At 51.7% G+C, this 262,167-nt stretch overlaps 2 protein-coding genes, 1 long non-coding RNA gene, 1 other non-coding gene and 2 pseudogenes across 14 annotated transcripts; 2 read left to right on the forward strand and 4 right to left on the reverse strand.

Moving 5' to 3' along the window:
• Positions 1-25,896: 25,896 nt before the first annotated feature.
• Positions 25,897-26,015, forward strand: LOC112425921 (5S ribosomal RNA; annotated as a pseudogene).
• Positions 26,016-34,415: 8,400 nt separating this feature from the next.
• On the forward strand, positions 34,416-121,842 carry LOC105477755 (solute carrier family 6 member 6). 4 transcript variants are annotated; one of them, XM_071092253.1, is made up of 15 exons: positions 34,416-34,701; positions 48,065-48,106; positions 76,528-76,763; positions 78,264-78,398; positions 80,205-80,439; positions 90,494-90,626; positions 99,142-99,276; positions 100,462-100,565; positions 100,697-100,821; positions 104,794-104,906; positions 109,729-109,866; positions 110,984-111,086; positions 111,603-111,703; positions 114,185-114,355; positions 117,363-121,842. In XM_071092253.1, the coding sequence occupies exons 1-15, from the start codon at positions 34,448-34,450 to the stop codon at positions 117,501-117,503; spliced, it is 2,166 nt and encodes a 721-aa protein (XP_070948354.1). In that variant the 5' UTR covers positions 34,416-34,447; the 3' UTR covers positions 117,504-121,842. The 4 variants fall into 4 exon arrangements, with proteins under 4 accessions (XP_070948354.1, XP_011732771.2, XP_011732772.2 ...); XM_011734469.2 differs by having other exon boundaries at positions 34,460-34,701; positions 76,524-76,763; XM_011734470.3 differs by lacking the exons at positions 34,416-34,701; positions 48,065-48,106 and adding an exon at positions 57,395-57,969 and having other exon boundaries at positions 76,524-76,763.
• LOC139362022 (uncharacterized) lies at positions 55,485-58,554 on the reverse strand. Its single transcript, XR_011620255.1, has 3 exons — positions 58,418-58,554; positions 56,487-56,677; positions 55,485-55,623 (listed from the first exon to the last, which is right to left on the reverse strand). It is a non-coding gene; the product is annotated as an uncharacterized lncRNA (long non-coding RNA).
• A 1,756-nt stretch (positions 121,843-123,598) lies between the features above and the next one.
• On the reverse strand, positions 123,599-238,295 carry LOC105477754 (glutamate receptor interacting protein 2). Of its 8 annotated transcripts, XM_011734459.3 has the most exons (25): positions 174,175-174,293; positions 167,089-167,175; positions 159,361-159,441; positions 158,947-159,082; positions 157,896-158,041; positions 157,115-157,201; positions 156,503-156,578; positions 155,144-155,289; positions 153,900-154,047; positions 153,620-153,789; positions 151,298-151,423; positions 150,604-150,753; positions 147,502-147,688; positions 146,876-147,021; positions 145,986-146,066; positions 144,639-144,705; positions 144,391-144,536; positions 142,439-142,583; positions 140,169-140,308; positions 139,409-139,588; positions 138,221-138,392; positions 136,165-136,270; positions 128,773-128,916; positions 127,260-127,406; positions 123,599-126,253 (listed from the first exon to the last, which is right to left on the reverse strand). In XM_011734459.3, exons 1-25 carry the CDS (start codon positions 174,212-174,214, stop codon positions 126,095-126,097), a joined length of 3,213 nt encoding a protein of 1,070 aa, XP_011732761.1. In that variant the 5' UTR covers positions 174,215-174,293; the 3' UTR covers positions 123,599-126,094. The 8 variants fall into 8 exon arrangements, with proteins under 8 accessions (XP_011732761.1, XP_024647301.1, XP_024647300.1 ...); XM_024791533.2 differs by lacking the exons at positions 167,089-167,175; positions 174,175-174,293 and adding an exon at positions 238,216-238,295; XM_024791532.2 differs by lacking the exons at positions 167,089-167,175; positions 174,175-174,293 and adding an exon at positions 190,119-190,251.
• LOC112425943 (U6 spliceosomal RNA) lies at positions 164,943-165,049 on the reverse strand. Its single transcript, XR_003017149.1, has one exon. It is a non-coding gene; the product is annotated as a U6 spliceosomal RNA (small nuclear RNA).
• Positions 206,396-230,009, reverse strand: LOC105477753 (inactive rhomboid protein 1-like; annotated as a pseudogene).
• Positions 238,296-262,167: the final 23,872 nt, after the last annotated feature.

Below are 262,167 nucleotides of genomic sequence, written 5' to 3' on the forward strand. Positions count from 1 at the left end.
GAACCGCACCTTCTAGCCCCTGTGCCTTCCTGGGGCAGGGTGGCTCAAAGGGGCATGTGTGCCTGTGCCAGGAGCCAACACTGGCTGGGGAGGGCCTCACCCCACCTGGGGGCTGCCAACCCGCCTGCCGGCCAAGGTCTTCACCAGTGCCTTCTCTCCTCTGGCACACCCATCAGCTCAGCGTGAAGACTTGCTAAGGAAAAGGGACGACTGGGAACAGGAAGCTGTCCATACCTGGAGATGACTCCAGCAGCCAGGAGGTGGGGTTGGCCTCTTACCTGGGCACACTCTCTCCACGGGAGCATCCTCTACGCAGTTAGAGTGGGCTGTTGATGTGTCTGTCTGTATGGACTGTGAAAGTCACTAAATGTCTGGGACTTAGAAGGCTCCACGGGCAGGCTCCAGAGGCCAGCCAGCCTGAGTTCGGGTGCAGCTCTGCTACTTACTTGCTGTGCCATCTCAAGCTGGTTACATTACCCCTCTGGCCCTATTTCCCGGTAAAAGGGGGCTGGTAATAGCATCCACCTCATAAGGCTCTGCAAGTAATGGGGGCAGGAGTAACTCACATGAAACTTTTAGCACAGTAAGTACTGAGGAAGGTGAACCATTATTATCCTTATGAGCATTCATCCCAAAGTTCTCAAGACTGACACGGACTTGAGCAAGCGCCCAGGAGATCTGTGGGGAGCACAGTGAGGGCCAAGCTCCCTGGGGTGATAGCTGAAGGATGAGGAGGCAAAGAAGACTAGAGGAAAGAGGAAGGAGTGAGTGTAAGCCCCTGCCAGCCACTGCTTTGCTGTGTGACCTTGAGCAAGTCCATTGCCCTCTCTGGACCTCCATGTCCCCGTTGTTTACATTCGGGACATGCATAAAGGCCCCCTCAGCTCTGCATCTGTTTTTTGGTACCGGCTATGAGCAGGTAGAGCAAATTAATTAAATTAATTTGAATTAATTTTAAAAATTAAAAAAGATTTGGAGTGGGCTTGAGACCCCCAGGGCCTCCCACTTTCTTGGAGGGGGGCTCACTTTCCAAGGAAGGTAATTGGGTCTTACTGGCTATTTGGTTTTTCCTGTGCATGGCCCTCCTACTCCCTCCTCCCCGCCAGACTGACTTCCTGGGGGTGGCCCTGCTCGCTCCCAGTGCTCTATGAAGCTCGGGTTCAGGCCTCCTTAATGCCAGGCCAACTCTTCCTCCTCCTTCCAGACTCATCTGGGCTCCACCTCCTCCAGGAAGCCTTCCTACACCCAGGCTGAGTTAGCTGAGTGGGCAAGGGGTCTGTTTTGGGTTCTGTCTTCCTTCCAGGTACCCAGAACAGGAACCACACTGGCCTGGCATCTGGAGTGAACAAGGGGATGCTGCCCAGCAGATGTCTGTGGAATGGACAGGTCCTGAAGTGCCCATGGGAGCTTGAGAAGAAATCCAGGCAGGCTGGTCAGCCCCAGCTCAGCCCCACCGGGCTGGGACCTCTGGCAGGTGACCAACCCTGCCACCTGTTGGATGGGGACTCATGGCGCTGTGGTGAGGATTAAGTGAGTCACGAGACTCAGAGCCTGGCGCAGTCCTAAAGACAACGGACTCACCTGGGAGAGAATTTGTCCCCTGCAGATGCTGTTCTGGCCTGCCACCTGGCCTGGGAGTTCACCTCGGCTGCCCTCCGCGACTTGCTATTCTGACCTTTTAGCAAACAGCAAGCAGGTCTCTGGTTCTGAACTCTCCCAGGTAACAGCATCTACTGAAAATGTGAGAACTGTGTCCTGTCTTTATTATATTTGTTTTCATGGTACCTTCTGTTTATAGCAGCCTCTTTGCAGATATGACGTGGTGTTTCCTTTTTTAAATATGCTGACCTAAGCTGGGCATGGTGTCTTGTGCCTACAGTCCCAGCTACTCAGGAGGCTGAGGCAGGAAGATGGCTTGAGCCCAGGAAGTTGAGACTGCAATGAGCTAAGATTGTGCCACTGCACTTCAGCTGGGGCGATAGAGCGAGACCCTGTCTCTAAGAAGGTAAATGAACAGGCTGGGTGCAGTGGCTCATACCTGGAATCCCAGTGCTTTAAGAGGCCAAAGCATGGGGATCATTGAGCACAGGAGGTCAAGGTTACAGTGAACTATGATCCCACCACAACACTCCAGCCTGGATGACAGAGCAAGACCCTGTGGCTAAAATAAATAAGCAAATAAATCAGCTGACCTAGGCAATAGCATCAGATAGCAGAAGAGCTAAGCACAAGGACTCTGAGACCATGTGAGCCAGGTTCAGATCTCAGCTCCGCCTCTTCATTGCTGTGTGCCCTCAGGTGGGTCTCCTTGCCTCAGTTTCCCCACCTGTACAGTGTAAGGATGGCAGCAGGACCCCTGTCTGGTCTGAGGGCTGTTGTGAAGGTTGATGTGTGCAAAGTTCCTACAGCTGGGCTCAGGGCACGGTCAGGGTTCCCGACTTCTGTGAAGACATTTTACAAAATGAGCTGACACAAGCGAGCCTGGTGACCTGCAGACACCACAGCCTGGGAAATGCTGGCCCAGTCCACCCCCTCTGCCTGCCCTGCCCCAGGAGGCCTGCTGCTACCTGCCCGCCTCCCTGGCAAGCCCCCAGCAGCACTGCCGTAATCCCCAGGCTGGTAAACGCATGATTAGGTTTCTCAGCTTTTGTCCTGTTACTTGGAGCAATTCTCAGGCCCTGAGCACTCCTCCCACCAGCACCTCCCCACACCAACTCCCAAAGCCCTAGGCCCCGGGTCCACCTCAGCCCCTAGCCTGTGCCTCAGTTTCCTCATCTGTGAAATGGGCAATGATACCTGCCTGTCATTTGTGAGTAGGCATAGCGCTGTTCTTACCTCACAAGCCATGGTGAAAAATGGGGCTGCTATCATCACGCAAGCTCATCGTTCCAGTGCTGCAGGTATTGTTCACCTGCTGACTGCGACCTTTACTGAGGGCCCCAAGGGATGCTGCTGTGCCTTCACCAGCCTGCCCATTCTCACCTCTCAGCCTCTTCCTTGGTTGGGACCCTCCCGGGAAAGCCCTTCCATTATCTGCTGTTAGCTCATCTTTCCCGGCCTCTAAACATTCCACGGTGTGGAACCCAGGGGCCATTTCTTGCCACCTGGAGCATGGGTTGGGATGAGGAGGGAGAAAGCAGAGGCCACTCAGACCAGGAGTACCAACCATGTGGCCTTGGGAAGGCCACTTAACCCTGTGTGCCTCCCTTTCTGCATCTATAAAATGGGAACAGTAACCTCTGCTCCTCGTGAGGTTATGGTGGTGATTTTATAAGCCACGTACCCGGCACATGGCCAGCCTCCCGTGGCTGTGCCCACTGGGTGAGAAGGAAATGGGGAGGAAATGCTGCCTCCACAAGGTGGCTTCTGGCACTGTATTTAGCCTTACTACATATAGAAGAAATTTACCTTATTTGCACTGTCCGATCTGACACCCCTGGGGGCTACCCAGCACCTCTCCATGGCACCCCCATTCATTCCGCCTCCACAGTGGCCAGTGCACAGCTCCCAGACCCCCTGTCTGAGCAGCTCCTCCCCTGCTCGAAGCCTCTGATGGCTCCTACTGCCCTCAGCCACTCTCCTGCTGCCTCAGCTGGTGTCCCGGCCAGGCTCCGTGACAAGTGATTCCCCATAAGTGCCTCATGTTCTTCCGGTTTGGCCAGCAGCCCAGAGGCCTCTTGGGCCAGCCCCACCCCACCACCTGCTAAAATCTTATTTGTACTTCAAAGTCTCAGGTATGTGGCCCTCCTGGACAGAGCTGGAGACCAGGGATCAGCCAGGCCTGCGTTTATATCACTGCCCTCTACTCACTTGCTACCTGGTCTAGGCTAAGTTGCCTTGCCTCTCTGAGCCTCAGTTTCCCAATCTGCAAAACAGGTTCCTGATGGAGATTAAGGATGATGTAATTTATTGGATGGTTCCAGTGCTCTAGACATGCAGCCAGGCATATTACCAGCAGGATTCATTTTCTCTTCCCAACTGTTCTGTGACCTGGGGCACAACCAGCATTCAGAAGCAATGATGTCATGTGGACTCATTCATCTAGTCCTCAAAGCAACGCCATAGGAGAAAGACTGGGATTACCCCCACTTTATATATGGGGAAACTGAGGCATGGGATGGTGAAGAGAGCAGCCCGAGGCGACACCCTAATACATGACAGGGCTGGGATTCACTCCAGGCAGCCCCACCCCTGGACCCTTGCAGTCAGTCATTGTGTGATAGGATCTCTGAATATCCCCATTTTAGATGGTGAAACTTAGATCCAGAGGGAAAAATGACTTGTCCAAATTTGCACAGCTGGGACCCAGCAGAGCCCAACACACAAGAGGTGCTCTGGAAACATTTTCCCAATCCTACTTCTCAGACCTGGGGAAACAGGGTGGTTGCTAGCTGACACTGTCCCTCCATTCCCGTTTCCTCACCCCAGGGGTCCTACTGGGTCCAAGCCAGACATCGTGGGCAGGGAGGAGCGCTCGGTAGGCTGAGGTTGCCTCCAGTTGCCCCAGGTTGGGGCCCTGTGCCTGCTGTCTGGGGACGGGGTTGCTGGGCTCCCTGGTGCTCCCCTCCCCCACATTCCAATCTATGCATCCCCACCCCCATGTCTACCTGTATGCACTTGATTCTGTTCTCTCTACTTTTGTCCCTGATTGTATCTGACTCCTAGGCTTCTCTCTCTCTCTCTCTCTCTCTCTCTCTCTCTGTCTGTCTCTCTCTCTCCCTCACTCTCCCTCTCTCTCCTTCCCTTTTCTACTCCATCCCCTGTCTCTGCCTGCTGTCTCTGTGGGGCATCCACTCTCTGTCTGGGTTCCTCTCTGTCACTGTCTCTCATTGTCTCTGAGATACGGGACACGTATCCATGGTTCTTTGCCATAGGCATTTGGGGCTGTCAAAGGTAAGAACGTCCAGCTGGAAAGCTGGAAAGGCCTCAGAGACCACCTTGTTCCACCAATGGGCAGTCAAAGTCAGACGTGCCTTAAGACTTGCCTGAGATCACTCAGCAGGTGAGAGAGGGTAAGAAATTCCCCCACCCCACAGATTCAGCCAAAGGTGTGCTGCCCACAGGATCCAGGCTCTGCAGCCCCTCCTCCTCCTACCTCACTCTGAGACTGCTGGGGCCTCTGCATGGCAGCCCACCCAAGGCTGGCGGGTGAGGGCCAAGGGCTCTGTCTGGTGAAGAATAAACTCCAAGGAAGTTTTAGGGCAGAAGAGAACACCTGGGCCGTTCCGGAGGAGGTTGTAAGGGAGGTAGATACTACATATGTGCCTCAGTTCCTCCATCTGTCTCTCTGCATCCATGATTTTCCATCCCATGGAGGGCCATGGCTGGGGCAGGACAGTGGGACCATCCTCAGGGCCCTCCAGAAGTGGCCTGCCTGCTGGCGTCAACAATCACCAGCTTGGGGGATGTGTCTCCCTCCTGTCCTCAGTCACAATCAACTTCTCAATGTGCCCTCTCCCCAGCCCAGAACCCAACCCTTCTATGGAGTCCTCCAGGCTCAGCTCAAAAGCCTTTCTTTCAGGAAGGTTCTATGTGCCCCACCCACAGGCAGAAGGTCCCCCTCCCTCGCTGCCTCACTGGTTGTCTCTCTGGGCTCTCCTGCCTTTTCTCTCTCTCTCTCTCTCTCTCTCTCTCTCCCCCTGTCTCTCTGGCTCTCTCCCTTTGCCACCTGCCCCCACACCTCCACACTCTGGCACTTACCAGTCCCCCTTCCCTTGCTGTCAGCGTTCACCCTGGAGTCATGTGACATACCCCCCACCCTGCCCCTAAACTGTTTCCTGACCTCACTGCCAGCCCCTCTGCAGTGTGCTGCCCCCTCCATGTCCCATGGAATCCCACACCCCTATGCAAGCAGTCCACTCTGGACAGAAGAGAAAGCTATGGGCTCAGACAGAGCAGGCAACCTGCCCAAGTCACACAGCCCAAGTGGTGGCAGCACCGATGTCAACACCCAAGCTGTCTGACCCGATTCCCAGGCTCTTTAATAGACCTGCCATCTCTCCAGCTGGGGAAGGGCCTCTGTTCAGCCCAAATCACCTCACTTTTGTCCCTGATTGTACAGGGTCTTTCTGAAACAGATAAACCACAGGGGTGGAGTGGGGGCCTTGACACTCAGCGACACCCCGATGAGGCTTCCCAGCAGGGCCTGGGCTGCCTGAGCCCTGAGCTGTTTCTGAGGGTGACCTGAATTGGCTCTTCCTGCCCAGTCTGTGTTTGTGTCAAGCTGGTGCCTGAGCGACGTGAGGGTGGGCAGGCTCCCCTGGCAGCAGCTGCCCCTGCCAGGACGGGCAGGGCCTGTGCAGCCACCAAGGGTTGATGGTCTTTGCAGGGTGGGCAGCCGGGGAAGGCTGTGGAAATTCTGGGAGAAGCAGCTGCCTCTCCCCGGGGAGTGGGAGGGAGGAGAGAGGAGGGTGGCAGAGACAGCAGGAGGAGGGGTTTTCCTCCAGCTGTCCTTGCAGTGACATGCCTGCATGTCTGGGGCATGAGCTGACTGCCCAACTATGTCCACGGCCACCTACCAGGGCCCGCCCACCCTGGGGACAGGGCTGGCAGCCGGCGGCTTCAGGCTCCAAGATGCTCACCAGTGGCTTTGTAGCCTTCTCTCTGCCTGGAGACCCAGGAGGAAAGACACAGCCCCACTTCCTATAGCCAGGTGAGGGTCTAGGCACCTCCCAAAGCACATCCCACAAGGGAGGAAACAGAGGTATGGAGGGAGCAGAGGGGCCTAGGGTCACACAGCCAGCACCCTCTCTGTGATGAGAGCTCATCTGCTGCCCCATTCTAGCTCCTAATCATCAGTCACTCTCAGCCCCCCAGAGCCCTGGGTAGCACTTGCCCCTAACAGATGTCCAGTGCATGCTTGTTGAATGAGCAAATGAATAAAAACAGACAAAGCTGGGACAGAGGCACCTCAATGCCCTGAACAGTGTTCCAGCCTTCCTCTGGGCAGGTATGGTGCTGATCCCCGTGGTACCAGTCAAGAAACTGAGGCTTAGAGTCTTAGAGTAGCATCCAGCTCAGGACTCTCCTATTCGGCATCCTGACAGGAGGTGTCTTACTGAGCCAGTATCCACCCTGTGGCCTGCATGCTGCGTCCCCAAGCTACCTCTAGGGTGAAATGAGGCCATGGATGGATTTGGGGCTGGGACTGGTTTCTGACCACTGGGCCACCTGCCCAGTGGATGCCAGGTCAAGCCCCCCTTCCTGGCCACCCTCTGAGGACTGAGGTGGCCCCAGGGCTAGGCCAACTGAATATCTGTTCCCATTTTTGATCACATCATTGAATATGAAGGAGCCTGGGAACCACATCCTTTGGAGCTCAACAGAGTTTTTTATGCCCTTGAGAAGCTGGCTGACCCCACACAGCCTTCTTAACTTCTCTGAGCCCCAGTTTTCCCACCTGTAACACAGGACCCCAAATCATGCCACTGGATCAGAGGAAGTCAAACACAGGAACAACAAAAGGGGTTGCAACCTTGCATGAAGTACTATACAGCAGTGAAAATGCATGAACGGCAGCTACACGTGCTGGCATCATGAGCCTCAGAAACACAATGGAAGGAGAAAGGCAAGTTCCAGAAGAAGGCATTCAGTGTGATCCACTTTACATGAAGATTTAAAAAACACACATTTGGTATCTATTATTTGTCAATACATTTATATGTATTAATAGTAAAAGAATAAAAACATACTTTGAACAAGAAGCATCACGTTTAAGACAGTGGTTAGCTTTGGTGAAGACATGGAGGCGTAGGTAGGTGTATGCTTTTGTTTTTCTTTTGAGACAGAGTCTTACTCTGTTACCCAGGCTGGAGTGCAGTGGCACAATCTCAGCTCCCTGCAACCTCCGTCTCCCGGGTTCAAGAGATTCCCATGCCTCAGCCTCCCAAGTAGCTGGGATTACAGGCACCTGCCACCATACCTGGCTAATTTTTGTATTTTTAGTAGAGATGGGGTTTCACCATGTTGGCCAGGCCAGTCTCGAACCCTTGACCTCAGGTGATCCACCCACCTCGGCCTCCCAAAGTGCTAGGATTACAGGCATGAGCCACCACTCCTGGCCTGGTAGGTCTACGTTCAACTGATCCATGATACAGATTTGTTAAAATTTGACCTGCTCAGCATCAGTAGTCCTCATTTCTCTAGCTGTCCAGGCGAGAGATAATGGGGATAAGTACTGTTTTGGAGGTGTATTTTGACAGGGCTTGCTTCGGGTTTGCTTAACCTTGCCAAGCCTCAGTTTCCTCATCTGTGAAGTGGGGAAACAACCCCTGCACGGAGTGTTGAGAGGATTCAAGGCAGCCATACATGCACATAAAGCCCTCCGTGCAATGCCTGGTGCACTGAGACACTCCTCCAGCAGTGGAAACAACTGAGGTCATCGCTAACTTTTGAGGCAGACTGAGGGTGAGGGTCTGTGTGGCGAGCCTGAGACTTGGGGTCCCAGAGCTCATTAGCCCACTAGTAGGCCAGGCCTCTGTAGCTCCCCCCGTGGAAAGAGGTCAGGCCTAAATACACTTCACTCCATAGCAATCCCTGCAAATCCCTTCCCGTGCAACTCACAGGCCCCACTAATCAGTCACATGGCTGACCTTGAACACGGAAGCTGACCCACACATGAGTCCACCCACCTCCTCCCGCTGTTGTGAAACCCTGGTCTGGGGTGTCTGCTGCCTGGGGAGAGGAGAGGCCCATTCAGCACCAGAAGCCTGGCACTTTCTGGGAGCTGGGCTGAGAGCTGCCACACCTGCATCTGGGCTCCAGGTCCCCACTTACAAGGCCTGAGAATAGGCCTGGCCCTAGCTTGGCCTGGCTCTGTGACCTTGACCAGTGCTTTGAGCTGTGAGCCTTGTTTCCTCATCTGCTAAATGGGTGTATGATGGGCCCGCAGCAGTAAGATGATGTGTGGAAATTGCTTGGCTGGATGAAGCTACCTTTACTATTGGTATTTATCTCAAGGTCATCTCTAGGCCATCTCCTAGACTCAGCATCATAACTTTAACCCCATGAGGTCAGAGGCCCTAATCCTCCATGTGACACTGTCCCCTACTTGCCTGAATTCTCCTGGACGTCAAAACCAGCTCAAATGCCACCTCCTTCTGGGCCTTCCTTGATTCCCTCAGGGAAGGAATGTGTGTTTGACTCCCTCTGATCCAGCTTTCTCTGTTCTCTGAGGTCCTGCTGCCCTTCAGCCCAGCTTTCCTGGCACCTCTGGCTGTGAATTTGAGACTCGGCTGTGTGCAGTACTCTGGCTAAAAGGGCTTCTTTGGGCTTTGGTGGCTGCATTCATCCTTGCGCGGTGCACAGGGCTCTGTTCACTGAATGAATCCTCTGCATGGAGAGAGTTCTGGGCTTAACTGGAAACTCCACGAGGCCAGGCCTGCTCGCTTCACCACTGGATGCCCAAGGCCTAGCATGGTGCCTGGCACACAGGATGCCTGCAGAATGGGCAAGGAGGCTAGAGGGTTGGTGAGGCTCTTTCCTGTTCTTCGCCATCTGATGCCCGTGCGCCTGCAAGCTGGGTCCTGGGCATTCTCACCTCCTGACAGCCACACCCTGTGTGGGCCCCTCCCACACTGAAGGGGACTGACCTGTGTGACCCATAGGATATTGCAGAAATGATGGTATGTGGCTTGCGAGGTTAAGTCATATAGGCATTGCAGCTTCTGCCCCAGTCTCTGGAACCACTTCCTTTAGGGGAAGCCACGGGTCCGGCACCCTGTGCAGACGAACTGAGTCCTCCCATGAATAGCCAGCACCCACTCCCAGTTTTGTGAGTGAGCTGCCTGGAGAGCAGAGCCTCCAGCCCCAAGCAAGCTTCCCTATGGCAGCAGCTCCCGCTGACACTTGACAGTGACCCATGAGAGACCTCCTCATACCCCCAAGCAGAAACACCCAGCCAAGCCACTCCCAAATTCCTGGTCACAGAATATAACAAAGAGTTATGGTTTTGAGTCTCTCTGTTTGGGGCAATTTGTTACACAGTGATAGGTAACTGATAAGAACAACCTGAGCGCCAACCACGTCCCTTAGGGCCAGCAGGATTTCAGGCAGAGGCTGCCCCAGGTTGCTAGAGGATGGCCGGCCAAGTAAAGATCACACACAGGGCTGCAGAGGCCTGATCCTCACCTCCCAGACAAAGGTGGGGAGGTGTGAGCCTGAGCCCTAGGCAGGGGAGAGAGTGCTCTGTTCCAGCGCCAAGCTGGGAACTTTGTGTTCCCAAGAGGCAGACATTGTTTGTCACTCTGGGGTGACGTGCATAGTGCTCCCTGAAGGCAGAGGAGAGACACAGGGCCTCCCTGGTGATTCATAGCGTTCAGGAAGGAGGGGTTGAGCATGTACCTAATCAGAAGCTGCTGCAAGGCCCTGCCTGGTAACCAGTTGTTCTGTTTCTGCATCTTGGCGTCAAACCTGATAAGCCAAGGTTTCCCCGAGTGCAAGCACACCCAAGTAGGACCAGCACATCTTCTCTGCCAGGCCCCAGGCTAGGCACACAAAGCCGAACTGGCCATGATCTCCATCCTCTGGAAGCTCAGCTCAGGCCAACTAATATTGATTGAGCGCCTTCTGTATGCGGGTGCTAGGGGTAGCACCACACTACTCAGAACCCAGCCACTTCACTGTGGCACCATCATCACCTGCTGGGACTGGTGCAGTAGGCTCTTCACAGGTCTTCCTGCGCCTGTCCTTACCCCGAGCCTTACAATCCATTCTGCAAATGGAGCTCAGCAGGGTCTCTACAACTGATAAATCAGATCATGTCTCGGCTGCTTGAAACCCTCCACTGACCCTGACATAAAAATGAAAGCTTACCTTTAGAGTGGAGAGATCTGGGGGTCACCACCCAACCGATCTGAAATCACTGGGACCACCTGACATTTTGGGCCCCTTAGTGGCAGGAGATATAAGGAAGACACAGCCCCACTTGGGCTCGACTTATTAAAGGCATTTCTCTTTATATGGGAGGCGGAACCCATTAAATGTCACTGTAAGGAAACCATCAGATACCACAACTGTCCTGGACTCTTCATTAGAGTCACAGTTGCCAAACACACCCCAAATGGCCCTCAATGGGAGAATGGGTAAACCACGCTTCATCTACAGAGTGCCTACGGTTCAGCTCAAAAAGCTGCAGGACACACTCCATAACGTGGAGAAGTGCTCGTTTTGTGCTGAGCAAAAGAGGCCTTGGACACAGCGTACACACTGCATGTTCCATTTCCATGAAGTTCTAGGACAGCCTAAACCAATCTGTGCTGATAGAAATGAGGATCTGTGGGTGCCTCGGGCGGGGGTAGGGATTGCCTGGCAGGAGCCAGAAGGACCTTCTGGGAAGCTGGAAATGTTCTGTATCTTGATCTGGGTGATTACACATGTACAAATTCCCAAGCTGCACATTTAAGATTTGTTTCCTGTATGTCTGGCATATCTCAATATTTTAAAAAAATTATCAAATACATAAGCTTTTTAAGTCTATGTTAGGGCTAGGTGCAGTGGTTCATTGGCGGCTGAGGCAAGAGGATCGCTTGAGCCCAGATCTTTTTTATTTTTTTGAGACAAGGGTCTTGCTGTGTTTCCCAAAGGCCCCATGCAGCCTGGCCAACATGGTGAAATCCCATCTCTACTAAAAATACAAAAATTAGCCAGGCATGGTGGCAAGCGCCTGTAATGCTAGCTACTTAGGAGACTGAGACAGGAGAATCTCTTGAACCCCAGAGTGGAGGTTGCAGTGAGCTGACATTGTGCCACTGCACTCCATCCTGGGCAACAGAGTGAGACTCTGTTTCAAAAAAAAAAAAAATTACCCAAGCATGATGGTGCACACCTGTAGCCCCAGCTTCCTAGGAGGCTAAGGCAGGAGGATCGATTGAGTCTAGGAGTGTGATGCTGCAGTGAGCTGTGATCGCAGCACTGCACTCCAGCCTGGGCGACAGAGTGAGACCCTGTCTTAAAATAAAATAAAATAATAAAAAGTCAATGTCAAGGATAATGAGTGGGAGACTGTCTGAGTTTAAAAGAATTTAAAGTGACATAGCAATCAAGTGCAACATGTAGATTTTCACTAGATCCTAGGAAAGAAATGAAGGGAGGGAAGGAAGGAAGGAAGGAAGGAAGGAAGGAAGGAAGGAAGGAAGGAAGGAAGGAAGGAAGGAAGGAAGGAAGGAAGGAAGGAAGGAAGGAAGGAGGGAGGGAGGGAGGGAGGGAGGGAGGGAGGGAGGGAGGGAGGGAGGGAGGGAGGGGAGGGGAGGGAGGGAGGGAGGTAAGGAAGGGAGGGAAGGAAGGAACGGAGGGAGGGAGAAAGAAAGGAAAGAAGGGAGGGAAGGAGGAGGGGAGGAAGGAAGGAAGGAAGGAAGGAAGGAAGGAAGGAAGGAAGGAAGGAAGGAAGGAAGGAAGGAAGGAAGGAAGGAAGGAAGAAAGGAAGAAAGGAAGAAAGGAAGGAAGGAAGGAAGGAAGTCCACCAGCTAACTGAAACATTTTGTGATTTGAATATGGGTTGAGTATTACAGAGGTATTTGAATTTGATTTTCTCTGGTAATAACTGTATTGTGCTTAGATAGAGGAACAACCTTGCCTTGCCTTTAAAAGACACATGAATAATATGTAGAAGTAGGAGGCACGAAGTCTGCAAGTTACCTTCTAATGGCTAGGCAAAAAAGGGGCAATGCACCAAAATATGAACAGTGGTGGAATCTAGGTTGGGTATATATGAGTGCTTATTCTATAGTCTTTAAATTTTTCTATATTTTAGGACATTTTTATAAAAAGCGGTTGAGGGTACAATGAATAAAATCTAAGGTCCCGGCTACGGCCTGAGAGGCTATGTCATCCAGCCCCTGCCTCCTTTGATCTCAGCCCCTTCAATCTCCCCCTTGCTCTCCCTGCCCCCGCACCCCCCCCACACACACAGACACATATGCACACACAGACACACACATATACACACAGTCATGCATGCAGGCACACATGCACATAACTTTCTCACGGGTCAACCCTGGAGCTGGGAGAAGTGGGGAAATGGATGCCTCTCCCTGCACAAAGAGGAATCCCTCTTTTCTCCAGATGGGAAATCTTTCCCAAAAGGCCCCACGTAGACTTTCTCTTACATCTCATTGGCCAGAACCTAGTCACACGCCCACCACAAGCCTGTTGTTGGCCACAGAAAATGGGATGGCTGGTACTGGTAAAGATAGGTCCCCTATGGTGGTGCCTATTGCCCCCTCCCCCTAAATAAGAGTTATCTTGGCCAGGAGGAAAGGAGGTGGCCACTGGGAAGACAAGGCCAGGGGTGGCCATAGTGCATTTCTGGAACTTGGAGATGGTGAGGCTCTTTTGTATCTGGGCCTTCCAGCAGGTCTGGGGAACAGCCAGTGGCCTCAATCCCATTCTCCAGACGGGGCAATAGAAAATCAGAGGGGTGGAATGACTTCCCACTCCTGGCTTGTCCAAGTCTCAAACCTCTGTAATTGGAAAGGCTGTGAGGGCAGGATGGGCAGAACATGGTGTGTGAGAAGTTCCGCTGGGCGGGGAGATACAGCAAGGCTTCACGGAGAGGGGTGGTGCTCGGCGCTTGCAGCATGGAGGGGATTTGGGTGAAGGTTGGAGAAAGTGTCAGGTGGGGCACAGATGGAGCAGGACAAGGAGGGCAGAGCACTAGGCACATGTGGGCAAGAAGAAGGAGGAGGAGAGCTGGAAAGGAGGGCGGGGCCAGATCTGAAGGCCACCGGAGTGCTGGAAGAGAGACTGTTCTCTGTTCCCCAGGCAATGAGGAGCTGCTGAAGATTCTAGGGGTAAGGGCAGAAGCATCTTAGAGAAGCTAAGAGTCCCAGAGGAGTGAGATGGAGACCAGGAGACCACGGAGGAGGCTGGTGCAGGGCTGTGGACACAGAGGGGAGACTCAGAGACAGCTCTGGAGGCTGAGGCTTGTGGGGCCATTTCTTTTGGGAGAAAGCCACCCAGGAAGGAAGTCCCTTTTGGCAATCCACCTCAGCACTTCATAGCACAGATGGAAAGTTCTGTCTACCCTAAATCAAGCGTGCAATATCTCAGTCTTGGATTCCCACGCCACTGGGCCAGCATCCACTGAATGCAGCAGGTAGGTGAAAGCCAAATCGTGGAAAGGTTAACAGCGTGGTCCTGGCGGACTTGGGAGCCAGAACACCTCTGCTGCGCCCCGCCTGCTCTGTTCTGACGAGCTATGTCCTCTGCCCCTGGAGCCCGTTCCCTGTCTGTGCAACTGGGACCTTAGCAGTCACAGTGGCAGTGTCCACACGTGTTGGGCCCTGGCCGGGCATGAGGTCTGCTCCAGGCTCTTTCCCCGCACGGACCCAGGTGGACCATGGGAGGTCCAATGGCCCCGTGGCAGGGGCATGGAGACTGCATTTTACAGAGGGAGGATAGAGCCTGCACTTATGGAGTTGTCCTGAGGGTGACACGCATCAACACCGGCAAGCACAGCTCTGGTGTGAACGTTGCCCTGGGGAGGGGATGCAGAAAGTCCCCACAGAGCCTGAAGAAACAGCCATGGAGATCTTCAGGAAAGACCCTGGGAGGAAGAGAGGGGGTGGGGGAGGACTGGGCCGGGAGGGTGGGAGACAGCCCTGGGAGCTGCCAGCATGAGGCGGAGATTGCGCATGGGGCCTGTGGGAACAGCACTGTGGGAAGAGGGAACAGCCTTCTCCCTGGTTCCAAGCTCTGGGGTGGCAATGTCAGTGCTGCTGCTGTACCTGGAAAGGACCATGCTGATGAACCCCTCCTCCCCTCCCTCCTCTCACCTCTGTGTGGTCTTGGGCAAGGCCCCCATGCCCACTAAGCCGTAGCTTTCCTGAGACAGGGGTCAGCCTGGCCCGGCTCAGAAGTCAGCTCCACCCCTGACCCAAGGCAATGACTGAGTTGTACAGGCCCTCAGCTCTCCCAGCCACAGCTGGAATCTTCCATGGCACATTCTATGCTCACACAGGTGCTTTTCCCACAAGATTCCAGGGAGCCACTGGGAGGCTGGCTGGTGCCTGCTCAAAGCATCAAGCTGTTCGAGGAAGGGGAGAGCCCCAAGGAACAAGTGCTGAGCCCTGTGAGCTGGAGTCCTGGCCAGGATGTCATTTCACAGAGGAAGCCCAAGCACCCGGGATATGGCCTAATGGGACTCCCAGGAGCCACACTCCCATGACCACGCCCTTCCTGACCCCTAACTAGAAATGACCACGGCAGGGAGCCCTGGCCCAGCAGTGGCCCTGAGCCTGGAACACAGGACAGGCCAGTTTTGCTGGCAGGGAGGTGGGACCCAAGTCAGGACTAGGGTCTTGGGCTCCTATTAAGACAGTCTCCAAGGGTGGCAGGGGCCTTGGGGGAGAGACTGAGTTGGGACTGACCACCTGGTGCCTTGAAGCCCTAAGAAGGAATAGGAAGCGGCCAGGCATGGTGGCTCATGCCTGTAATCCCAGCATAGTGGGAGGCCGAGGTGGGAGGATCACCTGAGGTTAGGAGTTCGAGACCAGCCTGGCCAACATGATGAAACCTTGGCTCTACTAAAAATACAAAATAATTAGCTGGGTGGCCCCTAGACAATTCGAGAAGGTAGGGCTCAACTCTCTGTTGCACAGAAGGAATAACTGGGGCCTGAAGAAGGGGCCCCACAGCAAGTCTGCAGCAGTTCTAGGCCCCTACCCAGGGCTGTGAGCTCCTAATCCTTGGCGCCGTCTGCACAGACAGGCACCAACTCTGTGCCTCCTCTGGAGTCAGGCAGCCAGGATTCCAGTCCTGCCTCTGACCCACTCCCAGGTAGATTATTTCCTTGTTGGCAAAGTGGGGCTAATAATAGCACTTGTCTCATTAGGCTATTGTGAGTATTAAACGAACTGATGGCAAACAAAGATAACATTGCTGCTACCATTACCCCCATCCTCTCCTTCCTCCCGCCTCCCCCCTCACCCATATAAGACTTTCCTCACTTCCTTTTTCCTTCTAAAAAGAAACAAAAACCCAGGCATCCACCTGGTCAGACATGTTTTTTGTTTGTTTGTTTGTTTGTTTGTTTGAGACGAAGTCTTGCTCTGTCGCCCAGGCTGGAGTGCAGTGGCGCAATCTCGGCTCACTGCAACCTCTGCCTCCCGGGTTCAAGCGATTCTCCTGCCTCAGCCTCCTGAGTAGCTGAGATTACACGCACCTGCCAACAAGCCCGGCTAATTTTTGTATTTTAGTGGAGACGGGGTTTCACCATGTTGGTCAGGCTGATCTCGAACTCCTGACCTCATGATCCGCCCACCTCGGCCTTCCAAAGTGCTGAGATTACAGGGTGTGAGCCACCATGCCCACCCAGACATGTTTTATAAAAATAAAAAAAAGGTGAAGTGCAGAGCTCCCTGGAGGCTTTGCTGGCCAAGGGGAGCGGCTCACACCCACAGTATTGTCCCTCTGTGGGGTCTCACCGCTCCTCTTTACCAAAGAGCCCAAAGTGCTGGACGCTGTCCCAGCTCCGCAGACCAGGTGACGACACAGAGGCCCACGCAGTGAGGTTGTTTGCCCAAGATCACACAGCTCGGACGTGCCACTGGGGCTGCCCTACTCTCTGTGCTGGAGTCCCTTGGTGGGGTCCCCAGTGAGACTTCACTTATCATCTGTCATTTATTCATTCGTCCTTCGTCTTTGTGTTTCCTGATGGGCCTCACATCTCTTAGAGAAATGTGCAGACTGTCCTGTTTACTTCTAGTCCCTAGCACAGAAGGCACTCCTGGATGGAAGCTGAAGAAATACACACATAAGAGATTATTTGAGAACATAATATGCATGCGCATCAGACCTTCACATGCACATGTGACTTCCTCCTTGAGCCACTTCCAGCCCCTCCACTCCATGGAATCCCATCTTGATAGGGCCAGTGAGGGCTGATCTCCAGGTAGGCACATCCATGTCACCTGTTAATCCTCTTGCACTGATTCCCACACTCTTCTTTTGGCTTCCATGACACCCCGTCTTCTGGTTTCCTTCAGCCTCCTGCCATTCCTCTTCGGGCTTTTTTTTGAGCTCCTCTTCTGAGGCTGACTCCTTCAAAGTTGGAATTCTTGTCACTTTTAACACATGTTTTCCTGGGTGTTCTTGTGAATTCCCCAAGGTCTAACACCCTGGTCAAGGAAGGCTTTCCTGAAGCACATCTAACCCCAAATCACCAACAGGAGCCTCTCCCTTAACCAAGGCAAGGAGAAGGGAACCAGTCCCAGGTGAAATGTAATAGCGGTAAAAATCACCATGAGGAGAGGCTTCCTTCCTTTTCTTTGGATCAATAACAAGTATTTTGACACAGAAACAGGAGAATATCAGCATTTATTGGGCATCCTCTGTGCCAGGCACTGTCCAAAGCGTAATCTTATTTACTCCTCACCAGCCCAGAGAGGATTGGTGTGGAAGGTGTTTGTTAGCTTAATCTGTGTAACAAGCTATCCAGAAACTAAGGGGCTTCAACAATAAAGATTTATTTGGCTGTCAGTTCTGCAGGTTGGCTGTCTGGGCTTGCTTCAGTTGGGTGGGTCTGCTGCCAGCCTGAGGGGGCTCCTTATGAGTCTGTTGTCAACGGTGGGCCTCCCCCGACAAGGTCTCTGGTCCCCACGGCAGGGGAAAGGTTCTGCTTTTGACACCAAGAACATCAAGTATTACGTCCACTTCCCAATCTGCCACGTGGTCACCCAGCTAGTAGGAACAAAACGGCCGGGTGGATTCCCAGTCCATCACCCCCTCCACAGACCCAGACTGAGCTGCCTTTGCTCGGCTCCTTTCTATGGATAGAGCTCAGGCTTTTGAGCCTGGAGAGACAGGCCTCACTAGAAGGGCTACTTCAAGGGTCTCAGGCAGGCCGGTGACAAGCAGGGGCTTGACTGAAGAGAAGGATTAAAGGCACTAAATCTGTCCCTCAGGCTTGAAGGATGGCCAAGGCACATGGCACCCGGCCAAAGGCAGGTCTCCGAGGAAAGGGGACAAGCGCGCCGGCTTTGCCAGCCTGGTCCAAGGGAACTCTGAGCCCCCAGCACACACCAGGCACCCTGCTGGGTCCCAGGAGCCAACCGTCAGCCATGCAGACCTGGTCTTCACCCCGACTAGCAGCGCACACAGATGCCACAGTCACCATCCCTCAAATGACGTTTCCACTTAAGGACAAAGGCTGTGAAATGAAGGGGCTTTGGGGCCTGCCTGGGTGGAATGCCGTCCTTCCTACTTTCCAGGTGTCAGACCTTGGGCTGGTTACTTCTCTCTCTGAGGTTTGATTTCCTCCTCTGTGAAATGGGTTTGGAAATTATGCCTTCTTCCCACGTAATGAGGATTTAAGAAGACAGCCCATAAAGTACTTCTCTCCAGCCCAGCACGTGGATACAGTTTAGAAATGTCAGCCATCATCAACTATAGTCCAGAGTCCACAGTTCCCTTTCCAAGTTCCTGAGTCCAAATGTGTCTGGCTATCAGAGAGACGACTCGGAGCATGTTCCGTAAGTGCTACACGTCACCCCGGTGGGGTGTGGAGTTACCTCCCATAATCAATCACATTGATATTTCTACAGCGAAATCTATGACTACTCACAGTAGGTGGGCTGGACATGGTAGCTCAAGCCTGTAATTCCAACCCTTTGGGAGGCCAAGGCAGGAGGATCACTTGAGCCCAGGAGTTCAAAACCAGCCAGGGCAACATAGCGAGACCCCATCTCTAAAAAAAAAAAAAGAAGAAGAAGAAGAAAGAAAGGAACAAAGGAAGGAAGGAAGGAAGGAAGGAAGGAAGGAAGGAAGGAAGGAAGGAAAAAGAACCACAGTATATGAGCTAAATTGTTTCTAAATAGTTTCACAAAATTTCAAGTTTTGCCACCTTTTTGTTTTGTTTTATTTTTCAAAACTTTTTGAATATGGAAATTGTGTATAGACGGTTCTTTGGATCATTATTATTATTATTATTATTATTTTTTTTTTTTTTTTTTTTTTTTGAGATGAAGTCTCGCTCTGTCGCCCAGGCTGGAATGCAATAGCACGATCTCAGCTCACTGCAACCTCCACCTCCTGAGTTCAAGCAATTCTGGTACCTCAGCCTCCTGAGTAGCTGGGATTACAGATTACAGGTGCCTGCCACTACCCCTGGCTAATTTTTGTATTTTTAGTAGAGACAGGGTTTCACCATGTTAGTCAGGCTGGTCTCGAACTCCTGACCTCAGGTGATCTGTTCGCCTCGACCTCTCAAAGAGCTGGGTTTACAGGCGTGAGCCACTGCACTTGGCCTGGATCATTATAATTCTTAGTGATTCTCAACTTTGGCTGCATATGAGAGTGAGCTGGGGAGTTCCTTAAAGGCAGACTCTTGGGCCTCACACCACACCACATGAATCTGTCTCGGGGGGTGAGACTGGGCATCTCTTTAAGAAGCTCCTAAGATAAGTCTGATGTGGACCCCGGATGAACCACGGTTCTATAGATTATGAAACAGGATGGGGTGGGGTCTCACTCACATAGGGAGTACCAAGGAAGACTTCCCCGAGGACAGGACCAAAGGATGCACAGAAACCTGCCAAGTAAAGGACGTCAGAATGTTCCCAGCAGAGGGAACAGGGTGAGCAAGCTCCCTGTGGTCAGAAGGGAGGCAGCTGCGAGTCAGAGGAACTGAAAGGTCCCCAGAGTGGCAAGAGCCTGGGAGCAAAAGGTGACACTGCCCAAGCTGAGTTCTCCCGCTCTGTCTGCAGCTGAGACGGGGAACCTTCCTGAGGGGGAAATCTGTGTAAATAGGCAAATAGACACTTTCTTCCCAGAGACAAGTAAGCAGCAGCCCTGGTCCTTTCTTCCTAGCCAGAGCAGGAGGGTACATTAAAATCAGAATGTCTGGGGCTGGGAGGAGACACAGATCCTCTAACCTACTTTTTTTTTTTTTTTTTTTTTTTCGAGACAGAGTCTCGCTTTGTCACCCAGGCTGGAGTAGAGTGGCTAGATCTTGGCTCACTGCAACCTCTGCCTCCCGACTTTAAGTGTTTCTCGTGCCTCAGCCTCCCGATTAGCTGGGATCACAGGCACACGCCACTTCACCCAGCTAAGTTTTATATTTTTAGTGGAGGCGGTGTTTCACCATGTTTGCCAAGCTGGTCTTGAACTCCTGACCTCAGGTGATCCACCTGCCTCAGTCTCCCAAAGTACTAGGATTACAGGCGTGAGCCACCATGTCTAGCCTAAGCTGATGATTTTAAAGTGTTTTTATCTTTAAAATTATGTGGGTGCCTTTTAGTCAAACAAACTATTTTGCCACTGCCCCTATAGTGGTTGGAGCAAAGTGGAGGTGATGTTGGCTGTCTGGAGATCTGGATCTCCCCAGATCTCTTTGGGACTCTACGGAACCCAGTTTGAAAACCCCAGGGAACCATGACTCAGGGAGAGACATCGGGATTGTCCAAGGTGCCCCCAGCCACCCTGCACAGGGCTGGAGTCCCTCTCCCAAGAGATTGGCCTGGGCGGCACTCCCCAGACTTTTAGCTGTCAGGTCTTCCTGCATAAATTTTCCGTTTGCTGCAACCCATCTGTTATGGGCCACATTGTGTCTCCTCCAAAAGAGATGTTGAAGTCCTAACTCCTGCTACCTGCGAATGTGACCTTATTTGGAGATAGTGTCCTTGCAGATGTAATCAAGTTAAGATGAGGTCGTTAGGGAGGGTCCTAATGCAATATACGAGAGTCCTTATAAGAAGAGGAAAATTTGGACACAGGGACACAGAGGAAGATGGCTACGTGATGACAGAGGCCAGGAGTGGAGTGACGCAGCTGCAAGCCAAGGAGCACCAAGGACTGAGAGAGGCCACCAGATGCTAGGAAGAGGCAAAGAAGGCTTCTACCAGGAGCCTCAGAGGGATCTACCACTTTGACTTAGGACTCCAGCCTCTGGACTGTGTGAGAACATATTTCTGTTGTTTTAAGCCACCAGGTTTGTGGCACTTGATCACAGCAGCCCTAGGAAACAAACCCACCTCCTAAATCATTATTCATTTAATTTGTTTTTCTTCAAACAGACTCACTTCTAAACAACTTGCACACATTTTGCCAAAAAGTAAAGCTTTCATTGCTGCTACAAATGCAAGATCACAATCCTTTCTATAAATAGAAGATGCCTTAAAAATGCAGACAATGAAAACCAGCCAACCTTGCTGGCTGCAGGTGCTCAGCGGCTCTGATCTGGGGCTGCTTTTGTTCAAAAAGGAGATGAGCAAGTGACCAAGGTGGTGAAGATGCTGGAGCACCTCACTGAGGCTGCTGCTGCCGCTGCTTCTTTTTTGTTTTGTTTTGTTTTGTTTTTGTTTTTTTAGACAGAGTTTCACTCTTTGTTGCCCAGCCTGGAGTGCAGTGGTACGATCTCAGCTCACTGTAACCTCTGCTCCTGTCTCAGCCTACTGAGTAGCTAGGATTAAAAGTGCCCACTACCACACCCAGCTAATTTTTGTATTTTTAGTAGAGATGGCATTTCACCATGTTGGCCAGGCTGGTCTTGAACTCCTGACTTCAGGTGATTTGCTCCCCCCTCAGCCTCCCAGAGTTTTGGAATTACAGGCGTAAGCCACTGCACCTGGCAGCTTCTTCTTGATTGAGCAACTGGATAAATGAGAATTGAAAAGAGAAAATATATAATAAGGAAGCTATAGTTCACAATAATTTATTGTATATTTCAAAGTAGCTAGAAGAAAAGAATTGTAATGTTCCCAACACAAAGAAAAGAGATTTTTTTAAAAAAAATTTTTATTTTTTATTTTTTGAGATGTAGTCTTGCTCTGTCACCCAGGCTGGAGTGCAGTGGCACAGTCTCAGCTCACTGCAACCTCCACCTCCTGGGTTCAAGCTATTCTCATGCCTCAGCTTCCAGAGAAGCTGGGACTACAGGCTCACACCACCATGCCTGGCTAATTTTTGTATTTTTAGTAGAGACTGTGTTGGCCAGGCTGGTCTCAAACTCCTGACGTCAAGTGATCTGCCCGCCTCGGCCTCCCAAAGAGCTGGGATTACAGGTGTGAGTAACCATGCCTGGTCAGAAAAAGATAAATGTTTGAGGTGATGGAGATCCCAATTACCCCGATTTAATCACAGCACATCATATACAGGTATCAAAATATCACATGGACTGTGATACGTACTACTATTACATATCAATTTTTTAAATAACAAAAAGAAAAGAGAAAAACTCCCTTATTACCTGAATACATCTCATTCTGGGATGCTTCTCATGGTTGAGGCTTCAAGGGTGGGTAATCCATCCCTGCCCACCTTCCCTCTTTGAGGGAATTGATGCCCAGAAAGGTTCAGTCATTTGTCCACAGTCACACAGCAAGTTAGCTGCCAAGTCTGGATCTGGGCCGAACTCCTATGTGCTTTCCAGGAAATCACACGTCAGATACTTCTTGGTCCCATTCAGAAGTCCCAAGTCATGCATGGTGGCTATCAGCTGAGCACATAGACACAGAAGGGCATTAAACCCTGAAGGCTGAACAAACAGATTCAGCCTGTGTGTCATAAGCATGAGCAGTGACAGCCGGTGGATTACAGAATTATTACTGTGCTCCAAGGCAGCTGGACTTAGGCAAAATTTGGCTCACACAAAAGGTTATTATAACCCAAATGAAGATTTTTTTTCCTTCTCACTTCCCTAGACCATCCGTAAGGAAAATCGGGGTCCCTGCAAGCAGCAGTCCTGCATCTTGTCAGTAAGGTCACACACTAAATGACAGAGGTCGTAGGGCTCATGTCCAAAACCAGACATCCCTTTCACCCTCATCCTGGCTGTGTGGCGATCTCCTTCCTGCCCTATCTCTGCTGCTCTGTCATCTCCTCTTAGCTTTCATTGCTCCTCTGGCCCATGGGAAGGAGCAGGGCTCATAGCTTAGGGTCTGATACACTTGGATTCAAATCCCAGCTCCACTGTGTCGCCCTCCGTCAGTGGCTCACCTCTCTGAGCCTCGATTTCCTCATCCATGAAATGGATCCCTCCTCCCAGGCTATTAGGAGAGGTCCATGAGAGAGCGTCTGTGAGCACTTGGCTCAGTGCCTGGCACAGAGTAGGAATTCAGTAAATACCGATGCCTTCACCCTGCTGGGTTGTGAGTTCCTATTTTTCTCTGCCATATGTAGGGCCAGCTTTGGAGGCTTTCCATGCAACCATCAATAATAACACGAGGCTGGACGAGGTGGCTCATGCCTGTAATCCCAGCACTTTGGGAGGCCGAGGCGGGTGGATCACTTGAGGTCAGGAGTTCGAGACCAGCCTGGCCAATATGGTGAAACCCCATCTCTACTAAAAATACAAAATTAGTTGGGCATGGTGGTGCATGCCTATGACCCCAGCTACTTGGGAGGCTGAGGCAGGAAAATCACTTGAACCTGGGAGGCAGAGGTTGCAGCGAGCCGAGATCACACCATTGCACTCCAGCCTGGGCAACAAGAGCAAAACTCTGTCTCAAAGTAAATAAACAAATAAAATAATAATAATAACACAAGTTGTGTGTCTTTCCATGAGCAGCCCTTTCCTGCATTCGGCTCTGCATTGGTGCTGTGCGGAAGACACTAGGACTACCCTTAGGCCCCAGACAGAGGAACCCATGTCTATGGGCTCCCAGAGGGGCCCTCCTGAGGCTGCACACCTTCCCACAAGGTCATATACACATTCCACAGGGTCCAAGGGATGTGACCACCATGAGCCAGTACCCTCCAACTTCTAAATTGAACCCTGGGTACACCAGGCCCCAGAGTCCCTGCCCATGGGCCTCTCCCCCATTCATTCAGCTGAGGGTGGAGAGGCACACTGGTGTGTACCCAGGCTTAAGGCTGGACAAGGGGGCTGTGCTTGGGGGTTGAGCTTGAATGGAAGGTGGGTTGTCCCTCTGCATGGACCAGAGCTGCTCAAGTGGGAGGACAGAGCTTGGAATGGCAGGAGAAGAGGGGTGAGGGGCAGGCCACAGGCCAGGGCCTCAGATGGAGGCTGGCACTCCCCAGCCACCACTTGCTGGATCCAGCTCCAAGGAGCCTGGGAACTTTACATTCTAAGGTGGCCTCCAGCTCACCACGAAAATAAGCACACCAAGGCGGGAGGGCAGGGTAGTTTGTGCCTAACAGCATATTAGCCTGACATATAACTTCTCAATACTGAGAGAGTATTTGCAGCATTTGTCATCTCAGGGTAGAACTCTGCCAGTGCCAGGGGTGTCCTGTGTCATCCCAGTGGTTTTCTCGACCACTGACCCACAGGGGACAACACATTTGTCAAATAAGGAAAGTGCTGGGCCCGAGCCTTTCAATACACAAGTATAGAATAACAGGCTTAAAGGCTACAAATAGCATCAAAGCACGAGGGATGATAATGCCTCTAGAGAGCAGGTTCAAGTTCCCGTGTGACAAGTGTCACCTCCACCCTTGGTGCCACTTGCACAATAAGGGTATTAGCTTCTCTCCTCCCCCAGGGCCTGTCTAGGATCCCCCTTGGTAACCTGGACCTGTCTCTTCCCTTTCCATACTCCAGAATGAGCCCCTGGGCCCAGGTCAGGCACCTGAGACTCAGATGGACAACCTCCTGTGCCCCCTGCCCCTCTCCTCTTGCTCATTCTTGCTGGTTTTGCCATCCTGGCAGAAGTCATCAGAATGACAGTGATAGTTATGAGCACTCATCTTGTGTAGGCTCTGACCTTCACATTCACCCTGGACGGGGCTCTAGTGCCATCCTCATTTTACAGACAGACAAAATGAGGCTCAAATTGGGGCTAATCCTGTGCCTAAGGTCACAGTTGGTAAGGGGCAGAGCCTGGAATTGAACACACATCTCTCCGAGTCCCAGAGCCAACACATCTGCCCCCAAGGCTAGAAACCACAGATCAGAGGGACCTTCTGGGCATTCCTCTGTGTCATGGGACAAGTCACTTGCTGACCTCTGTTTCCCTGGGGAAGTGGCTTTGGGGGATACCTGGGGTCATCTAGAGCTGAGGGATCCTGGGAATCCAGGAGTGGAGCTGGGGCAGCCTGAGAACGAGGCCCACCCCTCTCCAGCTCAGATGACCAGTCCCAAGGGCCCAATCAGGCCAGCCTTGGATCAGGCCATAAGTGGGAACAAAACAGTCAGGGAGCTTGCCTCTCCCGCTTTGTTTATGGTCTGGGAGCTGAGAATATTTTGAATTGTTGTGTTTGGGGAGGGAGGGAAAAATAACCAAATATAAGAAGGCAGTCACTGGGAGGCCCGGGCAAGAATGCAGAGGAATCAGGCCTGCCTGGGAATGTCTGGGCCACCGGAATGCTCGGAGGCCCAGCACCCTCTAGCTCAAGGATCCAGCACTGATGAGACATTCACGTTGCCTGGAGAGCTTTATCTTAAAGAACGAAGGACAAAGAAGAAGAAGAAGGAGAAGGAGAAGAAAAAGAAGCAGCAGCCGCTGCCACCATCTCATGCCCATTTAAATGAGAATTTCTGAGCGTGGGACCCCAGGCATCAGAACTTTTTCAGTTTCTCCTTGGGCCACCAAGGTTGAGAACTGGTACCTCCTGTAGCAGTGGTTCTGAAACGCCAGCTGTCTCGGAAGCCCCTGAAGTGCTTGTTAGACAGGACCGTGCCCCACCACAGAGTTTCTGATTCATTAGGTCTGGGCTGGGCTGGGGCTTTGTTTTTCTAACAAGTTCCCAGGTGAAGCTGCTAGTCTGGGGGCCAGACTTTGTGAGCCTCTCCCCTGCATTCTCAGGACTCCTTTTGTGGCTTGTGGACCCACAGCCTGGGATGTCTCCCAGGAGCTTGTTAGAGATTCAGAATCTTGGCACAGAAGCTCACACCTGTAATACCAGCATTTGGGGAGGCTAAGGCTGGAGGATTGCTTGAGCCCAGAAGTTTGAGATCAACCTGGGCAACATAGAGACACCTCATATCTATTTTAAAAAGCAGTCTATGGCCATACCACCCTGAACGTGCCCGATCTCATCTGATCTCAGAAGCTAAGCAGGTTTGGGTCTGGTTAGTACTTTGGTGGGAGACTGCCTGGGAATAACGGGTGCTGGAGGCTTTTGGTTTGGCCGGGCGCAGCGACTCATACCTGTAATCTGAGCACTTTGGGAGGCTGAGGCGGGCAGATCATGAGGTCAGGAGATCGAGACCAGCCTGGCCAACATGGTGAAATCCCATCTCTACTAAACATACAAAAATTAGTTGTGTGTAGTGGCAGGTGCCTATAATCCTAGCCACTCGGGAGGCTGAGGCAGGAGAATCGTTTGAACCCGGGAGGCGGAGGTTGCAGTGAGCCGAGATCGCACCATTGCACTCCAGCCTGAGCAACAAGGTGAGACTGTCTCAAAATAAATAAATAAATAAATAAATAAATAAATAAATAAATAAAATAAAAATGCGGAGCATGATGGCTCACACCTGTAATCCCAGCACTTTGGGAGGCTGAGGCAGGTGGACTGCTTGAGCTCAGGAGTTTGAAACCAGCCTGGGCAACATGGCTAAACCCTAGTCTCTATAAAAAATACAAAAATTAGCTGGGCATGGTGGCTCATGGCTATAGTCCCAGCTACTTGGGATGCTGAGGTGAGAGAATGGCTTGACCCTAGAAGGTGGAGGCTGCAGTGAGCTGTGATCATGCCACTGCACTCCAGCCTGGGTGACAGAGTGAGATCCTGTCTCAAAAATAAATAAATAAATAAATAAATAAATAAATAAATAAATAAATAAAATAGAAGGCCGGACGGGTGGCTCACCCCTGTAATCCCAGCACTTTGGGAGGCCGAGGCAGGCAGATCATCTGAGGTTGGTAGTTTGAGACCAGCCTGACCAACATGGAGAAACCCCTTCTCTACTAAAAATACAAAATTAGCCAGGTGTGGTGGCACATGCCTGTAATCCCAGCTACTTGGGAGGCTGAGGCAGGAGAATCACTTGAACCCAGGGGGCAGAGGTTGCAGTGAGCAGAGATCGCACCATTGTACTCCAGCCTGGGCGACAAGAGCGAAACTCCATCAGAAGAAGAAGAAGGAGGAGAAGGAGAAGGAGAAGGAGAAGGAGGAGAAGGAGAAGGAGAAGGAGAAGAAGAAGAAGAAGAAGAAAAGAAGAAGAAAAAATCAATCAATCAATCAATCAATCAATCAATCAATAAGAAAGAAAGAAAGAAATTCAGAATCTCCAACCCCACATCAGACCTACTGAGTCAAATTCGTATGTTAACAACATCCCGCCGTGAGTATATGCACTTTTCAGTTGAAGCGGGACTGGAAGGTCACCTTGGCTAACCTCATGCCATTGATGGGGAGACCGAGGTAGAGGAAGATGGAGGTCCCTTTGGGTTACAGAGCCACTAAGGATCCACTCATGGCTTGGAATTAGGTCTCTGCAGAGGAGATGGGGAGGGAAGGGGGCTCTTGTGGGTAGAGCCGAATGCATAGTCTTAAAGACCGGCCCCTTTCTCCATAGCTACACAAATGGTTTGCTTTGCAGTCTGTGGAATGGGGGTGGGAGTGTGGGGGGAAACTGTAGGCAGCTCCAGCTCCATTCATTCAGCAGAATTTGTTGGACATCTGCCATGGGGCTGGGCACTGCTGTAGGCCCTGGGGACACATGAAGTGGGCAGTCTAGTGTGAAAACAGACAGAAACAAGTCAATATGTAAATGATCAAGGTCCACTCACCCGTTATCCAAGTTAGAATGAGAATAAAATGAGGTGATGGCTTAGGGCTGGTGCAGGGGAGGGAGGAGGCAGCCGGGGCTATCTGAGAAATGGTGGTCTGGGAAGGTCTCTGGGGATGAGACATCGGAGCTGAGGCCTAGGGAGGAGGACCCAGCCCTGGGAAGGGCTGAGGGGAAGTGCCTGGGGCAGGGAACAAGACAGGGGCAAAGGCCCTGAGGCAGAAAGAGGGGAGCCTGGAGTTGGAGGGAAAGCCAGGAGGCCAGAGAGGCTGGGGGTGAGGGAGGCAGAGGAGAGTGGCGGAGGTTCGGGCAGGAGTTATCTCAGTGGCTGCCAGGAGTGTGGCTTAGTGGCAGTGTGGTGGGGGCCACCGGGTGGTTCAAAGTAGGAAGGAAGCCTGAGTGGGTCTGGAAGTCTGGGGGTTTTCCTTGGGATTTTTACTGAGGTCTACACTTCCTACAGTGAAATGTGACAGTACGTACTGGTGTGACCTGCCCCAGGTAAGGATGGAGCCCCTTCCTATCCCTCAGGTTCTCTCATACACCACCCACCCCACACCACCCCACATCACCCCAACCCCCTCACCCCACTGCACCCCATCCCCACCCCATGCCACCCCCTCACCCTATGCCACCGCACCCCACCCCACCTCACCTCATACCCCACCCCATCCCATCCCACCTCACCTCACCTCACCCCACCTCACCTCACACCCCATCCCACCCCATCTCACTTCACGCCCCACCCCACCCCACTCCACCTCACCTCACACCCCACCCCACCCCACCTCACCTCATGCCCCACCCCACCCCACCTCACCTCACGCCCCACCCCACCTCACCTCACCCCACCTCACCTCACACCCCATCCCACCCCATCTCACCTCACGCCCCACCCCACCCCACTCCACCTCACCTCACCCCCTACCCCACTCTATCCCACTCCACCTCACTCCTCCCCCAACCCATTCCCCACCCCACCCCACTCCACCTCACCCCACCCCCACCCCACTCCACCCCCCAACCCATGTCCCCCCCACCCCACTCCACCTCACTCCATCCCCACCCCACCTTACCCCACTCCACCTCACCCCACCCCCACCCTACTCCACCTCACCCCACCCCCATCCCACTCCACCTCACCCCACCCCCACCCCACCCCATCTCCCACCCCACCCCACCCCACCCCCACCCCATCTCCCACCCCACCCCACCCCACCCCCACCCCATCTCCCACCCCACCCCACCCCACTCCACCTCACCCCACCCCCCACCCCACTCCACCTCACCCCATCCCTCCTCACCTCTGGAGGCAACCACTGCTCCTATTCCCATGACCCTCATTCACTCTGCCTGACTTTGAAGTCCATGTACAGGGACCCACTGCAGGGCATCTGGTCCGTGGCTCTGGCTTCTCTCACTGGGATCACTGTGTTTTGGAGACACACCCCTCTGCCCCCTCGGTTTGGAGCCTCTCATAGCCTGTTCTTTTTCACCTGTGAATTACAGTCCTTCCATCTGTTTTTCCATTCTTCTATTGACAGATACAACCAGGGCTGTTTCCATTTTGGACTGTATGAATACCACTGCCATTCACAAGTCTTTGGGTGAACAAACATTTTCATTTCTCTCTGGTCAATTACCTGGGTGTGCAATTGCTGGCTCACAGTGTTGTGTTTAATCTTATAAGAAATTTATAACCTTATCGGAAACTGCCAGAGTAGCTGGGCGTGGTGGTGTGCCTATAACCCCGGTTACTTAGGAGGCTGAGGTGGGAGGATCACTGGAGCCCAGGAGTTCAAGGCCAGCTTGGGCAACAGCATTTTTTAGAGACTTTGTCTCAGGAAAAAAAAAAAAAAGTAAAAGAAAAGAAACTACCAAATTGTTTGCTGCAATGGCTATACGCCATAGAGAGTCCCAGGAGTGGAGATGGGCTGTCGGGGAGGAGAGGAAGCCAGGGTGGAAGATGTCCCCTGCAGTCAGCCAGAAGGGAGAGAACATGGCCCGGCCTGGGGTGGCTGTGAAGCTGGAGAGCATCTGTCTGCAGTGCTAGTGAATGACTAAATGTGCTGTGGGTCCCCAGTTCCCTGCAGGGCTGTCTCCAACACTGACAACTTCCCTGTCTGTCCACCTCTGGGGTAATTTTGCTGTGCCCACCAAGGGAGAAGAGGAAGTGAGCCCAGGCACTTGCCACCCACAGACCACATCCTGCAAGGGTTTCCTGGGGTCCACTGTGCTCCAGGCCCCATGCTGGGACTGCTTGGCATCCCTGCCTCCTGGGTGTTCTCTTTCTGAGGCTCCAAGTTTGGCAGAGACCCAGGATGCAAGAGGGCAATGGGCAAAGTGCTTGGCAGGAGGGAGCAGCAAGGGTGAAGTCCTGGAGGCAAGAAAGCCTGGAGCATACAGGTGGTAGGGGTAGGTGGGAGTCCTGCTTTCCAGAGTGCTAGACTGTATGCCAGGGACCTGGCTAGATGCTTCACATCAATCACGTCCACTCACTCCACACAATAATCTGCAGCAGAGGGGTTATGATTAACAGGCTGTACAAATCAAGAAACCGAGGCACAGAGAGGTCACATTATTCACTCTAGGTCACACAGCCCATGAGGGATGGAACTGAGATTTGCATGCGGGCAAGAGGAGGCTGGTGGGCAGGAAGCAGATCCCTGAAGGCCCAGATGCTCTGACAAGGCTCTGCAGCCACCTACACACCCAGGGAAATGGACACACTGCAGTGTGCCCAGGAGATGCTGGCCAGGTCAGGGAGGCAGCCACTCAGCAGCCCTGCCACTGACCCTTGGTCTCTTCAGGGCTGCTCCCAGGGATGATGTTCTGAGACGTGTAAGACGCAGACCAGACAATCCTCAATCTCCAGCAAGATCCCTGAGCTGGCCCTGTGGCCCAGGATGGGCTGCAGCTCCCACAGCATTGCAACAACTCTTGTTGGTGACCTGATAGATGAGACAAACTCTTCCCTAGCAAGGGACGAGAAGTTTTGATCAAAGTCCTGGATCAATTTTATTTTACTATTGAGAGCTGCTAAAGTAAGTAATCATAAAGTAGGCTTTGAAAAATCTCATTCACTGCCTCTAAGTGGACAGCTGTAGACTACAGCCTGAAAATTGGCCCTCCAGGAGCTCTGTCCAGCAATCAATTTTCATTCTTGAAATGAGAAGAATTAGTCCCAGTGGAATTTCAGCCTAGTCTACGGTTCTGAGGGGAACCTCTGCCTGGCTTTCCCTGAAGCTCCCTCCTTGTTGCCAAAGCTTTTCATTTCCCTTGGTACTCAGTTGTCTTCCAGGGGGCAGGGTGCACAAAGTGCATCATGGATCTCAAATTCAGCTCCCTGCAAGGGCCGGTAGGTGACAGAAAGGAGCAAACTAGCTAGGAGGGAGCTGTGGCCCCCTGGGGAGCCCATGTCCCCATGTGAGAGGGTAGCTAATGCCCCTCAGCTCCAGGACATTGTAGACAGGTGGGTAATGGGCCTGGGGGGCCCCATTCTGCCATATTTCAAGATAAACCAGGCATTCAGGTTTTGTTGTTGTTGTTATTGGTGTTGTTTGAAGACAGGGTCTTGCTCTCTCGCCTAGGCTGGAGTGCAGTAGTGTAATCATAGCTTACTGCAGCCTTGACCTCCTAGACTCAAGTGATCCTCCTGCCTCAGCTTCCTGAGTAGCTGGGACCACAGTCACGCACCACCATACCCGGCTAATGTCTTAAAAATTTTTGTTAGAGATGAAATTTTACTTTGTTGCCCAGACTGGCTAGATTTTTAAAATGTGAAATCTTCTACATTTTTATTCATAAAAATTAACTCCAAACACATTAAAGCTCAGTGATGGCCAAAGAAGCGCATCTGGGAACTGGATTCGGTTTAAGGCCCTCAGTTTGAGACCTCTAATCTCCTCAGAATGGCTCAATGAGGCAAGGTGTATTTTATCTCATATTACAATGAGGAAACTGAGGCTCAGAGAGCAGGCCTGCAGGCCCAAGCCACGCAGCTGGGAAGCCACAGAGCTGAGGTGGAGCTAGGGTCTGTGGCCTCCCACACTGAGCTCTCTCCACCCTGTGCATGCCTCTAGCTTTGGCACTGGCTCCTCCTGGTCCCCGCTCTGGTCTGACCATCTCTTTTCCACCTCATCTGTCACCTCTCCCTGGGGCTGAGGTTGGGGATCTTCTTGCCTCCTCCTCCTCCTTTCTCTCTTTGGGGCTAGGTTTTTTGTCTGGCAATTGCCCACCCAGAATCCCCTCATTCAAGATTGTAACCTCTGGAGCCAGGTGGCCTCGGTTTGAATTCCAGCTCTACCATCTGCCAGCTGAGTGACCTTGGGGAAGTTACTTAACTTCTCTGTGACTCAGTTTTACCTTCTATAAAACGGAAGAAATAATTGTACCAATCTCATAGGGGTGTTGTCAGGATGAAAAAGGTTAACTTATTAAAATGCATTTAACTATGCAGGGTACATAATTAGGTGCCAAAGAAAAGTAAGTTAAAGCCAGACGTGGTGGCCTGTAATCTCAGCACTTTGGAAGGCCGAGGCGGGCGGATCACCTGAGGTTGAGAGTTTGAGACCAGCCTGACCAACATGGAGAAACCCTGTCTCTACTAAAAATGCAAAAGTAGCCAGGCGTGGTGGGGCATGACTGTAATGCCAGCTACTTGGAAGGCTGAGGCAGGAGAATCGCTTGAACCCAGGAAGCGGAGGTTACAGTGAGCTGAGATCACACCACTGCACTCCAACCTGGGCGACAAGAGTGAGTCTCAAAAAAAAAAAAAGAAGAAGAAGAAGAAATACCACACAGGTCAGCCCTGCCACCAACAACCTTGCTCTCAGGCCTTTGCACGGCAGGCACCTCTGCCAGAACTTGCTTCCTCTCCTGCTGGCTTCACTGCTCGTGGCTTAGTCAAAGCCTCCTTTTGGTTCAAACCTCAACCCCAGAGTCCCCTCCCCACGCCAGGACCTGCCCCTTTGCTTCAGCCTTTGTGCCCTGTGCGGCCACACATGCACAGGGCGTCTGAGGAGTTTTTGCTTGATGTCTGTTCCTGCAGCTCATGAGGGAACCTCATATCTGAAGCAGAGGGATATGGGACACCCAGTCACTTCTCTTCCTCAGCTTTTGTTTTCTCACCTATAAAAGGGTACGGTGATCCTGAACTCAAAGGAGAGTGCTCAGGTGGCCAGAAGCAGATGTCACGTGGGCCACTGGGACCCTAGAGGCACTGCTGGTCCCCAGGTGCTTCCTGGAGGAAGGGGCCACCTGGGGCCAGCAGAGAAGGGTGAGGAGGGCACCAGAGGAAGACAAGGAAGGGCATATGCCCAGTGGTCCTTGTCTGGCTTGGCTGGAGCCAGTATGAGGAGCACCCACTGGAAGGTCAGGTTGGAGTCCGACGGCAGGGGCCTCCAGGGAGAGATAGTGTCACTTCAGGATGCTCCTTAGCATCCTGGGGCTGTACAGGGAGAGCAGCTGCAGAGCCCTTCCAGGCGGGGATCTTGGCCCGAGTGGGATGGCTCTTGGTCAGACCTGTGTGGTATTTCTTCTTCTTCTTTTTTCTTTTTTTTGAGACTCACTCTTGTCGCCCAGGTTGGAGTGCAGTGGTGTGATCTCGGCTCACTGCAACCTCCGCCTCCTGGGTTCAAGCGATTCTCCTGCCTCAGCCTCCTGAATAGCTGGGATTATAGGGGCCCGGCACCACACCCGGCTAATTTTTGTACTTTTAGTAGAGACGGGGTTTCGCCATGTTGGCCAGGCTGGTCTCGAACTCCTGACCTCAGGTGATCTGCCCCCTCGGCCTCCCAAAGTGCTGGGATTAGAGGCGTGAGCCACCACGCCTGGCCGGCATTTCTTCTTTTATTCTCAGTGTAAATGGTGGAAGGATGGGCTCTCTCCTCCCTGCCTCCCAGGTGCAGAGGGAGAGAGGGGGAACAGGGGAAAGCTGGGGTTGGGGGTTCTCACAGCGTTTCCCTCTCATGTTGCCAGGGCAGGGCTGTGAAAAATGGTCCCTGAGGGCCCGTTCATTCAAATAAGGACAAGAATAATGGCACACTCCCCATCTCCATTTAAAAATAGTCACATTAGCTGACACTGGCTTGGCACTTCCTAGATGCCGGGTGTGTTCCGAGGTCTCTATGCTGTTAACCTTGGATCTTCGTAACAGCCAGAGGAGACAAGCGCTACTATTTTTCCTTTCCATTTTATAGATGAGGACACTGAGGCACAGAAATTGTGAGTCACTTGCCCAGGGTCACACAGCCATGGCAAGGCCAGGATTCTGGAGCTCTGTACCTGGCTTCACACCACAAGCTCAGGCCACCCTCCCGCCCCTGGTGAGAGCTCGGTGACCGTGCCGACTATTGGGAGGGGTATACCGAGTCTCCCAGAACGTGGACGATCGCCCAGGGGAACGGAGTGGAGTGCAAGCCCGGTCTGGTCTGCACCTGGCTGCTCCAGGAGCCCTGGGCCTCATCCTAGGAGCCTGGAGGAGAGGCGAGCGGTGGAGTTTGGAGGCTGCTGTGAAGGAGGGGACTAGGTGGGTCGGGTCGGGTCTGTCCTGCTCTTCTTTCGCAGGCAGGAGGCGCCCAGGGCGGACTGCCGCACCTGGCAACGAACGTTCGCCGCGCAGCCTGAGGGTGTGCGCGCGCGCTCGGCGAGCCCGGGTTCTTTGTGTGTCCGAGCCCATGCGCGCGTGCGTGTATGCGTGTGTGTGTGCATGTGTGTGTGTGAGCGCGTGTGTCCGCACTTGGGGCGGGGCTAGACGCCCAGGCCCCGCCCAGGCCCCGCCCCCGGCCCGGCCGAGCTGGTATTTTTCCACCCAGCAGGATGGGTGATGCTGAGAGCTGCCTGCTCAGACAACAGACACGCGAGGTCAGGAAGAAGCCGCTTATAAATTACCGCTTCCTTCGCGCCGCCGCCAACGCCGAGCCCCGAGGACCGCAAGCCCAGAGGCCGAGCTGCGCCAAGAGGGAGTGCGGAGCGTTCACCCCTCGGGTCAGAGAGCGAGCGGGCAGGCAGCCCCTGGCCGGCGCAACCGGGCGCAGCCGAGCAGAGCGCGGACGGCGCCGCAGCCACCCCAGGTACCCGAGGGACTGGGAACCGGGCGCGCAGCCGGCGCTGCCCGCCGTCTGCAGCCCCTCCCCATCCCCGCGTCTCCTCAGTCCCGGCCTCCTCCCCTCCGCGTGCGCCCGTCCGGCGCCCCTTTCACCACCACGGAAGGGACCGAGGGTCGCCTGCTCAGTCCCGCTGGCGGGGCTGTTATTGTTTCCCAGGCGAAAGGGCTCCGGCTCCTGGTGCGGGCGGCAGGGGTGTGTGTGGGGGGGGTGTGTGTGTGTGTGTGTTTGTGTGTGGTATGTCTGTGTGTCTTTCTCGGTCAGAATGCCTACATGTGCCTCCGTATCCCCGTGTCTATGTTTCTGAGGGTGGCTGTTTCACCGTGTCCCCAGCAGCGTGCACATGTGTGTTCCGGGGCATGTCTGCTATTCTCTGTGTGCTGGGCTGTGTGTGTGTGCCTGTGTGTGTGCGTGAGAGATACCTGAGTGTGCTGTCTTTGGATGTGTGCTCTTGTGTGTCCCCGTTTGTGTCTGCATGAATGTGTTTGGGGGGGCCTGCGTCTTCCAGGCCCTGGCCGGGTGCACGTGCGTGTCCCTGAGTGTGGTTGTGTCTCCAGGTCCCTGGTTGTAGGCACTTATGTGTCCTCGGCTGTACCCAAGAGGGCGTCCCCGGTGCCTAGAGGGTCAAATGGCCAGAGCTGGTTTTCCCGGGCCGGCGCTGAGTGGGGAGAGGTGATAGAGCAGCATGGCTCCATAGGTGCCTGCACTCCATAGGTGGTGTGCAGGTGGCAGCGACGGCGTCCAGCAGTCCAAGTGGTGGGATCAAGGCCCGGAGGGGCAGCCAAGGGGTAGTGGACAGCCGGCAGGGCCAGCAGGACACTTCCTCCTCCAGACTATTTCTCTTCCTTCTGTGGGTTCCTCTTTTGAGTAGGAGATTCTCGTCCCCCTCCCACTAGGGAAGCCGCACAGAGAGAATTCCAGGGACCTCCTCCTACAGCCTCAAAGCTTCAGCCTGGACTTCAGCCTGGACTGGAGAGGAGACCTGTGGGCAGCTCTCCCAGGCAGGGAGGTGTGTGCCGGGCAGGGCCACCGGCCTGGCTATTTTGGTCACTGTCGGGCCTCTGCCAGATCCCGGCATCCCCAGGACCAGCCCCAAAAGCTTGGGAGGCAGCCTGGGCCCCTGTTCCCTGCCTGGGGAAATAAATCAGCTCAGTAATTGCCCAGACACTTGAATGGAGGGTCTTCGGGCTGAGGTTTACTGGCGCATGGCTCCATTTGGACTTCAATAAATTGGCCCCCGCTTTGGCACAGCTGACGTTCAAGTAAATGTCACTGAGGAGATCTTTTTAAAATTTCTTTTTAATTTTTTGTTGGCTAGAAGGGAGGGGATCTTGTCCAGAGTCTCCTAACCAGAAGGAGTTTATTTTTATGAGAGAGAGAGCGGGTGAGTGCTTAGCAACCACCTGCCTCCATCTCGACCAGGGAGTCACCCAGGGAGTGTGGGGTGGGCATGAGGAGGTGGGGTGGGGGAGGAATTTCATCAAGATGGTGTTGGAGAGGATCTGAAGGGGCCCTAGCACGGCTAAGAACCCCCAACAGGGTGGGACTGGTGGAATGGTGGGAGGTGTTAGGCCTGGCTCAGCCCCCAGTTGACCTTGGGCAACCCTTTTTCAGCCTCAGTTTCCTTACCTGTAAAATGGGTGGGGCAGACTGGTTATAGAGTAAACCAGGGACCAGAGGTAGGAGCTTGTCCCCAGGGAATTGATTGAAGTCCTGTGCTTTGTTTTAATGGGCGAGTGACCTTGGTTGATTCCCTTCGTTTCTTTGAGCCTCGGCTTGGCTGCCTGGGCAGCAAGGACGCCAGTGCTGGCCTCACTACGTCCTTGAGGGGATTGAGGGAGATGAGGTTGAATAAGCTTGTGGTAAGCTGTAAAGCCGGGCTCGGCTGTAGAGCTGCTGATTAGAGGGTGTCACGAGGTCCCGGGTCACTGTGGTGTATGGCAAGGGCCAAGGTGCATTCTGGAGGCTTTGTCCTTCGGGGATACCCTTGTACTAACCCATGGCTCAGCTGCAATCATCCTCTCCTACCTCATTCCCGTCACCTCAACCTGTGGTGATTGGGCCACATCTGCTTTTCAGAGTCTGGAGGCCTGGTGAGCAGTACCCATTTTACAGATGGACAAACTGAGAGGCACCTAAGGGACTTTGCCTTGATTGGACAAAATTAAGTTTCAAAATGCTTTCCCTAGCTCAGCTGTGAGTTTTGGCCCCATGGGGCTTTGGTCGCTGATATCCTGGGGAGTTGAAATTGAACCAGGGCCTGGGGAAAATGAGGAACAAAGGTGCCCCAGTCCTCAGGGCAGGAGAGTGAGCCTATGGGACCCATTTGCACCTTGCCTCTGTCCCTAGTTACTCATTCTTCCTTCTTTGTGCCTTCCCCCGAGCCCTGCTCCCCATCCTGCTGCAGGGGTCAGCCCTCCACAAGGCAATCCAGGCTCTGGGGACTGTGCTTTCTAACCTGAACTTGTCCGCCTGTCAGTTTGTCAAAGGATTTGGGAGCTGTACTTCTCTGAAAGTCTTTCCAAAGGTCCTGAATGATAAGACACTTGTGAGTCATTGAACACATTCCCGTATATAGAAAAGAGCTGAGAAGTAAATTATAAGGGCTCCCCAGAATGCAGCTCAGCTGCAGCCAGAGGGGATCTGCCTGGAATTGGGGTTGGCCTGGAATCCCAGGGCCACCCTGGCAGGTACATGCTGATCCCCCACTTCTGCAGGAGGTCATGAGCAAGAGTCAGATTCTTTGGGGCTGCATCTCACTTTCCTGTGCTTGCCAACTTGGCCAGAGTGTTCGTTTGAATTTATGGGTTCTGGGCAGGAGCTGTGGATCGGGAAATGCCTAAGTAAGCCTTCCAGTGAGAACGAGAGCACTTTTTTAATGTGCTTCATTTAGTTGGTTAATAGACCTTGGTTAAGGTCAGCTCTGGGCCAGCACTGGGTTCAGGGTAGAGTGTTGGCTTTCTAGGAGCTTCTGTCCCAGAGGTAGAAGCATGTGGTAGCTGCAATGGCCATTACCATCCATGGGGTACAGTGAAGAAGACCCAAGGAGCTGCTGAGTGTGCCAGTGAGGGTGGGGTAGTAGGCAGGAGGCACTTTTGCTTCCTAGAGGACACAGTATCGGAGTTGCCATTATCTGTGGGTGGAGAAACAGGATGGGCTGGCATTCTCAACAGGGGGCAGAGCAGCTACAAGGGCACAGTGGCGTGAAATAGCCAAGCATGTTTGTAGAACAGGTTCCCTGGGTCCTAGCTGGAGAAAGGAATAGGAGCCAGATGGTAGGGGGGTGTTTGATTTTTTCACATATAAAAATAGAGACAGGGTCTTACTATGTTGCCCAGGCTGGTCTCAAACTCCTGGGCTCAGGCAATCTTCTCGCCTCAGCCTCCCAAAGTGTTGATTATAGGTGTGAGCCACCGTGCCGAGCTGGAGGGCCTTGAATGTTGTGTAAGTGGGCTTGGGCTTTCTCCCGAGGGCAGCAGGAATCACACTGGGTTTAGGGATAGTCGGGGAGAAGCCAGTCAAGCCTGGAGCCCAGGAGACCCCTGATGGTGAGTAAGGAACGGAGCTGGGGTCCAGGAGACCGAGAGTCACTGAGCCACTAAGCATTTTCTATACCAATGAGTCTTACCCTGAACTCCTTCTGTAAACATGGGGGTGAAGGCCTGGACATGCTATTTAACTGGTACACAGGCCATTAACTTTGACCTCCCGGAGCACACAGCCCTAGTGTCTCTAGGTGAGTTATGCCAGTCCTGAACGGGTCTGCAGAGTTTCCTTTCTTGTCTTACCTGGTCAGAGCCTTCATTTGTAAACCTGGGCAGAGGCTGATGCCAAGGGTGGGAGTTAGGGGTTACAAGAGGGAAAGCAGAGAGAGTGAGGAATTGCTGTTCTGTTTCTAAAGCTCCAGCGTGGTATGGCCAACCAACTTTCTCTTGGAAAAACCAACACACAAATAATAAACCACCTAAAACAAAAGAGTGGGCAGGGAATGATAGGGGAGGCAGGTGGACTGCCCTAACTGTGGTCAGGTATCAGAATTGCCTGGGATACTTAAAAACAAACACACATATTCAGCCAGACTCCCAGGCCCAGCCTGGACATACTGAATCAGAACTCGCAGGAGGGTGGAGCCTGAGAATCTGTATTTTTAAAGTTTTTCTTTTGTGTGTGTGTGTTTGTTTGTTTGTTTGTTTTTTTGACAGGGTCTCACTTTGTTGCCCAGGCTGGAGTACAGTGGTGCCATCAGGTTCACTGCAGCCTCGATCTCCTGGGCTCACGTGATCCTCCCACCTCAGCCTCCCAAGTAGCTAGGACTACAGGCATGCCCCACCACTCCAGGCTAATTTTTGTATTTTTTGTACAGATGAGGTTTCACCATGTTGCCTGGGCTGGTCTTGAACTCCTGGGCTCAAGTGATCCTCCCACCTCAGATGATTTTTTAAAAATATTTTTAAATTGAGTTATGATTTACATGCAGTAATATGCAAAGATTCTGTTACGGTTTGATGAGTTTTGACAAATGTATACACCTGTGTAACCACCACCCAAATCAAGATATAGAACATTTCCAGCACCTCAGAAAGTTGTCTTGTGCTCCTCACCTCACAAGACAGCCACTTTCTCCTTTTTCGTTTTCTTTTTCTTTTTGAGACAGTCTTATTCTGTTTCCCAAGCTAGAGTGCAGTGGCATGATCTCTACTGCAGCCTCGACCTCCCCAGGCTCAGATGATCCTCCCACCTCACTTCCCGAGTAGTTGGGACTACAGGTGCACGCCACCACACCTGGCTAGTTTCTTTTATGTTTCTTGTAGAGAGAGGGTTTTGCTGTGTTGCCAGGCTGGTGTCAAACTTCTAGGCTTAAACGATCCACCCTTGCGGGCCTCCCAGAATCCCATGCTGGGATCACAAGCATGGACCACCATACCAGGCCCACTTTCTGATTTCTGTCACCATAAATTAGTTTTGCCAGTCTAAATCCTTATATAAATGGACTTATTTAGTGTGTACTCTTGTGTCCGTTTTTTTCTGCTTGACGTTGCTGGGATCCATCTGTGCTATTGAGTATATCAGGAGTTGATTTTTGTTTTTTTATTGCTGAGTCATCTCCCGTTGTATGGATGTCCCACAATGCGTTCATCCATGCTGTTGATGGACACTGTTTCCAGTTGGGGAGCGGCTATTACTAATAAAGCTTCTATATGCATATTTCTGTACGAGTCTTTTTATGGACATGTATTTTGCTTTCTCTAGGACTAGAGCTGCTGGGTTATAAGGTGGTAGATATGTGTTAACTTTTTGAAAAACTGGTAAATCATTCACTTTTAATTATAAAAGTAATATACCTCAAGCAATACAAAACTGCATAAACTAAAAAGTGATCCTTTCAGATCATTTAAAAAAGTACAATCTGATCTTCAGTCTGTCCACCTGCCTGTCTATCATATCTCTTTCTTTTTTTTTTTTTGAGATGGAGTCTTGCTCTGTCACCCAGGCTGGAGTGCAGTGGCTTGACCTCGGCTGACTGCAACCTCTGCCTCCCAGGTTCAAGCGATTCTTCTGCCTCAGCCTCCTGAGTAGCTGGGACTACTGGCACGTGCCACTATGCCTGGCTAATTTTTGTATTTTTAGTAGAGGCAGGGTTTCACCATGTTGGCCAGGCTGGTCTCTAACTCCCGACCTCAAGTGATCCGCCTGCCTCAGCCTTCCAAAATGCTGGACAGTATATCATATCTCTTTCTTAATATAAGGTTATACATTTCCCTCTGCATACAGCTTAAACTATATCCAGGTGTCCATGTGGACATAGACTCCTTTTTGTTACTTACTGGATCAGTTTTCAGTTGAGTTTTGGTTTCCTATATGATCCAGGCATTATTTGGGATCTGTTTAGAAGCTAGCTGTAGTTTTTTTTTTTTTTTTTTTTTTTTTTCTAAGACGGAGTCTTGCTCTGTCACCCAGGCTGGAGTGTGGTGGTGCGATCTCGGCTCACTGCAAGCTCCGCCTCCCGGGTTCGCGCCATTCTCCTGCCTCAGCCTCCCGAGTAGCTGGGACTTACAGGCATCCGCCACCACGCCCGGCTAATTGTTTTTGTATTTTTAATAGAGACAGGGTTTCACCGTGTTAGCCAGGATGGTCTCGATCTCCTGACACCGTGATCTGCCCGCCTCGGCTTCCCAAAGTGCTGGGATTACAGGCGTGAGCTACCGCGCCCGGCCAGTTTTGTTTTGTTTTTAACAAAAATGGCATGGTACTGTTCTTGGTTCTGCCACTTGGTCTATTCCAATAGCAGGCCATGTGGACTGCATGTCAGAACACACGGATCTGCCAGGCCATTCCAAACAGCCAGCCTGCATTTGGGAGCCACTGACTTCGGGTGTCCTGTCTGATCACCTCCAGTGCTGCCAGCTCAGTAAATGAAATACCCCCATGCAGGACTTGCCCCAGAGGGTGCTGAGGTGCCAGCTGAGCCGATTCAGCATTCTGAGAAGGGAAGGAACCCGTATTTATTGAGCATCCATGGTGCTTTATCCCCCTTCCTGTCTCAGAGATGAGTTCATCAGAAAAGTGGATGGCCCCAGCCCACACTCAGCTAGGAAAGGGTGGAAGGAGCGCTGGACCCAGAGTCCACCTGATGCCTCAGCCCATCCTCGTCCCGCTGGCTGCACAGCAAACTTTCATGAGTGCCTACTGTGTGCTAGGCACAGGGCCAGGGCCAAGAGGGCAGGGAGGAATAAACAGCCCCTGTGCTCAAGGAGGGAGGGGAGATCTGTATCAGGAGGAGGTTAATGAACAATCTAAGATAGTTTATGCCAAGGCAGGCCAAGGATCCAGTCTGGGAATGCCGCCTCAGGTCTGAGGGAGAGCAGCCCCAGGGTGTGGAGTGTGGGGACTTTGGGGTTGTGTGATCATCCAGTTAACCTTCTCTGCCCACCCACTTTATGGATGAGGACACTGAGGTCCCAGGGAGGCACTTATCAACCCAGGAAGATAAAGCCATCAAAAGAGCCATTGTTGGCCAGGCACACTGGCTCACACCTGTAATCCCAGCATTTTGGGAGGCTGAGGCAGGCGGATCACGAGGTCAGGAGTTCAAGACCAACCTGGCCAACATGGTGAAACCCCATCTCTACTAAAAATACAAGAATTAGTCAGGTACAGTGGTGGGGCGCCTGTAATCCCAGCTGCTTGGGAGGCTGAGGCAGGAGAATCACTTGAACTTGGGAGGCGGAGGTTGCAGTGAGCCAAGATCTCACTACTGCCCTCCATCCTGGGTGATAGAGTGAGACTCCGTCTCAAAAAAAAAAAAAAAAAAGAACCCTTGTTCACAGATGTGGCTCCCTGTGCTCCCCCCTCCCAGCTGCATCCATCATACATTGCTTATGTGAAACCCCCCTTGACAGGGAGGGATTTAAGGAAAGGGTTAATGCCACTGCCTCAAACCTTCGATGATATTTGTTCATGACTCTCAGATCCTGGATTTGTCACAAGTCACGGGAAAGCGGGTGGGAGGGCAAAGCTGTATCAATTGCAAAGACTCCTTATGGTTTGGCTGCTCAGGAGACACCCCCAGAACCCAGGATGGAGTTCCTAGAAAGCTCAGGAAGGAGCATGGTGAGCAGCTCTGGCCACTGCATGGAATAGAAAGTGGAAGGTAGGGAGATGGCTGGTGGTCGCCAGGAGAAGGGTTGGGCTGGCAATGGAAGGCTTCCTCCCTCAGTAGGTATCTGAGCAGGCCTGGGCTAGAAGGCAGAGGGCTAAGCCCTCGGGGTTCTGCTCATGTTGGGTCCTTCCCGACCCAGAGGCTCAGGACCACTCCTCTGCATGGTCTCTCCTCATGCTGGGAGGCCCTGAGAGGCCCTTCCTTTCCAGGACTTTTCTTTGCACATAAATGCCAAGTGACTCACTGCCATGTTCCAGTGGAAAGTCCTTAACCCAAGGCTGCCAGTTGCTTGGTTGGAGGTGGAGGAGTGTGGTTGGCCAGCGATTTCAGCAGAGTCATGCTTACTGGGTGAAGGGTGCCGGAAGGGGGAGGTCTTAAGGGACCTGCTGTCTTGCCCCAAGGCTAGTCAGCACCAAGAGGGAAGACTCAGGTCATGATTTCAAGGACATTCATTCCTTCGGAGATGACACCTGGTGGCTCCTCTGCAGGTGGACATCACACCAGCCCAAGACAACAGTCTCCTCACTAGCCTCTGTGCCTCCTGGATACCTCTGTGCCTCCTGGATACCTCTCTGTACCATCCGGGAACCAGCTCTCTGCATGTCACTCTGTTGCTCAAAAGCCTTCAGTGGTGGCTCCCTAGTGCTTTGTGAAATCAAGTCCAACCTCCTTAGCCTGGCATTGGAGGCCCTTCACAATCTGGCTCTTGGCCAGTGTTCACGCTCACCTACCACAACTTCTTTCCTTGTTTGTAGTCTGGCTGGTTTCTGCTCCTAGCTAGACCAAGCGTCCAGCTCTCTCAGCCCCGCCCATCCTGGCCTCTCAGCTCACAAGGCCCTTCCTCCCATCACTCCTTATTCCCACTCTTAAGGGGCGAGCTTGGAGCTGCCTGCTCTAGGAGGCATTCCTTGAGCCTCTTAACAGTACCTGGCACATAGTAAGCACTCAAAAAAGATGACGTGAGTTAAAGTGGACTTCAGCTTCCCCTGCTCTGAGCCCTGTGGTCCTTTCCTCTGACCTGAGCTCAGACCTTTATGGTCTTACCTTATACCTATGCACCTGACTGGGGACACATCAGTGGGAGGGATGGATGCTCCAGCATCCAGTCTAGGGGTGTGGCACACAGTGGTTGCTCAACATACAAATCAAGACAGCCTTATTCCTTCTACTCTGAAATGGGAACATATGGTTTGAACATCTGGGTGGCTCCAGGCTTGGAAATTATATTCAACCATCACTATCCATCAATCCATCCATCCAACAAATATTTAGTTGTTCCAGGTCCTGTCCTAGGCCCTGGGGATGTGGCTGGTGAACAAGACAGACCAAACTGTACCCTTATGGAGCTGTCTGTCTGGCAGGGCTATGGATGTCAAACAAAAAGTTACACATGCATGGCTAATGCCCTTTTAAAATCAAAGGCCCTACACCAGGCACTGCAACACCAGACTTAGAATGCCCCTGTCCTCTGGCTTGCTATGTGATCTAAGTGAGTCCTTTCTCCTCTCTGGTCCTGTAAGGGGTGGCCCAGATAGGTTTTGTGTTTAAGGGAAATACCTTCTGAATAAAGAGAGGAAAAACCATTCTATCCATTGTGGAAGCGCTTGTCACCACATGGGGTGCTCCTTTAAGGGACTCCTTTAAGGATGCAGTCATCCTCTTGGCGGCTTTTCAAGATGTCCCAGCCCTGCCTCTGAAAGGAGGTGTCCCGATTTGGGGACAGGAGTTCCAGAGTTACTCTGAGCAGAGCTGTAGCAACAGGCTTTTAGTGAAGAACGTTGCCTCAGGGAACAATAATGTGGATTCTTCTTCTACCACTGGTAGAGGAATATCGATTAGAACAGACTTTTAAAAAAAGAAAAGCAAAAGCTCGTCCAGGTGTGGTGGCTTACGCCTGTAATCCCAGTATTTTGGGAGACTGAGGCGGGTGGATTGCTTGAGTTCAGGAGTTCGAGACCAGCCTGGGCAACATGGCAAAACCCCATCTCTACAAAAAAGGCAAAAATTTGCCGAGTGTGGTGGCACACACCTGTAGTCCCAGCTACTCGGGAGGATGAGCCTGGTAGACAGACGTTTCACTGAGCTGAGATCGTGCCACCGCACTCCAGCCTGGGTGACAACAGTGAGACAGCAGGCCTAAGTGGGGCCTGGGGCCCTGAATTTCTAACCAACTCTCAGGCACTGTGGATGGTGCTGGTCTGGGGACCACTCTGAATCAAGGAGATAAACAGCGCTGTTGTGTGCCTCCTGTGCATTAAAAGCCAGACCCTGTGCTTCGTGAACATCCTCTCCTTAATCCTCACCAAAGACACCATTATTCCCATTTTGCACATGAAGACCCGAGGCCCTGCTGAGGGCAGATAATTTGCCCAAGGTCACACAGCTGGGAGCCTGCCGGCATTCACGCTGGGCCAGCGCCACCTTGGAAAGGATGCTGTTGGGGAAGCCTTTTACTACTGAACAGTGTCCTCGCTCCAAAAGCCACAGGAGGCTTTTCAAGGCAGCCAAGTCGGATGTAAATCAGGGGAGAGCCCAGGGCTAGCCAGGCTGCTGACAGCAGGGCGGCCTGGGTCACTGTGTCCGGACAAGGCCCACAGCGGGATTTAGGGCTGGCATGCTGCCTGGGAGTAGGGGAGCCGTTGGGGATGCTCTGGGCGCCTGGAAGACCAGCCTGGAGCCTGCTAGAGCCCAAGGAGGCTCCTTAGCCTCTGACAGCCTCCCCTATTATTTAGATACATTCCAGGGAACACGGCTGGCTGGAAGGGGCAGCAGTGGGACCACAGGAGCTGGGACCTGCTGCTTCTGTTGTTTAAAGGCTGGCTCATCCCTGCAGCCATGCGGGCGTTCTCCGTAATCGCGGTCTGCTTTGAGGACAGAGAGGTCGTGGTCTCCTGCTGGCTGGGGCTTTATTTTTGCACTAAGCACCTGTCCTCAGCAAACTGGGAAAGTAGAACACGTAGTGAGTCTGAGTCCTCAAAATGCTGTCCCTGGCCCAGCAGTATGGGCATCACGTGGGAGCCTGCAGAATGCAGAACCTCAGGCCCCACCCCAGACCTGCTCATTTAGACCTTGGGTGTGGGGCTCTGCAATCTGGGTTTTCAAGAGCCCTCCAGGCAATTCTGCTTTGTGTTTAACTTTGAGAAGGGCTGATGACCTCTCTGGCTGTGTGCCTGGGGCCAGGGGTGGGGCTGGGGGGAAGGGTCAGGCCTAACCCTTGCCTGTGATAACTAGAGTTCCAGGGCTGCGGGAACCTCAGGTGTTCTGTCATCCGCATCCTTCCTCTTTTTTATGATGGGAGGAGTATGTCAGAGACATGCATAAAATTACATAGCAAGTTCAAGGCAGGGTATAGGTCTGGATTTTTATATTGCAAATGGCAGAAATCAGTTCAAACAGACTTTAGTTTTATTTAATTTATTTATTTTGAGACGACTCTTTCTCTGTCTCCCAGGCATGAGTCATCACACCCAGCCCAAACTGACATTAAAAATAAAAAAGAGCATTTACTGACTCTTAACTTAAAAGCCCAGGGCCATACTTCAGCCTGGGGCTGAATCCAGGTGCTGAAAGATGTCATCGGGACTCAGTTTCTTTCTCTCCATTTCCTGGCTCTGTGTCTCTCTATGCCTGCTTCATTCTCCATGGATGCCCTAGCTGCTCACCAGTGTAGTGCCGCCCCCTGCTCCAATGTAGGCCTATGCGGGTCTCCTGCTGGAACAGGTTTAGGCTGTCCCCAGAAGGGGCATGGGTGCCAGCAGGCTAGATAGATGGACTTTAGTGCTAGTTTTTTTTTTTTTTTTTTTCAGGAGACAGGGTCTCACTCTGTCACCCCATCTGGACTTCAGTGGTATGATCACTGCTCACTGCAGCCTCAAACTTCTGGGCTCAAGCAGTCCTCCCACCTCAGCCTCCCAAGTAGGTGGGACTACAGGCATGTGCCACCATACCCAGCTAATTTTTAAATTTTTTTTTTGTAGAGACAGGTCTCCCTGTGTTGTCCAGGCTGGTCTTGAACTCTTGGGCTTATGATGCTTCTGCCTCAGCCTCCAAGAGTGCTGGGATTGCAGGCATGAGCACACCTGGCCTTTAGTGCCATTCTTATCCTCCTCTCTGAGATGGGCTGGCCTCTAGTAATTGGTAAGGTTTTGCCCCAGGCAGAATTATACTCTCCTTCCTCTGATTCTCTTCACCTTGTGCTTTAAACAGGCTGCCTTCATCTTTCACTTTATCCCACTTCCTTGTGTATGGTCTAGGATAGCAAGGTTTACGTTGCTACTTCCACCACCCAAACCCACGGCAGACATCACTAATCCACCCCAGCCTTCACAGAGCCCAGAATGAAGCCTTGGTGGGCTGTCATGTGCCCAGCCTCTAGCCCGTGGTTCCACGCTTCATGAGCTCAGGGACCTTGGCTCTGTCATCTACTGCTGAGCTTCATGTGCCCAGTGTAGTGTCTGGCACATGAAGTGCACCATAAGTTGTTGACCGACTGTTCCTACCCCATAGTGCCTCGGACCCAGTGGGTGCCAGTGTGAGCCTGTTGAATGCGGGGGCCCTAATGAAGCAATGAGGTCATCTAATTTGGGGGAGAGGGAGCTCTGTAGGCTGCTGGGACTGGCATTTACTGACACTGGCAAGTGTGCCTCTGGGTCTGGGAAGGAGGCTGCCAGGGCAGGGCTGCGGCTACAGCAAGGACAGGGGTCCTGGATTCCTCTGTCTGCCCTCCCAGACCCACCCTCCCACACCCTCTCCCCCAGAGACACCCCCTGCCCATCTCTGCTAATCCCAGTTCAACAATTCATTGAAAATATCTCAGTTGAGAAGAAATCATTTCCTGACTTTGTACACTTAGATTCCAGGAATCCTAGAGAGCCTTCCAGCCTCAGGGCAAGGAGCTTTGCTGGTAGGAGGAGGTGATCTGCCCCCAATTGCCTATTTCCCAAACTGAGCTTCTACTGAAAAAACAACAGAACCAAAAAAAAAAAAAGTCTTCCGGGTTAGTCATGTCTGGGACTGCTTGGCTCAGCAAAGCTCAGCAGATTTCCTGGGCACAGTAATTCTCGCCCCCGAACTGGTTGGTGAATACCACATCCCCTAAGGATCTTCTCCGAGGCCCCTCACTCTGGCCCTGGTGTGTCCCTGCGCCCCTTGGGAATAGTCAGGCCACGTGACTGAGCTGGCGGGGCGCTCAGGAGTGTGGGCTTTCTGTGGCTAGGGCTGTGGAACAGCTTACCCATTTGCAGCTGAAACCTTGTCCCCCTCTGACCAAGGACAACATGCTGGTTCTTGCTGCTGACTGAGTTTCGGGTACCCTGCATCCAGAAGAGGGGCATGTGTGAGTGAGTGGGAGTGCCTGTGTGAGTGTGTGTCTCATGTGGGTCTGTGTGTGACTGTGAACGTGTGTGTGGCTGACACAGGCAAGTGTTGGGGCTGGGAGTCTGCATATGATTACACATGTGTCTGAGTGTGTGTCTGCATGTGAGCTTGTGTTGGCATGTGTGAGTCTGCGTGTGTGAGCCTCAGCGTCCTGGCCTTTCATGGGGGTTGGTCAGCCCCTCCCCAGCACACACGTCTGGTGGTTACAAGTGGGTGAAAAATCGGAGGCCCTGTGCACAGTCTGCCTCTGACCGGATCTCTTTTTTCTGTCTTTGCTTCCTCTCTTTGCAATAGATCCAGAACCAGAACCACAGCCCTTCTGAGGAGCTCCCAAAGGTAAGTGACCTTGGACCTCCAGGTGGGGTGGGTGTCTCACACATTGTGCAGTGACCCAAGGTGGGGGGCTCAGGAGCTCCGTGTCTCTCCCAGGCTCTAGGAGGACAAGATAGGACCCCTGAGGCCCACAGACATTGTCTACACCTCACCTCCAGGTGGCAGATCCCCTGGCCTGGGTTGGCCACTCTGTGCCTGCTTGGTCCCCAGCCAGTCTGTGCCAGAGAGGGCACAGGGAGGCCCTGCAAATGGGCCAAGCACTGGTTTCGGAGACCCAGCCTGGGCCCTGTCCTGGCTCTGCTGCAGAGTAGCCTGGGGCAAGTCTGCCGTGGGGAGGAGGCCCTCACTGAGTTGATTCTGAAGATTGGGGGTCTGAGCTTGGCTCTGTCTCTGTTAAAGGTTTGTTGTTGTTTTGAGACAGGGTCACACTCTGTCGCCTAGGCTGGGGTGCAGTGGCATCATCAGGGCTCACTGCAGCCTCGATCTCCCCAGGTTCAGGTGATCCTCCCACCTCAGCCTCCCTAGTAGCTGGCACTACAGGCGCGTACGACCATGCCCAGCCTATTTTTGTATTTTTTTGTAGTAACAGGGTTTCACGATGTTGCCCAGGGCACAGTGGCTCACGCCTGTAATCCCTGCACTTTGGGAGGCCAAGGCAGGAGGATCGCTTGAGGCCAGGAGCTTGAGACCAGCCTGGGCAACATAATGAGCCCCATCTCAGCAAAAATTAAAAATAATATAAATAAAATTATAAGTAAACAAATAAGTAAAATGGAAAACCTTTGCTAAAGTTGCAAGAGTATTACAGTGGCCTCGCATTATGCCCTTCATTGAGATTTTCCCATGGGTAACATTTGCCACATTCGCTTCATCTCTTTCTCACTAATATGTGAAATAAAAATAGTCACGTGAACATTCTTCCATTTTTGCTGAATCATTGGGGAGTAAATTGCAGGCATGATGCCCCTTCACCTCAATCCTTCAGGTCTTTCATAAGAGCTAGGCCAGGCCGGGCGTGGTGGCTCATGCCTGTAATCCCAGCACTTTGGGAGGCCGAGGTGGGTGGATCACAAGGTCAGGAGATCGAGACCATCCTGGCTAACACGGTGAAACCCCGTCTCTACTAAAAACAAAAAATTAGCCGGATGTGGTGGCGGGTGCCTGTAGTGCCATCTACTCAGGAGGCTGAGGCAGGAGAATGGCGTGAACCCGGGAAGCGGAGCTTGCAGTGAGCCGTGATCGTGCCACAGCACTCCAGCTCTGGGTGAAAGAGTAAGACTCCGTATCAAAAAAAAAAAAAAAAAAAAAAAGAGCAAGGCCATTCTCTTATATAACCCTAGCACAGTTATCTACCCCAGGACACTGATTTAACATTGACGTGATTCTGTTATCTGTGGATCTTAATGACATTGCAGTGTTTACAGCAGCTTTATTTTTCTTTTAGTTCAGGATCGTCATTATGTTTTTAAAAAGGGTTTAAGGGATGTCTTCTTCACTGATTTAAGACATTGCCTACTCTAGGGGCTTTCAAAGTCTTATTTAATCCTCGGCATTCATTAAATACATTTTACAATGGGATGTGGCCTGTGTGCGCATGTACACAAACAAGCATGTGAAACTCAAGCCATGAAACTGAAGTTTCTCAGATAATCCTCGTACTCACCATCTGCTGTGCTCTGGTCTGCTCTGTCTCGTTTAGTGAAAAAGATGGCCTTGACCCCTTACATTGATGTCAAGACCCACTGTAGACTCTGCTTTGGAATTAGAAAACCCTGGCTTCCTGGGCAGAAATTTCTAAGGGGGAAGGTTAAGCTCCCACTGGTCCAGGGTTTAGATTGGTTGGAGTGGGGTCCCCTGTGAAGCCGGGACTAGACAAGCGTTTGTTTGTGGCCCAGAGCTCCTCAGCCTGCTGCTGCTAGCGGCTGGACCAAGTCCTTCCTTTTCATCAAGCCCCGCTGGCATAGGATGCTTGGTCACAAGCGGTCCCACCCCATGGAGACATATTCTTTGTGCTGTGACATCGGGCGGGGGTGTGTACCCAGCCAGCCACTGGGCAGGCATGGAGGTGACCTACTCCATGTCAGCCTCCACACTCGTCATCATAATAATTATAGACGTCAATAATAATAATTGCTGCCACTTCCGGGACTCAGCAGGCTCATATGCTGCGAAGAGGTTTACTGTATTAACTCACGTATCCTCTGTCAACCCAAAGAAGTGGGTGTGCTCTTACTCTTTTTGAAAAAATATGGCAAATTTATTGAGCGCTTACTGCACATCAGGCACTGCTAAACACATCACAGACTCATTCACGGCCTCCTCAGAAGCCCTGTGAAGCGGGCACTGATGTCATCTCTATTGTACAGATCAGAAAACTGAGGCTTGGAGGGATGAATTGATTGTTCCTAAGGCCACACAGCTAGGAAGGATTTGAACCTTATTGAGCTGACTCTAGCCCACTTCCCCAGGCTGGCAACGGCCTCTGGGTCCAGCCCCTTCCCCTTCCCCCAGGCCTTCCTCCTGGTTAATGAGTAGTCAAAGGCAGCTGGGAAATGAGGCTCCTGCTGCCGGGAGGCTGGAATGTGAGTTCTGCTTCCAGATAAAGAGTCTTGTGCAAGGGGCCCTGCCTGGGATGGGCTGTTATAGGCAATAAACAGAGGTTGCCAGTGTTCCTCTTTTTGAGGCTTGCTGATGTATTTGCACTTGGGAGCTCATTTTATAGAAACGCCTAAGAGGCAGGTTTGCCCTCAGACTTACCTGATGCCTCCTCCAAGCAGCCCTCTTGGCTTATGCTTTCTGAAAGGGCTCCTCGGCCCCCTGACATGACAGGGGTGTCTAGAGGAACAGGGTGGAACAACAGACCTTGTCACCTCTGAAATCTGAGCACTGCTGGGTGTGTGCCCTCTTCACTGGCCACGTCACTTGAGGGCTCTGGCCTTCAGGTTCTCATCTGAGAAGGGGCATGATACGGACATGTAAATGTGTGTTGGTTGTTCAGCAGAGCCTGAACTATTAATGGACAAGCCCAAAAAAGTTTTGCTGACAGGGGGCAACCCGTGTAGTGGAGTCCATGGAGCTGGGGAGTCAGGCAGTCCCTAGTTCAAATCCCGGTTCCAGCCCCTGCCGGCTTCGTGACCTGGAGGAGTCACTGAACTACCCTGAGCCTCAGCTAACACACCCCTGAAATGGCACCCAGGAGGGTTAGAAAGACAGTGATCCTGGGATTTTGAGGTGGGGGTAACCTCATCTCTTTGTAAGCACAGTGAGGTTAAGTGCACAAAAGGCCTAGCACGTCAGTGCCAAGCACCCCACATGCAATTTCTCATTTTATCCCCCAAGGTGAGCCCCCTAGAGCAATTCCCCACTAGAGCCCCCTAGAGCAATTCCCAATTCCGAGTCCAGAAATCAGATTCACCCTCCCGGTGCCTGGGCCAACTTAAGGAAGAGAGAAGATTCTTAACAGGGAGACCCTCTCTGGGCTTGTGGTGAGATCTCCTATGGGGTGTCTGCCCCCACGTCCCAAACCCATTGTAAACTGGTGCATGTAGGAGTGTTGGTATAACAGGCCCATGACTTCCGGTGTTGTCAGAAAAGGCCACCTCAGGCCTGTTCAACAAAAGTGTCAACCTCAACATTCGCTTCCTAGAAGGCCCAAGACCATAATAAAATGATATTTATTGTTTACTCTGGTTATAAAAGTGATACATTTTTGAACTGGTGCAGTGGCTTACGCCTGTAATCCCAGCACTTTGGGAGGCTGAGGTGGGCGGATAACTTGAGGTCAGAAGTTCGAGACCAGCCTGGCCAACATGACAAAACCCCATCTCTGCCAAAAATACAAAAATTAGCCGTGCGTGGTGGTGCGTGCCTGTAGTTCCAGCTACTCTGGAGGATGAGATAAGAGAAAACAAGCTGCTGGATTTGGCCCAGTGGCCAGTTTGCTGACCTTGTTGTAAGTCATGATTTGTTTGGATAAACCAGCGTTTATTTAATTAATCCCATAGTGATGGGAAATTGGCTGGTTACAGTTTCTCTTGTAAACCACTCCGCATTTTTTTTTTTTTTTTTTGATAGAGTCTTGCTCTGTCACCCAGGCTGGAGAGCAGTGGTGTGATCATAGCTTACTACAGCCTTGACCTTCCAAGCTCAAGCCTTCCTCCCACCTCAGCCTCCTGAATACCTACCTGGGATTACATGCATGCCACCATGCCTGGCTAATTATTTTTTGTAGAGACTGAGTCTCACTATGTTGCCCAGGCTGGTTTCAAACTTCTGGGCTCAAGTGATCCTCCTGACTTGGCCTTCCAAAGTTCTGGGATTACAGGCATGAGCCACCGCGCCCGGCCTCTATTTTCAATTGTTGTAAAAGACACATAACGCAAAACTGACCATCTTAACCCCTTGAAAGTGTATAATTCAGTTGTGGTAAGTAGATTTAAAGTGTCGTGCAGCCAATTTCCAGAACTTTTTTGTCTGGCAAAGCTGAAGCCAGTAAACGTCTTTTCAGTGGGCGTCTTTACACGTTGGTCTAAGCAAGAACTGGGCTTGCTGGTCAAATGGGGTGCACGTGTTTGAGATGCTGGGCACGTGCTGATGAATCATTGACCCCGAAGAGGTTGCCCTCATTTACACTCTGGCCTGATATCAGTGACAGCCCTGGGGCATCGAGATGGAGGGGTGGCACCTCCCTGGGGAGCTCCTGCCCTCAAGACTTTAGGAAACGGAATTTAAAACAATTCATCGCAGAGAAGCAGCTCCCAGTCTGCCAGCCTTTCTCATTTGGGGAAGATAAGAAAAACCCAGTAAAGCAAAAAATAGCTCTGAGTACTGGGCCAGACTCGAGGTTGAGAAACATACCCCATCCTCTAGAGAAGATGTGCTGTTAGAACCTGAGGTCAGGGGTCCCATGAGCCTGAGTGTGAATGTCATCCAGTTTCTACCCTGCTCTGTGACTCTGGGCACATCATTTCACCTCTCCATGGGCTTCAGTATCCTCTGTAAAATCGGCCTGATGTAGAAGCTCCCTTCTCTGGTTGTGAGGGTCAGGGAAGAAAAACTGTGAAAGTTAGCAGTTCTAACTGTGAACGTTAGCTCAGAATGGCACATAGCAGTTCTTCAATAAATGATAGTTATTGTTATTGCTAGTATTATTGTGATTATTTTTGGCACCTCTATCTCAGAGAAGTCTGAATATATGCATGGTAATCGCATCTGCAGCCCTCTGCAGTTTGCACAGTTTTTCCAGCTTTGATACCTACATCATCTTGTAGGGTAGTTACTACTCCCCCCATTTACAGGTGAGAACACTGGGGCTCAGGAAGGCAGTGAGAAACTGGAAGTCAGCCACGTGTCAGGACAGGAGCCCGCGTTTAGCCCGCGTCTTTGGCTTTGGTTTTGCACACAGGTGCTGCTGGGAGATGGGACCAGGGCAGGCAGGTGCCTCCTCTCTGGCCTCAGCCTCTCGGGAAAGCTCGGGCCTCAGGTGGAGGGAGGACACCTTGGGTGCATCTTCTCGTCTGGGCTCTTGGACCCAGCAGGGGTCCCGGGGGATTTCTTAAGGGAGGGGGCTTTTTCAGAAATGGACAGGGACTTTTGAGACCATGGCTGCCCACCTCAGTGAAGTCTGAGGGGAGTTCCTGGAAGGCATTTCCATCTGTCCATGTGTTCTAAGTCAGTGGACAATTAAGTCCAGAAACTTCCTGGACTTAAAAAGCAGACATGTCCAGGATCCCTGGGGCTGCAGACAGCCCTGGGGGTTTTGGGAGGCTGGCTCCTCAGGCACCCATGAAGGAAGGTATCCTGGGGCCAGTATTCAGACCCAGCTGCCCACAGGGACCCCCAGGGTGCCTTTATCTACTCATGTCTTCACCCACTTGCTGGCAGAGTGGCAGAGCTGGGACAAGTCACTAACCCTCTGTGTGACTTCTGATTCGCCACGTGAAAATGAGTGAATAGAATAAATCATTTGTTCCCAGGGTAGGTTTTTGGGGTGGCAGTGCCGAGCTTGGGTAAGAGTCTCCACCCCTTTGATTTAGGAGCCAGTGCCCTGGTGCAGATCTCTCCTCTGAGCTGAGTGTACTCTAAGTCAGGCACAGAGCATGTGCGGCATAGGGCTGGTGTCCAGGCCCCACTCCAGCTTGGCTGCTTAGTGGCTCACCCTCTGGGGTCTGCACGCAGGCCACCTTGGCTTCCTGTCATTGCTTCTCACCCCCACCCTCCTCCCAGCCAGAGGTAGAGTTGCATCCCTGCTCTTCAGCCTCTCAATTCCTAGCCCCAGCTTAGCTCCTGCTTCCAAATCCCCATCCTCACTCCTCTTGCCTTGTGGGGTCCCACCTTGGCCATTGTGTTACACGCCTCCTACCTCCTTTGCTACCTCTGTCACAAGGAGGGGACTAGGTTCTCATTTATGTTTTCCAGGTTGAGTTTTCCTGAGAGCTTCTGCTAGTCTCACAGCCCCTCAAGTTTTTTCTGGGCATCCTGCCTGTCCCAGACAAGGGTCTGTCTCTTGTCCCTTAAGTTACTGGGGGCCCAGAGAGACCAGATTCTGATGAAGAATCCAAGACTGGGTCCACATCAATGAGAAGGAAATCGGGATTGATTAGCAATGTCTGTCAAGGGGGCAAGGTGGGAGGAGGTGGCATGTGTGTCATCCACGTGACACCCTTAGTAATGGGCATTTGCTTTGGAAAAACTGTAGAGGAGCCCAGAGGACTTCAAAAGGACTCTACAGCCGGCAAGCAAGATGTGTCTTCTGGATGGGAAGAAGGGGACAAAGTGCCTCCGGAAGGACAGACAGTGCCCGGGGGAGGGAGCCCTGCTGTACCAGGCCTTCTCATGCCTCGGTGTGATCTCACACCTGGGATGAGTGTGAGACACTCACACATGAGTGTTGTGAGACAACGTTCATTCACTTAGTAAATATTGAGCAACCACTATACACCAGGCACAGTGCAGTTGGTAAAGAGCCAGGAGGCTGGGCCTTTCTCACGTGGGTAGAGGGAAGCTGTTTGTGACTGTGGGCTCATGAGCCTGTCTGCCTCCACCTTTTCATCCACTCTTCTCATAACAAGCCTCCTGAGGCTGAGGCTCAGAGGAATGCAGTGACCTGCTCATGGTCACACAGCACCTTGAGACCTCAGGCCTCTGTTCCTCTCAGATCCACCTGTCCTGTTGTGGTGCTGTCAAGAGAATAGTCTTTGGTGCTACTTCTTTGGGCAAGTCCATCTTCTGCCTGGGCCTCAGTTGCCCCATCTGTAAAATGGGCCCTATGATATCTACTGGGTTAGGAAGTATATATAGGAGAAAGCAATTTGGTATTTTGAAAATACCAGCTCTGTCTTATTAAGTAATATTGGTCATAATTCAGGGGTGGTTTATTCACATTTAACAATCCAGACATTCAGTGAAGTCTCTCACCCAAAAGAGACAAATCAGGGAGTGTGGCCTTCTGTGGGCCAAGCAATCCCTGTGCGGCCGAGTCTGGAAGCCTCATGGCTGGTTTCTGGACCTGCCAGATGATTCTGGGGAGAAAGGTTGTCCCAGTTTAAGGTCATAGAGTCGAGACCTTTTGTTTCCCTTTGGCCTTTCTAGTCCATTTGAGAAAGGCACCTTTTCAAAGCCCTGCCAGCTCTGCTGAGTAGGGGAAAGGCCCCAGCAAGAGTGTTTGACGTCAGGGGAAGTTTGGGGAAAATCTCTAAGCATGTAAACATTGAGAATTGAAAGTCTGATCAGTCATCCAAAAGTTATGGACTTTTGCTGTGGCTCAGGCTCCAGCTGGGGCTAGGGACCTAGAAATGAGCTGCCCTCTGTCCAGCCTTGGAACTTATGTGGGAAGATGCTACAAATCAGGACCCTGTCAGGGGTGAGGAGGGTCTCTCAAAGGTGCTTTGGGCATGCAAAGTTACAAAAAGAAAAAAAGAAAAAAAAAAGCTCCCAGAGGTCTTGAATATCAAAAATATGCCAGTTGGGCACCAGACAGTGAGGGCATTCCCAGTTGTGGAAAGGCCTGCTATAGAGTGGAAGCCTGGAGTGACTTTCTAGAAGCCCTAAGGAGTGCAGCATGGCTCGGGTGTCCTGCTCTGGGCAGTGGGGAGGGGAGACAAGCTGCCTGGGGTGGGGGTATGGGTGGGGGTGGTTCGTGACCTCGGATCTGTTCAGAGTGGTTGGTCTTGATTCACTTTGGGGAACCAGCCAGAAACAGGAATCCTTATTTCATGGTTTCAGGTGCCCCTTAAAGGTAGTGCTTGTTGTTTTGAAAACTGGCTTCAGAAGAGACAAACCCTGCCTTCACCCAAACACCGCTGCAGGAGAATTGCAGGCACAGCCACAAGTCCCCAGAGGAAACCCAGTCTAACGAGGTGTCTAACCCAGTTTGCTGACTCACGTGGTTTTGGGAGCCCATGAAGTGCATTGGGAGGGAGAGGACAGGGACGCAGCGCTGTCGAAGGAAGCTCCGTCGAAGCTGCCTCTTTTGACACACAACACCGGCTGGAGATGCAGCTGGTATTTTCCCAGTGTGGCAGATCTGGAGCCCCGGGGTGTTTGTTTCTGCCTCTCTCTGCACTTAGCTGGATGCTAAGAAGGGGCGGAGTCGAGGTCAAGTGTTGGTTGAACGAGGGCATGAAATGAAAGATGGCTACTCTTTCTTGGGCACAGAGTATCCTGTTTCTCCAGAGAGCAAATCCAATCGTGTATTCGAGGCACTTCCTTGTACCTTCCTTGTGTAATTCGCGATGACCCATTTTACAGATGATGCAACTGAGGCCCCCAGGGGGAAGTGACATTCCTGAGGTCACCACTTGCACCTGGCAAGGGTCACAGTGTTAGGTTCCAACTAAAACCTTCTAGGTGATGCAGCATAGGCGAAGGATGGAAGTAGACAAAGCTTATTTGTCAGAGTCCCGCAGGAGCTGCCTGCACTGGGAATACAGAGCCCAAGCAGCAGAGGCAGGGAGGGCCCCTCCTTTCCACCCACATTATCAGGAGGAATTATGTAGAACTCGGCCATCTGGGGGTCAGCAGGAACTGCTTGACCAAATAAATAGATGAGTCAATTAAAAAGGACAGATTTCTTGGCTATATATAGTTGTGGCCTAAATCTCAGGTATCCTTGCCCCCAAGGAGTAAAGGGAGCCGTTTTCAGATGGCCCAGGCTATGGACGAGAGAATAAGCTGATTACACCCTAGGCTGCAGTGGGTGAGACACTTTGCAGCAGTGAAAGGAAGCTCTAAGGAGGTGAGGGATGGGTGGGGGACTCGGGGCAGGGAGGGTGGAAGGCAACAATTGCGTTTCCAAAAATGATGTGGGTTGGGAGACTACCCATGGTCCTTCCCCTCATCAATTTCGTTGAGATTAGTCACACCCCTGGATATCAGCCTCTTAATTTCTCCGGCCAGTCTGAATTTAAATGGCTAAACATTTCTTCCCTAGCCTGCAGGGTCAGTAGTTAGTAATCACCGCAGGTATGCAGGACTTTCACCAATTATGAGTGTAATTAAATGGGAAGATCCTTGCAAGCATTGAGCACTGGGCCTTGCGCAGCCAGGGCTGTTAGCCGCTGCCCTTGTGATTGAGGCCAGCTGCCACCTGGTCCGTGAAGCTACTTTTGATCTGGGCTGATTCAAGAGACCTGGATTCTAATCCTTGAGTTAATTTGAAAACATAATTCCCTTGCCTCCTGCTGGTTTCAGTTTCCCCCTGTGTCAGGTTGAGGGGGAGAGACTTCCTGGTATCTAAGGTCACAGCCAGGCGGTGCCCCAGAGCCCAGTGGTTACGGATCCAGACTCCAGTCCACCACTTCCTGGCTGTGCAACCTCGGTCAAGTCGCTTATTGATTCTGAGCTGTAGTTCCTCATCTCCATTTGGGGTAAGTCCCCCCAACCCATCTCAAAGGGTGGCTGGTTAAGGATTGGGTAAAATAATGTGTCCACCTGCTGATTCCCAAACCACACAGGCAAGCACGCAGCCCAGGGAGCTGGGACTGGCCACGAGGCTGGAGGGTTTTGCATATATTTAAAGCATTTCCAGTGTGCTTTTAAGCCCCATTAGACTCTAAGATGCTACAAAGTCTTGCTACTTTCAGACTAATTAGGAGAAAAGTAAGCAGCTGTAATCAGTGAAAAATGATTTAAGGAAAGAAAAAAATATTTAGCTTGATTAAAACATTTCTATTAGCTAGAATTATGTAAAGTGCCCATCACAGTGCCAGATAGACAATGTCAGCTGCAGTTATTATTTCAGCTATATAAGAACAGGTGGAATTAGGAGAACCAAGGGTTGCTATGACAATAAGCTGGGACCCTCCTCATCCCTACCTGGGAGGAGGGCTGGCCCTGCCCTAGAGCTTCCTGCGGTCTTGGTGAGGAAGAAGAAACTTCTGGACTGGCTTCTCAGGGGAAGGTGCACCTGAGGATGAGCAGGAATGTGTCTTCCAGGGCCTGGGAATGGCAGGGCCTCCCAGAAACGGCCTCCCAGAAATGGGGAGTTCTGTGATAAAGGAACCCCTCTCTGCCTTTCGCTCTGCTGCGGAGTGTTCTTATGTGGTGTACTTTCCTGGAAAACACAGCCGCCCAGCGCCCTGCGCTGTGCTGGAAGGGGCATTGTGACCTCATGCTCAGATATTCTGAGGCACAGATAGCCTGGGTGCTCGGTGTCTTCCGCACTCTCTCTGGCTGCTTCTGTGCCTCAGTCTCCCCTGCCTCCAGTGAGTGAGTCGTGCTTGCTCGTCCACCCATGTCCACATCTGCTCACAGAGCCTCTGCCCCTTTCCAGAACCACGTTGGGTTCCCTTCTGTGACTCATGCCCTGTGAGGTCACCGGCAACTGCAGTCACCTGAGAAATGGGGTTCAGTGGACTGTGCCCACAGTAAGAGGGTGCAGGGAGCCAATATGGGAGCCCTTTGGTCACATTTAATTCCTGGCAACCTGGGTGGCCCTGCCAGAGCCCCCAGTAGGATAAAGGTCTTCCCCAGAGGCCTGCAGCTTGAAGGAGGGCATGGCTCCTCTCACTGAGGATACTTGCCCAGGTCGCCCCCCCGCAGACCACACTGGGAGCCTCTGTTTTCTCGACTCAGCCCAAATCCTTGCTGCAGGCAGCCTCTCAGTACCTGAGCTGACACAAAGTGGGTTGCCAGGTGGACAGGGGTCGGCGGAACCCTCCCATGGGGCCAAGGACCTCCGTGGGATTTGGGGCTCTGTGTTTCCTAGGCCTGGGAGAGAGCTCTCCAAACCAGCAGGGAGCCCTGCTGGTCCTAGGACATCCAGGCAGCAGGGGAGGGAACTGAACATCCAGACCAGACCTAGGACATGGGAGACCAAGGCACTCATCGAGGCTCAAGCAGCCCTTCTCCACTTGGGCCTCCGTTTCCCCACCTGTGCAATGGGGACATTAGGCCAGATGATAGTGTTGAATTTCACAACCTACTCCAAATTCAGAAACAAAATTTGGATTGAGAGATGGAGTAACCTGCCCTCGGACTGGCACACTTTTAATTTTACCACCGTATGGGGATTTTTTTTTTTGAGTGACCAACTGCTCTCGCCATGATGTAAAAGGAGAAACCACGTACCAAAAAGTAATAATATCCCAAAAAGTATAAGGCAGTAATGTTAGAAGGCAGGGATACCTCACACTGTGGGCTGGGGAAGGCTTCATTCCAGAGTGGCATAGCCCACAACCTGGCCTTGGACAGCCACAGAGTAGAAGCCCTTTGGGGAGACCTAAAAGCCAACCACAATAATTGCAGCTGTCCTGAGTCCTGCTACAGGCAGGCAGCTCTTCCGGATTAGCCCCAGTATGAGTAGCTGTTCCCCTTCACACATGGAGTTTTAATGTACACGTCTCTGGGCACCTGGCCCTGTCCTGAGCAATTAACCTGGTGTGGTTGCCATCCACCCTGTGAAGTCGATGCCATTATCAGCGATGTTTTACAGCTGAGGAAACTGAGGCACAGAGCATATGCTGCCGAGGGTTGCAGAGCTGGGGTTTGAGCCCCATCACCCTGGCTTCAGAGCTTCCTGGCTAGCCCCGCCTTCCTTCCCAAGCCTCTGTCTGCTTACTGTATGTGAACTCTGGGCGTTAAGTTGTTGGGCTGACCTGTCATTCAATGGTGCCTAAATGAGGGGTCTTCGGTGCCCAAGGACCTTCAGCCAGGAGCTGTGGGGTTTCAAAGCTGCCATGTCGAGGGGTCCCAGTATCTGATTTCTGCAGTTGCAACCATCCTGGGGGCCACGCAAGGTGACATTCCTCTCCTGAAGGTTTTCTCTCCAACTGCCCAAGGTGTCCGCGGTGGCCAGCGGGTGACAAGAAGCTGCGTGGCCACCCTGCTCCAAGGAGCTGCCCTGCTGTTCCCTCCTGTGGGTTGTTGGGGCCGCTCTGCAGGTCCACAGCAAAGTCCTTTTCTACTCTCGAGTCCAGTTCCCAGCCCCTGTAACTTCCATTTCCCCAACTTAGCAGGTGCCACCATCCCAAGGGCCACAAGGGTACTCAGTACTTTGCATGGGGAACTGCAGGCCTTGATCTGGCCTCCCCGCTCCTCCACTCTGCTTTCTGCCCTGAGATGCTCCCCTAACTGTATCCTAAGGGCTAGGGGAGGGAGGTGATGGCAGGTTTTCCCATCTGTGCTCAGATCCCCAGGGAGCCACCAACCCAGGGGACTCACATTGCTCAGTCAGCAAGAGTATGGATGGGGACCCCAGGATCCCCCAGTCACACCCGTTGCAGAAGAGGAGGCTGGCCCCTGAGAGGCCCAGGGAGAGATAGTTGGAATAGAAGGGAGGGGGCAGCTAGGAGGAGGCCCAGGTGTCAGGGTGACACCCTGAATCTCAGAACCGGGGTGTTATGGTGACACCCCGAATCTCAGAACCGGTTGGCTGGTGTTTGAGCCCTGGTCTTGGCTCTGTGAGATGATCTGTAAAGCTCTCGGTGGGCATGGCCCCCAGAAGATGCTCAGCAGGGCCTCGGCTCAGAGTTCAGGCTGCCCATGGTTTTAGGAAAAATGCTGGTCAATTTTGTCATCATCCTGATAGCTTGAACTTTCTAAGTGCCTGCTGTATGCCAGGCACTGTTCTAAGCAGTCCATACATGTTTGGTTCTTTTTTTTTTTTTTTTTTTTTTTTTTTTTTTTTTTTTTTTGAGACGGAGTCTCGCTCTGTCGCCGGGGCTGGAGCGCAGTGGCCGGATCTCAGCTCACTGCAAGCTCCGCCTCCCGGGTTTACGCCATTCTCCTGCCTCAGCCTCCTGTGTAGCTGGGACTACAGGCGCCCACCACCTCGCCCGGCTAGTTTTTTGTATTTTTTTAGTAGAGACGGGGTTTCACCGTGTTCGCCAGGATGGTCTCGATCTCCTGACCTCGTGATCCGCCCGTCTCGGCCTCCCAAAGTGCTGGGATTACAGGCTTGAGCCACCGCGCCCGGCCATGTTTGGTTCTTTAATCTCTCAACAGCCTCACAACTTAGGAACTGTTATTGCCCCCATTCTATATTTGAGGAACCTGAAGCACAGACAGGTTTATTTATGGTGTGTAACTTTCTCTCCTGGGGAGGGTGCCTTCACCGAGAGGGGCCTGTGTGTGCAGGTGTGTGGGAGGGACAGTTGGGACCCTGCGCCTCCAGGCTGATGAGTCTCCTGAGAGCAGGTCTCAACCACAGTCCAGAGCGGGGCAAGCCTCACCTTGCTCAAGCAGTGTCAGCAGAGCCTCCGGTGGCCTTTCCTGCCATTGGTCCCTGTGCCTGGGGAGGTGGTGTTTAAGGGACAGGTGTTTCTGCTGTTGGGGAAGTCCCACCTGCTGCCTCCACTGGAGAAAGTGACCCGCCACTGCTGGGTGACAGCGAGGGGAGCCCCTAAGTCCCAGGCAATGTGCCTTGCAGCTCATTCCTGTCCTTGGAGACACTGCCTGGGGCCTGCTCAGCTGAACTGTGCCCCTGGCCTGCTGCAGAGACAAGGCCAGGCTTCTTTTTCCCTCTGTACCCCGCAGCCCCAGGAGTTGAGGTTGGTCTCCAAGGCTTCTCCCCTCAGTATCAAATATGCAAGCCCCACTTAGCTGCCCAGCTCCAGAAGCCCTTGGTCCCCCCTGCCAGCCCTTGCCTTGATTTCTCAAACTCCCTTTCTCTTTAGCAAGTGGATAAAGGCATGTTGGCTCTGTCCTGGGTCCACATCTGGGCTCTGCCACTCGCTACAGAGTAACCTTGGCCAGGTCATTCTCCTCTGAGCCTCGTTTTCCTTATTTGTATAATGAGGGCCAAGGTCTTCATCTGCCAGGGCCTGGTGAGGAGCAGCAGCAATAGGGAATAAGAGACCCTCTGGCAAACTCTCAAGTCCAGGACAAATGGCTCTTGGGATGATCCTGGAGTTAGTGAGGCTGGCAGAAGTGAAACTCAGCCTGGCCCAGCCCCTAGATGCTCACGGTCTGGCAGATGAGACGTCTGTGCACACACGCACCACATGCACGCACTGTCATCAGCCAGCCTTAATCTCTTTCCTGAGCTGATTTTGTTTGATGTTTTGCCCAAGTGCCTCCCAGTTCATTAGCACCACCGTTCCCAACCTCACCTGATTTTAAGATTCACTTGGGAAGCTGGTTAAACAGGACAGATTCGTGGGCCCCCACCTTGAAAATTCAGTCAGTAGGTCTGCATGGGCCCAGGGATCTGCATTTTTAGCCAGTGTCTCAGGCAGCTCTGATGTTCCCCATGTGAGGATTCTGGTCATCCACTAGTCCCTCCTAAGATCCCAGAGGCTTCAGCAATGAATGACTTTACACATTACGAGGCCTGTTTACAGGTCAAGAAACTGAGGTTTCCAAGGAGAACTTTGAAGTTTGTCCAAAGTTGCAAGTTCTGAATGAGAGTCCAGTGTCTGGTGAATGGTGGGGGTGATTTTTTGCTGGAGGATGCTAAACGGAAGAGTCTTGGGCGGGGAGGAAGGGCTTTTGCGGGGAGGTGACACTTGGGCCAGGGTCTTCAAGGTGGGTGGGATGTACCTAAATGTGAGAGTACCCACAAACCAAGCAGACTTGAAAGGGGCAGTGCCGGAGAGACTCATGCTGGGCAAAAGGAGAAATAAGGTGGCAGAGATTGGGGGCAAGGCAGACCACTCTAGTGAGCCTGGGATTCCAAGAGGAGAAGTTTAGATTATTATCTAGGCAGCTGGGAGTCACTGAGAGTTCTTGAGCTGGGGGCTGACATGGCAGGCATTTGGGGTTTGCTAGAAACAAACCCAGCTAAGCAGGTGGGAGCAGAGGTCAGGGCATGCCTTCAAGGAGCTTCCAGTGGTTGGTGTGGCCTCTTGGGCCACACCACAAGTGACAGGCCATCAGAAGGTACACCATGTTCCCAGAACCCCCGAGCTTAAGCTAAATTGCAATGGAAGGTTGAGGGAGATGGCCACCACTGGGGGTTGCCCTGGGAGATGGCCTCTGCACGTAGGAAGACCACAGTTGAGAAGTGTCAGTCCTCCCTGCAGCCTAGCCCCACCCAAGTGTGGATTTTAGTGCTGAGCTTTTCTTCTGGCTGAGCAGTAACCGCTGTTAGGCACCATCTTGTAGTGCTGGAAGTTGCTGCCACCGCTGTATCAACAGTTGCCAACCTGATAGAAATAGATATGAGCCTCACCCACCCAGGTTTGGAATAAGAGCTTACGTTCAGCCTCTGGCATCCACTGTGTCCCACCAGGTTGGGGTTGTCGGGAATGTCCCGCCCTCCACCACATCTTTCAGGCCTCAGTTTCCCCTCTGTGAAATGAGTTCCCTCCAGCTCTGATGGGGCTGTCTGTGGAGGAGGCTAGAGACTGTAGCTTTGTCTTGTCATTGATCTGCTGTGTGGCCTGGGCCTCAGTTTCCTCATCTGTAAATTGGGCTTGGATGTGGACGTGCCAAGACCTCTGAAGCCCCACTGTGAGTCTTTAATTTTGTGTGGGATCCCAGGCACTTGGCAAACCTTTAGGGGCAGGAAAAATTAACTTGAAAGTCATTATGGGAAGATGCTCAGGAATGCACATATCATTTTAATGAAAAGTGATTTCCTAAAGATTTGGGGTTTATCTGTAGAGTTTTGACCATTTGATGGGAAACTGTGCTCAGATGTTGGGAGCACATTCTGGTCCACCCTTCCCCACTGTCCACAGCCCCCAGCATCTGTCATTGCAGTTTGCTCTGTCACCCTCGTAGAGGAGCCCTCAGAATGCCTGACGTGGAAGGCTGTTTGTCCCTACACGGAGTGTCCCCGGAGCCCTGAGCCCTAAACATTCCATCTGAAAAATCCTCATCGTGCTGGGCCTTGTATTAATACCGGATGTCAGGAAGCAGGCCCCGGGTGACTGGGGAGTAACAGACAGTGACAGTACGGGCTGGGAACGCAGGCACAGAGCTGTCCTGGAGGCTGTCCCATCAAGGCAGTGAAGGGTGTCTGCTCATTAGGCAGGGGAAGAGTGTACCGGGCTGAGGGCACAGCACAAGCCAAGGTGTTGGGGCTTGAGAAGGCACAGCGTGTACTTCAGCAACCCCTGGGGGTCTTGCGCTGGTTCTGGATGGTGGAGGGGGCCTAGGAATCGGCTTCCAGATAAGTAGAGCACGCCCCTGTGCTCCAGAACACAGTGGGCACCAGTGACCGACAGTGCTAGTTCCCCACCCTGTCTTGCTAAATCTCAGGCTGCTTGGTTCCTCTAGCACCACACTCTGGTCGAGCTGAATTTCTGAGTCCGAGTGAGGTGGGGCGGAGGTAGGAAGGAAGAAGAAAGTCCACCCTCATCGGGGAGAAAAACATGCTTAAAAGAGGAACAAGGAGGGGGAGGTTGTTTGCAAACATTTAATGAGGTAGGAGTTTCACATACTGTAGATGGGATATTGTGCCCATTTTAGAGAGGGTAACACTGAGACTGAAGAGAGAAGGTGACTTGCCCAAGGCTTTACAGCAGAGCGCCCTGGCTGGTTTCCATGGCACTGTGGCATCCGGCAGAGCCCTGGTGACAGAGTTGGGGGTGGTCCGGCTCCTGCACGCGCACCCTTAGCTGACTCTGTCATTGGGGCCTGTATCCTTCCAGTTTCTATAGAGCAAGGGAGGGGCTGCCCTCTGTCTGCTTTTCATAGCCAACAAGGAGCAGGGCTTTAGGGTTCTTAGAGCTTAAAAGGAGAAGGTCAAGGAAATGGCAACCAACCTTTCTCTTTTCTTGAGTTTCTTTTTTGTGGCCTCCAGAAATAATCCTGGGCTCTGCAGAGCCTGTTTCAGGCTCATGGTCTACCCTACCCCGCCCCCATTTCCGGCAAAACCAGGCTGAGGGCTGGGCTGCTAGCGAAACTGACAGCAAGAGTGACAGCCCTGTGCTGTCTCTGGTGAGTCAGTGCCAGGAGGTGGCTGCTGACTCACCCACTCCTTCCGCAGGCTCCAGGGGCCCCTGCAGCAGCCTGACTCCAGCCAGCTCTGGGCCATGGGGGAAGGAGATGGAAAAGGGGCTTGGCTCCCTCCGACCCTTCACCCAGCCCCTGCACCCTGGAGCGGGGCTGCAGGCAGTGTGGCAGCTGTGCTGTTATTGGCCTAAACACATAGCAACAGGAAAACAACCCCAAAACTCCAGCCTCAAGAGCAAGTCCAACAGTGCACGACTCGCCAGGTCAGGAGCCAGGCTTTGCAGAAGCCCCCATGTACACAGAATCTACAGATGGGGCCGCTCTCGGCCCTGCCTCTGGCCATGGAAGCAGGCCTCCAGGTACCCAAGGTAGGCATTTGGTGGCCCTCCCTGAGCTCCTCTTCCTCCTCCAGCCCAGCTGTGGGTACCGAGTGCCCTGGAAGTCTACTGAGTGGTGTCCAGGGTCCCCTCAGACAGCATCTCAGGGACTTGACCTTCCTCTGTGCGTCCAGGCCGTCAGGCCCAGCTCTCAGGGGCTCTTTGACCAGAGACGTCTTTGAAGCCTACGCCTGACCAGACACGGAACCTCCTCCTTCCTCTGAACTTGTAGAATCATTTTTGCTTGTTGAACAAAACGAGCCCCCGCTCCTTCTGTAGTCGTTAGTACTGTGAAGGTGAAGATGACCCAGTCTCCCGGGGGTGGCCCTGGGCCAGGCATGTAACAGGTGCTCCATCAGCCGGAGCTTTCGCCACCTCCCCCAGGGAGAACTGCCCCAGGTAAGCGAGTGCCTGCTCAGAGTAGAGTGGGCAGATGACTTCCCAAGAGCACAGCACAGCAAAGGGTGACCCTGTTCCTTTCAAAGCACGGCTTCACCCACGGAGCCGGCAGGGTTTGGGCTTCCTGCACGAGGATGTTGTGTTTGTGCCACCAGCCTCAGGTGTTAGGTCCTTGGCCAAGGGGAAGACATTCCGGCCACCCAGCCCACAGGTTCTCAGCTCATGGTGAGGAACCCAGGCGGCCGAGATGTGGGGTGAAGGACTCCACAGGCCCCACCGGAAAGTGTTAGCTGGGCACAGTAGCTCACATCTGTAATCTCAGCACTTTGGGAGGCCGAGGCGGGCGGATCACTTGAGGTCAGGAGTTTGAGACTGTCCTGGCCAACATGGTGAAACCCCGTCTCTACTAAAAATACTAAATAATGAGCCGGGTGTGGTGGCACACATCTGTAATCCTAACTATTCAGGAGGCTGAGGAACGAGAATCCCTTGAACCCAGGTGGTGGAAGTTGCAGTGAGCTGAGATTGCACCCTGCACTCCAGCCTGGGCAACAGAGCTAGACTCTGTCTCAAAAAAAAAAAGTCACAAGTGCCTGCAGGGAAAAATCCAACATGGCCCTTAAGTTCCCTTTCAGAGTAGAAGGGAAGGGTTGGCCAGGTGGTCAGGGACAAGCCAGGGCTTTTAGCCAAAAGCATTGAGCCCTTACTGGGGCAGCACAAAACTTGGGATAAATCCAAGTTCTAACTCTGGCCTTGGGGGCCCCGTCCCCTCTTCCTCTCTGCCTGCTGGCTGTCTGTTTCTTCACTAGGTGCACCATGGCCCTCTTTACACCTGCTGTTCCCTGCTCTTAGAATACCGTTCCCCCAGTTCTTTGCCATGCAGGTCTCAGCTTCAGTGTGGTTAAAAGCTTGATCCCTGGAGCTGAGCTTCTGGGTTTGAATCCCAGCTGTATGACCTTGGGTAAGTGGCTTCACTTCCCTGGGCCTCTTTCCATCATCCCAGCTGCTGAGGAGTAAGTGAGTGAGTTGGTGCCTGGAAATGGCTTGGCACAGGACCTGCCTACAGTGAGTCCTCAGCGAGCTGCTGCTGTTATGAAATGTCACCTCCACAGAGGGGACTGCTTTGTTTACTTCTGTGTGGTGGGCACTGTCGTAAATATTTGTTCATTTATGTGTTTAGTGTCTATCTCCCCTTCTTCAGGCCAGCTTGGTGAGGCTCAACCACTGTCTCCAGTTCCTAGGGCAGTGCCTGGCACATAGTAGGGTGAATTAACAACCACTGCTTGCCAAAGCCACTCGAACCCTTATTCTAACCCTGGACCTCTGAGCTGCAGAGGGGAAGTGACTTCGCCTGCATGACCCAGCTTTCTGACGTCACCCACTGCCCTTTCCCTAACTTCGCTGCTTGGGCTGTGCTGTGGGGCACCTCTGTTTGGAGTATGGTGTGTGCCCCAAACACCTTCATCTGGGGCAGCGCCAGCCACCTTGCCTCATCCCGGCCCTTCCCAGGCCATCCTGCCACTGGGAGCCTGCCATGCCTCCAGCCCCCCCCCTGCAGCTGGCACGGTGGCACTCTCATTGCTGCCTCTCCTCTGCTGCCAGACTGTGGTTCTCTGAGGCTTTGGGCCAGGTCCTGCCACTTCCAAGGAGATGATAAAACAGTTTGGACCCGGTCCCCAGACCTTGTGTTCACCTGCCAATGTTTTTATGAGGGGAAGGTGACAAGTTGGCTGTCGATTGAACTCATACCGTGCCTCACCACCCCCGGCGTTGTTCCAGAGGCTTGTTCTTTGCAAAACCTGCTCACTGTCATCCACTCTCCCCCAGCAAACCACAGACTAAGAAGAACTACCTGGTCTGGCTGGTCCCCGTCAAGAGGTCACCTTGCCCCAGGGTGGCACCAAGGTCATGGAGTTGGGATGTGGGTGCAAATCCTGGCCCACTATCCTGTAGCTGTGGGACCTGGGACAAGGCTTCTCCCTTCTCTGAGCCTCAGCCTCCTGATCTGTGAAAGGCAAGGCTGATGAGGCTGGGGGTGAGGTAGAGGCTTCTCTGCAGGTTGAGGGCAGAGTGTGATCCAGGCAGGAGGCTTCTAGTGGAGGTCGGGGGTCTCTGAGGGTAGACCTGTACTTTGTTGGGGTGGAGGTTGCAGTTAAATCAGGAGAGGGGAGGCCCTCACCCGAGGATGCTGAACCCCAGGTAGATAACAAGCCCCTGTCCCAGAGATGGCATGCCGAAACAGTTTCCTCAACAGAATTCACTTTCACTACAACCAGAATATTTTTGCTCATTGTTTCGACTTTGTTCCGGGCAAAACAATGCCTGGCTTCCTGGATGACCTCACCGGGACAAGCCATCGGGGCTGTAAGCCAGCCTGGTCAGCATCTCCGCACGAGCCCTTTCTTCCCTTTGCCACGGCCACCTTAGGTGACCTGGGGGCAATCGTGTGACCAAAGAGGACAAACTGGCCACAGGCTGAGTCTGGCCCCCTCTGCATTTGTGTTTGACCCAGGTGGTGGTTTAGAAACTGAAAAATGTGTGTGTGCCTACAACCCAGATTTCAACATCTCTCGAGAAGTTGGAAGATCCAGCCCTAGTGGGCCCCAGTCCCAAAGGCACCTGCAGTAGTGGGAGCTGAGGAGAGCTGCCTGTGAGTCCAGACTCCTCCTGTCCCCTGGTTCCCACTCTTCCCTGCAGCCTTGCCAGCCCAGTGGACTCCTGTCCTTTGCCTGCCAGGCTTCTGGAGGCTTTGGAGCTCGCCACGCTTGAGTTAACCTTTCCTTGGGAGCAGATAACCAACAGATACAGACCACGTGATACAATTCAATGATTCAGTCTCTTAAAGGTATACTTTTAAAATATATATAAAAGAGAAAAAAAAAAAGCCTTTGATTAATTTCCACTTAAAACAGCTACTCCACTTAGAGTGGTGGAAAGCACTTCTACTTTATTATTATTTTTTTCATGTCTTTAGAAACAGGGTCTTGCTCTATCACCCAGCCTGGAGTGCAGTGGCACCATCACAACGCACTGCAGCCTCCAACTCCCGGGTGCAAGTGATCCTCCTACCGCAGCCTCCTGAGTAGCTGGGACTGCAGGTGCACACGACCACACCTGGCTAATTTTTTTTAACTTTTTGTACAGACAGGCTCCGACTGTGTTGCCCAGGCTTATCTGGAACTCCTGGCCTCAAGCCATCCTTTCACTTCAGCCTTCCAGAGTGTTGGGATTAAAGGTGTGAGCCACCACGCCCACCCAGGAATAGCACTCTTAATAACAACTCCCTTTTTTTTTTTTTTTTTTTGGTGCTTAATTGTTAAACACTAGGGCCAAAGAGGGTGCCCTTGGCAGGCATCACTGATAGATCCTGGCCATCCTGCTCACTGAGCCTTTACCTAGCCCAGAATCTATGGAGACAGTGGTCCAGGGAGCCCCATCAGAGCTCCTTGTTTGCTAGAGGAGGGCTCCAGTCCAGCACGCCATCTGTCCTGCCTGAGTCTGTGCTGTTTCATCAGCTGGCCTGGCCCAGCCCTGTGGCCTTTGGCACTGACTGCTCCCCAGGCCCTGTCCAGCCTCCTGAGCCCCGTCTCCATCATGTGGCCCTTCACTTCCCTGTTTGCCCTTGCCTAGTTCCCCAATTTGTCAGCCGGCTTGCAGCTGGCTCTTTAAAGACACCAGACCCCATTTCATTTTGTAAAGCAGGTGACCCATAGCAGCCGCAGTGGTTGAGAACATGGACTTCAGAGGCCAAGACGGGGCATTTGGAACTCAAGTGGCCTTTTCCTCACCGTGTGACTGTGGACAAATGACTTCACATCTCTGTGCCTCATCAGCACAGGAAGGATGGTAGCAGCACCCACTGAGGGGATTAGCTAAGAAAACGAAAATGTGCTTGTAGTCAGTGCTCTTTTTAAAAAGATGCATATTCTGCTTGTATATATGGTCAGTGCTTAATAAACACAGCTATCTTTTTCTTAAAAGTAACTTTTTTTCTTTTTTTTTTTTTTTTTTTTGAGACAGGGTCTCGCTCTGTCACCCAGGCTGGAGTGCAGTGGAGCAATCATGGCTCACTGCAGCCTTGACTTCTGAGGCTCAAGTGATCCTCCCACCTCAGCCTCCCATGTAGCTGGGACTACAGGCGTGTGCCACCACACCCAGCTAATTTTTTGTAGTTTTTGTAAAGATGGGGTTTTGCCATATTGCCCAGGCTGGAAGTTTTAAAATTGATAAGTAAAAATTGTATATACTTATGGTGTAGAATGACTAGATCAAGCCAATTAACTTATGTATCACCTCACTTACTAAACATTTTTTGTGTGTAGTGAGAACACTTAAAATCTACTCTCAACAGTTTTCAAGTATACAATATGCTATTAATTTTAATCACCATGACACCTTGACATACATAATACATCTATTGAACTTACTCCTCATGCATAACTGAAATGTTGTGTTTTTTGACCAGCAATTCCCCAATACCTCCAACCATCCACTTTTTCTTATTTATTTATTTATTTATTATATTATTTTATTTTATTTTTTTTATTTTTTTGAGATGGAGTCTTGCTCTGTCACCAGCCTTAAAAAGTGCAGTCATGCGATCTCGGCTCACTGCAGTGTCAGCCTCCTGGATTCCAGCACTTCTTCTGCCTCAGCCTCTCGAGTAGCTGGGATTACAGGCATGCATCACCACACCTGGCTAATTTGTTTTGTTTTGTATTTTTAGTAGAGATGGGTTTTACCATGTTGGCCGGGCTGGTCTTGAACTCCTGACCTCAAGTGATCTGCCCACCTCGACCTCCCAAAGTGCTGGAATTACAGGCGTGAGCCACCACGCCTGGCCCACTTTTTCTTTTTTTAAAACAAACACAGGGTATAATGCTTGCCACAAAGTATAATAGAATTGCAATGTGACTGGCTGGTTTTTTTTTTTTTTTTAAGCTACTATTTATTGATCAACTGGTATGTGCTAGACTCTGCTGAATAACATTAGGTGTTATCCTACTTAGTCCCTGGTCTTGTTTTTACCCTCATTTTTTACCGGTGAGGAAGCTGAGGCACAGAGAGGTTGTTACTTGCTCTGGGTCACACAGCTTAGTCATGGCCTCAGCCCAGAATCTGGCTCTGGAATGGGCAGAAAAGTGAGGAAAGGAGAGAGATACCTGCTGTGGAAAGGGCAGGGCAAGGGGTCCAGCCACGCACTTGATTCCACAGCAAGCCTAATGCACAGGGAGTTGTTTAGGCCTCAGATTTTCCCACCTGTAGAGTGGCTGTCATCCAGGTCTCCTCCTGCCCCTGCTCTGGGACTCCAGGAGCTGCTTGTCCAACCCGCAGATCAGCTTGCTTAAGCCCCAGAGGTTTGTGAGGAACCTGAACCAGAGATTCTTAAAGGCCAGCTGTGTGCTTGGCAATTTGGGGTGGAGAAGCAGGCTAAATAGGAAAGAGACAAGGATCTGGCCTCTTGCTAAAAGCATGGCAGAAGCTCCTGAGTTACGCCATTGTTTAAATCATTATTCTCCACCAGAAAGAGACATGTAGGACACTGGTTGTTAAATTGAGAAGTTCAGGGTCTGCAGGATGGCAGGGCAGGTGCAGAGAACTCTCGAGCCTCTGGGAAGGTTGCCTAGGAAAAAAGAGGCAAGGGCTTGGCTTCCCCCAGGGCCTTGGACTGAGGTGGTAGATGCTGGGGGAGGCAGCATCTGCAACTCAACTCAGAGCCCAACTGGCTGGTGTTCAGGGCCCTGGGAGGGAGGCAGAGCAAGATGTAGGGATCCCCATTTGCAAGCAGTGCAGAAACCTCCTCTTTCTAAGCTTTGCTTTGCTCAGTGCCGGAGGCCCAGGTGGCCAGGTGGGAACTCTGGCCTTGAGCCTCTCTCTCCTTTCTACTCGTGTGTGTAGCCTCAGCCAGGCTGCTCACTTCCCTGCGTGAGCCTCAGCTTCCTTTATCTATAAACTACCAAAGTCTCTTCCACAATAAGAGTGTTGGAGAATAGGAAACTGTGTTTATAAACAGCTCAGCCCAGAATAAGTCCTCACAAATCTTAATATTAAACAGGGAGAGAGCAAAGGGAAATTTCATCAAGCCATGGCATCGCTGGCACAGGGCTGCATCTGGCCGCGTGTGTGCCAAATCTGACCAGGTGATCTGCAGTTGGTTTCAGGCACTGCTGGCTCTGGCTGTCACCTCTGGAACACAGAGACGAGGAGACTATTTAGCTGGGCACAGGGGGAGGCTTCATCCCAGAGCTACTGTATCAGTCAATTCTAATCACTTGTAGCTGTAATAACCAAAGAGGAAGCTCTTAAAATGGGGAATTATGTATCTCGGCTGCTGCAAAATAACCCTGGGCCCGGTGCCAAGGAAAACAGCCCTTGTCGGCGGGTGCAGGGATGCCTGTGGAGGAGGACTCGCTCCTGAGCACTCACCGCGCAGTGGGGTGGCCAGTTGTGTGTGTGTGGATGCTGGGGTGACTGTCCTAATTGCAAGTTTGCAGAGGTGCATAGAGATACTCCGGGGACTCCCTGGAGGGTGTCATCTGAGGTCAGACTGAGCCACAGAGGGACAGTGGAGGCTAAGCTCCTAAGGGCTTGGATACATCATGGTCACTGTTACTCCCAGCTGAGTGACCTCAGGGTGTCTCTTGTCATCTTTGGGCCTTGCTGATCTCACCCTGGGGAGGACGAAGGCTTTATATGCCCCAAGGCCGGGGTGGACTGGATAGTAGTGATAGGGGTAATAAGAGGAGATAGTCACAAGTCATAATAGTAGCTGCTGTGTGTGGAGTGTGTGCCATATCCTGTTTTAAGTACCTTCTGTGTACCCCCCTCATTTAACCCTCAAAACACTCCCACAGGGAGAGAGCAGTTACCCCATTTCACAGATGAGGACACTGAAGACTGGTGGGGTTGAGTGACTTGCCTGAGGTCACCTGTTTGGGAAGTGGCTTTCAGCTTCTGGGTTGAGGCTTATACTCCAGTCCCCATAGGGGCCAGGGTGCCTGGGGCAGCTCCCTGCCAGCTCCAACACTTCCTGTGGCTCCAACAGCCAGTGGGAAGGTTCAGAGGGGACTGAGCCTGGGCAGTAGGAGGGACTAAAGCAGTTCTGTGTGGCCCATGTCCCAAAGAGAAGGGGAGAGGGAAGATGGGGCAGAGCGTCGGCAGGGGTGCATGCTGGGACCTGGCGGGCCATGGTGAGGAGCCTGTGTTTTCTTCCAGGGGTGATCAAAGGGTTGGGGGGCATGAGGACCTGATTCTGCTTCTTAATCTGCCTTTAGCTGCTGCATTGAGAATAGATTGGGGCGGGCAGAATAGCAGCAGGGAGACCTGTGAGAAGGCTGCCACAGATGCCAGTGCAAGGGCTGAGGGGCCTGTAGCTCGTGGTTGCCATGGCGACAGAGAGATGTGGGTGGATGCCAGGAATGTACAGGCGGGTCTTGCTGGAATGGGCTTCTTCAAGGGCAGGGCTGCTGGCTGTGTGTTCTTCAAGGCAGGTGGACCTGTGACTGCAGCCCCTACGGGTGGAGAGGTGGGTGCACCTTAGAAATGAGGAGTAGGGAGACCCCCACCATGCCAGGCACGTGACAGGTCCCCCACTCTGCCTGCCCTGTTCAAAACCCCCATCCCCATCCGGGCTCAGCCCCAGGTGGCGGGACAATGGGGTCCTGAGTGTGGAAGGGGGTGGAGGCTTCATTTTGTAGGAAACCAGAGCCTAGAGCAAAGGGACTTGGGAAACCCCAGTTGCTCCTGTTCCATGTTTCTAGAGGGTTCTCTGAGTGTTAGTGTGGCAAGTGGGTCTGTGTGCCCAGAGGGCAGAGCCAAGACTCTCAGGGTAGCCACAGTGAAGCAGACCCCAGCTCCTCGCGGGGATGGACTTGGCCCATCCCAGCTGCCAATGAAGTCATGAGCTTCTGGGTGAGGAGGCTCCGGGGTCATTTCCTGAGAAACACCTTCACTTGGAGGGAGTTGAGTCTCACATCCTCCAATTATGCGCCCACCGAGCCAGCCCACAATGGGCTGCCCTGATAACCATCGGGGGGCTGTGCAAGTCAATGCTGGAACAATGCTGGCCGGTAGGACTATTTTTACAGTAGCCATTGGCCTGTCGAATCCCGCGCCCGGCCCCAAGGGAGCAGGGCAGAGAAAGGCAGCGCGGATGCTCTGGCAGACAGAGGAAGGGCTCCATGAGCTGCCCGGAGGCTTCAGGAAGCCTTTCTTGGTCTGTTGGCTGCCAGATAGTGAAACAATTGGGGTCCCCCACCCCAAGCCAGGGAGAGGAAGGAGGTGTGGGGGAAACGGGGGTTTTGTTGTGCTTTTGTGCCTCTGTTCCTCGAGCACAGCCCCCGTGGGCCCAGCATCTGGGGCCAAGCCAGCACATCCCCTCTCCACACCCCAAGTCCTTAGGCAGCTACTGCCTCACCCTGCCTGCAAGGCTCTGAGGCCAAGTGACTCGCCTGGTCACAGGATTGGCAAAGACAGGGTTTGCAGTTGTCACCAGCTGCCTGTGGATGCCGCTCTGGGATCCACCTACCCAGCAGCTCTTGCCTGACACCCTACTGTGTGCCAGGCATGGCGTCTGGCTCTGGGACACAGTTGTGAGCAAGGCAGGTGCAGTCCTTTTCCCCAGGAGCCTCTATTCTAGTTGAGGAGATAGACGACAGGGAAGCAAGAAATTGAACAGGATACTTTCAGGTAGTGTTTGGGTCTCTGGTGAGAAGAGAAACTCGGATGCCCACTTGAGCTAGCCAGGCGAGTGTGTCCTGAGCCAGGTGGTGAGCTGGCCAGGATGTGGCCGTGTGACAAGGTGGTCACATCTGCTCCAGTCAGCGATCACCATGAGGAGTATGAGCTCGCTGTGGTCCAAGCTTCCAATTTTTCAAGAGAACTTAGAATTCTTGACTTTTCTCTGAAATCTGATTATTTCAGGTTGGCCACCAGTTTGATCATGAAGACAAACAAGTTGTGTCCTGGAATGCTTGGCTCTGAGTCAGCCACTTCTGCTGTCATCCTTTTTATTCTGCAGATGGGGAAACTGAGGCTCAGAGAGGGGCGCGTAGGCCCAGTAGCTCTGGCTTTCGCAGCTCGTCCGTTTCCTGTGTCCCTCTGTTACGTTGTTATTTTGTGGGTCAGCTCTTGAAGGCAGGGGACCCAGCCTTGAGCTGTTTCCTCATGCTGTGGACTAGGACTCAGGATGCTCTTGGTAACTAACCCTTGTCAGTTCTCAGAGAGCCAGGGGTGTCCACCTTCTGCACAGACGGCCACCCTGGATGTGACTGTGGCCCTCGGGGCTGAGCTGCCAGGGTGAGTGAGCACTTGGGGACCTTAGGAAGTATAGAAAGAAGAAGCTCTGGCCTGGCTGGTGGCAGACCTCCCTCTAGACTGGGGGCCAAGCACAAGTGGGCTGAGGGTAACCATGAACAGCTCGGGGGGCTTAGAGATTTGGCTTTCTCTGGGGCCTCCCATTAGCCAAACCCAACAGGGAGCCGGAGGGCAAGGGAACCTGGCTTGTAGGATCTACAGGGTCAGCCCCTGGAATCAGAGCAAGCCAGAGGATGGTTGGAGAAGGGTGGACAAATGGGGATTAACAAGCACTCTTGCATAATCCTCACCAGTGCAAATCCCTTATTTTTTTCTGCTAGAGATGTGACTGGTTAATAAATTGCAAATCTATTCCATAAACATCCATTCTCAATACTTGGATGGCAACCCATTCTCAAATATTGTTTCCATTCCAGCCTGAAACCCCATTCCTCGTTCATTTCCGTCTATCCGTTTTTTTAGCTTACAGTTATAAATGGTCATCTCTGTGGGCTGGACACTGTGTTAAGACATTTGTGAAATAGGAGCCTCCATTTTTTTAATACAAATCCAAATTTAGAAAATAGTATCTGTTAATTTCTAGAAACTGCTCGCAGGCTGTTATTTGGCAGATGCCTAGAACTGCCTGGGTGTGTTGTGTTTTGTGAAAGACGATGCTAGGGCCGGGGTGCAGGCTGAAGTATGACACTCAGGTGACAAACATGGGGGCCCCTGGTGCTTCTCTTCAGCAGGTGCCCGGGGAATGGAACCTGCCGATTTTGTGGGTTGCAAGTGTCCATAGCCTGAATCTTGAGGTCCCTGGTCCATGAAGGGGTCTGAATGACTCCCGATGTTGCTGTCAGAGCATTGGACAGACAGGGAGGCCAGGCCCCTTGTTACAGGCCTGGGCAGGTGGGAGCCAGCTGGTGGATGAGGAAGCAGAGATTGTGTCTGAGACACACAGGCGGTCCCTCATCAGCTGCAGGATGCTTCTCTTTTGTCCCCCATAGAAAGCAAGGAGATGGCCACCAAGGAGAAGCTGCAGTGTCTGAAAGATTTCCACAAGGACATCCTGAAGCCCTCACCGGGGAAGAGCCCAGGCACACGGCCTGAGGACGAGGCTGAGGGAAAACCTCCGCAGAGGGAGAAGTGGTCCAGCAAGATCGACTTTGTGCTCTCTGTGGCTGGCGGCTTCGTGGGCTTGGGCAACGTCTGGCGCTTCCCGTACCTCTGCTACAAGAATGGTGGAGGTGAGCTTGGGCCGGGCCACAGGGAAGCCCCTCCAGAACAAAGCGGCCTTGGAGCTGGAGGCTGGGACCGGAGTGTGGGTGGCCTTTCTGTGCCCTGCTTTCCCTCCCCCCCACTTGACCTCCATGAGGTCAGCCTGCCATGCCCCTGCCAACCCCATCCTTAAAGACAGGGGATAAGCCCGACTGAGAATCAGGGTGCTGTTCTACAGGGCCTTTCTGTGTTACCTTGAGCAGGTCCCTCACCCTCTCTGATCCTCCAGTTTGCCATCTCCAAAGAGGCAGGACAAGGCCAGGCTCATGTCTCCCAAGCCCCAGACATTCACACACCTCCTTATCTGTCCCCCATGTCTACTTGCCTCTGACTGTTTCTTTATCTTTCCTTTAACATTCATGTTTGCTTTTCTAACTTTACCAAATGTACTCCAGAAAGCAAACTCCGTTTCCTGCTGTAAATGGAAAACTGGTACCATTTGTCATGCTCCAAAGGTATCCAGGAATAAAAAGTACAGTGAAGATATTTTTTAAATGTGATGACTGCGCTTGGTTGGGTTGATGAGTTGGTTGGTTTGGGTTTTTTGGATTTTGGTTTGCTTTTGTTGTTGTGTTTTTGCCTGCTGAAGGCTCTGAGCAGGAACCCTTTGAGAGGTCTGCTGTGATGGGGTTGTGTTGAGGTCAGGCAGCACCTACTGATGCTTTCTTGCTGGTGCCATGACGGGCTTGAAGAGAACTGGATAGCGAGGAACTGCTCACCGCTGGTGACTGCTTGCTGTCAAAGGCTTGTGTGTCAGCGGAGATGGGCATGCCTTGTGCTGCCCACATTAGTAGAACCACCTTTTGGGGAATTCTCCCTTAGAGCCTGGTTTCTTAACCTTTTGTAGGTCTCAGGCCCCTTTGGGACTCTGATGAGTGTCCTAGACGCTCCCCAGAACAAAGCACATACACTAGACCCAAGTTGCCCACAGTTTCAAAGGGTTTATGGACCCGCTGAAGCCATTAGTGGACACCAGGTAGGATCCCCTGCCCCGATGCTTTGCCCCCCCTGATTCTTCCCCTTGGTCCCTCCCCCACCGGAGATGCCTACCCTCTGCCCCTTACCACCGCACCCTTCCTAGCTTCTCTGCCTCCTGCCCTGGGCAGGCCTGGGGAGGGTAGGTGAAGGCCCCAACAAAGAGGCGACATTTGAGTGGGTCTTAGAGGCCAAGCAGTCCTTGTTCAGAGGGACAGATGTGGAGGAGACAGGCAGGCAGTAGGCATAGCTGACATGAAGGCTCCGAGGCTTGAAGTCCCTGATAGATTTGATGGTGAGAGGGAGGGCACACTGGAAAGGTGAAACCAGCTGGCCAGGTGGGCAGGGCCTGGAGCATTTCCCAAGAGTTTGGCCTTGAGCCTCATGCCCCTCATGCATTCTCTCTGGTTCCATTCGCTGGGAGGGCTTGGGTGCCTTCTGCGTCAGCACTGCCATGGCCACAGTCTCACCCTTGCCCATTCTGCTCTCTGTAGGTGCGTTTCTCATACCGTATTTTATTTTCCTGTTTGGGAGCGGCTTGCCTGTGTTTTTCTTGGAGATCATCATAGGCCAGTATACCTCTGAAGGGGGCATCACCTGCTGGGAAAAGATCTGCCCCTTGTTCTCTGGTGAGTATGGGACAGAGGCCACTTGGGGCCTGGTGCTCATCAGTTCCACACATTTTTATTGAGCACTTATTGTCTGCCAGGTCCATTGAATCCTCATGCACATCACTTAGCTCTGTGCCTGACAGAAGATAGCAGCCAGTACAGTACCAGTGTGATGCACATGCTGCTGCCTGGGAGTACGGGGAAAGGAGATGTGGCAAGTGCCTAGCATGCAGTAGCTACTCAGTCAGACCCAGCATGCACACTTCCCTAGGTTGTTGCATAGAGAAGCCTGCAGCTGCTCTGTTCACAGTAGCAAAGACGTGGAATCAGCCTAGGTGCCCATCAGTGGTGGACTAGAAAAAGAAAATGTGGTGCATATATACCATGGAAGACTGTGCAGCCATAAAGAATAGCAATATGGCCTTTGCAGCAACATGGATACAGGTGAAGGTTGTTATCCTAAGTGAACTGATGCAGAAACAGAAAATCAAATACCATGTATTCATGCTTATAAGTGGAAACTCAACCTTGGGTATACAGGGACATAAAGAAGAGAGCAGTATACACTGGGGACTCCAAAAGGGGTGGGGAACAAGGGCTGAGAAACTACCTATTGCATACTATGTTCACTATTTGGGTGACGGGAATCGATGGATGTGCAAACCTCAGTTTCATGCAATATACTCCTGTCACAAACCTGCACCTGTACCCCCGAATCTAAACAAGAAAAAAAGAGAAGCCTGTAGCTGCTTGGCGGTAGAGTGCAGCAGATAAGCATTGAGGTTCAGGAGGCTTTCTGTCTGGGTTCAGGTCCCATTAACTCCCCTTGATGGTTTTGTGGCTTTGAGAAGGTCACTTTGTACTTCAATTTTCTCATCTGTGAAATAGAAATATAGTTGTATGCTCACTTCACAGGGTTGCTATGAAGACAAAATGACATAGCCACGTAGAAGTGCTTTGTACACAGTCAGCATCAAGTGAATGGTGGCTTCACTAGTCCCATGTTTAGTACTTAGTATGCACGCAAAATAATCCCTGTTATGATTTAACTGGCAGAGATGAGAACATATGTGAGTCTCTTTATTCGGTCATCTACATAAATCCATTTATCCTTAAGCCTTTCTTCCATTACTCAGTAATTAGACTATCCATCCATTTTCCATTCATCTACCCATCTATTCATCCTTCCATTCATCTACTCAACCTTCTAACCAACCACTTTCCATACATCCATCTAACAAACTGATTATCTATGCAACAAATGAGTATCTATCCATCAATCCAGCACTCATCAGTGTAGCTATTTATCCATTCATCTGGCCATTCATTCAATCATTCAACTATTCTTCTGTTCATTCATCCATCGATTTGTCTCATCCATTCAGCCAGCCAGCCAGCCAGCCAGCCAGCCATCCATCCATCCATCCATCCATCCATCCATCCATCCATCCAAACATCCAACCATCCAATCAACCATCCTCTTTATTATCTGTCTTTTCATGCATCCATCTGTTTGTCTATCCATCTAGCCATCCATTCATTGTTGTATCCCCCCACCCCCTGCCATCCATCCCATTTATCTAACCATCTGTTGTTTCACCTTTCCATTCCCCCAGCCATCCATCCCATTTATCTAACCATCTGTTGTTTCACCTTTCCATTCCCCCAGCCATCCATTCACCCTATAAATATTTGGTGGTCACTGTTGAAGGGCCTCTTGTGGCCTGGGGCCTGGGGATACCATGGCCTTCCAGTTGAGTATGTGGCCATGGTGGGTCTGGCCTCCCTTATGATGTTTACTCATCTCATTTGCCCAACCTGCAGGTATCGGCTATGCCTCCATTGTAATTGTGTCCCTCCTGAATGTCTACTACATTGTCATCCTGGCCTGGGCCACATACTACCTGTTCCAGTCCTTCCAGAAGGAGCTGCCATGGGCACACTGCAACCACAGCTGGAACACACCTCACTGCATGGAGGACACCATGCGCAAGAACAAGAGTGTTTGGATCACCATCAGCTCCACCAACTTCACCTCCCCTGTCATCGAGTTCTGGGAGTAAGGCCACCTCATTGAAGCAAGGAGGAGGACATGGGTGGGGCAGAGAGGATGGCCCACTTCCTTATCTCCTCCCCTGGGATGCAGGAGCCACTGTCTTTAGGGGATTGGAAGGAGGGTGCAGATCTGGAGAGAAATTTGTGCTTTTGGCCATAGACAGACCTGGAATCCCAGTTCTGCCACTTACTGGCTGTTTGACCTGAGGCAAGTCACTCCTCCTTTCTGAGCCTCAGTTTCTTTACCTGTCAGATAAAAAGAATGAATCATAACTACCCTGATGGGATCCCTGTGAGGCGGGTATGCATACTTATATTGTCTAAAAATGACACAGTTTTTTAAATGTATTTTAGAAAAAATATATTCCCTGTTATTGCACAAAGAAAAATGCATATATGAAGCTGAAGTAGTTAAGTAAAAAGTGAGTAAGTAGGTAGAGTGAAAAAGATGCATCAGTTAGCTTTTGCTACGTAATGACCATCCTCAAACTTGGCGGCTTTAAACAACAACCATTTATTTAGCTCTTGATTGTTCTGCTTGTTGTCAGTTTGGGCTGAGCTTGGCTGGGCAGTTCTTCCAGTCTTGGGCTCCTTCATGTGTCTGCAGGCAACTGTAGGTCCTCCGGGTAGCTTTTCTGGGGTTTGGCTGGCTGGTGGCTGGGGTGGGAGGGGCAACTGGTCTGTGTGGTTTCATCACCCAGCAGGCTAGTCTAGGCTTGTCACCAGCCACTAAGCAAGCACTCTAGGAACAAGAAACGGTCAATCCCCAAAACCCAAGTGCTTTTCAAGCCTCTGTCTGTATCATTTTTGTTCACGTCCCCTTGGCCAAAGAAAGCCACAAGACAAACCCAGATTCAAGAGGTGGAGGAAATAAATTCTGTCTCTTCATGAGAGGAGTGAAGAACGGTAGTCAGTAACTACAGGGAGGATACAGAGGACAAACATTAGAAAGGCAGGATGTAGAGTCCTGATTTTGGGGAACTCTTGAGTGAGCTGATGTGTGGAGAAAGTCTTCTAACATAGTGCTTAGAGGCTGATCAAAAATAGGCTAGTGCCTCATTTCCCTCTTCTTCATAAGCCAGCCTTGGAGCTTAGCACTCAAGTGCAGCCCCTTGACCCTGGAACTAAGTGAGATGAGGCCTTGCGTGAAGGTTGTGAGTCAGGGCAGGGGTGCTGTTAAGGAAGATGGTGGTTCTGAATCATCACGAGATGACAGTCCCTGTCTTTTGTGTGTAGTTTTGCCATTTTCAAGGTGTCTACTCATCTCTTAGGAGCTGGCCCAGGAATGGGCCAGAGAAGAGGGAGCGGCCTGCCGACTGGCCCCAACCATGCTTTGGGGTTGGGGCTGGGACATCCTTGGCAAAGAAGGGGTCGGTTGCCCTCACTGGTGTGGAACCCTTACTTGGGCGGTCTATGTCACTGTTGCTGCTCCAGGCCTTCAGTGTATGCTCAGGGCAGGTCCTTAGGCCCGCTGTCACTGTGGGTTCCTCTTGTTTGTATATTTTCCACTTACAAACAAAAGGGACATTGGAAGCACAATCATTGCCCCTCAGTTCCCCGCCCCCTGGGGAACTGAGTTCACAGACAAAGAAAGGCTGGCACTTCCTTTTTCTCACTTGAATGGGGTCCAAGGCACAGCCTTGTCCTTTCTCTGCTGTTCTTGGCGTAGCCTGAAAACCGGGCCTGCCCTACTCCTGGACACTGGCGCTCAGCCAGTTACTAGGGCGTTTGCTGGGACCTCCTTGCCTCAGACATTGACTGGCCTGCCTGTGTTCGAACCCTCCCTCTGCCACTTCTAGCTTAGGCAGGTGTGTCCCACTCTCTGGGCCGTGGTATCCTCACCCGCGCCTGGGGAGATGGAAGTGCTGCCTTCCCAAGGTTGTAGGATGACCCTGACTGCATGAGATCCTGGGTGACCAGCCCTGAGAATCCATGATTATTATTATTATTACTATTATTTTGTTTTCGAGACAGAGTCTCGCTCTGTTGCCAGGCTGGAGTGCAGTGGCGTGACCTCGGCTCACTGCAAACTTCGACTCCCTGGTTCAAGTGATTCTCCTGCCTCAGCCTCCCAAGTAGCTGGGATTGCGGGAATGCGCCACCATGTCGGGCTAAATTTTGTATTCTTAGTAGAGATGGGGTTCCACCATGTTGGCCAGGATGGTCTCAATCTCTTGACCTCATGATCCGCCTGCCTCAGCCTCCCAAAGTGCTGGGATTACAGGCGTGAGCTACCGTGCCTGGCCAGAATCCCTTATTATTTATCGAGTGCCCTCATAGTGCATAAAACTACCCTCAGGGCAGTTTCTTTAAGTGTTAAGAACTTAAATAATCACCCCCTATTGTAAAGGGGCCATCCTCCTCTGGACTCTGCTTGTCTTACTGTTGTCTGGGACCCAGGGGCCTTAGAGAAGGAACACGTGGGAGCAATATGAGGTCCTCAGGGTGGCCAGTTCTCACTCACACCTTCCAGAGGGACGGGGCCCTCGGGAGTATTCTGGGACCCTTGCCTTACAGAATCTCCATTCTGAGCACCCCAGCTCCATTTTCTGGCCTGGAAGACACTGAGACAGTATTTATCTTTGGAGAGTATCTGGTTCTGCAGCCACCTTCCCAGGCTTCTGCATGATCCAGATGGATTTGCTCTGTCCAAAGAGCCCTGGCTGCCAGCTTGGTACTCATCTCCCACTCCGGCTCTCACACCTCTCCTACCCCTGCACCCCCAGCCCCAGATTCCAGCAGAGCTTTGTGAGACCACCTGAACATTCACAAATAACTTGCCCCCTTTCTAGAACCCTGGGGAAGATTGAGGGCCATGGAGCAAGAGCCTGGAAAGCAGGCTTAGGCAAGACCAACGCTGCCTCCTGTGACCTGCCTTCACAGCACAGGCCGAGGCCAGAGAGCTACACCGGGGACAGCTCAGTTCCAGCCCTGAGCCAGGTGCCATGGGCAGGAAATACCCAGCCTCCTGCCTTCAAGAGCCTTCTCTTTTCTTGGCATGCAATGGTGGAAAGGCAGGAGAACCAGTGGGGAATAGGTGACTCCCGTGAGCATAGTACTAGGAACTTGCCCCTGTCATTTCGTTCAGACTCTGCAGAGGCTTTCTAAGTAGGGGAAATGTCTAGGCATCGTCCAAAACTCTTCTTCCTCCCTCAAATCCCACATCCAATTCACACATCCTCTTGGCTCCCCCTTCAGCGTATACCTAGAATCCGAGCACTGTCCCAATGCACGGTCACCCCATGGGACCCCCATCACTCTCCTGGACACCAGCACTGGCCTGTTGGATCTCTCTGTGCCTTATCCTTGCACCTCCATAACCAATTCTGAATCCAACCTGTTATTTTGCAGCTCAGAACCCTCTCGTGGCTTTTCCCATGCTATGATCTCACCCTGACAGAAAGGACTGAGACTATTTCAACACAGCAAGTGCCCACTGGGTGCTGAATCTCCTCGTTAGTTCCATGTCTGCATTCACCTGTGTGGAGCAGCAAATCACTACCTCTCTCTGGCTTACTTCCCCGTCTGCAGATGGAGGAGCATGTGAGCTGGGTTTTGAAGGATGAGTAGAAGCTCACTAGGCAGAAAAGGAGAGTGACAAGACAGTTTAGGTAGGAGGAACAGCCCATGCAGAGTCAGCGTGCTGAAAGCACATGAGTATTTGGGATGGTTCGGCTAGAGCATAGGATGCATGGGTGAGGGACAGGTAGGGCCAGGGAGAAGGGTCAAAGCCTTGGATGTTAGGCGGGTACATTTGAACTTCGTTCTCTTGGAGGAGAAACTGTGGAAGGTATATGAGAAGGGAGGTGGTGTGACTGAACTGGATGTGATTTTTGTGATTCCTTAGGGAACACACTGGTGGGAAAGAGAGGCTGGATGTATATGGGGCCTCAGAGGCCTCAGCCTTCAGCAGGTCTGGGTTCCCTTTGGGGTGAAACTTATCTGAATCCCCCTGAAGATAGCCACCAACCCTGCAGCGTCTGGCTCTGAGGTTTCTCTCGAGTGAATCTTGTTGGAGTTTTTTGCGCGTTGCTGTCTGGGAGCCAGTTGGGCGGCAGAGCAGTGAGGACACCCTCGAAGGTTGGTCTTGGTGGCCCTCAAGCTAAAGCCCAGCCCCAGCCATTGCTTCCTTTCACTTCTCTTACATGCGTCAGATGCATAGGTCCCTGGCCCGTCCTTTCCTTCAGCAGGTGCTGCTGGCAGGTGCTCAGGAGTCTCTGGAAGTCAGGGGTACGAGGCACCGGGGGAGCGGAGCCATCTCCTGGCTTCTGGGCAGGGAAGGTTCCTATTGACCCTCCCTCCCAGCCCCTCCTCCCTCTGTTTTCACAGAGGAGAAAGCAGAGCAGCAATGGGTGACATTCTCCTTTCCTTGTCAGGGGAGACACAGCCCAACTCTGGCTCCCACACATCCCAGCTGCACGACCTTAAGGCAGTGACCTCACCTCTCCACGCCCTCTTCTCTTCTCTGTAAACAGAAGTAGCGTGGTCCCAATGACTCACAGCCTGGCTTGAGCGTTACGGAGCTAAGACCAGGGATGCGCTTTGCGGGGGGCCATGGGACACTGACGATGCAAGATGGGCAGTGCCCTGCCCGAGGTCACACGCACAGCTAGAAGGAGCAAAGCTTCCAGCCCTGGCATTCAGCACTGCATCCTGCCTCCAGCTAACCTTTTTTCTGTGTCCCCACCAGCCACCAGCCCAGAGCCCAGGCCAGGCCTGGGAGCCCAAGTCCACGGTCACAGGTCACATTGTGCCACGTGTGTGTCTCCCCACTCCCAGGTTACTTGTGGGGTCTTCTCTCAGCCTGGACCCCTATGCCCACCCTGTGTGCAGTGCTAAGTCATCATTCTCAGCAGGAGCCAGTGAGCTGCACTTTTCCAGATCCTCATGAGAAGCCCCCGGGGCCCCAGAGACAGTCATTTCACGCTGGCTTTATAATTGAGCGCCGAGTTGCTCTGGGATGGGGAAGCAGAGCTTTTGTCCCCCTGCTGCTCCTTGCTGTCTGGGGTCACCTCTGTCCCAAGGTTGCCCTGGAGGACGGGCAGGGCCAGACCTGGCCAGATGCCCTCCATCAGGCTGGAGCCGTGCCTTCCTCCTAGGCTCCTCCAGAGCCCCCTGGGAGCTCGGCACGTATCATTAGACTTTATTAGAATCAAAGAAATGAGTCATATTTGCAAACAAGGCCTGCTCAGCCAATCTTCCCCTGCAGCTGTCGGAAGGAGGAGGCGGTGGAGAAAGGCTACACGGCCCCATGCTCTGGGCGGACGGGCCCTTTTATAATTGTTGCCTCTGCCAGTCTCCAGGGGAGAACCATGGCCAATAAATGGCTGGCCTGCAGTCAAAAGGAAACGATTTGGCCCGCTAGGAGGACGTATTTACATCTCTGAGTGCCGGCTGGACGGCAGCAGGGCGGCCGACTCAAAACAGACGTCCAGGCAATTCTTTTTTGGATCCCACCCTGGAGTGAATCATTACTATTCTTGGACAAGAATGCAGCTTACCTCGGAGTCTCCTCCCTCTGCATGAGAGCATGAGGAAGCTGGGGATGCTGGGGCCCTTGCCAAGACCAGCACCAGACCCAGCACATGAGGTGACTGGTCCCCAGGGTGGCATCAGAAAAAAGGAACTAGATCCAGGGTTGATTTCTATCTGAGTGATTTCAGGTGCATTCCTGAACCTGTCTGAGCCTCAGTTTCCCCATCAACCAAATGGGTATAATTAATTTATTCAACTAATGTCTGCTGAGCACCTATTACATGCCAAGCACTGTTCAGTGATCAAGACAGACATAGACCCTGCCTTCTTGGGACTGACATTTTAATGGGACAGACAGACATGAAATAGATAGCACATATAAAATTATAGTATAAAAGCAATAAGTGATCAGAAACAGGCCCTGGGCAGGGGAAGAAGAGTGACCAGGGATATTTTTTACAGAGGGTGGCCAGGAACAGCTGCCCTGGGGATGTTGCCTTTGAACAGAGACCTAAAGGAAAGGGATGACGGAGCTTTGGAACAAGTGACCGAGGAAAGCAGTTAGGTCCAAGGCCTTAAGGCAGGATCACGTTCGACCTGTTCAGGGAATGTCCCAGACAGCAGCTAGGGTGGCTGAAGGAGGAGGAAGTGATGGTGCAGTCTGGGGGATGAGGGTAGGGCTTGAGTGCCCGCACCCCCAGCCTGCCCAGAACGCTTCCCCTTTACACCCGTTGACCTGTGTGATTACTAATTGGCACCCACTCATTCTTAAAAGTGTCTGAGTCTGAATGGCAAGGTCAGGCGAGCTGTGTTGGCTACGGAGTGGGAGCCTCGGGAGGATGTGGAGCAGAGGAGGGATGTGGCCTGCCATAGGTATTAATAGATTCCCTCTGACTTGTGGGGGCAGGAGTGGAGGGAGGATGAAGAGGCTGCTGGAAATCATCCTGGGGGTGTCAGGGGCCTGGACAAGGGCAGAGACAGTGTGCTGGGAGAGCTGTGTTAACACTGTGGGGAGCCTGTGCAGCTTCCTCCTGGGGTGCTTAGGAGGCACAGGTGAGTGGCAGTGCACCATGGCGTTCCCCCAGCATGGCACCCCACAGTTTATTGAGCACGCCCTCACCACTGGGTAGGGATTGGCTGGATCCTGATCGACTGCTTTCTGGCTGGGAAGACTCTGGAAGTCAGACATGGAAGGGACTGTGGAGGGGCCCGCCCGAGATTCAGCCGGCATGGCTGCCCGAGATATCTTTGGAAAGAATGTCAGTTGCTCTGGCCCTGAGCCTGTGTCAGGCTGTGTTGTGACAAATCCTGATTGATGAGATACATTGGTTTCAGTCCTGGGACGTTCACATGGCCCGTTATAAAGCTTTTCAAGAATTTAAAATAACTTTTATAAAGGTGATATGTGCACATTAAAAACATTGAAGTAGTGCAAAAATGCATTGCAAAGTGCATCCCCCTCCCCCACACAGGCAGCAACTGCCACCAGCTTCTTGTGTGTCCTGCCAAAAATAGTATGTGTGTATTCAAGTACAAATGTGTCTCTGTCTCCCTCCCTCTTTACACAGCAGGGAGCATGTCTCATGCGCTGTTCTTCACCTTGCTTCTCTTCCTGCATTTTGTCTCCAGGACCTAGCTCCTTAGTAGGACACAGAACTTTCCCATTGTTTTACACCGAGCATTGTGTTCCAGTGTGTGCCTGCTTCACAGTTTACAAGCTCCTCTTAATGGACATTTGAGTCGTTTCCAACTTTTCACTCTACAGACAGCACTGCTTGGGGTGGGTACTGTGTCTCTGGCCACCCATGCAGGTGTAACTATAGGAGATAATCCTGGGAATGGAATTGCCTGGTCAAAGCAAACATCCCTGGATGCCACCATGAGATCCTACAAAGGGACTACCACCAGCAATGGAGAAGCAGGCGGAGGACTCATTTTCTTTGTTGTAGATTGCATAGCTGGTCAGCTGCCCCGAACAAGCCAGTGCGGCAGCCTCCCATCGGTATCGGGCACCACTGGTTTGCCCAGCATGGTGGTGGGAGGAAGGCAGATGCTGTTGGGTCAGCTGGCCACAGGCTGGGTATGGTCACAGTCAGGGCTCCAGGGTGTTAAGCTTCTCAGCCAGCTCGTCCTAAAGAATCAAACGAAAGGCTATCTTGTGGCTGGACATCTCATCAGCATATAAAGCCCTTGTCCTCGGGATGTTCAGGGTCTGGTGGGCAAGACAGACATTTCCCCAGCGTGGGACAGGACAGCGGAAGCCAGACGGGGGCTCTGCAGTGAGTCTTCCAGAACCTCAGGGAGGCTTCCTTTGAGACCAAGGCGAGTGCACCTGGAGGGCCTGGGAGACGGTGGAAAGGTGCTCTTCCTCCTCTCCTGGTGCTGCCCATTCACAAGGAAGTCTTGGGCCACTGCCCAGCCTGCCCTGGCTTTCATTGAAGGTGCTGAGCCCTGCAGAATGAGGAAAGGCTTTTTGTTTTAAAGCCATGGCAGGCGCCAGATCCACATGCTTGGCAGGGCCCCAGCTGGGATGCAGTTGGCTGCCAGCCTGCCCTATAGAGATGCCCCCTGCCCCAAGGTGCCAGGTGATCCCAGCATATAGCAGAGGACTGAAGAGATTGTTTTTAAAATTTAGGCTCTGTTTTCTCTTAAAATCACATCAACAGTGTAGTGGAGTAGAGAGAGCACTGGTTTTGGAGTCAGACAGGAGTGGGCTTGGGGTGGCAGCTCTGTGTCACCTGCTGGCTCTGTGACCATGGGCAAGTGGACCCTCCAAGCCTTGATTTTCCCCATCTGTAAAATGGGGTGAATGGCCTCTACTCCTTGGATCAGATGAGATAAACTGAAAAGGCCTTGGAAAGCAGTTGGTTGCTGGTGGCTTTTATTTAGTCTATCAGCATTATCAGGATGACATTATCAGGTGCTGGGGGAGCCCACTGATGTCACTGTGACCAGCAAGAAAAAGGCAAAGAAAAGCTGTCCCTTCTTTTGGCTGTTAGTGGGAGTATTTCATGGATTGGTCCTACAGTGACATGTGAACTTGCTGTCCTCCCAGTTGAGTCCGTTCATTTACTTATTCACTCAACACGTCTTTATTGAGCTCCTCCAATGGGCCAGGTGCTGTTCTAGGTGCTGGGAACACAGCAGTGAACTAAAGAAAGGCCTTGCTTGAATGCCAGTTGAGAAGGGAATATTGGATTTATTCAAAGTCCTTATGTTGAAGCTTCTCTAGAAAAAAAAAAATATGATAAAGGGTCTAACCCAGTGTGTGTTCTGAGAACCAGAGCCCTGACTGTGGGGGTAATCCCACGGACTGGCTAAAAGCTTGGGATGTTCCAGAATGCTTTCCCAAGAGCATCCTGGGCGGGAGCTGTTAGTCCCATTTTACAAAAGGGGAAACTGAGGCAAAGAGTCACACTTCACTCCCTGCCCCTCCTGCATGGGAGTGTGACCTTCAGGCAGGGAGCTGACTCCCATTAGAAGGAAACTCAGCGTCTTCCAGGGGTTCGCAAACACCCTGGAGCATGGAGACCCTGTCTCCTGTGGCCAGCAGCCTGTGCTGGGCGGGTAACCTGGGAGGCCCAGTGGGCAGGGCCGATGTCCCTGTGCTCAGCGTGGCTGTCCTCGATCACCGTTGCAGCAGCCAGGGCTCTGGGACCATGGATGCCACTTTTGGCATCAAGTTTCATGGCCTGGGCTGTCAGTACCCTGCACCGCCCTGGCCTGCTTTCAGGTGCTGTCTGTGAGTAGGTCCTTCTGTGCCTGTTTAGCAGGACAGCAGGAATCAGCTCGGATTGGCAGGAAGCTTAGGTCTGGACTCCAAAGACCCATGCTCTGCCGTGTCATCCTGGGCAGGGTTGGTGGCTGTCCCATGCCAGTTATCCTTAAAACTGTTTACCTGCCTCTCTCTGAGACCCTCAAAACCCTGGCAGGGCAGGGGAGGAAACCAGCGCTGCTTAGGTGCCGGCTGTGTGCCTGAAGCTTCCCTGGGCATCTGAACACCACAGTTACATCTGCAAAGGTTTATCAAGTGCTAGCTGCATCCCAGACCCTGAATTTAGGATCTTGTGTGACTTACATTTTAGTGAGAGATCCAGGTTACACAGGGATGAATAAAATAATAAGGGACAATGTTGGGGGAGGGCAACATTTTATAGATGAGGAGCCCGAGGTCTGGGAAAGTTGGCTAACTTCCTCTGTCAGTGATGGAACGAACAGTAGAGCTGAGAACTGAACTTAGTATTTGGCGCACTGAAGAAGGTTCTGTTGAAGTCCCAGCAGAAAATCGGTGCCCGTTTCACAGATGAGGAAACTGAGGCTCAGGGATTCCTTAACTTGCCTGAGGTCAGACTGAGTTGAACCTGGTTTTGCCTGAATCTGGAGTCTGAATCCATCCTTTTTTCTTTGCAACAACTCTGTCTCAAGACAAATGGGGATTCCTGGGTTTGGAAAGGTGAGGTGACTTATGTAAATGCAGTGCCTCAGGTGGGATTTGACCCTCAGCCTGTTAATGTTTGGGCCTTGGCTCTCTCTACTCCGGGGCCAGGCCCCTTACTGACTTCTGGCTCTGTGTTTGCTTCAAGGCGCAACGTGCTGAGCTTGTCCCCTGGAATCGACCACCCAGGCTCCCTGAAATGGGACCTCGCTCTCTGCCTTCTTCTGGTCTGGCTAGTGTGTTTCTTCTGCATCTGGAAGGGCGTCAGGTCCACTGGGAAGGTAAGTTGGACTTCTGTCCCTCCCCTGACTCCTGGAGAGCTGTGCCAGGCTGGCCCTCTCCCCCACTTCCTGCCTGCAATTAGCCACGCCCTAGGAGGGAGGTGGCCGGTGGTGGTGTGCTGATAAGCCAGCCGTCTGGAAAAAAGTAAAACCCAGGTGTGTAGTGTTTGTCCGTTTCATGGTGTCAGTGCTCCCACCATATCTGCTTTCAAGCTGCTGACGGTTTAAAGACCAGCTCACAGAATTCCTGAATACTGAAGAGTCAGGCTCTCTGGAGCCTACACAAGCTAGCCCCACCCACCACAGCTTTCTCATCTCAAGGTATTGGCAGTCAGTGCAGATGGTAGCAGATAACTAGCGTTGGACTTCTAATAAATAGGTTAGCTGGTAACAGGAGGTTAGCCAGCAACCGTGGTAAGAGCCATTAGCCACAGCATGGACCCTCGCTTTGCAGAGGGGGCCACAAGCATTCCCATTAGCATTGCGGGGAGCTTCGTGGGCCTGCCCCAAACCTACAAACTCAGACTGTGTTGTCACATTACTCCCAGATAATCCAAATGCACTTTATGGATTGAGAGGCACTGGCTTAGATTTTAGCTGCTAAATCAGATTAACGGAGTTATCTTATAACTAACATTTCAGCCGGCACCTCCAATGTTAGTTGTTCAGGAAAGTGTTAGCTGATTATTAAATCATCCACTCATGGCCAAGATGTTAGCTGTTAACCAAAGTATTATTCATAACTGGAGTGTTTGCTGCTGATTAATATGTCACATAGTGACTCAGATGTTAGTGATTAACAAATGTAAAATATTAGCTTGTAATTTTAAGGTTTTAGGTATAACTGATAGATTAGCAATAGCTTGTGATTTTAAAGGTTTAGGTATAACTGATATATTAGCAATAGTGAAAATGTTAACCAATAACTGAAACGTTACCTGTTACTAACTAGAGCCGAACTGTTCCCTAATAACCTAGACACTGGCTGTTGTCATGGCTGTGCTGATGCCAAAGGCTGGTGCAGGGGTCTGTTGGCGATCACAGGTGTGAGCCTGAACCCAGGGCCCTAAGCTATCAAGAACAAAGGCATTTGCTCATCTGCCTTTAGATGGTGCCCTCTCAACGCTTTCCCCAGTGACTCACATGCCAAAAAAGGGAACATCTCTTTCAGATCAAAAAAACCCCAAAAGTCAAAGGAGTGTCTTAAGGTAGCATTCCAGGTGGAGCTGTGGGCAGTGACCTTAGCTGCCCCAGCCACAGAGTAGAATTGAGGGTTGAGGAATGTGCTCTCCCTGGATAAAGAGCCCCCAAAGAGGCGAAATCACAGATTTGTAGAGATCCAAGTAATTACTCCAGTCACTTACCCTTGCAAGACCTGGGACTCCAGGGTTGCAAGAGGTAGAATGATGGTGATCCCATGCACCCTCCTCCAATACACACAGTGCCCTCTGCTTGTTTCTTGGGGCAGAACCACCCTGCCATCCTGAAGCCCGGGGTGGAATGGAAGCAGTCCAGGCCTTGGACACCTGCCCCTGCACACCAGTGAGCACAGTCCTGCCCGGAACAGGCAGGAGCAGGGGACATGGCTATTTCCTGCACCTCCTTGGAGAGCACCCTCACTGTGCTACCCGGGTTCTCCGTCTTAAAAACACACCATTTTATTCCTTTCTTTAAACAATGAGAAAACTCAGGCTTAGGGAGGTCAAGTGACTTATCCAAGGTCACTTCCTCCTCTCTGAGCCTCAGTTTCCTCCTCTATAAAATAGGTGATAGTAAGGGTTAAAATGAGGTGTGTTAAACACCTGGCACAATGCTTGGCACAGATGGTTCTGTAAATGCTAATTTCCTTCTTTTTTTTTTTTTTTTAATTTGAGGCGGGGTCTGGCTCTGTTGCCTAGGCTGAAATGCAGTGGCTTGATCTCAGCTCACTTTCTGGGCTCAAGCCATCCTCAAACCATCCTCCCACCTCAGCCTCTTGAGTAGCTGGGACCACAGGCGCACGCCACCATGCCCTTCTCCACTCTGCCTCACTTTCCCCACACAGAAGTGAGGAAGTTTCTGTGAGCACTGGTCCTCAGCAGTGCTGGACACATCATCACTTACTTATGCACTAGTATTTTTTGAGCCTCTACCATGTGCCAGGTGCTTCGTAGAAACAGCACGGGGGGACATGTAGTGGTTCACAAAACAGACAAAACTTCCTGGGCTCCAGGAGCTGATGGCCTGGCAGGAAGAGTCAGGTCGTAACAAGGCAAATGCGAAAAATGTATAGGAGTCAAATGGGGATGCGAGCTATGGGAAAAGGTCAAACAGAGGAGAGTGGGGTGTGTTGGGAGCAATTTTAAATAGGGTGGCCAGGGAAGGCCTACCAAGAAGGTGACTCTAGGCAAGGATGCTTCACATCCTTGGGAAGGGCTGAGCCAGGTGAGTATATGGAGGGGAAAATCTCCAGGTAGAAGGGACAGCCTGTGCAAAGGACCTGAGGTGTGTTTGACCCAGACCCTTGGGGAGCACCCAGTCTGATGGAGGAGGCTGATGTCCGCCAGGGACAGGGAGCAACTTTTGAGCCATAATGCAGAACACAGGAGAGTAGTGTCAAAGCCAGAAGAGAGGGTACCAGGCTGCAGCTGTGGCGGAGCAAAGACTTGACCTTCCCGGGGTCCTCCCATGTCATCCTTAGCAACAACCTCCTTCATGGGGTGGCTCTAGGCCTCCCAGGGGTGGGCGTGATTCCCAGAACAATAGCAGAGCCTGGGCCAGGCCAGAGAAGCCAAGACAAACACAGTCAGGCTCTGTGGACTTCCTCAAGCCCCATGGCTGAGAGGCTGACTGCTCGCTGGCCATGGCTTCCAGCCCTGGCCACAGACCAGGTTTGTGGCTGACGTGGGGGCTGGGCCCACGGGCAGCAGACGGACCTCATCCTGCCAAGGCCCTGCTCTCGTGTCTAGTCCAGCAAGGAGGAGTTGGAGGGTAATGGAGGGAGAGCCCCGGCCTGAAAGGCTCAAATCTGAGTTCAAATCACTTTGCCTCTCTAGGTTGCAGTTTCCTTTTTTGTAATTTTCACTATTCCAGGGGTTCAAAACTAGGCTGCCATTAGTCCATTCAACAAATAGTGATAATGGCGGCGAAAGCGCAGTAGCCCGTGAGTGCGGGGTAGCGTTCTCAGTGCTGCTGGGTGGCTCATTGAATCCTCCTCATGTTTTGGAGTATGTGTGGTTATTAGTCCCATTTTACAGATGGGGAAACTCAGGTTCAGGGAGGCTTATTACCTTGCCCAGCATCACACAGCTTGTCAGTGGCTCTGCTGGGATTTGGACCCAGGCAGCCCCACTCCCGACCTGGGTGCCCCACACTCTTCCACCTCCTGTGCCCACCCCCGTGCCAGCCTGAAGATGCAGTAAGTAGGCCATGTGCCAGGCATGTCCCTGCTGTCACAGAGTGGGGTCTGGGAAGGGGGCAGAGATCCAGACACGCACATAGGAAGTGCAAGCCCTGCAGATGCACGGGGAGGAGGCCCTGGAGTGAGCACGGATGTTCACTGAGGCTGGGGCTCTTCACTGTTGGCCTCTGGAACAGCTCTTTTTGCCTGGTTAAAAGCAAAGCGGGGGTAGTCAGAGCCACATCCTTTTAGCTCTGGATCCCCCAAACTGCATGACTTTGGACAAGACCCTTTCACTTTCTCAGCCTCACCTTCCTCTTACGTGAAATGAGTTAGTGAAGCCCGTCACCAACAGCCCGGGCGCTGAGGACCCTTGGGGCCTGCCTAGGATCTCTGGGATCAATGGCGAGCCCCGCTGCCCAGACCCTTACCTCCCAAAGGATGCCCAGCTCCCCCTGCTGCTGCTGCCCAGACCCTTACCTCCCAAAGATGCCCAGCTCCCCCTGCTGCTCAGCCACCCTCTTTTCTACTGCCCAGAGGGGATGGAGAAAAGTTGTCCTTGCAAGTTTTCCCGGACAACTGGGCCACAGGGCTTTTGGGTCTAGGGCTCAGAGGAGCCACGAAGGTTCACCAGCAAGAGTGGAAAAATACCACGTCCCGTGGCAAGGCCTGCTGGGCCACCACCAGAGGCCCCTGGCAGCGGCTGGCACCAGCTTCTCCCTTGGGGATCCCAGGGAAGCCACGGAAAAGTTGAAAGCATGGCTCTCACCGGCTTGTCCTCGGAGCAGCAGATTCTGCAAAGCGAGAGTGGCTTTCAAACCTGCTGCCGTAAACCAAAACCCATCTGAGTCAGGGGACTCAATCAGCTTAGAGGTTTATTTTGCCAAGTTTGAAGATGTGCCCAGGAAAAAGAGACACAAGCCACAGTCAGGTCTATGGCCTGCACTTTTTCCAAAGAGGGTTTTGAGAACCTCAGTATATAAAGGGGAGGCCCAGAGAAGTAGCTCACACCTGTAATCCCAGCACTTGGGGGGCCGAGGAGGGCAGATTGCTTAAGTTCAGGAGTTCAAGACCAACCTGGTCAACATGGCGAAACCCTGTCTCTACTAAAATGTACAAAAATTAGCTGGGCATGGTGGCGCGTACCTGTAGTCCCAGCTACTCAGGAGGCTGAGGTAGGAGGATCTCTTAGGCCCAGGAAGTTGAGACTGCAGTGAGCTTTGATTGCACCATTGCACTGTAGCGTGGGCGACAGAGACCGTGTCTCAAAAAAAAAAAAAAAAAGTAAGGGGAAACAGCAGGAGGGGACAGAGGAATAGGTAATTCAGGTAGTTATGCACGGTGTCTCTCAGCAAATCTGCATTTTTCATAGGGTGGAGAACACACACATTTTCCATAGGGTGGAGAACACACACATTTTCCATAGGGTAGGGTGCACACACGGTGGAGGAAGGAGACACATGCCTGGACATGTGGGCGGATGGCTGATTTCTTGTCGCTTTGTCCCGTACCTGTGAAGATGAGCTGTGAGTTTACATTGTCAGGGTGAGGGAGGCTGCCTGGGGAGATATGTGGCCTGTATCTCACAGCTCTCTGCTGAAGAACAGAAGGCAGGCCGGTTGTGTGTGTGTGTGTGTGTGTGTGTGTGACTCAGTTCCCAAGCTTAACCTTTTCCTTCTGCATAGTGAGTTTGGGGTCCTGAGATTTTATTTTCCCTTCACATGGCTGAGGTGGTGTGACCAGGATTTGGGGAGGAACAATGACACACATCCCAAAGGTGTGGGGACCTGACACCAGCTGGCCTGGATCCATGCCGCATCCGCCACCACTAACTCTGTGATTCCAGGCAGGTGCTCCCACCTCTCTGGGCAGTCTCCTCATCTAGAAAATGCAGGTGAGGCTGGTGCCTGGCTCTTCTCAGTTGTCTGAGGATTAAATGAGTTGAAACTCATGGAGCTCTTAGCTGAGTGCCCCGCACAAACTCTGCACTGCATAAGTGCTTGTTAAATAAACTAACTACGTGAAAACAAGGAAAGCCACCTCCACACCCGTCCCTGACACAAAGCCCTCTGGCCACAGAGGCTTTGGCCCAGGGGAGGCCTGGCTGGCTTTGAAGTGGCCGCCCTCTGGAGACCCCTGCGGGGCTGCTGTCAGCAGCTATTGTTCGCCAGCCCGGGTGTGGCCCACAAAGGGCCCCAGAGGTGGGAACTGGTTGGGGCGCCTGGCCGCCTGGCCGCCTGGCCGCCTGTCCTCAGGAAGGGAGAGGCAGGCTGGTTTTCTTTTTTCACTTCTTCCCCCCTTCTGTGGCTTCCTGATGTGCCCCGGCCCTCCACGTCTGCCTTCCCATCCTTGGGAAATCATGTGGGCTCCTGGCCTCAAGGAGAAGAGATGACGGTTCTCCAGAGGGCTGGAGAAACCGAGGCCTGGAGGAACAAAGGACGCCTGGGGGCAGAGGCGGGAGTAGGGCCCACCCTCTCAGTGTTGGAGGGCCATCCTGACAGTGCTGGCCAAGGAGGCTTCTTGAATGCTCACGGCAGGCCAGGGGCCAGCGAGCAAGGTCAGCGTTCCCGTATCCTCAGTGGACAGATGGGGAAGCTGAGGCCCACCCAGGTCACTAGCAAGGGGTGGCAGAGGCAGCGTACAACCCCTGGTAGAGGCGGCTCCGCAGCTGACCCACAGCCTCTCTACCCCTTGACCTAGAGTGGCAGAGTAGGAGGCAACCTCAGAGCCCCTGCGGTCCCAACCCTTTACTTCCAGGTGGGGAAACAGAGTCTAGAGGGGACAGCGGCTTCCTGGAGGTCTCGTGGCAAGCCAGCCTCTAAGCTTGGATTTAGACCTGCGGGCCTCCCTCCTGGCTGCCCTCTGCTCTTGGGGAGAGTCAGTAAACTGCCAGTTGTGGGAGGCTTTTTGCCAGTCTCCTATATGTGGGCTGTGGGGCAGGTCCCCATTCTGCTGCTTAAGGCCATGTGACCCTGGGCAAGTGATGGACTCTCTCTGGGCCTCAGTTTTCTTGTTGCAAAATGGAGATAGAAATAAAACTTACCTCAGAGGGTTAGGGCAGGAGCCAGTGAGAATAGACGTCACAGCATTTGGAACAGTGCTAGGTATACAGTAAGTGCTCAATAAACACTGCCTGGGGGTTATTGGGCTGAGGGCAGCAGAGCTAAGCAGGCCCTGAAAGCTTCCTTTTTGCCCTTTTCCGAATTCCCTTTCTCATTGTTTCTACTCAAAGGGATCATGGCCAGGAGAATGTGCTCTGTCGAGGGTCCTGGTGCCATCTAGGTGAGGTTTTGGGCTCTGTCACTATCTGTCAGTGTTTGTTACATACCTGGGCTCCAGCAGTGCCCTGGCACTGCACCCCCAACTCCATGGGCACATTCCTCCTTTTCTCGTCATCTCAGTTTCCTCTCCTGTAAAATGGGCGCATTAACCGTGCAGTGGTTCCTCCCAGGTCCCCTGATCCCCAGATGTGGCCCAGGGCTCTGCCAGCCAGTCTCAGTGTTTCGAGGTGGCCACCATGAGCTTTCTGCATGTCGAAGTAAAATACTTCATGCCTTTCTGCTCAGAGGTTAGCCCTCCACAGGCTCTGGGTTCAAATCCTGGACTCCGTTGATGCCCTGGGCAAGTCCTTAAAGCCCACCCAGCCTCAGTTTCTCCACTGTAAACCACCGTCCTGGGGGGCGTGGTGAGGATGAAGTGGGCTTGTGCCTGGGATGTTTCTACTCAGCTAGTGCCCTGCCTGAAACACTAGGATCTCACTGTCCATTCAGCCAGGCACCTTTGAGCTCCTCCCAGGCATAAACCCTGTCTGGAAACTCCTTGTGTTAAATAAAATGGGAAAATCCATCCATGAGAACTGATGTCACAAACAGTGCTTGCAGGACAGGAAGACAGAAGGTCCTTGGGAGGAGACGGCCACATCATTTCTAGTCCCTACCTCACACCTGATCTTGGCCTGTCTGGAACATGCAGTGTGACCCAAGGAAGGCCATGGGTCTCCCAGAGGCCCGGTGAAGTAGGGAGCCTTTCCTGTTCCCAGTTAAGGGCCTTTGAGAGGCCTCCTTTTCTTCCCTGAAGGTCCCATCCTTCCAGCAAAATCAGTGTCAACAACAGGCCCCCTTTCTGGAGCACCTACTGAGTGGCAGTGTTACAAGCATCATCCCATTGAATCCTCACCTCACCCCTTGGTGAGGGGCTTCTATTACTCTTATCTGAATTCTACTCATGAGGAAACAGGTCCAGAGAGGTTAAGCAATGTGCCTAAGATCACACAGCAAATGAGGGGACAGAGCTGGGATTTGAATCCATGCTTATCTGATCCCTAACCATAGGAATCATACCAACATTGTGGTTAGTTAACTAATATGACCTGCATGTCATCGGCACATGCCATGGTTGGCAACCACTGGGCTGAGCCTTCTACACGTGCACTTGATAGCTTACTCTCTGATTTTGCATTTTCCACCTCTATACCCTGGAATGTCAGTTCCACAAAGGCAGGGATTTGTTTTCTGTCTTATCCACCACTGTATTTTGTGCTTAGATGGTGCCTGGGACAAACTGTTTATAGGATGTTTTTCATTTAATCTCAGTAAATCTGTGAGGTGGGCCAGTGCTGTGGCTCACGCCTATAATCCCAGCACTTTGGGAGGCTGAGGCAGGTGGATCATTTGAGGCCAGGAGTTTGAGACCAGCCTGGCCAACCCAGTAAAATCCTGTCTCTACTAAAAATACAATAATTAGCTGGGCATGGTGGCGGGCACCTGTAATCCCAACTACTTGAGAGGCTGAGCCAGGAGAATCACTTGAACCCGGGAGGCGGAGGTTGCAGTGAGCCAAGATCGTGCCATTGCACTGCAGCCTGGGTGACAGAGCGAGGCTCCGTCTCAAATTAAAAAAAAAAAAAAAAGAAATCTGTGAGGTAGGTACCTGTATATACCCAGATTACAGATGAGGCAGCTGAGTCCCAGAGTGGTTAAGCAATGTGCCAAAGACCGCACAGCAAGTGAGACAGCAAACTTGGCTCCAGAACCCCTGATCCTGACCAGTGTTCCCCTCTGCCTCTCTGAGAGGACACTCAGACTTAGCAGCAGCAAGTGATGCCCATGACCCCCTGAATCCTTCTCTCCCTCGCAGGTCGTCTACTTCACAGCCACTTTTCCATTCGCCATGCTCCTGGTGCTGCTGGTCCGAGGGCTGACACTGCCGGGCGCGGGCGCAGGCATCAAGTTCTATCTGTATCCTGACATCACCCGCCTCGAGGACCCACAGGTACTGCGGGGCTGGGACACACTGTCCTCCCTCCCACCCAGGGCTGGGCCAGCACAGGACAGGGCAGGGGCAGAGGCCGCTGGCAGCACATCTTCCGTGGTTCTTTGGTGCACAGGTCTAACTGGGCCACTGCCCCCGGGTACTTTTCCACTGGGCCTGTGGTGGGTGTGCCTGTCCCCGGTGCTGACGGACCTTTCTAGCTGTGTGCGTCTGTTTTCATGTCAAGGATGTCTGAGGCTGGCCACTTAGAGAGGCTGCTTTAGGCCCTGCACCAGGTAAGGGGGAGAAATCTTCTGATGAGCAAGTCTCCCCTCGGACCCAGCTTCTGCCCACTGCAGCCACAAGGGCTGCTGCATCCTGGGGATGGGAGAGCCGGGACCTGGAGCGCTGCGGGCGATGGCCTTGGAGGGTCGAGGGGCAGATACCGAAAGCCCACCTTCTGGCACTCAGCCTTGTGACCTCAGGGAGGTAGCAGAATCCCTGGGAGATTTTCTGGGTTTGTTTGAGGACCTGAATCCCCAGGGCCTTCCGGTTGCTTCCCAAGGGCCTGTACTCTCCTTCCCCACTGCCCTTCCCCCTGGACAGGACACAGGTGGGAGAGGGGTTGGCCGGCCTCAGAGGACAGCTGGGAAGGTGGCTGCCAGACCCTCTGGAGCTGCCTGGTGAAGATTCTGGAGAGCAGTTTTGGCTGCGTAGTCCCTTGGGACCTCCTTCCGCATTCTAACTTGAGGGTCCGCAAACAGTAACAATAATGGTGGTGGCAGCAACCTTGACTTATGGGCTTGCTGTGTAACTGGCACTGGGCTGAATCGCCACTCTTTGAACCTGGGAAACAGCTCTATGGGGTAGGGCAATGGAGCCCATTTTATAGATGTGAAAACTGAGACCGCAGGAGTGATACTTGTCCACTGTCATTCCAGGGTTGGAATCCAGATCCATCTGCTTCTGAAGCCTCTTAACCCTGATGCTAGGTCGCTGGGAGGTGGGGTGTTTGATTTCTGGGGCTCCTTGCAGCTCAGTATTGCCGTGAAAGTCACCTTGGATTCGAGCATAAGTGTTCCATTTGCATGTGCAAAGTCCCGTCCCCAGCCCATCGCCGGGTGGACATAACCCTCGCTGCCTCCTCCAGGAAGCCAGCTCTAACAGCCCTCCTCTCTCTCCTTGCCACCTCCCTCCCCCTTATAGGTGTGGATTGACGCTGGGACTCAGATATTCTTCTCTTACGCCATCTGCCTGGGGGCTATGACCTCACTGGGGAGCTACAATAAGTACAAGTACAACTCGTACAGGCAAGTGTTGCGCCGGCGGGCCTGGTGGACTTTAGAAATGATGATGATGATGTTTAAAGAAAAAGAGAAGTAGGGAGCGTGGCTTCCTTGTGTTGTGAATTAACTTGCTCCCTGACATATGTGTAACTTAGGGACTGTATGCTGCTGGGATGCCTGAACAGTGGTACCAGTTTTGTGTCTGGCTTCGCAATTTTTTCCATCCTGGGCTTCATGGCACAAGAGCAAGGGGTGGACATTGCTGATGTGGCTGAGTCAGGTACGGTGGTATCGGTGGCAGTGGTGGTGGGCACTGCCACCTAGTGTGTAAGCCGAGTACTGCAGGCATGAAGCCAGACCCCAGGGGGCTTTGAGGGGGGACGAGCCTGGTTTCTAAAATGGACCCCCCCCACCAAGATGTCCCCCAAATATCAAAGAGTACAAAAGCCAAATTTTAAACATTTTTATTGCAATTTGGCCTGAGGGGTGGCAAAAGCATGGGGGGTGGTTAAGTTGGGGAATTTTTAGCTACCTTAGCGTGGTCTTCCCCGCCTCCCGTCCTTCCCCAGCAAACTCCTGGTTTCCACAACAGAAACCACTTTCCTAACTCAGGCCCAAGTCAGCCACCAATCGGCATTTCATCACCACCTTCTCAGCCTTGGTTTCTGTATTTTGCACTTTGCTCCCAGTGCGCTCCCTCTAAGCAGACGCATTCATCCATTCCACCGATTTCTCGTGAACAAGTCCCCACTCTGTGTCAGGCACCACCGTAGGCACTGGGTGCAGTGTGTGGGGGGAGGGAGTAGATGAGGGGACGACCTACTGGGACGGTGGCAGATCTAACTGGGGGTGGGTTGTAAGTACAATGTCACCCCTTGGGGTGTGGGCCCTGTTGACCAGGCGCTGTTCCTCGGGCTACCTGGAGTCATAGGCATGGAGGATGCCAGTGTCTTAGAATCATGGGCCCTGCACAGACAGGGACCTTAGGAATCTGGGATCCCATAGTTCCAGCAAGGTGCTTCTGGAACCTGAGAATCATGGGGCCCTCCGTTGCTAGAATCTGCAGTCTCTCAGGTGCCTCCATTCTGGGACTTGGCCACGGCTACTTGAGGTCCTGGGCCTGTAGCTTTAATTGCAGTGGCTTGGGTTGTGGGATTCCCTCAGGCTCCCAGGATCCTCAAAGTCCACCTTTCTGGCCTCTCCACCCCTCCCCGGCCCTGCACAGTTCACTTTGTGGGTGGTCATCAGTTGGTTTTGTTATTTTACATGCTGAGCCCCCAGTGCCACCCCATCCATGTCCTAATTTCTTACAACCACCCTGGGGCTACCTGGAGGTGGCAAGGGTCCTGGGCTGAGGCTCCTTCCAAGCCGATGGGAGAGCGTGAGGGTTATTAACTTCAGGGACCACCATAGACTAGGGCCAGACACAGCCGGAGGCCCTGCCATTCCACTGCCCTTGACCTCCTGTGCCATCTGTATTTGGAACATGAGGCAATGTCCCAGTCCCTGAGTCCTAGAGCCCTAGCATTGGAGGGTCAGAAGGTGCCTCAGCATCGTGCGTCCGGAAGTTCCCTTCTCAGATGAGGAGACCAGCAGCCTGAGAGCAAGGGCTTTGCTTGGGATAGGTGGGGCTACAACAGGGCTTTCTGAACATCTTGTCCACTATTTCTCCACTTGTCACATGCTGGACAGGCCTTCTGACACAAGGGTGTCCCCCTCCTGGCACCCAGCCCACCCTGGACACATGCAACAACCTCTGGCCCTTCCAGTGTGAGAATTTGTCTGGGCCTCTGTGATCTCCGAGAGCCCCCGGCCCCTCCTCACTGTCTTCTTTGCTTGGCAGAGACGCACACAGCCCAGCCCCATCCTTAGACCCCTGACAACACTGCAGGACCACCTTCGCAAATCCACATGTCAGCCCCACACACCTCTCCACTGTCCCTGCTTCCAAAGTGGACCCTCAGATGTACTGTTCCCTCCACCCAGCCCAAAGAGCCCCCAAAAGCAGGCCAGAGACTGAGGATGCTGAATGTAACTCCAGAAGTCCCCACGCCCCTTTGGGAGTTTAGCAGTTAGAGTGGTGAGGGGAGCCAGGGATGATTTATGCCTCCTCCGCAGATGGCTTGCTTTCAGCTGAGGGCTTGCAAACCAATTGCAATTGAGTGGGAATCTCCAGGAGTATGGAGTGAATTTGGCAATGGGAGATACAGATAGATACATACAATATATCTTCCTCCATGGACAACGAAGTATTTTCATAGACACATATATTGTCAATCTCAGTTGTTTTTTTCCCGTCCACTTCAAACACTTTGTCATTTATTCCCCACGGTGATGTCTGAACAGCCGGCACATCAAGGGTGATTATTTCTCTAATAAGCTTTTAACAAGCACCATATTGAGCGAAGTGCATTTGAACAAGATAATTATTTAGCCTGACGGAGTGCAAACAAGACGTGGCATGGCACATGGTCTGTTAGCGGAGAGGTATCCACAGGTTCTCGGAGTGGCTAGATTATGTCTCCTGGACTTCTCTCTCTTGAGTTCACCATGCACTTTTAGAGAAGGATGCTCAGGCCCTCTCCCAGAGGCTGGCTTGAGAAAGGCAAAACTAAAATACAGAAACGAGCGAATTGAGAATCTTCACAATGTCCTTGGTGGGTTGGGGGTGGTGGGGACCCATTTTGCATCTGTCTCGCAGCTGGCTGGACTCGATTCCTCATTCGGTGGGGACCAGTCAGGGCCAGCGCTGACATTCTGTGGGGACCAGCAGGGCCCCAGCCTTGGTGGAAACGCTGCGGCTTTTGACTCCAACTTCAACTTTGATTCAAAAGTCATCTCACCAGGTCCTGGGGGCCATATTTTTCTGAACCTGGCCCTGGTTCCTTTGGGCATGTTCTGAGCAATTTTGGGCTTGGTAAACCCCCACTCCTGGTGGGGGTGTCCAGCATCTCAGTGACCAACCACTCTGTTGCTGCCCAAGGATATATTTTGGTCAGGTTTTCTCCGGAGTGTAGAAGGACGCACCCTTCCCTGCCACACTGGGGGTGTTAACACCATATACTGTGGTTTCTGGTTCCAATTTATTGTAAAGTTGGGTTTTGCTTTTTGTTTTTCATTCTTGAGCCATTCATCTGGTTTCTGATCCCTGCTGAACAGCTCCTGCTCTGGCCTTTTTGTTTCCTGCTTCTTGACTTTTTTTTTTTTTTTTTTTTTTAATGTAGATTTTACTTTCTTTTGCTGCCCTCGCTTCTCAGACCCACAGGTCTCAGTTAACAACTAAATTCTTTCCGCTGGCATCCGCTTTCAGGCAGGCTGGAGACAGGAGGAGACATTTCTCTCTGTCTCCGGAATGTCTCTCATCAGAGACATCCCCTGAGCTGACAGCTCCCATCTCCCCAGCTCTCCTCAGGTTCTAGCCAAGTCCCCTCTTTGGAAACCCAGAGCTCTTTTCTAGTGACATGGTATCTACCTCTGAGAATCTAAACACAGGAAGGCTCCTTGTGAGTCATTTATGGCCACCTGGCCCTCACTTTTCAGGTGGGGAAACTGAGAGGGTATGGGGTGATTCCAAAACAAAATTGGAGGAGGATGACTTGGATGCAGGCCTCAGGGCTTGCAGGCCTGGGACCTTGCCCCTGCACCCACGTTCCCTCAGCTTTGGGCCCTGGTTGGCCCAACCTTGACCTTGTGGGCTCGGCTCTGACCTTGCCAGGGAGAGCCCTGCAAATGCACCCCTGAAGAGACATGCCCCCTATTGGGCATGGTTTTGTTTTCTTTCCACTCCTATGGTGTTTTAGCCATTAACTCAAAGATAGAACCCTTCCCTTTGCAAAGGAGACTGCGGGCGGTCAGGTCACCAGCACGCTCCCCCGCCTCCTTCCAGCGAAGGCTGTCCACTCGATGGCTTTGCTTTGGGGTGGGAGGATCCTCCCTTTCCTTTGTCGCTGCAGACTGAGTCCCGGGCTCAGTCTTCGTCCTACCCCAAATAACCACGCCCCAAGGGATGCTGGTTTGTGAGGAGGCCCCGTGTGCTGCGTAGGAGGCAGATGCTAAAACCGGGCCCCTCCTGAGCCCCAGCGTGTCCCACCCAAAAGTGAGACAGGCCTGGTCTCTTTCCCCAGGCCAGAGTTCAGACCTGGCTCCCTGCTGTATTTGGGTCTGAGTGTCTTTGTGTGAGCCCAGGGTTCCCAGTGGCTTGGTGGCTGATGTCTCGTCCCCTGTGCCCCTCCCCATTTTCTTTCCTTTCTAGGTCCTGGCCTGGCCTTCATTGCCTACCCAAAAGCTGTGACAATGATGCCGCTGCCCACGTTTTGGTCCATTCTTTTTTTTATTATGCTTCTCTTGCTTGGACTGGATAGCCAGGTGCGTATAAGTCCCAGGATGGCCCTGGGGCGACTGCCCCTGTAGGGAGCCTAACTCTGGGAAAGCCTCCTTTTTCCACCTGGGAGGTGTTCAACCCCCGTCCCCACTCCAGTCAGACTTCCAGTGCTTCAGCTGTGAGGGTTCCACCAGGACACCAGGAATAGAAAAGGCTCTGGGTCCCCAGAAAGTGCATTTGAACAAGATAATTATTTAGCCTAATGGAGTGCACACAAAACGTGGCATGGCACATTGTCTGCTGGCAGAGGGGCATCCAGAGGTTCTCGGAGTGGGTGGGTTATGACAGGGACAACCAGGGTTTGTGGTTACCGTCAAGCCACAAATGATGAATTGGAGGTTACGACTCAATAAGTCATGATGCTCCAGTGGAGCGTCGGCGGGGCACGGGAGGGCACAGCAGACGGGCGGTTCGGAGAAGGGACCCACATTTCTGTGTGAGCTGGTCATTGTCGGGGCCATCATAATCAGTTGCAAGTGCCCAGGAGAAGCCTACTCCACACTCAGGATTCTGTGTTCCCTGGAGCGTGCGAGAGGCCAGGCATTGGCTCCTTCCCATGCTTCATACACAGCACAGGCCGGGAGCCTCGCTCAGACCCGCCCTGACCTCTGACTGTCCTGGCTTCTGCCCTCCCAAGGCAGGACTCTTGTCTCCACTGAGGTTCTTTCCTGCACTTCTACACCCCACATCCCACCCCTTCAGGGCCTCCACTAGAGGGTGACTCATGGCCAGGGAATGCCAGTGAGAGCCGCTGAGTGGCTGCATCTGGCTGTAGAGTGGCCACTGCCTGGTGCAGAGTAGTCAGCAGTGCTCGGAGGATAATTCACTTGAGCTCCTTGGCCCCTTTCCCTGGAAATAGGTGTAGTTTTGACAGGGTCTTGTTGAAACAACAGTTCAGAGCACAGACATGGCTCCAGGAGTAGGGACTGATGGCATGTGGGACAGGCTGGTTGTGTTCCCAGGCCAGCATGAGTCCCTCAGGCAGCACCACGCAGGTGGGCCCCTGAGAAGCAGGTAGGATGTAGACTGTGTAGTCTGGGTCTGGAGGTCTGAATGCCTCTTGGGAAGCCTTTGAGCAACTGAGAACCCCTGAGAGGTTGGAGCCTGCAACCAGGGCGGGAGAGCCCTTTGTCGCCCTCCCCGCAGGCCGCAGTCTTCAAAGTCAGTGTCCCAAGTGGGTCCTCAGAACCTGGTAGGGGAAAAGTCTCTGAAGGTCAAGCAGAGGAGGGTGAGTCCAGAGAGAGGAGGCGGCCAGCCAGCAAGGTCAAGAACAGAGTGGGGGATTTGGCAGAGAAGGGGGCAGGATTAGCAGAGAAGACAGAATGAAAACATCAGGGAGACGGAAAACAAAATACTTCTGCAGTTGTTGATGGACTTGAGCTGAATAAACAAGCAGGAGGACTCCATTAATCATTCCTAGTTAATGAGTTTGGCCTTCAGAGGCCCCAAGCAAATGGCTTTTATAACTTCTTCCAAAGCTCTAAGTGAAAGAAAAAAAAACAAAAACAGAGGTTAATAAATGACAAGGCATGACATCTTCATGGGCCCAAAATAGGCCACTTGGGCTTTGGAAATGGCTCCCTGAGCAGGTGGAGATGGTCACTCATTAGATTTTCTCCCCAGGAGGTGGGACCTGGTGGAGGACACGCATCTCTCAGAGAGGCCCCGTGCCAGTGGCACACGGAGAGAATCTGGTGGGTTCTCACAGCCACTCCTCCTACTTTGCAGAGCAAGGAACTCAAGGCTCAGAGCAGTTAGATGACCTGCCAGGGACAAGAGTAGAAACTGAACCTGAGTCACTGGTCTCCCAGGCCCCATGTCCCAGGGAACCAGGATGGGAATTTGATGGCACAGGTTGGGCTTCCTCCTTTGCATCTATTTGCTTTGTGAACTTGGGGAAATGGGGAAGCTTTTGCAGATGCCAGCAGTGTGCCTCACCGTGACAGGATCACAGCGCTGCCATGAGAGGTGTTCACTGGGTGCCAGGCCTCGTGGCGGGCTTTTATGTGCATGTGTGTTTGGGGTGATACACACATTTACCATCTAAACCAGGTTTAAGTGCACAGCTCAGTGGCATTCGTACCTTCAAACATTGTGCAGCCATCACCACCATCCATCTCCAGAACTTTTTCCTCTTCCCAAATGGAACCTCTGTCCCCATTCAACACTGGCTCCCCAGTTTGCCCTCCTGCCAGCCCTGCACCTGGCTTTTATACATGAACTCTTTAAGCTGCAGTGTTGCTTTGCTTGGGTACTATTTTTACCCTTCTTATAGCTGAGGAAACTGAGGCTTAGAGAGACCAAGAACTTAGCCAAGGCTCCACACAGCTAGTTAAGGGCTTGGTGCTGGGTCTCCCTGTCCCCAGAAACTGTCTCTTACCTGCTAGTTTGTCCCAATTGGCCTTCCCCTTGAATTTCCCCAAAATAACTTCCTCCTGTTGGAAGTATGGAGATCTACAGCCAACAGGCAGAGGCCTCCCGCTGATGTCACTGCGTCCTGGGCAGGGGAGCAGGGAGTGTGACCCTGGCTCATCAGGGTTCCTACCAATGGCGGGAGAGTCCATCTGTCCTAAGAGCCATCGTACTGCTGTGCATTTCTTGGTGAGACAGGGTAGAGGAGTCAGCCATGTGGAGGCAGATGCCTGTTGCCATCCAGACTACCCAAGAGGGACATGGTTTTTTGTTTGTTTGCTTTGAGATGGAGCCTTGCTCTGTTGCCCAGGTTGGAGTGCAGTGGCGCAATCTTGGCTCACTGCAACCTCTGCCTCCTGGGTTCAAGTGATTCTCCTGCCTCAGTCTCCCAAGTAGCTGGGATTACAGGTGTGCGCCACCACACCTGGCTAATTTTTGTATTTTTAGTAGAGACAGGGTTTTGTCATGTTGGCCAGGCTGGTCTCGAACTCCTGACCTCAGGTGATCTGCCTGACTCGGCCTCCCAAAGTGCTGGGATTATAGGCATGAGCCACCGTACCCAGCCTGGACACGGTTTTTCAACAAATTGTGAGAGGAGATGAGAGTTGGAACCCACTCCTCCTGCACCCAAAGAGCTCACCCAGCCTGCTGACATGGGTGAACGGTTTTACTCTAATAATTTCAAATCTTTCTCAACCTCCCTGCTAAGTGGGCAAGATCCTCCCATTTCACAGAGAGGAAAGATCTTAAGTGAGGGAGGGCCCAAGAGGCTGGTGGAGGATAGCAGTGTTCTCCAGAAGCATGAAGGAACTGAGAAATGGGGGTTTGTGCTGGTCTTGGCCCTGATTCACAGCGACACTGGACCTTCCTGTCTCTGATTTCCCCATCTCAAAGGAAAGAACCTTTATTTTTAACTCCTTTTGAAGCTTAGCGTTTGAGCTGCAGGTTTGCTATAATTCAGTGGCAATTCAGCTTCAAAACCCCTGCAACAGACACATGAGTCAGAGGTCAAAAAAGCAGCCCCTTCTCTCGGCCCCTCTCGAGAGCCTCCTGCTTATCTTTTCCCTTATTCCTGGGGGCAGTCTGATCTCTCCAGCCCCTGTCAGCACATGGAAGGGATTTCTCCTCATTTGTGTTCCTTTCCTGGATTTTCCTGCAATGCGTCCCAAAGGAGGAAGGGGTTAGATTTGTCTGGTAGGAATGCTGGGGAAACGTCCTTCCCAAAAGCCTCGTTCAGATAAAAGAACATCTGGGTCCAGGATGGATTAGCTCTTCGACTTCTGAAGGAATCAGATAGACCTTGGAGGGTGTGTTCGTTGGCAGAGAAGTTTGGGTGTAGCCATCCAAATTTAAAGTGCTACTGTGTGCTCCTTAACCCCAAAGCTTCTCTTCTGGGACTGTGCTACGTGCACAATGCCTGTGCACAGGAGGAGGGGAAGAGTTGAGTCTGGAGACCATCAGCTAGGCATGAGATCAATGGCGATGCCTACCCAAGGGTGGAGTTTTATCCATTTAAAAATGAGGCAGCTTTCTGTGTAATGCTATGGAGCAACCCCCAAGATAAATGGTTAGGCATATAGATGGAAAGGTTTAGAAAGACTGAGAATCCCCCTGGAATGTTACCTACGGAGGGGCCTTTTCCAACCAGCTTCTTTTCCTTTGGGAGCCCAGGGATGGGTTCCTGGAGTCCCAGGCAGCAGGTAGTTACACAGCGTGTGTGCACACATGCAAAAGTCCTCTCATGGGTCTGTGATCCCCAAAGGATTGAAAGCCACTGTGTGAATCTGACCTGAACTGCCTGCCATTCCACTGATGGGGAAACTGAGGCTCAGACTTCCCCTGAGCTGCCAAGCAAGTTGGTGCTAAGGTCCACCCATTCATCACTTTTGCTGAGCAGCCAATATGTCTGGCCAGGCTTAGCATTCGAGGCCCAAAAGTGAGTGTGATACCACCCTTATCTTCCAAGAGGATGGAGATCAATGAGGAAGGTTGTCATGGCAACACATTCATGCCCCTGAATGTGCCAGGACAGAGGGTCAGCTTGGCTTCAGAGGCGCAGTTGTTCTCAAGCTGAGCTTCAGAGGATGGGGAAAGGCATTCTGGCGGCAGGAACAACCTAAGCGAAGACGCAGAGGTGTGGAGTATTTGGCCAACTGGGTGTGGACCACCGCATGTTACATTGTCTGGCTCCGAGGAGTGGCAGGTGGGACTCCCCCGGCACAGCCAGGGAAGTCAGGCTCCCACACTTGAACTTGATCTCACAGGCCAATTCTGGACACAAGGATGGTCTCATCTGCTCCTGCACTGTGTGTGCCTGGGCCCTTCCCTCTGAGCAGTAGGCAAGGGTGGCCTGAGCGTCGGCCGCTCACCAGCTCTCTCTCTTCCCCTCCTCAGTTTGTTGAAGTCGAAGGACAGATCACATCCTTGGTTGATCTTTACCCATCCTTCCTAAGGAAGGGTTATCGTCGGGAAATCTTCATCGCCTTCGTGTGTAGCATCAGCTACCTGCTGGGGCTGACGATGGTGACGGAGGTAGGTGGCTCTCTCACCTGTGTTTCGGGCTTGGTGCTCCAATGCCCTCCTGAAGGCCATAGTGGAGGCAGCAGCTGGGTGAGAGGGCCAGGCAGGGGCTTCATCTCCCAGCCCCACCCAATTCAGGGGTCTTGCTTGGGCCAATACTGGGGGCAGCATGAGGGGGCTCAGGAGCCCACAGCTGACCCAAACTACCCAATTATTTTGCCTGTTGCTGTGGCAACACTGTGACCACCCGCTGCCCTCTGTCCTGATAAGCCTGGGAAGAGGATCTTCAGCTGAAATCCATTTCACAACTCTGTTCACCCCTGACTCTGTGCTCTTCTCGGGCCTGGGGGTGGGGTGGAGACATTCTCAAGGGTAAATGCAGGCCTCCCAGGAAATACCGCAGCGCCATGTAGAGGTGCACGGCCTTGCAGGTCACCTGTCATAGGGCCAAGGCCTGGGGTGTGTGGGTGGGGGTGCATACACTATTCAGAGGGTGGGTAGGGGCCAGGAGGAGAGGGGATTTCAGATGCACACAAGGGAAGCAAAGAGCAGAAGGGAACAGGAGCATCTAAGACGTGCCTAGCAAGAGACAAGCCAGATGAGATAAAGATTGTACTAAGAATGGAAGCCCAGCATCCAGCCTGGGCATGCTCTCTCCTGCATGCCCCCTACCACCTCCCCTGTTCCCCAGGAATGGGTCCCACTTAACAATTCTCCGAAAACCCAATTCAGGGCTTCGCTTCACCATTTTTCCTTACCAGAAGTAAAAGTGTTTCCTGGAGGTGTTTGTAAGAACCCCCACCCCGGAAGTCAGATTGCAGGGCCGCTCACTGAGCAGCTGGGTGACCCTGGAGTCTTCCCTGTCAGCTGCACTTGGTGTGAAGCACCTCCTTGGGAAGCAGGCTCCCGTGGACCCATCATTTTGCTTTCATTTATCTGTATGTGTGTTTTTAATTACATTTGTCAAACATGAAGTTGAGCATCTTTTTGTATATTTGTCTGGTCATCAGAGTCTTTGCCCATTTTTCTCTTGGGTTTTCTTGACTTATTGATATGCCAGAGCTCTTTGTATATGAAAGAAATGAGAGATCAGATAGGAAATTGACCTTTTGTGGTTTTTTCTTCACAGGGTGGCATGTATGTGTTTCAGCTCTTTGACTACTATGCAGCTAGCGGTGTATGCCTTTTGTGGGTTGCATTCTTTGAATGTTTTGTTATTGCCTGGATATATGGTGAGTACAGATTTTTTCGTGTCCTTTCTCAAGGTTCTCCTTTGGGCTTCTCTACTTAGAAACTTTAGAAGCAGAGAATACTAAGGGAATTCAATTTGAGTTGAACAGTAGGCTCTCCCTACCTAGACTACACAAATAATCTCACTGTAGCCACACTGAAGATTCTCCTGGTGCTAAAGGTGCGAGGCGTGACTGGATGTTTTCACAAATTCAGAACTTGGTTGTGCAGGACCTGGAATGTTCCCTTTTTACCTCCTTGAGGCCTTGGGTTTGCGTTTGGGCTGTGCCTAAAATTGCACACCTAGGGTTTGGGGTGTGCCTCAGATTGCCAGAAGAATACAAGATGCAGAGTTACATTTGAATTTTGTGTAAATGTCTGTTTCTGCCACACTTGGATATCCATGATGTGGAGATGCAGAGGCCTGGATCAGGTCCCAGAGACCCCCCCTCATGGCCCCTGAGCCACTGCTGGCCTCGAACGCTGTGTCAGCAAATGTCCCCCTCTGTCTCTTGCAGGAGGTGATAACCTTTATGACGGTATTGAGGACATGATTGGCTATCGGCCCGGGCCCTGGATGAAGTACAGCTGGGCTGTGATCACTCCAGTTCTCTGTGTTGTGAGTTCCATTTCTGTGGCTCTAGCTGGTGGCCTCTTCTCTCCAGGGCTTGACATTTTCACCTGCTAAACCATCTTTCATGCAGCATCTGTTCAGCATGGGCTCCTAATAAACCCAGCTTCAGCGCTGCCTGCGAGAGGGGAGGAAGGCTGCTCCAGGGGGTTAGCTTGAGTTTTGAAGGATAAGTAGGAATTTGTCAGGAGGAGAAAACAGGAAGGACATTTCTGGCAGAGGAGCCAGCCTGTGCAGGGCCGAGGCATCCCAAAAGAGGACAGTGTATCTGGAGCATGTTGAGAAATTGAGGGGATCCAGAATTGAAAGCACATTCTTTCCCCAAACCTTCCAGAGCTCATGAGCTCAGTTTGGGTCACTGGGGAAGTAGAGGGGCCTTTGGGATATCTAGTAGAGAGGTCAGAGACATTGGAAACGGGGTGTTTCCATGGAGAGGTGGGGGTAGTAGCTTAGAGAGGGGAAGTCCTGGGTTCTCCCAAGGATAGGAAAGCTTTGGACTCACCCAGGCCTAAGGGCATCGGTGTGCCATGTTGTTCTTCCCACGAGGATGCTCTCACCTGCCATGTTGGAGTTGGCCTCGGCACCTGCCCATGCAGTCTGCTTCATGGTCCCACTCCAAGGTGCCAGTGAATGGGAATTCCTCCATGGCAAAGCCATCAGGGTTTGCAATCAGTCGTGACCATTGGAGCTTATTGCCAGGAAGACAACATCCGTCCTGCCATTCACAACTCCACTATGGGGAGCACAAATGGCCCAATGTTCCTTGGATTTAGGGGCCAGGTGCTGAGGACAAATAGGCCCTCCCCTCCGTGACCTGCTGTCAGGCCAGACTTAGTCAGTGTTGCTGTTAACTCATGGTATGACCTCAAGCAAGTCACTTCCCTCTGTGGGCCTCAGTTTGCCCACTTATAAAACCAGGAGACCGTGAAGGAGGACCCTGGTGGCAGCTGACGACCTTAGACTGTTACTGTTATTTAATATGCATGAAGCATTTTCCTCTGAAGTGCAGACTTTTCCCCACAAAAATAAGTAATGGTACAGCCAGTAACCACAACAACTGACGAGTTTATCATTGGAGATGAGTTTAGTTGACCCACCTGTGTTCTCATCCTGGTTTAATGTTTGCTTGTGCGCAGCTGTTCTCACCATTCTGACCCTCGGTTTCCTTATCTCCCTCCCCGAGGAGCTGGCTATGTCAGAGATAGGCTGCATTCCCAGGTGGTGAGATGAAGTCCCCCTCATGGAGAGGAATGGGAAACAGGCAGGCACTGGCTGCAAGCTCCTCCTGCTTAGGAGGGCCCAGGGCAGCATCTCTTGGGACTCAGTCATCTGAACCACAGCCCTACACATAGGGATGGGAACAACAGCAGGGCCAGACGAGCAGTAGGTGCCCAGTAAAAGATGCCTGCAGGCTGGTGCTCTCCCTTGGCCCATCACTGACTCTGCTTTAGAAAGATGCATCTTCCTGTCAAATCCCAGTTAGTAGGTGTTGTAGAGTTTGGCCATTTTCACATTGTGGACCAATCCGAGGCCACCCTGGGCCCTCCTCAGAGATGCTCTCATTCTGACTAGAAGCAGAAGCCCCGGGAGCCCCCAGCCAGCCTTAGGTGCTCTTCTCACAGGGAAAGGTGGGCTTTGCTCCCTTTGGAGGCACAGGGCTGACCCCACCCCACCACTCATGCATGCTGATGGCCACTGGCCATTAGTATGGACCTGGGGCTGGGCTGTGGACACCGAACAGGACAAGGCCCAGGTGCCCAGGCCCCTGCTGCCTGTGGCTCAGAGATAGAGGTGGAGGGCGGCAGTCAGGGAAAAAAGGCTTTCATCTACACTGCTGGCACTTACAGTGCACCTGCTATATGTACCTGGAGCTGCGCTGGGTGTTAAAGAAATAGGACAAGACACACACGTGCCTACTCTCAGACTCGCAGTCTGGCAGAACACGTGTGCCCAAGAGATGGTTACAGCCACTCGCTTTCTGAAAGGAGAGATCTGGGTGGTGCCTGGGCAAGTAAGGCAGGCCCAGTGGAGCCAAGTTAGGATGAGAAGAAGAAGAGGGGGAAAGAGGGCCAGGCAGAGGAAACAGCGTGTGCCAAGACCCAGAGATCAGTGGCAGAGGAGCTAGAAGGAATTCTTCAGGGTGACTGAGTGTGGACATGGAGGGAGAGCTGAGGCAGCTGAGGGAGGGAAGGAGGGAGGGGCGCAGCTTCTGCTGACACTCCCGGCTGCACTGAGGAGTCTGGGCTGCATCTGCTGGCACTGGGAGCCACAGAAGGGTTTTGAGCAGGCAAACGACTCTGTTTTCACTGGGGGGGATCCTTGTGGCAGCAGAGAGGGGTGGGAGACCTAAGCCAGGCCTTTCCCAAGGAGAGAAACCCTTCCCTCGGGTTGAGACCAGTCCTGGTCCCAGAAGCCCCCGACCCCGCAATGCCCAGGACCCCTCTCCTGACTGCTCCCATCTCTCTGCAGGGATGTTTCATCTTCTCGCTCGTCAAGTACGTACCCCTGACCTACAACAAAACATACGTGTACCCCAACTGGGCCATTGGGCTGGGCTGGAGCCTGGCCCTTTCCTCCATGCTCTGCGTTCCCTTGGTCATCATCATCCGCCTCTGCCAGACCGAGGGGCCGTTCCTTGTGGTGAGTGCTTGGGCCGAGGGCCGGGAGAGGTGGGAGGCGCGAGGCCAAAGGTGATTGTTGCTGGTTTGCTGCGTGATCTCAGGCGAGTCACCTGCCCTCTCTGAGCCATAGTTCCCTCACCCATCCAGTGGTTCAGCTTGTGGGCAGGAGAGTGCATTGTGGGAAGACGGGAAGCAAGTGCAGTTCACATGGGAGAAGGCTTTATGGAGACATTGGAAGCCGGGCTGTGGGGCGAGGAGGAACTTGCCAGGTGGAGAATGTGAGAGGGAAGGTGTTCCTGGTGTTGGCAGGGTGGGGGTGGGCAGTGAGGCTGGAGAGGTGACTGTAGCTTTGGATGCCAAGCTAAGAGCTAGGGCTTTATCCTGGGACCAGTGGGGCCATGTTCCTGAAGCGGTGGGACAAAGACAGGAACCTGGGGAGGAAGCCTGAGCCCCACCCAGATGCCTTCTCTTATTGAGGAGCCAAATTTAGGATCATCCCAGCCCATGCGGGGTCTTCTCCGGATCTGTGGCGGCAGCCAGACCTCTGCCTTTGTGCCTGCCGGGGCCTCCCCTGGCCCCACCTACCTTCCGTGTCCTCTCAGAAATTCCTCCAACAGCCCTGGAGATCCCAGGCCCTGGCAAAGGCCCCACTCTTTCCAAGAAATTCTTTTCTCAGAATCTCCCTTAACCTTTTGAGCTTGGGCTGGCTCCAAGAGTGCACTGTTTTGTTCTGGGCCGTTTTTATTGTTATTCTCTTTTAAAAATCTGGAGCCAGGATGTCCTGGGGCCCTGGCTCCCTGCTGGGCTGGGTCCTGTTTCCTCCTGGGCAGGGGAATGGCCTGGAGGTGATGCTGGTGGCAGGGGAGGGAGGGGAGACTGAGGAAGCTGGCAGGGCAGGAAGAAATCCTTGAAACTGAGGAGGCCCCTGGGGTTTTCCTGGAGCTTTTCACCCATTCTATTTTTTCAGAGGACAGAGGGCAGGACCCCAACCAGTCTTTAGCCAGAACACTGAATGGCTCTATGAGCTGTTAACAGACTGAAATACTGGGCCTGGGGACAGACAGGGAACAGTGACTGTCCTGAGCCCTCCAGGTGACCCCTCAATACTCCAGGCCAACCCAACCAGAATTTCCAGAATGTCCTTACTATCCAGAAGCCAAAGGGTTCATTAGGGCACAGCAAGGGGTCTCTAAAGGTTCTGATTGGTCTTGGGGTCTCTGTTCTGATTAGTGAGTGCCCACAGCAATTACATACCATTGGTTCAGGGGGACATCCAACAGGTCACTAACTTAGTGTCCTTCAAAGCCTCATTTTAAAATATTGGTCCAGCCCACATTTAGAAGTTTGGGTGGAGTGGAGTTGGCATGGGGGAAAGAGGTGGGGGAGTGGGTGAGGGCAGGCTTCACCCCACACTGGTACCGTCCTCCTGTGCCAATCTGAGTTCACCAAAGGCCCCTCTGAAGGCAGTTGAGCCACCATCTGTCTATCTTTCTTTATGTGCCTCTTAGGGGCTCCCACCTGCACAAGTTGAGGCATCTTGCCAGCCATGAGCTTCTCTCTGAGCCAGTTTCTGGCAAACCCAGATCTCTGTCCCAGGATGGTTCCAGCTCTGCCTGAGCCTCCTGTGTAGGCAAAGCCCCAAGTGGCTGCCTGGGGATTTGACTCTCCTCCACCCTCCCATGCACAGCCAATTGTATGGATGTGGAGATGCAAAGTGATGAGGGGAGAGCTGGCAGGTGGCTCAGGTGAGGGGGGTAGGGCTAGGAGCAAACTAGAGAAGGTGCTGTATGGAGGGAACCTGGGCCTGGAGGTGCCAGATCTTGCAGCTTTTCAAGAAAAGATGGAAAACTGGATTTAAAAAATAATAATAATAATAGAGACAGGGTCTTGCTCCTTTGCCCAGGCTGGAGTGCAGTGGCATAATCACGGGCTCAAGCGATCCTCTTTCCTCAGCCTCCGGAGTAACTTGGACTACAGGCACGTACCACCATGCCTGGCTAATTTTTTTTTTTTTAAGAGTTAGGGTCTCACTGTGTTGCCCAGGCTGCTTTTAAATCCTGACCTTGAGCAATCCTCCTGTTTCCCAAAGTGCTGGGATTACTGAAAACTGGGTTTTTAAATGAAATACTGTAGCTTTTAATAAGCAGCTTTTAAAAGTTTGTAACATACCTAAGTTGAATGTAAATGCCTAGAAAGAGGGCTTGTTGATTTGTTTGTTTGTTTGTTTGTTTCATTTGTTTCAACTGCCGGCCTATTCAAGTCTCTGAGTGGACACTTGGCAAGAGGTGGACCCGGGGGTGGGAGTCTGGTTGAGTCCTAGTTCTGACATGGATTTTCTGAGTATCCTTGGAGAGGGACACTCAACCAACTGTAAGGACAAAACTCACGCTGCTCAGGAGTGATATAGAATTCCCATACAGCTCCTGTCTCTTCAAAGGGCAGCTCAAATGCAAGCGAGGTTCTCCAAGCCCTTAAGACGTAAACCCTGCTGGGAGGATTGGATGCCTTCACGGAACTAGGGAAGACCTGTCTCTGCAAGAAGGCAGGAAGTGTAGCTTATGGGAGGCTGAGGAGTTTGGAGTTTCTCCTTGGGGAAGGTGGGAGCCATGGAGGCTTAAGACAGTTGTCCAACTCAGGGCATACAAATGACAGGAACTCAACTGCTGCTTTGCAAGGCAGAGGAATCAGGGGAGAGAATCACAGGGAGGCATATTTTAGTCCCATAGAAGAGAAAAGCATGTGAAGGTTGAGTCCCCCGTCCCTATAGGAATGTAAGCAGGGGTTTGGCCAAGGAAGGAAACTACCAACAGGAGTTCTGCCTTGAGTTCGGGCCTAGCAGGACCTTAGGAGTGCCTTAGTTCAATTCCATTATTTCCAAAAAGGACAAAAACAGGAGATCAGAGAGGGTGTGAGTTTGCCCAAGACAAACAGCACATCAGCCAATTCAGGAGGAGGCAGATGGCCCCGGTAAAGGGGAGACCAGGCCACCTGACCTTTCCCCCCTCACTCCTGTCATCCTTCTCCAGAGAGTCAAGTACCTGCTGACCCCAAGGGAACCCAACCGCTGGGCTGTGGAGCGCGAGGGAGCCACGCCCTACAACTCTCGCGCCGTCATGAACGGCGCTCTGGTGAAACCGACCCACATCATTGTGGAGACCATGATGTGAGCTCTCTCGGGTCGACGGGGCCGGCCGCTTTCCTGCTGTTTACTAACATTAGATTCTCATAGGGCCAGGTTTACAGAGCTTTATATTTGCACTAGGATTTTTTTTTTTTTGTAATTGTCACAGAAAATGTAATTGTGGGTATGTGTGTGTGCGTGTGTGTGTGTGTATCGTGTGTGTGTGTTTTGTTTTGATTTGGGGGATATTTTGTACAAAAAGAAAACCCACGGGAAGATGTCCGTGGAGAGGCAGAGCTTTCATACTGAATTAGATGTATTTTATGGGAATTTGGTAAATTTTTCTTTGTATTTTTTTTTTACATATAAGTATATATACACTTAAAGATTGTCATATACTTTTACCACTTGAATTGATCTTCTTGCCAGCAATAGATCTCATTTTCAAAAGCAATTCTTCGGTGCTGTGTAGCTGGCAGAAAATTCTGTCCAGTAAACGCAGGATGGAATTTTCCTGGGACTCTACACCCATCTTAAGGTGGTATACCTTCCAAATCCTGGTTCAGATGGAAGAAATAGCAGGAGAGAGGACCCACTAGCTGGCAGACCCAGAGGTAAGGAGAAAGGAGGACTGTGAGGAGATACCTCATTAAACGTAGCTTAGCCAAGAAAAGAGATGCCAAAGGAATGAACCAACCCTTCACATAAAGGAGACCGGCCGAAGCTAAATGAGGAGGCCCTATAGCAGAAGTCTGATTCTGAGAGCAGTAGAAACTTATACCAGAAGCAAAATCCCACTTTTAATTTTGAGATGGTGAGTGGATAGTCAGTAGACCATCAACAACCATTGGCCAGAGAGGTAGCTGCTAGAGATCCAAGAAGGCTGGCAGGAATGAGGCTCACCACTCAGCCTCACAACAGGTGGTGAAGGCACAGGCCACAGTCCTTCCTGGGGCATTCCAGGCAGAGAAGGACTAGAGGCTCTCCCGGCAGGAGCTGGGGTCTCAGGGCTCAGATCAGTCTGTTGCATTTGAACGGGGTCATAACAGGTTCTGGTCATTCCCCATGCAACATCTCAGCCTCTCTTCAAGTTGCCTGCAGGAATGAAGCATGACATACCTGTTGAGGGACTAGGGGAGTGGTGGGGAGGTGAGTGGATCGAAGGATATAGGCCCCAGGCATGCAGATGGGCCCGGTGTCGGGGAGGGGTGCTTTCTTTCCTCATCTCCCCACTCCCCACGCTCAGCCTGGGAGACTCCTGCCAAGCCCTCATTAAAGATGCTACCCCGGGCTGCCCTGGCACCTAACAAGGCACAGCAAGAGCAGCTTTTGAGTCTGGATCCTCCACTGGGGGAAGTGCTCCCAGTTCAGAACAAGGGCAGCCCGTGGTGCTGACCTAGGATATAACAAAGCTCTTGACTTCAAAACCCCTGCAATAGCTGGTGTCAGACATTTACCACCTGGGGACCCAAAAGAGAAGGCCTAGGAGAGTTTTCTAGAAGGTTGGGATTGTCAGGGTCCTGGCCCCCAGAACTGGCTTGACCAAGGGCCTTATGTGGAGCAGAGGTTGTCTCTGAACCAGGAGAGAAGGTACTATACCTTTCAAATCCCGTGGGCAGACACACCCCACCCGGCCCCTATTTGGACCTAAACTGTGCCATTTGAACAGTCACTTCCAAGCTCAGTCTGAATGAAACCGAAACACGACCACGCACGTAGCCAGTGACTGACTGCCTCGAGGGGTGCAGACCGGAGAGTTTTCACAGCAGGGGCTCTTGGAACCCTGGAAACCCCTTCTTCAATTTGGGAGGAGGGGTAAGCCTTTGGTGCCCCCCTCCCAAGGGGCAATTCTGAACCCCATCTTTGGCAGGTATACACATTTCACTGTTTCCAAAGCTATCTACTCTGTCAAACAACACCCAGTCCTATTCCAAACTCTCAACGATTTTAACTTGTTCCTAGTTTTCTATGTATTTATGGTTGCCGTTGTGTCTGATTTGATTTTACTGTTTTTTCCCTGATTTTATGGAGTAGCATTGTGACCTGTTTTCCTTTGTCTTATATAACTTTAGTAAACTAACCACTGTCAATGATTGAGGGCAGGTGGCACGTGAGGAAGAGGGGGCTTGGCACGCAGTGGCTACCTGGGCATTTGTGGTCATTTCAGTCTCCATCTCCCCAGCAGGGGCTCCCTGGGTGAAAGGCCACAGTATTTTGGGTTGGTAGGCAAATTGTAACATTCTGGACATGGCCTGAGGAAGGCCTCTTCTTATAAGACCAAATTCTAGACCAAAGACACATGTAGACCAAGTCCCCAGGCCCCGCCTGGAAGGAAGGCCGGCCACCTTCCCCAAGCCGTTCCTCGACCCTCCCCAAGGCACCTGTCTCCAATCAGAGCCCTCTCGCCCAGCCCTGGCTCTGTGTGCAGAGCATAGCTCTGTGAGTACCTGTGTAATAATGCCTAACCTTCATGTCTCCGTCTGAACGAAACTTTCTGTGAGAGCTCATGACTCTGGTCCACCTGTGTATAGAGAATGGGCAAAGTCCTTCACCTGCTTTCTGCTTGGGATGGATCAGAAATGCTGGTGCTCGCATATAGCCCAGCCAGCCAGATCTGGAAAGGAAACGAGGGGGTTGTTTAAAGCAACTTTTTAAGATGAAGTGGGAGATGCTGCGTTGAGATGGGCCATGCTAGGGCCACAGTGGAGATTTCCTGATGGTCAGGGAGAGAAGGGACTCCAGGGTCCCCTAACCCAATGCCCTTGATGTAAATGAGGTAGCTGAGGCCCAGGGAGGCACTGTGAGCCAGGAATGGATTTTCTTGAAACAGCTCTAACTGCAGGTTCTCCGAGGTAGGTGCAGGGAATGGTGAATGTATGACCAGGGCTACCTCCAGCAACATCCTCAAGGTCTTCCTGACAACCAAAGATAAGCCTTTATGGAAAAGGAAATGCCCTCCCCTCCATGTTCAGGGATGAGGGGAGCAGCAGCACCCACACTCCCACATCCTCGCAGAACTGGACCCATACTGTGGCTCGGTGAGCTGGGTGACTCCAGCCTCGCCTGCACACCCCAGCCCTGCACGGGGCCCTCCTTCCTCCCAGCAGCCCTTGGTGAGCTAGGAATTGAGATCCCTGTTTGTGCAAGAGGGAACTGAGGTGCAGAGAAGCCAGAGGTGTGCCAGATCCTTAGGCAGGATTTAGATGAAGTCGCCCTGGCTCCAGACTGACCCAAGGCTCTGCAAGGAGTTTCCAGGCAGCAGGAAGTGGCCTTGGATGCTCTCCTTCCAGGACAGCATAACCCCTGGGCCATGTGCAGCTCCTTCACTGCCCCCCAGATCCCCAGCATACCCCCAAAGACGGGGAAACACAAGGGGAGAGCACAGCATGGCCCCTCAGCCCAGTTCAGGGCACTCTTGTATCACCCGGGTACCACCACACAATGGTCCCCCACCCAGCCAGCATCTCCCAGCACAGCCCCTCTCCCTGGGGAAATGCTATGGGTAGCCAGTCTAAAGGCACAGGCACCTAACTGCTCCCCCCACCCCACCCCACCCAAGACTCAGACAGAAGCCAGGAAAGGACCCGAGAGAAAATCCTTCAAGGTGGCCTGAGGTCCCATCCATCCCTCAGACCCATGTGGTCCCAGGCCAGGCTGTCTGTGTAGATGCAGTAAATACCACTGTGTGCAAAAATCGAAGTACAAAACCACAAGACTAAACAAAACAAACCCAGAGAGCAAAACTTGTAGAGGTGGGCAGTCCAGAAAGCAGGGGGAAGCCCTCCCCCTTTCCTTCTCTCCCTGACCCTCAGAATATATATCATTGTAATAGGAAGCATTTTTTCATTGTTTTCTTGTGGGTGTCACTACAGACATGTTCTGGCATGTTCTCCGAGGGATGGAGCATCCTGTTATATATTTGACTTCAAATTGAAATGTTGGCTTCATTTTTTTTTTTTACCCAATTAATCTCCCAATCCCTAGCAACTGTGACTCTGTATTTAGCACAAGAGAAAACTGAGAACGTGGGTCTTGCCTCCTTCCAGAAATATGTCTGGCTCATCAGGACATTTTTTTAAAACTTCAAAATATTTTTAAGGTATTTTAAACTTTTATATAAAAAAAAATCAACCAACAAGAGACTCTTCTGAGGAGGAACATTTGTATTTGAACAAGATCCTTGGTGTGTAGTCCAGTCTTGCAGTATACAAGCTTTTGTGTATAAATGTTTTATGATATGATTCCCTGTATTTGCAGGGGTTTTTTTCTCTTTTGCTTTTTAGATAAATATGTATATCGATATTTTAAATTCATCTTTGCTTTTTTTAGAGGAGTTTGTAATCACCTTATAACACGAAAATAAACATTTCCTTTTTAACATCCAACATGTGTGGGTTGTGTTCTGTGTTATAAAACGCTTTACATTTTATAAAGGGCTTCCCGTCCAATCCCAGGACGCTCCTCAAAGGTAGGTATTATCCCAGGTTAGAGGTTCCGACATGGAAGCTCACAAAGGAAGCAGCTTTCTCGCTCGGGGTACACAGCAAGTCCATGAAAGAACCTGAATTCGCACCCGGGCCCACAAGCTCTTGGCTCTACTGGTTCTACTGATTCTACCTGCTACATGCGCAGCCCTGTACAACTGGGAGATCTGGCAGCAGTCACCTGACCCTCAGTTTCCCCATCTGGACTAAACCATTGTCCCCATCAAGGCCACCAGGATGATTGGAGGTGATGCTGTTAGCCTTAGGTGCTCACCTGCTGCGGCTTTCAGTCCTTCCTTTTTAGCCTTGGGCTGCCCTGTCGGAAGTGCAGAAAGCAGGTGGTGGGTGGCGGGGTGGGGGAAGCATAGAGGAGAAGCAAACCTGATTGCCCTTCTCCCACTTCCCCACCACCAGGTGCAGGCACTCATTAATACCCAGTTAAGGCTCTCTGGGGTCAGAACAGGTCCATGTTCGGGGCAGCCTTCCTGCCAACAGCTCCCCCACCCTTTGGGATGGACAAACTTGGGAGTCAGTTGAGTCCTTTGCCCAACTAACCAGATAAAATTCTCAGTAACTCATTTACAGACAATGTTAGAATAAAAGACCACCCTACCCCCATTTTCTGGCTCTTTCTGACAGCGTCTGCCTACCTCCCTCCCTCTCTCTATGTGTCCTGGCCATGTGGCTTGTGTTCAAGCCCTGGTTCCATCCCTTACTACCTGTGTGGCCTTGGGCAAGTTACTCAACCTCTTTGTGCCTGTTTCCTCATCTGTAATGATGGGACAAGAATAGAGTCCACCTCCGAAGGCTATTGGGAGGATCCAGCAAGTTCTTGCAAAGGGCTTAGAGCAGTGCCTGCTGCCTGCCTTGGCCTTTCCCCTGCCTACACCGCTCCCAAGACAGGATACTTGCTTCCCGGAAAAAACCTCTTCCTCTGCTCACAGAACTGTGGCCTCCCCAGTGGGGCCTGGCCCTGGCCTCTGAGTCCCAGACCCCACAGCTCACCTGCCCTAGATACTCTCTGGACACTGCAGCCAGTCCCAGGTTGCCCTCCTGCCAATACCTTCCCAACCTGGGCTAAAGAGACTCCATACGCAGGCACCACTGTTTGCCTCTGGCTTTCCGCTGCACAGAGAATCAAATCCATTCCCCCCGATCCCTGCTACCTCCAACCTAGTCTCCAGCTTCATTCCCCTCCCAGGCCTTCTTTCTCTTCCTTGAAACCATCAAACTCATTCCTATTTCAGGGCCTTTGCATTGGCTGTGTCCACTTCCTGAGATACTCTTCCTCCAGGTCTCCACGGAGGCTGGCTCCTGTCTTCAGGTCTCATTGCAAATGTCGCCTCTTGAGAGAAACCCCTCCTAACATTGTGAGCTAAAGCCCCTCACCCTGGTGTCTCTATCCCATTACTCCTATTTGATGCCTTTTGAAATAATTATTTATTTGCTTACTTGTTGATTGTCTTCCTGCCACCAGAATGTGCAGACATGACCTAAATCTGTCTGATTCATGTTGCCCAGGGGCTGGATGATGGAAGCAAATGGCAAACTTTTTGAATTAATGAATCATCAAAATCAAGTGAGATGTCACCAGACCCATACGGAAGCTGACTTGCCAACCCATGATTTTGTTAAAAAAGCAAACTTCTACTCTAGGTGGATTTAAATAATTTTATTTAAAAAAAAAAAAATCATCCCCATAGCACTTACCCCAAGCCACTGCAACCCCTGGTGGGACAAAGACTTAGATGAGGGCCCCAAACAGACCATAAGCGGCCTTTGCAATATAGCCCCTTGGCGTTTGTGCTTCCCAAGAGCCCTAAGAAAACCCGATGTAGAAAAATACTTTACAAGGAATATGTTCTAATCTCAGCCAGAGAAAAATACAGCTTTGGGGGAGGGGGTGGTGGAAGGGGACATGTCACAGGGGCTGTTCCCAAAATGCATAGGCAGGCAGGGCGCTCACTGGGGAAAGGTGTCAGGAAATGTCAAGTCGGGGGTGACCCATCCCCACGAGAAGCCAGAAGAAATATTGCATATGAGGAGGCCGGCGTGGCTGGGAGGCCCAGCGCGGGCCTGATTGCATACGTTTGGGAGAATGGCAGAGGCCTCAGCCCGAGGAGGCAGAGGGGGTACTGGTTAGAGTCGGGTGCATCTTCCCTCGCCTGGAGTCCTGAAGTCAATGCAGTTTTCCCAAGCCAAGAGGCCCTGAGAGTGTGTCCTGTCCAGCCCTGCTGCTTAGCAGAGGTCCAGAGACGCTGAGCCACCTGTCCAAGGTCACACAGCTATGGCTGCTTGTGTCCAGAAGCCACACCTCTGCTGTGCTGTCCCTCCCCCGCAAAGTGAGGGCTCTTGGCTTTCGCTTGGTGCCCTGTGACAGGTAGGCAGTGCCCTTTCCCCCTGGGCTAAGTACACAGGTATCCAAGATAGCAGAGGTGCTGAGCACCCCAGGCACAAGCATGCAGGGCCCTCAGGGAGGGCACCGAGGGGCAGGGCCTGGGGAAGTGGAGGGGAGGGGTAAGGGAGGCAGGCCCCCGGGAGACAGCATGGGCAGTTCCCCAAGGGTGCCTTGGTGGGTCGGTAGACCTGGTTCTGTCCCTGACCAGGAAGCCTGTGTCTGCTCAGACTGTCCACCTGTGATCATCCAGAGGGGCTGGGGGTCCAACCCAGACAGGGTCACACAGCAAACAGGTAACAGACCCAGGGTGAAAAGACCTCTTGACTCCCCATTTGTTCTCTCAAATGGAAGAGCACTTTTCCGGCCTCCAGGATCCCAGGTTGGAGACAGGTGGAGGTGGGAGTGGGTGCCCCATTTTCCAGAGACCCCTGTGAGAGCTGGGCCAGGCAAAGCACATCTCCAGCCCTGGCTACACCCGCCTGCCCACTCCACCCCAGGCACCACTCACTAGACCAGCCAGGGAGGCCCACACCCTTCTCAAAATGAAGAGGGTCTCTGATTTGTGGACACTGAGGACAATGATTTTAAGGGATGCTGGTGCTTCCAGATTTCAAGTGGGAATAGACTTCTTTGAATAAGCACTTTGGACACCCTCCACTGGGCAAGAGTGTCCCATCTTTTCCTCTGGCCCATCTCTCTCCCATCTCCCTCCCTCTTTCTCCTCTTCCTCCACTGATCTGGCTGTAAAGACGAGTGCTATGCCTCACAGGTCCTGTGTCCATCACTTTTCAGTCTTCATTGGATGGCAGGCGAATGGAAGCTCCAGGGTCTTTTGTCCCAAAAATGACTCCTCCCACAAGGAGGGGCTTGGGCTGAGTGGGCGTGCAGATGGGTCAGTGGCCACACGGCCTACAGAAGCAGGAGGGCTGAGAGCCCGAGGCCCATAGAGCCTGCCCAATGGGCCCAGAACCAGTCTCAAGGGCCAGAAGCTTCAGACTGAGATGCTGAAATGAAAGAATCACCCACTTTCGGAGTCAAAGGGCCAACACTTCCTGGGATCCCAGACGCCCCAACTTAAGCGTCTCATAAGTGGGGACCAGATTCTGGGAATCTGAGAATCTCAGGACTAGCAAGCCTCAAACCCCCATTCTGGAGAAGCGAAGGAGCTGGGCTCCCATCTGAAGCAGTATCCTTCCTGGTGGCCGAGTCTCTAGAGGAAGTGGCTCCCCATCAGGAAGCCAACCCCCCGAGCGCGTGTGCACGCATCATGGGAATGCCTCATGCCCCAATGCATGCCTGCGCTGGGGTATCCAGCTCCTGCCTGCTCACCTCCTGTGACCGAGAACTCACTCCTCCTTGCAGCTCATTCCAGCTCCATGGCTCTGCTGGGAGGAAGTGCTCCCTACGTCTTCGACCTCTCCAAGGAGGCCCCACGGGGACCTGGGACAGCCCCCAGGCCTCTCTCCTCTCGGCTGAGCAGCCTGTGCCAACCCTTCTTAAGGGAGGCTCCTCTGGGCATCTTGGAGACCCAACTTGGTGAGAGACCCCAGCTGTCACTCCAACTTGAGCAGGCCTCCCTGCTTGGCACCCCAGTCACCACAGACCTGGGGAACAGAGGCCAAGCGTCACCCCAGGCTCAGGGTCTGCCAGACCAACAGATGAATGAATGGGTGGCCGCTTCTCCAGCCCAGCTACGTGTCTGGGATCCAGGATCTGCCTGGGTGGTCCCTTAGGAGTTCGGCCCACATGCTGACTTCAGAGCATCCGGGGACTGCTGGGGCCTGGCGCTCGGGGGGCCCGGCTGCTGTGTGCCAGCGGGTTGCGGCTGATGACCAGCTCCAGGACATCACCCGCCTCAGCCAGAAGCGGCACCGCCAGGCAGCAGTCGAAGTCCCGTGTACGGACGTGGTTGACCTGCATGGGGCACAACCAAGGGAACAGAGCCGAGGTGTCAGCCCTGCGGGGCTGAAGGGAGCGAGAGGCATGTGATGTCCTAAAGGTGGGCCCTGTCCCAGCCTTGACACAAGCCCTGACATCTCCAGCACCACACACACAGGAACATTCTTCCTCTCTCTCTCAGTCCTTCTGTTAGGTTTCATCAAAGAGAAAGTCCTAGGAAGAGGCGGGTATACCCTTCACACCCCTCTAACTCCTGTTTTTCTCCCTTTCTCACATGAAAGAGCAGACCACACACTCAGAGAGCTTCCTGCCTAGAACTGTGTGACGTGACATTGTCTTCTATTTTATTTGCATTTTACACCCACTTTCTATTTCAAAGCAGGGGGTGCTAGATTTGCACTCCTAATGGAGATAAAAAGTTTCCTTTCAAAGTCAATGTAAATTGAAAAAGTGCCATCAATTTAGAGAAAACATGAATTAGTAAATTTCATATAAATATGGTAAAAACCACACTGAGGGAGCAAAAACAGCCAGGGCATGAGAAGGGGTGGCACAGGGTGCCCAGCACAGGATGACCCACGCTTCCCAGGCTCCCTCGCGGTTAGGAAGGTCACATGAGGGTTTGGTCCATCGGCCGTGAAGCAAGGTGATGAGTGTTGCTTCTGGGTGAAGGCAGAAAAATATCTACGTGTGACTTTCCAGTCTGTTTCCTCTGCTGTGGAGTCTGAAGAGGCCACGTGTCTCAGAGAGTCAGTTCCAAGATGGGCAGATGCTCCATCAGCCCTGGGAGAGGAAGGCCCCCACTGGCCTGCAGTGGGCATGGGGTGTAAGAAAAAAGGTCTGTGTGTGCTCAGCCTCTGAGGCTCAGGGTGCTGGGGCCCGCATCGCAACTTAGGCTAACCTGACTCAGACGACTTGCATTCTCCTGCCCTCTTCACAGGTGATAGATGCAGGCTCTTTCCCCACCCTCAGGCTAGGGAACAATGCCACCCCCACTATGCAGCCCCTGCCCCAGCGTTACCTGCAGGACCCTGTCAAAGGGCCGGAGGCCCCCGCGGTGGGCTGGCCCATCAGGGCGCACAGTGTGGACATAGACGCCTTTTTCCAGGAGGCCATCTGAGACGCTGAAACCAAAGTCATTCCGCATGGGGTCCTTGTGCAAGGTCACCTGGAAGCAGGAGGAGGAGGTTCCTGGGACTCTGACCTTTGGCCCCAGCCTCTCACAGTAGCCCAGATCCCTTGGTCTGGCATTCAGCGCCTCTGGTCAACCATACCCCCCACGCTGCAGTGCCCCAGCCTCCTGCCCCTTGGCCTTCACCCACCCCAACCCCTCCTCCTCTCTCCCACAGCAGATGCTCCAAGCCACAACACTCAAGTACAAGGGAGCCCTTAGGAGTGACTTCCTTTCAGCCCTTTCTCAGTCCTCTGGCTCCATCAGGGAGGAGGCCTGCCCAGGGCACTGTTATCTTCCCTGACCCTCACTCATTCCCATTTACCAAAGAGCTCAGAGCTTCTGAGGACCATTGGCTAGGGATTGTCCTCCTCATCTTTTTTTTTTTTTTTGAGCTGGAGTCTCACTCTGTCACCCAGGCTGGAGTGCAATGGCGCGATCTCGGTTCACTACAACCTCCTTCTACGGGGTTCAAGCGATTCTCCTGCCTCAGCCTCCCGAATAGCTGGGACTACAGACGCGTGCCACCATGCCCAGGTAATTTTTGTATTTTTAGTAGAGACGGGGTTTCACCATGTTAGCCAGGATGGTTTTGATCTCCTGACCTTGTGATCCACCCGCCTTGGCATCCCAAAGTGCTGGGATTACAGGCATGAGCCACCAAGCCATCTTATTTTTACATAATGACCTATAGATGGCACAAGACACTGGCTTCTCATTGTGTGAGATACATAGAAGTCACACACACATGTAGAAGGGTTTATATGTTATATGTAAATATGTGTGTATGAGATACAAAACAACTTAAGGCCAGGCACAGTGGCTCACACATGTAATCTCAGCACTTTGAGAGGCTGAGGTGGGCAGGCTATTTGAACTCAGGAGTTTGAGACCAGCCTGGGCAACATGTTGAAACCCTGTCTCTAAAAAAATACAAAAATTAGCCAGGTGTAGTGGTGCATGCCTGTGGTCCCAGCTTCTTGGGGGGCTGAGGTGGGAGGATCACTTGAACCCAGGAGGTCAAGGCTGCAGTAAGCCTTGATCGAGCAACTGCACTTCAGCCTGGGCAACAGAGCCAGACCCTGTCTCAAAAAAATAAACACATAGATAAAATAACTTAAGTGGAGGGAAAAAAAGCACATCTACTTAAAGAAAAATAATAATAGCCAGCGTGAATCACAGGTGTGCATGTGTATGAGTTTGTGTGTCACCCAAATGATGAGCATTTTGGAAAACTCAACCCGGTTTTGTGGTGGAGGAGAATAAAGCCCCAAGAGGGGCAGGGCCTCTCTGGAGTCCCATGATGGTGCTCATGGCGTCAGGACACAGGTCCAGGTCTCCTGTGCTCACCCCCAGTGCCTACCTTGTGCATCTCCAAGGGTGTAGGCAGTAGCAGCTCCTCCATCTCTGCAGGAGAGGCTCGTACCTCCCTTCCCCTCTGCCAAGGCCGGTGGCCAGGCCTGCCCTCGAGGGCCGCCCTCTGCACAGTGCCTGTCATGATGGATGCCTGCAGGAACATGGCCCTTCTTTCAGATGCTTGTTGGCTTGTCTCATCAGGCAGTCAGCGTCCACTGACACCTACTATGTGCCAGTCACAAAGGGGACAATGGTGAACAGGACAGAAGTGGTCCCGGTTCACTGGGGCTGGGTCCAACAGTGGTGGAGTGGGAAGTCATGAACCAATCACACTACAATGAGGATAATAATCACTGGCACTTAGTCATTCGTGCCTACCCACTGCTAGGTCAGTTCTCAGCACTTTACACCTATAACTCCTTTTATTCTCCACAGTACAATGATGCAAGTAAATACCATTTTTTTTCCACTTTACAGATGAGGAAACTGCTTATTTCCTTAGCCATATAAAAAAGATTTGAAACCAGAGTCTAGTTCCAAAGTCAAGACTCTTTTTTTTTTTTTTTTTTTTGAGACAAAGTTTCGCTCTTATTGCCCAGGCTGGAGTGCAATGGCACGATCTTGGCTCACCTCAACCTCCGCCTCACAGGTTCAAGCGATTCTCCTGCCTCATCCTCCTGAATAGCTGGAATTGCAGGCATGTGCCACCATGCCCAGCTAATTTTGCATTTTCTTTTTTAGTAGAGACGGGGTTTCTCCATGTTGATCAGGCTGGTCTCGAACCCCCGACCTCAGGTTATCCGTCCGCCTCAACTTCCCAAAGTGCTGGGATTACAGGCATGAGCCACCATACCCAGCCCCAAAGTCAGAACTCTTAACCACTCTGCTACATTGCTAATTGCCAACATAAATAAGATAAAATCATGCACTGCAATAAGTGTTACAGAGGTGAGGCATTCGGGAAGTGAGAACCTGGGACAGGTGGCCCTGGTCCTGTGAGGAGTGGGGAAGCATCCAGAGCTGAAATTGAAAGGACAAGGAAGAAGAGGCCCAGGGAAGAGTCCCTGGCAAAGGAAACAGTATGTGCAAAGCCCTGCGGTGGGGGGATCTGGAAGCAAACCTGGCGGCTGGTGACTGAGGGCCCAGTCCTGCGGCACCCTCTAGACCACAGTAAGAGATGTGAACTTCATTCCAGGAGCAGCAGGCAGCCCCTGAAGGACTGAAGCCAGGCAGAGAAGGTGACATAAACAATGTGTGGATCTAGAAGCATCTTCCAACTGCCACATGAAGACTGGGCTGCATGTGTGGGAGTGGAGGCTGGGAGGGAGACCTGTTAGGGGCCATGTAGTTGTCCAAAGAAAAGACAATGGTGGTCTGGACAAGGATGGTGCCACTGGAGAAGGAGAGAAGGCGTGGAGTTAGAACAGGCTCAGGGAGGGAGGGCTGAGCAATCGGAAATGCCAAGCTCTAAGTTGCCAGCCGGAAGCCTGAGTGTGAAGCCCCGAGGGAAACAGCTTCACACTCAGGCTGGGAAATCCAGAGATGGAGGTGGGGGTGCTGGAGCTGCTGGGAGGGGAGGTTGGACTTCTTACTGTGACGTCATACAGTCTTACAGGCAAACAATTGTCTCCTCAGCCTAGAAACGTCTCTCCTTCTGCCCATCACAGTATCTGAGTTCCTACTATTAGTGCACAGTTCTATCTGACCATTTGGGGTGCAGGGGGTTGGTCTTTTAGGGATCCCCTAAGGGAAGGTAAATTATGATTAAAATGTTTTACGTTGGTCGTGGTGACTCATGCTTGTAACCCCAGCACTTTGGGAGGCGGAGGCAGGAGGATTGTTTGAGCCTAGGAGTTCGAGACCAACCTGGGCAAACATAGCCAGACAACCTCTCTACAAAATCTACAATTATTAGCCAGGCATGGTGGTGCATGTCTGTGGTCCCAGCTACTAGGGAGGCTGAGGTAGGAGGATCTGCTGAACCTGGGAGGTGAAGGTTGCAGTGAGCTGAGACCATACCACTGCACTCCAGCCTGGGCAACAGAGCAAGATCCTATTGCTAAAAAATAAAAACTGTTTTAGGGCCAAACTGTTGGGTTGGAGTGGGGAGGAAGATAGGAAAACAAGGGTGGATATTGAATGAGGAGGCAGGAAAGCACCTTTTTCACATCTTAGAAACGATCTTCACCTGCCTGGGAGCCAGCATCCAAAAGGAAATATATGAGACTCCTCATTTCGGGATAATAGAGTTATTAAAACACAGAATCAGGGAGTCCAGGCATCGCAGGGTCTTGGACCCCTAAAATTGTAGAATTCAAGGACTTCCAGTTAAAATGCAGACTGAGCTGATACAGGAAGTTCACACCTCCCTTCAAACACATAGAGATTTCAATTTGTTAAATAAACACTTTCAAAGCAAGAAAGAAAAATTCAGAGACAGGCATTAGCAGGAGTGAAACCGTCTGGCTTATGGAAGTTAGTGGCCCATGGAAGGTAACAACGAAGTATACACGTTTGGAGCTGGGATACTGTTCAGGGAAAAGAGATGCTGTCTCAAAGCAGGAAACGATACCATTCCAGAAAGTGAGTGCTGTCTCATTGCTGGATAGCGACTGGAAAATGTCTGCCCACAGGGCTACAAGAAGGGAACCACCAAGACTTGAACAGGCAGGAGGGGGAGGATCACTTGTGACAAACTAGAACCCTTAGTGTGACCTCTGCATGAGGGTGGGGCCAGAATCTGCCTTCCACAATAGTGCAGAAACACTGAGCAGAGGAATTACTGTCAAAACCAGTCTGGAATTGGTGAAGTTCAAAGGCCACAGCCAAGACAAAGTGAGGAGTGATCTCACCGAAGCGTCAACAACACGGAGCACACACAGCAAGGCAGGCGACTGGGAAGGGACAGCGGCTGGAAGCCGTGCAGTGACAAGATGGAAAAGCCCACCTGCCCACAGACAAAACAAGTAGGCGAATCCACACCCAGGGAACTAAAAATAATAGTGAAATAAAAAGAAACTTGAGAACTGGCACAGTGGCTCACACCTGTAATCCCAGAACTTTGGGAGGCCAAGGTGGGCCGATCACCTGAGATCAGGAGTTCAAGACCAACCTGGGCAACCCTGTCTCTACTAAAAAAAAAAAAAAAAATTAGCCAAGCATGATGGCACACTCCTGTAGTCCCCAGCTACTCAGGTGACTGAGGCAGGAGAATTGCTTGAACCCAGGAGGTGGAGGTTGTAGTGAGCTGATCCGAGATCATGCCACTGACTGCACTCCAGCCTGAGTGACAGAGTGAAACTCCATCTCAAAAAAAAAGAAAAAAGAAACTTGAAGTAAGTCTGTTTACAGGGGTGTCCAAACTACTGGTTTCCCTGGGCCACGTGGGATAATTGTCTTGGGCCACACATAAAATACACTAACATTAACAATAGCTGATGAGGAAAAAAAAAATCGCAAAAAAAATCTCATAATGTTTTAAGAAAATTTATGAATTTGTGTAAAATTCAAAGCTATCCTGGGCTACATGCAGCCCATGGGCCACAGGTTAGATAAGCTTGGTTTAAGATGTGTAGAAAAATAAGAAAAAAAGCAAAAGCCATTAAAAAAAAGACTATGAAGATTTAAAAAAATTGTAGGAATAAAAGATGTAGAACTTGAAACACAGTATCTAAGAAACGGGTTACACAGTAGAATAAATACAGCCAAGGAGAGAATTAGTGAATTGGAAGACAGATTAAGGAAAGCAGCTAGTACACAGTGCAGAGAAAATATGAAAGAAAAGTTAAGAGACATGGAGGGTAGAATGCATGGAGGACAAGTGTCCAACATACTTAACAGAAGGAGACAATAAGAAGGAAGCAATATTATAAATACCATGACTAGGAATTTTCCAGCATAGAAGGCAAACATGAGTCCTCAGGCTGAAAAAACATACTGAGTCTATAGTAAGACAAATAAACTCTTACTGAGACACATCAGAGCAAGAGAGCCAGCCATCACAGAGAAAGAAATCTTCAAATCTCCTAGAAAGAAAAGACACAGGACTTTCAAAGGAACAACAGTGAACCTAACAGCAGCAACAATCATTACCAGAAGACAACAGGATAATATCTTCAAAACCCTGAGTAAATGTTTAATTTCATAGTCAACTAAACTATCATTTAAGAGCAGGGGTGAAATAAAGACATTTATAAACTTCTAAATTGATTGGAAAAAAGAAAAAAGAAATAAAGACTTTTCAGAACACAGAGCCTAAAGCAGTTTACCACCTAAAGGCCCTCAGTGAAAGACTATCTTAAAGGATGAGCTCAGAAAAAAAGGGGTATGCAAGAAGCAAAGGTGATAACAGAAATTGGTCAAATATTCTGATAAAACCCCATGTTCATGAATTTTGAGCAATTTATAAACGAGTTGGGACATGAAAGGAAGTAGTTTGGAGAGAAGTGAAAGAATTTTATAGTGCCTGTCTTATTCAAGAGGAGGACAAAGGTATTGCTTAGACTTGTTAGAAAAACCAAATTAAGAAAATATATTGAAAATGTAAGGTAAGGCCATGGCCTTCCCTTCAGTGGTCTATCCTAATAATTATTTAGCCATAAAAAGGGATGAATTACTGACATATCCCACAACATCAAGCTAAGTGAAAAAAGCCAGACACAAATAGTCAAATACACACACCACTTTTATGAAATATCCAGAATAGGCTAATCCATAGAGACAGAGTAGATAGCGATTGCCAGGGGATGGGAAGAGGGAGGGATTGGAAGGTAGACGTTTTCATTTTGGGGTGTTATAAGTGTTCTGGAATTAGATAGTGCTGATGATTACACAACATCGTGAATATAACAAGTCACTAAACTGTACACTTTAAACTGGTTAAAATTGCAAATTTTATATGTTAATTTTATCTTGATAAACAGAAAGCTTACATTAGTATCATTTAAAAGGCACTGGACTAAAATTAAGAGAGACTTAAGAGACATAATAACCAAGCTCCAAGCATGGATTAGACATTGGTTTGGACAAACCAGGGGTAAAGGGCAATTTGGGTCCAACTGACGAAATCCGAATCTGGTCTTGGTATCAGGAAAGATTAAAATATATTGAAATGGAAAAATGAAGCAGCTAGCTAAAAAAGCAGTCTACAAAACAGTACATATGTCATGACTTCATTATCTTAAAAATACATGGCCAGGCATGGTGGCTCAAGCCTGTAATCCCAGCACTTTGGGAGGCCGAGGCGGGTGGATCATGAGGTCAGGAGATCGAGACCATCCTGGCTAACATGGTGAAACACCATCTCTACTAAAAATACAAAAAACTAGCCGGGCGTGGTGGCAGGCGCCTGTAGTCCCAGCTACTCGGAGGCTGAGGCGGGAGAATGGCGTGAACCCGGGAGGTGGAGCTTGCAGTGAGCCAAGATCGCACCACTGCACTCCAGCCTGGGCCACACAGCGAGACTCCGTCTCAAAAAAAAAAAAAAAATACATGTAAACTCATTAACACAGTAATAGTGGTGATCTGTGGGTGGTGGGAATGTTGTGTCCTTATGTTTTATTTTTACTTATTTTTTCATTACTTATTTTGATTCTACTTTGTTTATCCAATTTTGCACCACTCACACGTATCACTTAGGTAATAATAAAAGGTTTCAATGTAAAAACTGAATGTTGAAAGTAGAACAAATGAATTAAAGATAATCACTACAAGAATACAAATAAAATTTAAAATCTCCAAATTGGAGATTGTGGAGAGAGCGAGCAGTAATGAAAAATGTATCAATAGAAAAAAGGAAAGATGGATGATCAGAAGAAGTATAAAGAAAACAGGATAAATAGGAAGTATAAATTATATACTAGAATTAAGTTTAATTATATATTTTTTCAGGTGTACCTCTGATTGAAAGGTTTAATTATATTAGTAGTCACAACAAATATAAATAGACTAAATTCATCTTTAATAAAAAGAGAACCCGCTATGTATAGTATACAACAGAGACACATTTAAAACAATGATACAGTAAATTTGAAAACAAGCAAATTGGCCAGGCACAGTGGCTCACCCCTGTAATCCCAGCACTTTGGGAAGCTGAGGCAGGTGGATCACTTGAGGCCAGAAGTTCGAGACCAATCTGGCCAACACAGTGAAAACCCATCTTTATTAAAAATAGAAAAAATTAGCTGGGCATGGTGGCACATACCTTTAATCCCAGTTACTCAGGAGGCTGAGGCATGAGAATCACTTGAACCCAGGAGGTGGAGACTGCAGTGAGCCAAGATTGCACCACTGTACTCCAGCCTGGGTGACAGAGTGAGACTCCGTCTAAAAAAAAAAAAAAAAGAGAGAGAGAGAAAAATAAGCAAATTGAAAAAAAAGACAGGCAAATAATCACCAAAATAAATTTAATGAAACAATATTATTATGAGACAAAACAGAATTTAATTTAAGGTGGAAAGTGCATTAGCAAAATTTGGGATGCAGCCAAAGCAATGCTTACAGGTAAATTCATAACTTCAAAAAATACATTATTCAAAAACAAGAAAGACTGAAAATTAAGGCACTAAGAAACCATGAAAAGGATCATGACTTAAACATAAAGTAGAAGGAAGAGAATATCAAAGCTAAACAAACAAATGAATAAAATAGAAAATAATAAAGCCAAAAACGTGTTCTTTGAGAAACCTGGTAATTGGCTGGACTAATGGAGAGAAAAAAAACGACCCCAATTGACAATATTAGGAATAAAAAGGGGCAAAAGCGCAGATAAAATAGAGATTTAAATAAAATAAAATTGCTCTCAGAGTGGAAGCTTGGGATATGACTTAGCAAGATCCTCTCTGGATCCTCCTGGACAGCTTGTTCTATGCACTGAACAATACTGACCTTACACAAAGCCACATTCACCTCTGGTTTCCCACAGCCCCTTATCTTCTGTCATCACTGATGTCAACACTCACACACTTCCACAGGGCGTGCCCACAGCCACATTCATGTATCACACGCACATACACAGATACTAAAACTGCCCCTGTGCAACTACATGTGCACACTCAGACACACGTGTTCTGAAATACACTCTGCAAGTGTGCATGCATGAGCATGTTCACATGCATGCATACACATACGCTCCCAATGTACCCATGATGATGTCACACATATTTCATGTCCACACAGATAATGTGTAGTACCACGGTGCTCTCAATCACACTTGCACATGAGTCCATGCACAGTCTGTAAATATGTGAAGACACCTTTTCCCAGAGGGTGCCCAGGTGAGTGCATACATACACGTTACACATGAGCATGATACCATCAACATGCCTGCCTCCCATTGCACACACACCAGAGTAAACAGCCCCGGGTGCCCCTTGAAGGCCTGCAGGGCAGGCGGCCATACCTCCAGTTCCCTCAGCAGCTCTGACTGACCACATGACTCCAGGTCTTCGAGAGCTTCTCCAAACACACGCCAGAAGCCCTCCTCTCGGGCAGGGCCAGGGGCTGGGCTGTAACGTAGGAACCAGAGAGCGTCAACTCCTGGCAGGCGGGTGGGCGGGCTGGGGCCTGAGGAGTCTTCGGGGCCCCAGGGCCCAGCGTTGGGCTCGAGGGGCCATAGGGTGGGTGGGCGGGCAGGCAGGCGAGCATCCTCGGTGGCAGTTCTGGGGCCCCGGGGCAGTGGTTGGTGACACAGAATAGGGGAAAGACGCAGTTAGGGGTGACCAGGACTGTCGGTGGCCAGTTAGAACAAGGGCAGATGAGACGGGGTGGAGAGCGGTGACACAGGATGCCTAGGAAGAGAGACAGAGGACAAACAGACGAACAAACAGAGAGGAGATCCATGGTGTAGCCCCAGAGGACGGCCCCTGGCCCCACCCAGACACACGGCACCGTGGGACAGTGACAGGGACAGAGCTGGAGCCAGCAAGGACACAGATGGATGGAGGGGATGATATATCTGTGCTGGGGAAGGGTCGAGACCACCCATAACGCCCATCGCAGGTTGTACGAGTCTGTTATCAGTTCCAACAGAGTCTCAGAAAGTTCACAATTCACATTTTTCGCACTTCACAAAGCCACTTGCCAATTACAAAGACCTCAATGGTTACAAGGCATGCTGCGATTTACAAAGCACTTGCACTTTTTCTTTCTTTTTTTTTTTTGAGACAGAGTTTCACTCTGTTGCTGAGGCTGGAACGCAGTGGCGCGATCTCGGCTCACTGCAAGCTCCGCCTCCCAGGTTCTCACCATTCTCCTGCCTCAGCCTCCCAAGTAGCTGGGACCGCAGGCGCCCGCCACCACGCCTGGCCAACTTTTTGTATTTTTAGTAGAGGCGGGTTCCACCATGTTAGCCAGGATGGGCTCGATCTCCCGACCTCGTGATCCGCCTGCCTCGGCCTCCCAAAGTTCTGGGATTACAGGCGTGAGCCACTGTGCCCGGCCAGCACTTACTCTTTTACAAAGGCGCGCGAGCTTTGCTCTCTTAGGGAGCTTAGGAATGAGGATGTGTTGCCTCCTTCCCTTTCCATGTTACAGATGAAAAGACAGAGGCTGAAGGACACTTGCTCCATTCAAGTCAATTTCACAAGCATTTCCTGAGCTAAGTCCTCTGCTGGGCACAGGGATATGGAGGAGAATAAAGTGTGGCCCCTGTTCTTACACAGCTGGAGATTCATTTGTAAAATATGTCTGAGCACCTACTAGGGCCACACATGGAGCTGGGGTGCCATGCAGTAGAGATGACAGCCAAGTAATTAGCCAGATAGACACAAGGTGGTTTGGCTACTAGGAGACTTGTAAGAGCAGCTGTGGGTACCAGGAGGGAGGGAGGAATCCCTTCTGCCTGAGAAAGACAGGGAAGCTTCCCAGAGGCAGGGGAATTTGAGCTGAGTTTTGAGGGATGAGTAGGGATTTTCCAGGAGAGACCAGGAAAAGGCATTGAGGCAGAAAGAACCGCCTGATCAAAAGCACCACGATGAGAAGGTGGCCTGGGCCGGATGAGGAACAGCATTTCTCCACAGCCTGCTCTCTGCAGGAGCCTTCTCCAGTGGCTGAGCCACTCAGAGCCACTCAGCACAGCCCAGGTCTGGTGCCAGTGGGCTGAGGGCCCTTGCAGGAGGCCATCAGGCCATCTGGGGTAAGTCAGGTGAGCCTGAGTTCAAGTTCTGAGTCTGCTGCTGCTCTTCTGAGAACAGGAGATGCCCAAAGTTGGGAAGGGCCAACCAGGCTGCTCTCCACCTCCTTACCTTCGTCCCTGCCATGCCCTCCACCAATCCACCCTTCCCTCTGTCTCAGCCTGGCTGAGGTGGCTCTGCTCAGTGCTTCTCTCCCAGGAGGCACCCCTCCTCAGGAGCCCGCCAAGACTCTCCATTCCCCCACCACTTTGGCATGGGCACCCTCACCCACCCCAGCCAAGACACTATGACTCCCTCCTCCTTCACGGTGCTCCCACCACAGACCTCGTTGGCGGCTCCCAATCCTCCTCCTCCTCCTCTGGAAAGCTCTCGTCAGCTGGGGTTGGGGTATAGCTCGTCCTCCGGGGCTCGGTGGTGGGGGGGCTGCTCCTCAGCCGGCCAGGCCTCCACTCCTGGGGGGTCACGCCCCGGGCTGCTGCCTGTGGTGTATAGGACCCTGGTGGTGGAGAGAGGGCCTCTGTGTTCTCTGCGGCCTTACTTGCCCTCCTGCCTGCCCCATTTCCAGCTGTGCTGAGTGACCCTGGGGAGGTCTTTGCTCCTCTCTGGGCCTGCGTCTACACAGCCCTCTGAGGGCCTCTGCCTCCCAGAATCTCCCTGGAGCTCCTGGTCATCCAGAAGTTAATGCCCAGGGCTCTGCGACTCTGTCTCAACTCCATCGGCCTGGGCTTGGCCATCACCCTGCCAGGGAAGGAGGCTGAACATGTGGCTCCCCCTCCACTTCCTGCCCTTGGGAGCTCTGAAGGTCCAGTCCCAGGGAGTGAGCTGAGAGATGCTGACAGAGAGCTGGAGATGGGGAAGCTGAGGCCCAGGGAGGGCAGGTGTCCACAGGCAAGAATGGGCTGGCAGCCACCTACAGCCCGTAGAGGCATCACCCCCCTCACCCCCTCAGTCCTCTGAGTTGGACCATGGGGAGTTCCAGTGGCTCTGGGTCATTGAGGCCAGCTGGTCACCCACCAGACTCAGATGCCTCCCTGAGGCCATCTCCAGGTCTCAACATGCATTGGCTGGGGACGGAGCCCCAGAGGTGTCTGCCCCACGTTGGGTCTTGTAGGCTGGGGTGGGAGGGGGCTTTTGGCCTCCCTATTTTCAACTGGATGGAATGAACATTGTTGAGCACCCACTGTGTGCCAGACACTGGGCTAGGAAGGAAGGAAACAGTAGAAGAAAGACCAACTTTGTCCATAACTTCACAATGGGGAAAGCTAAGCAGCCAGCATGGGACCCATGGTTCTAAATCAAGAGATATGGCTGCAGCCCATGCTCCCAGGAGCAAGGGGCCCTGAGAGCAGCTTATGGAGCCAAATCAGGTCTTCCTTCAGGAAGGGCCCCTAAAGGATGCCAGGAGAGGAGAACAGGAGGGAGGAACAGGCAAACGAATAGTCCTGCACAGGCCCAGCAGCTGGGGTGGCCTAGAGAGAGCGTGTCACTTGTCCAAGAGCCCCAAGGTGTTACCTGGGCCCCCAAAGCCACCTTCTGTGGCCGAGCTGTCCCAAGACTCCACAGCACTGTCCACACTGGGCACAGCCGGTGAGAAGCGGGCTGTTGGCAGTCCTCCTTTCAGGGCCTCTGCTGGGTCCTCATCAGCATCGCTGGTCTCACTGAGGCTGCCCGACTTGCGGGGTAGGAGGGGGCCTGGGAGGAGAGGGAGGTGTCACTTCTGACTTCAGAGACACTCACAGTGAGCCTCAGTTTCTGCATTTCAGCCTGGTCTGGAAACTCACAGGCAGCAAGCCCTTCTGAGCTGACATATGGCTGTGGCACACTAATAAGCAAACCTGTTTCACAGATGGGAAAACTGAGGCTCGGGGAAGCTGAGCAGCATACCGGAGATCACGCAGTGAGCACCAGTGGAGCCTGGATTAGCTCAGGCCCCTTCCACTGCCTATGGTGGCCTTTCTACCACGGCATGGGGACATATTCAGGGGCAACTGAGGAATGCATGAGTTATGGCCATGAAGCATACACACGTGAGCACCTTAAGAGGCAGGAAGTAATGAAGAACAGGGCTCGGACCCAGATTCTGCCCCATGCCAGCTGTGTGGCCTTGGGCTCATCACTCCCCTCTCTGAGTCTTATCTCCTTTGCCGTCGCAGGCCCACCTCCACAGGGCTGCAGTGAGGACTCTGTGAGGGTGTGCAGGCAAAGCCTGGCACAGAGGGATTGCCCTTCCTAAACCTGCTGGGTGGCTCCCAGGGCATGAAGCGAATCTCACGGTCTAGTTGCTTCTTGATCTTCAGTGTGACGGTCTCTCCAGCCACCTGCAGGAGGTGGATGGCTTCGCTCAGCGGCCGGCCCTTGAGGCTAACGCTGTTAATGGCCAGAATGCGGTCCCCCACGTGGATGGCACCAGTCCTGAGGAGTGGATGCAGGGCGGAGAAAGGGAGTTAGAGACTCAGGGCCTCAGAGTGGTGGTCTGCCCTCAGGGAACCCAGGAGAGTCACAAGGCAGAAGTCTGGCTGACCCCAGTTAAACCCAGCTGCCAAAAACAAAACAAAAGCCACAAGTATGATCTTGGATCACATTAATAGAGATATAAAATCTAGAACCTGGGAGGGGATTCCCACCTGACTGTAAAATTAGGTTCTGGAACCAGTGTCCAGCACAGGTTTTTAGAATGGTTTGAATCCCACATACTAGCTGCCAAATACTTGCTATGTGATCTTGGGCCAGTTTCTTAAACCCCCAAGCTTCAGTTTCTTCATCTGTAAAATGGGGGTGGTAATACTAATTTTATTATCATATCATAACTGAGGAGTGAATGAATGGAATGGATTCCTACTTCCCTCCAGCAGACACCCTTGGTAGCCATTGCCCCTTCCTGGGCCTCAGTTTTCCCACCTGGAGAATGGGCATAATCACCAGCACCCAGCAGACCTCACAGTAGGGCATGAAGTGCTGGCGAGGCCAGGCAGCAGCACTGCTGTGGCCCAGTGGTTTTCTACCTGGACACCCATTACAATGACCTGAGGAGCTTTTTGAAAATGTAGGTGCCTGGGCCCCACATCTGACCAATTAAATAGTACCTGTGGGGGTGGGGCAGGAAGGTGATTCTGAGGAGCAGCCAGCGCTGAGCAGGGAAGAAGCTGTAGCAGGCGCTCAGAGTGACCTGAGCCAGGTAGAGGAAAAGGAGGCAGAGGACTAGGTTGGGGATCTTGAACCCCTGGGGCTGTAGATGTCACCCCAGATGGGAGTTCCTGGAGAGTCATGCTTGGGCATTGCCCTGCACTTCCCCGGGGACAAGGGCAGTGAGTGAGGCAGGGAATGGTGGGTTCAGGGAGGGGACCAGAGCTGTGGTGTCCAGTATGGGAGCCACCAGCCACAGGTGGCTGCTGAACCCCTCAAATATGACTGCCCTAATTGAGATGTGCTGAAAGCAGAAGATTCACACCAGACATGGAAGATGTAATATTAAAAAGAATATAAAACATGTTCTTAATGGTTTTTATGTTGATTACATGTTGAACTAAACATATATTTAAGATGAATTTCATTTCTTTTTGCTTTGCAAATGTGGCTACTAGAAAGTGTCTGATTAAATTTGTGGTTCAAATTATATTGCAGTTGGACAGCACTGAGCTACATCAGCCCGGCGAAGGCAGGAAGGTTGTCTGTACAGCCCCAGCATCCAGGACAGAGGGGCCAGGCACACAGTAGGTGCCAGCACATGCTGGAATTGATGAAGACATTGGGGTCAGAAGGTCCCACACCGACCTCTACAGTCTGCCAGGTGTCCAGCAGGGGGTGCTCCAGGAGCAGGGTCCAAGCCCCAGAATCCCTCCCATCCTCTCCCCACCCAGCGAGCCACTGCCCCTCCTGCGCGGTGCCCTCCTTTGGGACGCCTCCTGCCCCTGCAGCCCCCACCAGGCTCTCCTTTTACAGCCCGCTCGTCACTGTGCTGGGAGCTCATCGCTTCCTTGCCTGCTGGATTCATCCTTGCCCAGCTAGGGGGAGAAGGCTCGATCTCACCCACACTGGGGGTCGGGTTCCATCTCTGACCTCCACCTCACCCTGGGACAGGGCTCCATTCTTACAGCTCCCTCAGCTGCCACAGTTTCAGAGTCTAGGGGCAGCAGGGACAGTCCCCCAATGCCTCAGGAAAGCCCTAGGCAGTGCTGGGACCAGGGTACTGGGGCACTGCCCCATCCTATTCCACACACAGCAGGCGCTCCAACTAGCCTTGCAGGGCTGACCTTCCAGACACAGGTAGGGAGGGGGCAGGAAGATGCACACACCTTGGCCCAGTGCTTACCTGGGGCCAGGAGGTCTGCTGGGGTGTGGGCCTCTGCCCTGGCAGGCAGGGGCTGACACTCATTTTACAAATGCAGACCTGAGTCTCAGAGAGGGCAAGTGACTGGCCCGATGTCACCCACAGTGTCAATGTTGGAACAGAGGTCAGAATCTTGCTTGGCTTTGCCACAGCCCCAGCTCTTGCTTCCTGTGTTCCCTGAGCCCACCATGTGTCCCCACAGAGCCCCAGCTCACCTCTCAGCCAGGCCACGCTTGGTGAGGCCTGAGATGACAATGGGGTCAAAAGGTTCCTCCGTGCCTGAAATGGTGATGCCCAGGGGGCCCCCATAGCGCTTCAGCTCCACTGTGTAGCTGACAGCACCCGTGGTCTCCAGCTCGTCTGTAAGCACAGGGACCCATGAGGAGGAGGCCCCCGAGGGGCAGGACCAGGAGCTGGGGGTACCCCCAGCTCCCTAAAGCCTTGGCCTCACTCACTCATACTTAGTTATTCATTCATTCACCCAGTCACTCATGCTCTGATCTCATGTAGCACAACCTGGGGACCCTGAGGCCATCTTCTGCCCAAATACCAGTAAAGAAAAGAAACATCGGCCGGGCGCGGTGGCTCAAGCCTGTAATCCCAGCACTTTGGGAGGCCGAGATGGGCGGATCACGAGGTCAGGAGATCGAGACCATGCTGGCTAATATGGTGAAACCCCGTCTCTACTAAAAAAATACAAAAAATTAGCCAGGCGAGGTGGCGGGCACCTGTAGTCCCAGCTACTCGGGAGGCTGAGGCAGGAGAATGGCGTGAACCCAGGAGGTGGAGCTTGCAGTGAGCTGAGATCCGGCCACTGCACTCCAGCCTGGGCGACAGAGGGAGACTCTGTCTCAAAAAAAAAAAAAAAAAAAAAAAAGGAAACATCACACATCACCTACAATAACGACAACATTGATGCCAAGAAACAATGGTCTCTTTTCCTCCAGCAGCCAGCAGGAAGCGAAGGGAACCCCGATCATCTTTTTTTTTTTTTTTTTTTTGAGATGGAGTCTCGCTCTGCCACCCAGGCTGGAGTACAGTGGCCGGATCTCAGCTCACTGCAAGCTCCGCCTCCCGGGTTCACGCCATTCTCCTGCCTCAGCCTCCCGAGTAGCTGGGACTACAGGCGCCCGCCACCTCGCCCGGCTAGTTTTTTTTGTATTTTTTTAGTAGAGACAGGTTTCACCGTGTTAGCCAGGATGGTCTCGATCTCCTGACCTCATGATCCGCCCGTCTCGGCCTCCCAAAGTGCTGGGATTACAGGCTTGAGCCACCGCGCCCGGCCCTTTTTTTTTTTTTTTTTTTTTTTTGAGACAGAGTCTTGCTCTGCTGCCCAGGCTGGAGTGCAGTGGCATGATCTCAGTTTACTGCTGTACCTCTGCTTCCAGGGTTCCAGTGATCCTCCCACCTCAGCCTCCCAAGTATCTGGGAGTACAGGCATGCATCACCCAGCTAATTTTTGTATTTTTTGTAGAGATGGGGTTTTGCCATGTTGCCCAGGCTGGTCTCAAACTCCTGGGCTTAAGTGATCCACCCACCTTGGCCTCCCAAAGCGAGGGGTGTACAGGTATGAGCCATTGCACCTGGCCCAACTTTTCTTTACAAAAAGAAATCTACCTCCTACAGTAACCTTCTTTCACAGAGTCAGAGTTGGTGACTTGAAGACTGCCCCTTTGAATCAGGGATTCGCTTTCCAGTTGGCACAGTCCTCACCAGTCCCTTTTGCCTCTCCAATTCATACAGCTTTTCTCACTCATTTGTATCACTATCTGGCTTCAGTGGGGCCTGAGTCTGTAGTCCTTGCTTATCCACTCATAGCCTGCCACTCAAAAGGGCAGCCTTGCTCTTCCCTTGCCCTACCTACTCATCTGTCCACCAGCTGCACCCAGTAGGTCTCCTCTGCCAGGCTTGGTGCTAGACATGGAGGCTACAGGAGTGTCTCAAACTCCTGTCCATCTCACAGAGGCTCTGGAGGGCCCCAGACGCCGGGGACAGTGAGAAGTCTGTGGTGTTGCCCCCTCCTTCATTAGTTCAAAATTCCAGCCAGCCTTCAGCAGCACCCACCACCCTCCCTTCCTTGGCCAGAGGGAGCCCTGAATTGCAAGCTGAGAGCCCACTGGTCAAAGGGTGGGCCTCTGGAAGTAGGAGGGCAGTGTGAGGGCCATACCAGAGTTGTCCTCGTCCTTCCGGATCTTCAGCTTCACCAGGTCCTCACACTGCCGCAGGATTTGCACGGCGTCCTCCATGGGGCAGTTGTCCAGGCGGATGTTGTCGATGGCCAGCAGCTTGTCGCCTGGCTCCAGGGTGCCCGTCCTGCATGAGTAGCGGGGAGAGGGGATGGAAGGAGCTTGGTGCATGCAGGTGCCATACTCACCGCTGTTGGCTACTTCCCCTCCTGTGCCCCAGGGCCCCTACCTGTGTGCCACACTGCCTTTCTTGATGTCGGAGATGATCAGGGGCTCCCCTCGCTTCCTGCTAGCCGCTGGAGGAAAAGAGGCCGTGAATCTGACCTTGGTGGCCTCAGCCTGGGGTGGGGTGGCGAGGCCCAGGGGTCTGAGTGTGGACTCGGAGTCACTGGTCCTACTCACATTCTGATCCCACTGCTTCCTGGCTGGGTGACTGTGAGCAAATCAGCTCACTTCCCTGTGCCTCAGTTTCCCCCCGTAAAATGGGGGTGGCACTGCAGACCTCATGGGGATGTGGTGAGAGTAAATCAGATAACGCAGGCACAAGATCTAGCATGGCCCTTCCAATGCCAGCTCTTCTTTCCTCCTGCTCTGCCCATCCCCCAGCAAACTGCGAGCTCTTTGTGGAGAGGGGCTGTCCGCTTGGTGCCTGTTCCCAGCACCGGGCTCAGGGTTAGCACCCAGGCTCTATTGTGTGCTCGAGGAGGGGACACAGAAGTGAACAAAACAGACAGCAGTCTCTCCCTGCCCTCCTAGAGCTGGCACTCCAGTGGTGGTCACAATCAACAACATTTAAACGTTGATGAAGTGAGCTGCGGAGAAACCTGAGAAACGGGCCTGTGTCGAGGGCGGTAAATGTTCAGTCAGGTGGTCGGGGAAGGCCTTGTCAAGTGACATTTGAGCAAAGACCTGAAGGAGGTAGGGAAGAGGCCAGAGGAACAGTCTCAGATGCAAAGGCCGAGAGGCAGGAAGGGGCAGTTATGGCAGGGAGCAGCCAGGCCGGCTGCGGCTGGAGGGCTTGAGTTGGGGAGAGTCAGGAGATGAGGTCAGAGGTCATGGGGTCCAGAGCACAGAGGGCCTCACTGGGGCCAGAGGCCTTCAGCTTTTACTCAGAATAAGTTGGGAGCCACGGAAGGGCTTTCCCATGCTCACCCATTCTACGTTTTTCTTCTGCACTCCTCATTTTCATTCCTTTGACAAACATGAATTAAGCACCTACTGTGTTCCAGGCCTTTGCTGGGCTCTGGGAACACAGAAGTAGGCAGAAAACCAAACCCAGCCTGCATATTTGTCACCTTCCAAAGTTCTCTCACCATGGGCCCCCCACAAGCCCCCCGGGAGACCCACGAGGCCAGGGGACTCCCATGGTGCAGAACGGGAAGCTGAGGCTTTGGGAAGCTGGGGTCTTGCTGAGAACACGCAGCTGGGTCCCACGGAAGCCAGCCTCCCCACGCCCCCAAGCCTTTTCCTTGGGCCCTGCAGGGTGTCATGCCATGGAAATGCTGGTCCAAGCTTGGAGAGCTCTTTCTCCCCAGCAGGTGAGCTGGCTCCCGGGCAGGCGGCGGGGCAGACTCACAGCTGATGACGATACCCAGCTCCACGCCACGCTTCTTGGGCAGCTTCACATGGAACGTGCCACTGCTTGGGATGACGGACTCTGGGGTGGATGGACATAGACCGGCGTGAGGACCAGAGGAGGAGCCTCACGAATCCCAGCCCCATGCCCATTCTGGCTGTGCTAGGAGGGACCCCAAAAGTCACAGTCCTAATCCCATCCTCCTGCTTCCTCCCAACAAAGGAGGAAACTGAGGCAGAGTGAGCTGACAGATTTGCTCAAAACAACTGACTCGCTCTAGTCAGACCCACCAGAGTCGGGGCTGGAACCAGGCCTCATGCCTGTCAGCTGGTGTGGTGGGCGGGAAGGGAGCTCCCCACAGCCTAACAACCCGGTGTGAATCTAGCATATATTTCCTGAGCACCTACTATGTGCCAGGCCGTGGCTGGGTATTTTCACGTTTTCATTTCTCTTGGGCGTATGTCTCACCTAACCTGAGTACCACCCCTATAGGGAAAAGATTCTATCCACTATTTACAGATGGGGAGACAGAGTGGAGGGACTCTTCTGTCCAAAGCCACACAGTGTCGAGATCACAGAAGCAGAATTCTGACCCAAACTGTTGTTCGAGGTTCTTTGCCTAACCCATGCTGAGAAGGAACTTGGAGTATTTTCAGCTCCCCATCCCCATCCCCACTCGGTCCTGCCCCTCTGCAAAAGTTGCCTTGTGTGGAAACTTCTCCCTCCCACGCCAAGGCCTCCCTTCCCACCATAAGCTGCAAAACCCCTGGGAGAAGGGCACTGAGCACAGAGGGGGATAGGGTGGAGCGTTTGCACCCGCAAGGCAGGATAAAGAGAGGAAGGGTGCAGGGCCCTGAAATATGAGGAGGAAGCTCGAGCCACTCACTCACCCGCCACATCGAACTCCACCTCTAGCACGACCTTGTGGGCCAGTGCGGCGTCCCGAAGGAGCTGGTTGGCTTCCTCCATAGTCCCGTCCTCGGTGGCGATGCCATTGATGGACAGGACACGGTCCCCTATCTGCAGCAGCCCACACCTTTACCCAGGGGGCCCGGCAGAGAGAAGAGGCTCCGTGACAGGTCCACTGGGAGAGAATGTCATGCAGGGCAGGACTGAACCTGGGCCCCACCTCCTGGCCTGGGGTGACTCTCAGCTCTGCCCTGGCCCACCTGTGTATCCTCAGGAATGTGGCTAAGGGCTGGACCTTGCTGGACCTCAGTTTCTCTGTTTGTCCAATGGGAATGATGCCATGAGCCTTACAAGACGTATATACAGGGGACTCTGCCTTCAGGCAGACAGGGGTTCAAGCCTTGGGATTCCATGGGTAAGCTGCATAATCCTGGGCAAGTGAGTTAGCTTCTCTGAACCTCAGTTTTCTCATCTGTAAAATGGGGCTGGTGCTGGGGCTGATGCAACGGTTAAGTGATGTGCTTGTGAAGCTAGGACTTGGTGCTGTGACTCAGTTTCTCTCAGTTGGAGAGTGGCAGGCTCAGTAGGGAGGGGGCAGGAGGCTCACCTCTCAGCCGGGCTGTCAGGCTCGATGAAGCACACGAGGGGTGGGGAGGACAGGGTCTCCGTGGCGAAGATGCCGCCCTGGAGCTGGAGGCCAAAGCCGCTGAGGGGGTCTCCGCAGAGCACGACCTCCGTGGTCTCCGTGTGCACAATCTGCCCGCCCGGCCCCACTGTGCTGGAGGCCAGCGACACTGTAGGACAGGTGGGCCCAGCATTCAGGTGAGTTGCCCCACCGAGGTCTTCCTGCCAGGGCCTGCCCATCCCGGGGCCCGAGGCACTGGAGCCAGAGCGCAAGGAAGTGGGAGCCCTGACTCAATCTGGGACCAGGCTAGATCACAGCCCACTCTGAGCCTTGGCTTCCTCATCTGAACAATGGGATCGTGATTCCCACCTCGTGGGGTGCGGCAAGGACTAGGGAAGATAGTGGCTGGGACTGACTGTCATGCTGTAAAACAGGTTCTAGGAGTAGTGTAATTTTATTATATTATTGTGCTGTGATCTACTGTAGTATCTATTATATTATGTCACTCTGCTTTTTGGTAAGAGCTTTATTGAGATATAATTTACATACCACAGTAGTCACCTATTTAATGTGTACAATTCAATGGTTTTTAGTGTATTCACGGTTATGCAAACATCACCACAACGCATTTGAGAGCATTTCATCAACTCCAAAAGAAACCCTGTTCCCTTCAGCCACCCCCGAAGATCTTCCTATGTCCCCTAGCCCTAGGCAACCACGAATCTACTTTTATCTCTGGATTTGCCTGTTCTGGGCACTTTATATAAACAGAATCATGCACCACGTGGCCTTTGTGACTGGTTGCTTTCACTTGGCATAATGTTTTCAAGTTCATCCATGCTTTGCAGGTATCAGAATTGCATTCCTTTTTGTGGCTGAATAATATTCCATTGTATGGATATACCACCTTTTGTTTATCCATTCATCCATTGGTGGATACTACATTCCTTCCAGCATTTGGCTACAGGGAATAATGCTACTATAAACATTCATGTATAAATTTTTAGATGGAGATGACACGTGTTTCATTTCTTTTGGGCATATACCTAGGAGTGGAATTGCTGGGTGACATGGCAACTCTATCTTTAACTATTTGATGCATAACGTTATTTAATAAATATTGTTGCCGGGTGCGGCGGCTCAAGCCTGTAATCCCAGCACTTTGGGAGGCCGAGACGGGCGGATCACGAGGTCAGGAGATCGAGACCATCCTGGCTGACACGGTGAAACCCCGTCTCTACTAAAAAGTACAAAAAACTAGCCGGGCGAGGTGGCGGGCGCCTGTAGTCCCAGCTACTCGGGAGGCTGAGGCAGGAGAATGGCATGAACCCGGGAGGCGGAGCTTGCAGTGAGCTGAGATCCGGCCACTGCACTCCAGCCTGGGTGACAGAGCAAGACTCCGTCTCAAATAATAATAATAATAATAATAATAATAATAATAAATAAATAAATATTGTTTTACCTTCCATATGTGAAATATATTTGCATCATTAATATGAATCTTGGAAGTAATTTATTATTAAACAAAATTTATTTAGTATTTTATTTTATTACTAATTATATTATTGTCATATATTATTAAATTATACTGTATGTTATACATTACAAAATGTGTAATATGTTATGTTTTTAGGTATATTGTGTTTTTATATGTATTTATTTATTTATTTATTTTAAAACAAGGTCTCACTGTGTTGCCCAGGGTGGCTCACCAGCAGCATCATCTTGGCTCACTGCAACCTCCGCCTCCCAGGTTCAAGTGATTTTCCCACCTCCAGAGTAGCTGGGATTACAGGCGTGCACCACCATACTCGGCTAATTTGTTGTATTTTTGGTAGAGATGGAGTTTCGCCATGTTGGTCAGGCTTGTCTCGAACTCCTGGCCTCAAGTGATCTGCCCACCTCGGCCTCCCAAAGTGTGGGGATTACAGGCGTGAGCCACCATGCCTGGCCTATTTTTTCCTTTTCACTACTATATCCCCAGTGATAAAAATGGTACGTAAGAGGTCAAATTTTTTGGTTGAATTACTTAATAAATTATTATCAATAGTAATAATGATAGTACTTTCTTAGTTACACATCCTAGGAAGGAGACAGGTAGAAGAGTCACAAGAGCCTCCAGTCTCCACATCCCCTGCCTACGAGCAGCACTTCTGCATCTTTTCACCTCCATATTCCTCACTTTCGTGGCCAGGAAAGATGCTTAGTAGAGGTATATTTTATCTCTGAGCTGATTCTGAAATCTCTTTCCCATTTCCCCTTGGCTGCCAGGAAGTATAGAACCATATTTAGCTTTTTTCAGACACCAGGTGACCTGTACTCATCTCTTCTTTCATCTGGTTCTATCTCAAAGGGCCAAGTTTGATCTTCTGTCCTTCCTGGAGGCCTCTGCAGCTCATGTGGCAGGAGGCTGAGAACCCTTTGTGCATCAACAAAGGAAAGACTCTTCCCAAGAAGGGTTTTGAAATTTTAAGCATTATTGTGTTTTGCCACTTCCACATGGCTCCTGCCTTATCATTCACTACTATTTGTCTTCTATTGATTTACTTTTCTTAATATGTAAATATCTTCATTTCAAAAGGGAAATTTTGAATAATAAATAAGCAGAGAAGTAAGATTGGAAATTATTACATTCTGGACAGCTAGTCTCAGGCCATGTCTTTCTCTTAGGGGAAATTAACAAATGGCAGCAAGGTGGTAAGGATATAGTAATGCAGCACTGAGACTTTATCCATGAATGAATCAGGACTGAATGGCAAAAAATGTGAAATCTTCGCGCAAATCTGAAAAGACTTCCTTTCCTCAAGGACTTTATCACCAAGTCCTAGGAATTTTTCATAATAAAAATACAAGAATAAGAGTGTACAAAGTAACTGGCACCCCTCAGTGGTCCTCTTATGCAGTGCACAACCTGCCCAGCCATCCATGACAGCCTGGTGTTCCAGTCATGTTATTTGACATTCCCACACATACACCTGGAGCTCTGCCCAAAATACCTCCCCTCGCCCCGACATACACCCTTTGGCAAGCCTCACTCTCAGACATACAGGCAGCCCAAGGAGGAGGGAAGAGACCACGGCTTACACGAGCTCTTGTGTTCCCTTCTTCGCTGCCTTCTCCGCCCCATTGTAGTTCGAGGACTCATGGGCTGGGATCCACGGGGAAGGGTGCTGGGGTTGTTGCAGGAAAAGGCGTGGTTCAAGGTCGGCGAGGAAAAGGGAGTTGAAGACAAGGCTGGGGAGATGAGAGCACAGCCCCGTGAACCCCAGCCGAGGCTCTCCACCCCGCCACACAGTGGGTGCTGGGAAGCCACCCAACCACAGGGAGAGATGGGGATGCCTTCCCCCTTCACATCAGTTACTCATGGTGTGACCTCAGGCAAGTCTCTTTCCTCTCTGGGCCTCAAAGACTGTAGGGTTTCCATAGACCCTGTGAAACTCAGCTACTAGGGACAAGGGCCAATCTCGCCACTGGAATGCTAGATGACAATGGGGCAGGTCACCTAATCTCTTCTTTTTTTTTTTTTTAAGTTGAGGTCTTACTCTGTCACCCAGGCTGAAGTGCAGTGGTGTGATCTTGACTCACTGCAGCCTCAACCTCCCAGGCTGAAGCGATCCTCCAGCCTCAGCCTCTTGAGTGGCTGGGACAACAGGCGTGCATCAACACACCTAGCTCCCTAATCTCTGAGTCTGAGTTTCCTTCCCTTAGACAACAGGCATCACCCCTCCCTAGGAAAGGCTACAAGACTGGCCGAGCTACAGCAGGGCAGGCACATTACATCGACTTTGGTCCTGGCCAGCAGGTGTGGCCCAGGTGGGCATCCTGCAGTGGCCGGGCCGGGGGCTGTGGCAGGAGGGCACGCAGGGGTCCCAGCGGTGCAGCTGCTCACTCCTCTGCACTTTCACTGTAGCCAGCGGAGAAAGAGGAAAGAGAGGTGCAGGTGTTAGTGGCTGAGGGCACTAGGAAGCCAGGAAAGCAGGAACCAGAAGATCCTCGCGCTTCCCCTGAGCCAGGCAAGGCACTTAGTAATCTGCTCACGTGTCCCAGACGCCTGTGATGTGCTGGGCACTGTGTTCAGAGTGCAGCTGCTGCCACGTGGCAGCCTGAGAGGCAGGGACAGGAGAGGGAAAGGAGGCCAGGCCGAGGCCCACTGCTGGGAGGTTGTGGAGCAGAGATTTGAACACAGGCATCCTGCCCTGGAGCCAGAGAGGTTTACAGCTATGAGTGCCGCCCATGAAGTTTCTCCAAGAAAGAACTGGTGAGGAGTGCAGCTGGCAGACAGTGTCCAGCTGCAGCACTCTGGGGATATGCAGTGGCTCCACAGCCCAGACAGCCTCGGCCAGTGGCTGAGCGCCAGGGGCACTAGGGCCTGGCTATTTCTGCCCCACGCTGGACTCTCCAGGACTGCCTTTGCTCCAGGGCTCCCTGCTGGGTTGGCCAAGGCTGAAGTGCACCACGGGCTGAGGCTGCTCCCCGTTCCCAGGCTGCAACCCTTCCCAGCCTTATCCACAGTGAATTCTTTGCACTTCTGCTCCAAGTTCCCAGGTAACACCCCCGCCCCGACCCCCTAGGAGACCCTGCTTCCTCCACCTGATCCTCCAAACTGACCACCATACAACACCTCTTCCCAGACTGCCCCAGGCCAGCTCTCCTCTTGCACTGATGGACAGGTGAGGACTCAACAGTCTCAGCCAGTTGATTCTGTCTCCTTGAGCCACATCTCCACAGACCCCTCCCCAGGGCTTGGCCCACTCTGGAGTCAGTTGCCTAGGTCAAATCCCAGCTCTGTCACTGACCAACTGTGGGACCTGGAGGAGTCACTTGGCCTGTCTGTGCCTCAGTGTTATACCTGTAAAATGGGACAAAGAGAGTGGCCACCTCCTAGGGTAATGGGGAGGATTAGAATGAGTTAATAATATAACGTGCTTGGAGCAGTGCCTGGCATTTAGTAGAAGCTCAGTTAGTGAGAGTCAAGGGGTTGTAAGCAGATGCGTAGCTTTGCAATGCTACCTCAGCTTTCCCTGTGAAGTGGGAGGACAGATGTGTCACGAGGAAGAAACGAGGCATGCAGGCCGCAGCATCAAACCTGGCACACCGCAGATGCTCGATAAACGGTACGAGAATGAATGACACTGTTCCAAGCCCTAATGTCGCCCTGATCAGCCCCTGGCCTGTGGTTCAGTGCGGCTTCTTCAGAAGCTGGCAGAGACCATGGAGATGGACTCTCCCCAAGGACTGTCCTCCCAATCAGATGTGGGGGATTCCGTTCTCTTCCAGAAGATGGGGTTTGCAAAGGGTGGGGTGGACAGATTCCTTCCTCACCCTCCAGCTCTGCCCTTAGGGCTAGGATTTATAGGCCTGGGCGGTGCCCTGTCCTTTATCTCCTTCAGCCTCCCCCATGTCTGTGCATTAGCGGTCCTCCCTCCTTTTTATGGCTGAGGTAACTGGGACCCAGAGAGGGAAAGGCAGTTGTCCAGCTGCTGAGAGCAAAGATGGGACTTGCACTCAAGGCCCAAGGTTTGGTCTGCTGGAGGTGCTTTCCTGCTCTGAGCTGAAAGCTGCCCCTCTGTGGCCACCCTCCACCCTGCCCCTGGCCGCAGCTGTGCCCTCTGGACCCTCAGACCAGCCACTTCCTCTGCTCTTGGAAATGCCCAGCACCCAGCTCCCTGCTCATAGCTGGGAGACCCTGACAGTTCACAGGAGAAACTCCAGGCCCTCTCTACCTTCCCAGCTGCCTCCTCTGGACCTGCTGAGGGTCCTTGAGAAGAGCCCAGGATCTAAGCTCTGAGTAGCAGAGAGCACAGGACTGTTCCCTCCCTCATTCTAGCCCTTATACTCCTATTAATGCAACCTGTGATGAAACCAGCTTTGGGAGCATCTATGCCAGCAGGCTCAATTCAAACCTTTAAGTTGTTTCTCTGCCCCACCTTCCTACCCTCAGTGGCTGCTCTTGATAGTTTTGAGCTTCCCTGTGCAAATGAAGATTTGTCCTAGTACATTTTAGCCCGCTCCTCCCAGCCTGCCCAGGGCTCTGGTCCTGGGCCTCTCAGGTCTCATGACTGCCCAGGTTTGGGCCCTGAGATCTGCTGAGGGGACCCACCTGCCTCTGAGGGCCTCAGTGGCCGCTGACTCTGGGGCACAGGCAGGATCTCCAGCCGCACCTTCTCCGACACGCTGGCCAGGAGCTTGGTGGCCTCGAGCAGCGAGCAGTGTTCCGTGCTGGTGCCATCGATGGACAGGATGTGGTCTCCAGGGTGCAGGGCTCCGCTCCTGGTTGGGCAGGGGAGCAAAGGTGGAGGCTGATCCAGGCCAGACGAAGTTCTGGGCCGCCTCTCCCCTGTACACACCTCCATGGTGGCGGTACCCAAGGTGTGCCTTACCTGTCCACCACGCTGGCTGGCTTGATGCGGTCAATGGTGATGACTGACTTGTTCCGGAGGGAGGTGGTGGTGAGCGAGATCCCCAGGGCAGACCCTGGTGTCTTGACTATTTCCACCATCAAGGGTCCTGAAGCATTAGCCACCGTGTCTGGCATGACGGAGAAAAAAGGTCTGAAACGCAAATATCAAGCACTTTCCTCCCCAGCCTCACTCTACTATCTTGATTTAACCCTTGTGCCTGGAAGAAACTGTTAAACCCATTGGATTAACATAATTTTTTAATTCTTTTTTTCTTTGTTCTTTTATCTTCTACCAAGTGTTATATCAATTTGACAGACAAGATAGCAGTGGAGGAGGGGTAGGAGCTCAGGTCTGAGGGGCTGTGATCCCAGGGCTTTGTTGGGTGATATGAATTTGCCTGAGTTTATTAAGAGCCTGCGGTATACCAGCACTAAACTGTAATGTTCACTACAATCCCATCTCAGAAAATGGCACCTCCATTAACACACCCAGTGGCTGGAAATTGAAACTTTGGCCGCACCCTTAGCTCCTGCCCTTGCCCCCACCTCCCATGTCCAAATCTCAGCAGATCAGGCCAGCTGGACCATCATCATATTCCTGAATCCCATGTCTTCTCCCTCCTTAGCCACCAGCCTGGTTCAGTCCGTTAGCTCTCGCTTGGACAGCTGCTGCCACTTCCTATGGCCTCCCAGCTTCCACCTCACCCCGCTCTGCCCTCACCTCCTTTCACTCACCTGTGCCAACCACGGCAGCCTCCTCACTGTGACCAACCATTCCGGCCATGCTCCTGCCTCAGGGCCTTTGCACTTACTGTTCCGCCCTCCCGGAATGCTGTTCCTGGACATTCCCTGCCTCACCCATTCCCTCACTCCCCCACTTAGAGACCATCCCCCAGCCTGTCCCATCTCTCTCCCCTGCCTCTTCTCTTTTTTCCGCAGCACTTATTGCCAACTGACATACACCATATCTTCTCTGTTCTGGATACTGTCCTCTCCCCACCAGAATGCCAGCTCCGTGAGAACAGAGACCTCAATTCCGTTGTTCTAGACTGCATCCCCAGCGCATCAACCGATGCCTAGCACATACTATTTATTGCCCAGAGAGGCTGTGACTGTCCCAAGGTCATGCAGCCTTTGCAGTGGTAAAGATCCATGGCCACTGCCGCCTCCCCCCATCCCAGGCCTCCTTCTGCCTCAACCCATACACTCAGGCCCCCAACTCACCAGGGGTGGCCACATCATACTCCACCTGAAAGAGTGCCTCGTGGCTGCACTGCCGCAGGGTGGCCAGGGCGGTGGCATGGCTGGCCCCGTGCAGCGGGATTCCATCGACGCTGAGCAGCCTGTCGCCCACCTTCAGGGAGCCCTCCCTGCAGGGAAGGGCCGGTCACCAGCCTGGCCCGGCAGCAGCACTGGGCACAGCCTGTCTGGGAGGGCGCTGGGAAGGGGGGCGTGGAGGATGAAGGAAGCAGAGAGTGGGTGGAGGAGGAAGGAGAGGAGGGGACGGGTGAAGGGGTGCATGAGTGAGTGAAGGAATGAGCCACCCCAGGGGTGGGGAGCTGCATAAAGCAAGGGGGGGATGAAGACAGGATGGGGCGCCTCTGCCGCCTGCCACTCCTCTGGGTGTGTAGTAATTCACAGACTCAGTGCAGAACCCTGAAATGTCTGAGCTGGGGGTGCCCTTCAAGTGCTGCCCCCAACTCTTGCCTCAGGGGCAAATGAGAGCACCAGGGCCCAGAGAGGGTGTGAGCTGTGCCCATGCCACACAGCATTGGGGGCTAGTCTGAGCCATCCTGGTCCCTTCCCATTGCTCCACCCTCATCCTGGTTTCTCAGCAGTGATTCTGGCCTGATGACAACCCGCGCCTGGGAAATAACTCAGCAGGGGCCAGGGGAGGGGCCCTAGCAGCGTTCACCTCAGTTTGGGTCACATCCCCAGCCTGGAACGCCTCTCCCAACAGGTGGCCAAAGCTATTCTGGGGGGTTCTATGAATAGCTCATCACAGGGCCCTGTCCCAAGGACAGATTTAGATTTCTGACAAGGCCATTCCAGGCTTCTCTTAAAATGGCCAGGAATCTCCCACTGGGGAGGCCAGGGGATCAGGGACTGGGAACTGGACATGTTCTTTCCCCATATTCTCTCCTCCTGGTCCTTCCGGGCTGGGCGCAGGCGGGGCCGAGCTGGGTCGATCAGCCAGGACCCAGGAGACTGAGTCACAGACAGCTACAGCAGTGACCAATCAGTGTGCCTCCAAATCTCTCATAGCAACTCTTAGGGACCATTCCATAGATGGGAAAACTAAGGAGCAGGAAAGGGAAGAACGACACCAAGGCTGCCCCTCTCCAAACACCCCAGCCCCCGAGACAGCAGGATGTTGGAGAAGAAAGGGGTTGAGGTTTCCTTCATTTGGGGTTACATCCTGGCTCCACCAGCAACTCCCTGAATCACACTAGGCAGGGAGTGCTCCCTCAGGGCCTCAGTCTCTTCATCTGGGGAACAGGCATGGTGACTCCGCTCCACGCTCTTTGCAGGGGAGTTGGGGCAGGTCAATGCAGTGTGTGGATTTCTTCTGCCTCAGCTCACCTGTCAGCAGGGCCACCGGGCCGCACGTAGGTCAGGACAAGCGGGCGGGACTTGTGCCCATCTTCATGGGCACCTCCTGGACAGAATTTGACAAGAAGCAGGAATCATTCACCCACCCCTTCCCATCCAGAGGCCCCCACACAGCCCCTGAGCAGGCTCCTTCAGTAAAACCTGTTTGAGGACCTTGTCCTTGCTATTCATGTACCCTCTTATGAGACACCAACAATAAATACCCCCTCCCAAGAGATGGTACACGGGGTGGGTAACATGACCAAAGTCCTCTCTCTGTTAAATGGCTTGCCTCCCTTCTGTGACCTCACCTTATTTCCCCTTTTCCCTGATCTCTAGGAAGCTCCAAACTTTGTTCTCAATCTCTGTAGCAGCTTTCACCATCATTTTCCAGTACAACTGTCTCCTCTCACTCTCCCCAGCCAAGCATACTTCATTGCTTGGCAAATTTTCCCATTGAATACTTACCTTAACGGTCCTGTGTTCCTTAAAGTCAGAACTGAGATATGCATAAATTACATTCAAAGCAAAACAGTGCACACATGGAATTAGTATTAGCCTCTTTCTTGCTGCCCCAATCCCAAGGGCAATTCTTTCACTGACCTCTAAGGACAAAGCCAAAGCTATTGCCCTCCTTGTAGAGGGAGACGTCCACTGTCTTTGAAATGATCCTTGGGTTATTCTCAGGAGCTGGGGAGAAATGGAGGACTCCTTTGAGTCCCTCAGTTGCATCTTCAGGCCAGCAGATGTGCCCAAAGCTCATTCCAGGAGGACTGGGTGATCAGTCACAGAGATTACAGGGAGGATAAACCCTTGCCCATTTTACAGGTCGAATAAGTGAGGCTTAGGGAGACCCTCTCCCCTAATCCCACTTAGCCCACCACTGACAGAGAGGAAAGGGCCTGCCCATGCTCACAGAGATGACGGCAGAACTCAGGCTTGAGTCCATGGCTGGTAGGCTCAGGCCAGGGTTGAATTCCAGACAGTTACTCAAAATTCATGACTTTAGACCAACTTTGAAAATCTCAAGCTTAGTGAAACCCTACACCGCTGCTACTTAGTGCAGGGCAGTGGAGTGTGGGTGTGGTAGGCCAGGGAACAACTTATTCAGCTAATGCTTCCAAAACCTTCCCCGCTAAAGGAAAAGCATCTGGAAACTAAATATGTAAAATGACATTGGCTATAGAATCCCACCGCCTCCTAGTGACAGCATACTGCGGTCGTAGGCTCAGCCCCTAGGTGAGGTATGGATGCTTGTGGCCAGTCTCCAGGTTCCACCCACTCCATCTGGTACGATCCCCACCACCCAGGCCCTGGTGGGGAGGTAGCCGTGTCCACCCGCGACCAAGGCAGTGGAGAAAGTTCCCCGTCCAAGGGCACCCACCGGGCGGGGGCAGCTCATACTCCACCTCCAGCACCACGCGCTCGCCCACATTCTTGAGCAGGGTGATGATCTCATCGTGGCGGAGCCTGGTCAGGTGGATCCCATTCACAGACCGAATATAGTCACCAACGTTCAGCAGATCACTCCTGGAGCAGGAAGGCCAGGGCACGCATGGTAATAGGTGCTGGCCCATGCAGTCCTGGCATTCACACCCACCCTCCTCTGGAATCTTTATGATCACTGGATCGTCATTTCACAAACGGGAAAGCTGAGGCTCAAAGAGGTCAGACACTTGTCCAAGGTCACACAGCAAGTAAAAGAGTGCAGAGCCTGATGCCCAGATCCCAGGTTTTCCCTCTACACTGGTCTGCCTGCTTTTCCTTGTGCAGGGGTGTCTCAGATGAGCCTGCAGAGTGGCCAGATCATTACATCCTTTGCTATTCCCTAACGCTCCTCCTGGCTTTTCGCCACCAACCTTCCTTCTGTTCAATTGGACATTTATCTGCACCTGTCTTGTGCGAGGCCCAGGGATGCAGTGACTGAGAGGCTAACTCCCAGGCCTCCTGGTCCAAGGGAACCACAGGGGCAAATGACAGGGGAAATCAGGACAATGTGTGCAGAAATGTGTATGTGGGGCTTCAGGAACAGAGCAGCACAGCTGCCTTGGCCTGGGGTCAGGGAGGGCTTCCTGGAGGCAGTGACCTCTGTGCTGAGTGTGGAGGGGTAAAGAGGAGTGTGCCAGAAGGATGCCGTGGGGAACAGGCTTTTGGACATAGAGGATTGCATATGCAAGGGCCTGGAGGGCAGATATGGCCTGGTGACTGTGGGGTGCTATGGCCAAGCCCCGGTGTAAAAGAAAAGAGAAGCCAGGGTCTAGAATTACAGCCTCCATTGGAGGCCTTCCCTCTGCAGACACCAAGCTGATGGGTGCTCCTGGAAACAGCTGCTTGATTGCTTTGCATAAGGCCTTCAGTACATTTTCCACTGACCCTGGGGTCCCATCACTGCCTCTGCACCCACCTCCTGCTGCCATGCCAAGCCCACTTCTCACCTGGCCGCAAGTCCCCCAGGTCTCAGGTTGGAGACCCTGGGCTTTCCATCCTTGTCGGTGCCACCTGAGATAGTCAGGCCCAGTGTGCTGCCTTCCTTCTTGATCAACTCCACCACAGTAATCCCTCGGAACTCCTCTGACGACAGATGGGGATGGGGGCTTGAGTGGGCAGCTGGGGCCACCCCAGGCCCCCAGCTCCAAGACAAGTGAGGCAAGCACCTGGTTAGTAGGGCACTCTGCTACATAGACCTGGGTGATGATCATCTCCTTTTTACAGAGGAGAATCAGACAGGTTAACTGGCTGGTCTAAGGTCACAGAGCAAGTTAGTGGCAAAGCTGTTGCCGTCTGACCCCCACCTAGGGCTCTCTGTGCCTTCAGGGCAGAAAAAGAGGGAATGAGGGAAGCCTCATTACCTGGAATGCTCTGTCTGCGGCATGCCAGGGAAACGTCAGCCCCTCCTGCGTCCTTGCCTCCTTTGGAGTAGGGCCCATCGTCTGCAGGGGAGAAAGAGGGAAAGGCCGAGTTCCACTTTCATTTCCATGCCTGCAGACCTCCTCTGCTTTGGTTATTTTCTACTCCGTGGACGTGGCCTGTAAGATGGGTTCCCTCCTGCCACCAGCTCCACCTGATTCTCTGCTGGAGAATCATCAGGGCTGCTCCTCCCAAAGAAAGCCTGGCCCCTGCTCTTGGGGCTGAATAACATTCTCTGAGCACTACACTACACATTGGGAGCTTCACAGCCATTCTGTGGTTCACTGTCTCAACAACCCTGTGAATGGTGTTACCATGGATCAGATTATTCCACTGTACAGATAAGGAAGCTGAGGCTCAGAGAAGGCCAACTCATGCCCATAGTCACACAGCTGGAGAGTTGTGCAATCTGCATTAGAACCCAGTTCTGCTGACTCTACTACCCAGGGCTGTGCTTACATACCTGCTGGGACGGGCAGCTCTCTCACATGCAGGCACCGCAGCTCATGTGAGACAGCTCTGACAGAGAGGAAACTCAATCTTGGGTGGACCAGATTAATGCTTCCTCATGAGGACCGCACTTTACAGTTTACGAATCACATTCTCAAGTGTTCTAGGCAGCCTGAGATAAGTCTGTCCTCCTTCACTCTAATTCGAGAAAGTGCTCCCTCGTGTTTCCTCAAATATTGTTTCCATCAGCTCTCTCTCTTTTTAAAAGCTTAATAGATGTACTTCAGGACTTCCCATTTTATTCTCCATGACCCACATCCACCCTTCTCTCATACTTTCCATGTCTTCTTTATTTCTCCAAGATACGTCTAATCTGCAATGAAATCTGCCTTTTTTGCTTCTTTTAAGTTAGTAGAAAATCTTTCATACATTTCAAACATATAGAAGGTAGGACAGTATGATGCAGAGATTCTCAAAATGTGGTCCCCAGGCCCACGGCACCGGGGAACTTGTCAGAAATGTAAATTCTTCGCTGGCCACAGTGGCTCATGCCTGTAATCTCAACACTTTGGAAGGCTGAGGCAGGCGGATCACTTGAACCCTGGGGTTCAAGACCAGCCTTGGCAACATAGTAAAACCCCATCTCTACAAAAAATGCAAAAATTGGCCGGGCATGGTGGTACGTGACTGCAGACCCAGCTACTCGGGAGGCTGAGGTGGGGCTATCACTTGAGTTTGGGAGGTCGAGACTACAGTGAGCTGTGATTGTGCCACTGCATTCCAGTGACAGAGTGAGACCCTCACTCTGTCTCAAAAAGAGAGAAAGACAGAGACAGAAGAGAGAGAGAGAGAGGGAGAGAAAGAAGGAAGGGAAGAAGGGAAGGGAAGGGAAGGGAAGGGAAGGGAAGGGAAGGGAAGGGAAGGGAAGGGAAGGGAAGGGAAGGCAAGGCAAAGCAAGGCAAGGCAAGGCATTTCCTTTCCAAGGCATTGCCTTTCCTAGGCATTTAAAGTGTGTTAAAGCTACAGAAATTGGATTGTTTTTCAAATTTCATTTTCTAATTACTTGGAAAGGAAAGGAAAGAAAAGAAAGAAGGAAAGAAAAGGAAAGGAAAGGCAGAAAGGAAGAAAGGAAGAAGGAAAGGAAACGAAGAAGGAAAGGAAAGGAAGAAGGAAAGCAAGGGGAGGGGAGGGGAGGGAGGGGAGGGAAGAGGGAGGGAAGGAGGAAGGAAAGGGAAGTAAGAAAGGAAAATTCTTGGTCCCAACTAGGACCTGAAAAAGCAAACACTCTGGGGGTGGGCTCCAGGAATCTGTAAGTGTGTGTATATTAGTATATTAGTCTAACTTATATTTGTCTCCACTTTTTAACATTTAGACTAGGGGACGGTGGCTCATATCCATAATCCCAGCACTTTGGGAGGTCGAGGCGGGCGGATCACCTGAGGTCAGGAGTTCGAGACCAACCTGGCCAACATGGCAAAACCCCATCTCTACTGAAATTACAAAAATTAGCGGGGCATGGCCGGGCGCGGTGGCTCAAGCCTGTAATCCCAGCACTTTGGGAGGCCGAGATGGGCGGATCGCAAGGTCAGGAGATCGAGACCATCCTGGCTAACACAGTGAAACCCCGTCTCTACTAAAAAAAAAAAATACAAAACACTAGCCGGGCGAGGTGGCGGGCGCCTGTAGTCCCAGCTACTTGGGAGGCTGAGGCAGGAGAATGGCGTGAACCCGGGAGGCGGAGCTTGCAGTGAGCTGAGATCCGGCCACTGCACTCCAGCCTGGGCGACAGAGCAAGACTCCGTCTCAAAAAAAAAAAAAAAAAAAAAAAAAATTAGCGGGGCATGGTGGTGGACGCCTGTAATCCCAGCTACTTGGGAGGCTGAGGCAGGAGAATCGCTTGAACCCGCGAGGCGGAGGTTGCAGCGAGCTGAGACCGCGCCACATCACTCCAGTTTGGGTGACAGAGTGAGACTTCATCTCAAAAAATAAAAAATAAAAATAAATAAAAATTTAAATATAGTAAAATTTACTCTTTGTGGTGAGCATGTTGATGCACTTTGGAAAATGTCTCCTGACCACCACCACAACCAAGTTTTAGAGCATTTCTATAGGCCCCCGAAATTCTCCCTTGATGTTCCACTGTAGTCAGTCCCTGAACCATCCTTTGTTCCCCACAAGCACTTATCTGTTTTCAGTCTCTATCATTTTGTCTTCTCCAGAATGTCATGTAAGTGGAATCACTCAGTATGTACGCTTTTGAGTCCAGTTTCTTAAATTTAGCATAATCATTTGAGATTCAGCCATAGTGTCATGTGTATCAGAAGTTTGCGTCTTTTTTTGTTTTGTTTTGTTTTGTTGAGACGGAGTCTCGCTCCGTCGCCCAGGCTGGAGTGCAGTGGCCGGATCTCAGCTCACTGCAAGCTCCGCCTCCTGGGTTTACGCCATTCTCCTGCCTCAGCCTCCCAAGTAGCTGGGACTACAGGCGCCCGCCACCTCGCCCGGCTAGTTTTTTGTATTTTTTTTTAGTAGAGACAGGGTTTCACTGTGTTAGCCAGGATGGTCTCGATCTCCTGACCTTGTGATCCGCCTGTCTCAGCCTCCCAAAGTGCTGGGATTACAGGCTTGAGCCACCGCGCCCGGCCAAGTTTGTGTCTTTTTACGGACAACTTGGGTAGCATCGAATGGATGTACCAGTTGTTTAGCTATTGATCTGCTGAAAGACATTGCTATTGTTTCCAGTTTTTGGTGATTTTGAATAAAGCCTTAATAAACATTTGCATACAGGTTTTTGTTTGAACATAAGCTTCTGTTTCATCCAGGAATGGCATCGCTAGGTGGTATGGCAAGAATATGGTTAAATGTATAAGAAACTGCCAAACTGTTTCAAAGTGGCTGTGCCATTTTGCACCCGATCAACAATGTAAAAGAGTTTCAGTCGCTCTGCATCCTCATCAGCACTTGGTAATATCAGTTAGGGTTTAAACAAAAAAATTTAGGCTGGGCACATTGGCTCATACCTATAACCCCAAAACTTTGGGAGGCCAGGGTAGGAGGATCGCTTGAGCCCAGGAATTCAAGACCAGCCTGGGCAACACAGCAAAACCCTGTCTCCCAATTAAAAAAAAAAAAATTAGTCATGCTAATACATGTGCAGAGGTATCTTACTGTGATTTTAATTTGCATTTGTGTAACAACTAATGAGGTTGGGCACTTTTTTTTAACTTGCCATTCATCTATATCTTCTTTGAGGAAGTGCCAAAGCTTTTGCCCATTTTTAAGTTGGGTTGTTTGTTTCCTTGTTACTGAATTTTCATATATTCTGGATACAAATCCTTTGTCAGATGTAATAATGTGTGCTTCGAAAAGCCTTCTAGGTGACTGTGTCACACTAAAGTTTGAAAAACACTTGTATAATGAATTGGATTTACGTAATGGGTAGTTTTAACAATCATTAACACTTTGCCATATTTAATCCATTTATTTTTATCTATGCTGAAATATTTTAAAACAAAAACTGGGCATAATGCAATTTCACCTTTAAGTATTTCAATATGCATTTCTAAATAGGAACCTATTTCTTATATAACAAAAGTACTATATCCCACCTTACAAAGTAATACCATAATTATTAGTCTAATACCCATTCCAAATTTTAATTCCAACAGTACATTTATGGCTCTTGAAAGTTTTGATTATTTTGCTTATATATTTGTTCTGTTTTTATATTTTGTTCTTTTTCTGTTGCTCCTTATGTTTCTAATAATTTTAAATCTTTTGAACATTCATCTGTTATTCTATTTTTCCATTATCTCAAATTCTTGGGAGGTATTTCTTTCGCCTGGGTGTCTGATGACTCTCCCTTACAGTAGACTGTTTCCTCGTGTGGTTGGTAATTGTTGGATTGTGAGCTCATCTTTAGTGGGGCTTCAACTGTGGGAATTCTATTCAGCCTGGTTGTAGGGCTCCAGAGTCCAGAGAGAATTTTCCATTCCTTCCCCTGGGGGCTTGCCAAGGTATCATTACCCTGATACCAATGATTATGGGTATTTACAACACTCGTTAGAATTTACAATACCCCCATGGTATTCTAAATACCGATCTTGGCTCAAAGATTCCAGAACCATGGTGGTATTAAAAATTCTAACGTTCACCAGAAACAAGGGGCACATCTTAGATCACAAATCCTCAAAGGAGACCACTGGAGGCTGAGTTGAGACAGATAAGCTTTTGTTTTAGCTCCCTGACAGATGGGTGAATATTTTCTAAGTCCCCCTTTCACTGAGGGTGGATCTCTTCAAAGGTCCTGGCTTTATGCTGGGGTCTCAGTACCAACTTGGGAAAGTACAAGGTATCTTTTCCTGTAGCTCTGAGCCATTAAAACCCAAGCCTTCGGCTACCAGACCAGACGCACAAACATTCCCCCCATTCCTGCTGCCACCCCAGTAGAGAAGCCCCAGCATCACCTGCACTCATCCTGCTCGTTTTCCATTTCTCCTCATTTTTTAAGTGGAAATGCATTGAATTTATAGGCCCATTTGTGGAGAATTGATGTCTTTTTCTTTGGGAGACAATATTGAATCTTCCAGTCAATGATCACAGTATACTCCTCCATTCATTTTGTCTTTAATTTCTCCTAAGAACACTGTGTATACTTGTATGAGAAAAAGTCTTACACCACTTTCATTAAATGTATTCCTAGGCATCTAAAGTGTGTTAAAGGTAAGGAAAGTAGATTGTTTTTCAAATTTCATTTTCTAATTATTTGTTCCTGGTGTATAAATATACAGTTCATTTTATATTCTGAGCTTAAAAAATGTATTTTTAATTCTCGTGGGTATGTAGTAGGCGTATATATTTATGGGGTAGATGAGATATTTTGATACAGGTATGCACTGCCTAATAATCACGTCAAAGTAAATGGGGTATCCACCACCTCAAGCATTTATCCTTTGTGTTACAAACAATCCAATTAAACCCTTTTAGTTATTTTTAAATGTACAATTACATTATTATTGACTATCATCACCCTAGTGTGCTATCAAATACTAGGTCTTATTCATTCTATTTTTTTTGTAAAAATATGGAACACTTCACAAATCTATGTGTCATTCTTGTATAGAGGCCATGCTAATCTTCTCTGTATCATTCCAATTTTAGTATCTGTGCTGCCTAAGCAAGCACATATTCTGAACTTTTAAATTCACGTATTAATTCTAAGTTTAGCCATACATTATTTTGGATTTTCTATATACATAATCATATCATCTGTGAAAATGACAGTTTGATTTCTTACTTTCTAAACTTTATGCCTTTCATTTTTCTTATTTGCCCTATTGGACTGGCCAGACCTTCCTTACAAAGTTGATGGGCTGATTACACAGACCATCCTTATCTGCTTGATAGTCTCATTCACTTCATTTCTGATGCCCGAGGTTTTCCTTACTTTCCCGTGACTGCACCTGAGCATTTCAAAGGAGTTGGAAGCTGGAAGGTTGTCTGGTCACCTGCTGGGCCCCAGCCTCCCTGCGGCATCCCTCGTTTTGCACATACCTCATTTTGCGGGGCTCTGCCTGAGTTAAGGGCGGGGTTCGGCCTGATGGGACGTGTTCTGGTTTCTCCTCTATGTGCTGACAGACAGGGGAAGGAAACTCACAGATCCTGCAGCAGCCACGCCCTGTGCACACCACCACATTATCTCATTCCACCTCATTCACTTCTCACCGTGGTCTTGGGAGGAGGTAGGTGCTGCAATCACACCCATTTGACAGATGAGGAAACAGGCTCAGAAAAGGGAGGTCTTTGGCCAAAGCAGCGTCTACCAAGAGCTGGAACCAGACCCCAGGCCTGTTTGCGTATTCTACCCTGTGCTCGAGGCCCCATCGACCGGGTTATTTTTTTCATATTCCTCATCTAAGTCTCCTTTCTCAGTACTGGGCTGACACGGGCAAGAGCAGGTGCCAAAAAGAGAAGGGACGCATCATCAAGCTGGTGGGCTCCCTGCGCTGTCTCAGGGCTCAGCCCTCCCAGGCACCTTCTGCTCCTTCCTCAGGCCTCGCCTGAGCCCGCACATGCCCGCGCCTGCCCTTGAAGAAGGGCTCTCCTGCCACCCCAACCTCTGCGGCTCCAGCTTAGCCTAGTGTTAGCAGAAGAGGCTCGGGGGTCAGTCAGGCCTGAGTAGAGATCCTAGCTCTGCCATTCGCCAGCTGTGGGAACTTCGCTCTCCTCCTCCACCTCACACCCATGGAAAGTGAGACCTGACCCAGCGGCCCACGCGCCCTCCCATTCTCAGTGGCAGCGGGAGAAAGGAAGGGAGAAGATTCAGTCTCCGCAGGTGGCAGAGCCACTTCCCCTACTCTGCTCCAGCCAGGTCTTTTTCATGAAGGGAGCGTCTGATTAGGGTTCAGCCAGGGTTGGCTGGGTCACTCAGGCCTGAGTCAAGGTCAGGACTCAGCCTGGGCCAGGGTGGGGGCTCAGCCAGAACCGGGAACAGGGCTCAGTCTACGGGAGGTTTCTCAGCCTTAGCATTATGGGTGTTTTTTTGCCAGATGACTCCTTGCGGTGGGGGCTTCTCTTCTGCATTGCAGGAAGCTGAGCAGCATCCCTGGCCTCTAACCACCAGATGCCAGGAGCATCTGTGACCAACAAAAATGACTCCAAACACTGCCAAATGTTCTCTAGGGGAACCCTATCGCCCCCAATTGAGAACCATTGCTCTATAGTCAGAAGGGGACTCAACCTGGGTCAGGGGCGGGGCTCAACCTGCTTTAGGGTAGGGGCTCAACCTGGGTATGGGGCAGGCTCAGCCTGAGTTAAGGGCGGGGCTCAGGCTGAGTTGAGGGCGGGGCTCAGCCTGAGTTAAGGGCGGGGCTCAGCCTGAGTTAAGGGCGGGGCTCAGCCGGATTTTAAGGGCTGGGCTCAGCCTGAGTTAAGGGCGAGGCTCAGCCTGAGTCAGACGTGGGGCTCAGCCTGAGTCAGACGTGGGGATCAACCTGGTTCCTAGCCGGATCCTGCTGAGTTGAGGGCGGGGCTCAGCCTGGTTCCCGGCCGGATCCTGCTGAGTTGAGGGCGGGGCTCAGCCTGGTTCCGGGCCGGATCCTGCTGAGTTGAGGGCGGGGCTCAGCCTGGTTCCGGGCCGGATCCTGCTGAGTTGAGGGCGGGGCTCAGCCTGAGTCAGTGTTTCTCCTCAACTTGGGCCTACGGAAGCCTGAGAGCGTTCCCACCTGCAGCTGTAACCGCTGAGAAAGGTCCCGGTCGCCAACTACTGTGCTCCGCCAGACCAGGGCTGGGCTCTCTTTGCTTGCCAGCAGCTGATAAATAACAAATCAAATAGCAGTTAAGCCAGGAATCATTTCCAGGTCCCCTGGGGTTGGGTCCTCAGCAGCTCCGCTCATCCCCCTTCCACCTATAGTTCACATCAGCCGCCAAGAATTCAGGCAACACCCCATTAAGTATAATGCCTCCCATTACGGTTTCCTAATACGCACTTCATTTGGATTCAACAAGATGTTTCTGAGCTAATAAAATCAAAAAGACTGGGTTCTATCAACTGTGTGACAGTGAACGTCTCTGGTATTTCATGAGGGCAATTCTGGAATTAAAATATGTCTTATCCTGTGCAGATTAGATTCTGTCCCTGGAAAATCCCTCTCTCTCTCTAGCTGTCTTGGGAAGACCAGAGATAAGCTTGCTAGCTCCAGGTTTATGAACCCTAAGAGGAAAGTGGGGGAGAGAGAAGGATTATCTCTTAAGGAAAGGATAAGGAAGCCAAAATCCAAGTTCACCAAATTCAGAGCAGTGGAATCCCAGAGTGGATGTGGAGCTGTGAGCTCTAATTGTAAAAACAAGTCGGAAATTCAGACGGAGGAACAATGGCACCCCCAAAAGCTGGATGCTGAAGCACAGGGTGCCCAATGTTGGTTGGCGAAGGGGAGGACCCATGCCCTGGGTCTCTGTGGTGCCCTCCAAGTTTGTCTCTGACACTGCCTCTCTTCCCTTTCCTCAGCCCAATATTCAGATTTTGCTCCAGTGCACTACCAGGTGCCAAACTGGATTACAATGACACCTTAGGGACAGCAGAGGTGCAAGAGTCTGCTGGTCTCGACACTGAGTGGCCGCAACTCCCTTCCTGCTACAATTTTTGGCTGGTTTGGGGTTCAGGCTGTGAGCCATCTCTTTTCCCAGCTGTCAGAGACTTGACTGTGTGCTGCAAAACAAATCATACTACTGTGCGCAAAGAGTCAGTGGGCAGCAGGCGAGGTCTCGAGAGACTTCCCTAGGGAATGCATGTGCATCTCAGGGTGTGCCCTTGGTGGCCTCTTGTGGAAGTCAAGAAGTCATTCTTGATAGGCGAGTTGCCAGATAAGAGGCTTCTGAGCAGCCAAGATCCCCTGGCATAGTCAGAAAGGTGCCCGGAAGGAATGCTGCAGTGATTGCTGATGCCCGTTCAAAGGGGACATAGGGTTTCCCTTTCACGAACATCCTCAGATGGTGGGGAACTGAGGCAGCATCCAAACCAAGAATCAACATAGGGTTAGAATTACCAATTGGTTGCGTGACTCGAGCCGCCATTTCCCCCTCTGTAAAATGGGGGTGTCTCTCCCATGGCTGACTCCAGCTGGCCAGAGCTTGAAAAGTTGAGGGGATTACTTTATTTATAGAAAACCCCTTGGGGGTTCAGACCCCCTCCTCAGAGAACATGCTTGCTCTCCCACTCTCTCTTTTTTGTTCCAGGACCTGGTAATTATATGCTTAGAGATGAAGGCTTTTCAAAAACATCTTTCCCACCAATTTTCAGCTGGAAACGTGCATAAAAAACAGAGATATTTTTATCCATGTTTTTTTTTTTTTTCCCAGTCTCCTCCTTCCAGCAATGGGCAATTATGAGCTTTTGCCTTCAGTCAATCGTCCTGTAGGAACTCGCTTTGGAGGAAAATTCATTTCCGCAGTGGTGCCAGCCAGTCCCAGCAAATGTGGGGTGTGCAAGTCAGGGGAGGAGGAACAGAGGGAGAAACGTGCTTGGAGCTCAGACCTGTACACCTGGTACTCAGGCCCACACTGCAGCCAGGGTGGGTGGGTGGGTGGGCTTTTTTTTATTTTATTTCTCTTGAAATCATGGCTAATTTGCCTTCATTATCTCCCTCTCTCTGGGGCCGCAGGGGACTATTGAGCTTTGACAAAGGAAAAAGGAAGTCAACTCCTTGCCAGGCTGCCTTCGCCAGAGTCCTGCCTAAGTGGGGTGGCCGGAAAGAAGCGCAGGGGAGTGGGCGGGACTATAAAGTCAGCCGGCTTTGACTGCTGCCCTGTTCTGCGAGCCTCCTGGAGGGAGGACACAGCACCTGAAAAGGGACCACTGAGAAAACAAAGGCCCAGAGGCTCCACTTGGGGCAAACAGGGCATGGTCTGCAGGGACAGTGGGCTGTCAGCCAGGACCATGCCAGCACACAGGGACCCTGGGTGCTGAAGAGGACATGGGCGCTAAGCACTCCACCAAGTGACGGTCCAGCCTTGCCCCACTGTGGAGGGGATTGTTGATATGGTGGGAAGGGAGGCATGGGCTTTGGAGTCAGTCCAACTTGGGACTTTGATTCTAAATCGGCTGCCAACTGGCTAACGGATCTGGGACAAGTCACTTCTCTCAGAGCCTCAGACTTCTCCTCTGCAAAATGGGGGTACTGGTGCCCACCCATGGGTTGCTGGGAGGAACTGTGCACAGAAACCATAAAACATGGCAGTTCCCTTCCTGCCTGCTTCCCTCACCTTGTTGAAAAGTTTTCCTAGATCAATCATGACGACAGCTCCTAGTGATTAAGTGCCGGTTTCTGTGCTTCCTAAGCATGATCTCATTTAATCCTCACCACCTTTGAGGTGGTATAATCATGATTCTCATTTTACAGGTGAGGAAACTGAGGCACAGAGCGGTTAAGTGATATCCCATGATAAAGGGCAGGGCCAGGGTTTGAACCCAGGCCTACTGAGGCACAGAGAGGTCAAGGGAACTGCTCAGGGGCACAGAGCTTCTAAGTGGCAGAGCCAGGATTGAAGCCCAGGCCTTCTGGCTTCCTAAGGGGTCTGACCCTACCCTCTGGGCGCCTTCCTGCCTACTCCCCCATCCATGCAGGCCTGGAAGGTGCTGTGATGCCTGCAGCCCTAGGGATGTTCAGCTCCAGGCAGAGCCCTAGCTCCTTTGGGCATTCCTCCCTGGCCACTGAGGGCTGGAACAGGCCAAGGGCTCGATGGAGATGCCTCAAAGCCAGTTACAGGCTGACCTCTGAATGACAGTTCCAATCCCCACGGCTGACAAGCCTCCCAGGAAGCCCAGCTTCCATGGGGAGAGCAGCATAGAAAGATCAGATAAGCTCGGCAGAAGCACGTTTTTAAGGGAGACAAAAAGAAATGCATCAATAGATTTAAAAATTTGAAGCCTCATTCATTTGTTGCCAAGGATTGCAAGGAAAAAAACCAGAACTTTAATAAGTAGCACCCAGTGTTGGGCCCTTCCCTGGGCCAGGCCTGCTCTAAGCACTTTATGGATGCTAAGTCAGTTAATTGTCCTAAGAACCACAGGAGGGAGGCTCACCCATTGTCCCCAGTTTACAGATAGGGAGCCTGAGGCCCAGAGAAGCCACTGAGTTGGTGAGCTACAGAGGCACCTGGAACCCAGGGCTCCCTGACCTCACAACAGACCATGTCCTGAACCCTCAGCTCTGCTCTTTCCCTCCAAACAGGAGGGCAACAGACCTCAAATGAGAAGCATCAGGGCACTGGGAAGGCGACAGCTCCAATACCCCAAGAGCCCCTGAGTTAGGGTTCAGGCACTCACAGGTTGGGTGCATCAGGGCTATCAGGACCCATGGCATCACCTGGAGAGGGCGCCACCCCCACAATCCTCCTCCACACAGGGGACTTCACCTCCTGATGCTCGCCCTGGCCGGCTCCACTCCAGCACACTGTGCATTTTCTCACTTAATCCTCATAACCACACTGCCACTTGGGCACTGTTATTCTCCCCATTTTACAGCTGGGAAAACTGAGGCATGGAGATGCCAAGTGACTTGTTCCTGGTTACACAGCCAGAAGTGACAAAGCTGAGATTTGACCCGAAGGGCTCACCCCACCTTGGCAACTGCACTATAAATGGAGGTAAAGCCTTCCTGGCCTGGGCACATCTGTCCTTTCCACCCGAGGCCCAGCAGACTCACACCCCCCCTAGGGCCTTTGCACTGGCTGCTCCCTCTGCCCACAAAACTCTTCCCCAGACATCCACAAAACTCCCCTCTCAGCTCCTTCAGGAACTTGTAGAAATATCACCTCCTCAGGCAGGCCTTCCCCATCCTCCTGTTTGAAGTTACGCATGCACCCTGTACCTCCACACCTCCTCTCCGCTCCCCCCGTGCTTCGTGGTCCTCTGGGCAATCAACAGCATCTAACTATGACTGTTTCTACTTGGATGTCAGCTCCAGGGGGCCGGGCTTCTGTCTGTCCGCTCACTGCTGCATGCAGCACAGACAGTATTGTCTGGCATGTAGTACGTGCTCAGCAAATATTTTTAAAATTCAATTCCCATTTACAGATTAGGAGAATGAGAATCAAAGAGGTGGAATGAGTTTCTCAAGGTCAGAGACTAGGAAGAGACAGAGCCAGGATGCAAACTCAGGCGAAGGATTGCCCCATGGCCACCGCCCCTGCTGTGGAGTAGGAGGCCAGGCCTGCCCGAGGAGTCTCAGAGCCAAGGGGTAGGCCTGGTGAGGACTCCTCAGAGGACTGGGCAGCCCAGGGCACAGCAGGGGGACCTTCACACATGCACACCCACACCCACTGAGACTTCCCTGCCCCCAGCATGGCAGCAAGCGCCTGCTCAGACCTAGCAGGCCCGGAACAAACATGTCTTTGTGGCTGCGGAGTCAGAGCAGGCCTCCCGTCCTTGAGGCAGGAGCGTGAACATGGAGAGGGACTTCCTGCCAAAATCTGTGTTCAGGCCTACTGTGTGCCCCAGCCCTAGCCAACTGAGTTAGGTCACAATCCCTTCCTGCCAGAGCTCTGGAGTTAGTGACAGGAAAACAAGACTCCCTGGAGTGAGACTGGACATGCCCAGGGTGTGGGGCCTGAGAAGGGACCCACCCAGAGCCCATCAGGAGCAGAGAAAGGACACAGGGCTGCCTGGTCCACAGAGCCCAGCTCCAATCCTGATGCTCACTGAGGCACACTGCCAGTGGGCTGACTTCTCAGGGCTGCAGTCTTCTCTGCCAAATGTGGAGGTGTATGGAGTGGCCACCTGTTGGCTGCCCTCACCAGCTCCAGGGGAGGCCACATGACCAGGCCTGGCCAATCAGAGGCTCAGTGATCCATCAGAGGTGGGCGTGTGATACAAGTTGGACCAATGACAGCCGTTTCTGGGGCATTTGCTGGAACTACTGGAAATAGGCTCTCTTTCCTTAGGGATGGCTGAGCTGGTTGACCTTAAGTTTGAAGGTGCCAGGAACCCTCAAGGAAAGGAAACAGTCTGCCTGGAAATGAAGCTCACTAAAGTGAAGCAGAGCAAGCTACGAAGAGACCCAGAGTCCTAATGATGTTAATTCGGCATCTGGATCCCACTGTGCCTGAAGCTCCATCTTTATACTTTTTGAAAGAAGAGCCTTGGTGCTGATGCAAACTGAAGCAAGTGTGATCATGAGGTTCCGTGATCTGGGGAGGAGACCTAGGATGGGGGCCACGGTGGTGAGGGTAAAGGTCAAGTAAGTCATCAGAGAGAGAAAATGTCAGAGATATCAGGAAGGGCCTTGAATGCCAGGCTCAGAAGCTGAGCAGATTTGAGTTTTGGCAAGCTTCCTCCCATAGCAGCAAAGGGGTGGAGGCCAGGAGGCCAGGGAGGAGACTGGGCAAAGGCCCAGGTAGTTGATGCTGAGCCTGGGCCAAGATGGAGGTCATAGGCCCATGAGGAGGGGGAGACACCTCCCTGGCAGTGCCCCAGGTAAGGTCTCCAGGGCACTGCTGCCTTTGTGGCCCTGACCACAGCAGACCAAGGTGACCCCACTCACCTGGGACTTGGGTTGAAAGATCAGATGTGCCCAGGCCAAGAAGGCAGAGCCTCCGTTTACAGTGCAGTTGCCAAGGAGGGGTGGTCCCATCGGGTCAAATCCCAGCTTTGTCACTTCTGGCTATATAACCTTGAACAAGTCACTTAGCATCTCTCTGCCTCAGTTTTCCCAACTGTAAAATGGGAAGAATAACAGTACCCAAGTGGCAGTGTGGTTATGAGGATTAAATGAGAAAATGCACAGAAAGCTTAGAACAGAGCCTGGCCCAGAGGAAGCTCTCGACAACAGCCAGCTATTATGATTATTAGTGTTATTTTTTCTGGGTTGCTAAGGCTAGGTCCAGAGGTGACCTGGCTCTGCTCCTTGCCATGGGAAGGGAGGTGGGAATCCAAGTCCACTGGGCCCTCAGAAGCAGGGTTGGGGGCTCTGCTGTAAAAGTCATCTGGGTGTCAATCACAGCTCGGCCACTGCCCTCCCTGAGCCTTGGTTTCCTCCTCTGTCCACTGGGACCACAGTCTCTGCCCTTGGAGCTGTTGTGCAAAGATATGTTAAGAACGTGGGAAGAAACCAGTGAGGCAACCCCAGGGCAGTGAATGCAGTACGTTCTGGTCCGGGCTGCAAGCTCCCTCTTTGGGGGAATAAGGTGAGCCCAGGCTGAGGCTGGAGAGACAGATGGAAAAATCGTGTCTGTCCCTCTCTGGGTCCCAGCCTCAGTACACCCAGGAATGTGGCAGCTGTAATCCCCCATCCCACACATTCCCAGAGTCCCAGGGTCTCACCAGCCAGACCCCCAAGCCAGAGTTTCTTCTTCTGCTGAGGTCCAGCCTCCTGCCCACCTGTGCTGGCACAGGAACTCCTCACCACCACCTTGCCTGTGGGCCTTGGGCTCTCACCCCTCTGGGTCAGACACTCACTCCCACCAGGCAGCTGTGCAGATCCTGAGATTGGGCAAAAAGCTTTGCTCACACCCGGATGGGACCAGCCTTCCTCCTACAGGGCTGAGCGCTGCCCTCAGAACCTCGAGACCCGCCTGTTCTGCCTGCCTGTGCCGGACAGCCCTGGGGGACGCTGAGCTGTCCTACTGCAGGACAGTGGCCAGGGTCAGACATACAGCCCTAGCAAGTGTCCTGCCCCACCCTCCCCAAGCCCTGGGTTTCCAGGGAGTGGCAGTCCCGGGTCTCAGCCATCCAGTCCCCTCTCTCTGGGCAGCAGCTCCAGAGGGACCTATGTGTTCAGCCCCATCACTCTGCCCACAGACCCCCCATTACATACCCGCCTCTCCAGGGGTCTCCCGGCTGAGCCCACACAGCATGTTCGCAATTGTCTCCCCTGCTGCCCACCAACTCCCTCGGGAGCCACGCTGCTCGGCCCTCCCTTCCCTCCCCAGGGAGGGGCTGTGGGAGGGAAGCTCACAGCTCCCACTGGCTGGGCACCGAGTCCACCCACTGCAGCGGGCGGCTCTCTGCTTAAAGGGGACATGGCTGTTGTCAAGGCTGGCTCCAGGACAGGGTCCAACACGCCCCACCCCTGCAGCCTGGGTCTGGACAGGGCGTCTTTGAAGGTGGCAGTGCCTGGGGCTTCCTCCAGGGCTCTCAGGCAGAGAGAGAGCCTGCTCCTAACTTGCCCTGGGATTTTGGCAAACGACTGCCCCCCCAGGCATCAGTTTTTTCATCTGGAGACAGGGAACAGTGCTTTCCAAACTTTTTTTCTTTTTTTCTACGTAGCAGATTCCAAGAGAATTTGCATAGAATCCCCAGACATAAGCTAGATGAAGCACAGACTCTTTGACTGCATGAATAATGCCAGGGCATCTCTGCAGTTCTCAGCTTAGAAACCCTTGAGCTCAGAGACCCTCCAGGGCCCTCCCACCAATGTTCCAACTACCTCTCCTAGGTCTCAGTTTTCTCTTGGGTAAGATGAACCCAGTAGCCTGCCACATGGAGTGGCCACCCAGCTTTTTGTGAAGACCAAGTGAGCTGGGTGGAGGATCTGCCCGCCTCTGGGCTTGATAGGCAGGGCCAGCTGGTCACAGGCTCCAGCCACACCTGGCAGGCTCTGCCCCCTCCCAGACTCAGCTGGGCCTTAGCCTTGCACACTCCTGGGATTCCTCCACGTTGGTTCAGGACTGACCAGGCTGATCCTAATGGACACCTGAGGCTCCTCCTCTACCTGTCTGTGAGAAGGGGTGGCAGGCTGCACCCAATTTCCCCTGCTCTCCATCCCACCAGTGTGTGCTGGCACCAACTGAGGGTCAGGCACCAAGAAGGGTGGGGTGATGGTGACACAGGACACTGAATGGTGGGTGTCAACAACCTGTACAACTGCACAGTGCATTTGGCAAGAGAGAACCAGACAGACAAGGCCTGGCTCCCATGAAGTTCCTGGCCACATGGGAACACAACGAGCCTCATATTTCTTCCATGTGTCCTGCAGCTAGTGGGAGAGGGCTGCCAGTAGTTAGGGACCCGAGGCTTCTTGTGGGCTCCCTCCAGAACAGTGACCCAGCATGGAATTTAGCCACAATTCCTGGGCCACCCCACACAGGCTCCTGCCAGTCCAACACTAGTGGCACCTTTAGAATAATCCAGGTTCTAAATCTGGGGCGGGGCTACTTGTGCCTTTGTATCTGCAAACTCAAGACCCTACCCTGTCGCCCACTTCCCATGGTGCCTTCCTCTTTGGGCAACTTGAGATCTGTTTCTAGGGGAAGGGTCCAGGTACCAAGCAAGTTTCCCTTGACCAGCAGTGATGCCAAGGTCTCCGCCACAGTGGGGGTAGTGAGGGTCAGGTTGCAGAGGGAAGACCTGAATTTAGTGGACATTTGCTGGATGACTCAAATCATGCAGGGAAGTGGGTACACACACTCAATGTGGTCACCGGTACCCTGGCAGTGGTCAGAGAGAGGCTCACCCTGAAGACCCTGACCTTCACCAGGGCACAGAGGCCACTTTGGAGCAGTCTTAGCTTCAACCAGGCAGGAAGGGGTGCATGTGAACTGCTCTAACAGACCCTCACCCCACTCGCCTCCATTCCCTCCATCTATAGCCTCTTCAGTCAGGGAGGACAGGCACGTGGCACCCAGGCCATTGGAGTTAGATCTGCCCCTTCTTTCTCCCTCTTTCTCTCTCTCTCTCTCTCTTTTTTTATTTTTCGAGACAGCGTCTTACTCTGTCACCTGGGCTGGAGTGCAGTGGTACAATCTCCACTCACTGCAACACACTGGCTGGGCTCAGATGATCCTCCCACTTCAGCCTCCCTAGTAGCTGGGACTACAGGCAGGTGCCATCATGCCTGGCTAAGTTTTACATTTTTTGTAGTGATGAGGTTTTCGCCATGTTGCCCAGGCTGGTCTCAAACTCCTGTATCCGCTCCTTCTCAAAAAAAAAAAAAAAAATTTGCTCCCCATACAGATGCATTTACATGAGTGATTAAGATTGGTGATTGGAAGCCTTGCCACGTTTCTCTGCTCCTTCTCTTAAAAAAAAAAGTTGCTCTCCATACAGATGCATTTAAATGAGTGATTAAGATTGGCAATTGGAAGCCTTGCCAAGTTTCTGGCTCTCTCACTGCTCCTTTGGAGTTTACTTTTGTGGACCCCCAAGCTCCTGGAAAGGTCATGCCGTGGATTATGGGAGAGCTTCTGTGTGACGTTTCTCTGAATGCCTGCCATGCTATGCACTGTAGGACCAAGACAAGGAGGCAGATGGGAAACAGCATCTCCCCTTTGCCCTCTGTCCTCGACGACCGACTGAGCACGTTTTCATGTGATTTTATCCAAGTGCATGTTCAGAAGCAATTATTGGTCCATTTTGGAACAAGACAGAATTTAAATAAATAACTTGGCACAGAGAGGTTAAGCAACTTGCCCAAGGTCACCCAGCTGGTAAGGATGGAGCCAAGTTTCACACTCAGGAGGCCTGGCCCCAGCACTGCTATTCTTAATGGCACTGCTATGGGTTTTAGGATTTCAGGGATTTGTAAAAGCATCTGGGAGTGCAGAGGAAGAGGAATTAGCTCTGTCTGAGAGTCCACTGAGAAGGGGTTTTTTTTGAACTGACTTTGAAGGATGGGAAGGAGTTTGTCAATGAAGGGAAAAGCCATTGCATGTGTGTGAGTCCATGGCCAAAAGAAGGAAACAGAGGTACGGCCAGGCCACGGGTGGTCTCGCTCCTCCAAGTGCGGTCTGAGGACCAGCAGCATCTGCATCACCTGGAGCTTGTCAGATACGCAGATACTCAGGCCCCACCCAGGCCTGCCAAATCAAAAGCTGCATATTAAGAGGGTCCTCAGGTGATGCATATGAAGTTTGAGAAGCGCTGTATTAAGGAGTTTGTCTTTCATCCTGCAGGAAATGGAGAGCTAAGGATGGCTGTAGTGCAGCGGGGGCGAGACAGCTTTGTAAGAATCTCATACATGGAGTGCAGGCTGAGAGTAGGTGAGAGAAGGATTTCCGTCTGGGAGGCGGCCTAGGAATGAGCAGCAAGGGCTCCTTCTAGGACATGAGAGGAGGCAAAGCTGCTGCTTGATCACCCTCCAAAGACAATCCTTCTTGTCCAGTGCTGCCAACTTCAGGGAAGCAGAGGAAAAGGGGAACAGATTGCCTGGGCATGCAAGGTGGCTGGAAGCCAGGCCTGCCAAGCACCCAGGCCACCAGGGGCTCCTGAGGACAGCATCTGACTGCTTCATGTTTCAAATGCTGTGGGTGACACGTGAGGGGGACTGAGCAGCCCAGGGGAGATGGCAGGGCCACTGAGCTGGCAGGTAGCCCCTCTTTGGTCAGGAGGGGCCTGATACGTCCATGTCCCCAGGTTTGTAAGACAATTGGAAGATGGATTCCTGTGTGATCGGGGCACTTGTCCAAACCTCTCTGGACCTCAGCTTTCTTGGCTGTAGAATGAGAATAATGAAAACACCCGCCCCCTAGGGTTGGGAAGACCACGTATTAATGAAACAGGAAGCGTTCATCTACTCACTTGCCTGCCAAGAGTCTCAAACTAACGCCGCCAAACAGGCCAGAAACAGAATTTCAAGGGAGCTAAGCACATAGGTCAGACATGCGCAGGTTCGAATCCCAGCTCCACCACCCACAAGCTGTGTGACCCTGGGCAAGCCACATCTGTCTGAGATTCACCTTGCCCCTGTGAGGAGTGAGGGTCAGAGAGCTTGGAAGGGTTTTGCAAACTCACAGTCACCATATGCTCTTCCCAACGGAGGCCCAGGCCTGCAGGGCCCTCACATGGTCTCTCAGTGGGGCACCACTGGCACTAGAGTTGGGGCATTCTGCTGCGTGGGGCTGCCTCTCACCCTGCGGGTTCCTAGCATCCCTAGCCCCTCCCACCCAGAGGCTAGTGGCCACTGTGGTTGAGAACCAAGCTCATGCTGCACAGGTGGGAAAACTGAGACCCAGAGAGGGCCTTGTCAGGGGTGCCCCACCAGCACAGCGAGGGCCTGGACCCAGGCCTCTGTCCTTCATCTCAGACTCCAGGGCTGAGTCCGTCATAACACAGGCGAGCCTTGTCCTGAGCCCACCAGGGGCCCTGAGTGACAGCCGGAAATGAAGTCTGGGTGAGAGGGAGGCAGCAATGGCAATTCAAGGACAAGAGAGATAAATCTTTATTGCTCTGGGCTGTCAGTTGCTTCTTCCTCCCACCCTCCTCCCTCGACCCCAGGGCCGGGCCGGGACAATTGCTCCCTCCCTGCCTGGTCCTCTCAGAACCTGCATCTTGTTGTTAAACATTTCAGCCAGGTAGGCATTATTGTACCCATTTTATAGATGGGGAAACTGAGGCCCAGTCTGGGATTCCACCAGCCACAGGAGAGGGGCACGAGGTGACCCCCTCTTAGGGGGTGCTGTTTGGTCTTGTCCCCACTCTGTCTAAGGTATCCCACATCTCCCCAGCCCCCATGGCCCCTCACCTGACTTCAGGGAAGGCTGGAAGGAACTTCAGGGGTAGTGCCACCCAGCGGGCTGCCTGAAGCTGTGGGCCTCAGACCCACAGAGCCTGTCAGCCTACAGGAAAACACGCAAGGCCACAGGCCAAGGAGGCTCTGACAGCCGCAAGAGCAAAGCATGGCAGCCGTGTGGACAGACCCAGGAGAGGGGGTTTCCAGAATGTTGAGAAGAGCCAGCGTCAACATAACTGGAACAGAGACTCCATGCACCAGGCCTTGTGACCAGCATTTTGCACACATTTTCTCATTTCATCCCAGGAACATCTCCACTTCAGAGATGAGGAAGCCAGGGCCCAGAAAGGTGAAGTCACTTGCCCTTAGGCAAAATATCAGGGGGAGCCAGGGTTTGAACCGAGGCCTGCCTGATGGCATCCCCACCCAGTGGCCCTGAGAAATGCACACACCGAACCACTCTCCACAGCCCAGGCATGTGAACAGAGTCACGAAGCCCAGGGCAGCCAGCCAGATACAAACACATGTTCAGAGGAGCTGGGAACCCCTGACTGGGCAGGGTCAAGTCACCAGCAGGCCAGGGGCCTGGCCACGGATGGGACAGCTCCCAGGGGCTCCCTCTTGGGTTCCATGCTTCCCTTGACACCCACAATAGCTTCCCTCCTGGAGGAGAGGACATGGGACTACAACTGTGCAGTGGGCCTCTCTGAGCCTCAGGTTTCTCCTCTAAAATGTGGATGATGAAGTTGTCTGTACTGACAAGGTCTTTGCTGAGAAGCTCAGTGAATGAGCGAAACACCTAGAAAACTATAGCATGTGGGCACAGGGAGATGGCCAGCATGATCATGGCCCTGCCGTGTCTCTCTGGTCACTCATTCGCTCAGAGAATATCTACTAAGCACCTACTACTTTCCAGAGGTCAGCTGGGCCAGAGGTTTCAGCAGTGAACAGAGCAAGCAGACCCTCCCTTCTTAGAGCTTCTGGTCTAGGGAGGATCAGAGATCCAGCAAGAAAAACAGACAGACAGAAGGCATTTGAGATGGTCCTGAGAGCTGTGACAGACATAGTCACGATGTTGGCACAGAGAATACAAGGCAGGTGGTCAGGGAGAGCCTCTCAGAGTAGGCGACTTTTAAGTTGAGCCCCAGGTCTCCTTCACCAGCATCTTCACACCCCATAGGGACCTGTGGGTTGGGTCAAGGGAGGGGACTGCTCTGCAGTAACTGCCTGGAGCCGGATGAGAAGGCACAAAGGGAGGAGGAAGTTCCAGGTAGGCCGACCAAGCTTGGGTGCCAGGAGCAGCTGAGGGGCAGGTGCAGCTGAGGCACAGAGACAAGGTCAGCAGGGCCCAGGGAGAGGAGCTGGGATTCTGTTGAGTGTGAGGGGAGGGTTTTTGGCAGGGTCGTGGTGTGACCTAACTTCTGTTTTGCAATGGCAACTACCGGGAGTGGGCTGCAAAGGTCAGGATGGCACAGGGTGAGGGGTCTGGGGGAGGAAATGGGCCAGGCACTTCAGAGGCAGGAGATGTGGAATCCAGGTCCCTTCTGCTCTGAGCCTCATTTCCTCTTCAGTTAAGCATCAAAGCTCCTCTAATGACAGTCAACAGGGCACGTCTGAGGAACGGCCAGGTGGAAGCGGTCAGAAAGCATGGAGTCAGGATGTATCTTGATGCAAAACAAGAAGAAAAAGAAAAATGGGCACCAGCTATAAACTGGCGAGGCACAGAGCGTGGAGGGCAAACAGCCCTAAGTTCATGCAGAGGTGTCCCAGCTAACTGTCACCAGAGAAGCGGAAACAGAAACAGCGAGCTCTCACTTGACTCTCCTCAAAATGGCAAATGCTAGAAATGCAGACAAAACCAAGTGCTGGTGAAGATGTGGGGAGACAGAGATGGAAAGTCACAGCACTGCTGGTGGGGGGTCAACTGAGGCAGCCACAGTGGCAGCACCTGGCAGTGCTAGGAGAAATTCCATGTCTGGCCACCTGTGTCCCAGCATCCTCACTCCTGAAGTTATTGCAGAGTAATTCTACCCCTACCCAGGTCCCTAAGGGGCATGAACTCTTGAGAATGTTGGTAAAGGTGACCTGGGACTCTATCCTAGGGTAGGGGACAGTTAACGTGGTGACTGCACACTGTGGAGTGTGACACAGCAGTTAGAAGTGCAGCCACATGAATGGATCTTAGAAAACCTGGTGTCACATTAAAGAAAGAAAAGAGGGGAGAAAGGGAGGCAGGAAAGATGGAAAGGAAGGAAAGAAGAGAGACAGATGAGATCTACCCTGTGGTATCAGTTATGTATTGAAATGTGGTGTCATTATCTATTGAAAGCAGACACATAAAGCACTATCTATGCTGCAAGGGCACACACAGACTTAAGTACCTATTTCACCTATTTCAAGTGCAAGTTTAGAGGGAAGTAATTTGGGGTGGCGATAGGGCATGAAGGAGAGGAAATAAGATAATACAGAGCCAGATCCGGCACTGGGATGGCCCAGAACGATGTGTGCTTTGAACTGAGAAATTTAGCTCCACCTTTGGAACTTAAAAATAAATAGGTGCCTCAGATGGCATGTTAGAAGTTGAAACTCTCTCCTGAGGATGCTGCTGGAAGAGTTCGGAGGGAGAGAGGGATAGGGTCAGCGAAGTGTCTTAGAAAACTGACTTGAATGGGTGCTCAAAACACTCCTGGGTGAGGGGTTGGGCCTTGCTGTCTGTCCACCCTCCCCATCCTCCTCCCCTCAGGGGCTACTCTGACTGTCCACCTGCCCTCTCTCTGCCTTCCTAACAGAAAGCAAAACATGGAAATAAATGGACAAAGCTATTGGGGCTCAGGTCCAGGAAAAAGCGGCATTAAGCATCTAATCTCAGGATGGCAGTGGCCCCTCCCTGCCCTGTCCTAGAGAAAGTCCCGCACTGGGACTCAAGAGACCCAAGTTCGAAGTCCAGCCACTGTTCACACAGGGCCTACTGTGGGCCAAGAACATTACACATGTTGAAATGTCAGCATCTCTTGTAAAAAGAACTACATCCAAAAAGGATCTGCTACAAACCCACCCAGAACAAAGCTGGCCACAGAGTCAGGGATGCTCAGAGGAGGAGTCCAGGAAAGCTGCTGGGTGGAGGCGGTGTCTGAGCCAAGCCTTGAGGGACAAAGAAACTCAACACTCAAAGGTAAGGTAGGCAGGGACTTCCAGGGAGAGGGCACAGCCTGGGCAGAGGGTGGGAAGTGGGAAGGAAAGGTACCAGCAAAAGGGTCCCCAAAGAGCAGGTGGCTGGCTAGGCACCCAGGGCCGGATTCTGCAGACACAGTTCTGAGGAGAAGAGAGGGCACTGAATCAGGGCATTCCTGGCACTGTGACCGGCCATGTGGATGACATTTAGGAAGGAGCAGGCTCTCCGGAGGCCCCTCCGGTGAAGACACAGAGAGCTTGTGCAGCTGTACACAGGCCAAGCCGTCAGGAGCAGTGCGCGGGCCTCCGCACCCTGGAGTTGATGCAGCGACTCCCCCTTGTGGCTGGTAATCAAGGCATGAGGGTAGTGGACGAGGCTTCGGGAGGGGTGGGCACAGCTGTCATCCTGTGCCTGTGACCGGCTTTGGTCTCAGGGTCAGCCTGTGGCTAACACTGTGCCCGGAGTCCCACCACTCACCCATGGATGAAGCATGACCCTCCGTCCATACGCAAATGTCCTAGAGAGAAGGAAAGGGCCAGCATTTGCTGAGCACCTACTGGATACGCAGCACTTTGTGTACACTGTCTTATGGAATCTTTCAAGAGTCCTGTGGGATAGACATTGCTATTCCCATGCTACAGTGTGAAACCGAGGTCAAGAGAGGGTAAGGGGCTTTGTTAAGGCGGCCCAACTAGGATGGGCAGAGGGCCAGACCATAAGAACCAGGTGCTCCCTCCTCGAGCCCTTTGTACAGACTCTTCCCTTTGTCTGGAATGTTCTTCCTCATTTTCATCCTTAGAGTCCAGTCTAATACCTCCACCCAGAGGCCCACCCTGGCCACGCGGGGTGTGTCTCTTACCTCCCTCAGCCTTTCCTCCAATGCCTTTCCTCTCAGCCCTTCCTCCACCTTTTCTTTTCCACTAAATGGGAGATCCACAACTGTCTTGCTCACTGATTTCAACCCCATGCCCAGGGCAGGGTTGTGCACACAGTAAGTGCTACACAGGTGTTTGCAGAATGAATGAATGAGAAATATATGATGAATGTACATAATCTCTGAATTGCCATATTGGAAAGAAACGAACAATTCATCCCTTCTAACATGCAGGAATCCTCTCTGCTGTTTAGTACAGCTTGTACACCCCCATAAATGGGAGCTCACCACCTCTGAGCAGCCCACCCTATTCCTGAACAGTTGTAAGGGGCGAGAGTCACTCTGTTATCCCAGCTGCAGCCTGCCTCCCTATGGCTCCCCCTGATCCCACACCATGGCCTCTGAGCCCTGGCAGGAGAGGCCACAGCTCAGTCTGGATGTGGCTTCAGTGGGGACCCAGTGTGTGGCTGAACACGGTGGTGACCATTCACCCTGTTATTCCAGGGCCACCTCCTGGGGGCTCCCCCAACCAGGAAGAACAAACCATCGTCCCAGATGCTACAACATCTGACCATGCTGGACAGACATCCTTTATGTCCAAGTGGGGAAACTGAGGCTCAGAGAAAATGGGAACATAAGCCTCTAATAAAGGGCTTGGTGGACGTGGTGATCACCAGATTCTGTGTCCTCATGGTAGACTTGAATATTGAAAGAGAATCCTGGAGCTGTGAACCCACGGTGGACCCTCGGGCAGGGTGAGAACATGGGAAGGACCATCCAAGGACCCCAGGCTGCCCAGCTGAGAATATGCCAGAGAGATCAAGCCCTTTGAGAATGTGTGTGAACTGAACTGTGATTTAAGGCTTAGGAGCCGGAGAACTGAGCTGTCTCTGGGCTCCAGTTTCCTTGTCTGTAAAATGAAACGATTGATGAGCCCAGCCTCATGGGACTGAAGTAAACGCCCCTAGAGGCGAGAAGTAGTATGAAATCTGTAGGGTGCTGGGTAGGGGCCAGCCAGGATTGTCATTATTAGAGGCTTATGTTCCCATTTTCTCTGAGCCTCAGTTTCCCCACTTGGACATAAAGGATGTCTGTCCAGCATGGTCAGATGTTGTGGCATCTGGGAGGATGGCAGAGGTGTGGGGTGGGAGACCCGCAGGGTTTGGGGGTGGGCCCTGGCAGAGACCATGTGTTTGAGGACAGGGCTTGACCCTGGGATTTCCAGGCCAGTGCCTGCTGCCTGGCAGCTGAGCCCCCTGTGCCCCAAACCGACCAGCCCTCTCCATCCTCCCTGCCTCCCATTCCCAGCACCAAGTAGCAGAGCCTATTCCCACCTTTGAGCCTTTTTATCACCATCCTCCAGGAATGCCCTCTTCCTAATCCCTGTCTGCCAGGCCAAGTCCTAGAAGCCCTCCAAGACTGCTGCCTCAGGAAGCCCTCCCGCTGACTGGGGCCTCATCTAGGGCTCCAAGCTCTCGGCACCTCTCAGTCCCACTGTGTGTCAACTCACTGGCCATCCCACACTCTTCCTTGCCCATCTACCCCTAGAAGAAGACACCAGCATGGTGATGAAGTGTGAGGAACATTCTAGTATGCCACCCTCCCTGCAGCAGCACCGCTGGGGCCTCAGAGGGGTCCTGAGTTCAAGTCCTGGATCTACCTCCATCTCTGACAGGCTGGATGACCTTGGGCAAAACCAGCCTCCATGTCCCCATGTATAAAATGGGAGTACATGCGTGGCCGCAGGAGAAGTAGGGCTTGCGGTCTTTGGGGGCTGCTTCAGCTCTGGCCTCAGCCAGCCTAGAACCCCTCCACCTCCATCCCCAGCTTGAATTCCAAATGACCCTCGGCTACTTACAAACCCCAAACAAACCTTCCTCAACAAACCCACTCTGCACATGGGCACTGAGACACAGCACGGAGCAAGGATCTTACCCAAGGTCATCCTACAGGGACCCCAGCAGCCCCAATTATGTGGCTGTTAGCGACTGCTGGCCATGTGCCCCGTTTCGCCCGCCCACCTGCCCACCACATCTGCTTATGAGTCACCACTACCTCGACCAAGATAGCAAAATGTGAGAATCAGAGAGCCAAGGTTGGCCCAAGGGGAGTGAGTGGGCAGGAAGGGGGAGGCTGCAAGGCTTCCAGGCCCAGGAGAGCAGGGGCCCAGAAGGGACGCTGAGGCCAGGAGGAACATGGACCTGCTAAGGACCCATGAAGAGTCGTGGTCAGCCTCAGTCCCTTGGCTGATGGAGGTGCTTTCTGTTGCATCTGACCATCTCCCCAGTGGGTGGGGAGACAGGGTTGGGAGCCTTCACAATGATCCAGACAATTAAGACAGGCAGATGGTTCTGCTGGACTGAACATTCAAGCCGACAGACGGAGACAATGCCGGGACCTGAGTTGATGAGATCAGCTTGCGTTCCAGAGGGAGACACGCGCAAGCAAGGCCAATGTGCAGTTGGGACATTCCGGGAGGGGCTTGGCACGTCTGTCTGCTCTGCCCGGCTCAGACCTCCCCAGGCCCTGGGCTCCACTCTGGGCTCTGCTCTGCAAGAGGGATACAGAGAGGATGAGGTACGGACAGAGGTGGCAGCCAGGCGGAGAGGGCAGAGACTGTGTCCTGTGGGGAGCGGGGCTCACAGCCTGGGGCAGGGAGAGGCATCGCTTTTTCTGCAGGGCTGTCCCGGGACAGGAGAAGCAGAGAGAAGGCAGAGGACTTGGGGGAGCCTGGGGAAAGCAGAGCAGTGGCCACATGTTGGGAATACAACCGAGGGGTCCCTTGCACCCAGCAGGGGAGGCTGAATAAGCTGACTGTGAAGGAACGCCCCCGGGGTGAAGTTTGGAAGTCAGGCGGCCTGGGTAGGCTCACGGTCCAGTACTTCTTTCCTGGGTGTGTGACCTTGGAAACTAACTTCATCTTTAAGCCTCAGTTTCCTCAGCTGCAAATGGGGTGATTTAGTTCATAACGCACAGGCCTGTTGCAAGGGTGAGAAAGTACATGGGAAGTGCCTGGCACACAGCAAGTGCTCCATAAACGTTTGGGAAACACAGAACAGGTCTAGAGGTTCACTCCAGACCGCCGGGATTCTGCAGTTCCAGGACGAGAGTTTATCCCTGTCTTCTTGATTCAAAAAAAAAAAAAAAAAAAATCACCTGGTCTCTGAGCCACTATAGCTGATCTGAAATTCTGGTGCCCGCAGGCATGGAGGAGGGCAGAGGCTCAGGAGTGGGGCACTGGAGAGAGAGGGCTCATTTCCACGCTGGGAGTCAGATTTGAGGCCCTGATGTGGCTGCCAGGAGACATGCCAGGAGCCGGATGTGGTGGCGTGTGGGAGGCCAAGGGGAGCCTCATTAAGGAGCGGAAGGAGGGAGTGAATAATTCATCACAGACCGGCACCGCAGAGTGGGCACAGGCAGACAAAGCTCAGGAGGGCCAGGACAGGGGCTTATGTCTGTCTTGTTCCCTGTTGCACCCCAAGGGCCTAGAACAATACTTATGACATAATAGGTGCTCAATAAATATTTGTTGAATGAATAAGTGACACAGGCTATTCTCCTGCCTCTACATCCATCAGTTCTGCCCACCCGACAGTGCTGGCTCCTCACCTCCTGCCTGGGCCCCACCCAAGCCTCCTTCCTCCAACCCCACCTATGGTCTGCAGAGCACAGCCAGCGCCTATTCTTTTCTTTCTCTCTCCCTATTTATTTATTTATTTATTTAGGCACAATCTCAGCTCACTGCAACCACTGCCTCCCAGGTTCAAGCGATTCTCTTGCCTCAGTCTCCCAGGTAGCTGGAATTACAGGCATGCACCACCACGCATGGCTAATTTTTGTATTTTTTTTTTTTTTTTTTTTTTTTTTGAGCTGGAGTCTCGCTCTGTCACCCAGGCTGGAGTGCAGTGGCCGGATCTCAGCTCACTGCAAGCTCCGCCTCCGGGTTCACGCCATTCTCCTGCCTCAGCCTCCTGAGTAGCCAGGACTACAGGCGCTGCCACCTCGCCCGGCTAGTTTTTTGTATTTTTTAGTAGAGACGGGGTTTCACCATGTTAGCCAGGATGGTCTCGATCTCCTGACCTAGTGATCCGCCCGTCTCGGCCTCCCAAAGTGCTGGGATTACAGGCTTGAGCCACCGCGCCCGGCATTTTTGTATTTTAAGTAGTGATGGGGTTTCACCATGTTAGCCAGGCTGGTCTTGAACTCCTGGCCTCAAGTGATCTGCCCACCTCAGTCTCCCAAAGTTCTGGGATTATAGGCATGAGCTACTTACCACACCTGGTCCAGATCCTATTCTGACACTCGAAGCAGCCCTCCACTCTCTGCTGCTCAAGGACCATCCATGGTTCCCACTGCCCCCAGGACAGGGCTCAAGCTCCACAGCCTTTCACCTCCCCCACCCTGCCTCTCTCCTCTCCCCACACCCTTCATGCTGACCAAGGCTCTCATGGGGTCTTGAGGCAGATCTTTCAAGCCTCCAGGCATTTTCTTTTTTTTTAAGAGACGGAGTCTTGCTCTGTCACCCAGGCTGGAGTGCAGTAGCACCATCTTGGCTCACTACAACCTCCGCCTCCCGGGTCCAAGCGATTCTCCTGTCTCAGCTTCCCAAGTAGCTGGGATTACAGACATGTGCTACCACGTCCAGCTAATTTTTTTAGCAGAGATGGGATTTCACCATATGTTGGCCAGGCTGGTCTCGAACTCCTGACCTCAAGGGATCTGCCCGCCTCGGTCTCCCAAAGTGCTGGGATTACAGGCATGAGCCACTGCGCCTGGCCACCTCCAGGCATTTTCATGAGCTGCTCCCCCGCTTATCTACCTGGCAAACTCTTACTCATCCTTAAATACCCAGCTCTGGGAGTCTCTTTTGACCTCTCTCAAGCAAAATCATTGCTTCCTTCTAGAGGCAATAACTACACCCTTGAGTCTCAGTTTGGAGGACATAGGAGGGGTCTCACATGGCCATGTGGCTCAGGGACCTCCGCCCAAGTATTCAGAGTGAGAAAATGGGGCCTCACCCGGAGAAGATGAGCAACAGGACGGCTCATTAAAATCATATAGGCTGGAAACGGATAAACGTGTCACCAGGCATTTTTTGAAAAAAATATTTTGAAGAAGAAAACAGAAGAAACACCTTGCGTTCTCCCATATCTCTTGGATTCTTCTCCCTTGAGGTTTCGTTTTTGCGAATGTACAGGCTCACTTCATGGGCAAAGCAAGTTCCTTGTGCCTCCCTCAGTGCCCTCCGTGAAGGGGTGGAGAGGGGTCGGGCAGGAGCCTGGCTCAAGTCTGCACACAGTGTGTCCTCAATCAACCAGGCTGAGCCCTCCTCTTTCCTTTGCTTATTTTCTATCAAGAGCTATGCTGGCCCCAGATGTGACTGCCCTGGGGACAGTGGTGTGTACATGGTGAGAGGAAGTAAGTGGTTGGGTCACTACGGGGAAGATGGAATTAAAAATTCCAGGAGTCTACTGTATGTCCCAAACTTCCTCAATTGGCACTGCAATCCCAGAAGGGCAGTTTTTCTTGGACTCACTTTACCAGGGGAGGAAACTGAGGTTGAGTAGCCGTCCAAGGCCACACAGGGAGTAAGAGCCAGGACAAGATTTGAACCCTGGTCTGTCTGGGCCAATGTAAGCATTTCCTGCATCTCCAAGATGCAGAGCCTGATCCACAGCATGTAGTAGGCTGCTCTCCAAATCTTGGGGAAGCTCAAATCTGAAGCCAACCCAGGATTTCATCTGTCCCTCCAGCCTGGGTGGATCCCACTGGCCTCTTAGGGTCTGTGGAACTGAACAGAGGACAGCAGCCTCAATGGGGGAGGGAGTGTCTCCTGCGGGGGTGGTCTCAGCACAGGAGTCTCTGGCCAGACCCAAGGAGAGGCCTGCTCCTGATGTTCTCCAGGCACCAACTGCTCTGCCTCTGTGGATCGGGCTTCCAGGGACTTCCAGGATGTCAGGCCACCAGCTGCCCTGAGGCCAGTGCAGGACCTAGAGCCCTCTGCTGCCGCACGGACACCCACCCCCATCCCCGACACCTCCCTGAGGAAGACGCTCCCTGTGTAGGCACCTCAGAGTCTGGAAAATGCTCAGTTACAAGCTCACTGGCTGGAGAGAGCCTCCGTATGTCAGCTGTGTGGCCTTAGGCAAGTTACTTAACTTCTCTGTGCCTCATTTTCCTCCTCTGCACAATCAGAATGAGGATGGGACCAGCCTTGCAGGGCTACTGTGAGGAATGAATGAGTGAATGCACGAGTGAATGCACTGCTTGGCACACAGTGGCGCTGAGTGAATGTCTGTCACTGCTGTTCCTGTTGACAGTAAGATGATTCTTGGTCCTAAGCCTGAAGCATAGAGATTGTGAATCCACCACCTCCCTCCTCCCCGTGCTATAGATGGAGAAATGGCAGCATAGGTGAATCCTGGGGTCACACAGCCTGGGGGGCTTAACTCCAGCTCCTCCCCACCCCCACTCCAATCTTGGTCCCACCCTAAGCGCCCTCCTAGCACTCTGAGGAGCTGAGCATGTGTCCAGTCATGGGACCCCGCACAGGCTGGGGCTCAGCATACAGAGTCTTGCCCAGAGGCAGGCCGCCTTCACCTAGGTCCCCTGTCCCAACTCTCCACGTTCAGCTCCTCGCTCCCTCCCACCCCTGCTCCCCCACACACAGCTCCCCTGCTAGGCAATCCCGGCCCATCTGGACAGCCTCACGGCCTCAACAGGAAGGAGCGAAAAGGCTGCTGGGGACATGCCCTGGGAAGGGGTGGGGGCGATGAAGGAGACACACAGGAAAGTCCAGAGAGACCCAAGGAGAGACAGTGACAGTGGAAGAGGAACAGAGAAGAGCAAGACAGAGACAGACAGAGTGGGAGAGAGAAGGCAGAGCAGAGGCGGGGGCAGAGAACTGGGTGAAGGAGGGCAGACAGCAGGAGAGAGACACACAGAGAGACCCAGAGGCCAGGCAGAGAGACAGTGGGAGAGAGAGGAGAGAGAGACAGAGAGACAGTGGGAGAGAGAGGAGAGAGACCCAGAGAGAGCAGAGAGACAGAGCGATGGAGGAGAGAGAGAAGGAAGCAGAGCGGTGGAGAGACGGGTAAGGGAACTGGAGTGGTCTGGGGCAGAGATGCAGAGGGACAGAGAGAGAGACGCAGCACAGAAACCCAAAAGGCTCCGCAAGAGAGAGGGAGAGGGAGAGCAGGGGTGATTGAGGACAGGCGGGGAGCCCAGGAAGTCCCTCTGGACCCCTGGCCGTCCACCTGGACTCACCGGCACCTTTGAGCCGCCGCCTCACCACGCCCAGCCGCCACTTGAGTGACACCGCCAGCATTGTGCCCTCCTGCCCTCTGGCAGAGCCCTGTGCAGCCTGCCCCAGCCTCCCACGCCTGGAGTCGGCGCTCCTGTGCCCGCTCCAGAGCTGCCTGCGCTAACTGGCACAGGCTGGGCGCTCCCTTCCTCCGCCCTCCGGGAGTTGCTAAAATAGATAATCCTCCCCGGAGCCAGCGGTGGCATTGGTGGCGGCAAGGCCCTTCCTCCACAGCAGCCGGGCCTGGGGAGTACAGCGCCGGATGTTCTGGCCTCTGCAGCAAACCTTCATCAGGCCCCACCCTCAAGTCCTCTTCCCGCCAAAGTGCTCACCTGGCCCACCCCACCTTTTGCTGAAATCTACCAATCCCCTCCTCCCCTCTGCCCTGGGCTGGCTGTTTGATACCTGAAGGCCTTTGCACCTGCAAGGCCCTCCCCCTAGAATGCCCTTCCACTCTAGTGGGGCTCCACGCATCCTCTCTGCCTGGGAATGTTTGCTCCCTTCAGGGCACCCCACCTGCTGGATCTCAACACATTTCATACTAGGTTGAGATTATCTACCTGACCCCAGGAATAAGGAGTTCTGAGACAAGGACAAGAGTCCACTGTCCTGTGTCCCCAGCAGACAACACCGCACTGGGCATGTGATTGGGGCCACCAGAGTAGAACGAGGAGACCCAGGCCCCTCCTCTTAACTCTTAACACCTACAACTATAACACATAACATGGGGATACCGGAAGAAGCTGCTCAAACTGCTGGTTGGGTGGAGTTTTGGGGACTATGTGTGAGTACTCAGAAAACTCATCCAGCATCTCTTCTTGTCGTACACATGGCTAGCCTCCTCTCTCATCCCACATCCTGACCCCTGAGTTTGGCAGGGCAGTGTTGCCCTAGGGGAGACTGAGGCAGATGGGTAATGACTTGCTCATGGTCACAGAGCACATACATTGCAGAGGTGGCTCTAGAACCCCGTTCCTGCCCTCTCTCTACCAAGGCAGGTGTTCATGCTTTCTCCATCCTTTCCCCAAACCATGAAAGCCCCTCTGATGAATCAGGCTACAGACCACACTCATAGGAAAGGCAAGACACCCGTTCGGGAATCATGGCTGCCACAGAAATCAGACTTCGTGTGTGAACCAGCAGTGAGGGCCTCCCTTGAGAAAGCTGGAGGGTTCCCCCACATGCAGAACTCCTGCCAATCCCCATCACTTCACAGCAATCCTATCTCTGGAATCCTTTGGCCCAGCATTCACCAGCACACAGGATTAGGATGGATGGAACACAGGGCAGTTCTGGATACACAGATCCAACCAGTAATAAAAATGAATTACACAGTGAGAAAGTGATACCCTTCTCAGCAATCTCCCGTCCCTTCAGATTCCATGCAGGAGCCTCCTTTCGGCTCTACCGCGCTACCTCCCTGAAACTTGCAGACAAATAATTTTAAACAAAGAGAGAGCAGGCCCCAGGCTCAGAGCCCCCACAGCACATGGATTCCAGCCCAAAGCATCAGGAGGCACTACTGGCAGAAGGTGAGGCTCAGGGAGGCTCTGTTGGGGCAACTCAGCTAGGCTGGAGGTCCTGGGCTCCTTTACACAGACTCTGCTGAGGGATTCTGTCTTCATCCTAAAGGTATGGGTGGTAGAGGCCTCTCAGGGCTAGCCGAGGAAGCAGGAAGTGGGCACTTGAATGGCATCACCCAGCTCCTTCTCGAGACCTGAGGACAGCATGAGGGCTACCCCACTGCCATGGCCCCTGTCCCATCCCCACCATAAGCCTCTCCTCTGCAGATGGGAGATGTAAGCCTCTAGAGGAGCAGCAAAGCTGTAGTTTAGCTGTGCAAACAGAGAGGAAGGGAAGGGAGCAGAGTACACATGCCTTTAGGGATGGGCAGATCTGAGTTCAAATCCCCTCAGTGTGCCTTAGTTTCCTCATCTGACAGATGGGGCTAACAGTTCCTGCCTCCAGTATGGCAGGGCTACACGAGATCACAAGCATAGAGCACTTAGCGGAGCCTGGCACACAGTAGGTGACAGATACATAATATGTAACCGTTATTAACATTGTGGTTATTCTGCCTGGAGCTCAACCCCTTGTGTGTGAATGGGGATGGGAGGCCCAGCGAGGTGAAGGCAGGAAAGTCAGGAGGAATCTGATGCGTTCTGTGAACTATCACATCAAATCCTCAGAGTGCATGAGGGTGGTCCTAGGAACATAGCGATTTTACAAGCAAGGAAATTGAAGCTCAGAGAGGTATGGTACTCCACCAGAGTCACACAGCATGCAAGCGGCAAGACAGGTCTCAGGTTCCAGCCACCAGACTAGGCTGCTGCCACATCTAGGCCCAGGAAGCACCCATTATAAAACCAGTACTGTGGGCCAGGCTGTGGGCCAAGCCCCCCACGCTGGCTTAGCCCAGGGAGCGGAGGCTGCATTGCCTGGGGTTGTGCACACTGTTAAGTGGCAGAGCAGGGTCGGGAGCTCTGGCCATGGATGAGGCTGCTTCTTACCTCCATCAGTGCCTTTGGTAGGAAGAGAAATGGCCCAGGTGGTCTGCAGTGCCAGCTGAAATTGACGTGTGGAAAGCACAGCAATAAATAAGTAATAAATAAATAAGGAGGCCGAGGCTCCCAGGGTGTGGGAGAGGCAGAGTTCTGACCTGGTAGGGTTTCCTGTCACCAGTTAACCCTGAAGGGTGCCCTGTAAGTGTCCCATGCCTTACAGGTGAGGACACCCCCAGGACCACATCCAGACCTGCATAGAGAGGTGAGTCTGCCAGCGAGGCCCAGCTCTGGGTCTCTGTCCCCTACACACCCACCCCAGGAACCCCACAGGCCTCAGGGCCCACTGCAGGAGTACGCATTTATGTGCAAAACTGACTACAGAGCCCAGCCTGAAAACTCCCTGACTATGTGGCCTTAGGCCACTTCCCTTCCCTGGGTCCCCTTAGCTCTTCAGCTGCAAGAGGGAGATGATAACCTCGCCCTGCCTGCCACCTACAGCTGTCCTGGGTCAAATGAAGAAGGGGAGCTCTGAGGGCAGGGTGGATCTGTCCATTATGCCTGGCACTGACTTGGAGGGGACAAAATACTTGTTAGGTGCAATCTCAGGAGTGTTTAACGGTGTGGGCTGTGGAGCCAGCCTGCCTGGGTTCAAATCCCAGCTCTACCACCTTCTAGCTGTGCAACAAGACTGTGTCACTTACCTGCCTGAGCCTCAGTTTCCTCACCTGTAAAGTAGAGATGATAATAGGATATGCCTTCCTGTATGCTGTGAGAATGAAAGGGGATCAAATGAACATGAAGCTCCTTACACACACTCATTAAAAACACAGAGCATTATTCTTAAGTTTGGTGTTGCAGAGTTTCCAAGTGAAGCTGGAATTCAGGTAGACCTCGGGGAGTCAAGTGGACCAAAGGCCAATTCCTTGGTTGAAGTGGAATTCGGGTAGACCCTGGTAGGTCTGGTAAATTAGTAGTGCAGGTGAGCCAAGATGTGTGCTGAGAAAGAATTTATCTTTAAAAAAAAAAAAAAGGAGCCAAGAGAGATGTTGTGATCCAGGAGTTTCTGATGGTGGCATCCCAGCATTATGTTGGGCCCAAGAGAAGACAACTGTGGGAGGGAGTGGTCGGTGTATTTCCCCATCTTGTCCCAAGCTCAGGGCATCATGTGTCACCTCTGTCTTGAGGGTGCAGGATCCACAAGAAGTCACTAGGGCTCAACCTGTTCAGAGCTAATTTGGGAGGTGGCTCCGTCGACCCCAAAAGATCCAGGTCCCACTGAGGAGCTGCCTGGCTGCAGTAGGTGCAACACAAGAAGCAGAACTGAGGAAGACATGGTCCCTGTCCTCTAAAAACTCCTGGCAGAGACAGACGCTGCTTCTCCCTGAGCCTCAGTTTCCCCACCTGAACGCTGAGGTCAAGAATCCGCACCTCACAGTGCTGCAGGAAAAGAAATAATGATTCCACATAACTCCCAGTCCCATCCCTGTGTCAGTAGAGGCTGGGGAGAACTTGAGGCCAGTTATGATTTGATGATTTATGCTAGGTATCTGAGGATTGGCTTGGTGGCTCAGGCCGGTAATTCCAGCCCTTTGGGAGCCCAAGGTGGGACAATCACTTCAGGCCAGGAGTTCAAGACCAGCCTGGGTAACATAGCGAGACTCTGTCTCTATAAAAAAAATTTTTTTAATTAGCCTGGCATGGTGGTGAATGCCTACAGTCCCAGCCACTCATGAGGCTGAGGCAGGAGGATCACTTGAGCCCAGGAGTTTGAGGCTGCAGTGAGCTATGATAGTAGCACTGCATTCCAGCCTGAGTGACAGAGGGAGATCCTGTCTAAAAAAACTCAGCAACAACCAAACAAAAACAGAAAGCATCTGTATGTATACAGTATACAGTCAATACGCTTCTCTCCCCATGTGCAGTCCAGCTTCTCCAGACTGCTATCCCCTTTTCTTCCAGCAATGTCACCCCCATTTCCCTTGGGGAGCTGCTCCTTCCCTGCACCCAGGGGACGAGTTTTGTCCTTCAGCTCCAGGAGGGCCTTGACCCAAAGCAGACCAGGTAGCCTATCCCAACCACCAGCCAAGGCAAGCAGCTCAGGGATGAACACCTGACCCAAGGCAACCCAATGAGATGCTGTTTTGGGACTTTGGATGAAGCCACTAGGAAAGGGAATCTCCTGGAGATGTGGAGAAGCCATGTCAGTCTGAGGCTGCTGGCGGCCACTGTGGCACCAAAAAAGAAGGAGAGAAAGACAAATCCAATCCTGATGATGATGGCATCTCAGCACCTGGAACCCACCATGCCTGAAGCTGGGTATCCCTTTTGAACTTAAGCCAATACATTCCCTTCTTTGCTTAAGCCAGTTTGGGTTTGATTTTTGGTAACTTGGGCCCAAAAGAATTCTGACTAATCCAGTGTCTTCCTCATCTCAGAGTCCCAGATTCCAGCACACAGCAGGGGCACAGCAAGGGCTCAGTGAATGAGAAATGGAACACAGAATAATATGCTCTCCAAACTCTGCCCTCAGCAGAGGACCCCTGGGCCCTCAACTTTAGTCAAAGGAGGCCACAGCTGGATATGAATTCCTTTGGGTGCAGGGGCCCCAGCTGAGCAGTTTGACTGGAAGATGAGGACAACAGCAGAGGGAGGCTTGGGGTCCTAGGTTCCAGCCATTTGAAGCTTGCTCATTACCTGAGCCACACCTACCAGGCTCCCCTGTGCTCCCCAGATTTTTGTAGGCTCCTTCTGCAGACAGCAGCCCCAGGGAATTGTGAGGGAACAGAAGCCCCCTTAGAGGAGATGAACCCACGGATGCTTCAGGCTGAGTCATCAAGGAAATAGCAAGGGCAGATCAGCCCAGCTGGGAGCCAAGAGGTCTGCGTTCAGGCCCCAGCCAGTGTGCACTACCGTGTGGCCTCGAGCAAGTCTCTGCTGTTCTCTGGCCTCCATGGGCTGTACTCCATGGTCTCCCCTAAGTTCATCCTCCCTATAGCATTCTCACTTTATCGATCCCAAGGCCCAAAGAGATTCCCCCTTTTGCCTAAGGTCACACAGCCACTAAGGTGGCCAAGCCAGGATTCAAACACAGGACTATCTGGCTCTCCTCAAAACTGAGGCAGCACAGAGCCCGGGAGATACGTTAAAGAAGGGAAAAGATCACAGAGGGATCCAGGCCAGCCTCCACCAACGCTGCTTTTTCCATTCCTGCCTCAGCTTCACAAAACCCTAGAGGCCTGGGGTTGCTGCCACCCCCACCTGCTTCCCGAAACAAATTAGCATCTCATCAGAGATGCCTTTAATCTTCTGGGCCTTTTCTTCCCCACGGGCCAAGCAGTGACATTTCTTCTGCCCAGCTCTACTGATCTAAATAAGGCCAAGGCCACTGAGGCTGGCTCTGTGGGTGGAAGAGAGGGGGCTGGGGGAAGACCCTCTTCACCGCTTATCCAGGCTGGGGGAGGGAGAGGATGCGGGCAGATGCAGGTCATCCATCCATCTCTCCATCCATTTGCTCATTCAGCAGATCTTTATTCAGCACCATCTGTGTGCCAAGCGTGCAGGTACAGCCACCAAGGCTTCAAGGTGCTAATATTCTAGTGAGGAAGACAGGATAAATGATAGATGTAACAGACAAGTAAAGGATGCAACATGTTGTGAGGTGAAAGCTGCAAGAAATAAACAGAGCAAGTGAGGAGTACTGGAGTACAAAGATTGATGCTGCCAATTACAAAGGGGCTGTTATCCCCAGAACCCAGATTCTGGATTCTAAATTCCTTTGCCCAGCAAAAGGAACCCCAGGACTCCTGAAAGCAATGGATGATTCCAGGGCTGAGTCAGGGAAAATACAAGATGAGCCTCTCTTATAGTCTCAGAAAGTAAGGAAGTGTTCAAGGTCTGAGTGGGGAAAGTTGGGAGAACACAGAAGCCAGCTGGAGGGGTCTCCCACCGGCCAAATTTGGGACAACTTGAACATCAGAAAAGAATCATGACTACAAAACTGTAGAGATCCATGTGTTCCTATTGATTTTGAAAAGAAAAACAAAACAAACAAAACAAAAAATCTGGCTGGTTCCTTTGGGGGTGGTTAAGATATCACATCATCTTTCTGTGAACAGATACCTAAAGTTAAAGAATGCAGCACCTTTCCTGTGCTTCCTGTATACGCAGTGTTTTAGGAGGCCCTAATAAGGGAAAGGCATCCTTCAGAGAAGAACCACAGCAGATAAGTGCTAAAGAAATGACAGAATTGGAAAACCACCTTTTTGCAGTCCTAGTGAAATAAAGGATCCGGCATTGACTCTGTGACAGAGGGATGAGGCAGACGATCCTCGGACCCCCGGACAGGTCTCAGCATCACCCAGAGTGGAACTACGTGGCATCACGGGCCCCCGATGGGATGTGTAAGGAAGCCCACAGCATTCCCTGACATGGATTCTTTCCTGCAATATTGGACCTGAATCAAATCCAGCTTTAGCCTCAAATAATAGTTGGAAGAAAGTACAATAGGGCAGAAGAATGAATTAAATGGTACCATGAGAACATTCCACAGGAAAAATGGCCTGGGTTCTCCAACAAATAATGAGAGTGGGGAAAAAAAAAAAAAAAAAAAAGAGGGAAAACGAACTGTTACAGATTAAAAGAGACATAAGAGACTGATCAACCAAATGCGACAAGGGACCTTACTTGAATCCTGATTTGAATAAACCGATCATGAAAAGACATTTTGGAGACAACCAGGGAAAATGGCACAGAGACTGGGTACGAGATGATATGAAGAAATTATGGTTAATTCTGTTGGGTTGCTACTGTTGTAATTAGAGTTGAGAAAAAGTCTTTATCTGTGGATATACAAATGAAACAAACAAAAAAAAAGGTCTGATTTGCCCTTAAAATGCCTCAGGGGTATTCCTGTGTTATATGTGCTATTTGGAAGTAAATGAAAATTTAAAATATAAAATAAAAATTAAAAGAGGGAGTCATAAAAGGCCTCACTAAAAAGGTGACATTTAGAGAAAAGGTTAAAAGAGGGAGGGTGCTGTGGTGGGCGGGGGCTTGCGGGAGCGTGTGCTCCTGAGGGAGGAGGAGCAGCACGGGCCTGGAGGGTCCGAGGAAGGGCAGGCAATGCAGGGTCTCCTGAGGATCTGGCTTTTCCTCTGAGGATGTGGGAGCTTTGCCTGGGGCTTTAACACCATCCCTCTGGCTGCTGGAGGGAGAAGGCAGGGAGGAGGGGTGGAGGGGAAGGGCAAAGGCAGGCAGAGCAGGGAGGAACCCTGCACTGTGCAGGGGAGTGGTGATGGCCACTGGACCAAAGTGGGGGCAGAGGAGGGAGGAGAGGAGTGGACTCAGGCTTACTGTGCAGTTGAGCTGCCTTGGTGATGGCCACTGGACCGAAGTGGGGGCAGAGGAGAGAGGAGAGGAGTGGACTCAGGCTTACTGTGCAGTCGAGCTGCCTCCCTCTGCCAGAGCTCAGCATTTCCAGAGCAGCAGCCACTCCTCTGTCTGGCTTAGCAGTATGAGCTCTGGGGTCAAATATACTAGGCCTCAGTTTCCCCATCGATAATATAAAGGGTGATGACAAAGAACTCAGACAATCAATCGGATGCTCTATGGAGACAAAGCAAGTGAGAACGTCCTGCAAACTGATCAGGATTGGGCATGTGTCACCAAGAGGGAAGCCACCTTTACTGGGCACCTACTGTGCACCAAGCACAGAACTCAGGGCTCCGCAGTCGTTAAGCCTCACTTATCATAAGGTGATGTCACCTGGCTGCTAGAATTACAGGTGAGCTTAAAAGAACTAGTGCTGAATCAGAAATGTGGGGGGTGGCATCCAGGCAGCGGCCACTTTTTAAGCTTCCCCAGTGATTCCACTGAACACTGGGATGGAGAGTCACCGTCACCTTGCTGCCCTATAATGAAGATGGGAACACTGCCATTCAGAGAAAGAAAGCAGCTGCTTCTCTTCACATGGTGTCCAAGTGGCAGAGGAAGGATTTCCAACAAACCTCTCCACCCCTACCCATCTCCTGCCCTCCACCCTCACCAGACCCGCTCTGAGGCTCAGGAAGTAGAGGAAGCAGCCCCAAGGGAGGCTAAAACCCTGCCAGGGGAAGCAGCTCATCCATCTGATGGCTCCTAGACAATCCTGAGCCAAGAAAGAAAATGCCACCAAGCGTTTTCAGTATGGGCTAGGGCGGCTGGCCGACAGGTGCACCCACAGGGCCACCTGCCAAGAAACAGGTGGCATGCCTGTTAATATTCCTGGCACTGCCTTTAAAGAGCAATAATTAGGAGCAAAAGCCTGGGCAGGCACCATTAACAAGTACGCAGATTAAATCATGGGCCACGTGGGTGGAGGTGTCGGAAATGTTGCCACTACGGTCCTCGTGTGCCACGGGGCAGCAGCTCCACCGGGGCTCCTCCTCAAGCCAGGGCACGGCAGTGCCAGCCGCCTCCTCCACTCTGATCCCAGGCTGCCTCCCCACACCTGCCATGTCTCAGGGAGAGGACGGCCTGCTGAGGGGGTTCAGAGTCAGACAGCGCTGGATTCAAATTCCATGTTGCTTGGCCATTCCTAAAGTCAGTAAGTATAGCATCACCCAGGCACCTGGCAGTGTGACAGTTTCATGAAAATGACACAAGTCTGGGGCCTGCAAGGGCTCCGCGCATGGGACCTGTCTTAAAATTATGTACCAGGCATTTCTCTTGCAGAGCTTCAGTTTCCTCATCTGAAAAATGGGGAAAGGGGATAAAGATGAATCACATTAATGATCACTCTGTGGCAATGGCAGACACTGTTTCCAGCCCTGAATGCACATTAATCTTCTCCAACACCCCATCACATGGGGCCTGATTATGCTCACTTCATGAATGGGGCGATCAGGCAGGGGGCCAAGGTCACACAGCTTGGAGCAGAGTGGGAGTCTGAATCAGGCGCTGGCCAGGCCCACCCTGGGACCCACCCTGCTATTCCAAGCACAGATGCACCTCTTTCTCGCTCCATGCGAGCGGGTGGGTGCTGTGATTCAATACAGAAAACACGGCACACCGAGCACAAGGGGCACAGCACAGCCCATGGCCGCGCACCCGAGCTCCAGTGACCCTGGGTCTCTGTGCCAGGAGGTCTGCCCAGCATTTCTGGGGGTTGGGAGGGCTCTTCCGGGTCAGAAGTGGGAGGTGGGATCAGGTTCCCGCTCATCCCTGGGCACCAGCCAGTGAGACCCTCATCTGGGAAACAAGGCAAGAATTAAGGGAAAGGGGCAAAGGCTGGGTCTGCCCTTGGGGAGACAGTGTTGCATGAGGGTTTCTTGTCCCCTCTGACAGGTGGGTTAATTGAGAAGGTAAAAAACAAGCTCAAGGTCACAGAGTCCATTGAAAGTAGAGTCAGGGCTTGAACCCAAGTGCTGGGCTCCCAGTCGGGGCTGCTGTTTCCACTTAGCAGATGTGCCTTTTGGGCCAGTGGCTGGAGTGGAGCCGGACTCCCGCACTGACAGGGCTTCTCAGGCCCTCACACACACCGGAAAAGGCCTCCAGCATCCACATGGCAACAAGAACCAACCCACAGGGCTGGGCAGGACCCTGCCTCCTCTCTCCCTACCTCCCCACCAGATTCCACACCCCAAGTCCCGAAGGCCCGGAGAGGTAGGAGAGCAGGGTTGTGCCACAGGATGAGAAGGGGCTGTGTAAAATTTACCCACTCTGGGCCTTGGCATCCTCAGCATAAGTGGCCAGCAGCCCAGCACTGCCTTGGGAAAGTGGGTGTGACAGACCCTTGCAGGGAGCTCCGTCCCAGCATCACCCTTCCTGCGGGCAGTCTGCAGGTCTGTACCTCCCACCTGGCCCATAGAAAACTGGAAGCCCACACAGAGGGGCTCTGGAGTTTGTCCCAGCCACCTCGTCACCAGCACAGCCCCCATCCTGCCATGTGTCTCACCCCCAAAACTGCCAGGCTCAAGCACAGAGAAAGGAGGGTGCCCGAGGTGACACAGCTCACTCACAGCTTGCTGGTGCAAGGGCCATCGCTGGGTGCTGCTTCCTGTGGGTCACGGCATGGAGGCTTCTAGCCCCAGATGAAGAAAGGGAGGCACATCCCAGAGGTGCCCTGAGGCTCTCAGACAGCCCAGCCTTGCTGCAGGATGGCCAACATCTGTGTGATTTTTCTCCAGGTCAGGAGGGTCAATGATCTGGACAAAGTTCCATGACTCTGGCCATTCAAACGAGCCACTGTAATGTGGGAATCGGAGTCTAGCAGGAAACTAGATGACAGACTACGAGAGCCACAGGGCTCTTAGACAAGATCACAGAGCCACATGACCACAGGGGACTGGGTGACAGCCCACAAGGCCACAGAGCCCCCAGGGATGGGGACGCAGGGCCACACAACACAGGGGACTGGGTGACAGCCCACAAGGGCACACAAAATTGAAACCCTGGAGCCACAGAATGTTAGTTTCAGGAAGCCCCAGATGGTGGCTCAAGAACTGCAGGGCATTATGCTCATGGATCCATACCCACCACACTGGGGTCTGGCCACAGGCCATTAAACCGCAGCAGAGAATGCCAGAACTACAGACAGAAGCCACAGCGGCAAGTGGAGCCAAACCACCAGTTATCAGAGTCAGGGAGGGGACAGAGCAAGGCGATCAAGATCATTGGACCTCAGACCATTCAGTGTTCAAAGGGACAGTATAAGTCATCCGTGTTGCTTGCCAAGCAAGCCGTGACCCCCCAAAAGCTCCTTTTCATAGCCCCTGACCCCTCCAATCTTGCCCTTAGCCCAGAGAGCTCCAATCTTGCCCTTAACCCTGGAAAACTCCCCTTTCCATGGCTTCCAGTGAGAGATGCAGTCACATGGCCACTGTGTGACATGGGATGATTCTCTGCTTACTCTGGGCCTCAGTTTCCCCACTGTAAAATTAGAAGTTGGCCCTCTCTGAGGTCCTTTCTGATTATTGGAGGTGGGGTCCAATAATCAAAGGTAGGGTCAACCTCACCTCCAATAATCTGTGAAATGATCACATCACTTCTCTCCCTCTCTACAATCTTCTGTGGCTCCCAAAGGACTCACTTGAATGAATGAATGAATGAATGAATGAATGTCAACTGCCCAACCTTGAGGCATCTTTTTGCTCTTTGCCCTCAGTCCTGCCCCTTGAAGCCAGATGGAGCATTCAAGGATTCCCCTCGATTTCCCTTTCAGTTTAGGGCAGATTCTTATGCAACTCACTCAGCAGTGAGGGCAAGGCTAGGACTCAAACCCAGGACCCTTGATTCCAAACACCCTTCTAATCTGTTCCTGAGCACCGGAAAAAATACCTCCAAGGAAGAAGAGAGCAGGCCTCTAAAAGGAATCTCGGTTATAAGTCATTCCAAGCCCCCTGCCTCTGCAGCATGGGATCCCCCTCAGTGAGGCCCACCATCCCTCATGCCCTCCATGGGGACCCTGCATGACTCTGGGCTGCAGTGTCACGTGGCATCCCAGGAGACACGGCATCCCAGGAGTCATGGCATCCCAGGAGTCATGGCATCCCAGGAGACACGGCATCCCAGGAGTCATGGCATCCCAGGAGACACGGCATCCCAGGAGTCATGGCATCCCAGGAGACACGGCATCCCAGGAGTCATGGCATCCCAGGAGACACGGCATCCCAGGAGACATGGCATCCCAGGAGTCATGGCATCCCAGGAGACATGGCATCCCAGGAGTCATGGCATCCCAAGAGTCAGGAGAGACAGCACAAGATTCAGGATGATGCCACCACTCCAGGGATAAGGAAAACCAGGGGTGATGACAAGGTCACAACACACACTGGGGACTCTTCTAGTCCTCAAAGAAAGATTTTCTTAAGGCCCTGGCAGTGGGAGCATTGAGAGAAACAGTCATGATGACGACAGCAGTATAATCCAGTAGCATTTATTCCCAGGCCCAAAGCATTCAATTGTGCCCATCATTCATTCACTCGCTTGTGTGCTGGCAGCTCTCAGGCACCAGCAGTGAATAAGGCTCCCGCACTTACATTCTACACCGAGAGAGAGACAAAGACATGATCAATACGTAACACAATACAGGTTGAAATAAGTGCTTTGAAGAAAAATGAAGTGGCGTGAGATGGTTATGAGGTAGTGGGAGGTCTCTGTGATCAAGTCTTCACACAAATGAAGGGAATGGGGGACCCAGCCATGCCCAACCATGCAGATTGCTGAGCCAGGCAAAAACACAGCCCATGCAAAGGCCCTGGGGCAGGACCGTGCCTGGTGTGTCTGAGGCCCAGCAAGGAGGCCAAAGCTGGAGCTGAGTGATGGAGGAAGTAGCAGAAAGGATGTCAGGGGGGTCCCAGGGGCAGACCACCAAGGGCCAGGTTGGCTGCAGTGAGGACTCTGGTCTTCCGCAGAGGGAGGTGGGAGCCTTGGGAGGGTGTTGAAGAGAGGAAGGAGTGATCTGACCTAGGTTTTAACAGTATCCCTGTGGCTGCAGGAGAGGGACAGACTGAGGAGGGAGTGAGGGTGGTGTGGGAAGACCAGTGAAGAGGCTGCTGCAACCATACAACTAACAGGTGCCGGGATGCAGACCAGGGCCGTGAGAGGCAGCCAGTCACGGACATGTTTTAAAGAAAAGTAGTGACTCATTACAGACACACACAGCCCTGTGAGGCCAAGAGAAGTGTGTCCACTTCACAGAGGAGGAACCTGAGGCTCAGAGAGGTTAAGTCACCTGCCCAGTGTCACACAGCAAGGGAGTGTCAGAGCTGGGATTAAAACCCAGGCCATCTGGTTCTAAGGCCCATGCTCTCTCATTCTGTCATGAGTGTCTCCTTGGGACTCATACCTGACTAACGTAGCACAAGGTCTGGGGTCTGAGATTGGAAGTGGACCATCCCCACCACCATCGCTAGTGCCAGGATCAGCTACAAAGCAAAACAGGGAAGGGGTCCAGAAGTATGCCTGTGTGGGAGGGAGAGAGAGATGGGATGGGGCCCCTGCATAGCTTGGGACAGGTGAAAACGAGGGAGGAAGTAGCTAGGGATGTATTCCAGCTTTCTAGGCCTGGATGTGAAGCGTGAGGTCAGCACACCATGAGCACTCAGCAAACAACCCCCATGGGCAGGCCGTGTAGTCAGACAACCGAGACTCCAACCCCAGCTCTGCCCTTCACCAGCTGTGTGGCCTCCAGAGCATCACTTACCCTCTCCATGTCTCGGCTTCCTCACCTGCTCACTGGGGCTGTTGTGGGGGTAATGCAGGGAAAATGCTGGCCAGGCAGCTAGCAGAGTAATCAATCCAGCTGACAGGCAGCAGCTGGGCTATCAGGATTACAGGGAGGGGCTGCAGTGAGAGCCTTCCCCACTCTGCCCAGATGCCCCGCCTTGTGGGGCTTTGCCTCCCACCCACTTTCCATCTTCTGCAATGTACTCAGGGCCTCCTTCCTGTCCCTGATTCAGGAGTGACAGCCAAGACTGAGTTATGCCTGCTTGCCTGGAATTACGACTGCTGGGGAAGAAAACGATTAACATGGTTGCAGAAAGCTGAATTCTTAGAATCGGGCTGTGTCAGAGAAAGCTTCTGGTCAAAACTACAACCCACCCATTTTACAGGTGGGGAAACTGAGGTCAGAAGAGAGGGTACATTTTCTAAGCCACTGGATCCCTAGGGTGTGGTGCCTAGTCTGCTGCCCTGGGGGAGTCCCAGGGAGGTCTAGGGGATATAGGCAGGGCAATGGGCTTAGCCAATCCGGATGGCCAGGGCCCTGCTGGGCCACGCATTAAAGTTCTGGTTGCCGGATTGTGGGAGATCCGGGGCTCTGGGGGAGAGACCAGGAGACATTGGGTGAGGAGACCTTCGGGAACCAGTTGTTTCCCAGCGAGTGTGGGGATGCTGCAGTATTTTAACACCAGTCACGCACACGCCAGCGCCGCTTCCTCCACCACACCCCTCTTGCTGTGACAGGTGCAGCTCCTTCCAGCCTCAGCCTCTGTGCTGCAGCCTTTATATGCGTTTTCCTCCAGAGCCTCACAAGCACCCTGTGAGGCCGCATTTTTAACTTCAAGGACCACCACTTGCCGAGGGGAAGTGACCTGCCGTGGTCCCACAGCTGGTTTGTGGTAGAGGCAGAAGTCAAGCCAGGCCCTGTTCTAAGCACTTTATGAATATGAACTCATTTAACTCTCACAAAAACCTTTGCACAAGAACTATAATTATCCCAATTTTACAGTGGAGGAAACTGAGGCTCAGAGAGGTGACATGGCTTGCTCAAGGTCACCCACTTGGCTAGTGGCAGAGCTGGGATTTGAACCCAGGCTGTCTGGCCCCAGACACCAAGCAAAGGAAGAGGGGTTTGTGGCAATGGGGTGAAGGTGAGAAGAAGGATGGGGGAGACATGCGCCAGTGGAGGAAGGACTTTTGAGAACAGGGGTGTCTAACATTCAGTCGTGTGTGTGATGAAATCCCCTTTGTCACCTCCTTCCTGCCAGCATCACAGAGCTGTTCCTCTTTGGTCTTCGGAGCAGGTGTGTCCCAGGCTGACCCCAGATAGCATCGTGCCTACAGAGACAGCCCACCTGGGATGGGGACATGACCCTCACACTGAAGCAGCCAGGGGGCCGAGAGGGGAGCGGCCCTAGGCACAGTGGAGGGTGTCTGGGCCAGTTGAGACCAGGACCAGGGGTGCTGAGGCCATCAGAGCCTCAGTCAGATTAAAAGCAGAGCTATGCAAAGTGCAGCTGCAGGCCCCGTCCTGTCTTTGAACTATTTGTTGCTGGACAGTGATTGTTACTCTTGGAAACAAACATTTCAGAAGCAATGGTTAGAAACTATTACAGCAATTTCACACATTGCCACAATATCCAAGTGCCTGATCAGTGGCTTATAGTTTTCATGTGTTTGTGTTTTAATTTCATTTTTCAACAACTCATTGTTAGTGTATTTTTCTCAAATGTATGTCTCCAGTGGATTGAAAATAAAAAGATAACACTGGCCTTCCCCAGATAGCCAAGAGGCACTGCTTTTACCGGAGCTACCCAGTGGTGAGAAGCTGGCGCTCGACCTGAGGTGCAATTTAACCTAAAATAAAGCTGTAAGGTAGAAGTTCTGCTTTTGAAATGAACAAAACTTTCATGTGAGCTGAAAGAGATGTAACTTTTTTTAGGTCAGGGTTTCTCAACCTCCGGCAGGATTGACATTTTGGGCCAGACAAATTCTTTGTGGTGGCGGGGAGCTGTCCTGTGTGCTATAGGGTGTTTGACAGCATCCCTGTCCCCTGCCACTGGATGCCAGTGGCACACACCCTCTCCCCACTTGTGATGACCCAAAATGTCTCCAGAGATTGCCAAATGTCCCCTGGGGAAAAAATATCACTCCTGTTGAGAATGGCTGGTTTGGATGCTCTGCTTTTCTGTATGTGAGAAAGAATGTGTCTAGGAGAGTGTCTGTACGTGCAGGTGTGTGTCTGTGTGGGCCTGGGCATGTGTGTGCTTTATTTCAGGCCCATCTTCCTCACTCACATTGCCTGGCCCCGTAGGCATCTGTGTTGGCAATCCTGGTGTCACCCATTACTCTCAAGTAGCGTCCGTCAGATCTTCCCTCCCTACAGGCTGTCACTGAGGCACAGTCTATGAAGGTTGCAGTGGAAACCAGGGGACCCTCAGAGCCACTGTCTTCACTGGGTGAAGCTGCTCTCCAATGCCTCCCACCCCCCCTCAGATCCCTACCCACACCACACCTCCCAAGACACCGGGGCACAGACAAGATCTCAGCAGCTGGACAGAAACCAATGCTCCTGCCAGAGAAGGGCTTCAGGCCTGAAGAACAACAGCCTGAGGTTAAGTAAAGTGGTCATTGAGAACCAGGGGTAAGTAAAGCTGAACTGTCACCTGGCAGGGGAGCTGGTGGAACAGAGGCTTGCGGTGGGGAGTTTGGGGGAGTGCAGCTTGTTCAATCTGCACATGTCTGTGCCCCAGCTCTGATTCAGGGGACTCTGACTCAGAACAACCTGGGCAGGGTCCCAGGGTCTGTATTTTTAAAGCTCACCAGGTGGTGTTGATACACAGCAAGAGTTGAGAATCCCCTGGGAAGCTTGATAGAACTATAAATTCATGGCAAAACCAAAGTAAGGAGTCTGACAGTACCAAGCATTGCTGAGGATGTGGAGCAACTGGAACTCTCAGACACTGCTGGTGGTGATGTAAAGTGGTACAGCTACTGTGGAAAGGTGTTTGACAGTATCCATTAAAATTTCAAGATATGTACATTCTAAAATATATCTCAATAAAGCTGTTAAATATATGCATATCCTATGAGCTGGTGATTCCACTTGATGGTATATACTCAACAGAAATGTATGCATTTAGGTACCACAGGCATGTTTAGGCACCAGAGTATTCACAGCAGCATTTTCCATAAAAGTCAAAAATTGAAACAAACTGCAAGTCCAACCACAGTAGAAGAGATCAATAACAATGGTGGCATATTCACGCAGTGGAACTTTTTTTTTTCTAAAACGCTCCCAGTCCATTTATTGGCCGCATGAGGTGGTCGTCAAGAGACAAGTTAGAAGATTATCACAGGAAGTAGTATAATAAATGCCCGGCAGTACGAGGAGTTCAACAGACGTGAACAAGGCACAAGAGGTCTGTCTTCAGGAAACAGGCCAGTCCCCACATGGAGCAGGTGACTCCTGTAAGCCTGTGAGGCTCAGGGTTGTTGTGTCTGGCTCTCGCCTGCTGGAGCACATGGTCCCTGGAGCCCACAGCCAGCTCGCTGGAGCTGAGCGTCCAGTTCGTACTTCTCGAAGAACTTGTCAGTGAAGGGGATGCAGGTGAGGAACACACCACTCACAGCGAACAGGATAGAAGTAGAAGAGGACCACCAGGCCAGCCAGGAGGCCCAGGAAGACCACCTGAAAGATGATGATCTGGCAGCATTTCTGGTACAGATTGAACTTGCCGAAGCTGATGTAGGGCTAGAAGGCGAAGGAGAGGAAGAGGCCACTGATGAACCCCGAGGTGTGGGCAAAGTTGTCGATCCAGGGCAGCAGCGCAAAGGTGAAGAGGAAGAGCACCACAGCCAGCAGCTTGAAGAAGGCATGCCAGGGCCACTCCAGGATCTGCCAGCTCTGGAAGAGCTCCACGAAGAGTCAGGCCAGGATGCCAAACTGGGAGCCAGCCGCAATCACCACTTCTCGGTACAGCAGGAAGATGGCACTGGCCAGGTTGCCAGTGACACCACTCAGCAGCTAGATGATGGCTATGTGGTGTCACCCTGCCGGCTTCTCCAGGTCCTGCAGGACTGTCATTTGGAAGCAGATGGACACCAGGCAGTGCAGGATCCTGGTGTGCAGGAAGAGGGACAGCCACAGGCAGTAGAACTGGTCAGGCACCTCAGGGTTGAGGAAAGGCAGGAGCCCACACACATCATCCATGCAGTGCACCTGAGAGCAGAGCGTGGCCTCCTCATGGAAATAGCCCATCACGAAGTCACAGTACTCCCGAGAGGTGATCTCACACTTGCCCTTGGTGCCAATGCAGCGGGACCGCCCTGTGATGACACCGTCCATGTGAGGAAGGTTGGTGTGGTTCCTGGCACTGTTTTTGGTGCAGATCGGCCACTTGGTGATGTCTTCTGGCCATTCATGGGGATCTTCCCAGGAGGGCTCATCACATACCCTGGGATCCTGGTGGCAGACAGAGCCAAACTGTCTCTTGTGGCTGGCAAGCTCTGGGGCGCTGGGATGGATGGGCCACGTCACCCACACTGCCAGCGTGGACGAGCACTCCTCCTCCGAGGTCTGCAGGCAGCCCGACCTGTCACTGTGCACGCAGCAGGCCGAGTGCTTCTCACACTCAGGCCCGCACCCTGAGTGAATGAAGCTGTGCACCTGTGGATCCTGGCACACGCAGGGCGAAAACTTGGCGCCCAGGTGGATGAGGGCCTCTGAGCTGGGCCCGATCCAGAAATTCTCCTGCTGCACACACTTGACGTTCTCGTAGACCCCATGGTTCCACAGCACTGAGTCCACCATTTCATGTTGTGAGAAGCCCACAGGCATGATGCCATAGATGCACCCGGCTAGAACGGTGATAAGTGAGTGCATGAAGGTGAGCCAGTAGGTGAAGAAGGGCCTGTGGTTGTCCATGTCCTCAATCTGTCACTTGATGAAACTGTCGATGTGCTTGTGGTAGGTGCGGTTGGTGAGCTCAGCCCATACAGCTGCTTCTCCCGGGCGAAGAACTTGCACACTGGCACAGTGATGCGCTGGCCCCGCAGCGGCCCCGCGGTGCTCACCACCTCCTGTTGGAGCCGCACCTTGGGCTGGGAGGCTGTAGCGCCCTCCTGCTTCCGCTAGCCTCGCTCCAGAAGCAGCATCAGGTGGCTGTGCTCAAGCTCACTGCAGTCCAGGGCTTGTGAGGTCCTCCTGCTCCGGTGCCTTCTCCCAGTCCTTGAGTGCTGCCTCCGATGGGGACTTGAAAACTTCGTCCAGGTATGTGGACAGCTCTTCATGGAGGATACCTTCCTGGGCAAAGAAGGATATATCCAGCTCATCAGGGAAATCAGTCGTGTCCTCTGCCAGAAAGCTGGTTGGAGTGAAGTTTCAATGCTGAGCCCGGCACAAGGTGCCGTCCCTAATCGAGCGGCCTTTCATCAGTGCTACGGCTGCCCGGAAGCTCATCTTGGCCACCGACTCTTGCTTCCCACAATGGAAGTTTACATAACAATGAAAAAGAATGTGCAACATACAACAAAACGGATAAATATCAAAAACATCATGCTGAATGAAAAGGACTGGACAGTGAAAAATATACGCTGTATTATTCCATTGATAAAAAATTCAAGAACAGGTGAAAACAAACTTCCCTGTGCAGTGATACACATAAGGTGATAACACCATAAAGAACAGCCAGAGAATGATTTTCAAAAAAGGTCAGGAGGGTGGGTATCTCTGGGGGAGCAGAAGGGGGATACGATTTGAGATGAGCCCATGTGGCAGGGTAGGGGGATCTTCTAAGGGGATGGCAATGTTCTGTTTCTCAACCAGAGTGGTTATGAGGGTGTTTACTTTTCATTACTCTCTACGCTGCACCTCTACGTTAAACTCACACGTATATTTTATCATTTTAAGTAAAAGAGGAGAAAAAAGATGCATCTGTGCCACTGCCTACAATGCTGATTCCTTATGTTTGGGCTGGGGCCTGGGATGAGCATTCTGAATATGCCTGCACCACCCCCAGGTGATTCCAGTTCACAAGGTTCTGGGGCCACACTGGGGTCTAAGACGTCTGCTGAGCACACGTGGGGTGAGGAATCCAGAAGCCAGCCTCAAATGGGTGGGCCCCACCTCTCTACCCATTGCTGGTTTTGAGTGGTGTGTGGTACCTGAGGTGGGGACCCAGCACGCCCCCAGCAGAGCAGCTGGCCCACAGGCCACCCTCAGTTGATGCCAGTCCTCTAAGGATTGTCCTGTGGGATATTCGTTTTAATAGGAGCATGCTGGGCTTACAGAGGGACTCCGGACAGGAGGGTGGGAGTTCGTCGCCAGTCACTGGAATCTCACAGCTGAGGCTGGCAGCCTAGAGAACCCACCCTGAAGGTCGGGCCCTTTAACAAAAGGGTGGGGAGGAAGCAACTGAGGGGCTGTCATCAGGGAGGCAGCTGGCATCTGCTGGGGCATCTGCTGAGGCCCGCCCTGTCTCCCCAGAGCTTGAGGGGCAGGCCAGCAGGTGAGCAGGAGAAAAGGGGAGCTTCAGGCCCATGCTCTGTGTGAGAAGTCACAGAAGATGGCAGCTGCATGGAGGCTGTGCCCCTTCATCAGCCAGGACAGGCTTGGGCAGGTGGGTCTTGACCCCACCCCATCACCACCTAAGGTGGTGATTTGTTAATCACCTGCTAAGTGCAGGCAGCCATGGCCAGTGCTGGAAATGGGAGGACCCACCCCTGTGGGGCTCAGGACTGCTGTGTTATAAAAGGCAGTGAGTGGGTCGGGGGTGTGGTGAGAGGGTGTAGCAGGGAGCAGCTCCAGAAGGCTGAGGGCAAGGTCTGGAGATCCGTGGGAACTGGCCACACCAGGGACCCCAGGCAGATAGAAGAGACTAGGCAGGGCGTGGGGTGGGCTGACAGCACAGGCTGAGCCTTCCACAGGGCAGGCGTGGCTCTCAAAGCTTTCCTGCATTTACTCCGTCCATCCTCAGGACGGCACTGTGATGCGGGTGCTGTGAGTCCCATCTACAGATGGAGAACTGGGCCGCAGAGAGGTTAAGTAACCTGCACAAGGTTACACAGCTCATCAGCAACTGAGGCTGGATTGGAACCCACTTCATTACGCAGCCTCGCATTTGGCTTGTTTTTCCCCAAGAATGGAAAGACCAGTGAGCAAGGAAGGCAGGGAGAGGCAAGGGTGAGAGGCCTGGTGCTGGGCCACACTGGGCCGGAGGGCCATGGGAAGACTTTGAACTTGATCCTTACAGCAGTGGGGAGCCACCGACCATAGAGAGGAAGTAAGGATATCAGATACGCATTTTACAGGCGCTCGCCTGCCATGTACAGCCTGACCGTCGGGCAACACCAGCCAGTCAACAAACATGGCCTCACTGGTGCAACATTTGCCAAGCATCTTGCGGGCATCATCTTCTCTTCAGGCCGTAGGTTCCATTTTGACCCCACTGTTAGCAAGGACATCTCAAATACCAACGTATGAATTTTACCGACTTTGACGACTGTAAGGAAGCCCTGTCCTGCATGCACCCCATCAACCACTTGAACTATTGATTCATCCTCTAAAAAGCACAGTTAGGCCACTTTCAAGTTTTTCCACGTTCAGTCTCGCTTTGTTGAGATAGGTTTCATGAAGTCTTTCCTAATTAAAGTTTGTAATGAGGATTTGATTGGCCAATCCATTTCTTTGCTCGTAGCTCCTATACCAGTTGTAGACAACTTCTACCACTGTGGAGTTCCTTTTTTGCCCATTATTTTCTTCGGCTCCAATTCTCTCCCGTCAGATTTTGGCAGAATTTAATGTTGGCATGGAGATTAGATTCGTCCGTCAATTTTTAGATCAATAACTATTTTTACTGTGCACAGTTTTAGTTGATGCCAGTTTTATTTTGTGTTGATTATTTTTACTAGTGATGTTCATGATGAATTGGGTAAGAGACAAATGGTGCATGTTTCTTTCTTAGGAAACCGATGAGAAATCGAAAAATGTTTGTGAGTCAGAAAAAGAAAAGAAGACAGACAACCAAGAGAAAGAGATTCAGCAAAAGACAGAGGCTGATAGAGAGGCAGAGACAGGAAGACACAGAGATAAAGCAGAGAGAGGCACACGCAGTGATGGTTTGGCTCCTGGCCACTCAGTGGAGTCAAATGACAGTGTCCATCCTAGTGTGCTCCATTGCCCTGCTTCCTCTACAATCAAAAGCTGGACACTCCCACCTCCAGGCAGTTGCCTCAACCTGGAAGGTCCTTTCCTTCTGGACTCAGCTCAAGGTTGCTCATTCAATTGCTCAGGACAGCTTTATCAAAATAAGATAAAAGGTCACCCAGATGGTGTCCCAGCAGACATGACCTCTGGGAAGATACTGACCAACAGACAACAGCCCAGGCCCAGGTAAAACCAACTCATCCCTTGGCCTAAGCCAAGTTGCTCACATGCACCCTAGGTCCATGTGAGGCTGGGGGTCCCACTTGTGAAGTATCTAGCAGGGCACTGGCACACAGTGGATGCTTAAATAGTGCCCCTCTGCCCTGATGTCATCATAGTCCCCACCTCAATGGGCTGGCTAAGGATGATGCAAACCCTCTCAGCTCTGGCTTCACTTGCAACAGAACAGTGGCCTCATCCTTGCCCAGGGCCTGTGGGGTGAAGAGGATGTGAGCTTAAGGTCTCCCTGGTTCAGCCTTCAAGCTGGTGAGGGGTCCTCCTTTGCAGGACAGACCTCGACTCTGAGATTGAGCAGAGGCAGACTCTCATTGCCCTTCTCTTCCTGCCATCTCCATGGTGTGGAGCTCCACGTTAAGAAAGCCTCTGAGGCTGAGCCTTCGGGAAGGACTGTGGTGATCGATGAGCACTGTCATCGACAAGGGCCAGGGGAGCTTGTCTTGTGTTTCCTGCATCTTTAGTTGCTGCACTGCAAAGACCAAGAGCACAGAGACCTGGGTCTGAGCCTTAGCTACACCACCTCCAGCTAGCGACCGTGGGCAAGTCATGTCACCTCTCTGAGCCTCAGTTCTTCATCTGGGAAATAGGGATAATACCATGAGGTATTATCATGAGGGTTGTCATGAGGACTAAGAGAAGTGGTGCATACGTGGATGCTAATAAGAATTTGTGAAGGGGCTGGGTACCATGGCTCACGCCTGTAATCCTAGCATGTTGGGAGGCCAAGGCAGGAGGATCACTTGAGGTCAGGAGATCGAGACCAGCCTGGCCAACATGGTGAAACACCATCTCTACTAAAAATACAAAAATTGGCCAGGCGTAGCGGCAGGCACCTATAATTCCAGCTACTCGGGAAGCTGAAACAGGAGAATCACTTGAGCCTGGGAGGCAGAGGTTGCAGTGAACTGAGATCGTGCCACTGCATTCCAGCCTGGGCGACACAGCAAGACTCCATCTCAGGAAAAAAAAAAGAAAAAAAAAAAAAAAGAATTTATGAAGGAATGGGTTTTTCCTCCCTTATTTGTCAGGTGAGTCAACAGCGAGGTAGAAGAGCTGTCGTCTGAGCTGGATTATTTTCACATGTGGTGACCCACGCCAGCTGTTTTCTCTCTCTCTGGCCCTCGATTTCCTCTCCAATAAAGTGAACCTAACAGTTTCTTGTAAAAAGCTAAATACACACTTAGCATGCAACCCAGCACTCCCACTGCTAGGTATTTAGCCAAGAGAAAGGAAACACATATTCACACGACACTTGCATATCCGTGTTTAGGGCAGCTGTATCCACAGCATCCCAAACTAGAACCCACACAAATGCCCACGAACAAGTGGATGGATGAACGCTCTGAGGTACACCCGCTCCCTGGAAGAACAAGGCACTGACGCGCAACCACATGGGTGGGTCTCAAAACAGGCTGAGCCAAAGAGGCCGGAGACAAAAGATATCCACGCTGTGATTCAGTTTATATGAAACTCTTAAACACAAATCAAATACATACCAACAGCAAGATCAGTGGTGGCCTAGGTCTGGTGGGAATGTTCTAATTGTACCTTGATTGGGTTGGTGGCTACACAAATGTATACATTTGCCAAAACGTACTAAACTGTACACTAAAAATGAGTGTGTTTTATTGTATATACATTAGACTTCAACAAAGTTAATTTTTTTTTAAATGTCCCTGAGACAACCTTCTTGCAAACTTTTCAGGGCTCGTATGTGATCGGATGGGAGGATGGGCATGTAGGAACTTTGTCAGGCGGGAAAGCACTTTACAGGTGGGAGGCATTGTGGTAACTTCTATGGTTGGTACTGAAAACAGCAACTACAGCTCAACAACGCAGGTTCTACTGACAGTCTCCCACCAAGATGAGAATGCCACAGCCCTGGAGTCAGGCCCAATCAGGCTGGCGTTCAGTCTCCCACCTTCACAACCCGCTCTGCCACCTGCCTGGGGCAAAGTGGCCTTCCTCCCCCAGCCTCTGTTTCTGAAGCATTCCCCTCAGCTTGGCTCTGGGCTGAACACAAGGTGTGCCATCAACCCTTATCAAATGTTGATTTCTCCAGTATCGCATTGACCGTAAGACCAGGGCAGAGAGGAGCAGCCTCCCCAGGGCTCACAGCTCTGCAGCAGCAGAAGCAGACAGAACCCCACATCCTTCCATGCCATTCCTGGACTGGCCTCTGGGCTGTACCTAGTGCCACACGGGGTGGGGTGGTGGGGTGAGGCTGTCCATCACACGGGTAACAGGTTCCCTCTGTGGCTCTCGTGACAGTGTCTGGCAGCCTCTCCTTTCAGCATAGAGGCTGATGGCTAAGTCACCGCATGCCAGGGTACTCAGAGAACTACTGTGTCCAACACAGGACTTCATGTTGGTCCCTATGAGGCAGGGGCTGGGTCTGGTCACCTCCACACCCCAGCACCCAGAGCAGGTGTTAAGCCAACACTCATTTACAAGTGGTCCATGGAGACCACATTGTGCCAAGTCCTGTTGGCCCTAGAAGGTTCTCCTCCCTCTCCCTCTGCTAAGACCCCATGGCGTCTCCTGCCTTCCCTGAGTGGTTTCTCCCAGCCTCAGGTGGGAAGGGGACCACACATCTTTAAATTGCCTCCTGGTGTTGGATAAGCACCTTTGCTTCCCCGTAATGGTTCGTTTATGCGTCTACTTGGCCAGGCTGGGCTGGACGTGATGGTGCACACCTGTAATCCCAGCACTTTAGGAAGCCAAGGCGGGAGGATCACTTAGGAGTTCCAGACCAGTCCTGGGTAACATAGTGAGACCTTGTCTCTACAAAAACTAAAAAAAAAATTAGCCGAGTGTGGTGGCCTATGCCTGTAATTTCAACTCGAGAGACTGAGGCAGGAGGATCACTTGAGGCCGGGAGTTTGAAGCTACAGTGAGCTGAGATTGCACCGCTGTACTCCATGTACTCCAGCCTGGACCACAGAATGAGATCCTTTCTCAAAAACAAACAAACAAACAAACAAGAAACCCCAAAACCCACAACTTGCCCAGGCTTTAGTGCCCAGTTGTTTGGTTGTGGCTGTGAAGGTATTTTTTAGATGTGATTACATTTAAATCAACAGACTTTTGAGTAAAGCATTTTACCCTCCACAATGTGGGTGGGCCTGATGCAACCAGTAGTGAAATTAAGAGCAAAGACTGAGATTCTCTAAAGAAGAAGGAATTGTTTTCAAGGCTGCAACATAGAGACCCTGCCTGAGCCTGCCTGGGCTGCCCTGCGGATTACTGACTGCCGGCTCCACAACTGCATGAGCCAATTCCTTTAAATCAACCTCTCTCTCTCTCTCTCTCTCTCTCTCTCTCTCTCTCTCTCTCTCTCTCCCCCTCTCTCTCTGGAGAGACATGATAGATGGATGGATAGATAGATGATAGATGGACAGACGGGCGGATGGGTGGATAGATAGATGTTCAGATGAGTGGATGGATCTATTGGTTCTCTTTCTCTGGAGAACTCTAACTAATACACTCTTGGAGCCCCACCCTCCTCATCCAAACAAACTGAGGCTCCCACAGTGGACATCAGCTGTTTCTGCCCATCCAGCATTCAGACCTCCTTTTGGTAACAGCACCCTGATTTTGCTCTGAGGAGACCCCCTCCCCCATCCCCTGTCCGTGTGATTTCCTGGCTTATGGATAAGTTGGGTAAGAGCAGCAGGTAAGACTGACTGTAGAGGGGGGTCTCCCTCCCACACCCGCGTCCATGTGGTTCACAGGGCTGACATTGCTTCCAAGATAGGCATAAGCCAGGTTTATCCAATCGGAGCAGTCCTTTCTCCAGGCCACAGTGACTGGCTGAGAGGCAAGCATGTGACCTCACACTGTCCAATGGGAGACAGCCCCAGGACTTTTGCTGGCGCCATCTGCATGTTCTTTGTCCACTGGAAGGTAGAAAAGCCAACAGCCCAGAGAAAGAGAGAAGTGAAGGATGGGAAGACCAAGCTCTGATGTTGTCCATTGAACCCCTGGATACAGCCCTTCCTGAAGCCGATATGAGCATTGAAGGTCTCTTTCTCACTTGGGCGAGTTGGGGTTGGGTTTCTACCACTTAAAACCTAACACTGCCTGCCTGCTACTGCCTTCTTGGAAAGGCATGACAAGGAACAGGTGGTCGTGGCTCAACTGATAGAGTTTGGCCTCGCCTCTGTTTTGGATGCTGGTGTTTGCAAGCTTGGAAGCAAAGCGGAGGAGTGGGGCAACAGAGGAAAGACTGTGAGAGAGGGGAGAAGTAATGGGAAAAGGAATCCAGCAGCAGAGCTGCCAGGGAGACAGGCTAGGGGAGACGAGAGAGATAGCGATCAGGGAGCATGACGCGTTGCTCCTCGTATCTCAGGAACTCCTCAGGAAAGCCACAGTTATACTCCCGCTGCAGGGTATGAGAGTCTCACAGCTCCACTTCCACACAAATGTGCAAACACTTGGAATTGTCAAAGTTTCTAATGTCAGTCCTCCTGGCAGGTATCCCACTGTGGTTTTAATTTCCATTTTCCTCACGTGAGAAGCTATTGAGCACCTTTTCATGCATTTACTGGCTGCTTCGATCACTGCTCAAGTCACTAGCCCAATTTTCTATTGAGTTGTCTGTCTTCTTCTATAAGTGTCAAATACAGCTGCAAGGTAGGCACAGGGTGAGACCGGAGGCCACCCACAAGATTTAGGCACATCTGGATGGATCTAAAGGGGGTCTTTGCACAAATCACCAAGTCTTTCTAGCTTGGATGTTTTAGGAATCTGTGACCCTCACTTGTGCCAAGCTTGTTTGCGCCTCAGGACCTTTGTATTTGTGCATGCAGTTCCTTGCAGGGCTGGTTCCTTCTCATCATTCAGGAAGTCTTCCCCAAGCATCTCAGCTGAGAAGGAGTCTCCCTCCCTCTCTATCCCCTGATTCTGTTTCATTTATTTTCACTCCATGACCTAATTAGCGTGCACATCTATTTGTTGACATGTGCTTGGCTGACTTGCCCATTAGAATTTAAGGTCCATCAGGGCAAGGTCCTAGTCTCTGTCGTGTTCACCACTGTGTCCTGAGGGCCTAAGGCAGTGCCTGGCACGTAGTAGCTGCACAGTAAACATTTGTTGAGTGAATGAGTGAACAAGTCTTAACAACAACCCTGTTAGGTAGACACTGACTATGTATTCATTTCCCAGAGGAAGACACTGAGACTCAGAGCAAGTGACTGAGCAGGAGTGGAACCCAGGTCTTCCCGACTCCATAGGTTGCCCTTGCTCCCCTGCCCCTCTCCAGCTTTCTTTTGGCTCTGGGGGTGGCAGTTCCATGAATTCTTACCCTGCCTTATAACTGGGTTTCCTGGCTCGTGGATGAGCTGGGTAAGAGCAGCAGAAGAGACTGACTGCAGTGGCGGGTGGGGGGGGGATTTGGGGGGCTGGGAGCCCTGTGATGAGGCCAGTGCATGAACCAGATGCAGGGCAAGTTTACAAACCTAGGCCCACCTCAGTGGTGAAACCATCACAAGAGATGTCTCGAGAGGTGTCCTGAAAGCCTCCTAGTCCAACCCCCAGCCAGAACAGGAACGCTTTTGACAGCAACCTTGATCAGGGCCCACCACCTCCCAGGGCAGTCCAGTCCAGTCTTGCCCAGGTCCAAGGGGAGCACAAGTTACTGGGGCCTTCCTTGACCAGAGCTCAGCTGGGAGGCCAGGAGGCTGGGAGGCTGGGAGGCTGGGAGGCCAGGAGGGAAAGCCCAGTGCCTCCTAACTGGGAATTCTGAGCACTGCTGGATGTGTGGCAAGAAATTAGGTTAAAGGAAGAATAATCAGCTCATTAACCCCCTTGCCAGACTCCACATGCTCACAGACACCTGCTTCTAAGCTACGCTGCTGACTGTCACTGTCTGCCGGGATCTGGGTGGAGTGGTACAAGTGAGATATTTTATTTATATGTCATGCATATTTATTAGGAAGAGGTAAATAAATTAGCTGCCTGCCATCTGCAACCACCAGTGTACGCCAAGTTCCTTCCCTCCTCCTCCACCCTGGGAGGGGCCACACCAGCAAAGCCCAAAACTTGTGAAAAGGAGGGTCTCCTTTCTAGTCAGATTTCCTCCATAGTTTCAGCAGTCCTAGAATTAGAATTTTTCCAAGAGGAAATGGATGCCAGTTGCTATCCTAGGCCACTTGCCAATATCTCATCTTCCCAGCAACCCTGAAAGGTGGGTTGCCATCCGCATTTTATAGACAAAGACACTCTGGTTCAGAGAGGTCAGGTCACTTGCCCAGGGTCACACAGCAGGTGAGGGGAGTAGCTCAGCTCAAGTCATGGAGGCCCAGGGACTTCTGTGACAAGCCAGACAGAAAAGCTGGACCAGGAGGTGACTGCATTCTTGCTCTGGCACTAGTTTCTGTGGGGTCCAGGCTGGTCCCATAACTCTCTTGGCCCTTCTGTGTTGAAAGGGAAAATAAAACACGACAGAACAGAATCCACGTGGGGCTGTGTGGAGAATCAAGTCACCATTCGTCCAAATCCTGAGTGTCCTTCAAGCCCACTGTGGAGGCTCCTGACTCTGCGAAGGGGCCACATGACCCCATTGCTGCCCCCATGCTTGCTGCGTGACTCTGTGCATATCAGTGGACCTCTTGGAGCCTCAGTTTCCTCCTCTGTAACATGGAAAAACAACTTTCGGGGAAGAGGTGCTGGCTACAAGGAAGAGGATTTCGCTGTGTGGAAATCCTTGTAAAACACGTGTCCAGTGGGAGGTGGGCAGCAGGCTGGGACCATGGACTATGGGCAGAGGAGGGGCTCCAGAATGCCCAATGGTGCTGCAGAGACCAGAGAGGGGCCATGACTTGCCCAGGCTCGCACAGCAATTAGAACTGTTGGGGCCGGGCGCGGTGGCTCAAGCCTGTAATCCCAGCACTTTGGGAGGCCGAGACGGGCGGATCACGAGGTCAGGAGATCGAGACCATCCTGGCTAACACGGTGAAACCCCGTCTCTACTAAAAAATACAAAAAACTAGCCGGGCGAGGTGGCGGGCGCCTGTAGTCCCAGCTACTCGGGAGGCTGAGGCAGGAGAATGGCGTAAACCCGGGAGGTGGGGCTTGCGGTGAGCTGAGATCCGGCCACTGTACTCCAGCCTGGGCGACACAGCGAGACTCCGTCTCAAAAAAAAAAAAAAAAAAAAAAAAAAAAAAAAGAACTGTTGGGAGCCCTAGAACACCTGCCTCTCAGACTGCAGAGGAGGATCCCAGAGCACTGAGCCTAGATCTGAATCTCTTATGAAGCACCCGTACATCTCCTCTGGAATCACTCCTGCCCGCAGCCCATAGCGAGGCAGCCCACTCCTGCCTCACTGCCTCACTGCCTCACTGCCTCACTGCCTCTGCCTCCCTACAGGGTCTTTTCATTAAATTAAGTGCAGAATCAAATGCAATTGCTGTCGATTTTCCCCAAGGGGCCACCTGCCACCTCTTTCCAGGATGCCTGTGGGGCCAGGACTGAGGCAAGGCACTCACACACCCCCAAACAAATATTATGGAGTTGTGGTGGTGGTGGTGGTGGTGGTGTTGTTGTTGTTGTTGTTGTTTGAGACAGAGTCTCGCTCTGTTGCCGAGGCTGGAGTGCAGTGGCACGATCTCAGCTCATTGCAACCTCCGCCTCCCAGGTTCAAACGATTCTCCTGTCTCCCAAGTAGCTGGGACTACAGGCGCCCGCCACCATGCCCAGCTAATTTTTGTATTTTTAGTAGAGACAGGTTTCACCATACTGACCAGGCTGGTCTGAAACTCCTGACCTCGTGATCCACCTGCCTCAGCTTCCCAAAGTGCTGGGATTACAGGCATGAGCCACCACGCCCGGCCATATTATGGAGATTTCAACAAAAAATATTATTTTTAAAGGTATTTGATTTAATACCTTTGAACCTGATGTTAGTGAGCCCCCATGGGGCCCACACAGCCTCCCCATAGCTCTGGGAGGTAGAATTGGCCCATTTCACACATAAAGGACAGTTCAGAGCAGACACAGGCCAATTGGGCCCCCACTTCTGGGACCGAGGCAGCTGGAGGGGAAAGGGACTGCAGCTGTGCAGAGCCACCTTGTCCTAGGGTGACTGTCAGGGGAAACAGGCATGAGCTGAAAGGAGGAGGCAGGCTAGGCTTGAAGGAGACCAGAGAGCAGCTCCAGTGAACTCTGCGCAGCAAGCAAACCTCAGCCCCCCAGCTTCCTTCAGGAGGAATATACACAGCTAGCTCAACCAAGCACCCACTGCATACCAGGCACTGACCGTCACACTGGCTCATTTAATTCTCACCACCTCTCCAGCAGAAAGGTACCATTTTTATTCCATTTTACAGATGAGGAAATGGAGGTCCCTTCAGCTTAAAGACGACAGAGTCAGAGGGGACAGCAGGTGCAAGGTCTCAGGAATGAGAAATCAGGTCCCACATAAGCCCCCCCCACCCCCCCACCCCCATACGCCCCCACCCCCCGCTTAAAGCACTATAAAGGTTTCCCATGATGCTCAGAAGAAACCCATATTTCTTCCATCGGCCTGGCACCCCTGCTGAGCCCTCTGCCCTTACACCATTTCACTCTTCGGCTTTCTCACGGTGTGGCAACCACACTGGCCTCTGTTCTTCAAACACACCAGGTGCACTCTTGCCCCAGGGCCTTTGCTCCTGTGGTCCCCTCCACCTGAACCACTCTTCTTCCAGGTCTTCCCTTGGCTGGGCCCCACACAAATGTCACCTCCTCTAGAAGGCCCTCCCTGACTACCCCATCAACTTCTATCATTCATCCCCTTGCCCTGTCCTCCAACCAGCACTTCTTCCCCCAGTGAACTCTTATTTGTCCCATTTCTGGTCCATCTTCTCTGCTCCACAAGAACAAAGACTCAGTCTTATTCACTACCGTACCCCAGCACTTAGTGACTGGCATGTATGAGTTAAACAGTTGTAGAATGAATGAATGAAAGGAGAAACAAGGACTCCATCTGCGGGGCTGGGTGCCAGGGCCAGGAGGCAGGCAGGAGAGGCAGCAAATGCCTGGATTCAGGCGATGGTGACAACAGCCCTGCCCTCGCCGTGAATACTGGTTCCCTGAATCAAAGGTGCTGGGGTTAGGGGCACTTCCCAGAGGAAGCGGGAGGCCTCATGGAATGTGGAGAGGGATAAATGGCCTAGAACATGAGGAATAGCCATACTCCAGGAGATTATGTGGCCCTTAAAAATGACAAGTGTAAGAAATAACATCTGCGGGGGGAAAGCCTACATGAATTGCATGATAGGCTGACGGCAGCCCCAGGAAAGGTAAGTCTTACTGCAGCCTTATTTAAAAAGCCCAGTGCTGGCTGGGCACGGTGGCTCACGCCTGTAATCCCAGCACTTTGGGAGGCCAAGGCGGGCAGATCACAAGCTCAGGAGATCGAGACCATCCTGGCTAACACGGTGAAACCCCGTCTCTACTAAAAATACAAAAAAATTAGCTGGGCGTGGTGGCGGGTGCCTGTAGTCCCAGCTACTCGGGAGGCCGAGGCAGGTGGATCACAATCTCAGGAGATCGAGACCATCCTGGCTAACACGGTGAAACCCCGTCTCTACTAAAAATACAAAAAAATTAGCCGGGTGAGGTGGCAGGCGCCTGTAGTCCCAGCTACTCGGGAGGCTGAGGCAGGAGAATGGCGTGAACCCTGGAGGCGGAGCTTGCAGTGAGCCGAGATCGTGCCACTGCACTCCAGCCTGGGCGACAGAGGAGACTCCGTCTCAAAAAAAACAAACAAACAAAAACCCCAGTGCTGAGACAACCTTGATGTCCAACCATGGGGGAGCAAGTAAATAAACCGTGCCTGGAATGACCACTCCATGACGCATGCTGCAACTCAAGGGCTTTTAATAATCCAGGGAAATACTGATCCTGTAAAGCCAGGTGAAGAAAAAACAAAACATCAAATAATGTGTGTGGTATGACAGCAACAAAAAATAAATGATAGATAAAAGACTGAAAGGAAACATACCAGAGTGGCCCTGGGGAGGGGGCAGGTGGAGGATGATTTTCATTTTCTTCTTGGTCTTTATTTTCAAAATAGTCTATATTTAACAACAATTACATGCTTAATCTGAGAAAAAGTCATTTCATTTAAGAGGATTTATTTTCTTAAAGATTGCCAGAAGCCAGAGAAATATGTCCATATCAGTTCTGTATGCAGAAGGGGGTCCATTGCACAGCAATTGTCTTTGTTTATTGATGTTGCTGTGCTTAATTACTAAAACTAGTTTAAATGTCCAACAAACATCTTAGTGGTTTTATAAAATTAGAAATGTAGAAAAAGGAGGAACCATGAAACTGGCCAACAGGAAGGTCGAGAGTCCAATCCTAGCTCAGGCACTAAGTTAGGCAAAACCCTTCTCTTTTAGGCTGAGGTGGGTGGATCACCTGAGGTCAGGAGTTTGAGACCAGCCTGGCCAACACAGTGGCATAGTGAAACCCCGTCTCTACTAAAAATACAAAAATTAGCCAGGCATGGTAGCAGGCACCTATAGTCCCAGCTACTAGGGAGGCTGAGGCAGGAGAATTGCTTGAACCTGGGAGGCGGAGGTTGCAGTGAGCTGAGATTGTGCCACTGCACTCCAGCGTGGGTGACAGAGTGAGATGCCATCTCCAAAAAAACCCAAAACAAAACCAACAAACAAACCTTCTTTTTTCTGGGCCTCAATCTTTTCATCTGCAAAATGGGGCTAACCATCCCTGCCTCCCATTGTTTGGCAGGATTGCGGCCTCTACAGAAAGGGCTGTGCCTGTGCCCAGCACATGGTAGGTGCTCAGTAAATGCCAGGTGCTCTTTGCCCTCCAAGACCCCAGCTCAGGGTCCTTCCAACTACTATACTCCCAACAGGTAGGCAGGGCTCCTCCTCAAACCTTTTCAGTCTTGCACTCCATCTGTAAAAAATGTGCATTCTTCTGCAGTGACATATCCATATGACTCATAAAGTATCCATATATTACTATATTTGTATATCATGCACATTATACAACATATGCAAAAAGAGAAACAAATTAAACTGTGAGAGAAAATAAATGTAAATGGAAGTTCTCCATATTTGTTCCCAACCTCCTCCTCAGGAGACTCTCCTGGGCATGGCTCACGCACCCCACTTGGGAGACCGCTAGCTGTGTCTGGGAGTTCCTGGAGGGCAGAGTTCACCGAGGTCTTAGTCACTGCTCTGTTCCCAAAAAACTGTTGGCACTCAGTCAAGAGTTGTTTAGTGAGCTCTGTGGCTCAGTCTGGGTGGCCTCTCCTGGGACCCTGGAGACCACTGATGTGCACCCTCCTGGGGCCTAGCCTCACTGTAAAATACAGCTGCACCCACCTGCCTGCCCTCCGGGACTCCCACCAGCCCAGAGCCAGCTGCCCACAAAGCCCTGGATATAAATCTTGAGGCTCAGTTCCGTCAGTACAGAAGGCAAGCAGTGAATTTAAGGCTCCAGGGTCTCCAGCAGGAAAGCTTCCTGGGGGAATTCATTTTTCACCCTAGAATAAATTACCATCCCTGGATGACAGAGGGGAAGCATTTGCTCATTTGGTTGAAAAGTGGTTGTTTGAAGGGCCCCCCCACACCTCCCACACAGGAGATTCCCCAGCAAGCTTCTAGTTGGCTCCCAGCTTCTAGGACTATCCATCCAGGGACCTCCAAGACAGGGGCCTCATGACGGGCCCCCTCACACCCAGCCCCCGAAAACCTGCCTCCATCCTTCTCCTCCAGGCTGTGGTCTCCACCCCACTGAGCAGAGGCCTGGGGCTAAACAGAAGCCGCCTACTCACTCCGCTCCTTGAACAAGCTAAGCCATCTCAAGTCTTTATCCCTTTTGCAAACTCACACAAATCCTAAGTGGGAGCATAAACTGGAACAGCCTTCTTGGGGAGCTATGCAGCACTGGGTGCGGGACACGTCCTATTTCCTTAGCTGGAGGATTGGGTGCGCTGGGGATGTCTTCATGTTGCTCTTTAAAAAATACGAATGTACCCATCACTCTTCGTTGTGTACAATATACCTTGTGATAAAACAGCAAAGTGTAGAAGTGCGTGATAGTACACAACTCTTTGTGTAAAAAGGAAGAAATGTATTCACAGTTGCTTCTATAGGCATAGAAGAAATTTCTAGAAGGATAGTCTAGAAATGGATGATAGTGGTTGCCTACCACGGGAGACGGGGGGACTAGGCAGGTGGAAGACAGGGGTTGGAGAAAGGCTCTTCGTGGATGTGTTTTGAGGTTTTTTTACCTGCACAATGTGACTGAGTTCTCAGGCCAATCCCCTATAGACAGTCGGTTTATTCCTTTTTAAAATTTTATTAACACTGCAACAAACGTCCTTATTCATATAGTGTGTCTGTGATAGGTTTTTCCCTAGAGTAGATACTTGGAGAAGGAATGGCTGGGTCAAAGAGTGTCGGCACTTGCCATAGCGACAGGTAACTGTCAAACTACCCTCCATGATAGCTCTACCCACTTATTGTAGATGTCAGCCTCTACTTCCCCCACAATCCCACCAACACTACAGACTACACTTTGTTTTTTTGGGTTTTTTTTGGTTTTTTTTTTGAGACGGAGTCTCTCTTTCTTAGTGCAGTGGCCGGATCTCGGCTCACTGCAAGCTCCGCCTCCCGGGTTTCCGCCATTCTCCTGCCTCAGCCTCCCGAGTAGCTGGGACTACAGGCATGAACCACCACACCTGGCGACTTTTTGTATTTTTTGTAGAGATGAGGTCTCACTGTGTTACCCCGGCTGGTCTCAAACTCCTAGGTTCATGTGATCCTCCTGCCTCACCTCCCAAAGTGGTGGGATTACAGGGGTGAGCCACCACACCCAGCTAAACACCATGAATTTTTAAATTTCCCATTAAAATTGATATTGCACGTGGCTTTTATGAATGTTTTCCTAATGCTAACAGGATAATCCCCGAGAAGGTGAGGCTGGCCTTCTTTCAGCCCTTTCTGGCTGTCTGTGTTTCCTCTTCTAATCACTGCCTGCTCAGGCCTGTTCCCAGGCTCCTGGATGCTTACTTTTCTTACTGATTTGCAGATCTTTGTATACTCAGAATATCATTCTTTATCTGGGATGTAGGTTGTAAATACCACTCCTCCTCATCTGTGTCTTGTCTTTAAAACTTCTGAATGATTTCTTTTGTTATACAAAACATTTTACTTTTTATTTTCCAATTTTTCAATCCTTTTCTTCATCACATCTGCATTTGGACTTTTTCTCTCATCTGATAAGGCTGATGCCCGGCCTTGCGGGGTTATTACAAGGAGTAGAGAGAGAATGAATAAGGCTCCCAGAAATGCTGAGCAAATATTCCTAACATAGCAAGGATGGTCATTTCAGAGGTCACCCGGCCTCCACTTGCTTCTCTCCCTCTAATAGCCAGCAGGAGCTTTCTGAAGATGTCACTCTTGCTTGAAAACCTTTCAACTCCCTAATGAGGATGAAGCTCAAATTCATCTAGCGAGTGAGTTCAAAGTCTCAAACACAAAGGACTCTACCAGCTGAGCAGGTGATTAAGTGTATAAAGGGGCTGGGTGGAGAGTATGACAATGTGCCCCTGGGGGGGAAGCAAAAATGCAAACCCAGGGTTGCCTGATCTTCCAAAGAAAGCACTAAATCTATATTTTTGCATGCGAACGTCCTCCCCCATTGAAAACTTACTGGTAACTGATTATTTTTTAAGCCACTGTTAGAGTCAAACAAGACCCACCTGTGAGCCAGATGTGGCTATTTCTGCCCTCAACAATCTGGCTCCAACCTACCTCTGCAGAGTTGTCCCTCCACATGTGCACCTCACACAGCTGACAGGCCAGTCACACCACTCAGATGTGGGCACAGCACACTTCTCTCCACTCTGTGCTTTTGCACATGCTGACCTCTCTGCCTTAAATACCTTTCCCTGCTTTCCTTCTGGCCAACTCTCACTTGCTCTTGAAAACCCAGGTCAAATATCAACTCCAATTCCCCAGCCCCAGACAGAATTCCACGCTCCTTCCCTGAGTGCCCCATCACTCCCGTGGTATTAATACTCCCTGTATGATCTTGAGCATCACACTTCCAGGAGGAAGCTGCCTGGGGACACAGAAAGAGCCTTGGCTTGACAGAAAGACATTCCTAGGCTGAAATTCCTGCTCTGCCACTTCCCAGCAGCGCATCTTTGGGCAAGTGACTTAACCTCTCTGTGCTTCAGTTTCTCAATTGTGAGATGGAAATAATCAGACCTATGCTAAGTCAGGTTTCTGGGAAGATAAATGAAATTATGTAAAAGAAGTATCTAGAATGCAATAGGGGCTTAATAATGGTTTATGCAATGAAAGAACAAATGGAATAAAGAATGAATATTTCCTCAGAGTTCTATAGACTCAGCACATGGAAAAGTTAGCTAACTTTCTGGAAGGGAGCCTGGGGTATTAGCCAAACCGTGCCTCTTGCCTTCTTTTCCAACCTCCTGATTTCAGAGAAAGCTGTGGGCCCTCTATCTCCCAGTGCCATGCACCCTGAGGACCCTCTGTGGGTACAGCCATTCAAGGGCAAGGACTACACAGGAATGAGTCCCAGTAGGTAAACTGAGGCAGACCAGATGTCAAGAAAAGGAGAGAGGAGATGTGAGCACCTGGTGCCCAGGAGGCACATCAAGAGGAAGGGAAGAAGCAGCAGCCCCTCGGGCCTCTGTATCCACATCTGTCTGCTCTGTGAGATCTGGGACTTTGTCTATCTACTTCAGCTATGTATTCTCATGTCTAGCACATAGTAGATACCAAAAGAAGTGTGCTGATTGAATGGATGACTTTAAATAATGTGAATAAGGCTGCTCAGTAAAATGTAAATGGCCGTGCGAATGCATCCAGCAGCTCCACAGAGAGGGGCATCTCTGCCATCTCCACACTCAGGCCTGTCCTAGCTGCTCCCAGGCTGGGTCCCTGAGCTTAGCTCAGAGTTGGGGTAGGGTTCAGAGGAAGGATGACAGGTAGGACCATGCACAAGTAGGTGCCTGAGAGGCTGATGATCCATGGGGCCTTCCAGGGCTCACAGGCTCCACAGCTCCCACCCCGCAAGGTGCCGTCCAAGTTTAAAGAGCCCCGAGGCTGAGTCTCCTGCCAGCAGACCTGCATGGACAGGCTCTGGGTCTCCAGCTGGTAAAGGAGAGGGGGAAGGAGAGAGGGTGGGAGGCCATCAGGCCCTGGGAAGCCCCTTCAAACAATCGACCCCACACACTCCACTGAAGAAACTGGGCTCAGAGAGGAGAGAACTTGCCCAAGGTCACCCACCAGGATGTGAACCCATGTTTAGCTCTCCTCACAGTTTGGGCTCTTTTCACTAAATCCAGCTGGCCAGATATTCGGAGCCCCAATTCCCAGCACCGGCGGGGGTGTTCGACGTCAGACGTGAAGCTCTGGGTTTCCAGGCACCCAACAAGCCACTCTTCCCCGACTCCTCGTGGTGGCCTAGCACAAGAATAGGCTGCTGCCTCCATTTCCCCATCTGCCATCTAGTGTCTTGCTTGACCCTGTTCTTTGGAATTCTGGCCCCAAAACCCCATGGTCCTGGTTCTTGGCCAGGATCCTCCTCCCAGAGCAAAAGCATGGAGCCACAATGCTGCTGCTGTGTGACTAGCATCCTCTTCCCAGACTGAGGACTTGGAGCCACAAGGCTACCACCATCTGACTCGTGCCCTTCTCCCAGAACAAGGACATGGAGCCACAATGCTGCCACCATCTAACTTGAGTATTACCTGCTCCACTGGTCGCACCCCTGCCTGGTACACCCATTGGCCAGGACCAGCCTGGTGCCGCCACATACATGTGGACACTGCTGGGGACTAATGTCATCCCCAACCCAGCCCAGCCTCCCTGGATTTCCCCAGCTGCTGGGGTCTCAGCCCAGCACAGCTCGGGTGCCAAGCTCCTGACACCCATCTGCCCCTCAGTCCAACCTGGGGAGCACAGTATTTGTCTCTGCTTTTGGCTTACATCTTGAGAGAATATTATTTATATTATGGAGAAAAAAAATTCCTGAGATAAATACTTGCTCCAAAAGCCACTCCGACCTTCCTCTGACTCAGTGTCTCGTCTGGCTTCTCAGACACAGGCCTAGGGGCCTCCCCACTGGGCCACAAACATGACTGATCCTCATGGCTCCCACTTCTGGCAACTCAAGAATCAGACGAGAACAACTTACCACCATTTGCTGTGTGCGTCACCAAGCCTCATTCATTCCTGGCCAGTGGACAGGAGGCATCACACAAACCAATGACACAGTCACCATGTGGGTCCAGGGCTCCTACAGTTCTCCCAAGATGACCCTGAACATAGGTTTTGTGTGAGAAACCAGCAATGATGTCACCCCATGGTTCACAAGGCGCAGGCCAGCCTCCCTTCTCACAGCTCGGGTGCGCTGCAGGTTGGCAACATCCCCCATGCTCTGGAGGCTAAAGGCATCGAGGTTCCTCGAGAGGGATGCTACCGGCATTTGGGGTGGAGAGTTCTTTGGGCAGGACAGTCCTGCCCAAAGATGTTACGCCAGAGACGTAACATCTCTGGTACCCTCCTACTAAAGGCCAGCAGCCCTGCTGTGATTGTGACAACACAAAGATACCCCCATCCAGGCCCACATAGTTGAGAGCTACGCGCTAGCCCAACCTTTCAAACCACATCCCCAATGAAAGCTCATCCAGGCTCTATTTGCACGACCCTGACGGTGGGGGACTCACCCCTCTCAAAGACCCCAGCCCCTCCATAGCCACCTGTGACCAGCAGAAAGCCTTTTGCTGCAGTTGCTGCCTCCCTGTGACTCCTCTGCTGGCGAGACGCAGCCCTGCCTTTTGGGGGCCTAGACCTGCCTATCTCTGTGCCTGGAATGGCCCTGAAGAGACCTGGTCTCCCCAGCCCTCAAGTACTGCTCTGAGCCCTCCCAGGACAGGTGCTCTGTCTCTCTGCCTCTGACTCTGGTATGTCCCTACCCCTCTCTCAGGGTAGCAAGTACAGCAAACAAGTGTCTCTTTCAGTCTTGCTAAACATTGACCCAGTCTGTGCTGGGAGTTAAGGAGCCCTGGCCCTCCTTCAGCCCTGCCCTGGGGTCTGGGGATGTGGATCAGATGCCCCAGGGGGAAGAGTAGACTCGGGTCAGGTGTGTAGGGAAGCAGTGACCTGCTGCCACACCCAGGGCAAAGGCTGGGAGCAGGCTTGTCTGGAGAGTCCCAGACTGAGACTCAGCCTCCTGGGATCAACACTCGACACGTGGGTGAATCCTGGGGAGGGAGAGGAGTTCCACTTGGGGCCAGGGCAGGGCCACTCTAGGACCAGGACCAGCACATCCAAAGGACCCTGCAGGAGCCACATGGAAACCTTAGCCCTCATTCACTTCCCAGTGGTTCAAAGCACAGCCTCTAGCCTGGGTTCAAATCCCAGCTCTGCCCCTTAGCTGCTGTGTGCCCTCAGGCAAGTCACTCAACCTTTCTGCCTCATTTTCCCCATCTGAAAAGTGAGATTAAGTATAGTACCTACCTCATAGGGTTGTTGTGAAAATTAAAATAGTTAATATATAAAGCGCTTAGCCTGCATGGAGTAAACGATTAATAATGGTTAGCTGTTACTATTATTATTAGACAGAGTCTCACTCTGTCACCCAGGCCAAAGCACAGTGGCAGAATCATGGTTCACTGCAGCCTGGAACTCCTGGGCTCAAGCAATGTTCCCACCTCAGCCTCCCCAGTAGCTGGGACTACAGGTGTGCGCCACTGCACCCGACTAATTTTTGTATTTTTTTGTAGAGATGGTGTCTCACTATGTTGCCCAGGCTGGTCTAGAACTCCTGGACTCAAGTGATCCTCCCACCTCAGCCTCCTGAGTAGCTGGGACTACAGGTGTGCGCCACTACACCCAACTAATTTTTGTGTTTTTTGTAGAGATGATGTTTATGTTGCCCAGGCTGGTCTAGAACTCCTGTCCTCAGGTGGTCCTACTGCCTCAGCCTCCCAAAGCGCTGGGATTACAGGTGTGCGCCCCAGCGCCTGGCTGTTATTATTGTCATTATTTTTTACGTCAGGCACTCTTATCAGTGCAGCCCCTGCTCCAGCACACTCTTCAGCCTCTCCCCCACACCCATTTCAGGGACTTCCACAGGTACGAGCCATCTGCACTTTCAAACCACTTTCTCTTCCTCTTTTAAAAATTAGATGCGGCCGGGCGCAGTGGCTCACACCTGTAATCCCAGCACTTTGGGAGGCCGAGGCGGGCAGATCACGAGGTCAGGAGATCGAGACCATCCTGGCTAACACGGTAAAACCCCGTCTCTACTAAAAATACAAAAAATTAGCCAGGCGTGGTGGCGGGCGCCTGTAGTCCCAGCTACTCACAAGACTGAGGCAGGAGAATGGCGTGAACCTGGGAGGCGGAGCTTGCAGTGAGCCCAGATCGAGCCACTGCACTCCAGCCTGGGCGACAGAGCAAGACTCCATCTCAAAAAAAAAAAAAAACAAAATTACTGAGGCCCCGAAAGGTCAGGCAGTCACCACGGGAATCACTCACAGTGTTGGGAAGGACCACAGACTGCCCCCGGCTCAGGCACTGTCTGAGACACCCACCCAGCCATGGTGTGGCCATAAGTGTGCTATAGCCACAGAGCAAGCGGGGTGGGGACACACACAAGCAGGGAGGGGCTGCCTGGCTCCGCAGGTTGCCCCTTGCAGACCAGCAGCTCCGGCCAAGCCATTTTCCCTGAGCCTCAGCATCCTTGTCATGGGGCCATGGGGAGGGCCAGATGTGAACAGGGGCAGCCCAGGGCCTGGCTCACAAAGTTTGCTTCCTCCCCCTTCTCTTCTTTATTTCATTCACCACTCACCTAGTGAGCACCTACTGCATGCTGGCTTCTGAGCTGGTACTTCAGACTCACAGAGGAATGGCACGGAGTCCCTGCCCCCATGAGGCTCTACATCCAGTAAGGGAGATACAAGCACATGCTTTTGTTCCAACAAAGTCAGAGGGGCTAATTCTGCCATGTTGGTGGGGACAACAGGAAGCTGCACCCACAGGCCTAGCTTTGGGGTCAGAACTGGAGGGAACCACCACTTATAGGGTGAAGAAGAGGATAGGAGAGGAACTCCAGGCAGGGGCAGCTGCCTGAGAAAGGCTCTGAGTAGGAAGGAGCAAGCCATCTGACAGGGTAAGAAGGGAAGAAAGGTTACTGCAGCCAATCACAGGGCTTTGAGTATCAGAGGCATCAAAGTAGGGACTCCTGGGCTAAATCCAGCTCAAAAGGGAGTACGTTTGATCCTTGGGGTTTTTTTGTTTGGATTGGTAGTTAACATTTTAAAATTGGGAGAGACAGTATGTTAAACTCTAGATTTTTAGCTTCTCTCCAAAAATCAGAAACTCTGGTGATTGAATCAAGAACCCATAAGACCCACATTCTCTGGTCCAACACTGTCCCCAGGCCCATCTCACTCCCTCACTTCACAAAGACCTGTTGAGCAGCTACTGTGCACCATGCAATATACTAATCACCGGGAATACAGTGGAGAGCAAAATAGACACAAGCACAGTCCTCACAGCACTTACTAGAGGGAGAGAAAGGTAATACAGGAGCACTTAACATAAAACCTAGCAGTGCAAAGGGCTGGCAGGAATAGGAAACTCACAGGACCAAAGGACTGCTATATTATGTGGGATGGTTAGGGAAGGCTTCTCTGAGGAGGGGACAGTTGTATAGATTTTTTTTTTTTTTTTTGAGACTGGATCTCACTCTGTCCCCAAGGCTGGAGTACAGTGACACAATCATGACTCACTGCAGCCTCAACCTCCCAGGCCCAAGAATCCTCTTACCTCAGCCTCCTGAGCAGCTGGGACTACAGGCACATGACAACATACTCAGCTGATTTTTAAAATTTTTTTGTAGAAATGAGGTCTTGCCATGTTCCCCAGGCTGGTCTCAAACTCCTGAGCTCAAGCAACTCTACCTGCCTTGGCCTCCCAAGTGCTAGGATTATAGGAGCAGCCACTGTGCCCAGCCAGTTGCATAGATCTAAATGAAGTGAGTTAGTGAACCAGTGGAAGATCAATCCAGCAAAAGGAACAGCAAGTGCAAAGGCACTGGGGTCCCCTTCACTCACCTTTTGGGTGAGGGCATTTAAGTGTGAGACCTTACTGTAAGTAATGGAGCATAATAAGCAATGTGTAGGCAGGTGAAAACCACCTTCCAGTATGTGTTTCAGATAAAACATCTCTGATAAGTGGTAGAAGAGACATGCGAAATAGGGAGCTGGGCAGAAGACATACAATAATTTTTTCCAATGGGGAAAAAAATCCCCATTAGGATGGCAGGGGAGAGACAGAGAAAGCTCATGCGTGGCATGCTAAAACCTGAGCCAAGGACAGAGAAGCCAAGAATGCGAGGGGGAATCCTTGTTTCCTTCCTCACCAACTGTGTCATCTGCCAACCCCTGAAAAGTGGAGGCAGGGCAGGGGGAAGAGAGACTGAGAATGCTAAATCTTCTGCAGCCCTGAGGCTGTTTTTTTGTGTTCGGAAAGCCAACTGCAAAGAAATCACTTTGATGGGTTTTGTGTTTCCCCACCACCTTTCTAAGCCAAATTACAGTGTAGATTCCTTGTCCTTTTACCCACAAAGCAAAACAAACAGATGATTTTAAAGGAGAAGGTAAGAAAAACAAGTCTACAATCTATATCACAGTTCTCGGCTGGGGTGGGGGTTGGGGGGGGCAATTCTGCATGCTGACATCGTGGTCCATGGCATGGGAAATGACTTCCGCCATTCAAAGCTTTATTTGCATTTTTTGGAGGTACAAGGAGACATTTAAAATCAGCTCCGGTGTTGACACTGCAGTTATTAAACCCAAACAAAAGATTCCTTCCAAAGTCTAACTAGTTCTTTGTAAATTTATCTGGGCCCCCACTACCTGATTTAAGGCAATGAGCAGATGTTTCACAGCAGGAAGTTCATTAGCTCCAGATGCCGCTTTGTTCAGGAAGTGTGCATGCACCCACGCATTGGCAACCACACACAAACACAAACACGCACACACAAACACACACAGGACCTGGGGCAATGAACATTCATGGCCCCTCTTCCAGCATTTGGCATGACCGCATGGACCATTTGTAACCTCTGCCTGCGGTTATGACAGGGAAATGAGCAGCAGGAGTGAGGAGCCAATCAAAAGCCGCCCTATCGTCTTCCTGTTGTCTCCTAGGTAACCAGCATAGGGACACATCAGCTAGCTGGGTACCACAGGGGGACACACACACACACACACAGCCATTCTCCCTTAGCAGTCCATAACTGCAGAAACACTGGATGTGTCTATCAGCACCCTGGACAGATCCCCCCCTCCCCCAACAAAGACTTCAAACCCTTTGGTTAACGTTGACAGCCTTATCTCCCACAGCTTTCTCACCTCCACCCCCTTCCTTACTCATGCCATTTCTCTGCCTGGGATGCCACTGCCTACTACCATCTCTATCACCCAAAACCTTGGTCGTTTTCGGAGCTAGCCCAAGCTCTTGGTCTCCCAAGAGCTCCCTTGGAGCCCCTCCTTCAAGGGCTCCCATCACAATAAGAGCCACACTCCTTTACATGGCAGTCAAGGCCCTACACTGATCTGATTGTTCATGATCTGGTTCCTCCAACCTTATCATTCTCTCCCTTCCTAAATTCTTTTTTCTATTCCTCCAACAGGTCAAACTGTCCTCCCCACACAACCCCCTGAAAACCAGGGCTTTTCTTTATATTTGCTGTTCCCTCCACCTGCATTGCTTTTCCTTCTGCTCTTTGTGTGGCTGAGCCTTCTCACTCTTTAGTGCCAGCTCAAAGTCACCTTCCAGGGATGCCTCCCTGACCATCCTAGACCATCCTGTCTATAGAAGCCCCCTCCCCCAGGACTCTCTTCTACATCACCCTGTATTCCTGTGTTGTCTTCATATCATTGATGACTCTCTGAAACTCTCCCACTCACATTTATTTGCTCACTTGTTCTTTGTCTCCCCCTCTAGAATGTAAACTCTAGTTTACTCTGTTCCACAGGGTCTTTGTCTTGTTCACCGCTTTATCCCCCAATACCCAGAACAAGGCCCAGTAAATATTTGTTGCATGAATAAAAAGTTGTTTCCTTCTTGCTGCATCTATGTTTCCCCCATCTCTCTAATAAGAGGCTTGGATCTGATGACTTCTATAACACTTCTGGCTAACATTTCAAGGGTCTATTAGAGACAGAAAGGACCAGCATAAGGAGGGAAATTAATCAGGCCACACCACAGGAAGAATCTGCCGGTGGAAATCTGACCTTCTCAACTGGGTCGCAGCGCCTTCCTCCTCTGAGCAGTCTCCCCGATAGGAATTTGCTGCCGCCCTCAACTCCACACTCCCCAAGCACTGAGCACCTTGAACTTTTGTTATCTGAGGGATTGGGGGCAACTTGAAGCTAAGGACTGGCTTTTATTTTTCTGATTGTGTGCAGAGACTAGCCAGAGCCTGGGGAGGGGAAGTTGGAAAGGGGTCCTCTGGAAGCATTTGCTGCAATAAAAGAAAGAAAATGTCAAGGGGGAGGTTCATTGAAGCACAAGTCTCTCTCTCTCTCTCTCTCTCTCTCTCTCTCTCTCTCTCTCTCGTGTGTGTGTGTGTGTGTGTGTGTGTGCGTGTGTGTCTGTCAGCTCCTGCTGGTCTCTGCACAATCAGAAAAATAAAAGCCAGTCCTTAGCCTCAAGTTACCCCCAATCCCTCAAATAACAAAAGTTCAGGGTGCCCAGTGCTTGGAAAGTATGGAGTCTCACACACACGCAGTCACACACACACAGACACACATACACACACAACTCAAAAACGTCGTAAAGCAAGAATCACAAAGTATCCCAATCCCAGCAGCTACATATGTCTCTCTTCGAGGAAGATGACTGCTGTTTAAGATTCTAAACCCTGTGTGAGTGATTCTGACACGTGTGCTATGTAAGTCTGTGGTGTGTGTAACCACACTCTTGTCCAATCTCACTGGGCAAGAGTAGGCCATGAATTCAAGTAGCCACGTGGTAGACACAAACCTACTGGATCCCCCCAAACCCTAGCACTGGAACATCTCAAGCTGGCCACTCGTGACCCAGAAATCCACCCTGAGCCCTGAGTTCTCCTCTGACTAATGTGCCCAACAATACATCGGATCATTTCTCCAAATCTGAAGTTAAATCAGATATAATAATCAAGAAAGGGAGAAGAGAATTGGCATTTCTTAAGCACCTATTTTGTGTTGGGTCCTGTGCTAGGAGATATGAGCATTAACTCTTTCTGACCACCCCGCAAGGCTGCCCCTCCAACTTCACAGATGAAAGAACTGAAGCTCAGAAAAATAAAGTAGTTTCCCCAAGGTCACATAGTAATCAGAGGGACTTAAGAAGGACATGAGTCTGGTTTTCAAGCCCATTCCTCTTTGTTGAGGCTTTAAATTATACAACCTCGTAGGCAGATGAGCTGGTCTTGTTCAAAACATCCCTCCCGCTGGCTGGGGCTCCTCTCTGAGAGATGCCAGGGGGATGGCATCTCTGTCCCTGCATCTATCCCTGTCACTCCTGGGCCTGGCTGACCTCTCCCTACAACCTCTTGTCAAGCAGGACTCACATCTCCAAACCTCTCATTTAAGACCCAGCCCACGGGGACTAATTTTCTTGTGACCCAGGGAAAGCCAGAGACTTTGCCTTTTTAAAATAGTAATTTCCTGTGGGCGCGGGAGGATACACCAGCCACCCTCTGATTTAGTGCGAAGCTCGAGGATCAATCCCAACTCAGATTTTCCAAGGAAAACTCAAATGTGGGGTACCTCCTGGCATTGAGGAAGGCATTTGCCTTCTCTCAAGAGATGTGTTCAGTGCTGGGCAAAGCCATTGTTGGTGTCACAAGACTCTCATGCCTCATACATGTCACACACGTGCCCTGTACACACCCACATGCATCTCAAACACGCCACCCACATGTCTCTATGCACTCTGCACACACCATCCACCTGCCTCACCTATCTCTCTCTCTCTCTCTCACACACACACACACACACGCACACACACACGAGGTGAGGGGAGTCAGGAGCAAGAGAGCTACATCCTCCCTCTCAGGACATTACAGCCCCCACTTCCAAGCCTGTTCTGGACTGCGTGCTTTGCCAGGGCGCCTCATTTCATCCTTCCTAGGTCCCCAACAGGACAGGTTGCCCCTCACCCCTTTAAAGAGGCAGAAAGTGAGCCTGAGAGAGGCTTGTCCAAGATCACAGGGCATGCTCAGACGGAAGTTGGTGGTGGGCACCTGGCTCTGCCAGATTTCTTTCTTAATTAGCTCTGCTCCTTGGGGGCGGTTCCATTGAGTAGGGGCAGTCCCCCAAGACACCACCCCCCTCCAAGACACCGCCCCCCTCCTTATTGGCATCCCCTCTCCCCTGCCTCCTTCTTCAATCTCAGGGAAGGAAACCTAGGCACCCTCTCTACCCTGAGTTGCTGCTCCATCTGCACCAACTCAGGTCAGACGAGGAGTGGAGGGCCTGTTCCCTCGCTGGGCACACCTATAGGCCCACCAGGGCCTGAGGCACTGGCTTAGGCTTAATGGCTGTCTAAGCAAGACCCTCCACGGGCTCTGCCTGCAGCCCCTCACAACCCAGGACCTCAGTGGGACCGAGATGACAGATCCTACTTGGCCCTGGGACAGGACAGGAGGGGCAGGCACCAGCTCTCTCCGTCTTCCTCCACCTTCCCCCAAGTCCCACACAGGAGCTCTAGGCCCGGGCTGGAAATGGGAACTTTCCCACTAAACTGAGAGAGGCCCAACCTGGGGGGCAGACTGGAAGAAGGGGGGCGCTGGAAACTACCAAAAGCTTGCGGGTCACATAGATTTGGGTTCCCGGGCAGCTCTACCACCTGCTGGCTGTGTGACCTTGGGCAAGGGGCTTTACCTCTTTGAGGCTCAGTGACCTTACCTGTAAAGTGAAAGAAAAATAGCGCCCTCCTAAGGGGGTGATTGTGAAGGTCAAAGGTAGGGCGATGTATACAGTCTGAGGGGCCTCTAAGTCAGCCATGATGCCCCCCAAAGTGAGCAGGGAGTGGGCAGCCACCACTGTGACCTCACCCTGCCCCCGACTCCCAGTTCTGGGAATTCTTCATTAGCACCAAATCCAAACTTTTCCTCAGCAGTGGCAGGACCCGGGCGCGGGTCCTCCTTCCTCCTCCCGTCCCCTCGCGGTCAGACAACAGGTATGCGGGGAGCAGCCCGGGCGGCCCCGCGCAGCAGTTGAGCCGCAGCGCTGCGGCAGGGGCAGGCCCGGGCAGGGGGACAGTGCGGCGAGTCAGCCCCCTCCCCTGCCTCCTCGCAACTTTGAGTAACTGTGGACTCCGGGGTCGGCTTGGGGGTGGCCCCGGGCGTGCGAAGGAAAGTTGGGCGCGAGGGACCGCAGCCTCGGGGGCCAAAGGACCCCCACCGTGAGCGCGGGCACATCCCGACACCCGGCGGGCTGGCTGAAGGGAGCAGGTGAGGCACGTGCCCGCCTCGCCCAGCCAGGGCTCGCTCCAGGAACCCGACCCGCCGGCCGGGCCGGTGGGTGCCCCCTCGAGGGCTCAGACCCTTCGCTCCAGCCCCCGGTGGGCGTCCTGCCCCGCGTCCCACACTCGCGCGCCCCGTGGGCCCCACTGCTGGCTTTCCCGGACCAAGCTCCGCTCCGCAGCGCACGTCCTGCGGTGATCCTCCAGGCTCCCCGCTTTGGGGCGCCCCGCTCCCGCTCCTCGGGTGCCGGCGCACGTCTTCCCCTACCGCGGGGACCCTCCCTGGCGCCCTCCGCGTGTACGCCCCGGGCCAGCTCAGCTCTGGGTCCGCCCTCTGCACCCCGCGCCGCGCCCGCGCTCACCAGCCGGGCAGCGGCCGCGTCCTACCTTCGTCCGGCAGCCGCTGCAGGCAGAGCGCGAGGTTCCTCCGCCAGCCCCGCATCCCCGCGGCCGCCCTGCGGCCCGGCCCGGCCTCGCCAGCCCGGCCCCGGCCCCGCCCCCGCCGGGCAGGGCGGCGCAGCGCAGCGCTGGGGAGGGCCGCGGGCCCAGGGCGCCGCGGGCATGGGCGGCCGCCGAGGGTGGGGGTGCCAGGGCGGCCGCCAGGCGCTCCGCTCCGGCTCCCGAGCCCGCGGCTGAGCAGCGACGCTCTTCGAGCGCGCGCTTTCCCGGGCGCTGGGGGCGGGGTGGCGGCGGGGGCGGGCGCGGCGAGGATGGCTGGAGGGGAGCCCGAAGGCGCCCCAGCCATCTCGCACCCTCGCTGACATCCAGCGGGCCGCCTCACACACCGTCCTCAGTCTCCCCCACCCCAGGGCTCTCCAACTCACACCCAAATGACTCTAATCACCACGAATTAGTGAATGAATGAATGTGTGAATAAGTGAGTGAATGAATGAATCAGTGCATGAGTGAGTGAATACACAGGTGTATGGATGAGTGCATAAGTTAGTGAATGAGCGAATGAAGGAAGGAAGGAATGTACGAGTGAGTGGATCAAGGCCTGAATAAATGTGTCAATAAGTGAATGGGTGAGTGAATGAATGAATGAGTCAGTGACTTTATCAATGAGCAAATTAATAAGTGAGTAAATGGGTGAAGGAAAATGTAAATAAGTTACCGAAAAAAATCAATGAATTGAGTAAGTGCCCCTTGGTCTCAGGCTTGTAAAAGGCAAAAGTGGTCTAAGACCTCCAGAGGAGCTCTCAGCTCTGTCCTGGGAAGGAGGCCTCAGGGTTGCATCTTGTTGATGAGGCCTAAGAGGCCCAGAGAGGACAGGTCTTGTGTTTGGACACACAGCAAAGGCTGAAGTGGTGGAGATAATAATGGTTCCCTCCACCAGGCTGAGGCAACTGAGCTCATCTGATCTCAGAGGCATCTGGGGATGAACCACCTAGGGATGGAGCAGAAACACCTGTCTTCAGAAGTCAGATTTGCTTTCTCCAAGGGAATGAATAGAGAAAAGATGTATGTGCGCACACACTCACACACACACACAAATCCAGCCAATGGAGTACTACACAGCCCTGAAAAGGAGGAGGGCCTTCTTTGTGTCCCTGTGGGGAGCCATTTCTGAGGTGCATTGTTAAGTGAGAAAGGCAAAGTGAAGGACAGTATTTGTAAGGTGCAGAAAGGAGGGAAAGCTTCATTCATATTTGCTTAGATCTGTGGGGAACTATCTCTAATGGAAACATTGGCCCCCTGTAAAAGAGGACTCACGAGGCCAGGGGCAGGTAAGAGAGGCCCACTTTTCATTGAATCCCCCTTTGTGCCTCTTGAAATTTTGAACCCTAGAAATATATCATCTACACACAAAAAAAGTTGAAATTTTAAAATAGACAAATTCTTACAATATTTAAAGTGTTTATACCTTAGTAAAGGCTGCCTCCTCCCACCCAGTCAAATCAGCCTATATGCCAGGATGCTCTCTCTCCCTGCTCTGGCTCAGAGAGGAAGAGGGTCTTGCTGGTCAACAGCACAGTGAAATATGACCCCGGTGGTCAGTGCAGAGCCCATGGTAACCTCTGTGAGAGTTGGGAGGAAAGCAAGCAGCCTCTGCTTGAACCCTGGGTTTGCCAGGTTTAAATTGTCTGTCTCTGGGCAAATCACCTTGTCTCTTTGAACCTCAGACCCCCACCTGCAAACTAGGGATCATCATAATGCTCTAACAGGGCCGAGCAGAGCTGGCCCAGCTGCTTCTGTTCCAAAAGAGAGTTCAGTGGTGGAATCCCAGGCATCTTCATACTATCAGTGAAGCCATCCGAACTTTGGGTAGCAGAAGTTCCACTTTTGTGAGGAAGGGAATGATCTTAGGTCCCCAATAATCCTGCAAGGTTGATATAATTATCCCCATTTCACAAATGAAGACACTTGGCCTCAGACAGTTTAAATGTCTTGCCCAAGGTCACACCACCAGGAGTAGCAGAATGGGCATTTGAACCCAGATCTGCCTAGCTCCACAGCATCCCCAGACAGCGCTACTCACAAAGTCCATCGATATGCTTGTCTCTTACTTGTGTTCCTAAGACCCTCGATGGGTCACTTTGCAGCCCTGTATTCATCCTGAATTATTAACCACTTTAGTAAATAGGGTGCAAGGCCAGGAGGTTGGGTAAGGGAGGGGCAGATCAGCAGGCAGGCCTGAGTCTGAGGAGTGCTGACTCCAGAGCTTGTCTTAATGGCTGTGAGCTCTCTCTGACAAGGAAGTGAGCCTCCCTAGGCAGCAGCATTGTGAATCACTCCTGTCTGCACTTAGATTGATGGCCTCCACAGCGAAGATGCCCGCTGCTCTGAGGATGACGGAGTTGGAACTGCTAATGGGAGAAGCGAAGATGCCAGTGCCAGGAAAGGAGGCCCCAGCAAAGTAGACCAGTTAGGAGGGCAGGGTGCTGGCCCAGGAACTCCCCGTGAGAAGAGGCAGGGGGTCCTGTTAACACTATATAACAGGCCCCTCTAAACATAAGTGCCATAGAACAATCACTTTATTACGGTCGTGAGTTCTAGGGGTAAGAATTTGGGCACAGAAGGCAGAAAGAATATGTCTCAGCTCCACATGGTCTAGGGCCTCAGCTAGGAAGACTCAAAGGGTAGAGTGGGGTAGAGTTGGGGCTGACCCAGTAGCTGGGGGCTGCAATCATCTGGAGGGTCTTCACTCACTGGTGCCTGGCATCTGAGCTGGAATGACTCAAAGACTGGACTCAGCTGGAACAGTTGCCCCAGTGCCTACCACAGTGTCTCCATGTGGCCTGGGCTTTCTCATAGCATGGTGGCCTTGGGGCAGTTAAACTTCTTAAATGGGGTTGAGCTCTAAGGGCGAGTGTTCCAGCTCTACAAGGTGAAAGCTGCCTCCCCTTGGATGACCTAGCCTCAGAAATCGTGTCCCAGTGCTTCCCGCCATCCCGTATCCATCAAAGCAGTCATAAGCCGCCTAGATTCCAGGGGAGGGGGTGCAGACCCCACCTCCCATGGGAGGAGTGACAAAGAATTTGCAACTATTCTAGAAACCCATGAAAGGAAAGAGAGCATTAGAGGAAGGAAGAGGAGGAAGAGTAACAGAGGATGTCCTATGAATAGAGGAAGTAGTAACAGAAAATGCAACAGGGCTGAGGAGGAGTCAGAGAGGAAATTAGTTACCAGGAGGAGGGATAAAAGAAGTAGTAGTAGGAAGAGGAGCGATACTAGGAAAGGTACTGTTCAGAATAGTGATAAGAAAAAGAATGGTGACATGAATAGGAAGACCTGCAGTAGGAAGGGGAGGAATAAAGGAGGAGACGAAGCCATCAGGTAGGGAGAGTAAAGGGAGAAGGTGCAAACAGAAGCCCAGTGTTTGAGGGAATCATATAATAAGAATAGTAACTAGAATGGCAGCAAGAGCAGGGGACAGAGGGAAAAGGTAGTGGTGATGGAGCCATAACAGGAAGATGTAATCAGAAGAATAGAAATAGGGGAGAAGCTGGAGGGAGAGCATCAGGAAAAAGAGCTAATCCATGCTGGGTTTAACACCTAGGTGATGGGTTAATAGGTGCAGCAAACCACCATAGCACACATGTACCTATGTAACAAACCTGCACATCCTGCACATATACCCTGGAACTTAAAAAAGAAAAAAAAAAAAAAAAGAAAGAAATAGGAGGAGAAATCACAGGAAACTGACTATCTGATCTCAAATCCCCTCCAAACTGTGTGGCCTCTGGTGAGTTCTTGAACTATTCCTCAGTTTTCTTATCTGTGAAATGGGGATGGTGATACTAAAAATACCTCCCTGATAAGGTTATTGTGCAGATTAAATGAGTCAATACATGTAAAGTTCTTGGTGCCTGACTCACGGGAAGTGCTATGTAAGTGTTTGCCACTATTATTAGTTGTATTAATATCGTGGAAATGGGAGAGGCACCTGAGGAACCACAGCTGCAGGGGAAGCAGTGCCAGCTGATCTGAAGGCCTCCTTGGCTGCTGTTGTCTTCGTGGTACCCAGGGCATGTTTCCCACTGCACCCCACAGCCTCTGAATGAGTCTCAGCATGACCTTGTGCAGGAGGCTGGGTGAGGACTGTAAGACCTGTCACAGGCAGGAACCAAGCTCATCCAAGGTTATTCACCAAGAGGTGGCAGGAGCTCAGCCCCAGCCTGGCCTCCAGGCCCCCAGCCAGGCTCCCTGGGGAGTGGAGGGACAGGGCTGGTGCACTTCCCAGGAACTTGCCAGCCTTTGGAGGGGGCCGGGCACAACTTGGTCTGGTGAGTGAGGAAATGCTGAGCCAAACCACTGGGGTGCAGGAAGGAACTATTACTAGTTATCTTTCTTTTTATTATCTAAAATTATAAAGAAAGGAAGCTTTACTGGTATTTAATATATGGATTGACAATGGTACATCTGTTCAGTTTACAAGTACATACACATTTCGGGGGCATGTGTTCCCAAATAATTTTATCAATAGGAGTGAGAGATCACAAAAGTTCTGAGGTCCCTGTGCAAGGGTAATTGCCCCGGTGCCAGTGGGCTCTCCAGGGGATATTTGCATGCAATTACGCACTGACAATCACTCTGCAATTACTGCAGGACCCAGCAAAGCTCCAGAAAAGCCTTCATGTTCTGGTTTAAGCTCCTGTACAAGGCCTCACACCTCGCTTCTCTATTCAAGCTGTAAGTCCAAGACTGGCTTCCCCATTACCCTGAGCTTTCACTTTGCTCCTTCCCTGATGATTGCTATCAGGCAACCCATATTCTATATTTTTATATGTCCTTCCTCTTCCAAAAAATATAATCCACATATTTTCAGCTGGTCTACCTGGAGACCATGCTAAGCATTAGAAAGAGCAAAAGCTTCAGAGTCACCCAGTCGTGGATCCAAATCCCAGCTCCCAGCTCCACTGTTCCATTCATTCACTCGCTGGATATTTGTTGAACATCTGCTACATGGGAGGCACTGTACTTTGTGTTGAGTACATCATTGATTTGGATGAAAATCCTTGCTGTCACAGAGCTCACATCCTAAGGGAACAGTTTATTTGCTATATGACCTCAGGCAAGTCATTGCACCTCTCCAAGCCTCAGTTTATCCATCTTTAAAGTGGGGCTTGTAACCCCCAATCTTGCAGTGTGGCTAAGATACAAGAAGGTAAGGGGTCTGGGATGTTCAATGAAAGGCATCCCAGGCACCTAGAGCTGGAAGGAACCTGGAAGATTATTCTGCAGCTGTTGCCAAATGCAGACGAGACAGGGGCTACAACATGGTTCGTCCAAGGCCACTGAGTGAGGTGGGGTAGAGCAAGAAAGGGGACCCAGGTGCCCTCTCCTGTCCTGCTTCCCTGGAGTCTGACGCTCTCTGTGTGGTCCAGTCAGGGCTGAGAAGTGAAAGGAAATAGAGGCTGACCTTCACCTCCCCTCCAGCTCCTGAAGCTGGAAGCTGCCTCCTCTCCTCTCACATCACTACCAGGCAATCATGGGGAAAGCATAGCCTGACTCCCTTTTGGAAACAGCAGCCTCTAGTGTCTGGGCCAGAACAAGGGCTCAGGAGGAGCCCCATGCAGCCCAGCTTTTGAGTCGGATGGAAATTACTATTCTCTAAATACCAGTTCAGCCACAGTTATTCAGGGAAGAGGCTCAGCACAGATTGGGGAGGGTGAGGAGGAGGATGCGGGGGCCAGAATTAGCTTCTCTGTTGTCAGCCTCTGCAGTTTAGCTCTGACAGCAAACCTGCACATTTTACTCAGCAAAACAAAAGCCTGATCCCTGCCTGGCCCTCTTGTTGGAAGTCCATGCAGTGGACCTGCTCTCAGAGATCTCACCCCTCCTCAGGCTGCAGGGCCTCACCCAGCCACGATTTCGTTTAACCCACAGAATACTTTACGCCGAGGAGTCCTGGCATATCTCCTTTTCTCTATCTTGGGACATTTGTAGAGCTGTTTTTTGCCCCTCTAGATGGGGCATCAGAAAACTGCCTTGCTTTCCTGACCTTAATCCATCTCAGTGCCCATGGGGTGGGCTAAACATCTCCAGAGAAATGTGTTTAAATAAACAGATTTCATACTTGAGAGGAGACCAGAAATGCCTAAAACCATCTCTGTTTACTCTCTCACATTTGCGAGGTTTGTTTGTTTCTTTTAAAGGCAATCATGGTCTTTTCTTCGAAAACCATAAAAGAAGAAAGAACGTTAATAGCTCCATCTCACAGATGGCAAAACTGAGGCTGAACATGGGAAGTGACTTGTTGGAGGCTCTGTGGTTAAGAAAGAAGATGTGTATCTCTCTCTCTTTTTTTTTTTTTTTTTTTCTTAGACAGAGTTTCACTCTTGTCGCCCAGGCTGTAGTGCAGTGGTGTGATCTCAGCTTACTGCAACCTCCACCTCCCGGGTTCAAGTGATTCGCCTGCCTCAGCCTCCCAAGTAGCTGGGATTACAGGCATGCAACACCACGCCTGGCTAATTTTTTGTAGTTTTAGTAGAGACGGGGTTTCACTGTATTGGCCAGACTGGTCTCGAACTCCTGACCTCAGGTGATCCGTCTGCAGGAACCAGAGAGAGTGGCTGCCAGGCTTGACTCTGATACTTCCTAGTTGTCTGGCTTTGAGCGAGTTTCCTGACTTCCTTATGCCTTGGTGGTCTCATGTGTAAGATGGGAACCTACCTCCCTAGCTCTGGGGCTGCCATGAAGATGAAATGAGCCAATGTGAGCAAACTGCTTGGCACAAAGCCTGACACACAGTAAGTGTTGCCTAAATGTCCACTTTTAAAAATTATTTTTATGACTTACATCACATAACAAAGCTTGTTTTGTTTCTTCCTTTGTTTTACCTCTATTGTCTCACATGGATTTTTATAGACTTTATCTAGAAAGAGTTTGGTGTTTTAAAATCTAAGTTTTCAGCTTAGTAATTTTTTTAATTAAAGTATGATTTACATAAAGTAAAATTTACCCTCTTTAGTGCACAGTTCTGTGAGTTCTGACAAATGTATACATTGGTGTAGTCACCACACCATCTAGATATAGAACTGTTTGACTGCTCCTGAAATTTCCCCAAGCCCCTTTGTAGTCAACGTCTCCTCTCACCCCCAGAGTGGAATTGATAGATCATATGATAAATGAAGTTTAGCTTTATAAGAAACTGCCAAACTATCTTCCAAAGTAGCTGTACCACTTTGCATTCCCAGGAGCAATGTATGAAAGTTCCAGTGGTTGGCACCTGGAATCTCAGCACTTTGGGAGGCTGAGGCAGGAGGATCACTTGAGCCCAGGAGTTTGAGACCAGCCTGGGCAACATAGCGAGATCCCATCTCTATGACAAACAAACAAACAAACAAACAAAAAAAAAAACTGTACTAGAGTTCTAGTTGTTCCACATCCTCATCAATACTTGGTATTTTTAGGGTTTTTTCTTTTTTAAAAAAGCTACTTGAGGCCAGGTGCGGTGGCTCATGCCTGTAATCCCAACACTTTGGGAGACCGAGGTGGGTGGATTACCTGAGGTCAGGAGATCGAGACCATCCTGGCCAACATGGTGAAACCCCGTCTCTACTAAAAATACAAAAATTATCTGGGCATGGTGGCGGGTACCTGCAGTCCCAGCTACTCGGGAGGCTGAGGCAATAGAATTGCTTGAACTCGAAAGGCGGAGGTTGCAGTGAGCTGAGATTGTGCCACTGCATTCCAGCCTGGTGACAGAGTGAGACTCTATCTCAAAAAAAAAAAAAGAAAAAAAAAAGCTACTTGAATATGTGTGTAGTAGTATCTCATTGTAGTTAAAATTTGCATTTCTCCAAGCTTGTTTTTTGTTTATTTCCTTCACATCTCAGTAGTGCTTTCTCTATTCCTCCTTTTTCCTTACTTGCAGGGTGTGGCTCATTCAGGTGCTTACCCCAGATCTGAGTGATGCAGGAATAGGTGATCTTTTCTGAGTCTCCAAGGATCAAATTAGATTGATCCATATCAGTTATGGGAACCCCATAATGGTTCATGATTGGTTAGAGTGGGCTTATGGCTCAAGTTTGTCCGACAAAACTTGAGGGGACGTCAGTTTGGGGACTTCAGGGAAAGGTGTCTTTATCCTGCCTGACCATGAGTTGACATGTTATGTCTGGAACTGTGGCATTCACCTTGTCAAAGTGAGTAAGAGACTGTGAGAGTAAAGTAGACATTTCTGGAGACTGCAAGGTAGAGAAAAGGAAAGAATTGGGTTCTCAAGGGTATCACAGAACAACTGAATCAAAACTACCCATCTCAGACTTCCTTTACTGTTTGACGTTATTGTTTAAACCAGTTTCAGACAGTTTTATTGTCAATTGTTGTCTAAAACATCTTGACCGTGTAACCCAGGAGGAAAAGTGGCATACTTGTTCTATGGAGCCCAAGAAGATAAAATTAGAACCCACAATGGTGGCAGTATATTGTGATTAAGAGCACAAATATTCAGTTCCTTGTACAACTGACCTTACCTCTCAAAGTCTCAGCTGGCTTATCTGTAAAGTGGGTAAAATAATAATACCTACCTTAGATGACTGTTGGGAGGATTCGAGACTCTACACAGGTTGGCTGGCACTTCATAAGTTCTTAAAATGGTATCTATAATCATTATTATCAAGTATTATTTGGAGGCCGAGGTGGCTGGATCTCTTGAGGTCAGGAGTTCGAGACCACCCTGCCCAACATGGTGAAACCCCATCTCTATTAAAATACAAAAATTAGCTGGGAGTGGTGGCACACACCTGTAATCTCAGCTACTCAGGAGGCTGAGGCAGAAGAATCACTTGAATCTGGGAGACACAGGTTGCAGTGAGCTGAGATTGTGCCATTGCACTCCAGCCTGGGTGACAGAGAGAGACTCTGTCTCGTAATAATAAATACATAAATAAAATAAAATACAGTATTATTTATTCAATTTTGGTAATGTCCCCATCAGTCCGTAGTGTAGTTTTAGGATTTGTGGTTCATATCAGCTTTGAGAGCTCCTCATTTTAGATACAGCCAAAGGGATGTGCTCCTGGCTGTGATAAAGTAGTTGGTACCCACCAGCCTGCTACCAACTACTTTATCATAGCCAGATGTAGTGTACATATATACACACCATTGTGTGTGTGTGTGTGTGTGTGTGTGTGTGTGTATCAGGGGCCTGCAAAGGCATTCAGGACTTGAGGGATCAAGATCCCAGATAGAGAGAAGTTCATTGAGATGAATTTCTCTTGGGGCATTTACCAATTCTTGGCACAGGGTGAAAGACTGAGAAGCCAAACAAGCTCTAGGTAGTTTCATGGGGCTGAAGAGATCAAATTTGAAGTTTGGGATCACCAAGCCATCAGGACAAGGATCCTGGAGAGAAGGGAGACACAGAAGTAAGCCCGACCCTCAGTACCAGTTTTTCCTTCTAGGCATTTGCCATTTCTTAAGCTCTGTAGAAGAGGAGACTGGGAAGTTAAGGAGAAAGTAATGGAAAAGCAGAGTGGGGTATTCTTCAGTCTCACAGCACTTACAAGAAAAAATTGGAGTTCAGAGCCCAGCAGGAAGGAGAGGCCCTAGTGAATAGCCCAGGCTTTCAGTTGAGACCACTGGATGGTTATAACTGGATGGGTGAACCAGAGGTAGAACAAGACTTACAAAAGTTGCAACCCAGACTTGAATCAGCTCAGTCCGTGATAGATTTAGGTGATATGTTCTTACTTTATCTACTGTCACAGGAAAGAGCAACCTTCTCTGGGGGAAGGTCACATCATGAAGATCCTCTTCAATTTTTCATGCACAATATCTGGCATTAAATTTTTTAAAAACCTTTTTATCCAGACACACCAATAAATGAAACAAAATGAGAAAAAAATAGCCAGTAGAAATAGGCTCAAAGGTGACCCAGATATTAGTATGATCAGGCATGGATTTTAAATAACTGTGAATGGTATGTTCAAGAAAATGAGACAAAATAGAGGATTTCTTCAGAGAGCTAGGATCTTTAAGAAATAATCAGTTGGATGTTAAAGAACTGAAAGATACAATAATTGAAACCAATAACTCACTAGATGGGTTTACAGACAACTGGACACACCTAAAGACGATTAGTGGATTGAAAGATGGGTCAGTATGCAGAAAAATATCTCCAGAATGAAGAGCAAAAAGAAAGCTGGGCTCAGTGGCTCACACCTGGTAATCTTACCACTTTGGGAGCCTGAGGCAAGAGGACGGCTTGAGCCCAGGAATTCAAGGCTGCAGTGAGCTATGATCATGCTACTGTACTCCGTCCTGGGTAACAGAGCAAGATCCTGTCTCAAAAAAAAAAAAAAAAAAAAAAAGGCAAAAGTAATGGAAAATAAAGGAAAGAGATATATGGTACATAGTGAAAAGGTCTAACGTACACATAACTGGAGGCCCAATGGGGAGAACAAATAAAATGCACAATCAATATTTCTGATTATAATCAATAATTTTCCAAAATTGATAAAAAAGACATCAAATCACAGTTCCAATGAGCACTACAAGCCCTAAGCAGGATAAATACATGACAAACCACACCTAAGTATATACAAGTAAAGGTGCTAAAATTCAAAGGCAAAAAAGTAGAGCAATCAGAGGAAAAAAGACACATCATCTTTGTTTTTTTTTTTTTTTTTTTTTTTTTTTTTTTTTTGAGACGGAGTCTCACGCTGTTGCCCAGGCTGGAGTGCAGTGGCGCGATCTCGGCTCACTGCAAGCTCCGCCTCCCGGGTTCCCGCCATTCTCCTGCCTCAGCCTCCTGAGTAGCTGGGACTACAGGCGCCCGCCACCGCGCCCGGCTAATTTTTTGTATTTTTAGTAGAGACGGGGTTTCACTGTGGTCTCGATCTCCTGACCTTGTGATCCGCCCGCCTCGGCCTCCCAAAGTGCTGGGATTACAGGCTTGAGCCACCGCGCCCGGCCGACACATCATCTTTGAAGGGTCAATAATAACACTGACAGCTAACTTCTTAATAGGAATGCTAGAAGTAAAAGACAGTAGAACAGCCTCAAATACGGAAAGGAAACAACTACCAATCTCAAATTCTGTACTCAGAGAAAATATTCTGTATAAATGAAGACAAAATAAAGACACAGACAACTAAGAGAATTTTTACCAACTGACTCACACTGAAAGAAATACTATAGGGAGTTCTCCAAGTGGAAGGTAAAATAGTCCCAGATGGAAATATGAACATGCAGAAAGGAATGAAGGGTAAATTTGGATTAAACTGAAATAAACTTGCCTGTTTAAAAAAAGCTATAATAATGTCTTCTGTGGTTTAAAATACATGTAGAATTAAAATGCATGAGAACAATGGGAGAAGTGTAAATGGAGTTAAAATAGTCTGAGATCTCAGCATTGTCTCTAATGTGACAAAAGTACAAATTTGCATTGGACTTTAACGAGTCAAAGATGCATGTTATAATATTGAGGGTTAACCACTAAGTAAATTGTCAAATAATGTATAACTAACAAACATGGGGGGAAATGAAATACAGCCACCCAGGAATCTGGTGGGGGGCAGTGGAATTAGTGCCAATATCTCCCCAAAGATAACCAAAATCTGCAGATGTTCAAGTCCCTGATATGAAATAGCCATAGCATCTGCATATAACCTCTGTGCATCCTCCCGTATATGATAAATCACTTTCAGATTACATATGATACCTAACAGAATGTGACTGCTATGCAAATAGTTATAGTACTGTATTGTTTAGGGAATAATGACAAGAAAAAAGTCTGTACATGTTTGGTATAGAGGCAATTTTTAAAAATACTTTTGATCCACAGTTGGTTGAATCCACAATGCAGAACCCACGGATATGAAAAGCCAGCTCTAATAAAAAGTACTTCTTGATTAATCCAAGATAAGGAACGAAAAAAGAGGAAACAAAACAGGTAGGGCAGATACAAAACAAACAGTAAGATGGTGAATATACAATAGAGTCAATTAGATAAACATTTTTTAGAGCACTTATTAAGCGCAAGGGACTGTGTTCCATGAGAGATACACCAATAATTAAGGCACAGCCCCTTCCGCTGCACGATTTAGTAAAGACTTAAAGGAGAGAGAAAAATCTGGTAGCATCCTGTTGAAATTCAAGTAAGGTTTCATGTTGAAGGTGGTATTTAAGCTGAGGCTTTAGGGATGGGCAAGATTTTCACAGGAGGTAGAGTTGGCCTGGTAGGAGGACATATGAAACACGGGCCAGAGGGCAGGGGCAGGAAGGGTCTCTGGGGAACCAGAGGGAGAACAGTTTGGAAAGAGCAGGATATTTGCACACACAGATCACGGGAGATAGAGTAATGAAGACCTAGTGAGACTGGTAAGGAGTATACCTTATCTGCCAGCCAAAGGAGTAGGGACCACATCTCTAAATCATGAAAATAGGAGCAGTGGAGTTCATCTATTCAACCCTCCCATTTTACAGATGAGTAAACTGGAATTTGTAAGCAAAAAGAAAATTGTTTAATATTAGCATAATATAGACTGATCTGGGCTTCAGAGACCTCGCCCTGTGGCCTTTTGGGAAGATGGATGGGAGGGAGCAAGGCTAGTGGCAGGAAGATCAGTGCGGGGGGTAGTGTGATGATCCCCGTGATGACAAGGAGGCCTGTACTGGAGCAGTGACCATGGAGACAGCTGAAGAGGAGGCACATGTGGGTGACATTGTGTGATGTGGCCATGTTCAAGTGAAAAAACTGGCTGAAAACCTGTGGCAGCTATCAACTGAAGAATGAAAAGTTTCAAAAATTTGGAAAGGAGAGCATTATTTCTCATAAAGGGTTGCAGCCTGCAGGTGGCCATTCTGACAGGCTGGGAAGCATAGCTTCTGGCCAGAAGCCGGAAACAGACACTTTGAGATCGGAAGAATAAGACAGGAATTTATGCTGAATAGGGTGGCTGAATATGCATACTCAATAAGCCATAGGAGGAGCCATGAATAGTTACAAAGAAGAAACACACACATGCACAGTAGAGACCCTTCATGGGTTGTAGGTACAAAAAAGGGTGGTATTAGCACTATCCCAGGGTGGGGTTTTCAGCCTTCTGATGTCAAAAGGTGAAGAAGAGGACACAAAAACCCTCCCTGACCAGCTTCCATATTCTGGCCAGAACCACTGTGTGGTCGGTGGTCTCTTATCAGGAAAGGATGCTGGCCAATTATGTGTCGAAACTGCAAAAGTGAAGGGCAGCTTTAGGCAACTGGCTGCAATCAGTGGTGTGACAAGTCTTTTGAAAGGGCTAGTTTCTGTACAGCCCTTAGGGAAGAAAGCCTGACAGCAGTTAGCAAGGGAGGGAGTAGAATGAGGCGGGTCTGACCTCCCATCACATTGCAGTCAGGAACTCAATTTTTTTGGAGTCCCCTTAACCAAGAGGGGGCCCATTCAGTTGGTTGGGAGTTTAGGATTTTATTTTCACTTCCCACAGCCATAGACCCTTCCACCCAGCATGGTCAAGAAGAGGCTGAGGCCCAGGCCTAAACCACACCATGTGGAAGTGTGACTCAAAACTCAGGAGACAGCATCACAAACCTTTAGGGAAAAGGAACTAGCATTTATCAAACCCCTGTTTTTTGCCAGGCTCAGCACCATGGCTAAGTATTATCTCATTTAATGCTTTCAATGACCCTCAGAGGAAGGACTTACACTTTTTTGCTTTAGAGGTGGGGAAATTGAGTCTCAGGTGGGATGACTTTCCCAAGGTCACATAGTGTGTATGGCAAAGGTGGAACCCAAACTTTAAGTACAAAGTTTGCATTCTTTCCACATCATCAGTCAGGACTTGAGGGTCACAAATGACTTAACCCCAAGTGTATGAGTCATAGTAATGTTAGCCACTGGGTCAAACAGATTCCCACATGTATAGTAACTCAAATACAACAGATGTTTATTTCTCACTCATATAAAGTCCAAAGTCACCCCCCCACCCCATGCAGGGATTCAGGTCTCCAGCTCCCCTAGTCTTGTGACCCACTGTTTCAACATGATCACACACAAGAAGCTGATGGAAGGGGAAACAGGAGACAGGATGGGGTTTGGGAGGGTTTCAGGGTCAAAGCCTGGAAGTGCCTTACATCACATAAAAGACATATATTTAAAATGCATGTCTTAGATTAGGTTCCCTGGAGGCAAAGCCTTAGACAGACTCGTACTCAAGTGTTTATTGAGGGAGAGCTCTTGGGAGAAACCGGTAAAGGAGGAGAAACCAAGCATGGACGCAGTTTCAGGAAAAGTCCAGCCTCGCCAGACCCCATGGGAGCTCTGGAACAAGAACCATACCAGAGAGGTTTTCCACCGTCCCACGGGAAAAGCACAACTTCCCAGACATCCTCCTGGGAGGCTCCTGTCAGCCAAGGGCCACTTGCAGGAGAAAGGTGCTGCTGTGAGATGTTCACAGCCAACACTCCCAGCAGTGGGGAGATGGGTGCAGGATCTGGCATGGGGATCTGGGTGGGGCACCAACGGTATTCACTAATTACAACAGAGAGAAACGGCAGGTTCTATAGAGGAGAGGGCATGACCAGGGTTGTGAAAGGTAGGGGGAGGGGCTTCCAAGATGGGGACATTAAAAATTGATTTGGCACCTACTATGTGCCAAGCACTTTCCTCACACGTGAGATGCTTTTCTCCTCGGGGCAGCCTGGTCACACTGTATGCTAATGAGCAGACTGTCAGTCATCTGATCATTAACAAACGATCCTGAGTCCACTTCAGTCTTTAACAGTGCCCTATTATCTAGCTCCATGCTGTGTGCCAGGCTGCAGGTGCCAGGATGTCTTAGATGAAGTCCCTGCTTCCAAGGTGTGGGGGGCCAGCAATGGGCAGGAAGAGGCAGGTAGGTGGGCCAACTTGAGACAGGACTGGCAGGAAAATGCTCCCACGATGTTCCCAACACCTGTCACTGGGCTGGTGCAGAAGAGTTGCTAAATGTTTGCTGGATGAAGGAGAAGAATGTCCTCCCTAAAGCTCCTCAGGTCCCCAAAGGCCTAGCCTGGTTCCCAGCATATAGTAAGGCGCTCATGAAAAAATGTGTGGAATGGATGTCCCTAGGGCTTGACTGGGGCTCAGAAATGACTGTACTTCCTAGTCACTCTAGAAGGTGGAGCTGGGGACTGTGTCTCTAGGGACTCCCGAGCTGCCATCCCGTATGTGGGTCCCCATCTCCCTGGACAGGCCAGACCCACGTTGTTTTTTCCGCTCTCCCCTACTCCTCCTGGTGTCTTTGCAGAAACAAGATATTAAGCACCTTGAGTGCTGGAATGAGAAACATGTACTTTAGTTCTTCTTCCACAATGACCAGCTTCTATGTGACAGGACAGGGCAAAAGGGTGAACTAGATGTACAAAGTCTTACCCCCACGGGGCTTACATTCTAGTGGGAAGCAGGGAAGAAAATGGGGGAAAAGCTTAAAACTATCTGGGATAGCTGATCCCAGACCACATGAACAAACAGGTGGTGAGGAGAAAACAAAAAGGGGATGTGGCAGAGACGAAGTAGAATTGACTTCAGGAAGGCTTCACTGAGGAGGTGGCATTTCAGCAGATTTAAGTGGAGTGGGGAGGTGATCATGAGAGAGGTAAGAAGAGAGTGTCTAGTCCCAGTGAATGTTCAAGGACAGGGGCCCTAAGAGAGAAGTCATCTTAGCTCATTACTAAGTGAGGACCCTGTGACTGGAAGATTGAGCAGGAATTAGACAGTGGTGAGAAGTGAAGTTGGGAAAAATGGCAGGGCCCGATCCCAAGGGCCTTCTAGGTTCCAGTTAGAAGTTGGAATTTCATTCCAAGGGCAACAGAAAGCCATGAAAGGATTTTAAGCAGGATTTTAATCTGCCATAGTCAGATTTACATTTCTAGAAGTTGCCTTGGATTCTGGGTGGGGAATGACCTGTAAGCAGGGGATGAAAGTGGGGTGGAAGTCAGAGGTTGCGTGAGACCTAGAGTTGAGCTGGGGGTGGCATGGAGTGAGGCAGTGGCTTCGGAATGCAGAGCAGGTGGGGGAGATTACACCCAATGATCCTCATTCTCTACCCCCTGCAGCCTCCTCCTTGCCATTTAACTCTGCAGCATCCCCACTCCATGCCGGGCTTGGCCTCATGATTTGCTTGATCCATAAAATGCCAGCAGGTGTGACATCAGCAGAGACTGAGATGGGCCTGTGCTCTTGGGGGCAGCCTGGCTCTTGTGCCTCCTGGCCATGGGGCTAGTGTGGTGAAGAAGAAGAGACATGTAGAGTTGCCCCAGGCCAAGGCCAACCTAGATCAGCCCACAGCCATACAAACCGAAGACACATGTGTGAGCCCCACAGAGATGAGCAGAGCTGCCTAGCTGACCCCAGACACATGAACACATGCATATTGTTGCATACACTAAGGGTTTTAGTTGCTTGTTACACAGCAGCCTTGTCATGCCAGATAACTGATGCAGAAGGAAACAGACACACATGGATGGTCTGCATGTGAGAGCAGCAAGAGCACAGGAGGAGTCAAGGAGAACTCCCAGGTTTCTGGGTGATCGGGGCACCCTACATCAGATGATGAAGGGTCAGGAGGATAGCAAGGGAACAGGTTTGGTGGAGAAAATCAAGAGTCCTCTTTTATCTGAAGGATAGCAGGGAGCCATTGAGGGCTCTTGAAGCAGGAAATTGACCTGGTCAACATCACAGTGATGAAAGGGGGTCTTGAACTGAATGCTCTCATCACCAAATGTGTTTCCTGCCTGGGGCTTTACCAGAAGGTTGAACTTACACAAATGTCTTTTGTCCATTTTATTCCCAGAGAAAAACAGACTTCGTTTTCCCCTTTTCCAGTTGCTAGGACACTAATCTGCCTGAGAAAGGCGTGGGAACATCTGGTTGGCGGGAACCTGCTTCTGGGAATTTCTTGTGTATCTGTGATTCTATTGATTCTCCTGTCACTCCTGATGGCCAAGGCTCTCCAGCCGGGGAGGAGGTAGATCCTGGCTGGTCACGTGGGCAGCTGTGCAGGAAAGTAGGCAGGGAGGAGAAGGACACACCGTTAGTGAGCACCAACTAAATGCCAGGCCTGTGCTCAACACAGATGCATGGGCTCCCTCATCAACCCCAGAGGGGCCAGTGCTCAGAGAGTAAAGGAACTGCCTGAGCCTTATCCTGTTTCTTTCTTCCAAATAAAGATACTAGATTTGGTCAGATATTATCTGCCCTCCTCCTTTGAACACAAGCTCCATGCCACTGATTATTTTGTTTGGTTCACTCTTGTACCTCTGTTGCATAGAAAAAAGTCTGACACGTAGAAGTAGTACATAACATTTATGGAGTATTTGCTAGGTGCATGGCACTTTGTGAGTCCTTTAGATACTACTAATGCCTTTAAACTGCAGAATGACCCTAAGAAGTGGGTATTGATTTTGTTCCCATTTTATAGATGAGGAAACTGAGGCACAAGGGGATGAAATAACTTACCCTAGGAAGAAACAGAACTGGGAATCCCAGGCAGTTTGACCCCAGAACCTATACTCAGAGAGATAACCACTCAAAGATCATGTGTTGAATGAACTAAAGACCTTGCCCTGGATCCCACAGGGAAATGGGGTTTCAGACCCTGACAGTGCTGACTCCAAAGCTGATGTTCTTTGAATTCCAATTTGAAATCAAATCAGTAGATCTGGTGTGGTGGCTCACACCTAAAATCCCAGCACTTTGGAAGGCAGAGGCCGGTGGATCACTGAGATCAGGAATTTGAGACCAGCCTGGTCAATATGGTGAAATCCCATCTCTACTAAAAATACAAAAATTAGCTGGGCGTGGTGGTGCACACCTGTAATCCCAGTTACTTGAGAGGCTGAGGCAGGAGAATAGGTTGAACCCAGGAGGCAGAGGTTGCAGTAAGCCAAGACTGTGCCATTGCACTCCAGCCTGGGCAACAAGAGTGAAATTCCATCTCAAATAAATAAATAAATAAAAATAAAATCAGCAGTTCTCCCTCAGGGACCTCCTGTCTCCCTCCCTCACACATACCACCACCAAGCCTCATCTGCCTGCATCTTCTTGAAGTGTAGGGGCCCAGGTGTGGGGGGGGATAGGGTTCCCCACTGAGGAGGGAGGACCTCAGGTGGGCTGTGCTCAGAAGCACCCAAGTGTGGGATCCCGTGCTTCCCTCAGCACCTTGCCAGGCTCTAGGCTCAGCTGGAGTAGACGAATAGGAGTGAACACACAAGGGGAGTCCAATGCAGCTGAGAACAACCCAGGGCACAGCTGGCATCCTCCTGCTGCCCCTGAGCAATGGTCCTCACTGGGGGCTGACAAGGACAGCCAGGGCGCCGTAGGCCCAGGTCCCTTGCCGGGACCCCACCGACATTGCTCATTATGGCCCCTCCTCCTCCCTTCCTCAGGTGAGAAACTGTTCAATATTCTGAGGTTCAGGTCACCTAGTTCTTCATCTGTTCTTTCTAAATCTATTAATTAGAACGTCAACCTATGCTCTGGCTCAGGGATTGGAGTCCAAAAACCAAAAGACCAGGCGCAGGAAAATCTTGGTCTTGGAATCCAAAGTTCTGGCATTTGAAACTAAAACATCTTGGCTTTTGAAAATCTAAGATTTCTTGGCCGGGCGCGGTGGCTCAAGCCTGTAATCCCAGCACTTTGGGAGGCCGAGACGGGCGGATCACGAGGTCAGGAGATCGAGACCATCCTGGCGAACACGGTGAAACCCCGTCTCTACTAAAAAATACAAAAAACTAGCCGGGCGAGGCGGCGGGCGCCTGTAGTCCCAGCTACTCGGGAGGCTGAGGCAGGAGAATGGCGTAAACCCGGGGGGCGGAGCTTGCAGTGAGCTGAGATCCAGCCACTGCACTCTAGCCCGGGCGACAGAGCCAGACTCCGTCTCAAAAAAAAAAAAAAGAAAATCTAAGATTTCTGCCCCCCTTCCCCCAATGTTTCTGCCTTTCATTCTTTCCCTGAAACAATGAATGCCACTAGGAGATGGGGGGAGAAAGCAAAAGATTCAAGGAAAGGGCAGGTGTATATGTGTGTCTGTGTGTGTGTGTGTGTGTGTACATGCACGCACATGCACGTGCACTCACACATGTAGGGGAGGGAGGCCGTCAGCAAATATTTGTGGATAAAGGGTTAAGAAACCCTTTCTCCTCTTAAGAACAAATTTGACCTTGGATTAACTTACCAGCTCTGTCAATCCTAGAAACCGTATAAAGGTTGAATGTCAGCTGCGTTGCCAGGCAACACTGATTATATTAAAATGACCCTTGATTGGTGAATTAGACCTGGACTGGGAGGACCACGAAAGAATGACAAGTGTCTGATGGAGACGTCATAATGCTTGGCTTTCCCATGTGCAGTGACTCTTGTAAATGGTTATGTCCCTTGCAGGCACCTGGGGGCCTTGCACATGGAGCTGTTGTTGTAAGGAGCGTTAGCTCCTATGGGCATGAGTCTTTAGCCCCACATTGCAGTGACAGTGTGGCTCTCATCTCCTGGACTTCAGTGGTCATCTGGTGACCAAACACCATCAGCTCCCTGACTACTTTGAAGACTGTGGGATGGGAAGGGCCTGGTGCCACCCTCAGGGAGGCTGCTTTCTGGACTGTGTCCTGAGTGACAACTGTGTCCTATGGTCAGGTGTGATCATTCATTTTCTAGTTGAATGCAAAGAAACCCCCTGGCGGCATTCCCCATTAGCTTACTTGTTTGTTTCAATTACTGCCAGGGAGGCTTTAGCTGGAGCAACCTTTACAAAAGGGAGGAAGGCAAGTGCCTACTGCATGATCAGGGCTTCTGCATGCTGCACAGAGCCCACACCATCCCAAGCACTCTCTTCAGGTAGAATAACCAGGCCCATTTAACAGATGAAGAGACTGAGGCTCCCAGAGGTAGACACTTGCTGAAGGTCACACAACAGGCTGGTGGCAGAGCCTGGATTTGAACCTGAGTTGGTCTGGAAGACTTATATTCAAGTAATGGCTCTGCCAGCTATGAGCTTGGAGACCCGTGTGCTGCTCCAAACCTCACTTCCTTCCCTAAAATAAACGAAAGAAATCACACTACCATACAGGGAGGCTGTGAGGCTCGAGATAGTCTGCTTTCAGAAGCCAGGCACTACAGTGCAGCAGAATCCAAAATCTCCCCCTCTCCCCAACCCTGTCTGCTGCCAACCCACCCCAGGGGCTGTACTAGCTGACAAGTTTCTAGTTGCCATCAGCTATGTGGCAGATGTCCCCAGTTTGGCAGAACAGCATTTCCTTGGCACAGACTGTCCCAGGGCACAGCTGGGACAGAGGTTCTGGCTATGTCAGTGTCCAAATCTGATTTAAAATGGGGAGGCCGATTGCCAGCATTCCAGATCGTCCCTAGTAAATGTGAGTAAACAGAGCTGTTGTTAAAGCAGTTGGAGTGAGTCCACTCATTCAATAAATATTTCATGAACACCTACTTTGTGTCAGGCATCGTAGATACCGTTATCCGTGAGCACACATAATCTCTGCTCTTAGGGTTTCAATCTCAATGGAGACAGACACTAATCAAGGAACCACTCAAATTACTATATAGTTTTTAAAAGCCAGTAAATATTATGCATGCAAATTACAGGGTGCTATGAAACCCTGTAATAGGAGGTCTGTTGTAAACTGCTGTTGTATTGCCCACTCAGCCTCATGACCTCATCTTCTTAATTTCCCTTCAGGGACATACTTTTTCCTTCCATCAGCCCATGTAACTCAGGTGGGGAGGAGTTTAGGGTGGGCACATGACCCTGCCTGATGGGTACATGCCATTCCCTAACCACTCCAATGATTGGTCAAAGATATGCATGTGACCTAAGTTGGTCCAATGAGATTCAACTCTGGGACTTTTGTAGGGACAGCTGGAAGAGGGTTGTTCTCTCTCAGCTGGGATTTCTAAGCTGGAAGCTCAAATATCTGGAGTTTACATAGGAGACCCAGGGGAGAGCTTGCTTAAGCCTGGAACCTCACAGAGGAAAGGTGAGAGACTTGTCATGACATTCTGGCAATGTCATTTGAGACCCTAGATCTAGCTATACCTGAAGCCAGATACTAGCTGGGCTTTTACATTACCTGAACTAACAGTCACCCTTTTTGACTTAAGTGACTTTAAATTTGTTTTTTCACCACTTGCAAATGAGAGCTCTGCCTGATACAGGGCTAAAGAGTTTTGGAAAGCTTCCCCGAGAAGTGACATTCATGCTGAGTGCTGAAGGACAAGTAAGAGTAAACTAGGCAAAGAGGCCAAGTCTGAAGTCAGCAGTTTTGGGGCTTAAAAATCTTGAGAAATTTGGGAAAGGGAAGGGGCCTTCATCCTGTGTAGACAGAAAAAGAATTAATGAAGGGAGATCACCAGGGAGAAAAGGCAAGTTACAAATCACACTTCACCCTTAAAGCATTTGTTGTTTTTCATTTCAATAAACATGGAAATTTTCATTCCTATTCACTTTTGATAAGACCTATATTATAATGAGCTCCCTTTGCAGACAGAAGATGCCCTTCCCTGCACCAGCCATTCCCAAGGGGGTGAGGCCTGAGCCTGCCTTCAAAAGCACCTCTGCTTCTGGCTTTGGGGTACTTTTAAAAGAAAGGAAGAAGGCAGGGGGAGGAAGAGAGGGAGGGAGGGAGGAGAAATAAGAAAGCAAGAAAGAACAATTAAAGCAAAAAGCAATAGCAGACTGTAAATGGGACCTACTTTTAAATGCAAATAACCATTTCATAATTTACTAGTTTTATGACATTGTGTAATTTTGTGTCTCAGATTTTCTTAAATTTTAAGCGTTCATCTTTTTCATTACAAAAGTAATATAACCACATTTTGGAATGTGTAGAAGAGAAACAATAACTCTTTTTAATTTCCTTGTTTCAACCCAGCCAAAGTTAGTTTTTTTTGGCATTTTTCTTCTTCTTGTTTGGCTAGTTCCATGCAATGTACACAGCAGAACTACTTTTCAAGCTTCAATATGCATATGGGTCACTTGGAGATTTGTTAAAATGCAGATTCTGACTCAGTAGGTCCGGGGTGTGGCCCAGGATTCTGCATTTCTAATAATCTTCCCAGTGGTGGCAGTGCCGGTCCCAGACCACACATTGTGTCAGGGGGAGCTGAGGTCAACTCCAGGCTGTGTGGCCTCAGGCAACCCACTCAGCATTTTTGTCCCAGTCCCTGAATTCCGGTTTCTAGGGGTCTCCTGTTGACCCCTGAACTGGATGAAGGGGACAGAGAGTCAGATGTGTAAGGCACTAATGTCTAAGCGCTGCTAAAATGTCCCTGGGAGAACCATGTGGGTTTGAAAGGATAGCTCTGAGAAGCTACTGAGGTAGGGGTGAGACCCTTGAGGAGGCTGTTCCACAGGGGGCTCCACAGAGGGTGGGCCCCAGTGACCTTTTTTTTTTTTTTTTTTTTTTGAGACAGAGTCTTGCTCTGTCGCCAGACTGGAGTGCAGTGGCGTGATTTCAGTTCACTGCAACCTCCGCCTCCTGGGTTCAAGCGATTCTCCCGTCTCAGCCTCCCGAGTAGCTGGGACTACAGGCGCCCGCCACCTCGCCCAGCTAGTTTTTTTGGTATTTTTTAGTAGAGACGGGGTTTCACCGGGTTAGCCAGGATGGTCTCGATCTCCTGACCTCGTGATCCTCTCACCTCAGCCTCCCAAAGTGCTGGGATTATAGACTAATCCCACCGTGCCCGGCAGGTCTTGATCTCTTGACCTTGTAATCCGCCCACCTCAGCCTCCCAAAGTGCTGGGATTACAAGCATGAGCCACTGCATCTGACCGGCCCCAGCAACTTCTTTTTTTTAATTTAATTTAATTTATTTATTTATTGAAACTGAATCTTGCTCTGTCACCCAGGCTGGAGTGCAATGGCGTGATCTTGGCTCACTGCAACCTCTGCCTCCTGGATTCAAGCGATTCTACTGCCTCAGCCTCCTGAGTAGCTGGGACTACAGGTGCGTGCCACCATGCCCAGCTAATTTTTTGTATTTTTAGTAGAGACGGGATTTCACTGTTAACCAGGATGGTCTCGATCTCCTGACTTCGTGATCTGCCCGCCTCGGCCTCCCAAAGTACTGGGATTACAAGCATGAGCCCCCGCGCCCTGCCGGCCTTAGTAACTTCTAAGAGAGTGGTGAGGTAACTGCAGGGCTGCCTTACAGAGATGGGCGTGGGGTGCAAGATTGGCAGCTGAGTGCAATTGTTCAGGCAGTGGAGCAGAGGCTGAAGCTGCCACTCACATCTTCCTCTCTCCTTCCTTAGACAACACCACTCCTCTTCCACATGAACGCTAAACACATATTTAATTAGATTGGGCTGTGTAGGTGGGCCAGATGATTAGCTTGTCCAGGTTACCTCAGACATCAGCTTGCCACGTGTTCACAGAATGCGTTCCCAGCTGAAATCTTGGGATATTAAGTCCTTAAGATGTCTGCTTGCAGGCAATGGGGAGATACTTTCTGCAGGAGACATTCATTAAGTCTCCACGGCCCCAGCAAGGTCTGACTCACCCTCTCTTCTGCTTACCACACACAGGCATCTGCCCTGCCCCGACTCCCACCCTCCCACCCACCACCTCCAAACCTCCAACCCCCACCCAAGCCTCCCACAGGAGAGAAGCCTCCTAGCCCAGCATTCAAGCTCCACGATCTGGCCCCTGCTCACACCTCTGCCTCATCTTCGGTACACCAGCCACACAGAAGCCCTCCCAGTTTCCACCTCCACGCCTTTGTGTGCGATTTCCTCTGCCTCAAATGCCCTTCCCTGCTTTGGTCACCAAAAAAACACTTCTATTCATCCCTCGAAGCCTAAAATCAGAGGCTCCCTTTCTCAGAAGGCTTCTCAGTTCCCTTCATGCAGTGCTAACCTCCTCCCCGTGCCTTCTTTGTGACTTGCACAGACCTTACAG

This window comes from Macaca nemestrina, chromosome 2, assembly GCF_043159975.1.
Source record: "Macaca nemestrina isolate mMacNem1 chromosome 2, mMacNem.hap1, whole genome shotgun sequence".
Taxonomy (NCBI): Eukaryota; Metazoa; Chordata; class Mammalia; order Primates; family Cercopithecidae; genus Macaca; species Macaca nemestrina.

What these genes read in the sequence shown, in the direction of transcription:
- LOC105477755 (XM_071092253.1), top strand. Translation starts at nt 34,448, where the DNA reads ATGGGTGATGCTGAGAGCTGCCTGCTCAGACAACAGACACGCGAGGTC. An exon ending in CCCGCCTCGAGGACCCACAG is followed by an intron (nt 99,277 to 100,461) that starts GTACTGCGGGGC and finishes TCCCCCTTATAG; the next exon opens with GTGTGGATTGACGCTGGGAC. An exon ending in TGCTTGGACTGGATAGCCAG is followed by an intron (nt 104,907 to 109,728) that starts GTGCGTATAAGT and finishes TCCCCTCCTCAG; the next exon opens with TTTGTTGAAGTCGAAGGACA.
- LOC105477754 (XM_011734459.3), bottom strand. Translation starts at nt 174,214, where the DNA reads ATGCTGTGTGGGCTCAGCCGGGAGACCCCTGGAGAGGCGG. An exon ending in GTATGATGTGGCCACCCCTG is followed by an intron (nt 154,048 to 155,143) that starts GTGAGTTGGGGG and finishes CCGTCATGCCAG; the next exon opens with ACACGGTGGCTAATGCTTCA. An exon ending in ACTGAGGCCCTCAGAGGCAG is followed by an intron (nt 151,424 to 153,619) that starts GTGGGTCCCCTC and finishes CGCTGGCTACAG; the next exon opens with TGAAAGTGCAGAGGAGTGAG.